Source organism: Plectropomus leopardus, chromosome 9, assembly GCF_008729295.1.
Source record: "Plectropomus leopardus isolate mb chromosome 9, YSFRI_Pleo_2.0, whole genome shotgun sequence".
NCBI lineage: Eukaryota > Metazoa > Chordata > Actinopteri > Perciformes > Serranidae > Plectropomus > Plectropomus leopardus.
The window spans coordinates 22091537-22379894 of record NC_056471.1 but is presented as its reverse complement, the minus strand read 5'-3'; the positions used below and the strand labels follow the sequence as shown (position 1 = coordinate 22379894).

General features: G+C 40.1%; 6 protein-coding genes across 16 annotated transcripts; 3 read left to right on the top strand and 3 right to left on the bottom strand.

Annotated features, from left to right (window-relative positions):
- The first annotated feature begins 57865 nt into the window (after positions 1 to 57865).
- drp2 (dystrophin related protein 2) lies at positions 57866 to 162954 on the top strand. Its single transcript, XM_042493960.1, has 24 exons — positions 57866 to 57888; positions 59574 to 59748; positions 84338 to 84494; positions 96006 to 96126; positions 96693 to 96804; positions 101338 to 101494; positions 106656 to 106802; positions 112319 to 112397; positions 114846 to 114906; positions 119081 to 119142; positions 119679 to 119753; positions 124059 to 124260; positions 128467 to 128552; positions 131363 to 131520; positions 135782 to 135948; positions 138277 to 138388; positions 139237 to 139373; positions 141632 to 141697; positions 149652 to 149717; positions 152976 to 153122; positions 156053 to 156305; positions 159638 to 159755; positions 159894 to 159980; positions 160397 to 162954. Exons 2-24 carry the CDS (start codon positions 59702 to 59704, stop codon positions 160414 to 160416), a joined length of 2637 nt encoding a protein of 878 aa, XP_042349894.1. The 5' UTR covers positions 57866 to 57888; positions 59574 to 59701; the 3' UTR covers positions 160417 to 162954.
- A 5598-nt stretch (positions 162955 to 168552) lies between these two features.
- LOC121947774 (aryl-hydrocarbon-interacting protein-like 1) lies at positions 168553 to 182028 on the bottom strand. The gene is made up of 9 exons (XM_042492890.1): positions 181933 to 182028; positions 179941 to 180120; positions 179385 to 179573; positions 177352 to 177528; positions 176631 to 176772; positions 171985 to 172208; positions 171568 to 171663; positions 169892 to 170033; positions 168553 to 169259 (listed from the first exon to the last, which is right to left on the bottom strand). Exons 1-9 carry the CDS (start codon positions 182026 to 182028, stop codon positions 168553 to 168555), a joined length of 1953 nt encoding a protein of 650 aa, XP_042348824.1.
- Positions 182029 to 185023: 2995 nt separating this feature from the next.
- On the bottom strand, positions 185024 to 199147 carry taf7 (TAF7 RNA polymerase II, TATA box binding protein (TBP)-associated factor). Its single transcript, XM_042492752.1, has 12 exons — positions 198982 to 199147; positions 197634 to 197710; positions 197463 to 197541; positions 196096 to 196229; positions 195707 to 195827; positions 195514 to 195572; positions 194952 to 195024; positions 192729 to 192842; positions 190663 to 190851; positions 186458 to 186570; positions 185807 to 185866; positions 185024 to 185411 (listed from the first exon to the last, which is right to left on the bottom strand). Exons 1-12 carry the CDS (start codon positions 198998 to 199000, stop codon positions 185367 to 185369), a joined length of 1083 nt encoding a protein of 360 aa, XP_042348686.1. The 5' UTR covers positions 199001 to 199147; the 3' UTR covers positions 185024 to 185366.
- A 1092-nt stretch (positions 199148 to 200239) lies between these two features.
- slc9a6a (solute carrier family 9 member A6a) lies at positions 200240 to 234779 on the top strand. 2 transcript variants are annotated; one of them, XR_006106098.1, is made up of 17 exons: positions 200240 to 200633; positions 204857 to 205056; positions 207068 to 207145; positions 207333 to 207409; positions 207646 to 207758; positions 209015 to 209120; positions 211841 to 211982; positions 212915 to 213020; positions 213265 to 213353; positions 213989 to 214102; positions 214767 to 214878; positions 215106 to 215259; positions 216813 to 216843; positions 216933 to 217006; positions 218238 to 218343; positions 219739 to 222204; positions 234757 to 234779. XR_006106098.1 is itself a non-coding variant. In XM_042492751.1 (16 exons), the coding sequence occupies exons 1-16, from the start codon at positions 200339 to 200341 to the stop codon at positions 220009 to 220011; spliced, it is 2070 nt and encodes a 689-aa protein (XP_042348685.1). In that variant the 5' UTR covers positions 200240 to 200338; the 3' UTR covers positions 220012 to 222650. The 2 variants fall into 2 exon arrangements, 1 of the variants encoding a protein (XP_042348685.1); XM_042492751.1 differs by lacking the exon at positions 234757 to 234779 and having other exon boundaries at positions 219739 to 222650.
- fhl1a (four and a half LIM domains 1a) lies at positions 228256 to 253987 on the top strand. 2 transcript variants are annotated; one of them, XM_042492755.1, is made up of 6 exons: positions 228256 to 228361; positions 240112 to 240293; positions 241183 to 241360; positions 243053 to 243222; positions 252894 to 253080; positions 253201 to 253987. In XM_042492755.1, the coding sequence occupies exons 2-6, from the start codon at positions 240138 to 240140 to the stop codon at positions 253353 to 253355; spliced, it is 846 nt and encodes a 281-aa protein (XP_042348689.1). In that variant the 5' UTR covers positions 228256 to 228361; positions 240112 to 240137; the 3' UTR covers positions 253356 to 253987. The 2 variants fall into 2 exon arrangements, with proteins under 2 accessions (XP_042348689.1, XP_042348688.1); XM_042492754.1 differs by lacking the exon at positions 228256 to 228361 and adding an exon at positions 236739 to 236886.
- Position 253988: 1 nt separating this feature from the next.
- On the bottom strand, positions 253989 to 287205 carry map7d3 (MAP7 domain containing 3). Of its 9 annotated transcripts, none has more exons than XM_042492742.1 (20): positions 287104 to 287205; positions 278094 to 278207; positions 277674 to 277754; positions 277403 to 277566; positions 276984 to 277095; positions 276298 to 276381; positions 275496 to 275603; positions 274615 to 274710; positions 273665 to 273763; positions 270751 to 270876; positions 268177 to 268316; positions 265017 to 265147; positions 264664 to 264884; positions 260397 to 260526; positions 259933 to 260218; positions 259748 to 259801; positions 259586 to 259667; positions 259188 to 259368; positions 257576 to 257859; positions 253989 to 257486 (listed from the first exon to the last, which is right to left on the bottom strand). In XM_042492742.1, exons 1-20 carry the CDS (start codon positions 287147 to 287149, stop codon positions 257479 to 257481), a joined length of 2547 nt encoding a protein of 848 aa, XP_042348676.1. In that variant the 5' UTR covers positions 287150 to 287205; the 3' UTR covers positions 253989 to 257478. The 9 variants fall into 9 exon arrangements, with proteins under 9 accessions (XP_042348676.1, XP_042348677.1, XP_042348679.1 ...); XM_042492743.1 differs by having other exon boundaries at positions 268177 to 268292; XM_042492745.1 differs by lacking the exon at positions 270751 to 270876.
- Positions 287206 to 288358: the final 1153 nt, after the last annotated feature.

Genomic DNA, 288358 nt, shown 5'->3' with positions numbered 1-288358 from the left:
TGACTGAGTCGAGCCATTTCGTTTTCGGTGTGACCAGCTGTATTTGAAACAGGCCTTTATTTCTCATTCCCTCTGTAGTATTTCTATTTTCATTTTAAATCCACTCCCATTTGCCCAGTTAAATTGAATGCATCGTGCCGTCATTTCAAACACAGCACTTCGTTCCATTACACGCTTTATTGTGAAACATTTGCAGAAACTAGTTGTTGAGAATTCAGTGAATTGCATGGTTTTGATGCAGCAGTAAATGTAGCTCGTGCCGTCTGGTTGTACTTATTAAGTTACTACGAAAACAGTTTGGTGGGGATTGAGCGATTGAAATAATTATAATAGCAATAATGAAAATAGGACAAGAATAATCTGATGACATCATGCATATTGTGAAAGACGAGCAGCGACGATTGTTTGTCTGCCAGCCAAGTCACGGCAAGGTTTAAAGACTCCATAACCGCCTAATTTGACAAAGTGACTGGTGGAACGGACAAACATGTCGTGTAGTCTGAACCCGGCATAAGTGTTCTGCTTCACCTGTTAGGGGAAGGATGTCACCATCAAACCACCCTGTTTACAATCAGTAGCTGGGTTGATCCATGCAATACTTTTTTTTTTGTTTTGGATTTTTGCAGGGGACAACTTAATCCTCTTTAGCACTGAAGCGGATGTGTCCTCTGTCTTCTCCTTGATTCCGATGCCCTTGGACATGGGTGGTAAATATTTATGATGTAGCCATGCTGTATACTTCCCACTGCAACACTTTGGTTTGTTGTTTCAGAGGATCCTAGTGAGGTCTTTAGGGATATTTTTATCCTATAGCATTAACTCATGGGAATTAGCAGTGCAGTGTTCCTCCATGTATGACCAAAATCTATCCAACACCAAAAGAACTTGTTTTTTTCTTCTTATACCATCTGTCTCTGAAAGGGAAAAAAAGAAAATTCAGTATTAATCCCAGTCCACTCAGGTCTATATGTTCTTTTGATAGCAAGTCATGTTGTAACCCATCACACAGAGCAAGATAATATCTATCACAGTCAACAGAAAGCCCATTACAGCAGCTCCGTGGGTGATTATAAGACCATATAGGGGATCTCACAGAAAGAAGGCCTCCTCCACTTTCTGAGTTGACCTGCAGGGTAATAGACCTGGATGACCCCTCAAGGAGGATTGTAAGACAACCTCACACAAAGCCTGTGACCTCTCCTAAAAATGAAAGCCTTTCCATTGATTAAACACTGCACACTTCTATGGGAGCTTCATAAAAAATGCAATTACATCTAATGGCTTTTGCGGTATAGGAATGGATAATGCTGACGTTGGGGGCTCGCCAGTGTCAAGGTTTGTGGAGGATGTTGTTAGAGCTCACCTTAAAACCTTTTTTTAGGTCGATAAAGGTAGGTTTTGAGGACGTCTATGTATGCAGAGCACAGACAGACAGAAATGGTCTTACTGACGGTTAATGGAGGGATGTGGGCGGGGTGAGCTGATACTGGAACAGTGCCTGAGGGCAACATCTTCCAGAAGCTCACACGGAGGTTGTACATAGAGGGAGAGGTTCACAGGAGAACACTCTTTAAGTGAAAATCCTTAAGTGAGAGTTAAAAGAAGAGGTGACAAGTGGGGTTCAGCTGCACAGCAGGCTTGGCAACGCTAATTTACCTCTGTTGCCCAGTTAAATTGTTATTCAATCGCTGTGTATCAGGGGCACTTTTAATGTGGAGGAAAACAGATTTTATGTTCATATTTATTGTCCAAGATATCATAGACGGACTATCAGCAGCTGCAATAACACAAGGTGTCATCGTTATTATTCATAAGGAGCTGTAAAGTTTTGTGGTTGTGTCTCTCAGTGGAGGAAAAAAAAAGCTATTTAAGACCGGCAATCAGCAGGAAGAGGCTTCCTTTGGCTACTGCGCCCTTTCAGCTACATCTTGGTACCCAGACAGGGTTCATTACCAGAGAAGATGGCCTGCAAGTAATCTCAACACTTAACCCTCTGGAGAGCCCCAGTTGCCAGACACTCAGGGGCAAAAACTTCACGTCTGACTGGATACATGGGCAGCGTATAATGTCCTCCCATTTGGAAACTGAAATTGTTCAAAGTTCAGGAGAAGTATTGCAGCAGAACCGAGGCCCGGCCAACATATTCCCAGAGGCATGTGGGATTGAGGCGACAACTGAAGCAGTAACTGCACACGTGAAATATTACTAGCTGTGCTCCACCACTGGAATCCTTCGTACACAATCATACAACCAGTGTTGCCAACGTGGCGACTTTTCAGACCGCCTCAGCGAGTCCATTTCTAAAATGCAACAAGCAACAAATTTACCGACTTAATCAGACCATCAGGGAAAAGGAGAGAAATATATTATCTTCTGTCGTCGGTGCGGGGTCTCTCCCTCTCTCCTCTTGTGCTGTGCGGTAGGTGTGGCAGAGGCAGGAGGAGACACAGTGCGCCGCAGAAGTGGGAGTTCAGTTGTTGCGTGTTTCTTTTGTTAAGTTGATGCTCTTGCTCTCTGGATTGGAAGCATGTGAAAGTAGAAGACTATAAAATGAGCACCATTAGGGCTTGGCAATATAAAGATGGTTTATCGTATCATGGTATGAGACTATATATCGTCTTTGATGTTGGATCTTGTTATATTGGGATATGGAATAAATTGTGTTTTTTTCCTGATTTTAACAGTTTGATTACTGTAAATCAGTGACCTTTTCTCAACTTATCAGACATTTTTACTTGTTTTAATATTTCCCTTTACCCACATAGTCATTATATCTACATTATTAGTGGTTATTGATCAAGAATAGAATTGTGTTAATATGTTTTCAAAGTACCAATAGTCATTCCAGCAATGTTAGGTAATTTTGGGAAAGAAAATTTGTAATGTCTGTTTCTGTCTCTCAGTTCTAATGAAGAGCTTTTGAGATTATATATATATATATATATATATATTGGTATGGATATATATATATATATATATATACCCATACCACACAGCCCTAAGTTAATAATGGGCAAGGTTGGTGCGGGTTTTAAAAAACCCCTGACCCAAGCATCACTGCAAGACACTGTAATCCGATCACTTCGACAACTTGTCGAGTTATACTGAGTGTGCGTCTGTCCATAATTTTGCATATGGAAAAAGATGTTTGTTGAGTTCTGATGAGAACGATATCTCCAGCTGTACCGACACAACCACTAACGTGACTAGCGAGCTGCTGGCGAGAGTGTGGACATAATAACAGTGTGCAGGGCCCTTTGAACTTCTAGCGCAACTGATGTAGGCAGTAACAGAATTTGAACACTAGTGGTCTGGAGACACATGAAAGACACAGGTAAATTGTAATGTTTCTTGGCTTTCCACTTATGTTTGGATCACTGAAATGCATGCTGTAAACAGGCTCTAATACAGCAAAGTTGATTCCTTTCATTATCCTATCCTACTTGAATGCACGATGACTTTTGGAGCTAGTGCTGGCTACTTTCATTAGACAAGTTGCTGCACATAATCTAGCACAACTACATTTATTTAAAGTCCACAGTGGACAGCAGTCCTTTCTCAAAAATGTCTTTGCTCAGAAGTTGAGGTATAATCACACAATCTTGCAAAATTACGAGAAATTATTACCCAGGAACACAAATTATTTGTTTCAGACATGAATTATGTGATGATTATGCCACTGATTAGGTGACAATAGCATCAATCAGGCACAACAATTCACCTGTTTGTTACATGAAAGGCACCGCAAAGGTTAGGGTAAGATTTTGTTAGTGGTTAAATGAAAAACTAAGGCAAGAAATGAAAACTTCCTAAAATAAAAAAAACCAAGCATCAAAGCACAAAAAGCTCACCGGCTCACAGGAGCTGTAGGTGGGTGGAAACACTCCTGCATCTATATTTTTACCAGTCATGTCTCCTCATATAATCATTTCACTGTGGAGAAGCATATTTCTCTCATTGCACAGAACATGCGTTTGCATTTTTAGATATCGTGCTCAAAGAGACTCATGGTGCGCTCCAGTCACAGCATCACTGCAGGAATAAACTTTCTGCTGGTGATCCTGTAGCTTCATGTGTAAAGTACAACACTGTCACAGCAAGGGTTATGATTCTGATCCACACAGCAGCCATCCGTGTAAAAGTGTGTGCATCATACTGCCATTATTCATTAGCTTTTGTCCCCCGAGGGCAAACCCCCCGCTGCACCGACTATATGGCCTCGCCACTGCTTCGAATCCGTCTTGTTTTACCTATGGCCGAGTCTCAGCCAGGCTTAGATATGAATAATGGAGTGACAGCAATGAGAGGGCAGGGTGGCAGCAAGGACACAGAAATGGAGAGGACATGCTCAGAGACGGTCACTGGTTTGCCACCTCTGCTGGGCACCAGGCTGTAACACCAGGCTGGACAGATATTTATTCAGCTCTGTGCCAGCACTCTGACTCTTGTTGACAAGGAAGGTGAAGAAAACAGATGAGCTCTTCAAATAAGATCTGTAGATATGTTCTGCTGTTGATAAGGTGCTACATCATGTTTGTTTGAATTATGGCAGTGCAGGGGTTTCCATTTTGTACTTCACATATGCTCTGGATAAATTGTTTTTGCAGAGATAATTGTGAAGGAGAGTTTTGTTGGGTTGTGCTGTCTCTGTTATTCTGCATTTTGGCTGCATGGTAAGATTGACAACTTGGCAACTGCAGAAATTGATTGAAGCTGATGCTGGAGAGGTGATTTTCACACTCGGGTCTACGGGCCATTAGCAGCTCTGTGCTGCTGTACTCGGGCACAATGCTAACACGTTTACCATGGCCATCATCTTAGTTTAGCGTGTTAGTATGCTAACGTTTGCTAATTGGCACTAAACATGAAGTACAGCTGGGGCTTGTGAAAATGTTTAGTTTGGGTATTTGGTAAAGAACCAAATGTTGACCTGATGACGGTGATGAATGAGTTAAGGCAGCGGTGAGCATCTGAAGCTCTGGAGCCAAAAGCAGCTTTTTAGCTCCTCTCTGTTGGCTCACTGTGGCTTTGACAAAACATATGCAAATATACAACTGTTAATTAACATTTTAATTTTAAATTATTGTTGTCTTGGCCTTAAGTTATCGTTACCTTCTCTAGCAGTAAAAATGTGTGGTCAATACAGGGAATACAGGGATTTCTTTACCTAAAATGTGAGTAATATTGTACATCTATGGCCTGGCTCCTTTCTTTTCTTTTTTTGTTTTGTTTTTAAAGATTATTTTTTTACTTTTGCCTTTACCTTATATGGACAGCTGAAGTGTGAAAAGGGGAGAGAGAGGAGATGGCATGCAGCAAAGGGCTGCAGGTTTGAGGCGAACCTGCAGTTGCTGCAACGAGGACAAAACCTCTGTACAAGGGTGCCCGCTCCAACAGGCAAGCCGCCAATGCCAAACCTCAGTAGCAGTGGCTTTAGTCTTCCTAGCTGGTTGGCTATTAATTCTAAATCAAAAAACTGAAAGTCTCAGATGAATATGGACAATTTAATAGTTCTTAGACAGATTTGTAAATACCAAATAATCAGAAATAGACCATGACATAGTAGCCACCTTTTGGTAAAACATGTTAATGAATGCTCATTTATAGAGGCCAGTCAAGTTGTTTCACAACAAAATAGGAAAACCATTTCTTTATGGATCTTACTTTGTGCGTATGATTAGCTGAGATAAATTACCCTCCCCAAAAGTCTGAAACACACTATATGTCTTAAATATCATTATGTAGAGTAGCATTTATATTTGAAGTAAGAAGCCCAAAATCATGGAAAACTGCCCCAAAAGTACGTAAAAGTACTTTCAGTCATAATAGCGTACTTTAATGCTTTATCTACTCATTGCATTACTTCATTGTGTGTATTTTATTGAGATTTATGTGCTTGTTCTCTGCTGTATGTATTTTTTAATTACCCCACTAGGGATGAATGCAGAAAAAGTGCTTTGGAAAAACAATAATGCTTGGGAGCCACCGGCTATAAGACAAAGCTGCTCTACTGGCTTTAATAAGACCTTCTCAGCAGAACAGAAGCCACAACACTAAGTGACAATAATGTTATTTTAACAACCAAATTACAGTGAAATAACCCCACAATAGACTTAAAGGTCAACTCAGCAGCTCAGTTTTTATTGTTGGCGGCGGGTGAAACATATTGGCCACTCATTGTGCTGTATAACTGTAAAACACTACATCTCTGTCCTGTTAAGACTTTAGTTTTAGTGTGCCCTGGGACACAGCTGCTATGTAATGTTAAAGATACTTCTCATTCCACACACTGACTGTGGGGACCTGCTGTGGGATTGCTGACATTCTTTTGAAATGAGTGAGAATGACAGCAAGTCCTCCCCGCATTTCACTTCTCATCCCACACACCTTGGCTTAATGGGAACTGTTGGACCAAGACTGCTGCCATGTTCCTGGGATCTCTTGTTGGATGTGCTCAGCACTTCTCTCCCAGTATATAGGATATCTAACCTATTCATCTGTCATGCTCTTTATCTTTCCAGTATTTCACTCACTGCCTTATCATGATTTGTTCTTCCTTTCTCCAGTATTTTTGCTTTTCACTGTCGTGTCTGATCAAACTTTTTTTCATCCTCTGTACTGGGTTGAATTAGTTATTTTATTACATACTAGCCCCACTTTCAATTAAACATTGTCCAGAATCAGTCCCTATTGTATTGTATACAGTATATTTTTCTGTAGGCCATGGCATGTGAACTACTTTCTGCGAATAATGTCATAACAAATCACATTTTAAAGACTTATTAAAAATTAGTGTACAGATGCAACATGATGATAAGTAGGAGTGAGTAGGATGAAAATACTATTAAGTGCTATGTAGAGTGAGTGATTAGATGTCACGGTAGCTACGTCTGTTATTTATACAACCTATGTAAACAACAAATCAGTTGACTCGACAGCCCAAGGCTGGATTACAAACCCGATACATTACCTCCACTTACATACACAGACACTGTCAGCTATATAATTTTGGACTGAAAGCATCCATTTTCGCAACAGAGATACCAGGGCACAACTCACAAGATGGCACCTCAGTTCCACATAGCATGACTATTGCATGTCTATTTTACTCTTAAATCCAAGCGAGATCCCAGAGACTTGGCTGGCGAGGTTGTGCATAGTAAATATTAAATGTGATAAAGTACATAAATTACTGGACAGTTTTTTGGCTGAGTTAGACATAACTGCAACCAACTTGACTCAACAGCACTGACTAACAGTATAGATAACTACATCTCAAGTTTTCACTTTGAAGAAAATTATCAATTTTATGTAGGTTAATTATGATTCATTTGTTAGCTGACCTGAAATGAAATGTGTCATGCAGTTATCGTATGAGCTCGCTGTCAAGTTCTGTCTGTTTACAGCTGTTTTCTATACACCGAACTACCACACAAGATTACACCATGGTTACAGTGCTAATCATGTACTTTCTTGTGTACCATCCAGGTTAAAATAGAATCATCATTGGCACTGCCTGTGTTTTGCCCACCAGCAACTATGTTTCATCACTTCATAACATCAGCTCGGTTACTCCTTTTGTCAGAGAATACAGCCTTTTGATCTCTCAGTGTAAACATGTCTTAATTACTCTGTGTTTCCCTCCAGGATTCCCTTTTCTTCTTAACAATACGTTGTTAACAGTAGGTCTTCCTCCTGACTAACAACCACTTTTAATCTCCAGTCTGTTCCATAAGTTTGATTCAATTATGTCAATCCAAATCCATAACGTACCACTCTTGTCAAAAGCTATTTCATGCCTGTGGGACATTACGGAGACTTTTCTGAATGAGTGCACACTCATTCCCGATGACAAAACGCTTCATTATGTGGCCAGCGTGAATGTGACAGTGGGGGTTAACACTGTGGATGATGAATTGTGTTGTGTGGTTGAAGTGCACCTCAGTGTGCTGTCCTATTTAAACTGACAAGCAGCCTCTGCAGCTATATGACTAAACTCTCATACCCCTATCCTGGTAGGGGAAAGCTTGCAGGAGGATGCGTGTGAATTGCTTGGGATGCTGAGTGCCCCTTATCGACTATGGAGAGAGATGCTTTGACAACCTGGTGTCTTCCATGAAAGCCTGGACAGATTGAAGTCCTTTTGAAGCGTTGTTGTTTGAGGCGGCTAAACACTCAGGGTCAGTGGGTGGCCACAGGGGAAGTGAGGAAGAAATAGAAAGGGAATGTTAGTATTCAGTAATACATCATGTTAGTGTCAGTTTTGCTGTGTGAAAGAGTTACAGAGCTGCACTTAAGGTCTAACCATTGCTCTGCTTGGCTTGCCGTTTGTCTAGCTGTCTGTCAGGATATGTATCTGTCAAGGACATGATATTTGTCCCGCTCACTTTCCTGAAGCAAAAAACTATATATTATCTTTTCAAAGCATGTCAAAAAAATAAAATAAAATCCAGTGCAGCACATGCAATCATGCAATATCCACATAATATACAGTATCAGGTTTTGTTTGAGTGGTTAAAGTGCATCGTCTAGTGGCTTTTTATGTTTCCCAACAACATTTTAATCATTGATGAAAGCCCAGTGGCAGACTGTTAATCAGGAGGATCAGGAGGGATCCCGATGGGGGGGTACAATTTAGGGCTGATTTTCCTTCGAATAACTAACAATATTCAGCTTTGCTGTGGGCTGATAGAACTGTGCACGCTCACAGGCTTTCTGGCCCACTCCCAGTGCTCATCCTCACAGACTTGCACACTTGGAGTCTGTTCATGATAAGTCTACAAGGGCTCCGGACTGACCCACAGTTAAATCGACAGATGCTTGAGGGCCCTCTCCAGGCTCTCCTGAACTTTTTGAGCTCTTTATAGCCTACACACTCTACAACTTTGCTGGTGTCCCAGTTCTAAGCAGGTTTTTAATTATGCAGTGCATTCACACAAGAAAAGGCAAGCCAAAGCAATTTTAGCACATCACCTTTCAAAATTACATTAAAATGCATTTAAATACCCGCAACCCCATACAGTTAAGCACCCACATATACTCCACAGACAGACAGGAATAACCAACGTGGACGCTCACAAGCAGTGGTGGAAGAAGTGCTCAGATCTTTTACTTTAAGGAATATTTCACTAACAAAATAACCATTTGTTAATGAGTCATGCTGTGTTACCTTGTATTTAGTAAGAAAATGTTGTTTTTCTCGCATGCCTCCACGGAAAATGGCAGACATACTGATTCGTGATTGATTGGGGATCACTTTTAACAATAGCAAAAGTATATCAAAACTTCAGTTTACTCTTGCGCAACTCATGCAGTATAATCCAAGTATAATTTTTTCCTGTCAAACATGCATTTTTGCTGAAAAACAAAAACAAAACATGTATTACTTTAAAGCAAGCAGAGATAAAGTTAAGTTTGGTTTTAAATAGTGAGGTTTTAGCCGTTTCTGTTTATTTTTCTGTGGATGCATAGGAGAAGTTAAATTCATGAATTCTAGGTGACACAGCATAATTGCTTTTACTTTTAAAAGTGGACACAGCTGTGAAGGACACAAGGGACAAAACTATGTAAAAGTCATGTTGATGAAAACTGAAATGATGTTAAGTTAAAAATGGCGATGCCAGAATATATATTCTTCTATCTATATCTCTCTGTATATATATGTATATATATACTGTATATATATAAAGAAGAAACATTAATGCTTAGTGACATTTCCAGAATTTAATACCACTATATAAATGTCCTCTGTGAACCGGTACAGTGTATTTCCCCGGCAACCTCTTTATTGAGGTTTGTAGGACACATTTTATGAATGACAAGAAGCCACTCAGGGCTGACTACTGTAAATAGCTGTTGAAGGATCACAGTTGACAGGCACGGGGGAAAAACCTGATGTAGTAAGTTCTTTACATCTATACAGAGCTGAAGTCATGTCTGGGTAAGCTTCTGTTCCAATAGCTTTCTTTGTCCCCATAAAGTGTTTCTTTTACAGGTCTGAAACATTATACCGGGCTTTTATTTCCACATCTAGAGCTACATAAATATCTACAACTTGTACTGGACAGTAAAATCAGAGCATCTCACCATTTTAAACAAGATAAAACACCAAATATTCTGTTATCATTCATGATTCATGAGTTGTTTGCAAGCTAATAAAACCTCAAACTGAATGAAATCATGTTAATAATTGATTAAAATGACAAGTTGTTTGCATTTTACTGTCCAGCTCAGAACTAGATCTATATCTAACTCAAACTACAGACAAAAACAACTATTTCCATTATTGAAGTTGTAAAAAAAATAATGAAAGAATCCCTCTATGGAAACATACAATGCTTGTACAAAATTAGTGGAATAAATGCTGTTGCAAACTTTGTCTCTCTGCATGAGGCTGACTCAGTCATTAGTGACTTCAAATGAAACGGGTGGTCTGAGAATGACTTTATATCAAAGAGTACCATGAGGATAAGAGAGACAAAAAAAAACTCTTACACATTACTGTTTAGCAGTCTCCTTGCATTTAGCTGTTTAAGCCACTCTCTGTGTGTCACTATGTAGAGTTTTCATACCTGACACCATTATTTTGTGGTTTATCAGTAAACATGAAACCAAGACACAAAAGACAGCCTTCATTCACATTCTGACCAGCACTTGGTATAAAAATCTTTGCTGTGTGTACAAAGGGATGCAAGTAAATAATATCAGTGATATAATAAACCGGTGTTTACAACAGGCAGTCTGGATTTTATACCCAAGATTACTGCCTTGGGACTCTTTATTGTTGGGTATTTCTGTCTTCTTCCAGATTAACCTGAAAACTACACAGACAGAAGAGGCTACAAAATTTGATTCTTGCCTTGAACTTTTCTTTTCACTCACATAAATGTTCTGCTTGTGGTGCATTTGTATTGTTTTCTGTCTGCGGTGAAGCGGTGAGCTCAGTGATTTCTTGTGGTTTTATTGTCTGATTCAGTAGAGTGGACATTCATTATTCTTTGGGGGTGGGCTGATAATGCAGTTACTGTGGTTATGGCAGAAGATCCCCATTTGTATTTCAATCCAAGTTACATGTTCATGTAAAGTGACCCTGGTTTTGTTAATTTGTTCAGTGCATTGGCAGACGTCAGTGGGTTCCTTCGGTGTCTGCAGGCTATAGTAGGAACAGAAGTTTATTCAGCCCAGTCACCAGAAAATGTTGGTATTGAACATTTTTGCACACCACAGATTTGTTACATAGATACATTTCATACATATAGCAAGAAATCAGTAGTATTTCCAGACGCAATTTCACCACCAAAACCCGACTCTTTTCCATTAAGACTGCATTTCTGCCCTTGCCAAGCTGCAATTTGTGCCATCAAAACTGACAGATGCCAATCTGCAGACCATTTTTTGACACTAACAAACAACAATATGGGCTGTTTTATAGCTAGAAGTTTGTGGCATTTCCAGTGGTAATTGTGCCACCAAAACTAGGTGTCTTTTAGCGAGACAGTTGAGTCATTTCCAGCGACAATGTTCCCACCAAAACCAAGTGTTATCTAGTAAGGCGGTATGTCTGCCATTGTGCCATTAAAATCAACAGAAGCCAAGCTGAAGGCAGACAACAATACCAGTTGTTTCGTGGCTAGACATCAACAACTTTTCCAGCTGCGATTGTGCCGCCAAAAGCTGGTGTTTTAAGCCAGAACATGATCTTTTCTAACACTTAACCTGACCGCTCATTTACTACAGTGTTGTTGAAACATAAAGTAAAGTTTCAACATATCTGCTATGTAATGGTGTACAAATGTATCATATCACTGATTTGCAGAAACATATAGGGAAGGACAGTAATTACGAAAAGGGGGATAAGAAGAGCGATATTAAGGGAGGAAAGAAGGAAGAAGGAAGTTAGGAAGGGTGATAAAATCATATTCAATTAAAAAATGTTAAGTTTTATAAAAGGGTGTGGGGGGTTAGTTAATAAAAATAAGAAAAGGCACTGTCATGGTTTTGGAGGGCATCGCTGGTCTTGGGCAAATCAGGACAACCGAGTCAGGGCAAATTTCCTGCTTCTTTTTTTTTTGGTCCTAATTTTAATTTTGGGCTCTTTTGTCCTTTTCCTCTTATTTGCTTTCTTTGCTCGTGTCTGCTTTAGGCGGCCTCAATACCTGAAAGAGGTGGGTGGCCTGTTGTGGGTCAGATTCCCCGCCCCTCCAGGAGGGGTCTGTTCAGATGTGTCTGAGGAGCAGCTCTCAGTTCTGATCAGGTCCCCCAATTCCAACATGTTTCAGACTAGCACAGTCTCCCAGATCCCTTGTACTCTGGGCCCATTCCCAAGTGGTCCCATATTTTAGCTACTGGTCTGTTTATAATAGAATATAATAATAATTAAGCAAGAGAGAAAACACAACAAAAGTCAGATTCAACAAAGTCACACAATAACACAAACTAAGTGATTGCGGCAGCTGTAGACCCGCAGCTCCTGTTTTCTGTGAGGTAAATTACTGTCTTGTCATAAAGTCTGGTGGCTTTGAAGAGATCATAGATAATGGCTTCAGTCCCTTGTTGAAATGGCTGACTCATGGCAAGATTAAGCAGTAAAAATATTTTGAATGTACCGTACACTTAAACTGGAACTGAATGTTTTTTTTAAGTGGCTCAAATATGTTGTGCTGCTGCCCCCATTCACAGCAGTACATTGCTTAACTTCCATGGCAGTTTTCTTGTCTGCTTCTCTTAATTTTGAGGGTGCCAACTGACATTTGCTATGTAATACACTGACTATTGGTAAAAACCTCATACAATCCCACTTTTAAAAATTTGAACTATCCCTTTAACATGTTTCTTGATCATTGTCTGCCCCTGCAGTTGATTAACATTTAACAATTTAAAATTTGAGGCAAGCGTCGCTCTAACAGCTCTGTATATTTTCTCACCTTGTCTTGCTTTGTTTGTGCACACATAATGTCTGTATTCAACAGTTTGCTCCACATTATGTCTTCGTCGCTCAACCTCTATCGCTTTTGCTCCCCGCTGTTTCCTCTCTCTGGGTGGTCTGGCTCTAACTGAATAAATATCTGTGGCAACTTTTGATCATATTAATTTCATCATATTATTATAACTCATTATTTGCTGTCAACAGGAAGATTTAATTGACTGAGAATGAGAGTCTGGAATAGCTGTTGTGCTGGATTCTGCCTGCCTGATCTGAAAATGAAAACTGTCTCCTGCAGTTGGCGGTGATATAACGTCAGGCTGGTTTCATTTCGGTCTCATTTTGACACTCTCGCGGGATGCTGCACGAAAAATTTAGCATACTGAGTGCATTAAACCAATGAAATAGTCTGTCATTCACACATATGTAAATAAACATTCACACCCATAGGTTACAGCTCATCCATCATTTCTGTAGAAGTGTTACAGACAAGAAGAGAAAGACAATAAGTGGGGGAATCTTCTATTTCCCCTCATATAAAACTATAATGTGAATTATGAATGCCACTTACTACTCTGAAAATAGTTCAGCTCATTCCCTTTCTGCTGGCTGCTTGCTGCAAGCTTGGCATTAAACTTTTATATCTGTTTTGAACTGTTAGGGAGTGCTCTCCCTTTTTTGCTGCCAACCTCTGCACTGCTCCCCAGCTAGATTTATTGGAAATGTGACACACCTTGAAGGCAACCTGTTTGCTGACAAACTTTCTCTAAATATCTTCCTCTTATTTTTTAAGAGCCCTCGTTACCAAGCTGTGCACTATCTTTGCTGCAAATTGCCTGGTCGCGCCGCATCAAAGCGGATTAGTGCGGTTATTAGAGTTGGTTAATGGTCAGGACGAGGCTTGGAATCAGAGAAGAGACTGTTAACATTGCCATCAAACCTGCGGCCAGGATAGAGTAGCTTTAGTAGGGCAGTGCTGTGCCAGAGTGGCAAATGAAATCTCACGCAGGAAGGAGAGGGGACACTCATTGGCATTCCTCCCACGTCTCCTCACTCCCTGTTTCTTCCCAGCGGCCAGCACCCAGTGTCTCAGCAGTCCTATATTCCAGGCCTGAGTGTGCTGTTTGCTGATAATAAACAGCCCAACAACCAGGCCAGAGTCACAGAGGTTTGCTGAGTTAGAGCCCAGCTGCCCTGCTCTGGCTATCGCGCTCAAAGGTTGGGTGAAACCTTTACTTTATGCTTAGTGTTACCGCGTTTTAAAACCCCTGCTGTTACTGCTTTGCTCCCAGGTCTGAATGTCATTGGGCCTGTAGGTAAAGGGAGGGCTGAAAAGGGACTTTGGCATTTATCCCAGTCACAATAAAGGATTAAACTCCAAAAGACAGCTGTTTAATGGTGTGCCTTTCTCAGCCTCTTATCAAATTTCCCTTGGTCCACTAGGGAGGAGATTCTGACCCTGTTCTTTGTATCGTAGGTTCTCCCCCCGTGTGTGAGGAGGTCACTGCTGCTGTTACTCCACATCCAGGCCTCCCCGACCCCTCCTCCCCCTCTGCCAGCGCAGGGTAGCCACACAAGCGTTGGCTCGATTCCAAGGAGGCTCCGATCCTGCAGCCACGTCAATCACGTCTTCACCGCTGGGTAACTATCAAGCATGCAAGCAGGCTACACCTCTTCTTTGAATTTTTTTAGGGATGAGAGGCACAGACTTCTGAGATTATGTGGTCTTGTTTTGGGATAGTTTTTCCATGCTTGTTTGTTATTTCTGGGGCCACTCATGTGTGCATTTTTCATGTAAAAGAGGCATTTTCTCCACCCAAGCATGCAAACACACACACACAGACACACAAACAGACATGCCAGAGGGCTCAGGAGGAATCTCAAGGGGTTTGATCAGAGCTGTTGTGTCTTTATTTTTTGTTTTTTTCAAGCCCATTGACTAGTTTGATTCTGGCTCCAGGTGTCATCTACTGAACTGTGTCAAACTCAGCAACTGCATTTCAAAGTAGAGTCTCAGTGAGGCGAAGAAAAGCGGAGGATAAATCAGCGTTGTGTATGAAATGTTGTCTTGCCTGCAAAGCATAACAGTGCAGTCGAACGAGCCAGTTACACATACTGATGAGCTGACAGGCATGCAGTATGCAAGGACAGACGTTCTTAAAGCTGCACTGTGACTATGTGTAATGTGGAAGGAGCCGTAATGATGAGCTCAGAGAGAACTTCAGCTCTTTTTCTTGTGTGTTAGAGTCTGTCAGCTCAGTTTTATTTACAGCCCACAACTTACTCTTTTGGTTCCTATGATAAACGTACACTACACTACCAGCTTGGCAAATAGACACAGTTAATGATGAGATGCTGAACGCTGTTGAACATTTAGCAGCCAAAAAGCCAGATATTTTCCAGAGGTGTTGGTTAAAACCTAAATGGAGCTAAAAGGAGAGCTGATGTTGCTTTACATTCATTCAGTGACCAAACAGATGAATGTTATTGTTGTTCTTTGTCTACCTGATGTGTAATAGGCAGATGTTTGCAACCACAGTTGCCATATTCATATTGCAAAACGGTATCAATATGATGTCAGTGTTGTGCTACCAGTTTGTTCTGCTGTCCAAAATAGTTAATTATTGCTGCTTTAACCATATATATGTTAAAAATGTGTTAGTTGTTTGTTATGCTTGTGTGATCTTGGACAATATTAGTTTGTGGTCCACTGGACTCTGAGCTGTCCTACTGACCCCAATATCTTGTCTGCACGGCCACATCTAGAAGGAAAAATAATTTTGCATGGAAAATGAGACAGTAGACTTCAATTCCCACCCACTATTTAAACCCAACTATAGTCACGTTTCCATCCAAATTTATTGCAATTTTCTTTTATTTTTTTAGATTACTTTTTGCCTTTATTTAATATGATAGCTTGAAGGGGGAGAGAGATGGGATGACATGCAGCAAAGGGGAAAGGCTGGAAGTGAACCTGTGGCCAATGCAGCAAGGACATGGTCTCTGTACATGGGGTGGCTGCTCTACCAACTGAGCTGCTGGGTGCCCCAAAATGTATTGCAAATTTTAACAGAATTTCCAGAAAATTTGCAAAAGAAATGTGTGCATCTATGAAGCTGGGGGAACTAATTCTCGAGGTGGATGCCCTTAAACCAGTGCCGAAGAAGAGAGCGCAACAAAATGGTAGAGTTAAAAGAAAATTGGCTGAACTTTGAGCCAACAAAAACAGTGCAGCATGAGGGAAATATGCAGTTTTGTTTGTTTCATGGATTCATTTGAGTAAGGTTACAGTCTTCTCACCTCTTCGAACAGATCTGATGTTTTCATCCGCTGCAATTTTCTGTCTCCCTAGTGGATGTTTAACTCACTTCATGCATCATGTCTATTATAATGTATTTTTATGCATTTGTACCGGCAACAGCTGCGGCTGAAGGCATTATGTTTGTGGGTTATGTGTCCATCCCTCCTTTTGTCATGAATGAGAAATCTCAGCAGTATCTTGAGGCAGTAGCTTCAAATTTGGCACTAGCGCTGCCCCTTGAAAATTTAGGATTGGAATCAACAGTTGGACACCCCTTAGCTGACTGAGATTCTTCAAGTCGAGCAGCCGTTTTTCTGTCCCCAGATTTAGCTGCAGACTGAGCTCTCCTCGCTTTGCGGCACAGGCAGCTGCAAACACAAGCTGAGTGAGACGGAGGCAGCTTCCTAGAAGAAGAGAGGCTTTTGCTGGTCAGGCTCCAAGATAACATTTTCTTCTGCCTTCTGCTTAGAAATGGTGAATTTATAGCTCACAGCTACTCAGTACGATACAGTCTCTGGCTTTTGTTTGATATATGAAGGCAAAAAATTGCCATTAGTGTCATTAGAAGCATTAGCTCAGAAGGCTCACTGTTTATTGTATTCTGGGAATGTCACTGTCAACCTGAAAGTCACGCCCAACGCCTGTTCAAACCTCTCAAACTCTATATTGAAAAAAATAATTGAATATTTGTATCGAACAGCCAAATAATTAGTCGAGTGCATCCATATTTGGCTCTTAAAATAGGAATAGAAAAAAAATTAGAAAGTAATGATATTTTAAATCCAAAAAGTCAAAGGTCAGCTTCACAGTGACATTATAATGTTCTGCAAAAACAATTATTATTATTATTATTCAGTGCAGTAACTCAGGAACAGGAGGGGTAGACATTTGGTCATATACTGAATTGATGACACTAATCTTGGGCGCCCACCTTTAACTGTGCTGATTGTACAGATTTTCTACGTTGTTGGTGGAAAATATTTGTTAAGCATCCATGTTTTAGAATTTGCAGCTTCTTCACAGCAACAGCCATATGTCAAGCATTGTTTATTGTCATCGCTACAGCTTTATTTTCTCTAGTTTCCCTGGTAGTCAACCACAAGCTTGTCATTTTTGCAACCCTGTGATAAAGCTCCCTATCTGCTGTTTTGACTCCCCTGTAAAAATAGTCTCTAAATGAAGACACCATGTTTCTCCCTGGAAATGATTCATTGGAATCATACATGTCAGTATAGTGATAACTTCCTTTTTAGCCAAAAAATATACTTCATGCATTTTGTTAAATGCCTAAAGGTCTTCACTATATATGAGTCTCGAGAGATAAACTTTAACTTGACTGGCATACAACCCCAAGGTGGTAATTGTAGTCAAGGTCTTGTTCCATTGCAGTCTGTCTTATTTTATTTTTACACCTAAAAAATAGTTTTGTGATAGTTTGACTATTGTTGTTTTTCGAATTAAAGGCATTTATGCACATATTGAAAATGTGCATAAAAACAGGTGTGTTTATTTCTCTTCACACTATTGTTTCCTTTCAGTTTTTGGTCTGTTTTTGCTCTGCAGTCTCTGCTGTTTTGTCTCTTTGGGCTTCCTGTCTCCAGGAAGTCCTAAAATGACCTGACCGACTTCATGTCCCTGTCGGTTTATCTACTCTCCTTCCTGCACATAAATTAGGCTCACATGATCACAGAGAGAGATGCAAGCCACAGCGTCCTTTTGTTTTTCTCCCCACTGTCCCCTCCAGCTCTGCTACGGTGCATTTCATCATCGCATCCCCCCATACTCTGCCATTGTTGCAGGCCCGTCGTTCGAGGCTTTTCTGAGTTAAATAAATGGGTCCTAGGTTTCCGCCGTGTTGTCATTTAGGTGTGTTTGACCCTCTGGAGCCAATTCAATCACTGTCTACCCACAAGTAATATCCTCCGTCCGCCCTTATCTCTGACTCCAAATTACTGAGCTTCAACCCCGTCGTCACATCAGAGCACCACAGAGAGAAGCGAGGGAACAGGGAGGGAGCCCAGAGAAGGTCAAAAAAGGTAGCTGTTGGACAAAAAAAAAGACAGAAGCCCTTGTGTAGATACACAGTGAGGTTGCAGCGATTCTGAGGACATAGACCCAGCTCCCGTGCCCTAGGCTGGCAGCGAAATTAGCGCTGCACAGTGCTCACTCAGTCATCCAACTGGTGTGGCACGAGGGAACATTGCCTCGCCTCGACTGCTTCACATAAGAGATCTGGTTTTGGAGTTGCAGCCTGTTAAAATGTTATCTTGCTCCAAGACATTTGAGAAGGGTTTGCTATACTTTGTCAGCGAGAGAGATTTTCCTTTCCTGCTTTTTCCTCTTCCCTTATCTGTAGGCTGCTGTATTTTAGTCAGAGCTCATGATTGACAGTCTGCAAGTCCAGTCCATGCTTTTTATGATACAAAGCAGTGTAGCAACTAGGCTTGGCGGTATCTGTTTTCACATTTGTGAAATTCCACCAGAGTTTGCGGTATATACCGGTATCGGTGTGCTGCGCTCACTCGTTCACTACGTTCTGCAGACTGTCTTACCATTTTAAGTCAACTCAATTTCCAATACACTCCTGAGATTTAACAGAAGGTCATGTTGCTACACCCATTTTCCTTATTAACCAGAGAAAGAAAACCATACACCTTTTGAATTCATATTTTTGTCTTTTACCGTCATTAAGATTTTCACATCTTTTTTTGTTTTTTTTTGGCACCCATGTTACCAGGTTAGAGTGACCACATTAACGGCATGAGCAGTGCTGCTAAGGCGGGACTCAGCTGCTGCTCAGCCGCAGCACATCTAAAGAAACATCTTGCTGATTTTTTTCCGTATGACACGCATGGTTTTTAGAAAAAATGGACAATGAAATTATAATTATTTTGGCTCTATACCACCTTATACTACAGTTTCAATGTCTTTATCTGTTGCAAACATGAGGAAATACAAATGTATCTCTTTTACTCAACCTTGTTTCTGTATAAAAGTTCTCCGACAGCATCTCTGGTGACAGAGTTTCTTTGCAGAACCATAGTGTTGACAGTGCAGTAGCTTGCATGACTTCATGAATGAGTGGAGTGTGTGCTTTTAATTAAGGGGAATAGTTATAACAGTAGGCAGCTCTGCAGCAGTGCTGCAACAGGAAAGACTGCCTATGCACACATTGCTCACGCATGCAGCATGGCCGAGGCTTAACCTCCAGGGCACATGCCCACTACATGCAGAACATCCTCAACACAGCCTCTCTGGTATGAAGTTAAAAGAAGGATGTCGGTCTGTGTTTTTGACGGTATTTAAAATCACATTGTTGGGATTTCTAAGTACTCTGGTATAGGGTGCCCCGGGTATAATGCTTCCGGGTGTCAACCCAGAAGCTAACGTCGCCCTGGTTGCCTCATCAAAAAGCCTATGGGATTTTTCCATTGTATTTTGGATCAAAGCTGAAAATAAGGTCTGTGTTAAACAAATGTTTCTTATACATACAAATAAGATAAGACGATAAAATAATCTTCACAAATGAACACCACTTCTAGGGTTTTTGAAGCCTAAATTTGAAACCTAACACAAATGACACTATGAGACTATAAAACCATGGTCAGTGTGGTTCAAAATGTGAAAGTCTCTTAAGTTTGTGTTAACCACAGACGTTGTTTAATGCTTCTAACCAAAAACCCATAAAAAAAAAACCCACTGACTTTGAGATGAGGGAACCGGAGGTGCTGAAATGCAAACTCATCCCCAGGTTTTAGGACTCATTACTGGTCATCTCTATACTGTAATACCACTCATGTCTAGTAGCGACTGTAGCATAGGTCTGTGCCATAATTTGTTCATCTGCTCAACTGCTGAAATTAGCCTCCCCTCATGTTGCTGCACTCCTGTGTCACAGAACATCCCCAGCCAAGTGTGTACGACAGTGAGTTAATATGGCAGCACCCTCAATACTGTACTCATATGCTAATCAACAAAATAGCATGAACTGCAATCATCAACATATTTCCCTAAGGTTTATCCCCTCCAAAGCTCGCAGCCCATAATTCCTCTGTCTGTGCTGATTCTCATGTATTAACATATAACCTTTGCTGCCTCGTTTTCTGCTTTACATCATAATCCGTGTGTTAATAAAGCATAAAGCATATGATTACTCGGTACTCTGAAACTGGCCAAATATATCAACATCACATTAGTGCTTTAGGTTTTTAAAACCCTCTTGTGACCACGGATGAACCATAGCAGCAACTCACTGCAGAGCTCAGTGTTAACATCACTCAGTGTTGGTGTGGCTCTCCACTAATCTATGTTCAAGGCAGCTTAGCCTGCTCGCCCACCCTGAATGTCCCTGAGTGTGTCAAAGACCCACCACAGTGACTTCTGGGAGCATCACGCTCCACGTCACGTTCTCTTTCTCCCTCCTTCTGCTCTCCTTCACTCTGTAATTCGACTCCCCTAGTCCCTTGTTACAGTTTGATCTTCTTATCTCTCCTTTCATTTGAATCTGCTGCCTCCCTCTTTCATTTTCTTGTTCTCATTCCTCCCTTGTTGTCCCGTGATGAGCCGGAGGCTGCCATGCATGTGTGTTGTGCTCCAGAGGCCTGAGGATGAGCAAATGTGGCACTCCCCTATCATCCTTTCCCTCTTCTCACTAGTCTCCCTTTTCGCTGTCACATCTCCCACTCCTCCTCTTCACTCCTTTATTTCCCATCTCACTTAACATGTATCTTTCTCTCACTCTCTCTGCCCGTCGCCTCTGAGAATGATGGGTAATGCTCGGGGAATGGGGGTGGTGAAGGAACAGAGCTATAGCTTCTCGACAGAATCAGCCTTACTATTTGTTCTTCTGATGTGTGTGTGTGTGTGTGTGTGTGTGTGTGTTTTATTGAGTTGTAGATGGGTAAATGGGTGGTTGTTCGTCTTCGGGCCGTTGTGGGAATATGTGGGAGGTAAGGGTGTGTTGTTTATGTTCGCTGCATCTCGATGTTCCCATTTGAGGAAATAAGAATTTATAGTATGTGTGCTCAGGTTGAGTGGTGAGGTGTGGGTCAGTGGCGTGTGGGGAATGGTACTTTGCATATGTGTTATCTATGGTGGTGTTGAAATGCAAAACACAACAACATTGGAGAAAAAAATAACAAAAAGGAAAACAATATTATTAGAGAACACAACAAGAAAACAAGACAACAACAAGAAAGCACAATAACATTTTAGAAAACACAACAGAATGGGAAACAAAACGAGGGTGTACTGATTAAATTTCTGTCCCAAACCCGATGTAAGTCATTTAATATTGATCATCTGCCGATACTGAGTCCAGGTCAGATACTTCTGCTTTCCTAGATAATACAGCTGTACAGTGTGTATGCATGGCAGCTGAATAGCTCTGCAATACACCAAAAAATAATATAATATGAATAAACACTGCATTTTGCTGTCATTAATGGCATGTAGTGCTTCACTGTGTGGTGTGAGGAGTGAAGGAGAGACAAAGAGTTGTAGAGTTAAAGACGGCTACACACCCTGTGCATGAAACCTTTGCCAGTAGAAACGCCCGTGTGACAGGTGATGTAAAACAAAGGATGAGATTGGTCTAAATAGAGCATATACCAATCATTTTAAAAATGCCTGTATTGGCTCCAGTGCCAGTTTTTGAGATCAGAATGGGACATCCCCACACAAAACAGCATTTTAGAAAACACAACAAAACAGGAAAGACAACATTTTACAAATCGGAAAAGGTAGTAAACTCTGAACTGACTTGGGTTCTGTCCAGACGTAAATATTTGTTGATGCTACATTTTCCTTGTTGTGATTTCTGATTGGCTGCTCTGTTTTCTAAAATGTTGCCTTCTTTAAATTGTAATTGTGTTCTTTAATTTGTTATATTTTGTCCTGTGTTGTTCTGTTTTGTACCTAATGACCACCATACTCCACACTGCATGTACATGTATATGCTGTATATGCATGTGTGTACAGTCTGTCTGGTGTGCACTCACGCAAGTTAGCGGGCGTGCACTTGTGTAAAATTAAATCCACGTCAGCAGGCAGCCATTCAGATAAGATTAACAGGACCTGACATTTCCTTCGTTGGAGACAGATGCTTGCTCCAGTTCCCTCAGAACATTTCCCCTCTCCTCCATCCAAATTGCATTTCATCTCAGTCTGCGGATATTTCCCCCCACTTACCCTGCCTGCCCACAGCAAGACCTATTCTCACCATTAATTTGATTTCTGATATTGTTATTACAGGGCAGTGTGATTAGGAGAGCACGAGTTAGATTAAAGGCTTGTTTTATGCCATATTGAAGCCAATTAGCTCCGAGTACACACTTTCACCTCAGCAGACAGATGACCATAAAGGTTGATATTATGTATGCGGGCTATCTCACTGGTACAGTAAATGGTTTCACTAAAAGCCCGAGGGAAATGCAGTTTTTGTGTCGTTCTGTAAGTGCAATGTCTGCAGAAAATTCTTACATTTTCATGAAAGAAATAAAGAATTCATGTGGCTCATGTATGACGTATGTCCCACGATATTGCACACTGATTTGTCAATTAACTCCTCAATTATAATTGTATCACTCCAGCCTCGCTTTAAGTAACAGCTATGATTTGAGTTGAAAAATTGCTTCCTTTATTTTACATAAGAGCCATAATGCACATATGTAAGTGTTAAATGGACGTCAATCGGTAGCGTACAGACATGTGTAATGTGGTGTACAGTGAAGGACCGAGATTCATGTAAAAGTACAGAGCATGGGGCCATAATGTGTGTTGGCGAGTAAAACTTAAATAGATGTGGACATCATTTATACATAAGCACAGTGGATGTCACAAGGAAGTCACCAAGGGCAACAGTGAGGAAATGTGATTATCATTTATGCATAAGTACCATTATTGTGTGGGAACAGTGCTCTGAAAAAAGTAATAACATCAGTGTTTTAATGCAACTGGAGCAGGTACAGTTGTTACATCGCTCTTCTAAAAGGGCTATTTTAAAGCAAACTACCTCACTAGTAGTACATTCAGTGCAAATTTAGTATTTTTACTTTATGTTACTTTCTGCTTCTTCTCCCTACATTTCTTAGGTAAATATTTTAGTTTTCACTCTGTTCTGTTTATCTACAGCTAAAGTTACTTTGCAGATTAAGATTTTACATTTAAAAACATATGATAAGCATTGTTTTTTTGTTTTAACAAAAAACGTCTCCTCTGAGGCTTGTGTCACGTTTCAGATATCTAGGAGTTTTTACCAGTTAAGTCCCTTCAGGATTTGGCAGGCTTTTGAGGGGGATTGTTACAGCACTAAAATTTCTGATTTCATGGCAGCTTTTTTAAAAAAATTGCAGTGCACATTGCAATGTTGCTTTAAGTGTTCTTATTTTTTGATTTATACTGTGCTATATCTATAACTTACATTAATTGTTGCAGTCACAGCAACAAAAGATCCTGAAGGGGCTGGCAGTTCCACGCAAACGACATTTCTGTTCTCCAAAGTAAAACAACAGTATCAGTCATTTCAATAAATGACCCAAAACGACTGCTCATTGCAAATGGTCTGTTAACTACAGTGTCCAATGTGAAAACGTGAATGGCCCTATCTAGAGCCAGTGTTTGGTTTATCTGTTCTGGGCAAGTGTCGAAACATGGACAGGGACCTGCTTCCCATGTAGATGTAAGTGGCTCATTTTAAGGCAAGGAAAACACAAAGATTCTTATTTCCAACTGATTATACACTAAATAAAATATTCTAATTACATTATATTCCATTTCTGCCAATATATCCCCATAAATCCTACACACTGACCTTTTGCTATTGGAGGACTTGTTAAATAATCCAACATCTTACAAAGCAAAGATTAGAGAAACTTCCAAAAACTGAAGACCAATTTGTATTGCAGGACTGTTTTTTTTTTCTTTTTTACAACCCCATTAATCATGTCACAATCCCTCAGATTTAATTTGCAACCCTTTGGAGAGGCCCGATCCCTAGGTTGTGGCTTGGGTTAATGTTAGCTGATGTGGCAAAACTGCTGTATCATTATCGTCGCAGTGACAAGAATGAATGATGCTCTCTCATCATTTACCCATGTAGGGGACAGGGGATGCATCTCACATTGTGCACTGCCTTTATGCAGGCGAGACCATTATCATGTGCGCTGCGTGAAATAGAGCAGAGGTGACTGAGAAGTAGCTGGGTGCTGTGTATATATGATGTTGCCCCTCTGATGTGTTATGAGCCATTAGTGGAGTGATGAAACAGGGAGCTCAGAGGGAAGAGTCATTGATCTTTAGTGCATGCGTGTTTGTGCTTTTATGTGTGCACCTATACAGTTGTTTGAACCTCTGTTGATGTGGGGTAATATGTTTGTGGCTGATGGTATGCATGGTTGCGCACACTGTGCAGTATGTCTGCCTGCATTTTACATCCTGCAGGTCTTTTCACACCTTAAGTGCTAATCTTGGAGCACAGTAATTGTGAGGGTGAGGGACAGAAGGTCTTTTCATTGGTATCCATTGGTCCCAATAACAGCACTGAATTGCCCTTCATTAGGGAGAAGTTAATCCCTGCTTATAGTGGTGGAGGCAGACACTAAGAGCGCTCTGCAGAAGTCAGCACATTCATTAGTCCGTAGCCTCTCCTGGAGAAGGGCATCTGTGTGAGGTGATGAGGACAAGTCTGTTGTTTTTAGCTTGAGTTAAACAAGGCTAATGGACGTTATTGTAATATTTTACATTCCTGAGGCATCTTCTGTTTATTTAGTCATGTATTTATTTCTAATAACTGCCACTTAACTACTATTATTATCAAAAGGTAAAGAGGATACCCAAAGGCCACATAAAGCCATGGACACTAAATAAAAAATTTGAACATTCACTAACACTGAGAGCTATGATGAAGATTTTGAACTTTGGCAAAATATTGGGTTGTTTGATGTTCTTGCCAATGTAGCACTTACTCTAGTGAGTTACATAAGTGGGAAAGAGAAGCTTGTTTTCATTCCAAAGTTGTTAAATAAAGCCGCTTTTGCAGTGCTTTCTGCGTAAGATCCCGTCTGCATGGAACGCCGCTGGAAAGCATCAGGGTTAAAACACTGTTGGTAATAATGTAATATTAGGAGCACAAAGGTCCCCATAGGGCGGGTGGGAGAGGCGGTGGATGGATTGAAAGAAACCTGGACTTTCATGCGCGAGTTTTGTGTTTGCTTCCAGTCTGAATGTGATGTTTTTTTCTACACCTTATCATATGCCTTTGTTGCCTAATCCTAACCATCCATAGCTTTGTTGCTTAATCCTAATCATCCGTCGCAGCATGTGTGTTTGTGACGTTCCAGTGTTGGTTGCCATGTGCTTGTGTTGTCTAAATGTAACCATGTGCAGCATTATCCTACCATGTGGATTTGTTGACATCATGGCAGTGCCATCTCAAAACATAAACTGCAGACGCCAAAGGATACATAGAGCATAATATATATACGGAAAAAGCAACAATATGAATAATATATGATGCTTTGGTATGAGAACATGTTGAAAATTGAGATTTAAGTTTTGCTTATCTATGTTTGTTATCATCACATGGTACACAGGCCATTAATTTCACCTTCAAAACATAAGCACAGGCACAAGGGGGCTTCTGACTAGCCTGGGAACCAGATGAATTTGTTAGCTCATCTTTAATTTATTTTGGCAGATGCTTCTGGTCCCCCTCCATTCAAACAATTTTCCACCCATCCAGATCCTGGGCAGACCAATCACAACCATTTAGTTGAGTTAATTCAGACACTTTGGCGCTGTGAGGAGAAGCTCCGCTCTGTTTGTCTGTCTTCCTCACTGCACTGCTGTTGGGCGATCAGCTGTTTGATCCGCGATAATGAAACGCCATGGAAGCACATACGACTCGGTTGTCAAACACTCAGCTGTATTCTAGAGTCAAAGTTCACTTATTACATGATTGCTAAACACCTGTCACAATGTTTTGGCGTGAGATTTGCCTGGGCAGCATGAGAGTGTGAGACTGACCGTGAAAGTGTGTGTCAAACACCAGGAGCGTGACAGCTGACAACCCTGTAAGTAACTTGGTCAAACGTACAAACCCTTGTGGTGTTCACATTGACAGCGTTGTGGCTGTGACGTTTCTGCAGGGCTGCCTGCTGCTATGAGTTCTGTATATCCGATACCCGATTCAGCTATTTTGTCAAAATCGGAACTGATATCGGTGCATCCCTAGTTCCCAGGAGAGGGTTCTGACAATATGTAAACAGGATCTATTGATTCTTTATTCCTTTTTTTGTTGTAACTGTGTTATTTTCCTCTATGTCTCTATCAAGCTGGCAAAATTACTAAAATATGCAATAATATATTATTAAATCTTTTTCTCTTTTTCAAATATGAGTAACCTGACTTGACATATGTAACGCAACATATGCTCCGTCAGGATTCGTTTTTGTGCTGAAGTCTGACACCCCTTCCACCAGATGCTACAAGAAAGAGCTGCTCTGTTTCCCACTGACAGGCGAGGGCAGGGGTTTCACAGCCACTTACAGTTTATCATGGAGAGAAGCTGTAGTAGTCAATGTTCAATGTCACGTCACATGACTTTTCCTCAGCACGAGTGAATTTGCTTAGAGACTCCCGTCTCGTAGAATACTGTTACGGATTCAGTGACAGTTTCACCAGATATGACAAAAAGTTATTTTCCTAAAAGTTTCAAACTGTAGCTTTAAATTGCACTATTTGTCCTTTAAACTGTGGGTGTGATTGACATCGAAGAGTAATTACAGAGGGCAGAGAGTTCTGTTAGCAGTTCAGTGTTGGCCGCCCTGTTTGAGGTAATGAGTCAAGGATTTGAGTGGTGTCACGCTGCGGAGGAACGTCTCTGATGGTGGCAGACCTTACTCACATTATCAGGAATGCACAGTCATAAATAATACTGCATTTGGTTGGTGACAGCTCACCTTGACTCCATCTAATGTCTGATTGAATGGCAGATGAGGGCAACAGGACAGCTGTGAAACATCACATGTAAATGTATCTATCAATTGCAGTAATATTAGGTAAGTAGGCTCACAGGCCGCTCTTTACTTTGTCAGCAGAAAGATGTGCCACTAGAATTTACTTGTCGCCGTGAAGGATGACAGGACACATCTGAGCGGCAGAGTGGAAATGCACATCGTGGCTCACAGGCTGCTTCGAGAAGTTCTGTGTTCGCATGTGTGATGGCAGCAGGAGTTATGTGGCTCTGTGAAATTGAACAAACAAGTTAATAAAATCCCCTGGCTATCTGTTACCCAGGAGTGTGCTGAAGTTGACAGGCGTGAGCTGATATGTGTGGCGCGGGTCGTTATTTGTGTGGCGGACGTCTTAGACCCCGCAGGCTTTCATCTGAAACATAGAGCCCCCCCATTGAAAGTAGTTTCCACATTACTTTGTGTTTGGATTAACTTGTGAATGGATGCTGGTCAATTACTTCCAGCTCTGGGCCCTGATCCCACCGCTGAACTGGAATTGGACCACGGGTTGCTGTGTCACGCTGGGGTCGGATGAGCAGACGGCGTGGGCGCCTGTGATTGAGAGCGCTGTCACAGCACCTGCGGTCACAGCCTCTGATGAACTCCTCTGGGGGCATGAATAATGTACACAGTGGGCCTGAGTGATGGGTGGTGTAATAATGCCAGGCAGAATAGCGTGACCAGAAACCCCAGCGACGGCCAATGTCTTAACCAGCCTGCCAGCCAACACACACACAATGCTACCAGGGGAGAGAGATGTATTTAGCTTGCAGTCTGCTACTGGATGGTCTCTCAAGCACTGCTGTTAGAGTGAAACTGTTTTGCTTTCCTTTAACATCTGAAATTTTTATGTAGAAACATTGCTGCGCTGCTTAGATTCATTGGATGGTACAGTTGTTGCATTTAATGAAGTGGGACCCGAAAGCAGGCTCCTGGGACGAGACAGATTTGGTAAAAACAGGCTTTACTCAAATGTTGGTCTGCACAGGTAAGAAAATCTTACGGGCAAAAGCAGGAAACCACAGTATTGGAGATAGAAGCACAGGCGTTCATGCTAGACCACAACACAGGCAATGTGGCACAAACACTGCAGTAAATTGAGAGATGAAAGGCCGTGGTACACTGTGCTCCGAGCTAAACTGGCTCATGCAAAGTCTCACCACATCTGAAGGAAAGAGTGTTTATAGCTTCTCTGAGTGGCCACACTGGAGGTAAAGTGAGAAGCCTGCGGTCACATAAAGGAGCCTCGATGAATGCTACAAATGAGGATAAAGGTCAGATGGTCTCTCTTCAAAGGCGTTGGTGGCGTTGCTTTTAGTTGAAAAGCAACAGAAGTAGTTTTGTAGAGAATAAAAAATGAGAAGTTGAAAGAGAAGTTCAAACCCTCCATACTTTCTCACCTCAGCATACCTGACCAGTTACTGCATGAGATGGGTATGCTGGTTGGTTTTTGAAAAGATATAAAAACTGTCAATCTGTGCTTCCCCTAAGCTGATGTTGGAAAGGGGTATGGAATTGGGCTTCAGATTGTGTTTTACTAAACATTAAGTAATTCTGCTGAAGTACACTGACCCATGAAGGTTCTTTATGCGACACTCAGAGCATTAATTTAACACCAAACCTATTTGCTGTTTAAAGATATAGTTGAGTTATGGTGTCCTGAACAGAGAATTGAGACAAAATCCCTCTGTGTGTGTTTTAGTCTGAACTGCTCTTCATGTTGTTGTGGTAGGTTCTGGCCAAGCGTGCATTGTAGTGCATGCGATTCCCTGTCTGTGTGTCCCACTGGCTAACTAATCACTGACACTCTGCACTACACTCACATGTTGATTACTGCTGATAACCCAGTGTGGTAGAGTGGCATTGTTGCTGAAACGTAGCGATCACCCTCCGTCACCCCCATTATTAGCGATGACTCTGTTCGCTATAAGTTTCCCAGAAAGCCAATGAGTGTGATTACATGAATGTGAATAGCCAATTTCTGAGGCTTATCCCGGTTTGCATTATTTTCACTGTTTACATGAGCACAGAGAAATCTATAAGTGGAATATCACTATCAATAATTGCTGGTCAAACAAAAATTGAAGCCCAAGAGTAGAAAACCAAACCATGTTTTGAGCGTGTGTAGAATCTGAACAGCTACTGTCAATGCTTTCATTTTTTTATAAATCTCACCTGCTCGCTCACAAGTGGTTTTTCTTTCTGATAGTAAGTGATCTGATCCAGTTGCCATACCGTCTTTCTTGAATGGCCTCTGTCTTTGTATCTCTGCAAGGACGGAAGGAACAGTCTAATAACACATGCCCAATAGTGTCTGCTGTCTACAGCAACATGATAGGGACAAACCACATACAGTGGTACAGTAAAAATGAAAATTTGTTACATTAGATTAACATTATGTTTACACTGGCTAATAATGAATATTTCGGTTGGAAAAAACCTGTCATAGCATAGCATGTTTTTCAGTTATTTATATACTGCTGATATTGTTGACTGGTCAAATATTTTGATGAATAATAACCAATTTTATGATTGTTTAATCTCTTTTGACTGGAATTGAATTGAAAAAAACAAAAACCACACTGCGACAGGCAACCACACACTGCTGTCTGTTGGTTTTCATCCTTATTGATCTACTTTTCAAGTGTTACATTCATTTTTCAAAGAACAATATAGGTTATTGCAAATAGTCACATCAATATTTATATCTCATACATAAGCATGAAACAAACACAGCCAAAGATAAAAATAACAACAAAGAAAATAAAGAAAATAAAGCCATATATAAGAAATGCCTGATTTTTGTTATTAGACCTAATTTACCCATGCTTTTTAATGGTCTTTAAAATGTTTCTTTTAATATTTCTTTAAAACATTTCTTTAAATATTTACTTTGAAATCAATTTGAAAAAAGAAAATCGCTTTTACTATAATACTTTATGTAATTTGTCTTTGTTGTGTTGCTGTAAGAACCAAACCGTAGACTGTAGGTGAACAGGGCTGAAAAGGGTCACGTCTGTTCATCCTGAAATGACAACTGACGCCAGCAGAGAAGAAAACGGTTTTACATTTGACAGCAACAATGTGATTGGCTTAGGGTGATTGTGGCAAAATCCTGTTGTTCTAATTTAGAGTGAGCTGATAGTTTAGAAGATGTGGCAAAGAGATTTCTTAATGAAACAAGAGCATAAAGAGATTCTGCTGTTCAAATATGATTGGTCAAAACTATTTGAACTACAAACTGACAACAGATAATAACCTCAAAACATCTGATACCAAAGTCATATATATGCATATATATGAAGATATCTTAGTGTGACAGTGCGAGTGATACCAGGACCCTGCAGTTCAAGCCAAAATTGAATTTTCCCCATCATTATATTCATGATATACACCTATTCTTTTCTAACGGTAAAATGTTAAAAGGCAGTTTAGAGTCTATAATTGCTGTGTTTATTTTTTTTTTTTTTGCTAATCTTAGGGACTAGCTTAGATAATCACGGGGCTACCAGGGCTATAAACCTTTTTCACAGCCACAGCTTTGATTTGACACAGTAGAAAAAGCTCAGGTTTGTGTAGTCTCACTCACGAATCTTAGCCGGGCACTTAAACAAAAGAGAGCCATCACTGATATTATCTTTTGTGTAATAGTATTTTCTCGCTATGACAGGTGAAAAGAGAAACTGTGGAGACTTTCAGAGGGCAGGTGAAGTTTCTATGTCTGTGTTTTAAAAATAAAACAAATTACACAGAAAATAAGGTCAAGAGAAAATCTGAGGCTGAGGGCAAGTGAGGAGAGAGGAGGCACAGGTGTTGCTATGACGACAACATCATTACTGATAGCTCTCCAAACAACGGTGTAAGTTAAACACAGTCGACTTTGAAAAACTCACTGGCGTAGTGTCTCGGGAGGAGGTGGGTGTGACATACAGCTGGAGACACGGGCAATCATCCTGTCAGCAGTTTGTAATGAGTTCAGAAACCGCTCCTGTCTCTCTCAGCGACTTCTCCAATAAAATGTTACGTGTGTGTTTCCTGGATTCATTTTCTTTCACTTTTTCTTCTCTCTTTCACTTCTCCCTCGTCCTCCACATTTCCAGCCTCCTTTAAAAAAGCTTTTTGTCTAAGTGACTCGTTTTCCTGGAAATGTTGACTTGTTTCTTCAGAGAATGTGCATCCTCCACTGGGGCCTGCCCTCGTTGATTACAGCTTAGCTCTTTCCCGCTCAGATCACCGTCTCTTATCGACTATTTCCTTGTTGTTTTCCCTTTCTGTTTTCTCATCGACTCTCCCTGCGTCCCCCATCAACACAATTTTTCCTGTCACTCATTGTCTCTCTACTATGCACTTTTTTTCTCTGTGTTACGCTGGTGTCAGGTAGATTGCAACAACTCGAGGCTAAAGGGAATTTAAAAAAAATACATGAGACACGAGAAAATGCCACTATTCTCCGTAACATCTCCAACCGTCTCTGGGATTGAGTAAAAGAGTGCGAGGTAACGAGGGAGAAGAAAAAAGGAAGTGGCGCACATTACTGGAAAAAGAGAGCGCGTTTTTTCTTTTTCTGGGCTGGTTGATGGGGTACCAAACACCACGCTGCATGGCAGCACTCTGATCTTCAAAGTCTTTCTCCCTCAGTCCCTTTGCACTCCCTCGCTCCCATGTTTCCTTGAGAGAGGGTATGTATTGGCTGGCTTCAGGCATGAAGCCACTGTAGCTTCGAAGTTTTGAGCCTATCATCTCAGCCGTACAAACTCACCATATCATTCTAACTATTCTTTTGCTAACGATGTGTAGTTAAATAATTCTTTCTTTCTTTTTTTTCCCAGTAAAAAAGAACATAAAAGGAATACTTTACCCCCCAATGATGTTTGTTTATGAATTAATAGCCCGGTGTTGCTTTGAATTCATGAAGAAAACTTTGTTCTTCTGGGTAAGAGAACAATCCAAAAATTTAGAAAATACTTTATACTCCAAGTTTAACAACAACAAAACTATATCAGGTTTCATTAATCAAGTTGTATGCTCAGTTCTAGCCAAAACTCGCAGCACTATGGGACAGTGAACTGAACTGAAAGTAAAACTTAAATATGCTCTCTTCAAAGCCAGACTCCTTTGACAAAACAAGTTATTTTACCTCACTGAACACGGAAGCTGCTGGTCTGCCACTGCCTCGATTGGTAGTTTGTTATTAGTTAATTATTGCGTGATTTTTTTTTAATCCAAATTAACCCATTGACACTGACATTTATTCATCAAGAATTTTCATGTGTAAAAAAACATGGTATTCATCACAAACGCAACGTAGCATGGTTTGAGTAATACACAAATGGTCATTTAGGGTCTGAGTTATTCCTTCAAAGTCTGGGTAGAGCAAAATTAAATATCAGTTATGAGTTGGTCACATTCCAAAAAAAATGTGTTAATAACCACCCAGTCAAATTTGACAGATAAAAATCTCGAGTATGTAAAATTATGTTTTAAAATGAGACACTGGGGGGCGTGTTCGCTGAAGGAGCCAAAATGAAGATCGAGCTACTGCGAAGCGTCTGCCTCTTGTTAACAGCTAACCCAGTAACACAAAGCGCACACTCCCTCAAGCTGAGGAACAAGCAGTCAGCTGATTTGGGCTGAAAGCCTAAAAACGTACAGCTTTTATGCTTGTGTTTATTTTAGCATTTAACACAGTTTATTCATGTATTTATTCGACTAAAAGAGTGGATACAGTGTGTTAAACATAGTAAACTGTCTAACACACAGTGAGGGAATGAAACAACACTGATGCAATGCGCTCCATGGTTAGTTTTTATATAGTGGAGGAGAGGTTATGTTAAAGATGGCTCCATTGCATCACCAAACCATGATTTCAGGCAGACTCAAAATATCCTGGACACAAAAACGGTGGAAAACTGTCATATTTCAGAATGCAGTACTGCATACTTTTCAGTCTTTCCACATGTTTCCAGCAAGTATTTTCAAACATGTATGATGTTTATGAAAATCAGTTTTTATATTACCCGGACTTTAAAGTAATATATTTCCGCTTAACTGCATGACAGTGACAGTTCCTTGAATAGTTACACTTGATTCATTTAAGTTTCCAAGCCAGTAGTCACGATACATCTCTCTTTCACTATTACACCTGTCTCCCACAGGCCAATCTTTTTCTTTAAAAATCTGACATGTCACCATGTACCAACTCTCTCTTCACTTCCTGCTCGCTGATGGCCGGCCCATAAAAGCTGGATGTGCCACTGTGGATAATGCTCACATCTGAAGCAGGGCCCCTGCCTCGATTTTTCAGAGGGAGAGAGAAGAGAGTGGACTTGCTTTGAATGGGGGTGGGGTGCTATTTTTGTGCTCCACAAATACCTTCCCTGTCCTGTTTTCTCCTTTTGAAAATCCCCTCTATTAAATCCAGTTTCTGCTCTCGACCGGAGAAAAAAAAAACAACAAAAAAACATAGCATTTCTCATGGAGTTGTCGCTCAATATTTATTTAATCAAAATGAAATATTGTTGTGGGACTGAATACAAATGTTAATTACATGCATGTGGTAATATCTTAATTCAGGATCATGACAGAGTGATGGTATTGTTTACCTAGCAAGGTGCCTAAGGGAGACCTTTCAGGATGGTTTATGAGTCTGGTTAGACACTTGATTAAGGACTTTCCACCAGGGCTCCGTCCTCATTGGAGCACAAATACAGACACAGTGAGCAGTAAGTCTTTCTTCCCTCGTCTGCAGGTGCGTTATGTATGGCGCCTCAAATATTTACAACAAATTAAGCTGAAAAGGTGTGCAGGTTTTAACGACATAATCTGACAAGTTAAAAACACACATTTGTCCAATGATTAAAGGATGACTCCTTTAGGTGTTAGTGGCAAAAGCACAGTGATGTAATCAGCTTAGTGTTTAAATGAAAGATCGTTACACGGGGCAGCTCCTGTGGTTTGTGCACTCTAAGAACTCAACCTTCATCTTCCCTCAGTAATGCCTTATTTAGTAGCAACAGAAGGATCTGCAGCAAGCATTTGTGGCTGCAGACTTTGACACCACAAATCCAACATGACTTGCATGTTCATGTGGAAAACCTTGATCAAACTTCAGAGCATTTCTCCAAATAGAATCTGTTTGCTGTGTTATATATTGCATAATAAGCTGGAGTAGATGAATAAGACACTACCTGGATGGATGCCATGTCCCGTGTGAGTTCTCTGTCTAGGTTTGGCTGGGAATCGCCCATAATTATTTCATGAAATCTTGTCAGTGTCAACCCCAGTGCTTTTTGTGTGTGTGTTCTGACTTCAGGATGAGTTGGCACTAAGAGGGCAAAGTGTGCTGCTCAGAGAAGAGCAGCAAATGTATACAGACATTTTGACAAGTGACTGGTTCTTCACTGTCAAGCTGCAGATCAAATGTGTCCTCTCACCTGTGTGCTATAGACCGGTGGGAGGCTTAGATGAAAGCTGGCACCCCAGCACTGCTTTGGGACACCCGGGCGGTCCCAAGATAACAATGAGTAATTGACTGACTCTCTGTTTATCTGCACCACTGACTGTAGTTTAATATTTAATCAGCACTAAATCGAATATTTTCAGATTTTAAATACAGTTTGCTCCATTTTATACAACACAGTTGTGTATCAAAACTGGTGCAAGTTGCTTTTAGGCTGAAATATCTCAACAGAATTGCCATGTCACTGTTTACAGACATTTATGGACCCAAAGAGGATGAATCCTACTGTCTTTGGTGACCCTCTGACTTTTCCTCTAGCACAACCAGGATGACATTTGTGGCTTTGAGTAAAATGTCTCTGCAACTATTTGATGGATTGCTGTGCAGTTTTGTAAAGGCATCTATGTCTCCCTCAGGATGAACTGATATAATATGATGTACTGACTCTTCATCTCATGCCATTGTTATTTTAAATCTATGGTTTATAACCAAAATACTTACAAAAGCTATGACTTGCTTTTGCTTTGTGTTTATTGCTAATTAGAAAATGCCAGTATGCTAATACTGAAGCTGGGTACTTGCTTAACATCAGTATAGTGCCGCTGTCATTGTGAGTGTATATAAAGATGGACTACAGGTCACCACTTACACCCGCTATGCTTAAGTGAAGGAAAAACATCCTGGATACGACTGCTGCCATCTTGTGCTGGTGACGTCATTCAGCGTCTACACAGTGGCCATCACTGCGGTGGATTAGTTCCCGCCAAAACACCAGTCCAACCTATTGCGAGCAGCCCCATTGGAACATACAGTAAACTGTGGGTGAACGATCAGGTTGTTACCCAAACTGTCGGTACATCATCAGAGTTTACAGGCAGACTTCCTTTTGCGACTCGGGTCGACTGTACTTACTGTGTGTGTTCACTGTATGCACACAGTTGCTGGAATTAGTTTTTTGCCTCCAAATATAATGGTTGAATTGGTTTGTTTACAGCCTGACTGATAATCTACTTGCTTCTGTTACTTTAAACTTTAACACCACTATATATGGTAGGAAAATATTGGACTCCTTACTTACTACATTTATTTACTTATTTGTTTTTTGGGGCATGTTGGCCTTTATTTCTGTTAGGTGACAGTGGAAGAGTGGCAGAAATTAAGAATGAAAGATCAGAAATGATTTGTTATAAGTCTCGGGGACATTGCAGCAACAGGATAAGTGTTAAACCCTCACTGTGGGATACCTGGACCCTCACCCTTTGTTTATTTGACATCTTAAGTTGCATGATAGTATGCAGATTAAGGTTTCACAAAAAAAAAATCAAATTATTCCACATTTAACTGCCCAACAGTATTTGAAGTAGTTAAAATGGACTCAAATTAATATGCCCTTAGTGCATTAGTAATAATAATATAAAAAAATATATATATGTAATTATAACAATAATCACACTCTGAAAGAACCCATTCTGCATAATGTGCACTTTCAATTTGACTTGTAGTAAAGTATTACTGTTTAATTGCCATTTCTTTACAAATTGAAGTTAAATGATCATCATGTTATTATATTGCTCGACTTGTTATTTCTACTCAGCAGCATGGACTGAACATTATTCGTTGGTACTAATTGGACGGAAAGGATTGAGATAAAATCTATGTCCTCCATTAGTGAGATCGAACATCCATCAGTGTGTGGAAAAAAAGCAACTCAATTTGCTGGAGTTTAATGGCATGTGGCTCTCGTATCCCATTTAGGATTTTGGGAATCTTCCATTACAGAATATTTTTTAGTCTCTACCGGCCTGACATCCGACACCTGTTTGAAAATGTATTCTCTCCAGGCTATGGCTGAAATTGTTAGTGTCGACCGTTGTTTATCATTTAACAGCCTTCACCGCTTTATCATCCTTGGCCATTATCGCAACTTGCTGGAACGCAGCGCTATGTTCCAAACTCAGGGAGAAATGATTCATTCAGAGTTTTATGCAACGGTATAGTCAGTCGCCTTAAATGTCAGGTCAGTTCTTTCCATCCAGCTCTCTGCCTACTGTCCTTCACTGAAAGGACAGTTTGTTTGGGAATGCGTTTTCAAGGCCTACTCAGCTTTTTCTTTTCCAGCCAGCGTTGCAATCCTGTCCCACGTGCAATGATATACTGCAAATGTTGTGTGCATCTAAAACAGGATTTACACTCCTTTGGGTTGAATCTCTGAACTAATCAGATATGAATAGACTTTGAATTGAGGGCATAAAGAAGGGTAACAAGAAGAGAGTGAGAGTATGTTAATGCAGGTCTCAGAGTTTCATAGCAGATGAGTGCTACCTGAATATTTTAAACTCTCCTCTATCATTAGCTCTTCATTAGTGCATTGAAATCCACCCCAGATTCATCTAATGGAAACAAATTATTCTCTCCTTTTCTTCTCCCCTACCTGCAATCTACGTACAACTAATCAGCACCATACAGTGCCCGGGAATTGATTTTACTCACGTCTGACTTGCTATTGGGGTTAGGTTTTGAAGAATTGAAACATTCATTATCTCATTTTAAGTTAAGCTCTTGGCTCTTCCACTGGTGATCCTTCACTGTCCCATTTTCATCCCAGTGTTTTCCATTTAGACCGTCCTGTTTTGGTGCATGTAAATGATTCTCGAAACATATTTTTTGTAATGAATTTATTTGTGTTCAGTCAGAGGAAAACAGACGTGACCCTGTTTACGCAAACAGCTGCCTTCACACTGGATTTGTGCCTGTCCCAATTACATAGTTAGTCAGCCAACAGAGTTTATGTCCCAGTGTTTTGTGACACAGGCAAAGCATCAATGTTGCATTTTCTATTTCTGTTGTAATGTTTGTTAAATCTGAATGTCTCCTGTGTGTTTTACGTCTCCTCCCCTCTTTGGCGCTGCTGCTCAGTGCTGCTCTTTCTCTGTGAAACTCTGATTTATGCCGCAGCTCACGCTGTGGGCTGCAGATATTCTGTGGAATTCATTGTCACCTTTTTAATGGACAGCAAGCTGTCAACCAGATTCCTGTCTATTGGAATCTTTATGGCTCCTCAGCAAATAGGAAGTGACAAGGTTGACAGGCCAGTGAGTGTGGACAGTTGAGCAGAGAGCCAAATGTCACACCACACCCTGTCAAAAGCCTTTTCTCGCTGTTATAATGAGATTTGTACTTTCAAATGAGCCTCTGTGGATTGTTGAATCCATTTAAGCTCTTTGGGCTTTTCTGCTGCCTTTATTACAGTGGATGTTCATCATTAACACATAACGCCACTCCATGCAGAGGTGCTGTGAATATGCCGTAATTATACCTTATACTCCTTCAGATGCCAACACCTCTGTCAGTAGCAATTTGAGCAATATTTTTTAATTTCACAGCTCTGATTTAAAAATTAGATGTTTTGGTACATGTCACACATTTATATCTGTCTCTCTGTCAATCTTTCAGTCTTCTGCCCTCACTGTGTGTGTAGGTGTACAGATATGAGGCAAGCTAAACACATTCAATAAAGGTTGAAGACCTTTTGAAGTTTTTGCTGGAAGCAGTTGTGAAAATATTATAAATCAATATTGGACAACCATTTTAATATCTTTTGCAACAGAGCAAAAGATGAGATACCAAAACTGAGAATTTATTACTGTATTGTAAAAAATAAAGGTAGATGCTGTTAGCACCCAAGTGTCCATCACTAAAAATGCTTTTTGCACAAAGAGTAAAATAGCCAATGTGCATTTAGCACCTCAATACATTCCAAAAACTGTATGTAAGTCCTGTGTTTGACCCATTCTTCTGCCTCTTTGTACTGTGCACAAACCCTTTTCCACTCTTTATTGTTACCTGGCACCACCATACACAACAAAACATAACTATTTTCTCCGGTATCTCAGCTGCTCTTCATCCTTGTTTGCTCAGTGCAGTTGAATTGTCTGCATGTGAGGCAGAGGTTTTCTACTCCGAAGTTAAACAAAAGTGACAAACTGTGATGTTGTGCTAACAAAAGACAAAAGACAACTTTGACAAAAGATAATACAAGAAAAGAAAAAACAAAGCCTGCATACTAGATTATGCTCCCATGAATAATTAATGTAATATACACAGAGGTGACGTTTAGAACTACATGCTCTTCATCAGACCTGACCAATGAAGAGCATATAGCTGGAAGCGGCATCTTGGTGGTAATTATATTAACTATTTATGGAAGCATGATCAAATGTGCAGACTTTTTTAAAAAAAATTGATATATAACAATAACACATAAAGATACATACAATAGTTCAGCATGGTGGTCTAACCTATCTGATGAACCTGCTGTTCTATATTTATGTACTGTATTGCTTTGCGGCACAGAAACTAAGCCATGTACTGCTGCAGCAAATGTATTTTAGCCTCCTAAAAGACCCATCCAAAAAATACACTATATATAATATAATACACTATATCTGGAATATTCTCACTGCTTACCTTACACACTAAAGCCCTGTTCAGACCAAAGACCAAAGACGAGATGAGTTGAAACATGCAACTAATTGCAATGCATCGCTCTGCAACGTTCTTAAAAACCTGCCAGTTCACACCAATGTAACTAGGTGAGAAGGTGTATTGTCTCCATGGCAACAACGCTCTTTACTTCTGCTCTGAATTCCAGCTTTTCATGCTTATTTTGTAACTGGACTGGTTTGTGGCTTCTTAAATGAATGGTTATAAGACACTTCAGTTGCATTTTAGAGATGTAACGGCAAAAACATAAACATAAACAAAATGACCTGAGCAATCTGTGTGTGTGACGTGTGCACATACGGTGAGCAGCAGCAGCAATCCACCGTGAAGACGGGGAATGGTAAACCTGTCAACAGCTGCAGGTAACAGATGGGGCGGCAGCTATCAGAGAATACCACAACAAGCAAACACGCGTTTTGCGGACAGGTTACTGACTTGGGCAGCGGTTTTGCTTTTAAAAAAGGTGATGTGCTGTACGGTCTAGAAACCAGCTGTGTTGCAGGAGATGCCATCAGCCTGCCTGAGTCAAAATCAGACGGGCAACTTCACACTGCAGCAACGTTTCTCTGCAGTATTCTAAAAACGGTTTAGTCTCATCGTAAATCCTTGGTCTTAATGTGGCTCAAACCGGTAATGTGCAAATATTGAAAGTGCTCAGTGAAAAAGTAATGATTTAAATCCAGTATGGCCAGATAGTAGTTGTGTTTTTTTTTTTAAAGATTAGTTTAGCGTGTTGTAACTATGGCTTGACAGAATGGGGGCTAAATCTGTGTTGTGTTAGGATCCAGGTGAGACTGAAACCATTGAAAGCAGTTGCACAACCACCTGCAATGGTAACATTAAAAAAAAAAAAAAAAAAAAGTAAAAATGTATGCTTTATTTAGTTTTGGCAAACTTCTTTATTAAGACAACACTTAACATGATTGCATTTGAGAAGTTCAACTATTTGATGATAGTAAACAATTGTAAAACTTTTTGTTTATAGTCAGCAAACTAAAGTAGTCTTGGCACAGACAAAATCTCAATATTCAGCCCTTCTCAGCACTGTCTATTATTTACTGGATGCAGTTAAAGCTATGTCAGGATAAATAAAAGGAAATACTTGTTTGTTAATTGACATTTTTGAGCCAGAGCCCAGTATGTACTAAAGTAAACAAAAATCAAATAAACAAAGCTGTTACGGTGAAATGAGCAGTGCAAATGCATCACTTAAAACCAAAGTCGGTAAACGATGTGTATTCAGATTTGACAGGATCAGCATTGCCTACCTTGTGAAAATTAAATTAAAAATACTTGTTTTCTTTCATTACTTTTATTTTGTGATTTTTATGGTCTCTCGGTTATTTTAATCATTTAAAACTTTAGATTAGAAAATGCAAAGTGTAGCTGCCTCAGTTCAAAAGAGTGCCAGCTGTTTTATGCACTATTAATCCCAAATGCTACACAAGGCTATAACAAAACCTTGGCTCTTAATTTGCATTATTTTTATGTTGTTGTTGGCTGCTGTGCCATCACTAAACCAAATTACTTGTGACATTTTATAAGGAGGGATGGATGAATGGATGGATAGGCCTGATTGTTAGCATCTGGCGTTTAGTCACAGAAAACTTGCAAGGATTCCTGACCTACTTTGTCTGTTTCAGGACCAAGTCTGGTGGCAAACTCCTCCAAGGAAGTACAGAAACAGCAGAGCTTAATACCATTACTTTAAGTTCCTGTGTTTGGGATTTAGGGGGATATATTGGCAGAAATTGAATATAATATGATTTCATTAGTGTATAATTGCCAGAAAGTAAGAATTGTGAGTTTATTTGCCTTAGAATGAGTCATTTATATCTGCATAGGGAGCAGATCCTCGTCCATGTTTAAACCATGTTTCTACAGTAGCCCATAACAGACAAATCAAACACTGGCTTTCGAAAAGGCCATTCGTGTTTTCGTCTTGGCAACCGTAGTTGTCAGCTCCTCTGTGACTCTGGGTAAAATACTTTTTTAATGTAAAACTGCTTTATTTAGTGTTTTTACGACTTTAAATCACCTCTGCGGAGTCCTCTGCGGATAATTCAGCTCATGGTAAAACCTCCTGAACAAAGATCGCCGTAGGAATTCAAACTGGGAGAAGTTGTCCTTTCTATCCAATTGTGTAGACACATTTTTCAATTTGTAACCCTTAATTTCCATCTTCAGTCTGACATTGTTGTTATTATTCCTCACATGGCACATTGCTTGGCACTGATTGATTATTCGATAGTCCCCCTGCAGCGCTTGTTGGTTGTTTTTTTATTTTGACACAGAAACTGCTGTTTCATGTCACAATGCCTGAACAGAATCAGTCATCTTCAGATTTGGCAGGAACGTCCACGTGGAGGTGATGAGATTTTAGTGATTGAAGGTCACCTCACAAATTGTGTTTTTGCCATAACTCAATAATTCATATGCTAAATATGACAAAATAGAATTAAATAAAGAACATCATAGGTCAGTTTCACTGGAACATAGTAATGTTCAACAAAAACACTTTCTGTCCATTACTCAATGCATAACAGAGGAGACATTTGTCAAATACTGAATTGGTTACACTAATCTTTAGCGTCAACCTTGAAACTGTGCTGATTGTTTAGATCTTCTGTGTTGACCAGTTGAAGGTGTGTGTGAAGCATCCATGTTTTAGAATTTGTAGCTTCATTACAGCAACATCCGTATTTAAAGCACTGTCTACTGTCATGGCTACACATGATAAACATGGATGCAAATTATAACTAGAAATTTAGCGCATCTAAAGCAATAATTCTCGTTCTTTCTTGTTTTCTTACTTATGAAACAGGTAGTGGTTAGTCTTGATGAAAAAGTAGGACCAGTTAACAGCCGATAGAAAGTGAATTACAGTAAAATAATATATAGGATGTCACTTTGGGAGCATGATGGAAGAAAAGTGAATGATGAGCCAGAAAACTTTATGAAATAGCATCACTGTAATTTTTTTGAGCAGTATTTGATCTATCAGAACGGAAAAAAAAGTTACATCTTTTTGCGTTCAACTTCAGCTGACTGTATGTAAATGCATTCTCTCCCAACAGAATATTTCATCTCACACTCTTTGCAGTGGAAGAAAACTCATCTTAATTAGTGGGGATTTCAATTGGGGTTTGCTAAATTACCTCTTTTCTGAACCAGGCGTTCCCTCTCCACACATCACGGCATGTTAGGCAGCAATGGCAGGGTTGACTTTTAATCAGTGTTGCTCACACAGTAATTGTAAGGCGGCATGTGCATTTCTTTGTGTTAATTTTCTTTAATTAAGTCTAAACACAGCAGATGCACTTGTCAGTAAATGCGTATTTCAAACACAAGGGACTGTCTTTAATTTATTGACTTCTTAGAGTTTTTAATTTTTTTTTGCACAAACAATGCAGCCGTTTCCACAATATGAGCTCCTTTGGGATTTTAAGTCTTGGCTAATCCCTAAAATGCCTTTTGATATAATTATAAAGAAATGACTAAATAATCTGTTTAAGATATGGACTGATATGTTTTAAATCCTCTTTAGTGGTGCATTGCTCCAGCTCTGCCAGATGCCTTGTCACAGACAGTATTTATCACACCACTGTCGACTAAAAGGATTGCATACATCGTAAACACAACATCACATTACAGTAATTATAATGTCCAAATCAGTATTCAAATGCTCTGTTTTTCTATAACATTACCCCCAAAATCCTAAATAGCCCTTAAATTAGGAAATAGTGATCCAACATAATTCATCATTCATCAGCATGAATTATTAGTCATTGTCAGACAGGGGCATTTAAACTTAGCAACAGGCTTAGTTTTGTCACTACAATAGTTTGACGTGAGAGGCTTACAGATACGCTGGTATGATGTCGTCTGGAATAGTTTTAAAATGTCAAAAGATGACCCCCAAAACGTCGAGTGCCTGATACTCCAAAGGACACTGACATATCATATATGAACAACAAATTTGGCAAAACACCTGAAAACTTTAACAGCATAGCCATCTTGTAAAGTATTCTTTTCTTAGACACGTCACAGCTTATTTCTAGCTTTGACTAGTTCTACTGCAGCTTGCATTATAAAATAATAGCTAATTGTCTAGTTATTTTAGCTGCACTGACTGAAAACTGAACTCATAAAAGTCTGACTTCTGGAATCTCATTAAACTCCAGAAGTCTCTTCCTCTCTAAAACAAAGGGACCCAGTGATTCAAACTGGTAAAAGAAAAAAAAATTGAATAAGGCAGTTTCAAGTCAAAAATGAATGTTTTTCCTGTGCTGTTTGGCATATTAGAGACAAGCTGCTAGCCCAGAACCTGCTAATGTGCTGCCAGCCTTTTTTCTGATAACTTAAGATCCAGATCTTCAGGAGGTTTTTAAGCATGAGCCAAATTATCCACGAGGTCTCTCCCTCGCCAAAACAATATACCTAATGATTTAAACAGGCAAAAACTCTAAATAAAGCAGTTACATGTAAAAAAAAAAAACATCTGTGTTTGTCCAACACCCTACAGTGGCCGACATGAAAATGTGGATGGCTCTATAGCCAGTGTTTGGTTTGTCCATTCTGGGCTACTGTAGAAACTTGTTAGTGCAACATGGTGATCTTTTGTGGATGAGAACCCGCTCCCTATTTCAATGTAAAAAGCTCATTCTGTACGAAAACAAAATGATTCTTATTTTCAGTTTATTATACTCTAAATAAAACATATTATCATATTATATTCAATTTCTCCCACTATATCCCCTTAAATCCTACACACTGGACCTTTAATCGCACTGAAGCTTCGATGCCCAAAAACTGGGATTTGGAAGAGTGCTACTTTGTATGTAATAAAGGTGCCCGAATATATAAAAAGTGTCAAAATAGAGCTTGTTTATTAAAAAATGTGCCAGGTGAGAATCTCGTGGATGTCCCCACAGTCCAGGCTAATTATTTTTATATCAATTATTAATGTTGTTTATTAACTTGCCACAGGACTCCTGTCATTTTGCAAAAGTGGCACTGGGCAAAGCCAGTTAAGTATACGTGTTCTACAGGACTTACACTATGAAAATGACATCATGTGGACATTTAGAGGACTTCATTTTGAGTTATAGTGGACTGGACTTCACCGATTGTATCATCTTTAAAACCCACAGCAGAATTGAATTTCTTTTTCCATCTGACTGCTCAGTCTCAGAGCCTCTCCTCTGCTTTTTCAGCCCATGTATTTTTTAGTCTGCTCATTCGAGTTTGTCGAAAGTGTGCTTGAAATCATTCACCCAAGAAAAGTATTCCGATCCGTTAAGTTAATCACCATTTTTTGCTTTTGCTTTAGTAATGAGCCTCAAATCAGCGCAGTTTAATTTCTGATTTCTTCACCTGTAATTTCAAGCATTGTGGTCTGTTTTTTTTTAATTTGTAACTTTGACTAATAGGGTCTTGTCATTTTCAGGAACTGTTTTACAGCAAAGGAGATATTTTTTTTTCCACGGTTGATACAGGATGAAATATCTCAACTGTCATCTGCCGTCTTAAAATAGATTAAAGACTACAAACTGTTCCTTAAATTTTCACCCTGTTAAGCTCCGTTCATTAGTCATAAGCATAATTGAACAGATGACTCTCAAGGTGGATATTTGCATGCAACGTGCGCACACACAGATTGAAATACATAATGATTAAATAAGCCGTGTGTGAGATTGCATGAGGTGTTTCAGCCTTCATTAAGGTTACACAGCTGTAGATTCAATTTTCTCAAAAAGGACAGCGGGAGAGGCCGAGATGACTGTATGAAAGAAGAATGGAGAGTGTTCACAATAAGCTCGTTAGGATGCTGTCTGTAGCAGTGGCATCAACAAAACAGCTGAGTAAAGTGGACATTTGGTCGTAATCTTTTCCTTGCTGGCGGAACTGTTTGAAGCAGAGACCACTCAGGGCACACTGCGAAATAACTCATGTTATCAAGTAATTTTTGGTTACTAGTGAGGCTAGAAGCCTTGTTTTCTTCAAACAAGTGAAAAAAATCTGTCAGTTTATTAAGAAGATTTCAGCATGCTTCCAAAACAAATCAACTTGTTTTCTTTAAACGGATGGCAGCATCTTGAAAGAGCACAGTTTAGAGTTATGGAGTGTGGGAAGATGTTCGGCATGTCCTGGGTTTTTGAAGTAAAAGTCATGTTCATTTTTTGCATATGTTAGGGTACTGGCATTTGAAGCAGCTCCAAGGCTTTGGATGTGCGTGAAACTCTCCTCGTTAAATCATCAGTGAAAAGATGAGCAATTGCATCAGGAAATATTTGGTTCTTCAGGAAAAAGTCAAAAGTTCCAGCCTGTGTTTTTAACAGCTTTAAACTATACTATCAACATTTTTTCAGGGCTGTCAAACAATTAATTTTTTTTACTTGCCATAAAAGACTCATTTGCGATTAATCACATGTTTAAAATGTAATTATTATGCATTACAAAATGGAATGCTGACAGCTGTCTGATTAGTTGCTCAGCTTGTAGGTGGTCATTTCAAGACTATTTAGAGACCCCAATATGCAGAAATATTCAAATATAATAGGCAAAAATAACACATTTATACTGCATGCAAAATACTGCATGGGTTTTGCCCAAAACTGCATGGGACTAGCATGAAGTGGGCATGTCTATAAAAGGCAGACTCACATAAAACCCATTGTCATTCAGATATCTTGAGGTCAGAGGTCAAGGGAGACCATACCGTTTTTCCATTGCAAAAATTTAGCCTATCTTAAGAGCATTATTTAGCCCTCTTCCTGACAAGCTATGACATGGTTTGTAACACTGGATTTCTCTGGTCATCTCATTTTTTATGATACCAGAATCATCACTGTAGCTTTACACAAGGCACCCTTTAGTGTCCAAACACCCAGGAACAACCCTGGGCTTTGAAGCCAATGAGACATTGGCCAAACTCCATCGCTTGATGCCATTGGGCCCAAAAATACTTTTTTTCATAGACTTACATCATCTGCACATCAGCGGATAATTTTTTTGTGGTTCATTAACTTCACAGTACGGACACTTTAAAAGCCGTTATTTAAATCATGATTTCTAAAAAGTTGTAAAATTCACTAATAGCTGAATCCAGAGTTAATTTCCTACTGTAATCTATCTAAGGGAGAACAAGCGATTAGGAGGTGCGGTTAGATGAAGGTCAGGGCACTTGCACTTCAGGCCTGTGGATGAGAAAGATCTGGTCAAACTTTTCTTGGCTTCATGCTCCACTGAGCACCTTTCATAGGAATGAATACAGCCCCCTGTCTGCATCGCTGTATCTGCTTCTCCTTAGACATTCATGGCTAAAACACATAACTTGTAGTTAATGTTGTGAAACATTCACAATTAGGTTTAGTCGACAAAACTATTCCGTTAGGTTTAGAAAAAAGTTTATGTTTTGGCTTCAAATAGGTGCATTTGTTACAGAGTTAGTGTTAGATATAATGTGACGTTAATATGTGATGTATGCACATAACTTGTGTCATGGTCATAGGTCAGCATTGGCTGTTGCTTTCACACAGGGCACCAACAGTGGTCTCCTGAGTGAAAATCCTGTTTTTGTTTTACCCACTGAACCACGCTGACCTCCTCCATCTGCAGATTTGTCACCCTTTATAGCAGTTACTCTGAGTGTCTCATGGTGCCATGAATGGGTCTACATTAGTTATTTGAAAGCCTTCTGCATCTCACATCCCATTCGCTATTCAACTCACCACTTCAGGCTGCGGCCGACAGAAAAGTTACACATGGCCTTTCATTTAGTTATACAAAACGTATTGATTTGGAGACAGTGACATGGCTGGATAGCTAATCGTGTTGTCAACCATAAACACTGTTATTGACTTTGAATCTTGCTAGCAAAACATTCGCTTTCCAGCTCATAACTGAGCCAAAGGGTTTTATGAGGTGAGCAGACTAGAAATATCTCCCATTGCGGTATCCATCCTGTTTACTGGAGTAGTGAACGGTGTTTCCATTGCATGAGTACCTTATGGGATGCTAATGATTTTTCCAGGTATTAGACAAACCCTCAGGTGTTACAGGGGAAACCAAGTTATTGCTTGTGAATAACTTCTAAGTTTTAATTGCAAAACGCCTGAAAATATAATTGAAAGGTCTTAATATGTTTCTTTGTAAATGGGAAAATAGAGTACCCCAGGAATAAGTGCTAAAACCTGGAAATGAGTTAGCATTTCTGCACCTCTGGTTCCCTTGTCTCAAAGTCAGTGGGCTTTTTGGATGGGTGTTTGGTTAGAGGACTGAAATAGGGTCTGTGGTTTCACATTTTGTTCTGTGACATAAAATTTGTTAGTAAACACCCCACTTATGAACTTTGAAGTTTTTATGTGTCTTAATAAAGGTGGTTGCTAAGTGGCCTAGTTGTCAGGGCGAATCTAAATCATGTGACCTTGGTGCAGTTTGCCTATACACGTTAGCCTTTTACCTCTGGCGATTGCAATTATGCTCAAAAAATCACAGAAGTGATGGTGTTCCTGAAAGTATCATAAACATTTGTTTGCCATGGAGCTAATTTTCTGCAATAATCCAAAATCCAATGTTAAAATGCCGAAAGCTTTTTTAAAAGGGAACTAGGGCAAAGTTAACTTTTGCGTCGGCCTACAGAAAAAAGTCATCCCTGCGGCACTTTTTGCCCTTGAAGGTGACTAGAATCAAAAATTCATGGGAGACGGAGAGGGCAAAATCGGCATTTTCCCTGACTTGATGGAACGGTCCATAAAAACATGAAGTCTGAAACAACAGAGGTTTAATATTTTAGTGTGAGCGTCATATAGCTTCAATGAAGAGGTGAAAACAACTTGATACAGAATATACAGTTACGAATGCAATGATTTCGACAACCTCAATGTTAAGGGAAATAAAAGGGAAAACACATTTTGAAAGGTTAACAGCGGTGAGGAATACCTTTGGGACCAGCAGTGAATACAATCCTATAAGGCAGACTGCTGCACTACTTGCACACAAAACACAAACTATCACAGAATAATATTTTCAGACAGTCAGTTGAAGTTTCACTGCTGCTCTGGAAGCACTTCACTCACCATGCCGTTGAATGAAAAGCAGAGCCATTACTCACCTGATGCTAGAATCAACACAATAAGCGTCCTGTAAAGTGTTCAAATAACACTCCCCCACTGCCACCTCCAGCAGTAATGATGTTAATGTCAGCTGAGCTCTCATTTCACCGCCGAGCTCTCGCTTCAAAGCATCTTTTGAGGACAGAATAAAAAAAAGAAATGCCACCATGTAAATATAAATAAGTGTGTGGATGCCATGTTTGCTCCAGGGGGAAATCACTTTGTCATTGAAAAGATAATAAAGTAGGAAGGGTAATGAAATATGTGGTTGGAGGGCAAAACACTGCGAGCATGACAATGTGTAGTCGTGATGGGAGTACAGAAGGAAAGGAGGCAGGAGGAGGGGACGTGAAAGTCTTTCCTTTCTCCTGCTGTTCTGTTGGGTGCTTCCAATCACAAATCACCGTGCCACATGTCTGCAGACAAAAGGAGTGAAGCTCGGGAAGAGCACGGCAATGTTTCAGGGGGGAATAGGAATAGTTTGACAGCTGCCTTCGTCCCAGCAGGAGTGTGGGGGGTATAGCTGATGTAGTTTCTCTTACAGTAAGTGTGTGTCTCTGCATGCCTGCTATTTAATAGTCGATATTGAAGAGTTCCTGTGTGAATATGCGTGTGTGCTGTGTCATTGGAGCTCCTCCAGTCCCTCCAGCGGAGTGTGACGGTTGCAGCTGTGAGGGGAAGCTCGGCTCGTTCATCCTGCATCAGCAGGAGAAAGGGGACTAAGAGCTGGAGTGTGTATTTCTGTGTGTGTGTTTTCCCCTTCCCCGTCTAAGTTCTAACTGGTGGTTGTTGAGGGGCTGTGGGACAGCGGGACAGAGCAGCAGGGAGGCAGTGGTCCAGCCCCCACTAACCCCCATCAGGCACATAGCCAAGAGCCAGCACACACATCAACGTGCATCCACACACTCAAAGAAATGCACGAGTACACTTGCGCCAACTCTATTTACCAGCGGGCCTCCTGGACACTGATACTCTGAGTCATTGTTGGCCTGGGATTTATTTGTTGAAGTTTAAACCCCGCCACATTCAGTGAAGCTGAGCCGCTAAGTTCTGGGCGTCCGTATCAGCGCTCGCCAGTTCGTTTGGACACTGCATAATGGCTTTATCACTTCTGTTAAGTGTTTGTAATTGTGGGTGTAAAAGCATTACAAATTGTTGCTGGCTTAAGCTCGCTGACAGAAGGATGTGTTCGCAATTACACTTCGAAATTAGTTCCATTTCAGTACAATCACTCCATCTGTCACAGCTGATATGGACTGTATTTTAATGTGAGTGTGTAAACTCTGTGAAGGAAATGTCCCTGAGAAAAACCTCATGACGAGACCTTTGAGTCAGGGGAAAGAAGTTTTTTTTTTACTCCTCATCCTTTTTAAATTCATTTGTTTTTACCCCTTGTTTCCAAAGGAGAGTCCTTTAGAAGATGTGTAAATGAATAAAAGGGCAGGTTTCACGGCTGTAGTCATAAACTTTGGTAAACTTCTTACGGCTTTGGAGGAAGAGCAGGTTATTCGCTAATCTGAAGATCCCTGGCTTCTCTAGTCCGCATGTCAAAATATCCTTGGGCAAGATACTGAACCCCAAATCGCTCCCAATTAACGTGTGGGTGCGCAGCCCATTCTCATTCTGAAGTTGTCAAATGCTGTTTCTTCATCTGTGATTCCAGCGCAAGGTACCGATGCCAAAACCCACCCTTTGCTGCAGTATGATACACCCCCAGGCTGTGTCTGTTTTTCAGGAGTAACGCGGCCAGAAGGGACCTTTTGCAGTGTTATGATATGCCGTGGGTCGACCGGATGGCACACGGTGTGACACTATTATACGCTGATGGGTGGCGTCAGTTGATGACATAGCTGGATGGAACCTGTTGCAGCCACATGCTGCTGAACGGTGTCAGCTTGAACTGCTGCTAGTAACGATGTAATATAAGGAGCTGGAAGGTCCCAATGGCGGGTGGGAGGGTGGTAGATGGGTGCAACTAACCATTTTCACTTGGGAGCCCTTATAAAAGAAAAGCCAAACCATGATATTTTTTTCCGAAACCTAACCATGTGCTCCTCTTGCTTAATGCTAACCACGTGTTTGTGCTGATGTCCCAGCGTTTGTTGCAGCATCTCAGAACATCAACATCAGACTGGATCAGTGTTGGGGAGTAAAATGTGACATTTTAATTAAATTTTAAATTATATGTCAGTTCAGTGTCAGTATCAGTTACAGATACTCAGAGATAAATACGTAAGTCAATTACAGTTACTAATCGAAATGTTGATGATTAGAAAGATGTTACATCTGAATATGTTCTTTTCGTTGAAAAAATCATATGTAGAATGTAACATTCTTTCTCTTGCTTTGCATGTTTTGTCATGAATGAATGTGTCCTTTTGACGTAGCCCATTTTTGGACATTTTTCTGCCTTATTGTTTAGTTTAAAACATTTGTTAGCAGGTCTGTATCAGACTCAGATTAGTTTTGTTTTCCATACAAATTTTAAAGTCTGAATGGGCTTTGTGGAACATTCAGTGTGACAGCAGCGTTCAAGTCACATAGTAAACAAGCGAACAATGCTGATGATGGATCACAAACATGCAACAACATTTTTTGCCGACACTAGATATCAACAAAATCCAGACTGTATCGTATTAACTTGCTGTGCGGTCTGTCTTTGCCTCCGTGTCGCAGTCTGCAGCAAAGAGTAGCGTGAAAGTCAAGAGCACTCACTACAGACCAAAATCAAGGAACCAAAATGTTCCTAGAAATACTTTGCACGGAAAAAAAACTCTGCTGGACTTGAAGCAACTTTAGTCGACTTAGGTCTACAACTGATGATACAAGTCTCTGACTTTCAAGAGGCAGCCGCTTGATAAAAACATAATCAAAAAGTGATCAGTTGTATTAAGTTACAAGACACTGGTAAAATAATTAGGATACATTACATTACATATCAACAGGATAACTAGTAATCCGTAATCTATTACATTTCAAAAGTAAACTTCCACTGGTCTGGATCAAAGTGGTGAACCAACTGACTGACAGTCTGATATTGCTGCTGTGCTGCTAAAGTGACTAAAAATCCAAACTTAGAAATATAACAAATAACTACAAACAAACCCCGAGTTTTCTACCTTGCTGTTATTTTTTAACAATGCTACATATTTCCTTGTTGGACCGTCATTATGCTGCTGTGACTTTGACCCTTGCACTCCCTGTCATTAATTATGTGTACTAAAGCAACACAAACCTCTGCCATACGAGTATAATTATTTTGCTTTTTCATTTTTGTCCGACTCAAGTTCCTAGAACCATTAGTGCAGGGTTGGTTTTTTTTGTGCACTGATGAGAGTGTGTGCGTGGGTAGAAGGACATCAAGCAGATGGCCTTTTCTTCCCCTCGGTCTTGAGAAGTAGGGGGCCCTGTAGGTGTGAGCAGGAATGTACAAGGACAGAGAAGTCTTTGACCAAGAGAGAAGTTTCTGCTTATTAGGTCACCCTTCTCTCCCCATGCCTGCTTCTGCCCCCCTCCTTCCCCACCTCCATCTCTCTCTCTGTTTGTTCCTTATATCCCTCTCTGCATGCCCAACTTATCTCTGGATTCTCCACCAAGACAATCAACAGACAAGGTAAATAATGTGTACACTCAGTTACCCGCAGTGACAGCTTTAACAGCACGAGTCTGAGACTGGAGTCGTAACGGCGCAGCAAGTCTTTACTATTAAGGTAGGCACTGCACATTGTGGAAGAGCTGAATTTATCTGCAAAGCTTCAGTAATGAGAGTAAATCCTGGCTATCTTATTGCTTCTCAGGGATATCTTAGCTCCAGTCTTGATTCCTCCAGATTAATATCAACGTGTAGACATGGTGTGGCGGCACAGTGGCTTTGATCCTCTGATGCTTTATCTGCACAGTTGAACTGTCTCTTCTCTTTTGCTCTGAAATCCTGCAAAGCTTTGTGTGCTATCTTTTATCAACTCCTTTGATTTGAAATTCACATATTGTCTGAAAAATGTCCTTCCAGGTTGCCTTGGCTTGACTTGTTAAACAAAAAAAAAGAGAGAGGAAGAAGAGGCAGATTTTCTGTCTGTGCTGTTCACATAATTGGACTTTTTTTTTTCTTTTTCTTTTTACAAAAGTGTTGAGATATGTTTTCTGTAGGAAGCAGTTATGAGTGCATGGAGGTGAGAGCCGTAGCCATAGCAGCAAGACGAATATTGTCTGTGTCACTTTGTGGCATGTCAGTGAAATCTCTGCTGGTTTTTCAGCATCTTTGGAAAACACGCAGCACACACGCTTCACTGTGCAACGCCACATCCGATCAAGGCTGTAAATAATGCATGTTTAAAGCTTGACTCATGTTTTTGAAGTTTAAAGCGGGAGACAGACCCACCTAATGTGCTGCACTGTGGGCTGATACATGCCTGCGTGATGCAGATGTGTGCAGACGGAGATAATAGAGACATTTGCATGACATGATTTTTGTGGACACCGTTTCCCCGCTGTGATGGCTTTTTAATGTGACTTGCAGGGAGAAAACATGAACTGATTTTTTAATATTTAATCAAGTTTAGAAATACAGTCCTCCAGGTGCTATGATGTATGAGTTTGTCTTTATATGAAACCCTGCTGGTAGCAATCTGAGAAAAACTTGAAGAGGGATGAGGAGAGATTTGAGGCTGCCGACAGCACTGTCTGTCACTCCTCTTCACTCGAGAAACAAACGTCTCTCAGAGCTATCTTTCACCCGCGGGGCATCTTCTTGGTGTTAGTGGTGATGTGGTTGATGGTTGTCATTGTTCAACTCCATTTCACATCTTGAAGAGGCAGCTTTCTAAAGCAAACAAACAATCAAACTGCCATTCTGCTCTTTAACGTCATGGTGTCATGTACAGCCTCTGCTGCATTATTTCCATGTTTTATTCACAAACACAGCTGTGAAGTGAGTCAGATATATACGCAGAATATAAAGTCACTGAAAAGTCCAGTGTGTAGGATTTAGAGGCATCTAGCGGTGAGGACTGCAGATTGCAACCATGTGAAACGTCTCTGTTGTCCCAAGCGTGAACTCCCAATTAGGATTCCTTCAGTGTTAATTGTTCAGGAGGTTTTTACCAGGAGCCGAATTATCCACGGAGGTCTCATTCTCTCCAAAACAAACTGACCTAGTGATACAAACCCATAAAAACACTGAATAAAGCAGTGTATTGTGAAATATATATATAATATAGTGTAATCAGTGTGAAAATCTCTGAACTTTTCAGAAACGCAGAAAAAAAGACAGAGTGGCCTGTCTGTTGGAGCAGATTGGTTGGCGGACACTGTATATTGCTGGCAAGTGTTGTGCTTTAATCACCGTACTGTTGTAAGCCCACTCTTACCTTTGTAGTCAGTAGCATCATGCTAGCTTACTATCTAATGCCGAGATATTGTTGCTGTAGAAAAAAACCCATATGCATTGCGTCATTTAAAAAGAAAGACCACTCTTTTATGAAGCGCTGGGATGAAGCACCAGCTCCCTGCCACTGCTTTTTTGCGAAGTGAACAGTTGACACATGCCCTTCCATTGCTCGGTGTATTTAGGTAATGACATCATGGATCATGTTTTTTAGAAAGATCTTCAACACACCCTGAGTCTCCTCTTAGCTTCACTCCACTGAAAAAAAAAAAAGAAAGTCAAGCGTAAACCCTGAAGAACCCATACTTATTATTTTACATTCCATTTCTGCTGATATATCCACCTTAAGTCCCACACACTGGACCTTTAAGTTATTATTTTTAGAGTTTTTTTTTAGCTCAAATGAGGTCCTGGAAGAGCTATATACAAAGTCACATGTGACCTCTTATTACCAGCGAAGGGAAAGAGACAGTGAGAGCAGGAGAGAGTGGGAGAGATGTGCTGATTTAGGACTCACCTACACTAACAGGAGCTGTCTGTGGAAGAAAAGGGAGGGAAGGAAGCGAAGAAATAACAGGAGACAGGAGATGGTGATGATTCATGTGAAAGTGAAAAAAAACCCCACCAAGCCAGACTGAGGTGAGGTGGTCTGTAGAACAAACTAGAAAGGTAAAGAGAAGGATGAATACGTGCAGAAGAGGGGGAGGAGGAGGAGGAGGAGGAAAAGAAGGAAGGAGAGGATGAGCGTACTCAAAGCAAGTCTTTCCCTCCGACTCTCACCGGGGAGTCGTTCACTCAAATGTTGACACTGCAACAAAGTTTTTTCTCTCTGCTTCATTTCGGGCTCAATTTGTTTTAGACAAACCACCTGAGCTCCAGAGTGAATCACTCAAAGGGAAGCAGTGTGGTAGTTAACCCTTTAATGGTTCCACCGAGAGAAAAGTAATAAAAAATGTTTTAGTTCCTTTTTGCACAAACAACAAAAAATAGTTTTTTAACCAACCATGCAGTTTGAGTACGCCGATGCCTGCGACAGCTATGGCTGGAGACTTTACTTTTTTCGTGTTCCTGATATCTCAAGAAAACCTTAAGCGAATGTTTCAAATTTGGCACAAATGTTCACTTGGACTCAAGGATGAAATGATTAGAATTTGAAGGTCAAAGGTCACTTGACCTCACAAATGTTTTGGCCATAAATCAATCACGCTAATTATGACTAAGAGGGGGGACAGGAGCAACATGGGATCCTGAATAAATTACATTTTACATATAATCAGAGATATTTATAACGATTCTTTTATTTCTTGATTCCTCTTGATTAATCAATAACTCATTTGGCCTATATTATTTTAATTTATACTGATTGGTAGAGCACCTTTTTTATAATAATTACAAAATTATGAAACCTTTTGGGAGGGGGGTTTAATTTACATTATTTTGTCCATTAAGCCAGGACACATGATAGCAGAGTTTTTTCTCCTGCTGTTCTGCCGGATTGAAGCCACCTGAAAATGTCTGATTCTGAAAACCACAGCGCACTCTGGGAATTTATTTGGTCCTAACTCACTCCAACAGAGTCCTTGAGATGGCTCTATCAGCTTGAGTAAAGTACAACAAATATTTACACAAGATATCACATTAAATGATTGAAGGCTTGTGTTTTTTGTGAGTGTAAATTGTGTGTGTGTGTGTGTGTGTGTGCTGCTGTAGACGGATAGCTGACTGCTGCTGTGGGGGGTTGGAGGTTGAGCCCTGCAGCAGGGAGAAATCGGATTGACCAGTTTAAAAAAAAAAAAAAAGATGTGATAAGAGTCTTCTAAGAAGCAAGGGTTATATAGTCTGTGTGTGTGTGTGTGTGTGTGTGTGTGTGTGTGTGTGTGTGTTATAAAGCTGAAGGTGTTAGTTGCTGCTGAGGTAAAGGTTGTGAAATGAACGGAAAAAGACGGGAAGCCTCTGACAGCCCAGTGACCAAACACAGGATTTATCATGACCTGTGAACCGGGAAAAGCTTCTTCTGCCACTTATTTTAGTAAGCGTGTGTGTGTGTATATATATATATGCCTGCGTTTGTGACAGGGCTTGTGTGTTTGTGTGCATGGGCTGCCTCCTTGATATTTTTCTCTTGCAGCTCCATCAAGGGGATTGCACCTCTTCAAGTGTGGCCTCGCATGCCCCCTCACTCTAAAAGTCTGTGAAAAAAAGAGGCTTTTTGTCTGCATTCGGTTCCTTGAGTTTAATGGAATGGAATAATGGGATGAAACTGCTTGTGTCTCATGATTCAGGTTTTCTATCTTACACACAGGACAAAGTTATTCAATTTGACTCTGATTTGTTGACTAGACTTTTTGAGTGCGTGGCACTTCACATTTTTGCATTGTGCTTTCTTTACACTGTAGATATATTACACAGTGGTAGGCCAGTACGGGTATCTGCCGACTGATTTATTGTTAAGATGATTTTCACCCATTAAAAATCGGAAATAGGTCAGGAGGAATGCGTATTCTGCTCTACACAGTCTATAAATCTTGTTGTCTTGCTCTTGACAGATCATTCATGTTAAGGATTAATGTGTCTCAGGCAGGATTCCACCTTTCATGGATCAGGTCTCGATTTAAACCTGCATCAGCAGATTTTTTTGGCTTCCTGGGGGCAGCAGAAGCTGTAAACACAACCTCAGACATATCATCAGCTTTCAGGGCGATATTGCGAAACCTTATGAAAAGAAAAGTTGGTTATATCCAGCAGTCATGGAGCAATAATATCATCCACTTTAATGCAACTACAAGAAACTTTCATTTTGTGTTGATTTTGGCGGCCTCTTTGGACAAATGCGTTAGTGTTTTCATGAGCGTCACCACTTTGCCTTGTGAAATTCTTCATCTGGCTAGCTTTCTTTAGGAAGTGAATTAAAGAAAGATGCAACTTATTTTTAATATTGATTTTTTCTTTTTTAAACATGGCAGTTTGCAGGATGCATAATTAGGCAATGTATCTATGTGTGGCTGTTTAAGATGGATTGGCTTGATTTCTTTCAAAAATGGGAAGAAAGCAATGAGCAAGTTAAGTCATGGCCCCAAAATCAGAAGTTATAATAAATAACCTGAATGAAGTTACCTGAAAATAAGCCCCAAAAAATGAAACAAAACAACCCCCCCCCCCCCCAAATAAAAAAATGCAAAAAATTAAATGGATGTAGTCATTATTTATAAAATAATTTCAAATATAGAATAAGAACTCACCATTCCCTCTGTAATTTTACATTATTTAGTTCTGTGGTCACTTCTTTTGTTTTTCTCTTTGCTGACCTGCCCCGTTATTCTACATAACCACAAAATATAACATTGAAAAAAGTTCTTACAGGAAAAATGTCCTTCTGCTTTCTTTTTAACTTGCCAACACTCATGCAAAACTTTGCCTTAGAAAACGAAAACCATTATAGGCTTCTCTGGTCTGCATGCTGTAACTAGTTTCATCTGGTTTTCAAGGAAAATGCACAGACAGGCAGTAAAAATTACTACATAGAAATATATTCTCACTGATAGTGTCCTTTGCTCATGTAGGTCATACAGAGAATGTAGGTCTGTGGTTCAGTTGCTGTGAGTGACCCCGCTGCGACGGGATATTGATTATAGCAGCTTTAAAGGAAGAGTTTTACATTTCTGAAAGAGTTTCAAGGAGTCAGCAGGGGACTGTGAGAGCTGGCAGGCATGAAGAATCACAGATGGATTTTCAAAAAGAGGGTTGTAGTTCCCCAAAAATGAAACAAAATGTGCAACAAAATTCTGGTCCAATAAAAGAGGTAAACTAAAAAGCAACTCAAGCTATATTAACATAAAACTGAACACAAAGGGGAACATAGACAATAACTCATCAGACCATATTTCTGAAACAAAGGGGGTAACAAAGTGACAAATGAAGCCAACTAAATTAAACATTAAAAAAAATAAGACAATTAGTCGATCAGTGTAAATATTTGAACAATTAACTAAGACAAAGGAGATCCACAAACTAAAAAAGTCTAAAGAAATAAACAACATCTCTGGACTAACAAAACCCAAACCCCCCATGATGTGCAGGGCACATGGTACGTCCTGATTTTTCACTTCCTGTATTTAAGAGCTGTGTTTTAGGGGGTTAATATTTTACTCCAGCCTGACAGGATGTCCCTCCAGCAACAGAACCTTCAGCACAGGTAAATCAAAGAAACCAAAATTAGAGCAACTCAAGAAAAAGAACAAACTGAAGTGTGACCGTACAGAAATTAACTAGGCGCACTTGCTGCAAATAGAAATGATTTTACTGCCAACAATACTAAATAAACTGACTGATGTATGAAACCAAAGTGATGTAAAGCAGGTGGCATCACAGGCACATAACTCTCTGTAACAGGGCAAATTGTTGGTCCTAGACTTAATTTTTTGCACAGATTAAGCAAACAATATATAATGTGTGATTAGAGGGCTTAAGACGTGCTAATTTGTTGAATTTATTACCTTCAGACAGCCGAGTTTCCCCTTGTCTCCAGTCTTGGTGCTATAGGCTCAGCTTACAGTCTCAAGGCTGCAGCTTTATATTTAACATACAGATATGAGAGCTTTTCAATCTCTTCATATAACTCTCAGCATTGAAGTGAAGAAGCTTATTCCCTAAAATATTGAACTCATGGGTGGATTATGAGACAGTGGGCCCTTGGCTACAATATATATATGCAAAAGAACCAAACCCCTCTCATATATAAGATCAAAACACAGACTTTGTTTTGGTTCAAAGTTTTTTGAGTTTTTGGTTGTTGTTTCATTTGTCTTTATTGTCGTTATGCATCCTCTTATCATTTTGTGTCTCTCTGAGGTAATTATGTGTAGTTTGGGTCATTTTTTTTTCTTTTGGTTGGTTTGTGCCACTTTGTGTCTCTTGGTAGTTGTTTTATGTCACTTTGTGGTTGTTTTCTGTCTTTTTGTGTCGCTGTGAATCAATTTGTGTCTCCTTGAGGTCATTGTGTCTATTTTGTGGTCATTGCATGTCTCTCTGTGGTTGTTTTTGTATCTCTTTGTAGTCTTTTTGTGTCCCTTTTTAAGTTATTTTGTGTCTTCTTGTGGTTCTTTTTGTCTCTGTAGTCCATTTGTGTCACTGAAGTAGTTGTGTGAAGTATTTTCTTTGTAGTCATTTTGTGTCACTTTATAGTTGTTTTGTGTCGTTTCGAGGTCATTAAGTCAATTCATTATGTCTATTTCTTTCATAATTTTATGTCTCCCTGTAGTTGTTTTGTCTTTATTTGTAGACTTGTATCACTTTGAGGACAGTCCGAGTGTCTCGGAGGTAATTGTGTATTTCTTGGTCATTTTGTGTCATCTTGTGGTTGTTTTGTGTCTCTTTGTAGACCTTTTGAGTCATTTTAAGGCTGTTTTAAGTCACTTTTGATTATTGAGTGAATTCTTTTGGTGATGTTCTCTTTGAGGGAAATTTTATGTTTTTGGCTTTTGTTTAATCCATTCTTTTGTCTCTTGTGGTTGCTTTGTGTCCCTTTGTTCTATGTCGATCTGGGGTAATTTTGTGTCTCTTTGAGGAAATTGTTTATATTTTTGTTTCTTTTCTGGTAGTTTTGTAGTTATTTCTCTTTGTGGTCATTTTGAGAATTATTTTTCATTGAGACAATTCCAGTGAAAATTGCTGTGATTTTTTTCCCCAGACAGTCCTTCAGTGGTTTATCTTTTCTTCTGCAGTGTCTTGTTTGAGCCTGCCCCCTGGGGTTGGCAAAGCCGCAGATGTTCTAATCCTACCTTTATTGGCAGTATAAATTAGAATACATTTATTTGTGAAAATCAGTCTTCAACAACTCAAATAATTTCACTGCAATCACCTGCTGTTTCTTGTCTCTAGCTGCGGGGCGGCCCTCGTGGCCGGGATGCCACTGTGTGCCTTGCCAGTCCACAGTGGACGGTGAGGGGCAGGAGGAGGGGACCGAGTGCAGGAGACTGAGAGGAGGCGGCCCGCACCAAACAGGAGAAATGAACCTGTGCTGGAACGAGATCAAACGCAAGTCCCACAACATCCGGTAAGAGGACATTCATAGTGGTGTTTACTGGAGGGAAGATGTTTTCAGAGCCAAGATGCATTTGTAAGCTTCAGTGGAGGTCGTCTGTTCTGTGGCAACAATAGCTGTAAACTGCTGATTGTTTTTCTGCCTACAAGTTGGCTCAAAAGAAAAAGAAATGAAAAAGTTGATTTATTTTATGACATTGTCAGTGCACAGACAAGTTTCCAAAGAAAACATCTGATCAGTTTCAGCTTTATACAGTTTTTTTGTTAGCCTCTAGCAAGCCATCACTGTTATTCTAAACACAATCTGCTTCACTGAGATTCACTGAGTTTACTGAGCACTCTACTGAATGACTGCAAGCATTTCTGTGAAACACAAAACCAAAAGGTAAAACAACTTTCTCTTTATAACCCAGTTGCTATAAATTAGCCAAATGCCCTGTTGGTATAGAGATGTGTAGTGCAACTGAAAGGTGGGTCTGACAGGTTTTTGCTGATGGTCCCTCTCCAGACACCTTTTAAAGCAGAGGGGTCCATATTGCTTCCTATATAGGGCCAAAAATTAATCTGGGTCAGGGACTGCCTGCCAAAAATAAATGTTAATGTTATGTAAAATTACATCACATTAAAATGTTTTATTTTATACAAATATAATCTTCTAATTCAAAATAACATTAACAGGCATTTTATTAATTTGCATTGATGATTGTTAAAAAAAATAAACTAAAGTATGCTTCTTTTTGGGATCATAAACATATTAGACTTTATAAAGTGCTTTATAAAGTCTGTATTGTTCACCTTTGTAATGAGGAAAAACTGTCTTCAGATTGAAAAGTTGGTAAAAATATTAAAAATTAAACATCATAGTGACAATAATGAACAAAAGAAAAATCAATATTGGATATTTAACATTTCTGTTAGACATCATCACTGTGCACTAAAAATTACAACTAGCAGATGTCAGAATGATAAGTGTAGTCAGCATCTTGTGTTTATGTTGTTTGGCTGACACCGTACTAATTGTGAAACATACAGTAATATCTGCTGCAGTGGGCTTTTTAGCTGATTGTAGAAGGAAGCTCCAGGGTCCGGTTTACTTCCTTAAACTGCACTCTCTACCATATTTGCTGTCAAAACTTTCACTATGCTAATGCTAACTCTCGCTCAACAAGTCTGCTCTGTGCTGGAGGGTTCAGGAGTCTTAGCTGGTGTTGTGTCAAAGTCCGTTCCCCTCTTGTTAAATGTTTCCTGCAGCATTGGCCTTTGTATTTGTGACATACCTCATCTCGCTTGCTTGGTGTCTGTTTGAATCTCAGGTTTAAGGGAAGCACGCACACGTCGCCTCCTTCAGTAGAGGAATGTTAAAATACCTCACTAGTGACAAACTTTGCACCAGTACAAGTCAGAATAGTCAATGTCAGACATTTTAGGGGACATAAACACAAGAAAATCATATTTTTTTTATTCTGGGGAACATAAATTAAAGTATAATGTTATATAGACACTTGATTCCCAGGGAATTTGTACTGTTTCTATTGGAATATTAAGTGAGAATTGTACTTTTAATTACAGTGGCAGTTGTCCTTATTTAGTTGAATCTGTGGGGAGACATTATGCTAATATGTTAACATTTAAGTCACACAGGTAAATAGAGCCTAATGATGTCTAACATATATACATACAGTCTCTGTCTATTTGTTTGTTTTCCATTTTCCTCCGACAATTCTTCCTGTCGCCATTCACACTCAGTTTTCAGGCAATTAAAAAAGTATTGTCGAATAATGTGCTGTCAAACAAAAATACATATTTCAGTACTCTTCCTTCAGTCGGCTTATTAATTATGAATATAATATGGGTTAATACAGCCATTGCACAAGTTACACTCGAGAGGTTTGCCAGTGCAAAACAATTAGAGGGCATTCGTGTTGTTCTTTGATGCTTAATTGGAAACTGTCCAGGCTTGCCGCATCATTTCTGTTTCTTCAATTCAGCTGGCATCCTGTTTAGACAATTGGCCCCTTAATTGCTTACTTGACCCTGATGCATCTAGGAAGAGGGAGGGGGAGGTTAAGGAAGGATAGTTGTGAAATTGGTTAAGACAGTTTCCCCCGCAGTCCTGTGTAATGAGATCACTATGGATGGCCTGCAGTGGCTGTTTATACCAGAGCTGCACTCTGACTTCATCAGGCTGAGAGAGAAAGGGAGGAATAAAGGAAGGAGTCGATGGAGGGGGAGAGAGAGAGAAAGTAGACAGCTGGTATTAAATCATCACAGAGGAGAGATGGGATGCGGGTAAATGGGAGGAGCAGAGGGAAAGAAGGATATAAGAATGAATGAATGAGAAAGAGCTTCACTGAAAAGCCATCTAACCTTGAGGGTGATGCAGTCCAGAGGAAACGTCTGACTGCGTTTAATGCCGGCGGCCGGACAAGTGCAGACGACTGGCTTTATAATGGCCTGTCTGGCATTGATTGACAGGTGGCTGAGGCTCTGTTCCAACTCATGGCTTCTTCTTTCTATCCTTTAAACTGTTGTACATTATACCCTATAGTATACTGTACTTTAACTGCATTTAAATTCAACTTCCTCGGTTGTTTTTTTGTGCTGTGTTTCTTAAACAGAGTCTGCAGCCATGCTTGCAAAGTTTGTCCCAAATTTTGTGCCAATCAGTCCAGTAGATGTTGAGATAATTCACTGGATAAGTGAAAACTTTGACCCACTAGTGGTGCTGCAGGAAAAGTCAGGGGAGTCGAAAGTCACTTGGATACCTTCTCAGGGGACCGTGAATATTTGTACCAAATTTTAAGACAATCTATCCAGTTTCTGTTAAGATAAATCAGTTTGGTCCAAAGTGGTGAACTGACCGACAGACCGACTTTGCAGACCTTGGAGTCATGCTGTTAGCACAGCTAAAGAATATTTGTGTCTCCAAAATTCAACGCTGATGTGAAAGTACCCATTTCTGGAAACACCCAGAGAATTAAACAATTTAAGATAAGGAGTAAATAGTGCACTAAATGCATTCTCTAAATGTTTACAGATGGCAGTGGCACAGAGAATTTATCAGTGTGACACAGTGTCGCTCAGCTAATTGGACTCGGCGGTGATAACAGAAGGTTAGGGACTTGATCACTTTTTGGCGTCGTGTATGGAAAGTAGGCAAAATCATTACACCGTGAGCCACTTTACCCATACACACCAGCTGTGTAGCATGTGTTATTGACTACAAAACAGTGCTTTGATGCCACGGGCAAAAAATGTAGACACGCTGCTCTTATTGCTGTGTGTTTTGTACTATATCAAGTTGTGGTTTTATGTCTTACACAGAATTGAAATAATAGCACCAAATAAGTGGACCACAACACTGTGTCCCGCTCTGTCTGTCATAATCACTGCTAAATCATTATGAATATATATAAAAGAGACATTTATTACTGCAAGCATATTGCTAGGGCCACTCAGCCATCTGTAACTATTGTGTGAGAAATTACAGAATGAGAGTGTGGGTGGTTTCAGTGTATTTAAGATGTTTATTTAGAGAAAACATGACTTAAACATATTTCTGAAAAAAAAATAAAGAAGGATAAAATGAAGCTCATGACAACTTCCTACAGTCAAGCTAAACTAACTGGCTGCTGTTGTAGCTTCTTATTAACACTACAGATATGAGCAGGTGGTGGAAAAATGTAATTTCCCATACAAGGGATAAGTACAGGTACACTTTTAGAAATAAGGGCTCTTAAAGGGATAAAGGGCTGAGGATCTACTCAGAACAATTTGCTTATGAAAAACAGGTTCTCCAAGGGTTGTTTTTAAGACTAAGGTTTTAATCAAGATCATTTTTGTAAGTTATTCAAGGACTGTTTAAAGTATGAATGTTAAGAGATTCCCAGCATCAAATATCAAAATGTTTACCAATGTTTCAAAATTTTAATTGAGTACCCAGAAATTGGCATTTTGTTTTCGGATCTAATTTGGAGCAGAATTTTGGCTACTGCGACGTTCAGACAGTAAAGGCTTTGGAGAAGTGATTTCAAAAAATATCCATCACCTTAAAACATGATTGTGAACTATGGGTGTTTTGCGTTGTGCTGGACCACATCAGCCCTTTAGGAGCCTCATGAAGGCTGCTGGACCTGGTTCCCTTGGCTAGTGAAGTAAAAAGTTGAATATTGGCCTCCAAAATATATAGAAGAATGAAGCTGCATAAAATGGACATACTCAATTAAGGAAAAGGAACCTCAAAATTGTACTTAGCACAGTGCTTGAGCAAATGTACTTAATTACTTTGCATTACTAGATATGACGCCTGGAACACACTGTGTGCGTGAGCTGTGCGTGACGGCAACCTCACCGAACTGCAGCGCCTTACACGCATGTGGTGTTCACACAGGCAGTGTTGTTGCTGTGGCGCTGCTGCAGAGCTGCCTGCTGCTATAAGAACTGTATTTCCACAATTGTAAGCAAATATTCCATTAATTTATAAAGTCTTGCAAGCTCCTGCATTGTCAGCAACACGGTCCTGCAGATATTTCACAATAAAATGCCTTGAGTCAACAACTGATGGGATTCTGTTGATAGAGAAGTTGTCAAAGGACTTCTGTTTTGAAACAAAAACAGGAAAGTTTGAGTAAAACATATATTTGTATATTCCCATGTCTGTGACAGATAAAGACATTAAAATTGTAATAAAAGGTGGCATAGAGTCGATACAATTATCAAAACAACACTTTCACGGTCTATTTCTGCTGACAACCGTGCGCTGCATGCAGAAAATTCGGTGGGCCACCATTTCTCAGGATGTTCTGCGGTTGACAGCGCTGCTCACGTCGGCATTGTGGCTGCTCTAATCTGTTAACACGAGCACCGAAAAAAACCCATCTCAACAGGTTCCATGACACTCACATGCTGCTCACGCAGGCAGTATGTACCAGGCGTGAGAGGGACATCAGTCATGTTATTTCTGCTAGAAAACAAGCTTATTCCGCTGCCTTTCCCCCTAAAAAAGCAGACTATCCCTTTAACATTAGTGAGTTGTATTCCTCAATGTGTTTTGTAACTCATCTCCTGCCCAGCGTATGTTAGTGTCAGCGATGTGATCAAGCTGTATTTCCACTGAGACCAGCTGCACTTTGCATACTATGGCAGTCAAACACAAAACAGCTTGTTGCTGAATCATCACAAAACGGCCCCAGTGTAGCAGCAGCAGAAGCACAGAGTGCCTCCTCAGTTAAAATGTACAAATTCAAATAGATTTCACATGTATATTAGCCCATTGCAGTGTCAACCGCACACAATACCAGGCTTTGTTTGTGACTCGAGCCGTGCCACGTCGTGAGGTGCCCACTGTTTTGCACTGCAGGGAATGCCCACTGAGGTTGGTGTGGGTGTCTCAGTGGCATGTTATGAATTTTATTTGCCGCATGGCTGGGATAACTGCAGAGAGCCAGCCGCCCACGCTGAGCGTCTGTCTGAGGGCAAGGGGGGACCTCCGAGTCTGTTTTTGTCTTAGTGTGTTTTTGTCATTACAACAATGTTCCTGTTTCTATTCACAAGTAGAGATATCTGTTGATTTGCTCCTCATTCAAGGTCTCTTTCGTTCTCATTTAGTCTCTACCTTTTGGCTCTTCCTCCCCTTCTCTTACAGTGTTTTTTTTTCTTATACTTATCCACCCTCCACCTCCTTTCTTCTCCTCCCTCCCTTTCTAGCGCCCCCCACAGGCATCTCAAGCTTAGTGCGATGCCCTTTGGTGGTTCTCTGCTCCACTTTGCCTACATTGCTCACAGGCAAGTTACAGTAAGATACCCGCAGGACTTATTGAGCTCCAATTACATGTTAATGATAATTCTATTGTTCGAGGTCAGGAGTGACAACCTTGTGCCGCTCGAGGGGTTAGCAGTGGGATGGCAGGTGTGTGTGGGACTCTACCATCAATCGTTCAGTCGCTTGAAGGATTTTTGCTTTCATTGCTGCCTGTGATTCAATAGTTTATTCCAGGTTAACGATGCCATGTACATATTTGCTCATGCTCTCACTTTTACTCCGTACTGTAATACTAACGGGTGTGGTTTGAGCTGCTGGGTCAAATACTTCTAACACAATATTACATTTTTAGGTTTTTGATTTTACCTGATGCTCCATTTTGTAAGCAAGTGACATTTTTTATGCCCTCTTGTTGGCATTGGAGGCATTGTGTTTTCTGGTTGTCCATGCGACCCTCAGCCTCTTTTCTTGTGAGGGAATTTCTTCAAATTTAGCACAAATGTCCACTTGGACTCAAGGATAATTGATTAGACTTTGGTGGTCATAGGTCACAGGTCACTCCTTTTTGTGAATGCAATATCTCAAGAAGGCTTTTAGGGGATTTTCTCAAATTTGGCGCAAACATTCACTTGGACTCAAGAATAAACTGATTACAATTTGGCGATTGGCTGTCAAAGGTCAATGTGACCTCACAAAACATTTCTGAGACATATACTGTATTGGTGACACTAATCTTGGGTGCCCACCTAGAAACTCTTCTGATTGTGTGGATCTTCTGTGCTGCTGGGGGAAAATGTGTGTGAAGCATCCATGTTTTCACAAACATGGATTTAACTTCGGAAGCATACAGTCGCGTGGTGGTAATTCTAGTTTGAGGTCTTAACCTATTAGTACAGTCTTGTAAACAGTGATGGAGTCAGTGATGTGCATGATTAGTCAACTAGTCCATTAGATGTTGCTACCCTTGCCAGTTGGCACCAGAAATATTAGTTGGTGAAACTTATTATTTAGACACCCAGAGGAAACCAGCAGAAGTTTGGATTGACATGTGAGACCAGCAGCTCCTCATCAACGGCTCGTTCTCTCTCACTCCTTTTCATGCACACGTGCACAAGCACAAACGTGCGCTGTGAGACCTCATGAATTTGAGTTTGCGTCCTTCTGACGGGTAGTATGTCTGAGTAAAAAGTAAAGTATGTCTGAGCCTGGCATGCACTCGTGCAGGCTGGATGTCTTAACGCAAGAATGAACAAGAGAGGTGTTTTTGAGGAAATGGGAAATCTTGAAGTCTGGATGTATGTGTGTGTCAGTTAGCATGCACACTCATGCCTGATAGAGTCAGTGTGTGTGTTTTAATGGAGATGAATTGGGACATTAAAAACAGTAAATAAATGTTAATCTTTTATTAAATAAGGTGTTTTCATGGTTTGTAGGATGATTTGCAGTGTTTATAAAGCACAGTGCAAAGTGCCACACATTTCGCATGCATTTAAAATATTTCAAATTAAAATGTCATTAATGACTTCAGGTGGCTTTTATGTTATGCACAATATTTATTTTTGACTATGTTTAATGTTATTTATTAAATTGTGTTCAATTTTGACTGTAAATAAGTTGTAATTTCAATTGCAACACTTAAAATGTAATCAATACGGATTCAATTGGCACCCAAACAAATGTGAAAGTATCAAATTGGGGATAAGCACATTGTCCCAGCTCTCCTGTTGACCTTTTATGGTTGTAAATATTGTTCTGGTCTTGACTATCTTTGGTGTTGGACTTAATTAAGTCGGTCTTGACTACAGGCCTTCTTGTAATAATTAATTCAGGCCTCATACAAAGCTCATTCTCTTTTCCTTGAGAGACTGCTATTGACGTCACGCGTGTCACTCTGGGTAAAGCAAACCAGTGAATGAAGACATTGATAAAGAAGGAATCACAGCTTCGAGACATGTAGGACAGACGCCAACAAACTTTGATACATGGGGAATTAGGAGCCCCATGAATAATTTGATGAATTGCCACTTTGAAATTAAACAGTAGTGAAGCTGCGAGGAGAACTGCCTTCATACCCATCATCTGGCGCAGAACAAATCAGAGGTGGTCTCACACAGATTAGACAAAATGTTGGACTTTCTTGGACTGCTACAGTGTCTGTTTGACTAGCAGGAGGAGATAATAAGGCTCCGTGCACACACTGTACCCAGGCATGCTGAATGGTTTATATGGAGCAAATCAAATCCCCAAAGGAGTGAAAACATCGTGCTGCCGGAGCTGCAAAGAACAATGAGGGCTCAGGGACTAAAGACACGCTTAGTACATTAGCTCTGTGTACTTGAAGACCTGCAAACCAAAACCTGCATCGAGATCAGAGGAGGGCAAGTCTGTTATAAATGGCAATCAATATGTTTTTTGATCACACAAAGTCTGCTCGCTTTGTGTGTGTGTTTTATCATCGTAATCTGCTTGTTAATTGGCATATTTTACTGCTGTGTTTACAATCATTACTGACCTTTAACAGCCTCATAAAATAGTAACTATAGATTGGTGCTTAGTGTTAATCAAGGAATTAAAAATGCATCAATCAATTTTAGGGTGAAAACAGGTTTCAGTGTTGTGTTTTGATTTTTAGGATTAAAAATTACATCTGTTATCATGCCTGTTAACTTGCACATGCACCTACACACAGGCTTAGGGTTATACATCTGATCTTCTATTCTTGCGCTACATTTATTCTGAATTTTGCAAACAGTTCAAAAAGAAAACAGTTCATGGGAGATGTATCCTGCTCATTTCATGCTCATACTTGTATTTTGGGTTTCTGCCAGAACATTTTTATATATTTCATAGGTATATGCAGAAATTGTTGGTTACTGTTTGTAAGCGCACTCACCAGTGAAACAAACCAACTCCAGCTATGTCAGCTTGCTGTTTCGCCTTGTTATGTTTGCGTTTTGTCTGCGCTGAGTCAGTGATTTTTCTAGCTTCCTCTTGGATGCATGCTTGTCATGGTCTGGCACCTGGTCACTACCTATTAATAAATTCCAAACCTTACCTTCGTGCCGTGCCCAGGAAAGTACAGAACACAACAAATTCAGACAAAATAAGAAAAAAACAGGCAGGGAGCAGAGTCTCTGCAGATCAGTACCCTGCCACACACTTTTAGTGGGTCATACAACATGATTAAGAGTGATAACTTTTGTCTATACATTGTTTTTTTAGGCAAATTCTGCATAATACATCTCACAAAAATCTATTTATTTTCCTCATACTGCCTGTACAGAAACACCTTTCTCTCTCTCTTGGTCTTTCCGTGTGTCTCTGCGGCATGATCCGAAATCGAGAAGTTAACATCAACAGCCAAGATTAAATTTTTCTATGATGTGAGCTTGCTACATCTAGCAGTGTACTTGCAACAGAGGAATTACTCTCATGGAGTGTATCAGCACTTTCTACTGTGAAAAATATCTAACAAACAAATTAACAATCCAACATGTTTCAGCAGGAATTTAAACCGAAATTACCAAAATCAGCAGCTTAGATTACATGTTTCCCTGACATTAGCATGTAGCAACATGTGGCAATGTTTTAACAGCTGAAGAATTACTGTAACAGAGTGAAGGAGCACTTTCTAACAAAAATCACCAATTAAAGCTTCTAAACCAAAATCTTAACAGTCCAACATGCTCTAGCAGGAATCTGATCCATAGTCTTGAAGAAATTAACATCTGCATCCAGGATTACATGTTTCCTTGACATTAGCTATGTGTAGCAAAGTATGTAATATGAACTGCAGTACTGCAGTCACCTGGAGCAGATGACCACGGAGAGAAATTGGTCGCGAGCTGATGTCAGCTCCTCTTAAAGTAGAAGAAAATGTTGGAAACAGATCATTTAGAACAGTCTGAAGCCCACGTTTTTTGCTCACAGGGATTACTTTTACTTAAATTTACCTCATTATTTGAAAGTTTGGCCATGTTTAATATGAACAACTGACATTGTAAAACAACATTGTATATACAACAGAAAATAATAAAATGTTCAGTAGGTCCCTTGTAAATGTATATGTGAATAAGAGAAACATTTTTGACATCAAAATATGCACTTGGATTCACACCTGTGGCTCATTTACATTCGGTCTGAAATCCACTGAAAATATAATGATTTTGCTCCTTCAAAGAGCAGCGCTTGTGATGACTTTAGGCAAATAAGGCACACTGCTTCATGGAATAATGAGTTTGCATGAATTTATATTCTTCATATTGGTGTCAAAGACTAATTAGTGACAATTCAAGCATGTATCTGCTTCTCTCCTGCAGAGATATGTTGAGTGTTAGTGTCTTAATTTCAAACAAAGGGGCGACAGAAGACATAATAAAACATGTTAAAAGTGGTTGCTGCATATTTCACTCATCATAATTCACCTTTTTGACCGGCAGCTGATTTGAAATCAGTTTTTCTTTTGCTGCCTCTCTCAACACGTCCTTTGTCTCCTGAATTAAAGGGGCACTGTCACTGTAATAATGAGGCTTAATTTAAAAACTCTATTTATGTGAGCCAACCATAGCCAATGATCCAACTATTTATATCAAGTAAATATTGTCTAAAGAACTGTGATAAAAAACAATAGACAGTTTCATAAAAAAAAGTGTGCAAAAAGTGTTGGCATAAAAAGTTATATAAGCACTTAAAAGGACCACAAAACTTATTATACATTGCTACACAGGTTCTCAAGGCTAAAACACACTGACTTTGAAATCGAACACACACATATAGCCTTCACATGTTGCTGCGTTAATGAACCAATTTATCAGAATTAATTACCAATGACACTGTATAACCTTAGTCAGGCAAGCAGGCAAAGCATATAGGCAAATAATTAAAGTAACACTCCAACACAAGGACAAAGAAAAACTGACATATTGTTCGGAGAACAAAAGGAATAAATAAGGATTGTGGGGAAAAAAAAGTTCCTCTTTAACTCAGCCACAGAGAGAAATTATAACTGATTATGTTGACGTTATCCCTTGCTGAACGGGGGCTTTGTTGAAATTTCTAATTATAAAATTTTGTATGATTACCATCATCAGCATCAGAAACAACAATAATAGTAATAATGATAATTATTTTTTCTTTTTGCGGATGAGATAGCGACTTTACAGAGAGGCAGCGGCCGATAAGCTCTGTAAGCTTCTCACTACAACTCTCGGGCTTATATAACAGCTGCGTGTTATTTTAGAGAGCCATTATCATCCAACTAACTAATCGGCGCAGTCTGCCCAATCCCTCAAAGCCCCGGTTCCTCTGTGAAATACCAGAGTCAAAACTCTCTTTAATATGTAAACAGGTAGTTTGACTCTAGTTTTATAACCGTGGACTTTACAAAATAGCAACGCTTTGTTCCTTCCTGCTTTTTGTTGAGGTGCTCCATCAGCCAAAATAAGCCATCTATATAGAACATATCACATAACAATCAAGGTTTATTTTGTGTTTAGAGTCATATTGGCCTCAACACTGTCTAAGTTTATATACGCTCTGATATTCCACAATTTTTTCAAATGTAACAATGTTCAGAATCTGATGTGGGTCATGTAAAGAGCATATTATGTTTAGATAATCCAAAGTTGGCCTTTTTTTTGAATGACCTTTTGGAGGAGGTGAGTGACTGTTTGAAAGAGGGAGGCTGTGTCTGCACGGTCCAATAAGTCACCACTGGTACAAAAATCATATTATGATGCAAAGAAGCAAAAAGGACAAGTGTCTCAGGCTGTTCCACAGTTCCATATATTGATGTGATGAATGCCATGTTAGGGCACATTTATTGGAATATGCATGGCTGCACATAAATGGGAATATTGATTTTCAGTAGCCATGTAAACAGCTTAGTAGGAATGTTGTCTTTTTTGGAATCAGGGCAAAAAACTGAATTTTTTGTGCATGTACAGTATATGCAACCATTGTCATTGTTTAGCAAGAGATAAGCAATGAGGACAGCAGTCACCAGTGTTTTGCAAGCTCCTGAAAAATATTTATATTTACAGTTGCAAGAAACTTCATTAACAAAGTAACTACATTTGTTTTGATTACTCCCAGACTAAAATAATTTATTACAGTAATAAGTAACTTTTTTAGTTACTTTTTGAAAGTCTGCTTTGAAAATGCTGCCATTTAAAATGCTCCTTAGCTGTCATGTCGGTACTGTTGTTGCAGTGTGGAATAATATAAACGCAGTTGATCAGTTTTCATTTGTTATTACAATTACATCCCTGAACTCTACTGAGCAATGTGAGCTTTACCAACACAAACACGGAAGATATTTGTTTAATGACTATTTAATGGAATCTCCACAGGCATTTAGGTAAATCAAAATCAAAAGAAACATTTTCAATCACATCACAATCCAATGCCAGCATACGACAACATCTATTTAGTAAAAACATAGATATAAGCCTGACTTTTCTTTCTTGACTGAACCCTAACACACAGTGTACACACATTATAAAAATAAATTCATTTTTTCAATGATTCTGAAAAGACACAACAAAAACAACCAAACAAACAGCAAACCCAGGCTAAAGATATTATTCAGAGTCAAAGTGGACAAATTAAAGTGGCTTCAGCACCACATAATGACCTGGCTGCTGTTGTGTATATAGACTATCACAATAATATGTATCTGAACAAAAGGAGGTACCTTTCCTTTGTTATAGTTTGACAGCTGGCTGCAGCTGGATACTGCCGTCTGTGTGCACCTATCCATCCAGCCAGGACACGCGATCGCTCCCTGGTCACAGCCACTGCCCAGGGGCTTGAAGCCACCTATTAAAACAGCTGGGACAAGGGATGTGCCCTTAATTAACTTCACTTTTTGTTGTCCTGAAAGCCCCTCTGTCCTTTGTTACTGTTTCTCTCCAGATTAGCTTCTCAGATTTTCTGTCTTCTGTTTGAACTGAACTGAGAAGCAGGAGTGGCTGATGACAATGGAAATGAGCTGCCAACACGATATGAGCACAATAAATGGCTGTTGCTTGCAAAATACCAACAAATGCTAAACCTCTTTCAAATATGTCTAAAGAAGCTCAATCCTGTTTCGATTAACGATTTTGTCAGATTTAGAACCAACAAGTCCTCTTAATTAAACACTAAAATACATTTTGTCCACGCCCTCCAGAATGACAAATGTAAGCGTTTCCTAATCTGATGTGACATCACTATCACCAACACTGTCGGGTCAGTGTATTTCATATAGTAGATGTCTGCAGGCATGCCCCCAGTTTGGAGAAGGGGGCAGCATGACTTCCAACATAGAAGCTAAGCAATGTACTGCTGTTTACAAAAACATGTTGTAGCCACCTAAAAAAAACAAAATTAATATCTGTTTAATCCTATGTTATATTTAGAGTATTTTCACTTTACTTTGCAGCAATATCTGATGGGGAGCGGTAGCTGTTATATCATTTAAAAATCCGCCATCTACTGTAAGTAACTGATTACGGATAAGTACCTACAACCCCACTTAAAGGGAACGATCCCTTTAAGATAAGTGGAGGATGCCTTCATAGTTAAAGAAATGACCGCTTTCCTAAGATTAGGGAGCAAAAGTGGTCGTGCTTTAAAGAAATCAGCAGCAACTGTTTGAAATGGGGAATGAAAATTGGCCACCATGTAAAAGTCTGATGTTATATTCTACCTCTGCAGACTTGCACACAGACTAATGCTCCAAAATTACTTCACACTACTAACTCCATCGCTCCAAACGGGCAAGAGTCATATTCTGGTATAATTACTACAGCTACTAGATGACTTTGTCACTTGAACATAAATGTATATCATTTTTAGGCACTTGCTGTGGGCAAAAGTACTTTTCGATATTTATTCTGACAGTGCAATCTCTGAAGACAGAGAGTCCCTTTTCTCTGCACACCTCAGTCACCTTTTATTTCCAAATCTGGTACATTAACACCACATGGGAAGCACTGAATTGGTACAATAATTCTACACACTCTCGCCAAAATAACTGGTAAGAAACATGCAGCTCTATATGCACATGGACACACACAAACACAAATACACACTCCCTCATACACATAATAATAAAAGGGAATAATGATTCAGATGGAAAACATCTTCTCTTACACACAAGACACTCACAAACATGCACACACAATAAGCCTGAGTGCATTTTTGTCACCACACACTCACACTCTCACACACACACGCACAAGCAGTGGTCTGTAGTTCTTTTTATTTATCATCTTTTGTTATTTTCAAGTGTCTTGGCTTCCCCTGACACCTCTTACATTTCCTCTGCAATCTGCTGGGCTAACATTTATGTTATTTCATTGTCCCTTTGAGTTTTTGTTGGTGAACACACACACACACACACACACACACACACACACACACACACCACACACACATGCCTCTTCACATCTGTGTATCTGCATTTGCATTTGACAGAAATATACAAATGGAAAAGATTCATTCACGTCTTGACATGCCTGCATATAATGTCTGACGCAGGCACACATTGAACGAGCGTTCTCAGAGTTTAAGCCGCTACACATGAAATGGCGTGTTTTTGCTCACTGTGGATACTGTGAGAATCTTCACATACCTTACAGAGACAACTGACATTCACTTAGAAAATTGTTGAATATGGGACGCCCAGTAGCTCACCCGGTAGACCAAAAGCCAAAAAAATAATCTTTAAAAAATAAGAACATTGTTGAATCAGAGTTAGTGGTGTGAGTCACTTTGATAGAGGAGGACGAGCTTTTTCTTAGTAAGGTTTCATGTTCGTCCCTAAAGTTGTGTGTCCAAGCGGAGTTGTTTTGAATGCACCAGTAAGTAAGCTCAGTCATTTACTAAATTGGTTTAGCTCATGGCCTTAAATGTTTACCTGCAAAATATGAACTGATTCCCAGTCTGCTTCTTTGTGATTTAATTTTGTAATAGTTGACTGTTACAGAATTGTCAGACTGTTGCTCGGGGTATTGATGTTTACATGTGATCTTTTTTAGTTTTCTGACCTTGTGTTGCCCTTTGGAGCCTCTAGCATGCAACATTTCCACGTATAGCTCTAAGAGGAGTATACTTCCCGTGGCCATCAGCTGCTGTAGATCTTCAAATGTCTACAGTATTTCCAGTTGTGGGAAACAGCCCCAGTCTCTGGTCTGTTCTTCAGCAAATGTATCTCCCACTAATCTCAGTAAGGTGGATGTTGGAAGAGACGCTTTAGGCAAGGCATCAGTAAAACTCCTTCCACCAAAAGAGAAGTCCCTGAATGCATCACAGCAATACACTCTTCCCCTACAGTGCAGCAAATGAAAGTGGGAAGCAGACAGAGAGAGAGGAATCCAGTAAAAGGCTGGGAAACATGAACATGCTGTTTGCAGTTTACAGCCATCACGCCACATGATTTATTGATATTGAAGTTAAAATCTTTCAGTTACCTGCTGCTGCCACTTAAGACAACCAGTCCATGCAACAACCTCATAATGTGCACTAAAATTAATTTGTGCCTACAAAACATCATCTTCAATTGATTAACAAATAACGCAGTAAGTTTATTGATTGAGAGGTCTAAGCAGTTCACCTCTTGCTGCGTTTTGTTTTGCTATTCTTCTTGCAGTATTTTATAGCTGATTCACCAACAAGAAAACAATAACATGTCTCTTCCCACTGTAGATGTAGACCAATAACCCAAACACATGTGCTGGCTTGGTTCGAATTGGTGTAACTTGACATTACAGTTCAGCATAGCAGGGGTTTGCATCTCGATACAACGAGGCTACCTGTTTGAAGGTGTGTCTTTAACCGACAACGCTTTTGTTCTTGTGGACCAACAGAATGTTTTTTTGTCTGCCCCCCTCTTGTTATTTCGATCGACAACTTTCTTGTTATATTGTCAGAATTTTGAAGTTTTGCTCTGCGATACTCGAAGTTGTGCTTGATGCACTAATTTTTTACTTCTTTGCAACCTGTACAGATGATGTGCTGTTGTTTTCCATCCGTAAATGCACCAAAACAGGGAAATAACTTTACTTCTTAGTGAACTCAGTGAGCTTAGAGGGTGGATGGACAGTCAAACTCATTCAGCACTTCTTGTAGCTGCTTCAAAATAAAAGCTCATTAGTCGGAAGTTTCAATGTGAAGCAGCAGTAGTAGGTGTTTGAATTGCATTAAGATCATCATGATGGACAGGTAATCACATATCACAGTCAGGGTTCCCACGGATCCTTAAAAAGTCTTGAAAGGCATTGAATCCATCAATCAAAAAAAGGCCTTAATTGGCTTTAAAATGTCTTCAATTTTCAGTCATTCTTTCAAATGTGTGAAAGTGCTTAGACATTGGAGATGGGATTTTTGTGAATCTTATTTTTCTGGCATTGCATTGCAAAAGTATATAAATGTATGTACCTGACTGTGATATGTGATATACTTCCCATCATGATTATATATACATATATAAATAATAAGAATTTATCGAATGCCTCTTGCATAACATCACCAAAGAGTTATGTTTTATGTTTATTTGAAAAATGAAATAAATCCCCCCCATAAGCTTAAGTAATTTATTTCAATATTGGCTTCTGTAAAATTGGTCTTAAATTTCAGTCCAAGTGGCTATAAAAAAAAAAAAGAAAAAAATCCACTTGCCTCAAGCTGTAGGAACCCTAACAGTCACTCAAATGTTTTGGTGGATTGAACTGGAAAGAGTCAGTTGAAAACAAACATAATTTTAAAAAAAAATGAATAAAAAAATAAACTTAAACATGATGGAGTGAACTGAGTTGGTCAGAGCTCCTTGTGAAGATGCCCTCTGGCCATCTCTCTTTGATGGTGTTTCTTTAGTTTTCTTCTCACGGTAACATTTCCCTAACCTCAACCAAATTATTGAATATCATTACAAGAGAAGTGAGGTTTTCAAATGTGTAAACAAAACCGTTCTGTTAATTGATCCAGTGTGATTCATGATAAAAGTGGTGCAGTATCATTTCAAGATACATGGACTTCATATTTGCCTCTCAGAGTTTCTATGAGCTCCCTCGATGTGGTTACACAATACAATGCAACAGCTATGCAACACAACAGAAAGCCTGGCTCTACTTCTTTCTCTTTCAACATATCGTTGAACTCTCCACATCACGAAACCTGAGCCTAATCTTAACAAACTAGCTCAGAGTGACAGCATGACACAATGAATGTATCGCATCATAATCTACTCTGACTTGAGCCTTTCACAGTGTAGCATCCCTAGAGATAAAGACGATACACATACACACCTTTTGAATATATACCCTTTCAACTAAATGCAGAGCTGCTGTGTCAACGTGGCCTATCACACACCCTCGCACTTTTCTCCAGCTTTCGCAACATCTCTGCAATTGAGAGAGAAAGACACTGAAAAAAGAGAGGGGGAAGAAAGGAGATAGGAACGGGGCTGTGCTCAAAGCTTCTGTGGGCCCCGAGGCAACGCACTCTCTTAGCTCCTCTCTCCTAAAACAGCAGAAACACTGCTCCTATCTCCTATGCATTAATTAATCATCGAACCGAGCACTAAGCCTCTCTCTGTAATCTCTCTGACTGATTGGGGAGTTGGATTTCTGTTTGACCATGTTATTTACTTTGGATGTTAACTGTCAAGAAATGCGGGGATACAACAGTAATTAGCATGCAACAGAGTTTCCAAACTGTGGGGTGAACGTTGAGTTACACTGAATACAAAACTCAAGGTTTGCTAAACAGCAACTTTGTATTTACACCTAAAACATTGTGATTCTTATCTGCAGCTACTGACAGTGTTGAGCTGATAGCAGTTCAGTGTCATCCTCGAGGACACCCAGATGTTGATTGTCACGTAAATCTGTATTCAGGATCGTAACAAAAAGGTTGGTCTCTGTAATGCAGGGCTGCTTATTTTATCTCCTTTGATTCTTTTGCTTGAAACTAATCCAGGAAATGAAAAAGTCTACAATCATTATTGTGACAATACCTGTTATTTTCCCAGTTTAGACTATCTCATTGTGCGTTCCCTGTCTTTCAGTCTTGAAGCTGTTGTGTGCGATACCAACAGATGACTCTGTACAGTGAGTGTGTCCTATGTCGAGGGCAAACACAGGAAGCAGCCACACAATATCCCATTAGTCCATTCATACCGGTTTATAGCTGCCGCTGTCATCAGGCCTGTTGGCTGTTATGAGCCTGAGATAGGGACACACACACACACACACACACACACACACACACACACACACGTAAACATAACATGAACACATTTTGTAGGAGGTAATTTGGCCTTCTTGTTATTCTCAGATGGCCTTTTTGTCAAACAAATAATTTAAATTGACACAAAAGAGCACTTAAAGGTTCAGTGTGTAGGATGTAGGGGCATATATTGGCAGCAATGGAAGTGGAGCATAATAAGTATCTTTTCTTTAGTGTATAATCACCTGGAAATAATAATCATTGTGCTTTTGTTACCTTAGAATAAGCTGCTTATATCTGTATCTTACATCTAGAAGAAGCAGGTCCCCAGACTTCGCCATGTTGCACTGCCATATTTCAACAAGTCCAGAATGTAAAAACCACCCTGGCCCTAGATAGGGCAATTTGCATTTTTGTGCTGGCACCCTGTAGTTAGCAGTCCCTCCATGATGAGAGTGTCAGAAAAACTCACTGGGTCCGTTTGTTTTGGAGAGTAGAAGACCTCTGCAGATAATTCAGCTCAATTCTTAAGTTATCAGGGATGAGGGGTAAGCACACATTCGCAGGTGCTGGGGGAGTGGCCCTTCTGTGACATGCCAAACCGGGTCAGAGAAACGCTGATTTGTAACTTCAAACTGCTTTATTCTGTGTTTTTTCCTGGTTTAAATCACGGTTTCTGTTTGTTTTGGAGAGGAAGAGACCTTTGCAGATAATCTCCTCATAAAAAACCTCCTGAACAATGAACACTGAAGGAATCCTAACCAGGAGTTCACACTTGACACATGGGAGAAGCTTCAGCTGTTCGAAACAGCAATCCTCATGGCTAGATGCCACTAAATCTTAGACACTGCTCCTGTAAAGTAATAACCTCTTAGTGAGCTGAAGGGGTACAACACATTTATGCAGACTTGTAAAGTCCTTGATTGATAAATTAACTTCCCGTAATCTCAAAGGACAGGTGCGGTGATATTCAGTATTGATCTTATTATACCAACAAATCCCAAGAAAACACCCTCAGATCTCACCAACAATTATTGTTTGTATGTCCAAAGCTCGAGATGACTCATTCCTCTGACACAACAACAATGGAGCTCCATTAAAAGCAAATCAATGAGCCACGCTTTTTTGCAGCGGGTGTCATGTTTCTTCATTATGCTGAACTTGGACACTATTGTTGATTGTAAGTCGTCCAACACACATTCCCCTGCTGCTGTAAAGCGCTCTGAATCCTCAGCTGAAAATGGATGCAATGAATGCACTCTGTTGTGACAGAACGTAAGGTATCTTCATACATTTGGCTCCTGATTCTGTGGGGGTTTTCTGGTGTAGTTGTCTGTGACAAATTATTGCGCACCCCTGGACTAAAGCTTTTTATGCCTCCCTGTCGACAACATTATGTTTTGGGGGTTTTTGTTCATCTGTTTTAGTCTTATGGATGGCATATCTCAGGGACATCTTCAGGAAATCTCTACAAATTTGGCACAAACATCCACTGGGGCTCAAAGGATGAACCGATTAGATTTATATAGGCAAAGGTCAAGGTCACTGTTGGTGACCTGAGAAATTTGCATAATTCAAGCATTCATACAAATTTCACTAGTCTGTGAACTATACTGTAAGCTCTCGGGGGAGCTCTTTTTCAACGAGGTGGAGGGGGGGTTGTGGTGATGGCAAGAAAAGCATGCATGCATGCCGGTATATTAAAGTGAATAATGATGATTCATCCTCATGTATGAATCATGCATCAAAAATAGCCTAGTTTTATGCATGATCCATGATGAAGAAGATACAGCAAAACAGAAATGCATGGCAGAAATAGCATATCATCAATATTTTATCATGTTTTTAGGGAACTTCATGTCTTATAGAGTCAGTTAATCTTATTGGATAAGATGATGAAGTGACATTTTATATCCAAAAGGTCAAAGGTCAGCTTTACTGTGACATCATGATGTTTTGCAAAACCACTTCTTTTAGCTGTGACCCAGGAACAGAACCAATACCAGTACCCTTAAAGTGATACTGATACTAACAGAGTACTCAATTTGATACATTTTTTGTCCCCTTTATGTGAATAGAAGCAGTCTGTTCTGTAAAATGCTATCAGTCGCTGCAGGTATGTAGCACAGCCATACTTAAAAACTTTTTGGTGGCATTTTTTGCACGCTGAAATACCATTAGAACAAATACACCATGCTTGGCTTCACCACACCCCAGTGGTTATTGGACCAATCATATGTCACCTTAAATTGAAGAACACTTGCTGTGATTGGCTACAAGCAAATATTATTTTTTATTTTTTTGTGAGTCCAGGTTATTGTTGGATTGGACCAATTTAATTTTTTCACTAGTAATCAACTTAAAAATGTGTGTTTATGGTAACAGTACACTTTTTTAAAAAATTTTCTTGTTAAATAATGTTAAAATAAATGAGTAATCAACTTAAAAATGTGTGTTCATATGGTCATTAAATACCTAATTACCATAATTATGGACACAAGATTTTAAGTTAATAACCCATATAAGTTAATTTGTTCTGAATAAGTTTTCCACATTATCTAAAAGAAAATTCTAAAGTGTACTTAATTACCAGATCCTCATAAAATTTAAGTTTTTTTTCCATTATTACCTACTCAGCACTAGATGCAGAAAGACAAAGTAAGTGAGTTGCTAGTGAAAATAGTGGAGCATGTAGCAGCTGAAGACGCCAACATGCAGCTTAAAAAGAGTGAATATTGGTCTTACATTTGCAAGGTTGTCAAAGACACAACTTTGAAAAGCATTTAATTTTGCTTAATGTCTGAGGATTTGATAATAAGCAGCCGTATGCTAATAAATTAACAATATCAACTTGAGGTGATAATGTGTCAGTGTTGCGTTTACAGCTTGTTGCTCTGGTCCAAAGTGGCCCAAAAAATCAATTAATGCTCATTTAACTTGAATTACTCTTCACAAAGATAGAGCAGCGCACACACACACTCCCTACCTATTTCCTCTCTCATTTCCTCACACACACACACACACACACACACAGAAACACAAAACCCCTGGCGCCCCCTAATCTGACGCAGCAGAACCAGTACCATAAATAGCACTTAAATTGATATCATGATGTTTCCACAGGAGATAAAATAGCTTCAGTCAGCCTCCTATACTGGCAAACCTTTAGCCTGGCATCCCTACAGCTTAGCAGGTTGAGAGTTGTTCTTGGCAGCACCCGCCATGCGGTGACGTTTCCATTACAGCGTAGGCAGAGCACTATTTGTCTCACCCTCTGTGTGTAATGGAAGCAGCAGTGATGTGTTGGTGTACTGTGAGTTGTGTGTGTGTATGTGTGTTTGTGTATGAGTGTGTGATTAGAGGTCTGCCATCTGGTTTGAAGCATTTTGATACTTCTCCGCAAAAGTTCCAGGGTCATCCTTTGATGGATGGCCTTATTTAGACATATCCGATTTCTGGGTTTGCTCTGATTTGAGACAGAAGCCTCTCTCCATTCATGCTTTTTGTGTGTGTGTGTTGCATTTATGTGTGTTTTCACACCTGTTATGGGCTGAGAGCTGGTTCTGCAGGGGCCACAGAAAAACAGTCCCTCTCTGATTCAATTACCACAGTAAGCAGAGCTGCAGGGGCAACAAGAGGCCAGGGGACAGCACGGTCTGCTTCACACAGGCTTCCTGACACGGGGTTGAACAAAGAGGCCTATCAATTCTGAAATGTGCACTTACAAGCTTGATTTCACCTTTCCGTCTTTTTCCCTTTTAAGTCTCAATGCCTTCCTGAAAGCAGCATCTCCTAATCCTTCATTTGTCAGAAGGCGTCTGTGCTGAAATTCAGTTTGCAGGAATTCGCCTAACAGTTCTTTTTTGTGGGTAAAATGACATTTCCGATGGTGGCATGCTAATGGTGCAAGCCGTAAGCATTTTCTTGGACTCCTAAGTTGTTGTTAACCTTTTATGTTTTTGCAGAATTGTGATGATTGTGTTTGACTGCATCCACACTTAGAAATCTTAAAGTGTTCCTCCGGCTTCACTTGTGCTTTCATCTGAATATCACTCCAATTACATTTTTGCAATGTTCCCCCCTCATTTATATTCGCAAGCAGTGACACTTAAGAAGACTGTTTCTCTTTTTGACTCTTGCTCTCGCTCCCACTCATCATCTCTGATGTGACAGTGCTGGCAAATTGTGATGTGCAGGAATAATGATATTTGAGTGCTGGCTTCTGGTGTGTAATTGAAACACTGGGGCGCGTTCGCACCGCCCTTCCCTCCTCCACCCCACTAGTGCCAGCTGTGCCACTGATACAGGAGCAGTGGTTCGCACAGACATCTCTCATGCTGCTGGCAGGTGGCAAGCAGATACATTTTCTCTGTTATTTGTCACTGGTTTACTCCAGCAAACCTGCAGCAGCACTAACCTGTGACTCTTTGTGTTTCTTACCTTGTTGCGCATGTGTCAAAGCACACAGACCGCATGCTTGTTTGGCTGTGACTGACAGCATTGCGATTTAAACATGTTGCGGGTAAATATGCTGTGTGTGTCCTGTAAAAAGAAATAATGTTTGTGGATCATGAGAATGCATGATTTAGCTCAGATGACACCGAATGCTGCATTTGCTAGCTTATACTAGGACCACCCTATGTTACATTGAAGTCATTAGGAAAACTTTTTCTCACTTACCTGCATGGTGAACAAAGAATCCCAAAATGGAAAAAAAAATCTTGGTGAAATGTGTTACACATGGGGACCATGTGTAACACAACATTTTTTCATCCCAACTCGTCAAATACCACCACATTGACAGTGAACCTGTCAAAGGGGGCGTCCAGTAGCTGCATTTCATTCCAACTCAAAGGGTGCCTTTGTGTGTCGGTGCCTGATGCTGACGTCCACTGACAAAGCCGTGTGATGATTTGGTGTTCTGCCAGTTGCATCAACAACTGCCGCCGCCTGGAGCATATTATACTGCAAAGAGAAGTGCCTCTATCCGTATCTGACGTCGAGATCACTGACAAAGTGAGGTATTTGATGACTTGGGGATGAGAAGGGGCTGTTTAGCAACACCAAAACTATGTTGTATATCAAAACATCTGTTTATAAACTCCCACACAACTCCTGCAGTACAACGTAAGTCTCATATAGTCATATCAGTTGTGAGAAAAACAGTTCATGAATTCAACGTAATATGGGGTGTGTGATTTATACATAGGTCCATATGGTAATTAGAGGGTTAGGTATTCCTTCCCAAAGTTTCTGCACTCATAGAGCACATGTACAGTTCACAATGATAACGGTGGCAGATTTACAGCTCAAAATTTAGTCAGTCTTGAAGCAATGTATCTCTGATTTCAGACAGAGGTTAACAAAAAGCAGGTTTTAGTTTCTAATCTGTTTTAGCTGATTTTGCCGGCTGCAGCTGTTGCTGGCATATTCTATCAGCTGTAGGTAGTTAATTTTATACATAATGTGGTCCTAAAGGATCAAAGATACTCTCCCTAGAGACTTGTACTGGATGAAAATACAGAATTCTCACTAGATGATGATCCATGTAGAAGATGTGGAAATAATATGAAACAACATTGTTTTTGTATTGCAGTGTAGAGCTAGTTAGACCTAATAAATGTGACATGGAAAAATGTCAGATCAGACTATTATTTAATTCTAACATAACCTTGTCTGGCTGCTTAGTATACATATTTAAATGAGCAAGCAGAGGTTAGATTTATGCCTTATAATTCATATCTTCCAGCGGTATGTTTCAGTTTTAATGAGGAAAGAGAAAAGGCTTTGATGTGGACTAACTGGTGTGTACGGCGAACTTAATGCTCATGCAGTATCTCAGGTAGGGAGTTCAGCTGTGGTTGCTGAAGTGTAAGAGCAGGGCAGAGCTGCTAGTGTTATGCTGGCCCCACACTGGAGGACAATTTGGCAAATTTTTGGTCTGATTTACCCCCAACGAATTCTCCCACTTCGAGGCTGGTCTGAACAGATTATCTGCCCAAATGATCCTGTAGCGTGAGGAGTTTACATACATAATAATCTCAAAAAATAATAGAATAATCTTAATGCCATCGACTGGACCGACAGTTTTGCCCAATTTCAGCTCCTAATTCTGTAGCCTCAAAGGAACAACAATATAGAATATGGGAAAGTCTTTTTGGGCCCCATGGCATCACGTGACAGACCCAGGAGTTGGTATACCACTTTTTTGCCACTGTTTAAAATTTACTGGGGGCTTGGAGCTGTCCATCTTTAGACAGAGTATGATTTTGACAGCTTGTCACCTGCAAGATTAAACATTTTCCCAAATTAGGGACAGTTTAGATTAAAGAGGCATTGAGGTCGTGTACAAAATGCTACACAAAAGGACATAAATTGCATTAAGATGTTTTTATCTAACAAAAAAATTCTACTTTCTGCTGTGAAAACCATGCATTATTACTGGATTGCAATAGAGGGTTTTAAATCCTGTTTATTTGGCATCTTTTGATGATATTTTCGGTTTTGGGAGGTTGTGACCAAATATAATCTGCGGTATTTAGCTGTTCTGTTGGAGAATGTTACTGTTTGCTGAGCTAACTCTCTCTCTGTCTCTCTCTCTCTCTGTGTATGTGTGTGTGTGTGTTGGCAGGGTGCGGCTAGAGGCCTTCTCCGACAACAGCGGGAAGCTGCAGCTCTCTTTGCAGGAGATCATAGAATGGCTGACAGCCAAGGACGAGGAGCTGTCGGAGCAGCTGCCCATAGGAGGCGACGTGGGGGCCGTCCAGCACCAGAGGGAGTTCCACCAGGTAATGAGGACCATGATACCTTTTCAGTGCACATATTACACATCCTATACAAATACTGGCTGAGTCTTTATTCTGCACAAGAGGAAATAGATTTCCACGCTATATCTACATACAAAATCCACACATGTGCTCCGTTAAATTGAGTCCAGGTAGATTCAGACATGAGAACAGTCAGTATTGTGTGTGACAAAAGGGACAAGACTCTCGCGACAGTACAGAGTGCCCTTTAAAGTGCTATTTCTGCCTCTATAAGGGATCAGTGTGAGAAATGGATTGAGGGTGTGCCCAGGGTCATGTGCTATGATCTGTGCGATGTGATGGCTCTGTCACTGGGATGTGAGAAGCTGGAGGTGGAGAGGCCAGTGATTTTGGAGGCAGTGGTTGTAGTGGGTGGATTTGTTGTGGCTATTGACGATTAACATGGGAAAGAAACAGACATGCTTTTTCAGATGTGTTTACAGAGTTTTTGCAGGCATCTTTTGTAGATATTACAGATATTGATCAAAGCTGAGTTTATTGATCAGCTGCAGTCAATAAGAGAAGAAACAGGTTCAGCTGTCATTGTTACTATTGACGGAGTCTGAGCTTTGTGCACTGCAGTGTTTGTTGAGAATGCAAAAACCAGCTTAAACACAGTGCAGATACATGTTTTCTGAAGGAAGAGCTTTACTAAATGCTTAAATAGACATGATTGTTGAGACACTGTAGAATAGCCTTAATCAGGATGGGAAATTTACTGCCACTGTCGCTGGTCGATTCTAAAATCTACCAGCCTCTCAGAAGATTACCATTGTTTTTTGGGCTGGTGAGTAAAGCAAATTTATCAGCCACTTGCATATTTTACCAGCATTTGATCAATTGTGTTCCAATGTTAGTTTTGTTTTGTTATCAAATATATGTAAAAAATAAAATAAAATAGCTGAAGTGTAAAACTTTTGCCTCCCTGCTCTGGCAGTCAGAGTAAACACAGTTGACCCTCTCCCAGAGTGCTCTCTTCAAGACTTACTTTACAAATATTTTGACTTTAATACTTCCTTTAAATGCAGAGTTTCTATCTGGAGCATCCACTCCATAAACTTTTCTTGGACACCTCTTAGGCTATAGCTTCCGACATACTCCTAGTTGCTTCTGTGCTATGATCGCTTCCGCCTTCCTGCCCTTTTCACTCTGGCTGGCCCGTAAAAGTCGCCACAGATACAGGCAACTCCAGTATACTGCAAAATACAGAGAGCTTACCCTGGCAGCAATAGGCTTAACCAGCACTGTGTGAATTTGTTTGACAAAGACTTGAATGTAACAGATGTTCATTTATATGTAAAAGTCCCAAACTTTAGTTTTAAAATCCGTCTTTTCTGATGCTGTAAAATATAGAAATAATAATTAAAAGCTTTCACCAGGGTCTCTAAAGTGAGCAATGTAAGTCACATGACTGAAAAAATAAAGCTCCAACTGTATTTTCACTTTTACTTTACGGATGTTAGAAATGAGTTTTGACTCAGCTGACTAGAGAGATGTTGGGGTCAAACTAATAATTGTTTTCGATTAGTCTGTTGATTATTGTCTTAATCAATCGGTTAATCATCTGGTTTGTAAAACATCTGAAAATGATATAGGATGGTTGCATCAAATGCTTTGTTTCTTGAACCACAGATATTTACTTTAATGTACGACCAGAAAAAGAGATTTCTCACGCAAATGTTTGGCTTGGAATTTGACTGAATGATGAACAAATCAATAATCAAAATAGTTCTTGTGATTGACTAAATTGACTAATTGATTAATTGACTAGTTGTTGTAACCAAGCAACAAGCTCACGGTCTGAAAAATGAAGTCGATCAGCAGAGTTACATGAGGATTAGCTCACCTCTTTCTAATAGCTATTGGTTAATGATGACAATGGTACGCTGATAGGATTGGCAGCCATTTAAACATTTTATTTTTTACAATATAAAAGTTCAAGGCTTTAGGAAACATCAGTAAGATTTGCTGACAGCGGAGTGAGCCACCTCCTCCTCCTCCTGTCAGATAATTCCTCCATGGTTCAGTGATTTGAACTGGCTTGTAAATCCCTTCAAGGGCTTGTGTGGATAGAAGGGCACACAAGCTCACAAACTCAGAGACTGAGACCTTATTGATCATGGCACAAATCAGCGCTTGTTTATCTTTCCAATAAATATTTTCACCCTCATGTTTTAGGGCAGGAGAACCAATACTTTCTCTAAAACCTTTGCTCGTTATTAGACTTCTGCAGGACTCGATCAGGTGACAGAGTTAAACTGAAATGTTGTTTATTAAATTTCACTCGCAAAAACACAGACCAAGTTACATTTGCAACATACACCAGGCTTCTTTTAGCCTTTTTCTTCTCACCCACGTGTTTCATTAATTTTCTCAGGTCTGTGTTTTCGTGGTCAGACTTTGCTCCATCGATTTTAGTTTGGTTGCACCTTTTTATAGAAGGTAAATAACCTGCGTGTTTTTCACCTTCCCCTGAATATAAACAAATATAAAACTCATTCATCCAAGAAGGGAAATTAATTTCTGCAAGCAAATTCAGTGATTTCTTTCTAAACACATTAAACATGTTAGGAAATACTTGTTGAAACCACATGAAAAGACTGAACTGTATAATACTGCATTGTGGAGTTAGATTGTTAAACTTTTTATTTCTGTGTCCAGAATTTTTTTGTCAGCCTAAAAGCATGCTCGACGACGCACTGGAGCAACCTTAACATAATCTCTTCCCTTTATGGATAAAGAACGAGCTGCAGCGAAGCAACACTCTTGTGAGCAGATAACTTAGTTGCACAGAGCACACACGTACCCTGAGCCGAAGAGCAAGCTGCCGCACAGCTCCAGACTCTTGTAAGCGACATTACCAGTACAAGGGGTTAATAACATATTTGTCTTTGGTATGACAAACTCATGACACACATTTATTTTTGCCTGGACTTTAAAAATGATGCAGAAAATCACCAAACAAGACATACAATGTTCCTGTTAATGAAGTGAATGAGTTTATACAATGTATTTCTTTTTGCACATTGCCAGTGTGACACACTTTTAGCTGGGTTGTGTTAAGATCAATTTTTTGTGTGTATGTGCAGGACCTTTCTTTAGTGGCTCATATCTCATTATCGTTGTCTCCTCCAGTCTCGCACCGCACCATCTTCATCACTCAATACAGTGGAATGAGGTGCTTTTTCCTCATGGGGATGCTTATTTTATCTTGAAAGGCTCTGCACACCCACACAAGTGTATTACATTATTTTTTGGCTTATTAGATCTCTTTTTTGGGTTGAAGTTGGTTTGAGGGTGTGAAGGGATTTTGCTAAGGGCACCAAATCTACTGGTGTAAATTGCTCCTTCTTAACAGGTACAACAAAACTCACCAGAGAGTCAGTGAGATGTCAAGCAAGTGTTAAAAGCCCACACAGTACAGGAGGAGGTACAGTTATAATATCTTTACCACATCTAATGCCACAGTGTAAAGCCCCGCATCGAAAATGTTACGTGAAGGGATACTTTGCCATTTTTAAACCAGCTTTGTATCATCTGCATTTTCATACACCCGGACGCAAAGAGTATGGGAGCAGATAGAGAGAGACCCCCCCCACCCCACCTCTTTCTCTCTCAGTGCCGCAGACCTTTACCTCTGTTTTCACTGGTCATATAGCACCAATTTTAAAAATATTTGCATCTTTTCATTGCATAGACAGCCCAGTTTAACGAAAGACCAACTTTACAGCAGTGAAATACTTCTTTAAAGTCAACATATGAGACTATCAAGAAAATGTTTTGAAGTATCAATGTAAAAAAATGTCTCCCGTGCTTATTATGCTGTCATGTTATGCCATAATTAGATTACAATTACACATGCATTAATTAATTAATTAATGCAATAATTAATGCAATTGCTGTTGTAGTTAGTACTATTTAGTATAAAACCTGCAGATAATAATTATGATTATAGTGTAAGTAAAATAAATAATTGTACACAGTATGTGAACGGCCAGTTTTCATACTACAATATACCTAGAAACTGTTATACTGCTGCAATGTTAGTAGTACTTACACGTTTTGTCTGCAAAAATGTATTTCTATAGTGACTAAAGCTCTCAGATAAATGTAGTAAAGTAGAAAGTGCAATGTTTACCCCTGAAATGTAGTTTACTAGAAGTTAAGTGGCATGAAAATAAAATACTGAAGTACAAGTACCTCAAATTTGTACTGAAGTACAGTACTTCAGTGAATATAAGTAGTCACATTCCAGCATTGCCAGAGAAGTCTAATCAACCGGTAAAATGTGTTGACTCATTACAGCCTCTGGTCCCTTATAGAATTAAATACATATATAAACTCGGGCTCTTTTTATATCAGACTTTCTTAATTTAGCAAGCTGACAGAATAATTGGAGAGGATTTCAATATTTTGTCAGTAGCCTTTATTTTATTGGGCAGATCAAAAGAAAATAAATGGGTTTCCTGTGTGTTAAAGACACCCACTGGTGGGACAATAACAAAAATCCCAGGATGTCTTTAAGACTGCAAAGTCTCTCCACTGAAATCTTTTTTAATTGACGTGTTATATAGCTCTGTGTGCGCTGTGCTGGGGAGACTCTCATAAAGTTGGCACAGACAGGAGTTGCCCAGCAGGCATATGTGTGCGTGTGTGTGTGTGTGTGCGTGCGTGCGTGCGTGCGTGCGTGCGTGTGTGTTTGTGCGCGTGCCTGTCTTACTGTTAGAGTCATACAGATTGTTGGCCTGTTCAAAAATAGCTTCAGACAACAAGCAGAATAAGAAGCAGTGGCTGCAATCATACCAGAGAAAAAGCATTTGATTTTTATGTTTTTAACAAAAAAGGAATGAGCTGCCATGATATTTAAATCAAGAAAACAATAAAGATTCAAATGAAGGCTTTGAAATGTACCTGAAGGTGTGTGTGTGAAGGGTAGAACCGTTAAAATTTATGCTCTTTAGATTCTTGCTCCTGTGTGACAGGAAGTATCGGCAGAAATGCCACCTGGGATGCTCAAGATGTTCTTTCATCTCCTGGTAAATCACCTTAGTTGTGGGTGATGTATCTCAAGAACTGGAACTGGTTCAGACATTTGGAAGCGCACACACATGCACACACACATTTACAGTAGCCTACACTTACTCTCTCTCTCTCACACACACACACACACACACACACACACACACACACACACACACACACTCGTAATTGGTTCTGTAAGTACAGCAGAGTTTCCCTTTCCACCCTCTTTCCAATTTTCTGTGCTGTCAGTTTGTGCAGTGTTTCTGAAAGGCGACTTGTATTGACAGTGAGAGGTTTGGGGCTCCAGTTTAATCCCACTCTGACTCCCACCTTGACTGGTGCACTGTGGAATCAGCCTCCCAATTAACAGGACGATGAAAAAACCACACTCACACTTACACACAAATCTGCAATTGCTTCAGTCCGCCTTCTTTTCCTTCTTAATGTCTCTTTTTCCTCCTTGTGTCTCTTTTGTCACACACACACACTGTCAGCTTTTATGCTTTAAAGGTACAATGTTTAATCCTTTAAAACCTGGTTCGTCATTAGTTTTCTTGTGCTGCGTTCAGGCACCTGTCACAAGCTTTCTTAACTCTTTGAAATCTGACTAAGACAATGACTAACTTGGCAAGAAATGTCCCACAAATTGCAAGAAAAAAGTTAAAGGTGACGAAGAGAATGACCTGAAAATTCATTTTAAAAATGGGGGAAGAATTATCACAAAATTGTCAAAAACATGGGAAAAATTCCAGAAAGCTATATCTACTGTATACTCATTATAATGGTATGTTTTGTTTGTTTTTTTTTGTTATTTTTACCCCTCTTTTTTTTCTTATTTTCAGGTAATTTTCCACTAACTTTTTGCGAATGTATGTATTTATTTTTGGGATTTTTGTTTGCTTCACTTCCTTCTCCCAATGTTTTTGAAAGAAATCAAACCAATTTGCTTAGGTTTCAAGGCGTTAACGTCAGGCTACATCCCCAAAAGAAATTGGGAGCAGGGTCTCAGTGGTCTACAGCTGTTTACATTTGTGGTGGCTGATGTTCAGAATTGCTTTGTCAGACTTGGTGGGCTCACTTCACAGATAAATGTAAGCTGTTTTTGTTAGACTCTGTAACTTACTGATTTGCTCATAGAAGTCCTTAAATATCTATGTGAACTGGATTCAGCATTACCTGTAGCTACGTTGTCTGCCAGTGGTGTGTCAGATGCAGAGTGAAGGTTCTGGCACAACTTCACCTACTTCCAAGGTGCATGGAGAAGGAGAATAAATCAAAAGTAGTCGAAATCCCAGCAGCACTTAGTATACTCAGTATTTAAAACAACTTGTTTTGGTTTGTGGCCTTGAGTGGGGCTTTAGTCTGGCAGTAAAGTTGTGGTTCGGGGTTTAGGTACTCTGGAGTCCTTCACTGTCTGCATGCAGGCATGTGAGGAGGCTCCAGAGTGTCTGAAGGTTCAGATACTGCCAGATCAAGACTTTGCAGATGTTTAGACTCTAGCGTTAGACACAGCTGTATGATAAGTGACATACACTCTATAAGGTTAAATCATTGTTGTGTTTCTTTAAGTTTTTGGTGTGTCTTTGCCCATGAGCTTTTCAGATCTGATTTATGTTGTCATTGAAGTAATTTATTCATTTAAGATCAACCGTGGCTCATCCAGTTCATTCTTTTATTCATTTAAATGAAGACTGACCAAGAGTACAGGTTTTTCTGCATTAGTGATAACATTATATAAAATATTAAATCTTGTGGCTCTTTTAAACTTGTGCAATATTATCAGACCAAATGGATCAAATCCAGATTATGAAATGAGTCATTTCACTGGGGTTGTTAAAAAAAAATCTATCCGCTGATTTAGAGACGTCTCTTTTACAATGTAAGTCTATGAAAGAAGTATCTTTGTGCCACACAGTATCACCTTAATTATAACTGTTAATTATACTTTGCCACTATGAAAATTGGCTTCAAAGCTGGGCACCGAGCCCATCCTTAAATGTTGAACTGAGGGCAGACTGGACACGACAGTGACTCACTATCGCCTCTTTAGGTACAAGTGGTGTTACAAGACAGGATGGGGCTGGGGAGTAGCTGCTTAAAATGTTCATTTTAGTTGATATATCTGCAGCATCATACAAAGACATCTATCACATAATGGTAAAAGTGATACTTCATATTCTGTTGATGATGTTAGTCCATTTTTTAAACACTATAATTCTGTGCATGTCTCACACATTGCACCTTTTAAAACTGCAGTTCGTGTTCTCCCTTTCCACAGCTATCCCTCCAACATTGTCAAGGCTACTTACTGATGCATAAGGCTCAAAAAATTCACTAAGTCATTCATAGGATTCACTGTTGAACATGCTTCCTCTCCTCTCCTCTTCCTCTCCCTCTCTCAAAATGTTCCATTTTCAGCACAGCACGCCTTTATAATCTGAGATGCCTCGGCTTCCCGAGCGTCTGGTCGTTCTAAAACTTTCCCGACAAAGCAGAGAGGGAAATTGCATCCCAGTTTTCTATGGAGAATTAAAGCGTTTTAAGAAATGTGAATTATTGATCTTAAGTGGATTTATTCTGATGTCGTTTGTGTGTGTGGGAAGAGCTCTCTGTGCTACATTTTTATGAGTGTGTGTGTGTGTTTGTGCATTTGCATGTGTATTGGTTTGGGAGCATGTTTACTGTTTGTGTATTTTGGGTGGTGGTGGAGAAGTTTTGGGTGGGAAGATGTGTTTGTGAGGGCTGTGTGTGTGTTTGGGTGTTGGGATAAGTGAGTGATTTCAGGGTTTGGGAGGGATTTCATGTGCAGCTGCAAAATCTTTTCTGCGTCATGCGACGGGGCAAAGGAAATAAAAATTCATCCTCTGTGTTCTCAGAAGCGCATTCAGAGGAGCCGTCCAGAGGGAGGGGTAAAAGGGATGCCATCAACATGTTTAGACGAAATGAAGTCAATGAAGTCATTTCCTCCCCCTGACTTTTTCTACCCCATGCATTATGCATCTTAATCTGATCTGAAGGCTTCGCTCTTAATGTTCCTTCAACCAAAGATGAAGCCTCTGAGTGTGAAATTTAGCTGGAATTAAAGTTTTAACATGACAGCTGGCTCAGGGAATCTGAAGCTCAGCTCCTCTTTGGGCAGCAAAGCAGCTAAAGAGGGTATGGAGAGAATAAAGAGAGCGAGAGGATGAAAAGAGTGTAAAGGAAAGGAAAAAGGAAAGAAGCGAGAATATGAAGAAGAAGAGGGAATTTGTTTGTGATTAGAGAAAGAGTGTGGAAGAGAAAGACAGCAGGTTTTTCTCTATGACTGTTGCAATGGGAATCTTATCTTGCGCCACAGCTCCTCACCGTTACACACTTTTGCATGTTTGCTCGGTGCCGGCTGGTTTTCGCTGGTGTTTCGCTCGGTGTTATCAGGGCTGCTCTGCTCTGGTCCTGAGCTTTTTCTAATAGGTGCTGAAACACTGCTGTGCCGCACAACACTGCTAATTCCAGCTAGTAATGTAGATTTTCAGCTGAAATTGTAATCTCCTCATAGCGTAAGAGGATTGAGTACGCTGGCTTCACCTAAATAAATTACTTTGAAGAGAGCTGGCTTTAATTCACACACCTGCAGTGTGTTTTATACAGAACAAAGATTAGTGTAGAAGAATGAAGAAGGTTGACACACTGGCTTTCTTCAAGGCCCTGGGGAAGCTCTGGGTATCTGCGCATTGCATTTGTGTGTGTGTGTGTGTGTGTGTCTGTGTGTGTCTGTGTGTGTGTGTGTGTGTGTGTGTGTGTGTGTCTGTCTTCTTGCATAAGGAGTGCAGTTAAATCTGGACCAGTGGAGCTGGGCTCTCCAGCTAATTGGCTCTTCTGTGTGTGGTGGCCAGCTGACCAGTACTCCCAGCAGATTTGGTCTCCTATTGTGCCCTGGGCTCTCAGCACAGGCAGACAGCCATGTCCTCTCATGCAATCCTGCCAGTGGGTGGTTGCTGAGTGTGTGTGCAGTGATACCTTTAGGTAACCTGTGTATTTAAACAAGCTAATTATGTCATTCGGTGTTTCTTATATGTGTGAGTGTGTTTGGTGTCATCCTAATTAGGCCTATTTAACAACATAAGATAAGATAACTTTTATTACGACATTAAAAGTTCTAGGTGCTATATCATATGCAAATGGACTTGCTTGAGTTTCTTTAAAACGTCAGCTTTCATCAGAGCGGCTTCTTCAACTCAAGCAGGTCCAGCTGCCCACAGTCTAGCACCTAGAATTACCATGACCTTGATGACTGAGAATCTTCACCAACACATTAAAAGTTAAATTCAAGAACAATAAAACTTACCCCTGCTCAAACCAATGCACTGATGGGTAAATTCACAAAAACATTGTGTGGCTGTTGCAGCTGCTAAACCTGCACCAATAAGACAAAAAAGTGTCATTCTCAGAGCAACCATAAAGGGTGAAATGCGCCCCTCTATCTGCACTGCCAACTACATAGCGTCTTGTTGCAACAGTGCTATTTGCAGATATTTAAACAAGGTAATATGCATATATTTGACACCAAATAGTCAGCTTTCTTTGCAAGTGAAGAAGAAACAGCCCGATTCAGAAAGATCACCTCACATAGCCACATGCAGAAATAGTGAAATATTAGCATCTTTAGAGAGTTGGTGGTAACTGAAGCACATTTATAATCGGTTGTCACACCCAGACTTTCCAGCGACGGTTGTAACAGTGATTGTAGCTAAGTGAAGGCATCGGCATGCCAGGCATGCCTCTGCACCTTGTCGTTCAGGACCTGTAGCTTGCACTCTGAGAAATTCACTTTTCTTCTCTCTGCTGTTGTTTTGCCTGCTGTGTTCTCAGCACAAAGGCAACATTAATACTTTGTCACATGGATAACTGCAATCAAACACAAAAAATTGCATTCAGCTGCAACACCTTATGGACGTGTTTGTACTGTAATATCACTGGTGCAATACTGTTGTGAATTGGACCTTTAGATGGGTAGCATTGGGTCATGAACTGTACTTTTAATGGTACCAGGTGAATTATGTTGGTATTACTGAGAACCTATTCATGTTAAATCAATCAGTGCCATGTTTTGGTACCTAAAAGCGCACCGGGATGAGAATGCTGGATTCAGAAAGGAGACAAGGAGACAGTAGCTCCGCAAAATGTCCTGAAGCAGGAAGCTGGCTACGGAGGTCCATTGGCTTCCCAGTGAGCCGTATTATCGCTGCTGCAATATCTGGTGTATTTTATTTGATTTTTTATTTCAGAAATAGCCTAGTTTCAGTTCTGTTTGTGATTGTGTTTTATGTACTAATCCCACATATTTTCCATTTGTGTCAAGACAGAGAGAGAGTGAGACACACACACAGACAGACACACGAGCAAGGAGCCAGACAGAGCCTTGAGCTCTATGTGTGATTAGAAAAGGGAAGAGGAGCAGACTCTTCTTGTCGACTCGGCTTCTTCCAATATTACATTGTTTTTATTGAAGTAACAGTAAAGTACCAATAAAAAAAAATACTATTCGTTCCTTCGTTGTGAATTGTGAAAACATGTGACAGTATCCAATAATCCACTGCGAGCTAGTTAGATGCTAAATGGTGCATTGAACTCACAAAGGTTTGAAATATCACCACAATTTATGTACCAGGTGATTCCACTCAGGTGGTCGTTGGCCACCAGTGATGCATCGCTTGAACTAGACCAATGAAAACGCCACTGCTGGATGTGAATAATGGAGGTCAGACTCTGCTGTTTGCTCTTGTTAGCAGCTGGGATGTGTTGTGAATGTTGTTGTATCATGACTGAAACATTTGTCACCTTTTGTTCACATGTATAGAAATACATTATTATTTTTTTTCATCTACAGAGCCTCACTTTTTTTTTGTCAGTGTACAGGCATGTATTTACCATTAGCATGCTGCACTGTTTGCCAGTTTTCCATAATGTGTTGAGGTGAAGCATCATGACTTGCTCTAGGGGGATCATTTCCCCAAATTTTAAACATATTGTAGTGTGACAGCAGCTACCTGGTGGTAAACCTGGAAATGTTTGCTGTTAAAATCAAGAGCTGCCCTAATGCACTAGGGCCACAATCAAGTGCTATTTTCATTGCCAATTCATCGGTTAATTATATATATTTTTGTCCATAAAATGTCAGAAAATACTGAAAAATGTCCAACAAAATGCCCTGAAATGTCTTGTTTTGTCCGACCAGTATTACAAATCCAAGGATGTTCAATTTACAAGAAAACAATACAAAAAATCCTCCCATATGAGAATCTGGAACCAGCCAATGAATGGCTTTTCTTTTGGTCTATATTAAGTAACGCTGTCTCAATTGAGGAGTAGGCAAAGGTTCAGCTTACAGGACTCATCTTCCCCAGCTACAACCAACACTCGAGTCTAAAAAACAGCTTATGTCTTTCATTTTCTAACACCCCCCCCTCCCCTTCTCTGTTTGTCTCCCGGCAGGCGTTCATGGAGGATGTCAAGTCTCGCGGGCCGTTCATCTACTCAGTCTTGGAGTCTGCCCAGGCCTTTCTGGCTCAGCATCCCTTCCAGGAGCCAGAGGAGACCCTGACCGATGGAAAAGGTCTGCTCCCTTCACACTCTGTGCCAAATGCTGCGCCAGCTAAAATATCATACTCACAACCTCCCCCCGCTAAGTTCATTTGGTAGGACCCATGCAGGTGGAATGTTCCATTAATAGTTATTAGCAGTGATCCGTCCTCTGGTGTCACGCTGGGTTTAGGGAAAGTGTCCGGGTCGGGACCAATTAGCTCCAGCTCACCCGCTCCACAGTACCATCTGCTCAGATCAATAAGACAGCAAGCTCTGCTCTTTCTCCACCAACACGTCCTCTTCATTCTGTTTTGCTCTCAGCACACGGCGCTCATCTGGGAAATACTGAAGCAATCTACCTGACTGTGCTCTCCTTGTGTGTCCAACTTGTTTTGCCCTCGGTCCTTCATTTCTCTGTCTTCCCTTGTTGGTGTACCATCCGTCTTCGATCATTGCACTTCTCATTGTCTGACCTCTAACCCCTGCTCTCCTCTCCACCCTGTTATTTCTCTGTCTGCTTTATTTTTTACTTCCTCCTTTGCACCTTTATGTTTTTACCCCTGCGTGGCCTTGTCTAACCTCTTCCACCCTCTGCAGAGGTGTCTCCACGCCGGCGAATCTTAAATGTGAGCCGCTCAGTGTGGAAGCAGGCGAACGTGGCCAGTGACCTGTGGGAGAAGCTGACGGCACGCTGTGTGGACCGCCATAGGTCAGACACTTTTTTTTTTTTAACATTGTGTGTGCAATGTCTTTGTGGTTCTTGCAGTGGTGGAAAGTAAATTTACTCTCATTCCAAGCGCAATTTTGAGTTACCTTGCAACTTTATTTCTAGAAAGTGACTAGCAACAAATTCAATATCTTATTTAAAACTGAGAAATCTGTTGTATTGTAATTCATTCTCATCCATGCTGCTTAGTAGCCTAATTAGACCATCCTTACACTGCAATATGAGCTCAACATTCAGTTTCTCTCTCTGTATCCGTCTGGAGTCAACTGCCGTCCCAAACACTTTCAGCCGGCGGGAGTACTCGCTTTGACAGAGAAACATCTTCAACCAATCGTGATGTTAGCACGAGCCTCTAACCCTACAAACACGTTGTCGGTTAGACAGTGACTGTCTCATTTAGCAACCAGCTGCCTGGATTGCAGAATCCCAGCTAACAGCATCCTCGCTGTCTGTCCGAAGTATTGTGAACAACGATCTGCATGGCTGTGATCATCAGCTCTGAAGCCTCTAGTATCTTCTCCAGCTTCAGCACAGTCAGTGATGAAACAACAATGAACATGGATAAGAAAAATGGCAAAAACATCTTTTCCTTTGAGAAACTCTGCGAGTGCATTCTCTTGCTGTTGTTTAATTGTTATCAACTCTATTGCTGAATTAACGTCACTCATTGCTGTGTTTATTCTACTAGTATTAGTGCTTGTTGCTGTGCGAGCCGCTGTTTCTGTTTTGCATGTCACGTCTTCAAGTACAATGCAGTCCCTGATTGGCTACTTATGTTGTTAATTATGGAGCGAATATCTGAATGGCCCTGACTGGATTGCAATATCTGGAAAGTGTTTGGAGTGGCAGAGAGTCCAGACTGATAAGCAGAGTGAAACAGAATTTTAAGCTAATTGAACGCTGCTTTCTGTGGGAGAGTAGTTGTAGTGAGTTCAGTACAGTACAGCTCTCACTCTGTGGATTGACGACACCAGAAAGTGGTATAAGCGCCACACCTCTCTTGCCATTGAAATGTTACGTTGAGGATTTCCTACTGAATCTACTCAGTGCAAAGTTTTCATGCTTCCATTATTCTATATGCAAATAAATGTGCAATGACGTCACCAATACGCAAAGCGTACGATGTCGTCTGGCAACATTTAGAGACAATCAGAGCTTGTGCGACTTTCATTGGAAAATAATGGCATCATTGGTGTTTAGCTGGAGCCCCGTGTAATCTCAGCTGTTCCACCAAAGAGAAATTTCATCTCTAAACTCTGTGTTATTGAATAATTGATCAAAGCCCAGAGGTAAAAAAATCCAAGATGTCAAATTTGAAAAGGCACACGTGTGTAGCAGAATGTTTTCTGTTTTTCATCTTTCCTCTTCTGTTAATCATCTCATGACCCTTCAGATTTATCCCCTCAGAGGGGACCGACCTTTATATTGACAACTACTCGTCTGAACTATGAAACTTTAAAACAGGCTCCACCTTAACCATCTACACCAGGGGCATCGGTGGATCAGTGGATAAAGCAGGCGCCCCATAAATGAAGGCAGTGTCCTTGCTGCGGTAGACACGGGTTCGATTCCTTCTCGCGGCCCTTTCCTGCATGTCATCCCCTCTCTCTCCCCCTTTCATGCTATCGATATGTCCTGTCTAATAAAGGCAAAATGCCAAAAAAAAATCTTTAAAAAAACCCAGCTACACCAGAAAATTGATACATCTGTAACACCAATCTGATAATATCATCAGCCACAGAAGCCATTTTCCTGCACGATGAGTACTTTTACTTTACTTTTTAAATTTTAAGTACATTTTGTTTCTCTGTACTTTTGCTTAGGATTTTGAATGCTGGACTTATGCTTAGCCAAAGTGGTTTATTTACTTAAATAAAGGATCTGAAAACGTATCCTGCATTTGCCCCTGTCAGTAATTTTAAAAGCACAGGGGAGATACTGAAGGTGATGGTGAATGGAAAGGAGTTTTCTGTTGAAAGTGATGATTATGCAAGTTTTGTAATCAAGGTCAGTGTTAGAAGCAGACTTTGAGTCAGATCTCTGTTCAGGATGGCAGCAATTTCATGTCCTCTGAAAGTCTTTCACTTCCAGTCCTAATGATTATTTTTAAAATAAATTAATAATGTAATGTCACTGTGTAGTTCATCAGGGAGTTCACTAAACTCCAAAGACTGTGTCCCCATGAAACTTTTGCCTGAAAGCAAAAATTTTGGAATTCAGAAATCGTTTTCTTCATGAATGAGAAACTGGATCATGCTTGAATATAAATGTTATTATATGCCCAAGGTCAATATTCAGCTGCTCAATGAAATGCAGTTGTAGACCCTTTATGCTGCACAAGGAAAAAAGAAAAAAAACCTAACAAAAAACAGCAGTGCACTCATGTAGTGGATTTTTTTTTTTTTTTTTTTTTTTTTTTTTTGCATCAGGAGGATTGCAAAAAAATCAGCAACACAAAGACTGGTGAATTCTCTGGTCAGATAATACAGCCAGCATCACTGGAGTGATTTTTCACCTGTTATTTGGTTTATTTAATCCAGGCCATGGGGAAAAAAATGATACATTGTTGTATTAATTAGTTTTGGTCCAGTTCCTGTTTTAACTGATTTTTTACAGACGAACCAAGAACAGAAACGTGGCATTACAAACACTGACAGTTAAGGGCTTATTTATGCCCAAGGCTAGAAACATAAATGGACACAGATGGACCTTCCGTCCATACTCTGTGTTCATTTTGTCCCTATTTGTGCACATTTTCTAAAACGTTATGGATTTGGACAAAAAGGAGCAGTACCACCGGAGGTCATGGAGGCAGTGTAACATAATTAAAGATGGATACGACTGTAAGACACAATGAAAACATTTAAAAATTGGCAAAAGAAAACAGATTGGTATATATAGCACATAGTGAAAAGAAAAAATCTGTACATATGTTGCAATCTTTTTAATGGCCTCACAGTCCAACGCAGTCTACATCTCATCTAAAAATTATATTATTATTACCTCCTCCACTGTTTTTGTTGAAACCTTTGACTCTGCCATCTGGTGCCATCTATTAGCTGTATCAGTGCTGTCATAAAGGATTCATGGAAGAATGCTGGCAGTGACGTTTACAACGTTTGAAATAGACGTACCTATTTTGTATGTAAAGGGAGGATAAATGAGCCTTAACCTGTAGATTTGACAGTTTTGGTGATTGTCCTCCTGCATCATCAGGATCAAATTCTGGTGATTGGCAGACGTTTATGCAGTAGTTTAATGCTTCTGGTGTGTGTATTTATTTTCTTTGGTATCACAAAGAGCTCACGAAGAAATGACTGATTACAAAGAATGTTTTTATTATTAGACTGCAAATTGACAGCCTGTTATGAATAATGACAGGTATGACAGGTGAAAACAGGGCTAAAAAGAGGTGTCTTGTACAGCAATGATTCAGAGCTGATTATTGTGTGATTGCTGTCAGGCACACATCACACTTAATAAACTGACAAAGTACACGCAGTTAGACTCAAGCACAGGATTTTTTCTAATCAGGGGATATACTGGCGCTGATGTGCATATGCATCTTCTTTGTTACCAAATGATATATGCACACATGCATACATACTCATTTGGTATGTACATATATAATATATGTATATGTGGCATTCAAGCTACAGATGAATTATAAGATAATTGTCAGATCAGTAGATGGATTTATCAGTAGTTCAGCTTTCATAAAATCCTGCTGTAGTTTTGTTGCTTTCACACCACAAATGAACCACACCAGAGTCCGCCTGGAAGTGGAGCGAGACCCATCCTTTTCAGGCGGTCTCAGCTCGGTTGTTTAAAACGCACCAGGATTTGATAGGCAGCCCAAATGAACCATACTGTGCAAACATTGTCTGAGTTTGTTTTTTTACTGGGCCAACCCAATAAGGTGTGAAAGCAGCCCTCGAAAAGTCAAGAGATTGAGGTTCTCTGATATGTAACGAAAAAGTCATGCATATTTGCTGGGAAATTATATCAAAAAATAAATTCTTATTATAAAAAATTATTCAAAAAATACGTTTTTCCATACAACACAAAAATGCTTGTAACTTTTCAAGCTGTTAAGTCAAGACTGTTGTTTTTCCCAGCGACTGTGTGTGTGAGTTGATCCATCGCAGGGTTCTGCTGCAATACATTACATGCAATACAATTACCATAACCTGATTACAAAATGCGGCAAATATAATCCATTACAGAAACAATTTGGAACGCACATTCATCAAGTTTTAGATCACTGGAAAATCAGAGCTCACCAGAATATTAAAATGTGTTTTCAAAGAAAGAGTTTCAATTATGAAATGATGGTATGGAATAATTTGCACACAGCTCTGCTGAGACGACAGTCTGTAAATTTGAATAAATGATGTGTTTGACTGCACGCTCGGTGGATTTTTATAGATTTTTTTTTTTCGCTTGCATTAGTTCCAAATTTTAATGGTGCAGGTAGTTAACTGTAATGAATTATGTTTTTAACAAAACCCCCAGACACATGGAGAGGACATTAGAGCGCCTACTCCAGATCCAGGCAGCGATGGAGGAGCTGGCAGTGGCCCTGGAGCAGGCGGAGGGGGTGAGAGACGCTTGGGAGCCTGTTGGAGACCTCTTCATCGACTCGCTTCAGGACCACATAGATGCCACCAAGGTAGACACAGAAAACCACACTCGGTTTTTCTTGTTATCTCCCTCATGCACACACTTGCACATGCAGACACATTATCATGAATCCCTGATATAAATGGCTTTTACCTGTGGAGTACAATAATTGTCTGCTTTGAGATAATCACCTCTGACGATCCCTGAAAAACGCACTTAAACACTTCGTAAACAAACATTAAAACAGTGGCTTTTTATCAAATAAGCACAGCAGTGGTATGTTACTCATACATAAGCGAGAGATGTGTTTTGCTTTGAAATGTTTGTTTTGATTGCCTGTGCACACGTCCCTGTCGGAGTAGCTGCGATCTGACAGCTGATGACAAGGACGCGGCTCTTCAGACTGACTCGGTGGGATGGCAGGGGTTACAAACCCCCAGTTGGAAAGATGTTGTTAAGCAAATGGCAGGTCATTGGTTCAGTCATTATGGAGTGCCGAGGTGCCGCTGCTGCCTGTAATTGTGTGGCGCTGTTCATTAGAAGTGAGGGCACTTCACAATAATCATGTCACTGTTTGGACTCCTGTCACAGCCAGCACATGTTCAGCACGGTCTTTAGGGCAAGCCTGTCAAGTAGACCTCATCTGTATGCCCTCACTCACTTACATTTACACACTCACACATAAAAGAGCACACACACATGGATGCGTGCAAATTAAACTCACATAAACCCACATTATGCACAATTCCATACACACATATAAGAATAATGCTGTGTTTGCACCAAACATGATGAAAATTACACAGCCTCCGTTGTTTACTTTCCCCATTAAAATCCCTATATATAAAACCTATATAAAACTTAAATTACTCAGAGCATTTTGCTAAGAAGCAACTCAACAAAAATATATTTTCAGGGCTTACCATGTAATGTTATTGCTTTGCTCACAAGTCTCCAAGTCCTCCAAGAAAGTTTTTTATTTTGTGTCTGTACAGTACTGACACTGAGTGTAGCTCTGCGTGTCCAGGCAGCCACATTGTTTATCCTTCGTTTCTGAATCTTGGTAACGTCAGGAGAATCTCAACTAGATCTCAGTGCTGATAGGCTATTATAACACAGCGTCATGTGAATTTATAGCTCAAGTTGAAAAATGTCAACTTGCACAATGAACATGAAGACCCTAAATCTATGTCTTCTATTCCAACGTGTCCATGACGCCACCCGGGGTGAATTTGCAGCCATTTGCATCTTGGCATTGACTTTGCATGTAAACCTGCCGCGCGAAACGCTCACATTGAGTTCAGTGTAAACACTATAAGGCTTATTTTCAATAGGTCTAAAAACAAAATGCTTCCGACAGCTTCCCAGAGTACCAAAGGGGCATTTTTATATATCTTGTTTTATCCAATCAACAGTCCAAAAGGCAAAGATATAAATTTGCTATCACATAAAAGTGGGAAAAACAGCAAACATTGATAGAAAAAAAAGACAAACTGTTCAAGAAGGCGATCCATTCTTCAACAGTTTCCAGTACAGAATCATTTCTTTTCAGCTAACTCACTGTTAAAATCAGTGTTGTTGTCCTTGAGATTGGTCTTAAAACCACTTTTTGAAGGTCTTGGTCAATTATCAGACGTGATCGCATTTCTACTCAGTTTTGTCTCAGAAAAAGAGGACTCGTGGTTTTATTTCAGGACCACAGCTATGTTGATATCACAAAATTGCCAGTGGAAAAAAACAGTGCTGAATAATATAATTAAGTTTATTTCAGCTCTTTAGTGTTTGTATGTATTTGTTTGCTCATATAAAACAAAGGAAAATTGCCACACATAAAATTCACTTCTGCAATGCCTTCTCATTATTTCTCATTGTGCACTTATACATACACACATATATACAGTAAAGCAATATAAGAGATGAATGAACAGAAATCTTGTTTTGTTTTCTGTGGGTGTTTATAGATATGTGGATTTTTCCTATCAATTTAGCGAACACCTGCCGTTTGCATGTTCCACATTTTATCAAGTGTGTCCTGCAGTGTGGGACTCACATTAGTCTTAGTCTTGACTTGGTCTCAGTCCATCAAAGTGTAAAAAATCTGTCCAAAACTGAAGAAGACTTCACTCAACGCTACAGTTTGCTGAACTCCAGTTGGCATTTGCTTATTAACTTGGTTTACTGTACCGTGCGTACATGAGAATGTGAGTAATCTTTATAGTAGTTATTATTCTCTTACTTTCAGTGAACATTGTAGCAGTATTTTGCTGTTTTATGTAGAGTATAGTGACAGTGTTTGAGTCGCTGTAATATTTTGACAGTCACATCATGCCAGTAACTATTGCAGAGGCTCTTTTCTGGCATTCCTTGTTTGCCTGATATCAGACAGAATTGTCAACTTCTCACCCTCCGTTGTCATCTTCAGTCTGCCTAACTGATTTCCATGGGGGTGGGAGATTTAATTTTCTGAAACCACCGCTTGAATCTAACGTCATTTTATGTCCATGCTGGTGCGTAGCCATGCCAACATTCCTGTTTTGCAGGGTTTTAAAGAGTGGAGCTGAGTGAAGTAAAAAAAAAAAAAGTGTTTACTAAGAAGACATAATGATTAAGAACAGAAACAATAGCAGCGTCTTTCTTGTCTGCAGCACTCACCGCTGTTGTTTACTTTTCGTAAATTGTCATGCACTGCTTGACATCAGCTTGACAAAGGATTTAGTCCCACCTGTGGCACCAATTGGCTCTGAGCTCATTGGTTGTTTTCTGTTTCATCCAAGAAACCACTGTTTCATGCGATGCCAGACAAATCGGTCAACTCAGTGGAGCGGGCAGTTTCCAAAGTCCAGACAATGTCCTTGTAATGCATATAATCCCCCAAAGTATTATTTATTAGTATGTTAATTAGTTACATATCTGCACCTTCATAATGTTATTTTTTTGTGTCATGGCAGTGCAATGAGCGCTTCAATGCATCGGCTAATGAATACAAGCTTTACTAAGAGTTTGCTCTGTGTTGACATTCCCTTACAGCTCTAAGGACTGTATTCTTCTCATTTATTCATCTTTGCATTTTTTATATTTAAATTGAATTACTCTTGCATTATGTATTTCATGCCATACTGTTTATGTTCATTTTCACTGCATATTATTAATGTCTGTACATGCTCCCCATTTATTTCCTTAATAGCCATGTTCACATCATAGGCATATTATGAAAAACCAACATTAAATGAGCTGCGTGCGTGTGCGTGCGTACACGCGTGCATGCGTGTTGTGGACTGGATTCACCACCACTGGATGCAACTACATCCATAGAGCCAGCACCTGAGGGTTCATTCATTCATCATTACTGAATTTGGTATTCAGCGAACCAACACCCATTTAATGTAAACAATGAATCAATTATCAAAATAGCTTCAGGTTGATAATATAAATGTTTCAGCTCCACACTAATAGAGTGCATTGACACACAGACAAACAAGTGTGCACCATCGCTCCCAGACTCCCATCATAACAGTGATGCATATTTTGCCATCTTATCATTTTTGTTGCCTCTCTCTTTTAAATTGTCCCTGCTGGTGTGTTAACACAGTCAGCATATTTGCAGATATCAGCGATTAATGTCCTGCCATCACACGAAGCTATTCTGGTGAATTTCACATCCACAGGGTTACAGATTACTCAAGCTGCAGCAGATCATCCATCACGGTAAACATGAAACCTTAATTTGATTTCAGCCGCATTCGTGTTTGAACATTATTTTAATATGCTGGATAATTTACATAAATCCAAACCCTGTCATTCAAACCGTGCTCTCGCCCTAAAAAACACGTGACTTCAAGAGGTCCTAAGGCTGAGTCTGTTAGAGTTCATGCCATGCAGCCTCCTAGTTGTGAATGCCTTATCGCACCTTTCACTCTCGATCTTTTTGGGATGTCTCCCCTTTGTAATGTCAAATAAAGACATCAGAGCTAAAAAAATAATTGTAAAAATGTGTTCTTTATTCTGGTTGTCCTTAGCCATATTGGCACAGGACTAACATTACCTGGGGACCTCTGATCATTTGCAATAGTTGCGGCTGTCATCCAGAGTCCTACTCACATGGGACTACTACTAAATACAGACTTTGCTTATCCCGTGTGAATGCACCACATGACACACAGATGTGTGAAGGTAATTAATAATGCTGCAGGGTCAGACAGAGGACAGTATCTGGATGGCATGTGAAAAACAAACAGTCCAACAAAATATCAGGATGTTAAAACAAAACATGCATGACAATATAATGCATTGGCAATGCTGCAGACGTTACAAAGAATGGAATACAATATATTTAGTAAAGATATTTTATTTGTATTATTTTATGTTTTTGGGTTTTTTTTAGTTATGTCCATTATTTGTCCCGATCACCTTTGTTTTTTCCTCGTGTGAAAGAGCTGTGTTGCAGCCGCTTGTAAATTCCATCGCATAGGTCAGTAAAAAGTTAAGATGTTTTAACTTTGAACAGCAATGGTATCTGCCCTTACCACTGCCAATATTCTCTGCCAGCCTCAACTAATTTTATTATCCTGCTCTCGTTCAATGAAATGATATCCACATTGTCATCTACCATCTCCCTGTTCCATGTGAATGCAACACAAATCACAAGGTTCCCTGGTAAAACTAGACTGTGTGACTCAGGCTTTTGTTGAACATTTGCTGTGGTAGAGGTACATTTTAATTTAGGTGTGTCAAAACATTTTACACAACAACTAGATAAAAGACAGGTTGCATACATACACTACACAGTGCTAAATGATAGGGACTCAGGCAACATAAATGGCAACCACATGCACACATAAGCTGCAGAGTGTACTGTTGTTCTGGTGTATTTTGAGTTAGACACTGTTTACTGTATAAATTCCACGTTTTCCTCATTGTTCACATATAAAATCTGTGGTTAACAAAAGGCTGGTGCTACTCAAATATCATTATACACTCTTTTCACTTTGATTTAAGTTTATATGTGGTTACTGCCAAATATTTTCCAGATATAACAGAGCTGACAGCATAACAGATCACATTTCTATTGATTTTTGTCACTTATTTAATTTGACTGTGTGTTTGCCTGTCTGATATTTTTCCAAATTTAATAGTTTTGTATTTCTGCTGTTTCTCTTTTCCATCCCTCTCTCTCTCTCTACTCCTTCTGCTCATCTCTCGTTCTCCTGCAGTTATTTAAGGAGGAGCTGACCCAAGTGAAGGAGGGCATGAAGCACATCAATGATCTGGCCCACCAGCTGGCTATCTCCGATGTCCATTTGTCGATGGAGAACGCCCGCGCCCTGGAGCATCTCAACAGCAGATGGAAAGTGCTTCAGGTAGAGTTCACTGCTGGGTCTGTGTTGCTTATTTGACAAAGTCAGCAGCAGATTTTCCTGCAGTAGGATTCAAGGGAGACATTAAAGAGTGATTTCGTGTATAATGTTTATTAATGCAAGTTAAGGGTTTATGTGACCCCAGGCCTCCAACTGCTTTATAGTTGGTCCTTTATCACTTTTTGAGCTTGTGAAGGGCAACATTGTGTTCAAGGGGATGGATAAAGAACCGTGTGTGTGCGTGTGTGTGTGTGCATAGCTTCATATCTGCATCAAATAACCAAAGATAAATTCTAAGATAAATGGGCAAAGACTGCCGTCAAACATAAACACAAATTGCAAAATGCACCTTGATATGACAAATAAAGTGTACAAATGTAACATTTCTGTAAATCCAATGTCAGGATTCATTCTGGCCACTCAGCTGATCCCACAATTCCTGGCCAGCCATTTACTTTTATTCATCTCAGTTCAATTAAAGTAACCTGACAAACTTACTTATAGTCTGTAACCCCGCACAGTGAAATGAAATGGAAAAAAGAAAAAATAGAAATGGTGGACAGTCACTTGTTTCAGTAAATAAAGTAAAAATTACTTTTAGTAAAAGGTGTTTAACCACATAAGGCAAAGTTATGAGGGGGTTGTGGTTTACAGAGCTGCATCTGAGCTGCTAAAACTGTTTTAAAAATGTCCAAATGTATATTTAGATAAACTTCTGTCCACATCAAATACCATAAGCCTTCACACACACCAATCTCATTATGGATCTCCCTAACAGCTGTTGTTTTTCAGCAGCTCGTCGCTCCTACGATTAGTTGAGCTCGCTATTTTTTTAATGAACGCAGTTAAAGGAGACAGAAAAACATTTACATGTGCTTCATTAGTCATAGAGTATAAAAAATGGTCTGAATATTTCACAGTCAACATGTAGAGTCGCTGTGAAGATCAGGTCTTTGGTATTTTCATGCTTTCTGAATAACAAGTTAAAGTGAAAAACACGACAGAAAGAAATGAATCAAGATTTGAACCCGTGCACTTACATTAAGAGGGCGATTCTTCAATGAATGAAAGGCATGTTCGCTTAAAGCCTTTTACACATGTCAAGGATAAAGTGCCTTGGAGTCACTGAACTGGACCTGCCCTCCCCTTGATGCTGAGCTGAATGTATGGATGCATTATCCAGAGAGCATTACTGTCATTTTACAGAGTGCAACTTTCAGGCTCAGGCTGCATTCACCATCAGCAGCCTGTGTAGTGCTCCTACAAGCACGACAACATCCACTTAAATGAGAACACCCTGTTCCCATTAGATGGCCTCCATGACACCTCCTGCACAGTTTCTCAGTCATGGCCTCATCATCATGATGTTTTAATTGCCGCCACTCCTTGTCTCTGTCTCGATCTCGTCTGATGATTTTCAACGTCACTTCAACAGTTCTTAGAAATTAATTGTCACTCTCCACTTTGCACTTTTTCTGCTCCCTGACTGTTTGTGGCTTTCATGTTTTTCCTCTGGCCCTGAAATAGCCCGCAGTGGCACAGTTCATGAGGAGGACAGAGCAGAACAGATCAGTACAGAATAGTGGTGGGTTTGATTTTTAAGTCAGTTTTTTTCTGCGCTCTGAGTGAAGCAAGTAAAATCTATTCCTTCAACTTAAAGCTGTTCTCCTTCAAGTGAAACCTTTTGGACTGTTTGCAGAAACTAATCACAGCTTGGCAGTCACATGTCGATGCCTTTCTTGGCATCTTGGCTCACGATTCCAATTTGGTCAATACTTTGTCTTTAGTGCTAAGTAGCACAAACTTTGTCAATTATTTTTTAGTTTAGTCTCGGCCTTAGTCCTGTGTCACATGTCTTTGTTAGTTTTTGTCAAATACTTAGCTTCATCCTGTTTTTTTGGTGAAATTTTAGTTGACTTAAAGTCATTTTAGTCCTATCTTACTTAAATGGTACTTTCTTAGTATATTTTTAATAAAGGTTTTGTAAATATTGACATTTTGGCCTTTTTTAGTCATGAGATTATATTGAACATTTCAATATCACCTTGATTATTTCTCCTGAGCTCTCCTCACTGTGCTTATTGTGTGCTGCCAGGGTAGTCCTGATTGGATGCATGCAGCGCTGGAATGTGAAATGCTGCATTAAAAAACAACAGTCTAACATTTTTCTTCCCTTTTTTGTAAACAAAAAAAAAAAAAGATTTTTATATTTAAATGCCCAGACACAGCAAATCAACATAAAAAAACTATCAGCGATGAAAGCCAAATTTTCCTTTGCCTCACATCGCCTGTGTCTCACCACCCAGAGTACAACCAGCTGCCAATCAGCACTTAGATTCTGCATCTGCGTGAGAGGAAATACCCATACCAGCAGGTGATGGTAGTCTATATTGTTCATTTAAAAAGATAAAGCGTAAGACCGTCATAATGCTAATTAGCCAGTATCGACCCAATCGAATGTTGAAAGAACAAAGCAGTGAAGCAGTGCACCAGAGAAAAACGACACACACCATCAGGAAAAGTTTCTGTTACAGAACTCAGTGGCTAAAGAAAAATAATCTGACATTATATGACAAGTTTGTTTCGATCTCACTCTCTCATCTCCTTTGTTTACTTTCCTCACTTCTTGTCCACTGGGCTGAACTGCCAATCAGAGTAAACTCGTTAATCGATCGGCTCTGCTGTCTCCGTCACCAAGTCAACATGCTGAATCGGCTGAAAAAAACCCTGATACAGATCGACTAGGATCAACAGAGTAGGACACACCGCGAAAAACACTGCGACTGATGCTCACAGACAGACCAACATTGGCCAGTCTTCATCTCGGTGTGTCAGGGCTGCATGTAGACAAAGTCACAGTTTGTTAATGACACTAGTGCCATGTTGTCACTGTCTCATCTCAGTCATAGAAAAAAAAGGATGTGAACTAACATGTTTATTAATAGTTTTCATGAATGAAATCAACTCTGGTTAGCATGCTAAAAATTGAGCCAAGATGGTAAACATGGTAAACAATTTATGTGCTTTACATCAATATCTTAATACTGTCAATATTGAATTGTGCAATGCTGATGTTAGCATTTAGCTCAAAGTGCTGCTGTGCCTACGTAAACCCCACACAGCTGCAAGCATAGCGACAGACTCTTACCCCGTGTCCCAGATCCAGCAGGTTTTTAGTATGTAGGGTGTTCACAGAATGAAAGTGAACTCAAACCAGACATCAGGAATGCTAAATATGGTCCATGTCTGTGCACTTGGTGCACACTATTCAACCATGATGCCAGCACAAAGGAAATGGAGGAGCAGCCGCCAGCTAAAAATATTAAAATAAATTGTGGGTGGTGGTGAAGCAGCTCCAAAAAAAAAAAAAATCTTGGAAAACAAAAGCTTTGGATCTTAGGAGAAATATGTTGATGACTCCTTTTGAAGTTGAATTGGCAGCAGCTTTCCAAAGTTGCAGCTTGACTGACAGCGGACTCTACACTTATTATTATCTTTTCTGTTCTGTATATATATAGATATGTCTGTATACCTACTGCTTAAATGTGTGGCGATTAGTATATACTATATACACTACAGAACAGGTGTGTAGTATGGATTTGGGACTCAGTTTGTGTTCTGTTAAAAGGCTCTCCTCCTGCATAAAGTTCTCATATTTATTTCTAGCTGTGATCCATTTTGGGATACTTGTTTGACCAAATGCATCAAGTTCAAGTGCTCTTTGTATGAAAGCCAGTGAGCCACTTCATATCCAACAGATGCAGCTGATCTGCAAGCTTTTTTTGAATGTGTGTGATGGAATCAGCTTGTATATAAATAGAAACATCTGTCAGTCTTATTTCTGTACACATCAGTAACATATCTTCTGCTTATTATAATGTGTCAATGTTTTTCTTTCACTGAGGTCATGACACACAGTGAAGTTTAAATAGTTGTTTAAAGCACTGAGATTTCAATGACACACTTTCAGGAGCCTGAATTATCAAGGAGACATCCTCCACAACTTGGCCCCACAGTTTAGTGTATTTTAGGAAAGGATTGTTGAGTGAGTTATGTAGAAATTTTGACTCATTTTTCTCCACAGTGATGTCCCTTTGCATTGGTGGGGAAAGAGTTGTCATGAAAAAGTTTTACAGAACAATTTCTGCTAAATCTTTGATGTGCTACAGTTGGTGTCCTCTGGTCTTTGATTCACAACGTAAGCCTCTAATCCCCCCGATGATCAACACTATTAAAAAGGCTTTTAGTATCCATAGTCACCAGCAGACAGATAATCATCTCACAGATCTTAAATTGGTCCCAGAGTTTCTGTGATATTAGTAGAGCCCGAGTGACGTGAAGAGACAGGTGTTGCAAAAAGACGAAAAAAAAAGCCGTCTTTGAGCTGTCTCGCTTGCACCCCGGTCGATCTGCTATCTCTGCTCATTCACGATAATTAATTTCAACGGTATAATGTGAACTGACCTGCTATCTTTCACCGTGAAAGCAAGCAGAATGAAGAAACCTTTTTCTTTGTCTCCCCTCTGTGTCCCATTTCTCTCTTAATTAAAATGATAAATGCTAAATCCCAGCAACATCCTGTGCCCTGTTGATTTTGGCCAGAGAAAATGTATTTCCAAATTTGATTTGCTAATATTTGTCGATCACGGGTAATTCAGTCATTTGTCTTCCTTATGGCAGCCCAAATTGCCTGTACAACAAATAGATTGTACAACGCAGCACAGTTGGCAGTAACATCTCCACGGCACATTGACAGTGCTCTATATTAGTCCCAACCAATTTAAATCACGCTTCATATTATATTGTTTTATTTTCCAGCGAGGGAGCAATGACGTGTGCATGCTGAGGAATGCCAATTTAGTACATCTAACTTTACACATTACGACTCATTGCCCATGCTTCTTCTTTGAAGTCTGAAGGCCCGTCTCCTTTCGCTTCCTCTCTTCATCTGTCTCTCTACCTCACCGCGAGTGGATTTACCTCCCATTGTTTGAGGACGCGTTTCAAACACCCAGCTGACAGTGATTCATGTGCCAAATCCAATACATTTCAAATAAACCAGGATTAGGCAGACTAAATCCCATTTGGTGGGAAACAGTAACAGTAACTGATGTGAAATGCTTTTACAAACTTAATTTTGTCAACTCTCCGTGGTTATTGACGCAACACATGTGAGGCTTTGCAACTCCCCCCTTCTTCTCGCTCATTTCATCATCTTTTCCCTTTTTTCCATGCTGACATTGCAACCAAGTGCCGTTGTCCTCGTTTCAAGAAAATATATTATTAGGTAATCTCTGTCTTCATTTCCTACCTGCCGCTCTTCAAAGGCTTTCAAAGTCCTTCAAGAGGGGCAGCTGAGGAAAAAGACATAATTTATATTCCGTAGTTAACTAATGGGGGAGAAACAGGTGGTCTGCGTGCATTCCTTTCTTTCTTTTGGGGATTTGTGGTGGAGGGGGATGAACAGCACGATTCCCTTTGATTTAACTATGCATTGGTGTGTGTGTGTGTGTCCTCAGGCTTCCATAGATGAGCGGCTGAAGCAGCTCCAGGATGCTCACAGAGACTTTGGCCCTGGATCGCAGCATTTCCTTTCCAGTAAGTGTCCTCTACTATTTGAAGTTGGTACCTCATGTCGCACCAATCTGTGCCATGCTGTGCCAAGAGTGTGGGAGGGATAAAAAGAAGTTTACAGTTTTGTTATGATAAAGCTATAAAACACAGCCTGTGTGTTTGCGTGTGTATTTGGGTTAGAGGTGGAGCTGGCAGGCTTTGTTCGTCTGTCTTCATCAGTTCCAGCACGCTGTTGCGGTAAACATCCCCAGCGATGCTCATCAGATCCGTCATTGCTCTCATTTGAGCAGAGATACATATTTGTGAATTCTGTCTCTTCTTTTACCTGCTGCTCTTCAAAGGCTTCAGAGATATAGCAGGAGGGCTGAAGAAAATGTGATTTACTTTACCTAATTTAAACTGATGTGTGTTGCAGCGCTCTCTGTGTGAGTGGTGTGTGTGTGTGTGCCTCCAATGTCCTCACCAAACCTCCATCCAGTTTTACTGCTGTCACGCTGGCTCAGAGATGCCACACTGGGGCTTATATAGCACTGCCCCACTGCCAGCTCAGCCCACTGTACCCTGCAGGAATGTCTGGGTCTGCGTCTGTGATTTTTATGCACTGACATGCATTTATTTATCACACTCTTTGATGTAGCACATATGGAATGATGCAAATGGTTTTATTGTACACAGACATATTCGTACCATGGTGAACTGTAACTGAGTACATTTACTCAAGACTGTACTTAAAGGATGCCAGAGTTTCCCACACACTCATTTATTTGTGGCGGCCTGCCACGATTAAAACATCTGCCACCACTAATAGATTTTCTATTTTTGGGGTTGGACCATTCATTAGGAGCACTGCTGAAAAATATATACCATTCGGTTAATTATAGCACCACGCTGTTGGAGCATAGTGAGACTTAACTTTTCATTCTACTGGGTCAAAATGTTGACATTCAGCAGCTGATCGTCTTATCCATCGATCTGATCAGATCAGCTCTGAAAGATCAGCAGATCAATGATCCACCCCAGTAATCAGTAGTGTTTTTACACAGTGATTACACAATACAGCTGCAGCAAAGTCCCCCCTTTATATACCGTCCATGCATTTTTACACAAAACCAAACGACTGCAGCGTCATGCCGCTCCAGTGTGTGATCATACACTGCATCGCTGCATCCCGCAATCAAAAGAAATGACAGGCGTGACGTTTAACACAACAGTATCAGCCTTTAGTATGACATATAATATTTGTGTTGGCAGCTCTTTATAAACAGCAAGATCCCTCTGCCCCGGCCAGAACGGCGAGGCCGTATAACAGTGTGAGATTCTCTCCTTGTACAGTAGTATAAATGCGGCTACTAACTGTGCTGAAAAAAAAGGACATTCACATTCACAAATCTGCTAAACCTTCTGAATTTAGGGAGGGGGCACAAAATGATACAAAGGGACACACATACATTTAAAAATTGATGTGTCAGTATTAAAAGGCCTGCACTTGTATAGAGTCGTTCTAGTCTTTCACCCACTCAAAGTGCGTTTTCGCTACCTATCACATTGACACTCATATTCATGTAATGGTGGCCAAGGCCACCATTCAAGGTGCCACCTGTTACTCAGTTAACCATTCACATGCACTCACACACTGATGGCACAGCCTTGAGGAGCAATTTGGGGTTCAGTATCCTGCCCAAGGACACTTCAATAGGTGGAGCCAGGGATTGAACTGCTAAATTTCTGATGAGTGGACAACCTGCTGTACAGCCTGACACAGCCGCTCTGTTAAGAATCTGTCAATATGTCAGTCAAAGCTGACATTTTTTCTGCATAATACTTTCACATTTGTTAAATACATTTTGCTAATAATTCTTTTGCAGCCCTTCAAATGGAAGACCTCAATGGCATTTTTTTAAATTGTGATATTGGCACTTTTACTTAAGTAAAGAATCTAAATAGTTGTCCTGCCTCAGGACTTGCAAATGTCCTTCAGTCTCTGTGCGAGTATTTTTACATATGTTGAGCAACAACATACAAGTCTGCAATGTGCCGTACGGTGATACAATAATGTACAATAACATGGTGTGTGTATGGTTGCGTGTTTGCCACTGTATCAGTGTGTGTCAGTGTGTAAAGTATGTCTCTTGCATCTTCCAGTGCAGTCTGTCGTGTTTGATCCTCTGCTGGACCCCCTGTGGTTCAGTTTAGAGGCCGGTTTAAACGCTGCAGTCACCCTTTCTCACCGAGCGCTCTGCCTCCCGTATTGTATTAGGCCGTGCCAAACAAACCAACACTCTGTGGAAACCTGACACAATAGATGTGTCTCTTTGGCTTTACTGTGCCTGTTGTACACCAGAGTAGCTCTGTTAAGAAGGTCTGTATGGACACGCTGTGTGGACACGCTGTCAGGGACATTGTGCACAATGGGTTTTCATGCGTGACATGCCAATTCTGAAATTGATTTGGTTTCTGTGTGTGTTTGTGCAGGTTCAGTGCAGATACCGTGGGAGCGTGCCATCTCCCCGAACAAAGTGCCCTACTACATCAAGTAAGTGCAACTTCAGGGTCAGTTTCTGCATTGTGGGAATGTATGTACTTTGGCTGGATTCAGGTGGGGGTGTTTTGTAATTTTTATGACAAATGGGTATGACTACCATTTGTCTGTGGAGCACATTGGTTACATTTTTCTTCTCTAAGGTTGAGTTTGACCTTGATTTATTTGTGTTTCCAGTGTACACCAAACTCTTTTGAAACAGACTGTTTATGTTGTTGCTGCCATTTTTCTCAGCCTCCCTTATTTTTTATGTTGTGACATCACAATAGGGTTGAGGGCAGTTCAGAACAGCTTATTCAAATAGTAAAAACCATCACATCAAAAAGTTGGTTTAACGATATATAGAACCAGCTTTATAGCCAGATATTGCAACTTAATTGTCATAAGTTTCAATGCACCTATATAATCCCTGCAGTCACTTAAGCACAGTCAATTTACAGTCTCTGAAAGCGCTTGATTTAGCCACTGACATGTTCAGATGATTATGTCTTACTACATTATGGAAAGGATCCATACAAATATATACCTTTTTGTTTAACCAGAAACAGCCCTGATATCTACTGCCAGTACCACTAGACTCCATTTAAGTAAACCATAATTTTATCATCATAAAACACACTTCATTTGTCAACAGAAACAAAATAAAACTAACAAAAACCATTCTGGTTTGTCTTTCCACTTTTCCAACAATCACCAACTCTTTGTTAGGTTGAGATAAACTCCTAATTAACTCTTTCAGATGTGAAAATATACTGGCTCTTTACTGATTAAAATTAATGTTTTTTTAAATAGAGTCTGGTGGTTTTAGTGATGCTGATTTTAAGTCTGTTTCTGGTTAAGCAAAAAGGTCCGTCTCTGCAGGGGTTGTAAGGCAATTAGAATAGCAATCAGAGCCGAACAGTGGTGAAAAAGCACTTTCAGTGGATCTGCGTTAACAGTGTGATATTGCTCCAAGTGGTTACATGGCAGCATGTTTCATTACTGCAGGCTGCAGCCGTCTCACTCAATATTGAACCACTTTCAAAGCTTGTTGACTTCATTAATGACTTAGACACAAAAACATGCAACAATAGGTTCCAGATTTTAAAATACTGATGTTTACTTGTAACTTAACATTTGACATGTCAATCATAACAAAATATTCCTTTGTTACATTTCACCATGCATATATTGATAATTGCCTGCCTGCAAACCTCTGATGGGCTGACATCAGGGAGCGAAGCAGCAGACATACAGTATGTCAGTCAGAGGTGGAGGCATCAATTCAGAGGTCTCGAAGAAAGCTACCAGCTTTATGATTCTCTAATTGCAAAATACAGCCCAAATGTCAGATTTTCAAAGAGCTTTCCATTGCCCAAACATTTGCACAGAGGTAGCAAGTGAAAGCAGATGAATACTGAACGATTCAGGGAAGAGCCACTGTGGGTCCTATTTGCTTGAGCACTCATCTGTTTATCTATTTACCTCATCAATACTATCTCACCTTTAGAGTGCTGCTGGTTTTATCAATGAACCGAGAACGTGTGTGTAGGTTTGTGTTTATGCCTAGAGGATCTTTGTGTGTGCAGGTTTCTAACTGTGCAAGTGTTTGTACAGTTTGTTCCTCCGCAGACTATGAGTATTTATTTTCCTAATCATGTGCAACTGAACCTCGTGAGTCTTGTTTTAGTCTGCTAGTCAATTCTTTAAGGGCTTTATTAGTGTACCAAAGGGTGTGGGAGTAGAACATGAGAAGCACTTCATTGGATACCAATCAATGAGCGCTCTTACAGGTAAAGCGATGAGTGCTGCCTTAAAAGGCCCCTGGGTCCTGGCAGACTTCCAGCTTTGGGGTTCTCATTTATCTCGCTGTGCATGTCCTTTTTTATTGGACCTTATTTTCTGAATGTGCCCAAACACTCTTAGAAATGATGTTGCTAACTAGAAACCTATAGGGTTCTTCAGCTTGTTCCCATAGGTGAATTCTTCTCTGTTCCTGGCAGAACTGTTTTAAAAAGTTCCACCTGAAACAATTTCAGAGGGTTCTGCTGATAACCCAACATACAGGGTAATACCGAGAACCATCTGTGAAAGTGTTCTACTTAGATCCACATTTGAGAAGTTCTTGTGAGAACCCTATTATAGACGAAATCACAATGTCTGCTTACAATAACTTCCAGGTAGAAAATCACTGTATGTGACATACAAGAAAATGAAACGGCACTGGGCAAACGCTGCCTCAAATGATTAATTTTTAGGAATTTTCACCACTTTACCTTTCTGTCAGACAGCCCTAACTAAAGCTGTTACCTCAAAACAGAATCCATTGACAAGAAGAAGTCATTTAAGAACACGGGAGTCACGGGTCTACCGCTGCTTGATCTGTGAATGTGTAAGGTAAAGCAGGGGAAATATTCTGAATATAGCAGACACTTACACTGAGATTATTTATTTTTGGGTTGGTCTTTAAGGTGGCTGAAATAAATTTGGTGCGGCCCCCATTCACGTGCTGGTAGATTTGATTAATCAAAGAGGGAAGCAAACAACAGAAAATAAGCACAGCAGAAATGTCTGATGGATTGAACTACTACAGTTAACTACAAGACCTTAGATGCTACAGTTATGGCTGAAAATGACAACAGAGACAAATTAGTTTGCTGATATTTCCTCAGTGCTCACTGGGATTCAGTCTGTGGTGTAATGGTTCCAGTCCAAACTGTGCATGGGGGTTCTATCCAGAACCTTTCCACCTTCTAAGGGTGCTAATAAAAACCCATTTGGGGATTCTGTCAAAAACCCTTTTATATTCCAAAGGTTTCATCTAGAATCCACCCACTGGGGCTCTAAAAAATAGTAATTTACTACAAACAGTGGAGCTCTCTTTCACTAATAATAGTTTTAGTTCAAAAGGTAAGCCTGGGGCTAAGTGAACCACATCCAGCAGCTTTGGGCTTTATGAGGCTTCTAAAGGGCTGATGTGGTCCAGCGCAAACCAAAACACTCACGTTTCATGATCATGTTTTAAGAGGGTTGAGATTTTGTGAAATAACCACTGCTGCAGTCTACACTATTTCAGTGGTGTAGTCAAACAAAAATTAGCTCCAAATTAGAACCATATACAAAATGCTGTGTACCCCTTAAAAAAATATTTTAAAATTGGCAAACTATTTGGTATTTTTTAGCATGAAATAGTGTTATGTCGTGTTCACACTGGATGCAGAAGCACCGCAAATCACGCTGACTTTCCATGCAGATTGAGCTGTTCACATGAGCCATGGCACACCCGAGCACCCTGGTCGCCTTGCAAACTGCAGTGGTAGTTTCAGTGTGTGGTCTATTTTTTCTGCGAGTGAATCTAGCAGGAAAACAAACTGAAAATGTATGGTAAATGATATCAAGTGTAAAAATAAATATGATCTAAATGATCTGATTATGATAAATGATGAGAAATGATGTAATATGCATCCCATGTTTTCTTTTTTTCAGTTGTGTCTAAACATAGAGGAAGAGAGACACACAGACAGACACACACAGTCACACTTGCAGTTAGAACAGAGCTCTCCATGTGATTAGAACAGAGCATAGGAGTACAGTCACTTGTTAACTTACATGGAGAAATGCGCTTCTGGTGCGAACGACCAGGCAACTGCTGACAGGCGCCTACGTGACAATAATAATAAAAATAATAATAATTTTTTTACACAAATGGTTCTAAAACCTGCACCCCCTTAGGAAGATCCCTTTTTCAACCCTTATGTGAGTGTAGAGCTAGTAAGGGAATAAGAAGGTGGTGTGAATATATGTTTCAGATGCTTTATGAGTGGTGATTTCGAGTCGTGTCCTTGAGTGAAGCCTTTTAAGTTTCTGGCAGTTTATCTCCACCAGAGCAGTGCTACGTAACTTTGATGCCTCAATCTGAGTCATGTTTGACATATGTCTGCAAACCTGAAATCTCTTGTAAACAATGGTCACCCTATCCTGCCCTCTCATTTTTCTCTTTTTTTTTCCACTTACTACCCTCTGATCTCCTTTCTTTTACTGTCTGACTCACCTACCTGTCTCTGCCTCCCTCGTCTCATTTGTACTCGCTTTTATACCTTGATCTCTCTGGCCTAAAACTGTGCACCTCCGTTCTTGGCTGCTTCACGAATTCTTCCGTCCTTTGTTTCATTTGTCTGTCTTTCCCCAGCCATCAGGCCCAGACAACGTGCTGGGACCATCCAAAGATGACAGAACTGTACCAAGCACTGGGTGAGTATGGAGACAATTAAGGCACCCTCCAAGTCGTGCTCATTCGCCCAGCACCCCCACTGGGCTGCGGCAGCACCAGCAGCACGGCACCATCGGGGCTCTGCTTTGAAGTCCCTGTCACACAGCTCATTAAGGGCCCTGTATTTCAAACACCTTAGGGACTACATCTCTACTGTCATTAACCTACGAGGCCCAATTTGCCAGCGCTGTGATTGCTTTTTGCTTAGCCTTTAATTAATTGTGATTAAACGACATCATGTGTTTTACTTTTAATCTGATCTGACACGGAGAGCTTTCAAGGGAGATAGGCGTGCTGTCGCATGCACCCGCTCAGCTAGAGACACACGCATGTGCACATACACACATACAACATATACGCCACTAATGACTTCTGCAATGGTGTGATAACCAGGAGGAGAGATAGTGATGGTGTCTAATTCCTCGATGGCAGGGTGGAGTGGTGCAGGATGGGTTTGTTTTCCTTCATCTTTTCATTTACTCTAATCTCTCTCTATCTCTCTCTCTCCTTCCATTAGCGGATCTGAACAACATCAAGTTCTCAGCATACAGAACGGCCATGAAGCTACGGCGAGTTCAGAAGGCTCTGAGATGTACGTACAGTATTTCATTGACGATATTTCTTGCCTGCAACGCTTGAATGGCTGGTTAAGTGATAGACTGTTATCCTGCACCATCAGTAATCCGTTATGACAAGCTCTCTTGGGGAATGAGATATAACGATTAGCTGTGGCACATTTCTTTATTCAGTTGTCGAAGGGATCATCGCTCCTTTCTGCAGTGTAGTTGAAAATATTCTCTCCATTACCATTGGCTTTAAAAAGCAGAAATCAAAAGTATTGATGAACTCAAGAGCCACTAGAAACCACTCAACCGCCGGATTCCTCTCTGATTTTCATCACGGCCTGGATCGTTGGCGTACTTTAGGTAATTAGAGCTATTAATTGGTCCATTTGACTTACAAAAGAGAAGGCAATTAGTTTTTGCCGCATGGTTGAATGTGTGCCCTTCAGGGTCACAGCACTTGTTGTATCCTACATGGGCCACACACTCATTTTCTGCCCATTTTTATGCCTCTGCGCTGGCAACAGCATGGGTAGAGGCATTATTCATTTGGCTGGCGTGTATCAGCTTTCCAACCACTTTGGATTAAACCACACCCACTTCCACATAATGGGCCCTGGCTACCGGCTGTCAAGGCCAGATGATTGGCTGCCAGCTTACTTCTCCAAGTATACCAAAGATACTTCATTAAAGAAATCTGAACCGTCTCTGGTAATACTCACTATAGCGGGCAGAAAGTTGGGGGCTGGATTAAAGAGGCGTCCTATAGCTGGGTCCCCTGTGAAACGGGAGTTTGAGTTCATCATAAACTTTGAACGCCACCCTTGCTTAAAAAAACACTGAGAAAAACTCCACCCTCTCTTCTCTCTCCTCAGAGACAGGAAGTTGGGTTTCAATGCCCTCTGCCTCCTTTATGTATCTGTGTGTGTTGTTTACATGTGTATTCCTCCCCAGTGTTTATCTGTTTTTCACAGTCACTGGCTTAGTTTGCTAGGCATAATTTAATACATTACTCATTACCTGTTACTCTTATCACACAGAGCTGGTTGAAAATTAGAAAAGTTTCACATTAACCACCCATGTCACTATTCTCCAAGCTACTGTAGCTGTTCTGTTTTGAGTAGACAGTCCTTCAGTAGCTCAAATACTGCCATTGTAAACCTGAGTCTAAAATCTGATACCTGAGCACTCCCTGCCAGATTTGCGAACGTTATGGCTTTGTAGTTTCCGAGTTGTGGAAAGTGAGTCCGAGGGAGTGCAGGTTGGGCTAGCTAGCAAACAGCAGGCACTGTGGCAAGTGACCCTGGCTAGCAGGAGGCTGGCAACCAATCATTGAGCCTGGTCACCAAAAAAAACCCCAAAACACTTAATGCCTTTTTATTAAATTCCTCCAAAATCTGAGCCAGAATATGTTGTATGTTTCTGCAAATCATACATATGATGTAGTTTAGATAACATGTATATGAGCTTAGTTTTGAGAGGCTGAGGGGATGGCAGATGGTGTTACACCAAGGCAAGACAACAAAAGAGGACATTTTTTAAGAAAGTTTGGGAAATTTCCTAATTTGTTTTTGGCAACAAAACTGGGTATGTTAAGACAAAACATAATCCTTTTTTAACCATGACCAAATGTTTTTTTTTGGTACCTAAACCTAACCATATGTTAACTAACACTGCATTGTCACAACAAGTTGAACATTTTAATGTAAAGAAATTTTCTACAGATCTGCTACAACTGAAACATACAAATGTAGCATATTAATGTTTTTAAAATGCCAACATTAATTCTGTCAATTAAAGACTAAAGTCTTTCAATATATATTGTGAGTCTGGACAGACATGGATTTGAATTCCCACATAACTGTTTGGTGGACGCGTACAACTGGGAGGAAGTAATTCTGGTTTTAACTACTAATTCTTCAGATGCTTCTCTTTGTGATGATTTGTGTTATTTTAACATCCTTTGCTCTCTCGGTTTTTTCGCTACCTCAGACTTGGCCTTTCATTCTCTGTCTTCATGCTCTCAACACCTTATTCTCATATATCTTCAATCACCTGCGGTGCTCCATCTCCCACTGACTCCAGATGAACAACTATTTGCCGCTGCAAGTGGCCAATTTCGCACTTTTCCTTCCTCATGTTCACCTCTTTCCTTCTCTTGCAACCTTCCTCCAACCTTCTCTCCATTATGTATCCCGAGCTGCTGTAATAAAAACTCAGCATGCTCAGACCACTGTGAAAAACCTTTTTCAATGACTCTTCCTCTTTCTTTCTCTGGCCCGCTCTCTTATCTCATCCTACTAGTTGATATCGTTACAGAATTTAATTGCCAGGCTGCCTTGATAACAGAACTCTCGCTCTTTCTCTCTGCACACTTTGTGAATGATTGAGCAGTGCTGCACAAGAGCCCATAGGAAATACATTTTTAGGTGATTCCCTCACAACCCTGAGAATACTCCTGTTATCTCCTCTCTCTGCTCTAGCTCATTATCGTGCTATCCAATTATACCTGGCAACCACGGACACCCTTTTAGCTCCACTCCTAGGGATAGGCCATCAAATTAGTTTAGAAGAGCGAAATCAAATTTGTGTCACTGCTCTTGAAACATCTGGTAGGGCTTAAGTGGGCAAAAAGGGTGAATAAGCACTGTGCTATCGCCTGTGCTTTCGTTTGCTGAGGTGACGATGATGGTCCTTCTCTGTGTGTTTGTGTGTGTGTGTGTGTGTGTGTGTGTGTGTTCAACAGTGAATGTGCAGTCATGCATGCATGAACATAGGTGTTCCAGCTCCAGTTTGCATATATGAAAGCCTGTGTATGTGATTTTTAAATGATGGTCATTGGTGGAATATGACTTACAATGCAATACTCAAGTACTATACCTAAGTACAATTACAAAGTACTTTACTGCAGTATTTTCAGTGTATGCGACTTTATACTTCTCATCCATCACATTTCAGACAGAAATATTGTACTTTTTACTCCAAAACATTTGTCTGAATGCTTTGGTCACTTTGCAAGTTTAGATTATCAAATAAAATCTAAATCAACTAATACATTCTTATAGCAGTATATAAAATGAAACTAGCCTCACTTTTACCAGCTGAAACATTAAAGTGATGAACATGCTAATACATAACATTTCTAATCCAATTATGTAATAAAAGTTGTTGCCATGTTGGGCCATTGAGTACTTATACTTTTGATACTTTAAGTATATTATGACGCTGATACTTTTGTACTTTTACCAAGGTAAGATATTGAATGCAACACTTTTTTTAGTTTTACAAACAGAGAATTGCTACACTGTTGTGCTGCAAATTTAACTTAAGTAAATAATCTGAAAACTTCTTCCACCACTGCACATTGTCAGATAGCTCGTGTTTACACTTTGTATTAACATGCATCCTGGGTGATCGGAGCATAAGTGGACAGCTCTAAGTACCATTGTCAATCACCCACTTGTTTCACAGTGCATCTTGAAATCTGATCGATAAGACCACATTCTTAGGTGGATGCATACAGCCACTTTCTTTCAGCAGTGTGTACACTCGTGCTCAGCTATGCAACTATGAAGGACCACCTTCTCAGCTGGCTCGCTCTGCTTCAGTGACGCTGTGTGTGTGTTGTTACTCACTGACAGGGTGAACCACAACAGCTTGTAAGATGATAGAATGACATCTAGCTTTTGGTATTGTTTCGCTTTTTTCTGATACTCGTGGCTTAATAGTGCCTGAACCAATACTTTTGCAGTTAACAACGTAAAATAATGTTTTTTTAGTCGTCCACATTGCTCTCCAGCTCATCAGTGTCCACTGCTCCTCTGAGCTCGAAGTGGATGTTCTTCTGTTCCAGATAGGTCTGTTGCTTTGTTCCCTATAGCAATAGTAATGCTCCATCGTGGATTATCTTTCTGCTCACAGTTAGCAGTATTATCTATTGCTCCCCTGCATTGGAAAAAACCCTATATCTCTCCATAGAGCCATCCACAGTCTCCCACTGTGTGTTCCCGCAAGGCAAACCAGTAAATAGGCACTGAATGGTGCATATAGCACGACCGGCCTCCCGCTGGTTAAAAACAGCAACATGTTTGGTCGCTGCAAATGGAAATGATGGATGATGTATGTGCATGCAGCAGGGAAGTGAGATCTGATCACTAGTGTCTACTCAAGATGCATGAAGAGATGCATCCTAATGCCAGGTTTGAACATAGAGACTCAGAGCTGTCCACCCAGATCACCCAAGACTAATGGTAATACCAGGTATAATCAGGTTTAAAAAAAGTGGTTTTCCGGGTATTTTTTTTTCTTCAACAAGCATCTGTGTTTGTTTTTAGTGGATTTAGTGGCCCTGAGTAGCCTCGTGGAGGTGTTTCGGGAGCAGGAGCTGCAGCAGGGGGAGCATGTGATGGACGTGGTGGAGATGATCCACGGCCTGACGGCTCTGTACGAGCGGCTGGAGGAGGAGAGGTCCGTCCTGGTCAACATTCCACTTTGTGTCGACATGTGTCTCAACTGGCTGCTCAACGTCTACGACAGGTGGGTGAGCTGCAGTGAAATGTTTAGAGTATTTATAAAAACCTACTAGTGTTTACAACTGCATCGGGTAGTTTTTGCTTAAACAACAAGTTGGCTAATGAGGTTAGTGTTTACGCAGACACAGAGCAACATAGGTATCCCTTTGGAGTCCAATAATGAATATAGTGCGTTGACCACACAGGTTATCTGCATGCTAATAATCAAAATAATGAGGTAAAGGTTCATTGTTAAGTCATCCTCAAAATCATTATAACACGTAATCAGTGAAGACCTTAAAGGTTGGTAGAGCCAATTTCACACATGTTTACGGGTCTCAAGATGTGCTCCTGCAAAGATGAAAAACGTTTTATATAGCCTTTTATGAGTCCAGAGGGATAAATTGTCTCAGTTGAGTCAGCCTTGGTTAAGGTTAAAGACTACAAGTTTGAAAATGAAAACAATCCTAGGAATTAGGAATGTCACAACATCCTGGTATCGACTTGGATATTTAAAACTGAAATATTCACATCATTGTCAATTGTTGTGTCAATAATCCAGCACCTCTTTCATCATTTCCAAACTCAGGGCAGTTGATTTGCATTGTGGGTAGGTGCCAGGCTTTGACGAGAAAGAAGAATTAGGTAGTTGATGTGTTTCTGTCTCTGCTGCATCAAGTTTGATCCCTTTTTTTCTTCATTGTGAGGTTACAGTGTTATATAGATTGCAATGCTAGATCAGACCAGTGCTCCTTTTAAATGACACATTCATCTCTGTCACATAAATGCTCGTAAAGACTTGTCCTATGGAAGATTTTGTATGTGTTCAATGGAATATACTTGCACTCTATCAGTGTTTTTGTTACTTCACATGTGACTGACATTGTATATTGTAAATCTAGAGTCTGACCTTCTATCCAATGAATTACTATTTCAACTATTACTATCTGATTTGATACTTTATGAGCACACAACTCTCCAGGGTGGCTTTAAATGCAAGATATGGGAGTGTCACTTAGGTACCCATCCATGACAGTGATTAATGGTACTGTATGATGGTCCCATACCAGGCCTTGAAATGCTGCAGAGCTGGGTGTAATTCTTTAGCACTGTAAAAAAAAATTATTTTTTTTTACATTGCACTCAGTCATTTTAGCAGATGGTAGTATTGCAAATAATGGATCTTTGGGAAAAACACATTATTAATGCACAGACACTTACTATGTGTAATCTTATGCTACTATAAACAGTATCAAAACTATTTTTTAATGCTCCTCACAGTCCTCGGACAGTCTGTCTGCAGATTGTAAGTGGTTCAACGGCTTGTTGTACAGCCTTCTATAAAGAGCCACAATGTGGCTTAAGCTCCAGTAACAATGTCCAGGCAGAGGGCCAATCATCCCTTCTGAGACACAGTAGAAACAAATCCTCTTTCACACCAACTTTCACCCCCATCTCTGCTCCTGATTGACTGTTCTGTGGCGTCTCCAAAGAGAAAACACCGAACACAAAGGCAGAGATACAGGAATAACTCTACGAGTGCTGTAAATTCAACGGGTAGCTCTTAACTACTCGCTGCTAATGAGGGATAATCACAGACCTTACCCTTCGCATAAATTTAAGTAATTGCATTTTGTTTCTAATAAATAGCAGCAGTGAATCTGAATGAGAGGTGTGCATGTTTGTGTGTCCATTTCTGTCCGTGTGTTTGCATTACAGTATATCAAAGGATGTGTGTGTGTCCTCCAGAGGCGTGTCACACTAGCAGGGCATGCAGGAGTGACATGTCCCCTGAGGAGCAGCACTGGAGTGCATATTGAAGATAGCATGCGACACACAGCAGAAAGTGTGTGTGAAAGGTGCTGACAGCCAGCCGCCCCCACGTGCTCTGAAGCTCCTCTCGACCGACTGCAGCCCCGAATCTAACAGGGAAAAAGACAGTAATGCTCTCCTTATCACTTCTCATGTTCCTCCATGACTCTAACGTCCTGGCCCCAGGAATGATACACTTCTTGAGGGTTTAATATATTGACGAATTACAAAAGCACTGGGCCTCTCTTACCAATAGATCTGAAGAAGAAAATCTCTTCTTAAAACTCAAGATGATTCTAACACTCACCAATGTTTTCTAATTTAATTTCCTCTCAGGTAAGAACAGAATATACACACACTGAAGAGCACGCTTGTGCACACTGAGTGCTGATATGTTTGTTCAGAATTACTGATTATTGCATTTTCTTCAATTCTACAGCTGTGTATTATTATAGCAATTAATTTACAATAATATTGTTTATCATTTATAATCCATCCATCCGCTATCTGTAAATGCTTATCCTACTCAGGGTTGCAAAGAGGCTTGAGCCAATCTCATCTGTCATTAGGCGAGAGGCGGGGTACACCAAGGACATGTTGCCAGACAACCGTTGAAGCTCACATTTACATCTATGGCATGAAATATTTCAATTTCCTCTTCTCCCTTCTCATTGTCTCTTTCAAACACACGCACACGCACACGCACACGCACACGCACACGCACACGCACACGCACACGCACACGCACACGCACACGCACACACACACACACACACACACACACACACACACACACACACACAGTGAGTGCTGTTGTGTTTGTCCCAGTCCTCAGTTCTGATGGTTGTGCTACTATTACGGATAAAGTTGACATTTTATTGGTTGTGTGATTGATTAACGCATATTTTGAGTATCCCATGCAACATTTTGTGTTACATTATTTCCATTATTGACAAAATATGACAGCTTGTTTGGTGCCTCTACTTCAGAACTGTTGTTTTTTTATGTCTGGGGTCCAGCGCTCCGCTGTGTTTAGACTGTAGTTCAGGTATTCTTGACTTTAATTTGCTCAGCTTTTCCTAATCCTCTTCTTGTTGTTCTTCTCCTTTGTTTTTTTTTTCCTTTTTCATTTTCATCTTCTTTTTCTTCTTCGTCTTCTTTTTTGTACTTCCTCTTCATCGTCCTCTCCTTTGTCTGCATCTTTTTCATCTTCTTCTTTCTTCCTCTTCTTCATCTTTTTCTTCTTTGTTTCTTCTTCTTTATAGTTTTCTCCTTTGTCTTCTGTGTTTCTTCCTCGTCTTCCTCTTAATCATCTTCTTGCTTGTCTTTATTGTCATCATCATCTTCTTCTCCTTCGTCCTCATTGTCTTCCTCTCGTCTTCTTCGGCTTAAATTTCTGTGTGCATCCTGCAGTCTCATGCCTTTATGGGAATTGGCGGGACTTTTATCTGTACTAATTACGAGCAATTGGCACGCGCTTTCAACTCACGAGGTCGATGGGATTCAGTTCTGCAGTTTAAGAATGTGCCATGAATCTGTGCCATAAATGTAGAATTTTCTTAGGACCTTCCTTAAGAACAAATTTAAGAAAAACCTTAGGAAGATATGGGTGACTGAAGCTCAGTCTCCCCTACTTTGTTTTTAAACACATTCTCAGCTCTGAAAATTTAACTCACTCTTTGATCCAATTTTATACTTCATTGATCTGCTTTTCTCTGATGAATGTGACGCTCTTGATTTCTCACTTAACGATTCAAACGTTAATTTGATAAGCCTGTGGTTTCTGCCAATGCTGCTCAGCTCGCCAGTAAATTCTTCCAGGCAGCGTTGGCACTGGAGCTGTGAAAGCTCTATACAAACAGTGACGGTGTGTTTATGTGTTCATTTCAAGCAGAAAAAAAGTCATGTGACCCTTTAAGGCTCAGGTCAAGGCACAACAGTGTCCATCTCACTGGCCTTTCTGTTGGCCAGTGATCATTTATTCTATTTATTCAGCACCTCTTATTCCCACAAATGCTGTGTGTGTGTGTGTGTGTGTGTGTGTGTGTGTGTTTGAGTGAGTGAGTGAGTGAGTGAGTGTGTGTGAGTGAGTGTTTATGCAATGTGCATGCATGTGTTTGTAAGCGACACTGTGAGCTTATTAATGCTCTTCTAGGCATAAACCCATGGACTCAACACTTCATTGAGTCCCTGTAGTGCCTTTAGGTATGCTGGATGTGCTCTAATGCAATTTCACAGTGTTGCACTGACCTATACTGCACAGCTTTGACCCAAGTAATTCCTCCTCACTTTGTCCCTCCCAGCAGGGATCAGCCAATGTATGAATACTTTGCTGCAACACAATACAACTTGATTTAACATCATTCACTGTTCAAAAAATGTTACTTTACAACTCCTTTCTTCTCTTTCTTTCCGCTAGTGCTCGTAATGGCAAAATGCGAGTTCTGAGCTTCAAGATGGGATTGGTGAGCTTGTGCAACGCAGACGTCCAGGAGAAGTACAAATGTGAGTTTGATGCTCGCTCATGTGCCTAATGCGTCTCCTCAACTGCAAACAATGAGCCAAAACAAAACGGCCCTGATTGCCAGTATTACATAAAGACATCCACTTAGTCTAATGGAGGAAATGAGTCAGCTGCTATAATGGAGAAAGCTTTCTTTACGTCTACAAAGTACACCGGGGGCATTAAAAGGATTGCTTGCCAAAGACACCATTCATGAACACTCCCACTCCTGTTTTTCTTCAAGTCAACTAAAGAGCTAAAGCACTCCCTTCCTCCTTTTTCAGATTTTGTTCTATTGAAGCCCCAGTTCACAAGTCATCATGTAAATATAGGCATTTGAAATGATGATAGCTGTACCTGGAACAGCTTGTAGTTGATACAAGATCAGAAACAACACTGCCAAACCTCTGCCAGGATTATTCATGCCTGGCACACCATCTGTGTCAGCTCTTAAAGACTGAGAGGTAACAGATTTGCCTTCAATTGAACGGTCCCCGAGGTGAGTCAGCCTTCTTTTTCTGGGTTCAGGTAGACATGTGGTGGCCTTAACAGTTTGTCATTTCACTGACTGATCCCGTTTTTTTTGCCAGTTCCGGACATCAACGGAATAATATTTGCAAATAAATCTGAGTCATTTGCATTGAGATACAGATGGTGGGTGTTTATTCCATCATCACCAGTCTTTGGCTTGAGATTCAAAAAGAGGAATATTTGCTTGACTTTATTGTACCAGTCATTTTTCATACTACATCTTCCAATCCGAATGCATTTGAAAAAGCACATTTAACAACATGAGTTAACCAGAGTGCTGTACAATCAAAAATTAAAACCATAAAACAATGCAATAAACACACAGATAAGTTTAAAATGTTGTGATGTTGTGATATGTTAAAATAATCAAAGGAATATGGCAAAGCGCATACCGAATTAAAGCAGAGGAATAAAGATGTTTTTTAAGACAGGATTTAGAGGCCATCCTCACATGCAGAGGCAACTCATTCCAGAGTTTGAGGGCTACAGCTGGGAGGCAAATTAGGATTAGGGGCTTTTATTTAACCTTTGCCTCTGCACAAACATTTTGCAAATATGAGTATCTGTGCTGCTTTCACAACTAATTTAACAAATGCACCAATTACTGCTCTGCTACTGACTTCTGCCTCTTATTTTCTCAACAGAAAATTAGCATTTGCAGCACTTAGTTTAAGCATTTGCTAATCAGCACTCATACAGATGAGCCTGATGAAAATAAGATTAGTTATGCAGGTATTTTGTTGTAAATGAAAGTATTGGAAAAATGAAATCATGTCAGTCCATCCAATACTTGTTTGTTGTTTGATGTTTATGTCTGGATCTAAGTGGTTGCAGTCCCCACTATGTGGCAAAAATAATTACAAAAGCACAGTAGTTGAGCTTGTTAGAGAAAATAAATGGTGCAAAGTTGTGTTATATCAGCTAGGAGTTTAGTTTGCTCGATAATTCACCACCTCTTAAAACTAAGATGGTGACTATTGTAAACAGCATACCTGGTAAACAACAACATGTTAGCATTGTCATTTTGAGCATGTTAGCATGCTGATGTTAGCATTTAGCTACAGCCTCATAGAGCTGCCAGCATGGCTTAAAACTTGTGCAATCATGTTGATGGTCAGTGCAGTCATTTGAAGTGATCTTTTGTGTGTCCTATACTGATTGAAAAAATTGCTGCTCGTGTAGCCACACTGGTCAATGCTCCAATAAACCCATGTTTACCTGGTACGAGATGTAAACTTAAGTGAAGATTTTAAACCTAAAAATAAGCGAGTGCAGCCGCAGTTTAGTTGGGAGATTCATACTTATTAGTAATTACTGAAAACTCATAACAGACCTAACAAACAAACTTAGTAATGGGTCTTTATATAGTTTGTGTTTTGTTCAGCAAACTCCACTAATACCATTATCTCACTGCAGAGTTTGCAACATTGCAGGCTGCACATTTCAGATGTAATAGACCTATATACTGTGGGAGTGCCTCCATAAAACACGCCCAAAACTCTCTATCAAACAGCTCAATGTGAACATTTAAAATGTCAAACACGCCTCAGCACTGGTTATGAGAACTATATAGAGAAGGCTTTTTAACATGCAGATGTTAAAGCCAAGTGTTGTCCCCTGTAGGGTTGAATAAGTACACAGAGAGGGGTATACATGGGATGCTTATACTGGCATTGTGCAGCAGCCTCACACGCCTGTCAGCATTCATCTCTTCAGTGATAGGCAGAGAGTCCCAGCTAGCTCGCTAAAGGCCTCATTCAGAGCCTGACAAGACTCCACTTATGCAGCTCTTTCATCTCCAAGCAGACCAGCCAGGCCACTAACACTGATTCTGTCTCTGTTTATATGTCACTGGAGTGAGTTTTATTCCACATAACTAGGGTTCGTCACCCGGTTGTCGAAGATTGGAGGCTCATTGTTTAAAAAATAGATGAAAAACAGATATGTGGACGTTTGATTGACAAACTCAGCACACAGTTTTTATATTTATGCGCAAGTTGTGCAATTATTTTGCAGACACAGTGCCACACTTTTTAAATTGTGGATGCCTGCCTTTGTAATTAAAATCCCGATTTACATTTTGCTGAGAACATGTAGCAATAAATATAGATGTTCTAAATCAGCAGATGTAGATGTGTAGGAGAAATATATGCAGATGCGATGACAATACAAATAACTTTCTTTCATGCATATAAATGCAGTGTGCAATTATTGCTGTTACACACAGGTCTATAATCAGCATTATTAATATATTACTGTATGTTTTTTCTGGTGGTTGTAGATTTATTCCGTCAGGTGTCTGGTCCTGGAGGTTTGACAGACCAGCGCCACCTCAGCCTGCTGCTTCATGAAGCCATCCAGATCCCCCGCCAGCTGGGTGAAGTTGCTGCTTTCGGGGGCAGCAACGTGGAGCCCAGCGTCCGCAGCTGCTTCCGCGTGGTGAGGAAAGAGTTACAGCCATGCATGTAACGCCTAAACACGTTCATACATGCTCTAGACCAGTGGTTCCCAACTGGTACCTTCACAGAGTGCAGATTTCTCCACAGTCTTTTTTTCAGGGTCCACACATAATAATTGACTACATACTCAGTTTTATTTCACAAAATGTAAACAACATCTGGTTTAGAACCAGGGCTATCGGTTAATGCATTAATTGCGGGCGATCCCGGCCGACTTCATGAGGCTCTACTGGGCTACGTTTTAAAGGTGATACTGATATCACATGAAACTAGAAAACCTAAGAAATCCAGTTGTCCCATCCGTGTCAGGCTAGTCCCATGCAGTTTTGGGCAAAAACAATGCAGTTTTTTTTTTTTTTTGCATGCAGCGTAAATTGATGACAACAAGCAACTGCATCACCAAAGAATCTCCACGGATCTGTGGATGAATCTAAATTGAAGAAATTACTCTCAGCACTGCTAAATGGTTGGAAACTGACTGCAGACCAGTCAGCCAACAAATGCTCTCATTTGATTCCTAATCATGACACTTTTGTAACTATTGCTTTAATTTGTCAATATGGACTTTAAAACTGTTTTTAAATGCAAAAGAATGGAATTGTAAACGTGATTTAAAAAAAAAAAAAAAAAAAGCAATTAAATGGGATTATTTTTGGAAATTCTGCGATTAATCGCAATTCAAAAAAATGTATCATTTGACAGCCATGCTTAGAATACAAAGAAATAAAACTTTCAGAATCGAAGTTTGTTTTTTTACAAGCTTGACATGTTTAAAGGTCACTTGAGGTCCATTCAGTCAAGTCACAACAAGTCTAAAGTCTTAACCTTCAAGTCTCAAGCATTCCCACTGTGTGGTTAGAATCAGTAAGCTAAGTTAGTTAAGAAAGAGTCATTCATGTAATGTTCTTTGTGATATTTATAGTGACAGATGACGTCAGATGTTGCGGTCATCATATCACAGGTTTTTGAGCTGCAGATCCTAATTAATCCATAATCGACAACATAATACTTGAATCCCAATTTTATTATTTTTGCACAAGCTTCATTGTGCACTGGCCTCCTTTAATTGTACCAGGCTATTTTTAAACATAGTTTTGCTATTTTTACTAATTCTATTAATTACCATACAGGCATATAGTGAGTGAGCTTCAAATCATCAGAAAAGAACTTGTCTAAGACCAAACTATAAATACAGAAACAGTATTTTAAAGGCTAAAAACTTGAAAAATGAATGACAGAATCAAACATTTCCCTTTAGATGATTCCCATCGGAAGCAAAGTATAAAGAAATTATGATGCCGGCCCATTGTGTTTCACTGACATCAGCAGAGTTCGACTTTCCTTCAGAGAAAATGGAGTTATAATTATTTTACCTAAAGAAGTCCCAACTCGACCGAACATATTCAGAGTGTTGCATCACAAACATTACATCACATTAATATTGCATAGCATTGCCTTTAATGCACATGAAGTACAGCCAGTGGTAGATAATGCATGATGTTTCTAAGTGATGTCCAAGAAGTCTTAATGAGAAAGTTGCTTATAGAATACAATCTCTCTGAATATTGATATGATGGAGTGAGGTCAGAGAGTCCAGCGGCGCACAGAGCGAGAGCTAATGAGGAGACATGTTCAGCGCTTGAATTCATTTGTCTTTCTCCCCTTTTCTTGTTCTGAATGCGTCTGTTGTTGAACGTTTGGTGCAGGTTGCGGGAACTTAACCTTGTGACATTCATTTGGGGACACCAGATAATTAGGGAGTTGTTAGGAGCAAGCCACGGCTTTTTTTTTGGAAGGTGGCCCATGCAAACCCTTTTAATTCCCTCATTTTCAGAGGCAGATCTTAATTATACACACTTTATTCTGGTCCATGCCTGCTGTATCAGCCACGCCTGATTAAAATCAATTCCTTTCTCCATTTGCTCCATGTTAGGACATTCAATTGTAGATGAAATATCCATGTAATGCGAATTGGGGGTGACTCGTTTGCCCATTTATCACTTTGGTTTGCAAATTAGTGACATCAGTTTGTGGATATGACTTTTAGGCCACGTTTACATTACAGGGCTTAATGCTCAATTCTGAATATTTCCCCAGATCCATCCTGTCATGTTTAAAACCCAATATCAATCAAAATTTGCCTTAGAAGGTTTTACAACATACGACCTCCCGTTGTCCTTCAGTTTAAATGCATCTTGGCCCTGAAACACATGCAACCAATAACATCACACATGTGCGTAAAAAAACAACAACAACAACAACAAAAAACAAGAAAACAAAAACCCACATTTAAGAGACACAGGCATAGCAGTGCAAATGTTCATCTTCCGAATGATTTGCTGCAGAGATCAGATGAAAATCTGTTGAGGAGGGGACTGCTCCGCACATTGCCAACTGCTCCAAAGGGTCATTTCTCTGATGCCAGAAGTTGGCTAATTATTTTGCAGAATGACATCATCAAACCTTCATTATTTTGCATTATTTTGTTTCCCCCCCTGGCTCCACCCACGAGTTCCTGCTCGGCTCATGGATTTTACATTGTGAAGATGTCACAGATTTTTTTAGCACTTTTCTCAACTTAAGGAAAGTTTTACAAATATAAAACCACCATGGCTTAAAAATCATAAAAGAAAGAGTCATAATAGACCTTGTTTGCAGTTCAAGGTGTCCTGTCAACAGTTTTACAAAGGTGTCCTTTACAGTATGGGGAAAATGCTTTCTCGGCAGCAGTGGGGGTTTTTTGCTGCAATACCGTGAGCCATAAAGAAACAGTTTATCTAAAACTTTAGGATGTTTTGAGCCACATTGCAAAAGACGTATCTCTATTACCATCTTATAACAATGCTGTCATGGCCTGTTGGCAAGCTGCCCCTGTCAGAAAGTGTTTGGCAGTCGAGCTCTAATGCCTTCTCTAGTTTCAACGAACCACTCAGACTCTGTATGATGAGTGATCTGCACTTGAGCAGTGAAGTATGACTTGAAAACCATGACTGCATGGATAAAATACACGACTTCCCATATGGCCATTCAAAGCAGTCAAACGGCCAGTGATCGGTTATGTATAAGATTTAGAAACATTTATGATATGGCCCAGATCTGACAGGAAAAACTCAGATTTACCTGTCAACACTCTTCCAAAAAACAATCCGATATGTGTCACACAAGAGCCAAAAAACTGGATTTGAACCACATTTGCCTATAATATGAATGTAGCCTTTGACTCTGCTGACAGAGGAACAGACTAACTAACTTTGGACATGGCATATGCAGAGCAAGGCCCTTATAAAGACCAATATGATTGTATATGTAGTGGTTATTGGGTTAAATTTAGCATGGGTAATACCTGAATATGTAGTATATATTTTCATACCTTGTGAGGAGAATTGTACATTATTTCTTGATTCACAAACATACGCCTTTTAGTGGATATGTGGAGCAGAAAGCATAGAGTTTTGATAACTGAATTTTTATCACTTTACTTTTCCAATGATGTTTAAAGTATCCCATCTGCTCAGCTCACTGCTTTGAGATGCAGTGTCGTGCTCAGCATAGCCAGTGCCAGTTCCAGGTGTTCAGTGTGCGAGAATCCGCAATTTGACCTCCCACATAGAGCTGGCTACTTTACTACCAGAGAGAAGCTCCTTTATCCCCTGGAGACTCGATACCTCTGTACACCTCACAGTCTGTGTGATCAGTGCGCATACACACACACATTTATTATGCTACTCTGCTTGAGCGGTGGAGGAAGCCTCAGGGAAATCAACCTCTTAATGCATCTCTGATGCAGACTTAATGAGAATTTAGCACATCACGGATTTTCAGCGCTTGGCGAGCCATTCTTTTATTAGGTTTACTTCCTTTTTATCCCACTTTCTGGAATTTTCAAAAAGGTTTCTGCAGGAGAGGGACTGCATGCAGACATACAAATAGAACATATACACATACACATAAAGTATACAAGCAGACATGGAAGTTATGTTTGTTGTGTTTTAGATTTATATTGTTTAAGTAGTTACATAAAAGCTATCCCACAGTGCAGTACATCTTCCACCATCTCCTTCCTCTTATCTTTTTTTCTAATTCTCTTTGATTCCCCGCAGCTCACTGCTGGACCACCTTTGGAGAGGAAGTGCACCTTCTTCTCTCATTACCTTACGTACCTGCTCTGCTGTTGGTCTATATTTGGATTGTTTACAGTCTCCTGCTCATCTTTTTTCCTCCCTACCACCTTCATTTTTCAGGCCCCAGGGAAACCTGCCATTGAGGTGTCTCACTTCCTGGAGTGGATGAGCCTGGAGCCCCAGTCGATGGTTTGGCTGCCGGTGCTGCACCGCGTTGCTGCTGCAGAGTCGACTAAGCATCAGGCCAAATGCTATGTCTGCAAACAGTGTCCCATCAAGGGCTTCAGGTAGGAGGAACAAAACCTGCACACCTGACATAACATGATAGAGATGCATCACTTATGCATCTATAAGTAAGTAAGTTTAATGTGTCGGCATACTAATATTAACTTATTAGCACTAAAAATAAGTACGTTTTTTTTTTTGATGGGGCTGATTTGGTAGGTATTTTGGTCATAAACCAGTTTTTGGACAAATGAAATCATGGCAATTAATCCAATTGTTGTCGAGATAATTCAGTCTGACCAAAGTGGTTGCCATCCCTACCATGTGGCTAAAAAATTACAAAAGTAAGGGTAACTATGTTTGTAAGAATAAACAAGTCATGCAAATTCTACAACTCTATGTAAGCTGCAAATGTAAAATCAAGTCATACTCATACTTTTCTGAACTCGGATATATTCAGAAATTTATTTGGGTGTAACATTTTGAAGGACTCACTGAAAAACTTTTAAAATAGATTACTTACTTTCTGATGAGAAAATCAGAGGTAGAGGGCAGTGACAGAGCAGTTTGTGCATGTGTCAAGTTAGTGTGATAGCAGCACATACTAATGTCTGTGAAATTGGGCTTATCTGGAGGAAAATATTAGATAAAATCCCCTCACCATAACCTAAAGTGGAAATACTCGAGTTTTTTGCTTGAACTTATCATTGCAAAATAAGTTTTGACTGTACAATGTAATGGCTATGACATCATTTAGTTTGGTTCCCTGTAAGCCTCACTTTCCCCAAAGCAGTTCTGCCCGCACTTTTCCTCACCCCTTTAGTTATCAATAGCGGTCCTCAGTTACCAAAAGTATCATTATTAGTTTTTTTTGCTGTTATTATCCCAAGTAGTGGAAATGGTGGAGGGTGGAACGGCTGAAGGGGGTTTAAAAAGATTTCTGTTTCCTATTTAACTGAAATAATATGTTTGACAAATTGGGAATTTAGTAGTAGTTTAGTATTAGTAAGTCTTAAAATTACCGTTTACAATAAAATAGTAACTTGGTAAACTGGAGTTGATAACTTTTATGGGAACAACTTTTTGTGAGTTTGCTGAAACTGTCATCATATTTTGAAGAAAGTACATGCGACAGATAATCACTGGAATAAATCATGTTTCTTCTGCTCCACTGACTGCTTCTAATGGCTATCACTAGAATCTATTGCAGCGCATTGAAAACAGACAGTCAGAGCCAAGGAATCTCTAATGTAGCTGTCAGTCATGTAAATCATTGCTAATGCGGTCAAACAGTCGTGACCCGGCTGGCACGTTGGAAACAGTCATGCTGAAGACGAAGCTCTGCCTGGCAGCCGGTGTAAACTTTCTAATTTCACAGCTAAACAGTACTGTTAAGTACATCTCTAGAAATATTTATGGCAATAATTAGACAATGCAGTAACAAAATCTTGATTATACTTGACCATAATTTGACAATTTGACTGCAGTTAATGAGAGGAGATTGACATGAATTACAGCTGTGCAAGAAACTCTTTTCATTGTCATGCTGTAAGGCCATCAGAAGCTCTACGGAGGCAGATGAATGTGATTTTTTTTCACAAATGATGTGCCTTGTAGTACTGTGTGGATGGAGTGACAATCTCAGAAAATATGAAAAAAGTTATTTTATTAAAGTTACCAGCTACAGCTTTAATAATTAGAAGAGAGGAATATGACTTGTGAGGGCATTTTAAAATTTCTGTAGGAGCAGCAAATAAATCCATTAAAATAGTGGCAGCTGGTGTTTCATTATATATATAAAAGATAAAGGCTTGTTGGAGATGCTGGAACTAAGATATAATGTATGATAATAATAAGAGGAGCAGCCACACACTGTGCAATAAAATGAATGTATTGAGGCAAACTTCAAGGGTCTTACTTGAAGTTCCCTGACAGAAAACTTGCCTCATAAAAATGAATATTGTACAGATTGTAGTGTGCAGATGCTGTTTCTGTCATTATGCAATTTTTTTTTTTTATATTCCTAAAATCTTGCACAGAAATAATTTGTCCATATGTTCAATGGATTTTGTATTTAAATATTGTATTCGTTTTTATCTGTTATCATGCATTGATCAAAATAGCTGCAAGTAAATGCAATACATCATTTACTCCTGAAGATGCATTTTCTAACTGAACAGGCAACTGTGCATGAGTAGGTCGCTGTTTGAAGCAGAGGGATTTGTGGGAAAAAAGCATATAAATAAGACACACAGACATGCAGCAACCCTTTATACTTACACAAACACAAACACACACACACACACACACACACACACACACACACACCACTCTACTCTGCCTAGTTCTCTTGCATCAGTTCAACCTCGCTGTTATATTGATCTTGACAGGTATCGCAGTCTGAAGCAGTTCAATGTGGACATCTGCCAGACGTGTTTTCTAACTGGCCGCACTACCAAGGGAAAGAAGCTGCACTACCCCATCATGGAGTACTACACACCAGTAAGACAAACATTATCTAGTGCTTTAGTGGAATACAAATTCAAGGCTCTAGGGACGAAGGAAACTCGGCTGTGCACAAAAAAAAAAAACTACGATCTCCTCGATTCCTGTTGCCAGACATAGATTAGCCCTCTCTCCACTGTGAGACCTCTATCATCTCAACATTAGGTATGCTTACACGGCCTCATCCAAATCCATAGTATGCAGAGATTGAGTGGCACTCAACAGTAACATCCTTTTTGGCCCATATAGTGCACGCATAAAGTGCTATTTGGAGCACACATTGTGCACTAAACCCCAATAAAACCAGGGTCTTAAGCGATTGCACGCACAGCCTCCGTAGTAGAGTTAATTCCAAAGGAGTAGCTGTAGCCGGAGTGCTGAAGTGGACTGAGATGGTGCCAGATTTAATCTCTAATCAATTCTGAGCTGTAAAATGTGGCAAAAGGCCATCTGTACAATGATTTTTTTTTTCACTGGACAATATTTTATATTAGCTGGCTGCAGTTTTTTACACGGGTGGGGCAGGCAGGCGCCCATAGATTTCTACTGTGACGGAGAGAGAGAGAGAAACAAGAGAGCTAGAGAGAGAGAAAATGAAGGAAGGAAGCAGAGAGAGCAGCAGAAACTGAATGAGAAAGCAGATGGAGGAATAAGTTAGTCATCTAAAGTCGAGACAAATCAGTGGCGAGACAGAGTGGACAAATTTCAGATGAGGTCATTCTGGAGAAAGCAACATTTCCAAGAATTCTTAAGCGGTGTAATTTGTCTCCAACCTTTTCCACCACCGCCACCTCTCACCCCGCCTCCACCCCACCAACCCCTCGACTCCTAAATCACAACTCCAGACAACCTCGGGGGAGAAGATGAGGGACTTTGCCAAGACTCTGAAGAATAAGTTCAGGTCGAAGCAGTACTTCACCAAGCACCCGCAGCGAGGTTACCTGCCGGTGCAATCTGTGCTGGAAGCAGAGAGATCGGAGACGTGAGTCCCACACACAAACACCGCCATTCCCTCTGTTTTTTGCTTTTCTGTCATCTATCACTTTCAGCCATTCAAGCCCCTGCTGTTGTAGGCTAATTATCCTGCTCTGACATTTTTTGGCTGCTCTCACTTGCTGAGTTTGGGTTAAAGGGACGACTCTGTGTTCAAAATTAACATAATGTTATTCCTGTGATCTCAGTCTGCCTCACATGCTCTGTTCACATGAACGAGTCTCACCCAAAGGGAAAAACAAGAACGATGAGACTAAAATCCATGAGATCATCGAGAAGCATTGCTCAGGGCTATGACAGTACCCAGGAAGATTTAGCATGATTATAGGTCCATGCTGATTGTGTCGCTGTTCGGATCACCTTTTATGACCTGAAACATTACATGAGCTGAAAATGAGACTCCAGCTTTGAAAGCCTCATAGACACATCTATCAAAAGTAAAAGCGCGCATTATGCAGAATGATCCCTCATATTGATATATTAATGTATAACTATTGCAGATGCATTAATGTAAAAGAAATGTTGTAGCTGGTTCTTTACACACCTTGAGGAGTAATTTTAAGAAGGTGGTTTCTAGCCTTATTAACAAGATAGAGAAAGAGGAAAAAAAAAACATTTCTGCGACACAAAATGTTTCCAAATCTTTCTCTTGGAATGGGAAATGTTGAATAGTTTTTTTCCTACATGACTAAAAACTGATGAAACAGTCTGAGAAGAGAACATCACTCTTTGGTTGAACAACAAATAGAATAGGGAAGAAGGGATCTCTGCAGCAAACTCAGAGCTCAAACCAGTGTAGGACAACTGAAGCAGGATCTGGAGTGAGGAGAGCTAGAGCACACGGTCATAGTACATGCATTACCTAACGCTGTGACATCAAGCATTAAAGTAAGACGAAGCAGTGGCAGAGAAGATGTTTAAATTGTCAGTGTTTAGCAAATAGTTGTCTGTCGTTGGATACACAAAGTTTGGTCATTGCTTGCTTTTAGCCAATGCCAAATTATCACAGCAAGTGTGGATATACTATATCATGAAAACATCATAGAAACCATCAAAGTAAAGATCATGACCTTATAGATATTTAGACTCCAATGTTAGACACAGCTGTATGATGTATGAAATATACGTTATAAGGGTGAATCATTGTCCTGTTTCTTCAAGATTTGGTATGTCTTTGTCCATGTTCGTGCTGCACCAAGAGCTTCTCGGATCCAAGTTATGTTGTCATTAAACTTATATTCACAATATTCATCTCAGATCACCTATGGCTCTTTGAATTTGTTAGTCATCAAGATGAATATTGACCAGGATAATACATTTTTTTCCCCCGTCAATGTTATTATAACATAGGATTGATTTAGAGAGAGAGAGAGAGATTTTGTTCGATCGTGAAACCCAGTGTCACCGTAAAATTCTTCTCTGGTTTGTCGGCTCAGTTTCACACACATACAGCGCTGTATTGCACGAGTGCCACTGTGGTGATTTCATTTATCGTACATGTTGCACTCTACAATCCTGAAGCAGTACTGTTGTCATCTTTCTTTATGAAATAAAGCCATGCTTTGGACCTTTTCCTCCTCTTTGTCATAACTCCTCCTTGTTGCAAATTTCCAGCAGTGTAGACTCATGAGTTTCACATCACTGTTTTTTGATGCGCAACTGCTAGAAAAAATTCAATGCAGTACTTTGACTTTAACAGTATTTTAATTGTGTGTTTATGGTATTTTTAGTTAAGAAAAAAGTTTTGAGTATTATTGCTGCTGCCAATATCAACATCTCCTCCCTCTAGATCCACACATAGCTCATACTAGACATAACAGTGGTGAAGAGTCACGAGTTGGTATTGCGTGACTATCAAGCATCATGAGCCAAAATGTAGGGAACACGCACTTTAATCAAACAAAATGCATCATAATTAAACACCATCATGTGTTTGTGTATAAAATACTGATGTGCAAAAGCTCTCAAATATATGAAGTGGAGTAGAGGTATAAAGTGGCTCAGAATGGAAATACTCAAAAAACAGCACTTGAATATAAGTACTTCTCTCTGCTGTGAAACAAATAAAATTTTTCATGATTGCATCCAAACAAGAAAGTTTTCCATGTTCCCGAATAAAACTCCCTTCTTTTGGATTATAGCCATATGTGTGAATTAAGTTTTTTTGTTCTACAACCACTCATTCACACTTGCAGAGTGTTAGAAATGCCGAGGTGAGGTATTGACGTTGGTTTCTGTTCTTTCCAGGCCGTGCTCATCTCCCAAGCTTCCCCATGCAGACACACACAGCAGGATTGAACATTATGCCAGCAGGTACGTGTCTCACCACAACAAAGTCTCTCACTTTCTTCTATCCATTTTAACCTTTCTTCCTTCTTTATATCCACTCCACCCCTGCTGCCACCTCCTCCACCCCACACACCTCCTCTGCTCCCTCACCTTTTAGTCTTCGCCACATACTGATTGAAGTATTGATTTGGCTGCATTGTGCACTGTACTCCAGCCAGCATACAGACTGTACTGCCCAGCAGTTTCCTCCCCCCTCACTCTCCACATGAACACACGCTGGCGCACATAAGCAAAGCAGTTTGCAGTTGTTGTGTATGTGTGTGTGTAGGTCAGCAGGGTTCAGCGTGCCTAGCGGCTTGTCACTTGCTCGGGCAGTGAGCCCATTGGTCACCTGGGAGCTGTTGGTGTGGATTAGTGTCTGTCTGACAGGTTATAAACAGGGGCACAGCACTGGACTCTCACACTCCTGGCAGCTCAGCCTACAGTGCTGCAGAGCTGGACACACACACATTTCCACTGAGCCTGTGGTGTGTGTGCGCCATTGTGTATTACTTCCCCCAGGCTCTTACACACAACTTTAGACCCTGCCAAAACAGAGGGAACACACACCAACAAGAGAGCAGGCACAATTGTCCTCTTTACCCCTCTTATCGCTCCCTTTTTTCCCTTCCTCCTGTTCTCTGTTTGCCTTTTTCCTCTGTTATTCTTATCTTTGATCCCCCTCTTCTATTGTCTCCCACCCACACATTTATTTCTCCCAATTTTTCTCTCTCATGCGCTCTTCTCCCCTAGCCCTTTCTTCTTCTCCATTGTGTAATATATTTTCTGTCGCAGCCTTTTATATTTTCTTTTTTTCTTCTAATTACAGAGCAATTTCCTTCAAAAGGCTCTTGATTCATGTTGGTCACTCCAAAAAATCTAAGCGGAATAACACTTAAGCTGTCAGCGGCCCTCACAAAAATATACTGACAGAACAGAAATGGAAATGTGGTCTAATTTAGTCAAAAAGAGACATGTCGCCTTTCTTGGTCCACTGAGAAAACACAAGAACTCCCACAGCAAGATGGAGATTTTAAGAAGTGTCCATCGTATCTGTGCAGTATCTTAGCAACTCGACTTAAACCTCTCATATTTTTGTTTGCCAGGAATAGGCATAGGATGATATGAAAAGTTCATGTCATGACTAGCTGAAAAAACTGTGATTCACAATATTATCCCAAAAATCATTCAAATATGCCTAAAACTCTTAAAATGGCACCAAAACATATTTTAATCACATAACCTCACACTTTGTTAATAAAACAAATATTAAAAAAGTCAGGCTTTTCAGCTATTTTCTATGTTATCATATCTTTCAATATGAAATACGCCAGTTAATGATTCAGATCTTTGATGTTTTTGCAGAGACTTACCCAGAAGTATCTTTGGGTGCGTCTGGAGGCAATATTCACAACTATTCTGATAATGGAAATTTGCATAGTCATTATTTTAAGTGTTTTCTTTTTCTCTTTTTCTCTGAAAAAGAATCAGTTAGTAAGGGCATTTGTCCACATAGCCTTTAACAGAAAGACTTTTTATCTTTTATGAGAACTATATAATCAAATAATAAATACTTTTTAATGCAGTTGTAACAGTTAGCAATATAGACAATCAAGCAACACATAATTGAATTGACAGCTTTTTGAACAGGACGTTCAGGATGACAGTGACATTCACGTAATATAGCAAACAAGCCAAGTTATAAATAAATACATTATACAGGCTAAAAATGAGTATTGGCATTTGGATATTTAGACACAAGAAATAAAAAAGCTCTGCTCATTCCTGAATGATCTGAGCACCGTCGTAATAGGAGAAGACAGTTATTATTATGGAAACAAGTAATTTATCTGAATGCCGTCAGCATGCAGAACTGACTTCAGTCAGAATTTTTCTTTCTTTCTTTCTGCCTTCTGTCCCTTTCTTCCTTTTTTTCATTTTTCTTTCTGTCTTCCCTCCTTCCTTTCTGACTCTCTATACTGTCTTCTTTCTTTTTCTTTCTGTCTGTGTGTCTTCTTTCCTTCCTTCCTTCCTTACTTACTTCCTTTCTTCATTTTCCTTTCCTTTAGGCCTTTGTATTCCCTAAAGGCCTAGACACACCAAACCCACATCAAAGAACTACCCGCAACAAAGGCCAGCTGTTGCTTCACGGCACGTTGACCGTGTCTCGGTGAAAAAGTTGCAGTTGAACACACCTGAAAGACAACAGTTGATGGCCAATCAGCAAGTGCTTCTGCATCTGCAGGAGAAAAAATAACTCCCCATAGCAGCAAATGGCTGTATCATGTATTCACCATTGAAAACAGAGGAAACAGGGAGACAGACTGCACATTAGCAACACAACCTTATATTTAAAGAACAAATAATATTCATTGTGCACTAGTGAACAATTACGCAGTTACAAAGCATTTCTGCTAAAGTGCTTTTTTGCCAAAAAAAAAAAAAAGTAATGTCACCTAATATTTTTGTTTCGATTTCACGCCTTCTTGACTTGTTTGTTTGCTTTATTCGCTTCCATTTCTCTTCATGTGCTCTGAGCTGAACTGCCAGTAAAAGGGATTTCACTCACTGATGATCTTCACTGTCTCCGACACTGATTCAACTTGCTGAATCAGCATAAAGCCAACAAGGGCCAACAAGGGCAGACTAGTGCCAACAGTGCAGGACATACTGCAAAAACTAGGGCAACAGATGCACACAGATGGCGGCTTGGTGTGTCAAAGCCTGAAGGAACATAGGCCATTGATGAAAGCTCTTCCTCCTCTCCAGTCTTGTGCCGTTTGATCCAGTTGCTGCTATGACAGCCCCTCTCTGCAGTGTTACAGCTGTCTTTCCTCCTGTGTAAAAGGTCCTGACGCTCCATGTTGCAGTCTAGGTAGATTGTCTCGGTGTCAGAAGTTTCATGTGCACCTTCTACTTGTGTTTTTCTTTGCACAATGTCACGTTCTCTTTACACTGAAGAGTCTTTCTCTCCAAGGGTGCGTTTGGAAATTCTCACTCCAAGGGCCTAAACACATCTCTAGCACAAAGTGGACCGTTTGTGAATATGTAGCACTGTTGAGATGTACCTTTCAATTATTCTGATCCCCACACTCTTGGAGCAGCAGAGCACACTTTAAGCAATCCGCCTGAGGAGGTGGAGCAGCAGAGCACCATGCAGGGTGAATGTGTGATTAACTTAACTGTTGATTAACTGATGGAGAGATAGAGGGCTCTGTTTCTTTAAACATGAGCGTTCTCACTTTGGTGTAGAGCATCAGATTGGATTTATTAATTCACCCTTGCTTAAGACTTTGGGATGTTTTGATTTCCAGAAAAGTTTCTACAGCATTGACAGTGTTTCCCACAGAATGACAGCGTATGTGGGACGGTATCTGACAGAGGGTTAGTTTTTGTTTTGGTTTTTAAATTATCATTATGTGTTATCATTTTAATATCCAACGTTTTTGTGGGCCTGTGAAGGCAGCACAGCAGGCGGAGCTTTCCATAAGATTTTTTTTTCCTCTGCAGCAGTTTGTCGATCTATAGATCACAGCTGAACAGATCGTGTCAGTGTATAAGAGGAGCTGTTGTAAGATATTTGTAAGTGAAAGCAAAGTTTCAATACAGCTGACATCTGCGCTGTCTCTGCCCCCAGTGTGCTATAAATAGCTGAACAGTATATATATACTTCAACACTGCTACTATTTAAGAGTCGAGTGAAAAAAAATCAATTTGTGGCAGTGAATAATTCAGTTGTGGCAGCCCATGTTTTTTTGTTTTTAGGGGTTGGGTTTGCTATTTCCACTTTCCGATGTGCTTTGGAGTTGATTTGTTAGTCCCTTTCTGTAGCCTATCATCCTCCAGGTAATTGATTACAATTCCATACCACATGGGACCAGACAGACTTAGGTTTGTGCACAAGCTGTTTTGGCACATCAAGCCCAACCGACTCCTGCTGCCGTGTAGTGAAAGTTGCAGCCTGTTCAACAGTGAATCTGTTGCAGTCTTTCATATCAGCAATGTGAGACTTCCCTTCTTGCTTTCTTTGGTTCTGTCTATCTTGCTTCCTTCCTTCCTTTCTCTATCTCTATCTCTCTCCCTCCCTCTCTACCTGTCAGTCATTACAGGACATAAAGGGAGAAATGTCATTTCTTATTTGAATTCTCTCCCTGAGTTAATCGTAACCCCCGCTCACTTTGAACACTAATGGAAAGTCAAGGCGATATCAAAATACCGGGTGTCATCACTGTCAGGTCAGTGTCTGAATTTCTTCCCCTTGGGTTGACATATTAGACAGGTGTGTGTAGGAGTCTGTGTGTGTGTTTCAAAGTGCCCTTCAACCAGTGAGGGGTGAACGTGTTAATCCATGGCAATAATGTAGTCTCCAGTCATCTCAAGGGAGATAAAGTATTTGATGTTTGGGGTTAGGAAAGTCAGATTTTCAGGCATGTCAAACACTGAGACAGCCTCTGTCTCTTCTCTCCCTCTCTCACTCTGCATCTCCCACCCCTCCCCCCATATCGATGCGGGAGTAGAGTTCATTCCTTTCATCATCAGCGCTGCTTCGACATCTTATAGAGGATGGATGAGAGGAAGATAATAAAAAACCTCTTAGAACTCTGTTAGGATTTTTCCTCTCTTGCCCTCGCTCTCTCCTTCTGCCGTTTCTCATTTCCTCTCACAGCCATTTACATTCATACAGGGGGATAAACACACATGTATGCACAAGACACCCACACACACACATACCCACACTACTATTTCCTATTACTTTCTGCCCTTTACTTTCTCATTTTCTGTTGTCCCTGACTGAGGCTCAGGGTTTTCTGACACACAGGTTGAATTACGAGCGGTCAGGCTCATAGGCAGGGCCTCCTGACACAGGACACGGATAAATCCTAAAGTTCTCAGTGTTAGTGGTGTCATCGGACTCTGGAGAGGAATAGGGTGTGATGTGGGTGTCCCTGACAAACTCTCCATCACTCACCCCTCCCTCACTCACTTCAGCTGACGACATTCTGCGAAAGATGATGCAGCATGGAGTGTGTTGTGTGCGTTTGTGTGCTGGTTTGTGTGTACCGGGAATACTGCAGTATAGATTTAAGTCTGCTTTTATGTAGCACATGTGTCTGTATGTATGGATGGACAGCAAAAAGGCTCCTGCCACACTGAAAGCAACATGTTGGGTCTCTGCTTTGGTTCATTACCTCACATGAAGGAGAAGCTAACCATTTGATCTTCTAACGCTGTTAAACTATTAACACGTGATATCCAGTGGACTGCGGCGGTTTGTGATTAATTAACTTTGTGGTGAACCGACCTTCACTCAACCAGGATCTTCTGTAGAGCCTGATTTCTTGAAGTCAGTGAGTGGGTGGCCTTGTACAGTCAGGTGTAAGCTATACATGGAAGTGGTGGATTCAAAAGTGAAAGTGATGCAGAGCGAAGCTTTTCTGGTCAAGAGAGTGTGAGAGTAGTGTGAAAATATGGCTACTGATAGGGGTAAATGCTTCTACAATGAAAAAGGCCTAGTCCACATATAGAGAAGTATTTAAAAAAAAAAGTATCCAATCTGCATGGCTGGGTTAAATTAATATATTCATTCGATTCAAATCTATCCTCATTTAAATGATCCAAAATCGATGTATTAAATCCAAGATTGAAGTTTTGATACGTGCCTTTTCCTGTGGATTTTATTTTTAAAATATTTTATTTTAATCCTGTTTAAATGTTGCTGTTGTTGTTTTTTAAATAATTCATTGTACAATTTACAGCATTAATTAAAGAATCTAACATATATTTAAGCAAAGCTGGTATGTAACTGAAATATCTCTACTCGAATCAATATGTCATTGAATATAATCAGCAATCAAATCAAATTGGGATCTTGTGAATCAAAACTGAATCACGGAAATCAGCGGTGACACCCAGCCCTAGTCAAGAGCATGCCAAAACAATAGGCGGCGATATAGGCTAAACCTATGCAAAGAGAAGATGATGGCCAATCACAGCCTGAAGTGAAGCTTTTACCGGAAGGCTACCTGGCTGCAATGGCACATCGTAGCACATTCTGGCTCCTCTGTTCCTCATTTGTGACCTTTTATTCATGCCCACTCAAGGTAAAAAACCCTTTTCCCTGACTATACATCAACACTGTAAAAAAGGGTTACTAAAAATCTTCATCCCGGACAGAGTCTCAGTGATGTAAGACACAGTTTGCATGTGAATAAAAGGCAAAAATGCAAAGAAAACTAATTTCATCTCAATCTAAATTCATTAAAAATACTTTGTTTACATGTAGACTAGGCCTTAGTGGTAAATGAGGATGATGTGGTCAGTCATACACAGGGAAATGCACACTACAAAACACTCACGGCTGGTGACTAAAAAGGCTCTCCAAAGAAAGAAATGACTTGCTAAATCAGAACTGGTTTTGTTGTTTTTTGGTCTTGCACAGTGTTTCACAAAAAGACATTTATATGAAACGTATGAAATGTGTAAATGTAACGTGTTTGTGTTCTGCAAAAACATACAATGCCAACATTCTCCTCTGGAAACTGGGCTGACACACGTACACATGAAGAAAACACCTATAAGAAAGGCAGTTAACCAGACTGGATCCCAATATGTTAATAGATTGTAAGTGTAGTAGTCACGAAGCACCAAAAATGGCAGATGCACACAAAAAATGAGCAAAGTGCAAATAACTATTATGCATAAAGAAGAGTAGTTGCACACTGAAAGAAAGTGTAAGAGGCTATATAAAATGCTTTAATAACACAGAAGTAGTTTGAGTGTGACTACTTTTGTTCACCTAACATCCTTTCAATATAAATCATCCAAAATATTCTCTTTAATATGCAGCGTAATGGGCTGCATTCTTACCATAGCTAGTCTAAATATGTCTATCTGTGTCTAGTCAATAGGCATTTAGAAGCCACTTTTATCTTAAGTGCTTCACAATTTGCATCTCATACACACAAACTCATACACAGATGGCAGCGAGCTATCATGCAAAGCTGTGGACTAACCATGGGGAGTGATTGGGGTTCAGTGGTTTGCTCAAGGTCATTTCTAGATGTGGGCAGGAGAGAATAGAAATCGAACCGCCAGCCCTTTAATTACTGGACGACCCAGATCTATTTGCTGAGCCACAGCTTCCCAATTCAGTTTCTCATTTTAAACATCATTTTTACACAGTGATGCAATTTTTTTCTAGCTGTTATTTATGCCATCAAACCCAAAACAGTATAAGCACCATGTTTTTTTTAAACATATTTTTCGCTACAGCAGCATTTTTTTTATTATTTGTTATGGCAGTAAAACAGCTTACAGAGCAGCATGCACAGAGCAGCCATCCACTAACAGTCAGCAGGACATAATGCAGAACTAGAAGCGCTGTCCTTGGTCCTGAAAAGCCACACAGCAGTTCACTCCATGCCTCCTCACACACACACACACTGTTGCTGTCCGTGGTGCTGTATCGCAGCACATTTTTACCTTTTTATTGCCTGCATGCCGATAGACAGTGCACAGTATTTTACCAGGATTTTATCCTCTCTCCTTGTGGACACTTTTACAGCTTGATGGCAAGTGCAATTTCTGCCTCTGCACTCTTGTCATTCAGATGTTTGTGGACAGCTTGCTGTTCAGTTGCAGTTCATAATACTAAAAGGCCACAGGTCTTATCCACTCTACTTAAAAGCTAAACTGTGCTGATTGTTTGTTTTATCTCGTGTTTGAAGAAGCGTATTTCCCCAGTGTGCGATAATATCAGTCTGTTGCTTTTTTCTGCATATGCTCTGACTCATCCGCTCTCCTGTATTCCTCTATTGTGTGAATGTTTGTAAACACGTGTGTGTAAATAATGTAAATATGTGCTGTCCTTGATGTGTGTTTGTCTGTGTGTGTGTGTGTGTGTGTGTGTGTGTGTGTGTGTGTGTGTACATATCCATAGATTGGCGGAGATGGAGAGCCAAAATTGTTCCTTCTTCACGGACAGTCTGTCTCCTGATGAAAGTCTGTGAGTATGCCCCCCACACACACACGCTTGTTTAAACTGCAGCCTTTCATGGGGATTACGTGTATTTTGTGTGTGATATGATATGTTATTTGTTTCTGTGTGTGCTCAGGCTTGTGCATGTATGTTTGACCATTAGGGAGAGATTGGGTAACACGACAGATATAATCAGCCACATAATGAAAATGACCCACAGTGAGTGAGCAGCGTGCACACAGTCCCCCTTCATCATGCAAACGCCTGCTGTGATTAAAGTCTGCAGCTGTGGGTTCATACACAAAACCCTGCTGAGGCGAGAGAGGTGTGTGTGTGTTTGTAGCAAGCTGTGGTAGGGCGATGGTGGCGAGGTTACAGCAGTGAGAGGAATGTGGATGTTTAATGTGAATGTGGCAGCCAACAAGGTGAGTCCCCATTGTGGGAAGTGCCAGATGGACAGAGGGGTTTGGGGTTGTATTTGTGTGCGTCTACGTCTTACTTTGTTGACATCCATGTGGGCTATCAACCGTTTCCTCCTCCTTTGAGATAGTTTTCCTTTTTTTTTATCTCACTTTAAAGTCAAGGTTGCATGCCCAGCAGCTCTGTGCAAAGTGTTATACGTCTCTTAGGGCTCCAGGTGTGTGTGTGTGTGCGTACTGTGAAGTGTGCTCATTATTTCCTTTCAGATGTGACTCGTATGTGTGCTCTGAGAGACGGCTGTGATTGACACCACATTAAAAGCTAGTTTAAAGCTTACTTTTCAGCAGTGCAACATTTTTTACCTCTAAAATCCCCTCAAGCCTGCTCCCAATGTCTTTGTTGCCATGTGCATGTTTAGAGTGTTGCTTGGATGGAGCGTTGCCACAAAAATGTATCCGTGCATGCATATTACTTGCTTCTGTGTCAGTCTATAATTCACTGCCTGAGAATGTGTTTGTATGCACAACACTTCACTTCTACCCTTTTTGTGTAGTGGAGCTATTCTCCTCTCTTGTGCCCTTGAATCTTGTTGTTCTTATTCTGCGAATCCGTCCTTCTGTCTGTCAGTGCCTCTCTGTTCTTCCTGCTGCATGGCTCTGAACATGCTGCTGTGCTATCTGTGCCTCCAGCTGATGTTTGGCTGGCATCACACTGTTTTCTGTCCTGGATCATGCTGCCTCTGTGTGCAGCCTTCACCCTCACCTCAGTGCATTGCTCTGAGTTCACGTCTTGCTTTTTGCCAGGTAATGGACATAAAAGTAGTCAAACTCTTGGATGCATAAATCAATCGAACCTTCAGTTTTCAATAAGTGAGCCAAAAATAATCCATATTAGAATAAATTATTTTTGTTTGTAATAAAAAATAATGTTTTTTTCAGGTTTATGTTCATAAGTTTGCATAAAATAATATACTTTTTTACCACCAACATTATCTAATGTTTGAAATATTAAAATCTTTTATAGGGAAACTTCTTAGTTATGCATCATTTCATCCACAACTACAGCAATGTTGGTAAATCATTTTAAGAAATCTATGAAGCAGGTTAAAAGCTAACAAAATGTTTCAAGCTGGACCCTATTTTCCCATGTTTTTGTGTCTAAGTGACTAATTGGAACAACAGTTTTTGAAATTGGTCCATTATTGAGCGAGACCACTGCAGCCAGCAGCTGTGAAATTTGCAATGTGATCACTCATGGCATGTTTGCATCATCATTGTACGTCCACTAAAATGCTTGTTTTTGCTATTCACAGACTCAGAATATTATCCTAAATGTCTGATTACAATATGGAAAACATCCCTACAGAGAGCAACCATTTTGTTAAGGTGTAAGATCCTTTTTGTTTAACCAGAAATAAATCTAAAATCACTGTCACAAAACAACCCAACTCCATTTAAACAAAGAGTAATTTAAGCGTGTTATAGATCCAGGATATTTCCACATCTAACTAGGTGAATTAAGTTTATTTCAATCAAACCAAAGTTTTATTTGTTTCTGACAACAATGACTGACGTTTGTTAAATGACGATAATATTACTGTTGTTATTATATGTTGTCAGACACATATAAAAACAATCTGAGCCTGTTGGTGGCAAAAACAAGCATTTTTTAATGGACGTAAACTGATGATGCATAGTTGCCCCGATTGATTACATTGTAGCTGCTGCAGCCGTTTCACTCAATGCTGAACCAACTTTAAAAATTGTTGTTCCCATTTGTCACACAGACACATAAACATAGTAAAACTGGGTCCAGGTTGAAACATACCAAACTCACCCTTTAATTTGATTGTAAAAATGACATCCTCTATAATAATTACTTATAATCAAAATGTAAATGCTATGTAGTAAAACAGCTTTCAATTTTGTGATATAAAATTTACAAAATTACACTTACATCAAATGTAAAATTGCCTGTGTAAAATAAAGTGGGTTTGAGGGGTGGTGTGAATGACAAAAGTATAAAGAGGTTCCTATAAAGTTTTACAGGAAATATCTATGAGTCACTTTTGACACACTTATGGAAAATTTGGACTTCATAAAGTTAATTTGGTAAATACAAATTTGGGATGGGATTAAAAAAAAACAGATTAGCTCAGTAATTGTTGACCCACAAATGCATCAGTGTGTCAAGTGGTTCCTCCTAAATAGCAAATCTTACAGTAAAAGAGGAGTGCTGCAACTAAAGTGGATGTGGACGTCTCTAGAATATATATAACCAGTCTGCTTGAAGTAGGCCTATAAATACCTCTGTGATGTGCATTACAATGCAGAGCTTAACTTACTTTTAACTTTGGCTCAATAAAGTATTTTGCTTTGTAGCCGAAAGCATTATCACAACATATAAATTGACAAACAGATGCCTATCCATTAAAATAATTGCCAAACATTCACAGATGCATTTATTGTTTTACAGCCGTAGGTCTGATAGATCTGCACATTAAGTTTTCTGTTCCATCCTCAATAAAGCATTTATTATTTGGACAATATATTGTGATATAACTCAAGATCCACCTCACATTTCTAATCATGTGAGTGGGTTTTTAATGTTGTGGTGTGCTAAGTTTATTACAGAACATTTAATATTTGGGCTGTGAACTTGGCACAATGTCTTTATCATAGTGTCCCCTTCTGTCCAGTCGTGTTTGATTGCGTCTCGTCCGGTAATATTTTTCCTCGTGCTGCTTGCCTCGCCTTGCCTTGCTTTGGCCCGTGTACTCTCCCATGTCGCCCTTGGCTCTGCTTTGTGCTGCTGGTGGCTGTTTGCTGGTGGCTCAGTGTGCTGTCTCCTGTGTGGGGGACTCAGGGATGAAGATCAGTACCTCCTGCGTCACTCCAGCCCAGCCCTGGACCATGATTCGCCCTGCGGACAGCACATGCTGCTTGCCCACCTGGAGCACCAGGACAAGGAGCAGCTCCAATGCACCCTGGCCCGCCTGGAGAATGAAAACAGGTCTGTATCCTGGAAAAAACAAATATTGTTTTATTGGTGCATTGAGCTTGGTTTCTTTCTTGATTTGTTCAGGTGGTGAAATCATTACTGTGTGTTTGTTTTCATACATAATAAATCCTCCTGAATGAGATCGATAGCACATTGTAAGTCAACAGAGTGCAGCAACTCCATCACATCCATAAATGTGTTGAATTTGGTTACAGATTAGGTTTAGATCAAGTTTTTTGGCATGGTTGTTACTGTAAACTAAAACTGAAACTAAAATGAAAATAAGAAGTGAAAAATATTGACATAAACTGCAATTAATTTTTAAACAGTCCTTAAGAAAAACTAAACTGAAATAATATTGTATGTTTTAAAAATTAAATAAAAATTAATGTAAATTCATTTCAGTTGTAGTTGTTTGGATAAGGCATGAGGCACAGATGTAAGAGTTTGGAGTCAGGAGTGATTTTCATCAGTAAAGCTCCCCAGTAGCAAAAAAAACCACAAATATGTGTGTTCATCTGGAGGCACTACACTCTTTTCAGTATGTCTGCTGCCATTTGCAAACCTTCTGCAGAGAGTAAACACTCTAATTCCTGTTGAACAGCCGTAAGAAAACATGCAGTATTTTCTGTGTGCATACCCCACAAAGCCCCTAAAATGATGTGGTGATAACACGGAAACATTTCTGTGTTTTGATGTCCTCCAGAAGAAACAGGAAGAGCCAATTATGGACTGACTGGTGTGATACAAGTTCAAAACATCTCCGAAACACATTTGTTTGGATGTAAATGCTTGAATTAGAGTTTATTGAGTCCCAGTTGCTAAGAGGCTCAGACATTTTCTATAAATGAAGCAAATTCATTTCTCCTATCCCCTTAATTAGTTACCAGAGGCAACCTTTATGGGAATGATTCATATGAATAATTTTCTCTTGTCTTCAATTCGGTTGTGACCTTTCCGCACACAGAGACATTCACCGCACACTTGTGGCCTTTGGGTGTCTGAAACCTTGACCCAGTTCACTTATGACGCTGCAGTGTGCTCTGTTGTCCTTATTTATGACGATAGTAGCTGCTGGAGCTTAGTTAATGTCCTCTGCTGTGGCTCCCATGTGGCTCATACATCAGTACCAAACACCTTTAACCCTGCTATTCTTTTTGGGGTCCTGGAGAGTCTGGATCATCTTTAATACCTTACACTTAAAGGTGTACTTTGCAGGGTTTTCAGTTATTGTTTGTAAACATGCTCGCCAGCGAAAGTAAAAGTGAAAGTCAACCCCAGCTTCACTTTTGTATGCTGTTTCACCTCGCTATATTAGTGTTTTTCTGCACTGTGACTCTTGGATGCTTGCTGCTTATGTTCATGACCTCACCTGAGCACTGTGGGGAACACGCCCATAAACATCCTGAACAGAAGCTAAGAAGAAAATACAGGCACAGGGTAGAGTCTCTAAAGAAAAATACACAGCCACACTTCTAGCAGGTCGTGAGTGAATTTATAACAGTTAGATACTCACATATATTTTCTACATATTGGTTTTTAACAAGCTCATAAAAAAGTAAAGGAGAAAATGCAATAATTTTTGATTTTTCAATTATTATTATTAATATTACACATTCAAAAGAGGAGTCTGTGGGGCCATAAACAAGAGGAAGTAAAGTCATTAGATGTGTTTCTGTTTCCCTTTTTTATGCACATTTTCAATTTAAAAAAAAAGAGTGGAAACCCCCAAAATTAAAAAAAAATCTTGAAATATCACCAAAAACTTTAAATACTTGAGCTGTGGAGGAGGGAGGGGTGGATCTGGTTACCAGACTGTGGTAACGCCTTGCAGACAGCCTGTCACTTAAATTGGCCACGCCCTTAAATATGCATTAACTTATCGAAAAAAATATCCCTAATACAGCTGTCCTTAATGTTGAAATTTGCTATGAAGACCATAACCATTTTGTACCAGGCTAAACATTTTTATTTCCGTTTTAAATTTCGACATTTTAACAAAGGGGTCTTCAGGGATTGACTCTCTTCTGGAGCCAGCCTCTAGTGGCCATTAGAGGAACTGCAGGTGGCACTTCTGCATTGGCTTCATTTTTCAGCCTCAGCGAGAAACTGCCTGTCTTATGCTCACAGGGCTGTTATCAGAACTCTTTTATGAGCACATAGCTGCTTTTTCCATTGTCCACCGTTCTCTCCATTACTATACATCCATTGTTTTCCTTCGTTTGAGGTTTGACTGGCGCTTTTTTAATTACATCATCTCATAGCACCCTCTTATTCTGCAGTGATATAATATAACCTGACTAAAGAATTAGTGTTCTTAGTGGATGTTAAAACACATACATTTGCAGTTTTGTTTGCTTATTTCCAAAAAATGTAGCTACATTTGGATGGAAACCTGACTTATGTGCTCTTGGTAACAGCTGTGTGCATACATAAGCATGTTGAAGGTATACAAAGAGTTTGATAAATAAACACCTACTGTGATAGGTGCAGCTTTTGTTTGTTATAAGTGAGGGTTATCTCTAATTCAGGACTTAAAAAGACCAGAATCTTACATGATTTTCCAGAATACAGACTAATTAAAACTCATTTAGTAATGCTTCACAACAGAGCTCATAATGGGCTGACAGCCTTAGTGTCACAAATGTAGGAGATAGCAGACAGTGATTTATTGTAGCTTATGTTCAAAGTGACGATGATTGCTCTCTGTGTGGTATGATAACAATACATTAGCCCCGTGCTGCACTGATTTTATGTGTGTTTAGGCATGTGGTGTAATGACTCTAATTATATAACACACATCACTTATTATGTGTAGGCGCATTTCTGTTTGTGTTGGGTGGAAGCTGGATAAATACCTTTAGTTGTGTTTATGTATTTTGTATGCTGCTACAGCATGTGGGCCTGACTGTTTTCCCTCCATCTGTCCTCCGGGTCCTCAGGGTGCTGCAGAGCGAGTACAGGAGGCTCAAGTGGAAGCACGAGGAGGCGGCGTCAGTCCCCATGCTGACTGAGGCCGGAGAGGGCGGTCCAGGTTCACCCACAGAGGGAGGGCAGCAGGATGAGGAGCTCCTGGCCGAGGCACGAGTCCTTCGGCAACACAAGACGCGCCTGGAGACCCGAATGCAGATCTTGGAGGACCACAACAAACAGCTGGAGTCCCAGCTCCGCAGGCTCAGGGAGCTACTGCTACAGGTACACCTCAGAGAGAGGCATGCAGGCGAGGAGTCATGGAGAGAGTTCAGCAGTAATATTATACATTTACCAAAGCACTGCAGTTTGAAGGTAATTTCAGTGAGTTTTTCTACTTAATCCACTACATTTCAGAGGGGAGTAATGTACTTTTTAGAACACTACATTTACTTTACAGCTACAGACACTGGTGACTTTGTAGATCCAAAATTTGCATACAAAACATGTAATCATCGTCCCAATTATAGTTTAGGAAACACTTCATTTTACAAGTCGGGTATGACTGTATAATTTTCTGTACATTATCTGAACTAATTAAAGGGAAAACAGAGACAAAGTTCGAAAACTGTAATCTCAATAAATTAAGTTAGTTTTGTTCAGTTAAGTATTGATTTCCATAAGAATTTCGTGGAAAGAACTGCTCCATCTAAACCAAAGTAAATATTTATTTATTATTCAGTAATTGTTTGATACAGGCTTAATTGAAAGTGTATTAAGTGATCACTTCTATTTTCCCTTTAATAGTTCTTTATAGAAAACTATTTGGAAATTATTAGAAATTCATGAATGCATAAATCAAAGTGTTACCAGAATTTGCTACAGATTGATAAACTCAGCATTATCTAAAGTACTTAATATTAGCTCCAACTCAACCAGCAACAGTCGTAATAAGTTGCCAATATAAATGCACCAATCTAAGTAATCAATAATATTATAATGATAATGACGACTATAATGACAATTCTGATACTTTTGATATTTTAAGTTTATTTTTTTTAGTTCTGTACTTTTGCTTCTGTCCTTTTACATCTCCATCACATTTTTCTGTGCATGGGATATAAAAGAAGAAATACAGGTTTTAAAATAATATGTTACAAAAAGGGAGGATACTGTCAGTGTAAGAAAGCTTTATCATTGTCCATTCTCTTTGGTGGATCAAAAGAGTAACTGCAATGCTATTTTTAAGTAGTTATTTTTAAGTAGTATTCCATCTTTCTATGAACCAACAGTGATAAAAGTCACCGTTTTATCAAAGAAACTTGTGAAATCCAGAGCACCTAAACTTGAGTTAATACCTTCTACTTTTTTTGGGTTCCTTATGTGCCGATGTAATTTTTTTTTCATTTTACATGGCTGATACCCAACTGTGTGCCTCAAGGCTGATGCCACTGCTTTGCCCTTTATTTTGCCCTGTCTTGCTGAAATTTAATAATTGGACGTTCCAAAATGTCTTGCAGTTGAACGTCTCTTAATAAGAAATAATTGTGATTTCCCTCCTCTGGCCCCAGCACCAACTGCATTACCTCTCTCTTGTTTTTTTTGTTTTGTTTGTTGTTGTTGGGTTTTTTTTGAGAGAAAACAAAAAGGAACCATTCATGTGTATCCATATACAGAGGAGCCTCCAAAAAATAAATTAATAAAATTAAAAAACATTTTTTAAAAACTGATATCAGTTTTGGCCAAATTCACAATAAAATTAGTACAGCATCTTATCACTTTTGTAATCTAAAATATGTAATTACAGAAGCCCTTAGACTTAAAAACCTGAAATTTTGCCGTTATTTTTGTACAAATTCATTGACTTGTCTTGCCATTGATGAAGGATGAAACGCAGTGGTTTGAGCCCAGATAGAATTATCATTTTTTTGCCAGCAATAAAAAGATATGCAGCAAGTGAACCTTAATGTTATCAATAGTTCCACTGGCGATTGCCCCTAAAACAAAATATGATGGATCTAATGGTATGTCGAAGCTGAAGGTGGCCAGTATCTCTGTACGAAGCCCTTTCCAGCGTGACTTCTGCTGTCAGACTTTTAACACGTTCTCAGAGAAGCAACCACATCACTCCAATCCTTTCTGCCCCTCACTTGTTTACCTGTGAGTCTTAGCATTGATTTTAAGGTTTTGAAAGCCTTCCGTGGTCAGGCTCCTGCCTCCATCTGTGATCTAACTCCCTTTGAGTCTGATCGCTGCTTAAGAGTCTCTGACAGAGTCTCACTAATGGTTCCAAAATCTTGACTTTTCATTTAAGGTTATCAGGCCTTTGTTGTTGGGGCCCCTGATGAACACTGAAGGTCAAAACTTTGAACCCTTTGGTCACTAATGAGTCCTAATGTGTCCATCAGCAACAGCATCTGCTCTGCTAAGATGCTCTGGTGAACTGCTGTATTTCTAACATGCAACTAAAGTGAAGCTGCAGCTTGAATAAAGGGCAAAGCAGACACAGACGTTCAGTGCTTTTCAACATTTGTATTCATCACAGTGTATTCATTTGGTAGTGGAGTGTTTCACATAGATTCCTAAGAGGCAATAAAGTAACATGCAAATTGAAAACTGCTTTGAAAAATGTAAATTCTGAACTTTGATAATATACTATTGTGCAATGGAAATGGAAACACCAGAAGAAAAAGGGTACAGAGAGAGTTAAGAAAGAAGATGGGCCTTAACACACTGGGAGTGTAATATAAAGGGATTTACTGTGATGCAAAGAAAAGGAGATGAATAGAAGAGTGGGAGCTGATAACAATTACTAGGTTAGTTTAATTAGAAAGTTTAAATTCGTAGCTGTGGGAGTGCAGATGTAAATTGTGCATGCAGGTCACTGAATAAAGAGACAGCAAAGGGACTGAGTGACAAGGGAGACACTGAGAAGAGGAGACAGGATGCAACTTCAGGTTAAATACTTGGATACTGAGATTAAAGAGGAAGAGAGGGAGGAGGAGAAGGAGGTGCACATTCCTGGGTGAAAAAAAATGCAGTTCTTTCTCTCCCAGGACCAATATCACTGTTTCATTTCCTCAAAAAATAAAATCAGTGAAATCTGCTTTTGTAGCCTGTGCAAGTTTATGTATGAATTCCTCCCAATCTCTGCAGACACCCCAGCTTCACTGCAACTACTGAACTTACTCACCTCCTGAGTATTGCTACAGTGTTGCTGAAAACAATACAAAAGATGCTGCATATATATGTGATATTTGGGAATATCCTCCTGAGTTACATTATGCATCTTTGATTGTGATTCGAGACCTCCCCCAAGCACCAATGTCTGCAGTGCTGCTGTGTGCATTGCAATTCACCACCTTTTTATGCGTCAATCAAAGCGCAAATCATACTAACCTGATGATTTTGTGTAACGGCTGTCGGGTGAAAATAGGCTTTTTTTTTTTTCGTTTTTATAATAACAGTTCTGCTCAGAGATCAAGGGCTGCTGGCTAAGTGCCATTAACTATCACATTCATTACTGTGTGAAAGGCTAAATGTCTCCGCAGCCTGAAACATGATGGATGTAAGCAATTATTTGATTTAATTGATAATCAGTCTTCCCCTAAAAACAGCCCAAAGATGACTCGGAGGCCAACGGATCAGAGCCGTCAACCCTGTCTTCTCCCGTCTCTGGAGGGGGTCACCACGGGGAGCCGGCCAGCAGAGAGACCACTGACACTGAAGCAGCAGGTCAGCGACGTGCAGCCAAGCTTTTAGATTTGGGCTTGACACATGCACGCACGTTGAATTTAAAACCATGCATCCTCCCCTCCCCTTCTGCCACCTAACCATTCCTAGAGGTGTAACCTTCTTTCTGCATGTGTTAAGGAGATGATATGGAGCACGAGCAGGATACAGTGCTGCAGCTCCAGGAGGTCATCGAGCAGCTGAGAAACGTCTTCCCTTCAGAACCGGGTGAGTCCTGCTGTAGCAGCCCACGCTTTAGAGACAGACTCTTTGCTCCTCCATCACTCTGGGGAGAGGGAGAGATGGAGAGGAGAGCAAATATGTACTGCTGTGGGTCGATAGTCGGGGGGAGGGCCTGTGAGATTAAATGGCAGGGAGGAGGAGTAAGATAAAGAGAGACAGCAGCACACAGAGAGAGAAAGGGAGCGTCACTGTCGCACACTTTGCAAACTGTCCCGTCGCATTTAAAACGCAATTTGCTGGGCAGTCCAAAGCCTGTAACTTGAACAAAGAAAGGGATTATCATAATTATAGCCTCCTCGGTTATAAGCAAGAACATTTTCTCAGCCTTGTGCACGCGTTTCTAAAGTTGTAAAAGCTTTTTCTTTTTTTTTTTTTACCCTTCTTCTGTTTCCTAATTTCAGGCACCACCTCACACATCTAACCCCACGTGGGCCTGGAGGAGCAGAGTGAGAGCCTGAGAGGACGCCTGATGGCAGAGGGAGGAGCTCCACACGGCTGAGGTCAGGCCACAGTACACCAGGCCCCTGTGACCACTGCAGCGGCTATGATACCCAGAGCTAACCCTCCACTGGAATCTGTGCACTAAAAGCCTTTTTCATGCAAACCACTAAAGGCTCACACTGATGTCCGTTTGGCCGGGCTGCGCAGCTTAACTTCAGAGGCGCAGCCTGACACCGTGTTAACGAGCCAAAGGAAACTAACGTTAGCAGCAGGTCAGGGAGAGACTAAAAGTAAAAGGAACGTGCTCAGCCAAGACACTGTGCTCACCAGTATTCGTGTAGTCGTTCAGAGGAGTGAAGCTTTATATGTCCACAGCACAAATTGGACCTTCGATGAGGAGAACTTTTAAAAAAAATGCAAAAAGGAATATGAAGAAAATCCCTTTGTTTTGTCAGAAAGCCTGTAACGCCTGTGTTTCTTTTTTTTCCGTCCTTGAATGTGTTATCATGGTTGTTATTTTTGTTTTTTGAAGGGAGGTGGTGTGCTAAAGCTTGCGAGTAGAGTAAACTAGATCAGGGCTGGGCTGACTGCATTTCATGTGGCTGTGGTGCAGATTGTCAGGGGGTTGACAGCACCCACAACGAGCTTATTTACTTTGTGAGAATGACACATCATCAGTTAAATCCATGATTTATTTAAGACAGCCAAAGTGCCCGCTAGCACAGCGCCTCTGTATGCACACACTGTGTTCCTCTAATCCTCTCAAACTGCTTGTTGCTCTCATTGCTCGCTTCTCCTAAGCGAGCCCTTTATGCTCATACAGAACCACGCACACTCACCGCATACACACACACGCACACACACACACACACACATATGCTGCTACATCTACACTCCCTATTTACAATGCAGCCTTCCCTCATTGTGCACAAATGACTCCCTGCATGATCAATAACATGCCATGCTGCATCACTAAAAAAAACAGATATAAAAAAATGGAGATCCATTTCATCTCTTTGGCTTGCGGGGTTCAGACGCGCTCTCCGTTTTGAGCCAATTTGTATTGTAGCTGAAATTGGGTTTTGTTGAGGAAATGTCTGCCGATAAATATCAGCATGCAGGCGCCCGCTCTGGGATCTTAGCGTTCTCCTGCTGTGTGCGCAGAAAGAGAAGGAAACAGCTCTGGGCGATAGTGCTGCAAGGCTGAAGTTCTCTTTCTTTCTCTGCTCGGCCAATCGACACTTCAGGGGGGCAACACCACCATATTACGCGGTCCTGCGCTGACATCATCCTTAATAATCCCTCTTCGCCATGTAGATGTGAAAAGAACAGCAGCTATTGATTCTACATGCCTCATTTTCCAGCACTAATGTGTACTTAATTGCTTTTAGATTTACAAAGATGAGTGGTTGAAATGGCTTTGCCCTCATCGTGTCAGGGTCGTAGGGAGCGTTCTGGTCTACACATAGCACAGTCAGTGAATGCCTTAAAACCAAACTGAATCCATATAAAATAAGAGTTGGTCTTTATGGACTTCTTTTTTTATATTCAGGGAAGGAGGTTGCATCAGGGTGTATGTTCGTGCATCGGTCTTTTATGCGATTACTGTGGGCTAACAGGAAGAATGGAAAAGTGCGGCTCATGGTGCATGTACATCCATATACGTTGCAACCAGTTAAATAGGGCTTTTATGGGTGAACCCCTGATGCAGGGGGTGCTTGGAGCGACTACAGATCTGACAAACAAGAGAGAAAAGGTGGATAAAAAACCCCAATCCAGTTATTGCTCGAGGGCTGGTGGGAGAGATCCACTTTGATGTGCCTGCCACAGCGAAATCTCCAGAAGCAGGACAAGAAGATGCCTGAAAAAAAGTAAGCTGTGGCTCTTTGTGTTTCTCGGTAAATTGCAGCGCCTCGTTCTCACAGAAAACGCGAATATACCCGGTTAGGAATTCATCTTGAACCTTAAAACGGCACTCTGACCTCACACGCAAGTTTGAAACCCATGTGCTGCATTCATTACGGGCTCCCCCCTCCAGGCACCCAGCGCTCACATTTTGACACCGTCCTCCTCTGCGCTCGCTGCCTGTTAGTTTTGATACTGTTGCTAGGGAACTGTCCCCAAGGATGCAGTTCCAAAGGTTTGCAAGTTGGAAAGGTGACGTGCCGTTCATAATACAAATGCTAATAGCCTTAAGGGAAGCAAGAGAGAGCGCCCCATCTCATCTCCTCCACTTTCACCTCCCCTGAAGCCTGTTGCTGTTTAGCTGCTGAAGGTAGTCATTATCATCTGTTGGATCCACACTGGCTTCACTTAAGAGTGTGTTTCTGGTGAGGCAATCACAAGTCAGAACAAAGAGCTCGGCTCGTGAGTGAGAAAAAACAAGGAGAAGCCACAACAAGTCATGTTTATTCATGGACATTAATTTATTGGTGTTCACACATCTCATTATGCATTGATGATCACACTTTTATCTCCATATACAAAATGATGCAACGACAGCATGTGAAAAGAAGAAGAGGAGTAACTCCCCACAGGACTGCCTGTCGTCGTTAGTCATGTTTATTTTAAGACAGTATAGAGGAGGCAGACTGTAATAAATCCAGTTGGTGGTTACATGAGTATGGAAGCCCTGAGAGGCAAGAGAGAATTGTTTTTTCCTGGTGATCAGTTTTTTTTCCATTTGCAAAAACAGGTAATTTTTTTTTTTTTTTCAGGATTATTTTTCCAATCCCCTTCCTATCTTTGAAAACAGGTGATTTTTTTTCTTTTTTGTTCAGAATCATTTTGTAAGTGTTTGTTGTTGTTATATTAATTTGGCCATAAATATGCACTAAATAGGATGAAAAGCATTCATGTTTTCCTCCAGGTGAGTTTTAATTCCTCAATATACTCTATTGTGTGTTAGCAAATTATGTAACATTACTGTTTTGTCTTTCTTGCAGCTAGAATTGTATTGTAATCGATGATAATCTGCTATTAGCCCCTCGCACAGATCTCACCACTTCGTGGGCTGTTGGGAGACTCGCTGTGCTCTCTCCCTTCAAGGAGGGACGGTGCCTTTAGCTCCAGGCATGACTGTCAGCAGCGAACGGCTCGCATTAAAGGCATCGAGGATAATAAAATGCGGTATGTTTCTTTATATATCATGCACTTAATTTGTGCTTCGTGGATGAAATTTTTAGGCCTACTGACATGAGCCGTAAGCCCACCAGCTAGCGGAAAAAAAAAAGAAAAAAAAATTGGTCACAGCTAACTAGCAGCCAGCTTAGGTTTAAGTTGACTGCTAAGCTAATGTAATTTTACTGTAATGTTAATCATAGTAATGGGGACACTTTACCCCTTATAGGTGGGATGTTTTACAAATAAAAAAATTGCGCCTTTTTTCACAGATGGAAAAAGAACTCAAAATAATAAAATACTTTTCACTTGTTTTCACAGCTGAAAAAAAATTACAAACATTATTCTGGAAAATAAAATATTTTTCACCTGTTTTCACAGATGAAAAAAAAATAACAAAAATTATTCTTTTTACCTCTTTTTACGGATGAAAAATTTAAATTTGCTCTGTGGTTTTGAAAACTTGATCGTGCCAAATATTTTTTTACAGATAAAAAAGAAATGTAAAAAATACATTTGTCACCTGTTTTCACAGATGAAAAAAAAGAAAAATTAAAGCAGAAAAAAAAATCTTGCTTGCACCTTAAGGCTTCCATATTCATGTAACCACCCAGTGTGTTTATTTCAGTCTGCCTCCTCTATACTGTGTAAGAAAAAAAATACGACCACTGGTGGCAGGCAGCTTGCCTCTCAGGGCTTTCGTCCATGACAGAGTGTATTATCATATACAGTTTATCCCCTCATGTTACACTGCTGCTGTTTGACACCCACATCTAAATTGACTTTGATGGTCATCCAGCCGCAGCAGTCATCTCTCTCCGACTGTGCGATCATCTGATCCATGTACACATCTCTATACTGGTAGTGGCTCCCTATATTCCCCACACACATGCTGAAATACACCCTGCTCCCTGTGGCGTGACTGTGATTGAAGAACGAGGCTCTCCACCAGAGACGAGAGTCAGCCCAGAGCGGACGCTGCTGCTATCTCTCTCCAGACTTCTGTTACTGCATGTAGCCAGCCAACACGTCAACAATCATTACACCCCCGCCTCCGTGCTCAACCTACATGTTTACTATCATGCATCTAAGCTTGTATGTCATCTCTCACATACCAGGGCAGTGAATCACCTAACCTCAAACAAGGTGTTGAAAACACTAACACATACAGTATATAAACACACACTCATACCTTTCTGGTGAACTGAGGTTTTTATTTTCTTAAATCACCATTAATATACCTCATTAATCATTTAAATGTTTATTGTTTAATGGTTTTTGGTTTGATGTTATTGTCTAGCACTCAAACACTTCTTGCTGTCTTTTCTCTGGAGTTTTTAATCTGTATAAAAAGTTTTCTGAAGAAAGGCTTTTTACTGTAATAACAAGTGGGTTACTGGCTGCTTTCTACTCTTTGTGTACAGAAATAAAAACTTTGTATTTGGCAAACTCCTTGTCCAACTGTGCTTTTTCATGTGCCTGCAGTTATCCCTTTGAGAACTGAATAATGAAACTTAGCTCAGAATGGTGCCAAATATGGGCTGTTTATATTATTTTTACTCCCTGTGTTTATATTTGGAGTTGTATGTGGCAGAATCAATATTTCCTATTGAGATTTGAGGCTGGGCTGTTTATCACTTGTCTCTCCTGCTGTTTCGCTTTCTGCACCCATAGTGCTGCTAGTTTAAAGGGATAGTTTGGATCTATTAAAGTGGGCTTGTATGAGGTTCTTATCCATAGTCAGTCAGTACGGTTACATGCACAGTTAAATCGCGCTACAGTTAAAGCTCAATTAGGCAATTTAATTGGACTACTGTCCTTCCTCCAGTATACAAGCACCAGGGGAGAATCGATTTATTGACATACGTATTATAGTAATAGCTAGCTGCTATTGGACCTTCTTCCGATTGAAGAAAAAAAACAAAGTCACATGCAAAGCACACATGATTATGCTCCCATGAATATATAATTGGGGCGAGGAGTTCCCACGGTAATTACAGATTCATGCGTATTATATCAGTACAGAAGAAGAAGTAACAACTCCATAACTCCCGATTATTGTTCCATGCCATTTCCTCTCTATGGTTGTCCTCATAAAAAGGATAATTTTGAGGTTTTTCACCTCCATAATTAGCTTCTCCTCATCAGTGTTGTCAGTAATGATCTCTGGAAACCTCTGAGCTGTTGACTCCAGGCCTGGATCCGCTCATTGTTACGTTTTGTTGATGTAGTTAAGTGAAATACGTTTAGACGTAAACGCGGAGCATTTTATTCTAAAAAATTAACCAGATATTTTAATATTGTGTGGCTATCTCGTGGATGTATTATAGCGAAGTCTGATACAGCCATGGGGGCGGGGCCTCGTTCATTTCTATAAGAGCTGCTCAGTGGCACAAAGGGCCCGGCAAAAACATGAATGTATTATTAATGTGTAAATTACCCAGATCTACTGGCCAATAGAGCACGCGTAGTAGAGATTAACGGGGGCCGAACCCATGGATCTATTATAAATCCAACCAGAGCCGAACACGGCTGAGAGCAACCGACTTCCAGATGAGCGCCTCGGCTAGTTTGTATGGCGGTCTAATAAATTTAAACTTGCTGCTCTTTTAGACTTTCCAAATGATATGAACCCGGATGGTTTACATCTAGACAAGTATATGTGATGTTTTGCGGGGTTTTGACCTCATAGATCCATGGTTTTATTTGCCATGGTAATATTTACTGATTTACAGATGTCTCTCTCTCCATGTTAGTCAAAGTGGAAAAGTCTGTCAGGGCCAGTGTGCGTCACGTGGCCGACTCAAACATGTAATTTCACTCTCCTCTGCTATGTAAATTTTGCATCAACGCCTGGCGCACTTCCTGGGGGCTTGGGCTCTCTGACTTCCTGTCTGCTCTGTTTGATTCGGCTGAATTTATGCGAAATGCTCCGACGTCCGCAAAAATAGGAGCCTTGCATCTGATCCACAAGTCCGGACTGCAGGAGCTGCGCACGCAGCGGGGCCAGCAGGAGTTAACACCAGAGTGATATCTATGTGCTCCCTCTGTAGTGTCACGGCACATTGTCCCTATTGGCTGTCAGGATAAGTGGGTTGGGCTTACCTGGTGTAGAGCTTGCGTTAAGGGGGCGTGGCGAGGTAATTAGGGGTTAATCCAGACCAGGTGTGGATGTGAGCGGAGGAGGAAGTGCAGCGAGGAGATTCCTCTTTCTCCCGACCAAGTTCTTGTTTCAACTTGTTGTTTGCATGTTAAATTTCTATAAATAAACAATAAATGGAGGTGATTGACAGCCGTCTGAGAGTGCAGGGACACCATGGCAACAGGTAGGCCTACATCTCTTACACTTAGTCTAACAACTGAATAAAATAAGTACAGACAGCCGTGCCATGGGAGCTGTGGATGAGTGTTAGCCCAAATAATAAAATCAAGAGCCCATGGTTGTGTTTGTCCTGACAGCAGCCACCTAAAAAAATCAATATCAGTTAAAGGTACACTCTGCAGGATTGACAGTTGCTGTTTGTAAACATGCGAGCCAGAATGGTGAAAGTAAAAAGCAACCTTAGATTCAATCTCATTTGGTCTTGCTATTTTTGCATTTTTCCCCTGTTCTGTGTCTGTTGGGTGGCTGCTGCTTACAGTCTGGCAATGTGGATGCTACTTTTTTTTATAAAGACCGACTTAACTTGATCACTGTGGAGGTACTCACATCTATAAATGTCTAGAAGACGGAAAATAAGAAAAAAAATTCAATTTAGGCAGAGGGCAGAGTCTCTGCAGAAAAATACACTGCCACACAATTCAAGTGCATCGTAATGGATGACTGAGAGGGGTTACTAATGGATGAGTTTACTTTGATTTTTCGAAAAATCATGAATATGTTATATTGAGAAAAATTTTTGCAGCTTTACTTTGCTGCAGACTGCCTGTTCCACGAGCGAAGCTGTTGACAGTTCAGTTTCCCATCTATACTCTTGTTAAAGCCACCAAACTCCTTTGAGAAAAACAGTAAATTTAGCTCACCGAAGCAGGCGGTCTGCCACTGCATCAACAATTAGTTTTCGTGTTAATGTGTTGCTTTGGTGAATCTGAACTTACCATTTTAAAAGCCAAAGTCACACAATAACACGAACAAACTAACTGATCGAGTCAGCAGCAGACCAGCAGCTCTTATGTTCAGCGATGTAAAATTACTGTTTTTCTCAATGGAGTCTGGCCTTGAAGAGAGCGATATAATGGCTTTAGTTCCCTGTCGGAAATCGCTGTCTTACAGTACGGTAAAATGGCAAAAATACTAAAATAAAATTTAAAAAAATTAAATAAAAATGATAAAATAATAAACCATACAGTTGTGCTGCCCACTCCACAGCAGTACATTGCTTAGCTTCCCCGGTGATAATCCTGCCTGCTCCTCCTAACTGGGGGCGTACCAGCTGACATCTACTGTTGATAACTAACTAAAGATAAGTCCGCAGCTTAACACAGGAAATGCTGGTCTACAGCTGCCTCAATCAGTTGGTTTGTTTATGTTAATGTGTGATTTGGGTGTTTAGAGGGATTAGTTTGAATTAAGTCACACAATGACAGAAACAAACTAATTGATCGAGGCAGCTGTAGACCAACAGCTCCTGTGCTGAGTGCGCTTAAAATACTGTTTTTCCAATCAAAGTCTGGTGGCTTAGTCAGAGCATAGATTGGGACTGAAGCCATTAACTGCTTCCCCGTTGATACTGCCTATCTGCTCTAAGTTCAAGAGGTGAAAATATTTTAAATATAGTGTACACTTCAACTGATATTGATTTTTATTTTTTTTAAAAGTGGCTTAAATTCATTTTGCACCTGCCCCCGTCCACGGCATTTTGCTTTGGGGCGTACCGACTTACATCTGCTGCCACACATAAGTACCTCATACATCCCCACTTCCGAAGATCTGAACTCTCCTTTTGAGGTCTATTTGTCTCTCGGCCCTCAGCTGCCCCTGTCCACTGCTCTATTCTTATTGAGTGCCACCGTTTCCTGTCTTATCACAGGTGGCTTTGTTCCCTTTGCTTGTTTTGCTCGGGCCCCGTGCCGCACTTGATTGGCATTTGACCTTCTTGCCGCCCTTATCCCTCCCTGATCTCTTGCTCACTACATTATCTTTGCCTGTGCTGGTGGGCGCGGGATCGCTATCTCTATCTGTCGCTCGATTATCTGGTGCACCCTGCCCGTCTTCATGAACCACGACACTCTCTATATTTTCATTATCTAACCCCTCTCCACCCGCGCTCCCACTCTCGAACTCTTTATTACGCTGTTCTGCTTTCACATCTGGATCTTTCTCTGTTCCTGCGTCAGCCGCTCCCTGCGTCTCAGCAGAGGCGGGTTTCTCTGAGCTTTCCTTGTCTTCTCCTTCACTGTCTTGCGTCTTCTTATCTGCTTCAGTTTTTTCCTTCTTTGCACATTTGACAGACTTTTTTGTTGCCGCACTCTTTGCCTTGCTCCCACCAGGCCCCCACTTCTCCTGTGTTGTTTCCCAGTAAGTCTTGTTCTGGCGGGCGTGCTTGGAGCGCACGCTTGCAGCCAGCTTTCTCAGTTCCTGGCGGACAAACGGTTTGAACTTTGGGTCTAATTTCTCCACCATGGCAAAGTCCCTCCGCGCTTCATCTTCGTTGCACAAAGCAGCGTGTGCTCGTGCTCGCTGGTACACTGCTTTAAAGTTACCTACGGGAAAAAATACAGTATAATTGTTGACATGTAAAGACCACATGAGGTATGAGACGAAAGAGAAGACACAGGAGGTCAGCAAGACTAAAACTGGAAAGCGGTAAAAAGTTATAGGCTGATATAAACTACTGGAGGGAGGATGAAACAACTGCAGTGAACCCCAGCAGTGAGACAGGAGACAGACAAAGTAGAAGGCGAAAGTTGGAGAGAAGTAAATGAAGGGAAAGCATAAGAACAACCATTTCACATCAGCCTCAACTATAAATAATTCAGTCAAGGCAGAAACAAAAAGAAAACAATGAATTCATTTTTGACTGTGATGTCCATGGGTGGGAGCCGGGGGAACGAAAGAAGAGACTCAGCAATGCGGTTGTGAATGTTTGGTTTCTTCTTTCCCTGGTAAACAGAGAGATCAAGGACTCTTGCAGTAAGACGGCAGGCGTTTGCTGAGGGCCAGGCATTTGTATAAGCAACAGATCTTGATATTTTTAAGCTCAAAAATGAAGGTGTGTAAGGGGGAAAAAAATGAGCGTGTTTATATATACTCATGTACCTATTTCTACATCAAAATGCATCTTTTTGTGTCCTCTTCTGCCTCAAACTCTCATCTTCACACTAACATGTTTTACCTTTATGCTTCTTCAGCAGCTTGTTGTTGAGCTCCACCACTTGCTGGTATTGTTTGAGCTCCAGCTTGCACTGGCTCTGGTTGAGAGTTAGCGGAAGACGCACCTTCTCCAGCGACTCCCAGTCCTCGCCCTGTCGATCCACCTGCAGAGTACACGGAGAGATCAAGGTGGGTAGGAGGTGATGGTGGTGGTGACAGATGGCAGAGAAAATGTTGAAAAGATGAAACAAAAAGTGTGACAACAGGAAAGAGATGAAACTGTAATGCGTGATGAAGAAAAGGACAGAGATATGAGGTAAAGGGTTGCAAGAACAGGAGGAGAAATGAAGATGGAAGAAGGTGGGTGGATAAGAAAAGGGAGTTTGATGTGTGTAAAAGGCGTGAGGGAGTTAGACAGCGAGGTGTTGCAGGAGTGAGGGAGAGGAGAAAAGCTCGGGCGAGTGCTGTCACACTGATATCTGTGCTGTTATATTTAGCGCTCTTTTCTCTGCTCTTCACTTCGCTACCTACAATGCCACAGCTGCTCTTCAGTAAAAAAAAAAGAAACAATGACAGATGATTATAGTTTGTGCGCCACAATCCTTTTGTGAGAGTACTTTCTGGCACATTCGATCCATTCATCACGCTGAGTGGAGTGGTCTGTTAATCTGCTCTGCATCAATCGTCACATTCACCTGGATAATCACTGTCGTCATACAGGGTTTAATTTTACATTTTCCAGAAAAATACTTTTTTATTACATTATTACTTGTGTGCGTGGATGGATACTGAATGGGTCCACAGGGGCCCCCTTGGGCTTCCACCTGCAAAATGTGACCCAAATTAACACCTACTGACCAAGAAGAGACTCAAAATGACCACAAAGGAACAGAAAACAGACATGACTATTGTAAGGGCAAAAACAACTACAAAGAAAACACAGACATTGGACGACCGTAACTAGACACAAATACTAAAACAAAAACCGAAACAACCACAAAGAGACACAATACAACCACAAAGAGAGATAAAATGGAAAAAAGAGGCACAAAACAACCACAATTAAACACAAATGACAACAAAAATACACAAAATAACTACAAATAGACACAAAATAACCATTGATACAAAAACACCACAAAGGGAAATAAAACAGCCACGTAGAGGTAAGAAACGACAGCAAAGAAACAAAATAACTACAGACTTATAAAACCACTACAAAAAGACACAAAATAATAATTACAAATACAATCACAAAGCAACACAAAATGACTAAAAAGAGACATAAAACAAAAATAAAGAGACATAAAACAGCTACAAAGAGAAACAAAACTACAATGAGACACAAAATAACTAAAAAAAAGAACAAAACGACCACAAAGGGACACAATACAACAACAAAGAGACACAAAACAACAACTAAGATGCCGAAAACAATTAGTAAGAGACAAAATGACCCCACACCAAATTTCAACAGAGATAAATCCAATAAAAGAGACATAATAACTACCAAAAAACACAAAACAACAAAAAAAAAAAGAAGCAGAACCAGCACAAAGTCCGTGTGTCTTGCTCCCGTGTAGGACAGGTAGTGGGGCCTTTTGCATATCTGTGCCCAGGGGGGCTATTGTGTCATTATCTGCCCTTACTCCTGTGCGTGCTTTAACACATCTTCGGCACATTGTCAGTGACACTAACCGTACTCTGAAGGAAGTCCACGTATCCTGAGGCCTCCTTGAACTTCTCAGAAGCCTCCTCAAAGTGGTTTTCTTTCATGAGGAAGTTTCCTTCGTTCTGCAGAAACATGACCAGGCGCAACATCTGCTGCCAGTCCTTTCCCTCTGCTTTATTGGCAGCGTCTGGATTGATGTCAGAAGAGCCCGCTTCCTCTTCGTTATTTGTTCCCTCGGTTTGTGTGACTTTATTTCCCCCAGGTTCCTCTTTATGGGCTTCGGCGCAAACACTGGAAAGAGATTCTTCTTCTTCTTGACCTTTTTCCTGCTCCACTTCATCTTTACTCTCTGTGGTCACACTTTCACTGTCCTCTTGTTTTCCTTTGTCTTCATCCTCCTCCTCCTCCTCCTCCTCCTCCTCCTCCTCCTCCTCCTTCTTCACCTCCTCATCTTTGTTCTCCTTTTTCTCCAGCATGTTCCAGTATTGCTCCTTCTCCTCCCAATACTTCTCCTTCATGTTCTCTGACAGGGTCCTCAGCTCTCTGTTGACTAGGCCGGCCAGAGTGACGTCTAGGTTGGCCACCATGTTGTAGTCTCTCCGAGCTTCCTTTTCATTCCACACGGCAGCGTGGGCCTTGGCTCTCTTGTAGTAGCCCTTCACACAGTCTGAGAAACACAAAAATAAGAAAAGCATGAATAAAAACAGAGTTATTAGTGTCGAACCTTGAAATATTGAATAATAAACCCGCTCTGTGTGCTGAGGCTGAGGTGGCGATTTGTCTGTATTTGGGACAGTGTGTAGGTGTGTGTGCTGTCAGTGTGTGTATTTATAACCAGCCCTGTGTTTGAAAAATAACTAATACACCAAAAATGCATATATCTTTATTCCTCACTAAAGCATTTTGTATTATGTTGTAAAAATTGAAATTTTGAAATACAGGCTTTTTCGTGATAGATGATAATTAATACCACTCTCATGTCTGTGTGTTAAATATAAAGCTACATCCAGCAGGCAGTTAGCTTGGCTTCGCACTGGAAACAGCAGCCTGGCTTTACCCAACAATAACAAAATCCAACTCTACAGCTTACTAATTAACACATTATATCTTGTTGTTTAATTTGTTAGAAAGAAGGTTACAAAACAACACTTTGCCATTTTATGGGCGGCATCTGTGCCTGGCCAAGAAATAGTGCGGCACATAACTCCCATACATAAAGCAGCAAATTGACATTTTTACACTTTGGTTTTTGTACAGATGAAACAAAGAAGAAACAGCATGTTAGTGAGCTATAGAGATGGATTTTGGAGTGAGCCAGACAAGCTGTTTTCAAGTTACCAGTCTGTGCTAAGCTAAGATAATTCACTGCTAGATGTAGCCTTATTATTTTTATTATTGTTATTATTATTGTTATTTTATTTATTTATTTATTTTAGGCTTCCCACACATTTTCATGAAAAACAAATGTAAAACTTTTCCCTGACTTTTAAGGACCCATAATAAAATTCCCATGACCATTTTCAATGTATAACATGAAAAATTGCTCCATCTCAAAAATGTAGTACAACTTAAGAGTAGTTGTGGGGCACAGATAGATATGAGACTTTGGTTTTATAACCCTACATTTTAAATCAGAGATTGAATGCAGGATGAAAATGTAGAAAAATAAATGATGCCAAACAAAATATTGTCATACATCAGTGCATATCTGAACTACGCTGCGTCAACAGCTGCAGAAAAATGTGCTGTTATGTTACATGGCATGCAAATCTGTCCATGAAAATGGTCAATACATTACATTACACACAAAATCCATAACTTCTCCAAAACGTTTATGGATTTTACTAATTCCATTTTTCCCAGGTCTGGAGGACAAAAAAGTGAAATGACTTTTCCAGGTTTCCATGACCATGGTAACCCTATCACTGGCTGCTACCAGCAGCTCTACTCAACTGGTCCACCAAAATTTCCCAACCCTTTAGGGGCCACAGTGTCTGCACTAGAAGACTGAAATTTGGCATGGAGGTCAAGTGTGTGCGTGTGTGTGTGTGTGTGTGTGTGTGTGTGTGTATTTGTGTGTTGCAGTAGCCTATTGCAAAAAAACATATAACTTGGGAAACAGATTTTCCCAAGATTTCATTCCTTTGGTCATGAGCCAAAGGATAGCTAATTAACTGTTCATGCAATTTGGCAAAAAGAAACAGTGCGTGGATACATGCATGTTCGTGGCTGCAGCTAATGCTAAACGGCACTTGTAGTTAACACGGAGATATAAGATAAGAATAAATCTTTTCATGGAATTTTTTGGCCAGAAAATAACAATCTTTCCCCAAAATGTCGCACTCTTCTTCTAAAACACATGAACATGCACACACACATACATTGTGATTCCTCTGTTTCAGCAGAATAGACTCCTGTGCTCAGTTAGAGACCTACTGATTCTTCAGTTTTTTTCTGTTCCTCTGCATTTAATTTCCCTCTACGCTAACTCTTCATTCAGCCAACATTTAAACAGATTTCTTTGTTGCCTCTGGCAGAAGCTGAGAAACTGCAGTGAGCTGCCATTGGGTGCTTTTCTAAAGAACAACTGGGCTGAAGGGATGAAACAGCAGCAGAGTGGCAGATTTATCACCACACAGACAATATGATTTTGACGACGGGGGGAACAACACCAAGGAAAGGGAGACAATTAAGAGGGAGAGGAAGAGGAGAAACTAAGGGTATAGAGATATAAAACGGTCAGAAAATGGAAACTAAATACATGGAAAAGAAGAAGCAGAGAAAGGAGGAGTGATGCTGGTGTGGATCATTCTTATAAACCCAATCTGAAGAGCAGTTTTGTTACAACAGCTCGTGCTGGGCCAGTGGAGCTCACAATCTCCTGCCCATCAATCCCACAATACTGCTACACTCTCGTGTGCATTCCCAAACCTCCTGCTCCCGCACGAGCTCGAGCACAAACATAACACAACCACGCACATTCACAACCGCACATCTCCTCCTGCCACACAAAGACGAATATAAAACTGGGAATCCGGGCTGAGGGACAGAGAGCAAAATAAAAGCTGCCTCTGTGGATCCTGTCTCTGGGTGAGGGGCATAATTCATAAGGCTTTGAAGTGGAGACTGCCAGCGTGTGAGCTCCTCCAGGATTATATGAGTAGCCATGGGTATGACAGTACAATGCCCAGGGCTGCTCCAACTATAAAACCCTTTGTGATGTCAACCTCAGCTCTCCTACACACACTCTCTCATTGAGTACACAGCTGCAACATACAACAGCCAGCGCAATAAAGCCAGCGCAGGCACCAGACCCCGACCTGTCAGATTTTACAATAGTTTGAAATGATTGTTTGTCTCATATCCCGAAATGGAAGTAACTCAGTGCAGGCTCTCATTTTACTCACCACTGAGCAGCTTTTCACGTATGTGATTACAAAAATAGTTTGACATTTTGTGAAATACTTTTTTTTTTTTTTTGCTGAGTTAAGAAAACAGTTGTTACAATTCTTGTGTTTGTCTGTAAAAAAAAAATAATTGTGTTTTTAAAAAAAGGACATGTTTTAGCATTGGGAGTGAAAGACAGAGGGACTTGACTAACCAGGCTCCGACAAAAGGTTAAAGAAAATATTCTACAAGCCAGAGAGTGTATAAAAGACGTGAACGTAGCCTCTGGGTCTGGAAAGTAAAGGCAATGTGGAAATGCCTCAAACCTACATTTTTCTTATGGGCAGAAAGGGGCGTCTCCATTGGTTTCAAAAAGAAGTCCGATTGTTTTGTCAAAGAGAAAATGACCCGACATCTCACGTAATTTATTACTTTAGTCATTTTACCTAATGAACTTATGGTCGCAATCATTTGTAAATTATGGTCCCATTTAGAAGAAAATATACAATACAAAAGAGTCTGCTTTAAAACTTGGTGACTGAGAAGTCAATTTCACCACGACCTGTCTTTAGTGTCTTTAGGCTCATAGTCAGATCCAGGTACGATCATGGATGTATAACAAGAACTGGATACAGTGTTAAAGGCGGAGCCCCGTTTGTTCCTATTCAGTGGCACATGAAGTTAAAAAGTAAATAAACTGCTGGCTCTCAGGTTCACTAACATGAACAATGAATGAAAAATATATTTACAGATTTGGCTATTCGTGAATTTTACAACTTTCAGGACCTGACGATTCAAATTAGGGCTATTTAAGTGTTAATATTAGGAAGTTGATGTACCTCGAAAAAAATGATCTGCTGATTTAGAAAAGTCTCAGTGTAGGTCATTTGAAAATCAGAATCAGAAATACTTTATTGATCCCCGAGGGGAAATTGCCTAAAATGTCTTTTTGGGCTCAGTGTCATCACATGATGTACCTGGAGGTTGTAATTCCACAGTTTGGCCTGTCTTATTAACTTTAAGGCCCTCTGGCCCTCAGAAAAACGTTGAAAATGACTCACCTACCATCAGAATTTGATCTATTTGGTCCAATAACATCTGGAAAGTCTAGAAGAGCTGCAGGATTAAATCATTTTATCCTTATTCAGGTTAGCGTTGAACTAGAAGTAGCCGGCTCGGCAGGTGAAGTCTTCAGTGGGCCTGCTCTATGAACCAGAGTGCAGAAACAGTTCTGGTCCTGGTAATTTTATAGGCTGCAGCTGAACTTTTTTTGGCTTTATGTGCCACTGAGCAACTTTCATAGGAATGAACAGAGCCCTGCCTCCAATGCTATATCCAGTTCTCTTAATGCTTTCATGGTCCAAACCATGGTAGCTCTAACAATGCTGGTAATCTGAATTTCCACATTTGGACAGAGCCAAGCTGGCCGTTTCTTCCTGCCTCGGGTCTTTATGCTCAACCATGCTGACTTTCTCCTGATTCAGCTTAATATTTAACCAACAGACATGAGAGTCGTATCAGTCTTTGAAATAAGCATATTTCCTAAAACTGATGCAGCTTTGTGAATATGAAGCTAGGTGACACTGCCCTCAGTCAACTCTCCCTGAAGGGGTAAAGTAGAGACGTGTTTCAGTGCCAAAAACGAGAATTAATTAGTAATCATAAAACAATTCCATCTATCAGAGTCCAACCAGGCGTTTACCTTTGTGTTTCTCCAGCAGTTCGGTGGTGTGCTCTATAACTTCATAATACTCCTCCAGCTCCAGCATACACTGGCAGTAGTTCAGCTCCAGGGGGATGATCATTCGACCCAGATTAATGTAGTCTATGTCACCCGGCATCTCCTGCACACGCACAGATGGAAGAACAAGGCCATGATCAGTGCTGTTGTGTTTGTTGGCATCTCCTACACATTTTTTGATAATTCATTTGAATTCTGCAGGTTTAAATATTTTCACACAGACTCGAACATGACATAACTTTGGGACGCCGAAGCCTCATCTCTGCCAATCAGAGGTTTACAAGCTTTTTGTGCACAGGCCAACTATCTTCAAGCCTCCAACATCAAACTTGTGAATATGTCTAAAGCTGCCAGAAATCACTCTCTCGCACAAAGAATCCTCTACACTCTTATCAGAACATCTCATACATAACTCTCCCTCCAATATTGCTCCATCCTTACTCCCCCGTTTCATCTTAGACTGTTCTCCACCGCTCTCCCTCCTCTTTTCTCTGCCAACCCTCCCACCCTACCGCCTGTAATCAGAGACACAGTGAGGAAAACAGGAGTCTCCCACTGGAAAAGAGCTAGAGTTGCATGTCCCAAAAACCTATAATCACGAGAAACCCTCAATATTAACAAGCCTGCACATCACTCATTTCTCTCCCTCCATCCCATCTTTCTCCCCTAATCCTTCACTCACTTTGGACTGGACTGTTTTTAGCAGCAGGACGGCCTCTTTGTACTTGCTGGCAGCCTCTCTGAATTGTCTCTGCTTGACCAGCGCATTGCCCTGCATGTGGAGAATTGGCACCGTCTGCAGCTTCTCATCCTTATCCATCATCCACGACTCCCTTTGGTACGACATGGGGTCTCCCACCTGGAAGCGGCAGGGGCAGGGGGAGAGCACAGCAGGACCAGACTGTCAACAAAAAACTCCACTGATAGAAGTGAGAGTGAATGCTAAAGGGGAGTGAAAAGAAGTTAAAGGGATAGTTTGGATCTTCTGAAGTGTATGAGGTACCTATCCACAGTCAGTGTGTTACATAGCGTACATGTCAGTCAGCACATGCCCAGTTTGGAGAAGCAGGCAGGAGTACCGACATGGAAGCTAAGTAATGCACTACTGTTCATGGGGGCAGCAGTAAATCGTATTTAAGCCACCAAAAAATAGTCCCACTCTAAAACGAGCGATATCAGTTTACGATGGGGAACTGAACCAGGTAGATTGCTCCCTTCAAAGCCAGACTCCATTAAGAAAAACAGTCATTTAACATTGTTGAACACAAGAGCTTCTGATCTAAAGCTGCCTTAATCAGTTAGATAGTTTGTGTTATTTGTGTGACTTTGATGAATCCAAACTAGCTTTCTCAAATGCAGAGTCACCTAATGACATAAACAAACTAATTTAGGCAGCGGTAGACTAGCAGCCCCTGTGTTAAGAGAGGTAAAATTACTGTTTTTCCCCAGTGGAGTCTGGTGTCTTTGATGGGAGCATAGATGGAGAGCTGAAACCATTAATGGCTTTTCATGTAGAAATGGGCAGTCCACGTCAAGGTTAAGTGGTGAGAATATTTATTCCAAGTAGAGTGTACACTTAGTGATGTTGATTTTTGCTTGACTATGTTATTCATTGACAAACTTTGACATACTGATAAAACTGTAGTTTTCCTGAAAATGTTTGCTGTTATAAAAAAGGCATCAGAATTAGCTATGGGAGAACAAAATGGTATTGGAACATCTCCACACAGAATATATAATTTATAATTTAATACCTCTACAAACTAAAGTATCTGGTGTCGTTTATATCCAAATGGTGCTCAGTCATGCAAAAGAAACTCCTGCACCTTGACTGAATGCTGTAGGATTGGTTCAAGCAAAGTGGATGATTTGGGGAAGTGTTGACTTCCTGGGAGTGAAAAGCATTAATGTGAGTTGATTCATAAATTTAGGGGAATCAATGTATTTGTTGCGCACTTTTGTAAAAAAAGAAAAATGGGTCAAGTCAAAGTGAAGTTGTGAGTCTTTGGTATTAAAGTCTGAGTCAAGTTGCAAGTTTTTTTTTTATTTTGTTGAGTCCAAAGTCTTTTAATTTGCACCTCTATTCCAGATCATGTGACTCAAGTCCACACCTCGGATTAAGGGTTCTGCAACTCACAGATGTTCTCAGTCTTGTAGCTGATTAGACTGCTCAGGTAGAAGTTGTGTGAAGCTCTGCTGGGATTTTCTCTGTGAGTGCATTTTGTTGGTAATACTGTTATTTTGAATGGACTTTTACTTGTGACTGTTTTTACATTGTTGTTTTGCTGCCTCCACTTATGTTAAGGATCTGAGTTCCTCCTCCACCACTGAAGAGTTGTCAACTTGTGCACAGAGCAGCATGTGAAACTCTCTGAAACTGGGAGGATGATAATTTGCCACTGCTACTGGACCACCTGGTGAGTTTCAAGCTTTTTTTCCAGAAAATATATTATTTCAAAGCTGAATATTTCAGGAAGAAGTAACTTGACTTGTCATTTTTGTCAGTGAATTTTCAAAAAATAGTATGTAGGAGTGCCTCGGTTCTAAGAAGAGGGTTGGATGAATAGGTAAAAGTGTCTTTGTTTACTGTCAGCTTATGTTTATAGATGCTAAAATCTGAGAAAAGCTAATAATGAGAAGACAGCTCACTGTTCTACATTGTCATCCTCTTTTGCTACGCAGTTTGACATACAGTGTTGTGCCACTTGTGCTCACCTGCAACAGCTCCATGATGAATATAAGTGGTTGAGGAGTTCTCATTAGCTCATCCAGCTCTGGGAAACCAGTGGAGTGATAGTTGAACATGTTTCCCATGCCACACATGTGTCTCTGGCCCTCCAGGGGGTCCTTCCCTTGAGCGATTAGCCTCATTCCTTTGGACACGATGGGGTACAAGCCTGTGTGCTGCAAAATAATCCCATAAACAAAACATAAACAACAGGTCTGCAACATAACATAGAAGCACTTAATCATGCTAACCCCGCGGTGCTGCCAGCCAGCACCAATCAGCCTGACAAGGAAAACATAAAAAAAAAGCTACAATTTTACTTGCAAATTACGTTTTTCTCCAGAAAGAAACCACTAAAATTTGCACAGAAAGATTGCTCTGTTTATGTTTATAATACTGAGCATGTAGGAGCCTTCAGAAGGTTGATTAATGTGCATCATAATGACGAGCAAAGCGCCCGTTCCTCGCTTGTGAACACTCATTAGGACCTCTTTTAGGTGGCCTAATGTCTTGGTGTGTTTGTGCGCCTGTAATTCAACTCACAACGGCATCACACCAGAACTCAGCCACCTCTCCAACCCTCATAGATGTCAGCAGGGTCTCCCAGACTTCCATCTTGAACATCTTTCCGACAAAGATTTCAGCCGGCCTGCCAGCTAGTCGACTGTCATCGATGACTGTTCGTTCAAAGTCATCCAGCAGTGTCTGGAAATGGAAAATGAGCTGGGACAGAGGGCAGGGGACAGGAAGTGTCAGAGTGGATGTTGTAGAATTAAACTTTTCATAAGCTAAATATATCTGAATACAACAACAAAAAATCTAGTTGTGGTGTTAAGTTTGCCAATACAGTATATTAATTAGGCTGTTACTTCGAACTAACAGCCCAAAATGTAGTTTCTCCTTGCGTGCCTCCAGTGAATGACGAAACTGAGAAAATAATTCTTGATGAATTTAAGTCATAGAAGTATTAAGTTATTAAGTTTCTCTCTTCCACACTTGGTGCACACTAATTTGGACTGATGGTTGAGTGCTGCTTAGGCAGAGACGTGTGGTATTTTGTGACTGCACATCATTGTATCTCACCAGTAAGGGAGCTAAAATTAGTGTTTTCACCCAAGTGTTTTGTTTTCATTTGGCAATTGATTGCCAATTGTAACCTTTCCCGTTATATTAAAAAGAGAGATGTTAGCGGGTGTTAGCAGGTTTTTTGTGCAGTGAAAAAGGCGCATTAGTTTGTGTTACTGTGTAGCTTTGGTGTTTTAAAGGGTTAATTTGGATTCATCAATCACACAATAACTCACCAGCAGCTCCTGTGATCACAAAAGTAAAGTGACCATTTTTGGCAAAGGAGTCTGGCATTAATAAGAGCAGAGGAAAATATAACTTTTAGTTCAGTTTTAACATTAGCTTTTTTGGGAAGTACTGAGCAAACAACTCCATAAATGAGACTTGGATTATACTGCAGGAGTTGTTTAATAGCTTCTAAATAGACACTTTAATAACATTTTGCTGCTGTTAAATGTGGACCCCTGTGACTTCAATACATCAAGAATTTTCTCGTTTTTTTAATTCTCTGTTTCTTCACAAACTGAAAGTATTCCTGTAAAACAAAAATAACTTTAGTATAGAAAACTCTTCTGTGGGACTGTTTTTCAGAAAGTCCATGTATAATGTAAGTATTGGCACATATGTGTATGTTCTCCATTTTCCTTCTTGAAATTGATTTGTATATCTGACATTAATCAGAATACAGTAGGTGGAAAAAACTACGTCAGCTTTTACAACTGTTGACAATTCACTGAATGTTTTAAGTTTAAGTTTAATGTATTTGTTTTCAGAAAGTTAAATTTAACAGAATTCTGCGATATATTTCAGTCACTTCTTATGTAACACAAACATGCTGATCTTCATTATGTGATCCATCTGTTTGTGTGTATGTGACAGACTTCAAAAGCCTCCACCAGCACTCTGACTGTAAAAATTACATTGGCTCCATGTAACTTGCTATTTATAGCTTGACAGATTGTGTATAATGGTAAGATAACTGTGTGAGCAACTGGGAATCACCTCAGCGGGGAGGGAAACACACACACACACACACACACACACACACACACACACACACTGTAATACAGGCGCACAGGTAAATTCATGCTGGCATTGTCATGGAAAATGTTTGTCACCGTGTCCAGGCCTGGTGCCATATGGCTGGATTTGACTTGGAGGGGAAAAAAGTCAGCGACCAGCGGATCAGTGGATGAACAGAAACACAGACACAGTGCCAAAAAACATGTTGCAATTTGGTTGACCAAATGTTTGCTCTGTGTATAAGAGCCAGATACAGAATACATTTTCACTTAATGAATAATTCAACAGGGTATAATTGAAGTGGGCAATGCAACTGATGGCTAAAAATAGGCATTTTTTTCCTGAGGAATATTAATTACATCACAATGATAATTATGCAAGGACTAATTTCCTATCATATTTCATTTGAATGCCATTTAGGTGATCATATTAACTATGACTTGCTACCTTTGTCCCAGGTGGAAAGTGTGGCAGCGGTCCAGAGCCTCCTGCCAGAATCTTCTTCCTGACTCCCTGATGGTTGAGCAGGTACGTCTCCTCCATTGTCACTCTGCCGTGAGCGGTACCAGACAGAAAAGTGTGTGTTTCTGAGATTTCCTTTTTCCCTCACTGGGTCTGTGTTTCGCTGGCTTTCTAATTAGCCTAGTGGAGAGAGTCTTGGCTGGTGAGCTGCTCTCTGACAGATGGCAGGATTAGGCAGGGTTTGGAGGTGGACACTTTAATCTGAGGAGCTAATCTCTTGCCTACCCTTGCGATTGGTGGGCAATCCCTGCAGAAGGGAGCAGAAGAGGCGGGGATGACCACAGGGCCCACGAGAAAGGCCCAGATCACTCTCGAACATGTTAAGATTGTTCTGGAAGGAGAGTAATCTGATGGTTTAGTGACGCAGCTGTGTGGCACTGATGAGAGGCCTTTACATCACACAGGAGAGCGGACAGAAAAACCCCATTAACCTTTGACAGTAACGGTGTCTAAATTTGAACCAGGGCTGCGACTAACGATTATCTTAACTATTGATTCATTACAATCCAAAACTCAAGGATACGTTATAAATTTCTTGTTTTACCTGGCCAACTATCAAAAACCCCAAAACTTAATGATCACATTAGACAGTGAAAAGCAGCAAATTCAACATTTGAGACTCTGGAAACAACAATTTTTTGGGGGAATTTTGCTTAAAAAATGAATAATACGGTTCTATTTAAAGGTGCCTTTCAAAGCACTCAAGGACACGTTACAAGACACGATAAAAAAAGGAAAAAAAGCAGCAATGTATCCATAGATCATAAAGTCAAACCATTCACTAATATACAATATTAAGCCTGGAACATCACACACACACACTTTAGACAACAACACGTCACACTTGCGACACACAGATGTTTTTTGAAAAAAAAAAAAAACTGACAGTTATAATGCGTTGAGGATGAGGGTGAGATGATAAGGAAACACGTAGCTGTGGCTCTATTAGCAGATATTACTGGCACTTTTGTGGAGAGAGATGTGGGTGCTGGAGGGTTCAGGAGTGGTCGGTGTGTTGGGTGTCACATAAAACTGTTCCTTGAAAACTTTAGTATGTCCAGGGCCATGTTCCAATAATCTGTTGGCGCCTCATGACGAAGCTGTCACTGTAGGACTCAATATGTAGGCAAGCTGTCCCTGTCAGAGAGCGTCTGGCAGGCGGGCTGTAATGGCTGGCAACTGGGGCAACCCACCACAGCCCTGTGTAGTTTCATACCGCTCTAACACCGGATGGTGAACGATCTGTGCCTGTGCAGCAAAGTATGATGTGGAAATACGCATGAATTTTGATATGACTGTTCTCACAGCAGTTGCATGGCCAGTGATTGCATATGCATCAGATTTCAGACCACATATGAAAGTGGCCCAGAACCAACTGCAAAAAATTGGTATTCTGTATCCACACAAATCAGATCTGTATCACAAGAGAGCAGAGGGAAAAAAAATCGGATTTGGGCCACATTTGCTCATAATGTGGACGTAGTCTTTGTGTCCCTGTTTATTTTTAATCTTTTATGACATACTGTGTATGTGCCAAATGCTATTTTGAGCATTTTGCCTCAAAATGCGTCATTTCTTTTCCTGTAGTACATACAAATATTCCTGATGACTAATCTTAACAAACACTTAACCAATAAAATGATGAATAGCTAATTGCCCATCACATAAAGCCATATTTGATTGCTCTCTTTTGTGAGGAGCTAGCAGAGCAATGTGGTAGAAGGTGTATGTTTGGATATGTTTACTGGATTTTGAACCTGTAGAGTTAAAGACTATGGTTGAGGTCTAATTTGTTCATTTAACCTTTTACGCTTTTCCTCGACAGGTCAGGGTGGTCTTGGACACGCTCAATCTGAAAACAGTGCACACTGTTTTGCTCTGGTTTCTTGGTTGAACAACATGTTTCCTGGAAATGGCCTTGAGGTATGTTTCTCCTGTTTGGTGGGTGTGTCAGCGCTGTACCCAATCAGCAGCAATGTGTATATAATCCAAAGTCTGGTATATCTTTTACTTTTTGCAGTTTTGCAATTGCTTTGGCAATGTAAATGCAAGCTTTATCACATCACCAAATCCCTTTTGAATTGAACTGAGTTAAACCTGGCTGTAATTAAAGGCAGTGCCCCTGCATAACACCTACCACTGTTTACATATGGGGTGTCAAAAATATGGACCATGGGCCACAAACGGCCTGCCAAAGGGTCCCATCTGGCCCTCTGGACTACTTTGCAATGTGCAAATTTTCAGATAAGTCATTAATACTAGTATCTAATTTTAGTAACTAATTTTTTATCTCAGAGAAATTAAAAAGTAAATACAAACAAATTGTGAGGCGAATGTAGTTATTCTTTGATTTTTTTGGGGGGTTTCTGGAAAAAAATTATATAGATAACTCCTGACATTGACATTCAGTTGAGGACATCTCTGACAGAAACAAAAATCAAGCTTTTTTATTGTATAAATGAAGAAATATTCCAAAGTAAAAGTCCCACATTTGTCTTGAATTGACTTTAAATTCGAAAACCAAGGTGCTGTAAAACATTGTTCCATAATGCCTGACAATAACTTACATATTTGAGCTCAGGACATCTCAAACTACACCGATGCTATAAAGATCAAGCATTTTTACTGTATCTAAGTTAGTTAAGTTGTAGAATATCTAATTGATTTACTGAGCTGGCCTATTTGGCATCATATTGGGCTGTATGTGGCCCAAAACTAAAATGAGTTTGATACCCCTGGTTTAAATAAACAATTTTTCACATTTTATCTGAACTGAACACAGTCCTGGTGTGGAGGTTAAAGCTTTGTTTAAACATGTGCTAAGGTCTTCAGCTGTTCCGTATCTCTCTTGAAAATGTATTTAAATCACCAAATCACCATAGCAGGAAAACACTAGACCTTGCTGCCGTGTCCAACTCTTTGAGGAATCATCCACCAACAGTAAAAGCACATTTATGGCCAATATCAAACTGCCCTTATGTAAATCCATGCCCAAATATATATACAAGAGACAGTATCCAGTTCATTGACACTTGTGTATCACTGTAATTTATTCTCCTTACAGGTAATAAAATACAAAAAAGGTGAGTTGGCAGAGAAAACATTTAACAAAATATTCACAGTTGTAGCCAATCAGATACTTAAATCATACAGTAACAAATTTTGCCAACCTAATAAAAAGCAACGACTTTTAATACATAAATCAGTATGCTGTGTGGCAAGACAAACTGAAAGGAATGACACAGCAAGTCAGCTAATAAAGACTCCCTCCTCCTCAGGATGAAGGCTTCTCCTCCTCCTCTTCTCGAGTGTGTGTGTGTGTGAGAAGCTGAAGATGACATGAGGCTGCCCCCTGGTGGTCACTTCTCAATCAGTGAGTCCAGCTGCTCCTGCAGGGAGGCCAGCTGTTGGAGCAGAAAATAGACGTGTTGATTGATGCCCGACAGCCCCGGGGTGTAATTGGAGGGTAAGTGGATGATGATTAACATGTCTTTTCACATTAATTTGCTGCCTTCATTTGTCAATACAAACAACGACCCAAGACAGTGGGTGGCCTATATGCCATCACTGCAAAAGGGGACTCTGCTGGTAGCTGCTATAAATTAAATTTCTGGTGATTGAATTTGAACTTTGCTATCAGGCACGAAAACTGTTGGGTCTAAAAAGGACAAGAGAGCACAATGCCATCTGCTAACACGGCATTTGACATTCATTCAGGATAAATTCATGCAAAGTGCTGAAAGCTGCAGAGAGCTCACAGCAAGGCACTGATCCACGGCTTTTACGAAAAGGTTCTCACCTGCTCCATCTCGCGCTCCTCCTGCTGAATAATCTCATCCAACAAAGCTTGGAAGCGGTTCTGTGAGAAGAGAAGAGACAAACAAGATTTGTTCGAGTCGACATGCTGAGCCTCATTAAATTGTGATGGCTTTAAATGCACGTCTGCTCGGGCTGCTCATGTCACCATCTCCTCTCTGACAGAAAGGCCACTTGGAATGCCAGTCAGAGACAGCTGACCTTTTCGCTGCGACTGTGATAATAACGACTGGAGATGGGGCTTTGACGGTCTCAAAACAACGGGCAATAAGAGCTCTAAATGGCAACGTAAAAAGGGACACGTCTGCTTATGTTTCGCTCATTGTAAAGACTCCACTAAAGAGCGCCTGGCAGAACAATGAATTTTCATGCCACTTTTTCTGCATAGAAATGCGTATATAGTAACAAGCTGACAGGATAAATAGCATATTTAAGGCTTTAAAAAGCAAAAAAACACGGTTTGTAATCAGCTGTTGTTTTTTTATGTTTTCACTTCACTGTTGAGAGAACTTATGCTGCATGAAGACTTCTGCCTCCGAGCTCATCTGCATGTTCTTGTTTATGTTTCTGTACATGAAGACCTAGTTTCTGAATCAGTGAGAAAACAGTTTGTGTTTGTGTGTTTGCTGCTTACTTTGAGGGCCTGGTTTTCCACTTTCATGATGAGCTCCTCCTGCTGTTTCTTTCGTGCGCGGGTTTCCTGGAGCTTGGCCTTGACACCGTTGATCTGCACCTGATACTCCATAACTGCAGGTAAAACAGCAGGAGGTTCGTTTGTTAAACGCTGTCACAGAAAGCACTCAGACAGTAGGGATGTTCCTAATGACTGCTTTCCTTAACGTTTAAATGGCAGTTTAAACTCTACTTGTCGAGTCATCTAAAATAAGAAAATGCTAAAAAAAAAAAAAAAAAAAAAAGAAAAAGAGGTCGAGATTGAACAAAGTTAAATCTGTACGGTTAACACTTTGGAACCTGAGCAAATTGGTTTAGATTCTTTCAATGACATGGAGACAAGACGATGAACAACAAATACAGTCTTAGGGCCATTTTTCCCTATTTTTGGATAATTTTTCTAATAGTCCTCAAATCTTTTTGTAAAGCTTTTCCCCAGTGTTTTCAAAAAAAAATCTATTTGCTCAGGCTTTAAAGGGTCCAATAGTTTGTCAAAGTTGTCTGAACGCAGCACAAGAAAACTGATGTCTACCCAGATTTCATCAGTGTGTGTACGGGTTTTTAAACACGGGTAAACTGGTAAACTTGCTAAAAATAGGCTATAGGTGCCTTTATCATTGCAGCATACGAGCAGCAGCTTTCTGTGTATGTGTTTTTTTCTGGTGTGTCACATTCAACATCACAGATAGGCCAAAGAACAGGCTGGTGAATAGTAGAGGGCACCATGGTTTGAAAACCTTGCAGTGGTTACTTCTTTTTATTTATCTCTTACTAATTCAATCTCTTTCAAACTCGGTGCAGACTAATTTGGATGGATGTTCAGGGGCTGTGGATTGTATTTGGTGACGGCGCATTATTGAGTCTTGCCGGTCATGGGGGTTAAAATTAGTGTTCACACGGGTGTTGTGTTTCCATCGATGCCGATCTGAGCAGACAGCGCTGAATACCTGTGACTGCTGCAGAGTCTTACGACTTTGGTGTGAATATTGATTATAACCTTTCCCGTTATATTAAAAAGCCAAGTGTTAGAAGGTTTTTTGTGCAGAGGAAAGTGTGTGTCTCTCCTGTGTGTGCTTGGGGTCACGCAAAATGCTTGAATGACGCAGAGTACCTAACCCTCAAGTTCTCAATCAGCTATACCATATTACAGTATTTTGAGGACTTAAATGCATGAATTGAATGATTATTAGATCCCAGGCTTTTATTTTATTATTATGCCTATTATTTTTAATGAAATACACGTAGCCTTTATATTTAGACCTGGGATTATTCATAAAGCATTTGTGGCTGAAGCCTCAGAGACCCAGAACTAACAACGCCACTGGCTGACAGGTTCTAGCGTCAGTCTTTACATCTTTACTCTTATTATTTATCATTCACTTAAAGTAATATATTAAAATTTAGATACATTGCAAAGGCAATATGGAACACTGTGCCTCCTGATGGTGAGCCAGAAAGAGACTTCCTGTATGTCTTAAATGTCAGGGCCCTCCTCCACCACCTACCCTGGGACACAGGACAGACTTGGGGGCAATAGCGGTTAAATTTGATAACATTTTTGTCAATCAGTGGTGACTGTGTTTGATAGGTAAAGCTCCTCTCTCGTTCAGCGTAGTGAGAAAACATCAAGCAACTGATGTGAGTCTTAGAGTGCACGTGTGTGTTTGTGCGCTTGTGTGTGAGAGCGAGAGTCTTTGATGTTCAGAGCAGCTGGTTAGTCACGCATGCCGGTCCAAAGTTCTCCTGTTTTCCTCGGGGGTATCTTATTACGTTTAACTGACTAATATTCCTTGTGCAGAATAGCGAGGGTGGCAACGTTTAATCGACTGGTCGATTAATTGCACACATCCCTATAATCCATGTCATTTATGCTTTCTTGTGCAGTGAAGATTTGACAGGAAAACAGAGAGAGATGATGTGACATAATTTGAAAGCGACACTAAACTCACAGAGGCATGTGGATAAGATATGCACCTTAGCTTGCTGAACCACAAGGATGCCTCCATTTCAGTTGACAAATTGCAGTTAATGGGAACAACAAATCCATTTAACAGGACGTGAGCCAGCAGGCCGAAGCACTAAAAGACACAACTAAATCAGTCTGCTCCGGGCTCCACAGAGGGTTCTCATTAAAACCAGCCAAAGTGATTGTGCCTCACAACAACAACCTGTGGCTCCATCACCATCACCATCAACTACCTTCCAAACTAATTGTGCTCATCCTCTGCGCCTCCATGACTGACTCTCAATCCTCTGATATTGGCCATCTAATATGCAAAATCAAGCAGGGAGGAATCCCGGCAGACTCATTTATTACAACTTTGCAGGGCTGCCAGGAACACACACAGCAAGACTCCGGCTCTGCTGGACAGTAGTGTTGCTGACTGACGGCTCCACGTATGTAGATAAGGAGGAATTGAGCTGTCGGGCTGGACAGCTGTCTGGGGTGCACGCTGGGCCACAACACCTGTCAGACTGTTTAGTCGAGGAGGAGAGCTGTCTGTGTGCATCTCTGTGGGCGAGGGCGCAGCATGTGTGTTTAAGTGAAAGTAGGGCTACGCATGAGTGTGTGTGTGATGTCTGGCCTAGAAAACTCAGCTCTGATCAACTCCAGACACCTGGCTAAGCTTATTTTTGACCTCTGCTTTGACAAGTATCTAAAGGGGTTTGATTTGATTTCAAGTCGGACTGTCTCTGGTCTCATTCTGAAATCAGCATGCCAAGTTCTCGGTCATGACCGCTACGACCAAAAAAATGACAGACTATAAGTTGCCAGAAAGAATCAGCATTCAGACAGAGGTGTAAATGCAAATTGCAAGCACAGCAGGAGAGATTGCGTAATTCTAATGCTGCATTTAATACCTCCACCTACACACACACACACACACACTTTCCAGAATAACTTACATATGCTGACTTTTTGAACAGATGTACATAAACACACACCTCCCACTATATGGAAATACATCCATAGGTTATATTTCAAAGACTTTCTACTTGTGTTTCATTTACAGTATTTCAACATCTTTTTCGGACCTTGACTTATAAACTGTAAACAATTTGCTAAGTGGTGTAAACTGTATTTCTGACTACAAGTAATACACCATATCAACAGGGCTGCAACTAATTAATCTGTCTGATTCTTTTTCAATTAATAATTCAACACTGAAAAATGTTGACCCAATGTGCTATGTTGTTGTTCCTAGAGTCCAAGCTGATGTTGTGAAACTGCTTTTTTTTTCGTCCAGCCAACAGTCCAAAACACAGTTTGAATTTTAAGGTTCTGTTTACATCATTCAGAGCATTAATATATCAGCAAACCACTATATGCTACGTAAAGATGAAGTTAAGTTATGATGTCACGCTCCCTCAAGCAGTTTTCTCATATCAACTGCGCACAATTTTCAGGGTTTGTCTTTAACACACGTAACACACAAAAGAAGATTGTCTGTCTGCGTCAGAAGCGTCGTCACCAACTGGAAATACTCGGTTTAGGTGAGGATTGGCTCCTGCGTAGAGCGTGCAGGAGGCAGGATATGACGCAGATAACACAGCGGTCACATAGCCAGTTGGTCAGCTGGTCATTAACAACAGAGTCTCTTGCCATTTGTCTGCCGATGTCAGCTTTGGCCTTTACTGACAGAGGTTCCCGAATCTCGTCATCACTTCAGTTAGACATTGTTGTTGCTGTCTGCGTGTAAATTACTTTTTTCCGTCACCCTTTGGATGTTTGTTTTGCTCTGGTGACAGAAATGTCATCAACACACCCGCTCACTCGCAGTGAATTCTCTGGACAAAAGCCTTCTCTATTCACACATGAACTCAATCGGACATGACACAGCCTGTCCATTAGTGCACGTGAGTCCCTGTGTGAGTGTGTGTCACACTGGCTAGCTAATTGCTGCTGCTCTGCATTGTGCTTATATGGCGGTAACCACCGATAACGCAGGTGGAGTTGTTGCAAAAGCGTAACGCCAACCCTCCAGAGAGAGGGTGGAGAAGCCAAGACAAGAGAGATGTTTAAGAAGCTTGAACTAATAATAATATTAACATGTTGGAAACGTACTTCAACAAGCTTTTCCTGCAATATCTGTCAAAACCTGTAAATCTTTAAACACATTTTATATGTTTTTCCAGATCTGTATAGAAACCCTGATATTATCTCACCTATCTGGTTGTTTCTGTCACTCTCATTCTGTGTAGAATCGGACTCGTTGAGCTTCTCCTGGAGCTGTCGGACCAGATCATCCTCCGTGTCCATGATATTCAGGTAATCGTGCCGCTCCCCATCGTCCTCCTCATCCTCACTGGAGCTGCTGATGTCGTTGAAGATCTCCCTCAGTTCGTCACGCTGGACTGGCCATGCAGAATGCACATTAGTGTTATTAACGTGGACACAAAGATGGGAACAGATAGAACATGCTGGGGTTTGATTTAGGTCACAGAGACAAACGTCTAGTGAAAAGCAGAAGTTTGGAGTTTCGTCTCGCATGACATGAACCAGGTGAGAATAATGTGGACTCCAAATACTCAGCATGAGAACAGACAGGCGAAGGAGTTCACAGAGGTATGAAGTCTAGATTGTTGTATGGTACGTTTCCATAGCAGGAGTCAGTGTTTGTTTTTTTTAAATAGTCCTGTTCTTGAAATGTCTTTCCCACAACCCCGTGCTACTACATTTTTAAAAAAGACATATTAGTCATGCCACTCATGCACACCCGTCACTGAAGTACCTATAAGTGTAAGCACTTACTATGCACCGAGGAGGTCCTTCAGAGGCAAAAATAATCTTAAGGCCAAAGAGTAACTAACGCTTTGGTGCGCTCCATTTCCATTTCAAACCACTGGGGCAGAGGCTATCAAGAGTGACAAGGGCTGTGTGCATGTTGAAAATGAAGTAGGAAACCTCTGCTGGTGAGGTGAAGAGAGTATCAAAGAAATCATTGTACAACAGTCAGGTCAGTCACGAGAGCAAACTGCCATTTCAAAGTAGATGCACATTTTTAGCTACAAAAAAAAAAAATCAGGCCTAGTTTATTCGCCATTTTAAACTTACACTGTAGATTTACATCAAAACTGACATGGCCTTTTTGAACTTGTGTTATAAATTGGTAAATATTAGCTTATTAAAGATATTTCAGACAGAAATGCCAAAGATACTTTTAAAGGAATCCCATGCCTCCAGTAAATGACAGATTTAAAAAAAAAAAAAGAGAAAGTTCTTGCTGAATTGAAGTCGCAGGAGTTTAACGACAGCAACTATATTAAAAAATCCTGTTAACAAACTCTCGCACGACTTGTGCAGTTTAATTTCCAAGTCTAATTTATCCAGCCGTATGCTCAGTATTTCCCAAACAGCCCTTTCCAACAGGGAACTGAACTGAAAGTAAAATTATTGATGCTTTCTTAAAATCCAGAATTTTAAAACCTCACTGAACACGGGTGCTGCTGGTCTAAAGCTGCCTAGATCACTTAGTTTGTTTGTATAGTTGTGTGACTGGTGTTTTTAGGAGTTCAGATTTACCAAAGTTACACAATAACACAAACAAACTGATCGAAGCAGTGGTAGACAGCAGCCTTCTTGTTAAGCAAGGTAAAATCACTGTTTTTGTCAATGGATTCTGACATTAAAGAGAGCATAGATGAAGATTAACTTTAAGGTCAGTTTCCCATCAAAAAAGGGCTGTCAGTTTGTGAAGTACTGAGCATACAGCTGGATAAATGCAACTTGAATTATAATGCACAAGTTGTGCATGGTCATGGTGTTGAGTTTGTAAACAGATATTTTTGATGCCGTTTTGCTGCTGTTTATCATCAAAAATGTTTTTAGTTTTTGGATTCTTCGTTCACCTGAGGCATGCAAGAAAAGTTTTCTTCATAATGAATTCAGTGTAACACGGTGTGAGTGACTGGTTTTGAAATTGTAATTTGGAGGGTGAAGTATTCCCTTAAGATAGATCAGAAATGGTTTCTCCATTACTTTCTTTTTCCACTCGAGAGCAGTGACAATTTAATGTCTTTAAGGTATAATGTCCTACATGGTGCATATCTTGTTCCCTTTTAAGCGATCCTCATCAAAAATGTTTGTTACATTATAATGTTTGAAGAATAATATGACAATCTATCAATATTGCCTCAGAAATAAAGTATCATTTGTGTTTTACTGCTATGCACTCTGAAATCACCACATCTTACTCCCCATTATTTACAAATGAAAAATGAGTTTCTCTTACCAGAGGACCCGTGACCCATCTTGTGTCCTGAGGTGCCAGGTGAGGAGTCCAGGTTGGCCAGAGAGCCGTGCTGATCCGCCTCCTTGGACTCATCCTCTGCTATGATTTCCCACCCTGAACATCATGTGGTAAGGTCAACGTATCATCTCTGTATATTCCCCTCAACTCTTAGAAGTCCTACATTAAAAGACTCATGTTCTTTCAAAACTCCTCTTTGAAGTAGACTTGAAGGGCAAAAACCGGATGATACTCCAAAGAACTGTCTCAACTTTAACATTCATTAGTGTGTCATGTGTGTGTTTGCTGCTGCATGCAAACGCTGAAGCTATCATTAGAACCCAGCTTCACTGTGAGCAACTAAGCAATGATAATGAACAGTCCATCTAAATTAACACACAGCAAGCAGGCACTCAAAGCGGCCCTGCTGTGCTCTTATTCTGTCAGGCAAGTTTAGAGTTTCATTAGAGCGCTAATGGCCTCCTTGCAAAGTGCATCTCTCACAAAGGCATCACACAGAGTCAAGTCAGGTGAGCCAGGCAGGAGTCGGGACACCCGGTTGGGCCTTAGATCATCCTGTTTTGGACGTGAGATGGGAATGAGGATATGTTTGTCCTAAAACAACAAAATAGTACAAACTATGTGAGGCATCTTAAAGGTCCAGTCTGTAGGATTTAGGGAGATATATCGGCAGAAGTGGCATATGAAATGCGAAGTATGTTTTCTTCTTAAGTATATAATCAATTGTGTTTTCGTTACCTTGTAATAAGGGATTTAAATCAACATAGGGAGTGGGCCCTCGTTCACGGAGTCCATTATGTTGCACTGCCATTTTTCTACAGTAGCCCAGAATAGTCAAACCCAACACTAGCTTAAGAGGCAGCCATTGGCGTCCTTGTGTCGACCACCACTGTTAGCAGGCCCTCCGCAAAAAGTGGCATTGGAAAGACAGATTTTTTAACGTTAAAACTGCTTTAATCTGTGTTTTTACCGGTGTGCTTGTTTTGGAGAGAGAGACCTCTGTGGATAACTTGCCTCCCAGTAAAACCTCCTGAACACCTCGATCAGGAAAAAGTGAACACACATTCGCAGGTGCTTGTTGGAGACAGGACTAACAGTGTCAGAGATACACTGATTTGTAACCAGTCCCTCTGAGATTTTGCAGGCTGTTTTAGGGATTGTTACAGCCTGAAACACCTGATTTCACAACAGCTTTTCTAAAACTGTTGGATCAAAAAGGACAAGAGAGCACAATGCCACACGGCATTTGATATTCATTCAGGATAAATTCATGCAAAGTGCTACAACTTTTAAAAGAAGTTGTAACACTGTCTCAGATTGCTCAGTATTGCTTTTGTGAGAGATCGGGGTGTGTTGGGTGGATGGGGCCACTGAGAGGTGATGATCAGCTGTTGTTATTGTTCAAAGCAGCGCTGAAGGACAGTCTCCATGAGCTCCTGTTTGCCTGGCACAAGCTAACATTGCAACAGCAACTCACATCAAACACAAAGCTGTTAAACTGTGTGTGGGGGACTCTGTTCCAGGTGCAGAGCTCACACTCCTGCAGCTGCAGTCTTGTGATGAACAGAGAAAGAGTAGGGCAAAGAGGGGCTGAGCGAATCAATATGCTGCGTACAGCTCTACAAAGAAATGAGATTTTAACAGTTTTAAATGGTAATAAGACTAGTCTGAAGAAGAGCATGTAGCTCGAAAGGTCACTTGAGAATAGCTCAATAAAAGCTGCAGGGGGAGCGGACTTTTCTGTTATTTGCTTGTACTTTGTGTGGGTCCAGCACCTTTCTCATCTTATGAATGTGGACATTTTCTACCTTTTTTTACCTATTTCAAATGGTGAAATTTGCAGTAAGGTTGGGGAGTTGTGCAGAATTCACAGGGATTTGCTCAGTTTGTATTAGTTGTTGCAATCGCAACACTGCACCATCCTTTAGGGACTGTATAATGTGAAGCTGCTTTATTCAGTGTTTTTACCAGTTTTTAGGACTGTCCCAAAAACCATTTTCTGGGCTGCAGAGGTTCCCCATGAATCAACAGCAAATAACTGGAGCTTCGGTCTGAAATGGCAGAAAGCTGAAATGGCTCCTCCTCTTCACAAATAATACTATTTGATTCTATATGACCAGCTGTTTCTTGCTGTTTTATGACATTACCACCAATGTTGCTTTGCAAATGTATGTGTAGAATATACGCAGGTGTATAAAAGGATACGGACACTGACAGCCTCAGCGTCTGTGCTCAGCAGTCTCTTCACCTCCTTTTCTACATCAGGAGATTCAATGTACTGTGAGAGAAAGAGATCGGGTTACATATGGTGTTGGCAGCATCTCTCCCACTCTCTGTCTCTCACTCACTCACTCTCTCCCTCACACACACACACACACACACACAGATAGCAGCTGGCTGCATGCCAGGAAGCACATTAGCGATTAAAAACAGAAGGGGCCAAATCAATATGGCTCGGCTGTGCACCTTCAGGAAGATTTATTCAGAAGACAAAGTAGAAGTGTAGTGCTCAACCACACTCGCTTTCACTTTGATCAAAGCAATAGTGAAATTGCTTTTTTTGCATGCCTTTGGGGCAAACTAAGACGGAAAGGCTTTATTTATATGTAAATCTTAGTTTTCACTTTCACCACAGTCCCTGTTTTATGAAATGTAAATGTCTTGTTGGAAGAGAGCCTGGGAAAGAGATGGATCATCAGACGGGATGCTAAAGAGATGGATAGGAGAGGGGAGGGGAGCGCCAAAGGGGAAATGAAAATGTCAAAACCTTCTTTTTTGCCGTTTTCCGAAATCTCCTCTTGCGTGTGTTCTTCAGAGGGCAGGTGACTGAAGAGCAAAACAACAAGATTAGTTAAGTCAAAATGACTCAATCAGCTGTGGAAGGCAAATTATGCCTCCTGAATTGCTGATGTGCCAAGTTGTCAGTGCTGACAGCTCAAAAAGCTGTTGTGTCTACTTACTGCCGTGGTTCCAAACAAATTTCTTGTCCTTGTCTTTGTCCTTCTTCTTGCTCTTAGGGTCGGTTCCTGTTGGCTCCTCTAAAGGAGGGTAAAGGTCTCCATCTAGTGTACATACCAGCATCTAACCCGTGGAAGCAGAAATGGTAAATTACTCTGCATTCTGCTGATTACTGTTGTCATATTGGAGATTTATAACAAGAAAAGCTGAGACAAATGTTTAGTTTTAAATGTTAATGTTACAAAAGTACTTTTTATTTACAACTGGTACCCTAAACTTAATGACAAATATGTATCTAATGTTGACAATGTGCTGCTCTATTTGGCTTTTTATTCACAATCGTCATCCTAAACTTAAACAACAAATGCAGCCAATGAAGATGATGCTTTACCTGGCAGACATCAGCAGTCTTGTAAAACGTCTTCTTGTCCACCGTTTTTAGAGACTCGATCATACAGGGCAGATCCACCAGTTTGCAGGCCAAAGGGACGCGGTCTACTCTCACGATGCCATGACGACCATCAGCTACAAGTAAGAGAGACGATAACAGATTATAATGAGATGTCGTGTGCGTGACAAAGCTCAGCATTTCCATTGGGACACTATTGAACAGAAAACATGTTTCTTAAGACACGTATATCTTTAGATGATTTACTAGTAAAGACTATGATATTTGCACCTTGACAATAGTTAGTAATGTACAGTGTTAGAGAGTAGTGACAGAAACCAAATACAGCTCAACTACTAGTTTCACTATAGATAGATAGATAGATAGATATACTTTATTGATCTCAAAACTGAGAAATTGGGGTGTAGCAGCGCCATACATACATACATAACTGGGTGGCAGCTTAACTAGATTCAAATCTCTGTAGCTCTTTTAGTAATTACTACATTGGGTCATGTAGTTTGTGTTACTAATAACAAACTACATATTCATGGTATTTTCATGCTGTGTTTTGCCAAACATTAACAGCATAACGCTACAGCTCACTGGCCACAGATGTCATTTAGTGGCAATCATCTGCTATTTGACTAAAATCACCTCTAATTTACAACTGAAATGTCTGCCATTGAATACTGTAAATTTTCCTTAAAGTTAAGTATTTTTTCTGATTCCGCCCCAATACTTTCTACATATTATATCGTTAAAACTCATCCTCAAGCCTCCCTGATTCAAACAAATCTACATTTTACTCAGTGTCATTTCAGTTGTAGCACCGTGTCACAATATGAGATACCAGACACAGATTTTGATAATTTCCTGATATGTGGTTTGATTGTAATTTATTTACTTTTTGAAACTAGTTTTACTTTGACAAGCGAACATTTTTTGCGGGTAGTTAAGATGCAGTTGAACTACTTTTAATTGTGAAGAATCCACTAGTTTGGTAAACCACAGTTTCAACGTGGCCTCCCCAACAATGGGAATTAATTGCAACAAAACCGAAAAGCCATTTCCAATTTACCAAATATCTACAGTTGAAGAATATTTGAAAAATTTCAATATTTATTGAAATGAAACAGAGTCAGTGGTGCAAACCAGAGATGTATCAGTACAATTACAAACTACAAAGACCTAAAATCTTACTTACTCTGTAAAAATATATTTCCATTTCACAAGTTCTGGGCTAGATTTCAAATTTGATAACCTGACAGCTTTCATATGAGAGAGTTTGGTGTGACAGATTAAATTGGTGTTTGTCACACAGGTCAGACGTAAAAACCAGCGCTAAAACTACTGATGAACCAGCTTACGGTGCAACTCGATGGTGAGTCTGTCCTTCATGTTCATACTGCTTGACTGGGCAATCCTTCTTACAGTTGAGGCATACTCCTGTAAAAGAAAAAAAATCCACATAATTTTTAGCAAACAGTCACACTGAATTTTCATAGAAATAATCTGTTTCAGTTGTAAATCAGTCTCACTGTAGGAAGCCTCAGGACAAACTGGCTCTCCAACTCGTAAGGAGCATCCTCCTTACTTTTTGAGCCGACCTTCCCACCTAAAATCAAAACACACAAAACACAGCAACAAAGTGGTCAAAGCAAAAGGCTTTCTTGTTGTCTTGCACATATTTTTTTGTACGATTCACTTGAAACACACAGTGATTACTGACAGCCATATGATTCAATCTATGTGGTTTAAAGGTGGGTGCTCGTTTTGCTTCTTTTGTATCAATATTTGAAATACAGTATGCTACTGCTTGGATATTCTAGTCTTTTGATCAATCTAATGTCATATTTCTAAGCTTTTAAGACCCCTCGCTCATGCTAGGCCTCTTTGATCATCTCGAACCACTGCTAAATATATGAATATAAGCTTATTTCACATTTTAGCTTTAACTTGTTTTACATTTTTTTGCAACCAGTATCCTACTATTTCTTTTTTGCTTTGATTTCAATGTGTAGGGTTCTTGTTATCAGGGTGACTACAGGTATCTGACACTTTTTTTTTCATTTTATGCCTTTTAAGACCGTTGAAAAATATTACTCTGTGAAGTTTAAAACTAATTTTTAGTCAAACAAAAAAAATTTTTTCAAGCATTGCAGGTAAGTATACATGTGTACAGTATGTGGTCCTGTGCAGGTTTTATGTAGGGATATGGTTATTATATCCCCACATAAAGGGGATAGATTAATCTACATTTGCAAGCAGGTAAGTGAAAAAGAAAAAGAAATTAAAAGATGGATAAATCAAATTCAATAAAATGTTTGTGACAACTGAGACCATATACTTTCAAATGCAAGACTATTTAAAGACTTCTGATGCCTGATATTTATAAACTGGTTACACGTTGGGTTGACATTACATTTTCTTCTTGTACATTCAGACCATTGCACTTTTGGAGAACATAATACATTTTTTGGTTTATTATATTTTGCTGTTAACTATTACGTAGTCAACAAGTAATAATAACGCATTCAAATCAAAACCTCTTCTCAGCCATCACCATCAAGAAATATGAAGACTCGCCTCGCGTTATATCTCCTTTACAACAGATCGTGCGTTATAATATTATTTGTCACAGTTTGTGTACCAGGTTTATAACGACCTGTGCGAAATGCTTCAGACGACCCTGAATAACTGTGAATTATGAATACTGTTGTTTATATCTTGCGGCATCCAAATTATCGTACTTTTCCCTGTTATTTCTTGTAATACTGAATTCATGTCAACAAAACTGCATTAGCAAAAGCAGCATGTTTACAAAACATAGGGCTAGCTATCGTTAGCTTTGTTGAGCTAAATGAATAGCACGGGATTTTAGCGTACCTTTCAGTTTAGATGTCATCTCTGTTTTAGCAATCTCGACGGCGCAACTGCGTGAATTTGCCTTGATGATAAAAATAACGCCCGAAGACGTTGATTTTGATCGAAAACACAACGCAGCTTAGTTAGCCGAAGCTGGCATAAATATGATCGAGAAGAAAATGCTCAACGGTGATGGACGCATTCAGGTACTCCGCGGAAATTTCTAAATTTTTCAGGCATAGACACGTTTTCAGCGCAATTTCCAGCACATTAGGGACATTTTGCACCTTATAATATAAAGGTAGCCCAGATAAATAAATTCTTAGAATGTAACAGTTGGGTCATTTGTGTGTGTGTGTGTGTGTGTGTGTGTGTGTGTGTGTGTGTTTGTGGTTGTGTGTTATTTTGGGACACTATGCTGTCTGACACTATGTTGACAATTTTGTACATGAATAATTACAACTTTTGCTGCTTTTAAGTATAGTCATTTTCCCACGTTGGCTTTATTTTTAAGGAGTAACTATTAGCACATGTAAATTGTACCTTCGAAAACACTAATTTCCGATAGTCAGGAACGTCACATTTATCCTCCCCTTATCGCGAGATGTGGCAACCAGTCTCATGCGTGTAATGCATAGTCTGGGATCATGTATCGCGAGACTTATACACTAAGTTTTCGTTATGGTTTTTATTTTCGGGGTAAAATATAAAAAAAACAAATAAACACACAAAACAAGCAAACAAATAAGTGAAACAAAAATATAAGCATTACCATAATATTAAAAATGCAGTCAGCAGTTGTCGCATAGTTGTGCTATTTGCATTGTTTGTGAAACCAACTGCCGTTTTAAAAAACACTCGGGCCAAAATAGGAGTTGTTACATTTTCTACGAAATAAGTTTCATTAACATTTAATGTTAATGTCGCACAGAAGCCTAATTGGTCAGTTTCTCAGCGATAGACGAACATTTTTTCAGATACTTATCTCACATCCTGTTCAGAATGATTAACAGTAAAGACTTCACAATAAGAGTTCTCAGGTATAACTATTACCATAAGCTACGGAAATGCCCCGTAAAAAAACGACCACATCTATTTCTTTGTTCATTTAAAAGTCGTAAAAAACATCACAATACGTTAGACTAAGATGCATTTGTCGGGGTTGATTTTAAACTAACAACACATCGATATGATGCTTTTACACTGAAATAAACATTGTACACTTTCTGGAAAAAATAGTTTTCACCTCCGGGTCGAAATCTACTCTGTTGCTGTCGTCTATTTCCTCTCTACTCCCCCCTGTTCGTGAATCATATCAGCACAAAGTTTGCTTTTATCCACGACGACATCGCGGCCTTTTGACCGCCGAGCAGCCGAGATGGTGTTTAAAGTGACTGTCAACAGCGCCTGGAGGGCAACGAGGACGCTGTGGCTGCTGCTGCTCGTGAGCCTGTCTGTGAGCATCTGTGTGTGCCGAGCATCTTCACCTCAGGAGGAGGACAGTGCCATGGAGAACATCGTTACGGAGAAAAAGGCTGAGGAGAGCCACAGGCAGGACAGCGCGGACCTGCTCATCTTCATCATGCTCCTCACCCTCACCATCCTGACCATCTGGCTGTTCAAACACCGGCGGTTCAGGTTTCTGCACGAGACCGGGCTGGCGATGATTTATGGTGAGATGCTCCGGCGTGACCGGGAGACGTCATCAGTGTCATTACTGTCGTTTTGTACCGGTGATTATATCTGAAGCGACTGCGTATTAATATCTCATTTCAGTCTTTCAGTTCCGGCAGTAAGTGAGTGATATCACCGTGTATTTGGGGCTGTTGCAGCTAGATATTGCATGATAACAAGCTTAGGGACTGTTCTGTATTTATCAGAGGAGAGGGGTAGCTGGGGTATGACTTCGTTTGTTTTACACTCCTCTAACCTGCACATTTTTAACTTTGCACTTCTTTGACTTGGGGGAAATGCACAACTCTCTGTGACTGATATTGGTTTTTCATGGGCCGATACTGATTATTAGTACTAAATGAGATCGATAACCAGTATTTGGAACCGATATGTATTTACAGTATGCTGAAATCAAGAATTTGGAATATAACAAACACTAACAGAAAATTTTGTTTAAATGCCTTTAGCAAATGTTAAATCAAAACTGAAACTTTAGACATCATATAGAGCAAGTTCCCAGCAACTTTTTTTTATAAAGTCAAGAGAAAATTTAAATAAAAAATGTTTAATTACAAATAGCTCCCTGAGGTTTTACAAAATAAAAGTTTGTCCCATGCTGACACTTTCTTGTATTGCAGACTGCCTTCCCTGGTATTGGTTGAGTGTAACGCACACTTTTTCATTAATTAATTTTATCGGCGATCATTAAAACAAAACACTGCCAGATATCGGCCCCGATAATCTGTTGACCCTCCACCATAAATTAGTGGTAAAATTTTAAAGTGTACACTTTGTTGTTTGAAAGTTAAAAGTTGAAAACAAAATCTTGGAGCTGAAAAAAACCTTGGTTTCTCACTCTTGTCATGCATACTTGTTTGTTAGTTTAAACAGTTAGTTTTTTGTTTTGCAGAATTTTAAATGACATGTAACAATGTGATTTTGATGGCATATCAATTTTTATATCCAGGGCTGCGTTCAGCCCCTAACAAAATATTTTTTAAACAATCAGTGTTATGGTTGAACACCCTGTTTGGTTCGGTGGGTGAATACTGCTGGGGTTTTTTTTAGTTTAATTCAGAAGGCTTTATTGGTGTGGGAAAAGTTACGTCTGCATTGCCAAAGCAAGTGTGAAATGAAAAAAGAAAGTACAATGAGTAAAGCTTTATCAGAATTTGGTTTATTTATATGTTGCTACTGGTTGGGTTCACATCCAACATACCCGCCAAACATGATAAGATGTATACCTCAAAGCCTGCAGCACATCATTTCAAAGAAACATGTTCAGTCCAGAAACCATAGCAAAATGTTGCACGCTGTTTTAGATATGAAATATCACTATTTTAATCTTAAATTTGGTCATGTTTTTTTTTTCTCACGGAAGCGTTCGTCCCACAGTGTGTTCAAGGACAGTTGCAAATTTGAAATCTAATGATTATTTCTATTTTTTCTGGCAATGATTAATGGTGTAATTTTGCTCCTGGCAGGTTTGAAATGCAAATTTTCCTTAGAAATCAGCAGTAAAATGAATACAAAATACCTTCATTTAAATTAGTGTGTCCCTTTATGCAGCCAAAAATAGGAAACATAAGCCCCTACCCAGTGCTTAAAAAATTGTTAAACATCCCGCCCCTCTTTTCATCACTCCCTCCCCTCTCATGAACAGAAGTATAAACACCTTAAAAACTTGCATCTAAGTAGCTAAGTGACTTAGGCATGGAAAAGCCAGCCCAAAATTTCACTTCTCTCTACTATGTTGTGGTTAGGCCAAGAGCAAATATGCTTGAGGTTATCGAGCAGGCTGCACAACATGTGATTGACTGCTTCCTCCTTCACTCAGACACCAACATAAACCATTCTTACACCTCATAGGACAAACACCATTCACTGCTGTCATTGGCTGTCAGATCTTAGCCGGCATTTCCTGAAGTGTTATCGAAACTGTCCTGAGTAGACCTCTAAAATAAGTTTATGAGTGGATAAGAAGTTGCTTGTGCTGTAAGGCAAGGCAGCCACTCCTGACCATCAGACATGTAATCTTTACAAATGCACTTACAAATTAAACGAGTAAATAAACAAATGAGGGAATGAGTAAGTGAGAAGGCAAAATAAACAAAAATGATACAGCAAAGTATATGTAAATACACACACAGATCTAAAAAGCAGTTCCTGATTATTATAAAGCAGGTTTATTTATATAGTACATTTCAGCAACAGGGTGATTCAAAGTGCTCTACATACAAAGTAAAAAAAGAAACACTTTGGACAATTAAATTCATGTAAAACAGCCGTTAAAGTGCCAAGAGGAGAATTAAAACAAGCTAAAATACAATAATATAATAATGTTTAAAATACTAGAATAAAAATTACAGTCCAGCATAAGAAGGGAGTAATTCTTTGATTTAATAAATGGCAGCTGCAAACAGAAGTTTAAGCCTTGATTTAAAAAATGATAAGAGTTGGAGAAAACCTGCAATTTTCTGGGAACTGTTCTGCATATATGGACCAGAAAAACTAAATGCCGCCTCTCTGTGTTCGGGGGACAGAAAGCAGACCTATCTGAGGTGACTTGAGGGGTCCAGATGGTTCATATAATGTAACAGAACATCAGAAAGTATTTTTTTCTCAAACCATTCAGTGTTAGATATAAACCAGTGGTAGACCTTTGTAATCAGTCCTTTTGCAGACAGGAGGCCAGTTTAAAGACCTCAGAACTGGAGGGATGTGATCCACTTTCTTGCTCTTGGTGAGGACTCGAGCAGCGGCATTTGGAATCAGCTGCAGCTGTGTGATTGATTTTTTTAGGGAGGCCCATAAAAACAGATAAGATAAATGCATGGATGAGTTTTTTAGGATCCTGCTAAAACACAAGACCTTTAATCATTGATAGTTTTTAAGCTGATTGTTGGCTGACTTTGTAAGAAGTTATTCTCTTTATAGAAGTATTTAACTGTTGGATAGATGGTCTTTTCATTAAAATAGGCTGCAGTAGACAGACCAAAATACTGTTGAAATTGCATGACATGAGAAAAGAGAGAAAAATTCTTCGCTTTAGCCCAAAAGGTAGAAAACCTAAATCTACCTGAATGCACTGCACCGGACCAATAAACACTCCTGATGATGGCGATGTAAAGCGAGTTTCCCATCTGAAGACAATATGGCGGCCGGCTGGTAACAAATGATGTTGTATTACCATTAAACAGTTAACTAAAAACATTTGAGGCCAAAAATAGACGACACAGTGACAGAATCTTGGCTTATATTTGGTCAGCACTGCCTAGTTTAACAGTTTAATCTGAGAAATGTGGATCTCTCTTCGATCCGTCCTAATGTGGAGGTAAAATCTGTACTGTAATTAACAGCTCTAGAGCTAGCGGATGATGACGTTTTGCATTATCAGATGGATTTGAGCTGAAAGATCTGGATGCTGGAAAGCTAGAGAGAAGTTTAACTGGCTTGATCGTTGGTGTTTCACTGTAGCAGATTCATATTACATTCAGTATCTACAAGAACCCAAAGAATACAAAGTTATTTTCACTTATGCAGCCCGGTGTGCCTTTTCTACAAAAGACGTTTCGACATTTCGTAGTAGTAAAAAGCAAGTTAATAACAGTGATAATGGATTTTTTTAAATGTGTCAGTTCCAGGCTGCAGGTTTTATCACCCTGGCTCAGTGGCATGGTATGTGTAACAGTGTTAGCGTTTCCTGTTTGATAAGTGGAAATTTCTGCTGAAAAAGTCAAAGACCTGTTGTTAAAAAGAGCTGGCATGATTAAACTTCACTTGATCTCTCTTATACTCTCGTGTAAGCTGTATTGCATCTGTTTGGGCGTCAGCTTATACATTAATATTTAGATAAGCATGAAGTATATGGTGACATGAAATTCCCAGCATATTTTCAGTCAACTTCCTCCTGAGTGCGGGCCTTTTATTCCCAGTTTGTCTGGCTCATATTTAGTCATAGAAGAAGCTGACCTGTATGTCTTTTAGCCTTTGTGAGTGGGTGTTCAGCTTTGTGAAGCTAAGAATTTAACTTTTTCTCCATTTCCTTTCCAGAAAATAATCCCACTGAAACATTTGATGGCCCCAAAATCAAAGCGTGTCCAAATTCACTCCTCTACTGACACCTCGTCATTGATCTTGGCCTCCTTGTTGCAGCTATGATTTACATTAATCAACTCTCCCCACTTTATCCTCTTTATCTTTGCTCTTTTTCCTCCCGCAGGTGTCCTTGTTGGCGTGGTCTTGCGTTACGGCATCCACGTTCCTCGGGACATTAGCAACGTCACGATGAGCTGCCACGTTAATGCCAGCCCCGCCACGCTGCTGGTCAACGTCAGTGGCAAGTTCTACGAGTACACTCTGAAAGGAGAGATCAGTGCCAACGAGGTGAACGACGTGCAAGACAACGAGATGCTACGAAAGGTACAGGCCGACAAATGTGGCGTCTGACCACAAAAACCTGCATAATACCACCACTGTCATGTTCCTGTAAAACGTCTACAGGTTCAATGTTTTTTCTACTGTCAGTGTTGCAGCTGTAACATGTGGAGCTGAATCAGTCAGTTGACTAATTGATAAGTAATTATCTTCAACTTAAAATTAATCGGCATGAACATTTATTGATCCATAGCAGAGAAATTCTGTGTTTTACATTTATGATAGTTTAATGAAAATGTTATTGTTTGGACTTCGCATGAAATTTAAAGACGTTATTAACGGAAAATCTAAGTTTGTCACCTTTGTCATTGTGTAGACAAAATGAGTAATCAATACATTGAGAAAATCATTGTCATTGTTTTTATGCACAACAAATTCTCTGAAAGTCTTATTACCTCTGATAAAATAAGTAGTAGGAAACTCTTCTCTAAAGTTTCATTTAAATATGATACAGAAAAGAAATAAATGAAAGATGGGGGACAGATGCTCTTTGCGTCAGGAGGGTCACTTGGACGTTCTGGATCCATAACTATTATGCTGTTTTGATTTGCATTTTTGATGACTTGGACCGAAACGTTGTCTGGTAAATAGCACTGAAATTAGATGCTTTGTTTATTTTAAAATCATAGCTCCCAAAAAATACTAGAGACTGTACTATAATGGGATCGCTCTAGCTGCAATACCGTGATCCCCGACTTAAAGCAAATGTTTGCCGGAGATGTAAAGTGGGGGCGGGGCAATAGAGTGCTCCAGGAATGAGTCCTAAAACCCAGAAATGAGTAAACACACTTCAGCACCTCCGGTTCCCCTGCTCTAAAGTCAGTGGGTAATTTACATGTGTTTTTGGTTATAAGCCTCAAATAAGGTCTGTGGTTAAAACACGCTTAATAAACTTTTACATTTGTTCTACATCATAAATTACATCAGTAAATAGCACGCTTATAAGCTTTTATGTGTCTTTAAAAATGCGGTTGCTAACAAGTGGCCAAATGAGACCGAACCGCGCCGAACACGGCTTTACAGCCTCGTTGTTGTCAGGATGTTGAGTCATGGGATTGTGGTGTATTTGTTTATAGCCTAATGTCAGCTTTTTACTTCTGGCGATTGCATTTAGGCCTCAAAACTAAAAACAGTAGTGTTCATTTGTGGAGATTATCTTGCTGAACAAAATATACGTGTCGTATACCTTTCTTCGCCATAGAGCTTAATTTCTGCTGTAATGAAATGGAAAACTCTCATTGGTGTTTTGACGAGGGAACCAGGGCAGCGCCAACTTTAGCATCAACCTACAGAAAAACGTCATCCCTGCAGCACTCTATGACTTCTTCCTTACTGCCCACCTCCTGCTTCCAGCCGCCTTGCTCCGACCACACATGTCCTCAAACTTGGCTTTCATTGTGATCTCCGCTACCCACCTGTGAAGTTTTGTGACTTCATCTTTCACGGTTGCAACATTATGATGTTGAGAAGAAGCGCTTTGCAGAAAGACATATAAACACCTGCCAAAGTGGGCAAAATGGCTTCTGTGGACTCACAAGGTGAAAACAATACCAGCCGTTTCAACGCTGTCGTGGAAGGTAACACATGTAAACAAAATGCCTCAGAGGCGGCTGCAGCATTGTTTGTTGTTGGTGGAGATGTGTTCAACATCAGATGTTATTTTGTCACACAACATAATTACATACAGACGACTTTTAACGTAGCATTAATCTAGATTTACAAGGGAAAAAATGCTATTAGTCATTATGTTTGGCTCTGCCTGTGTATAGAAGCTGTCCCCTTTTCCTGTTTTGTGGTTTTACTATAACAACAGTTTTTTGTCAGTTGTCCTGGAAACTTCCTAATGCTGCCCCAGATGTGTCATTTATGATTAATTGGCTTATTTAAATTCTCTAATAATGCAACAGCTTCAAAGTTTCCACCAAAACAGCTTTGTCTCTTCTTTTCTGTTGATTCAGATGTGTAGTATGATGCTGTTTGTTTGTGTGTGACTCAGGTGACCTTTGACCCTGAAGTGTTCTTCAATATTCTCCTGCCACCCATCATCTTCCACGCTGGCTACAGTTTAAAAAGGGTACAGTTGTTTTTCAGGCACTCTCTGTTGCAGAAACACGAAATGTGAATATTTTTAACATGTTTGACTCCAAAAAAGTATTGTCTTCATTTCAGTATGAACTTTTAAAATCCAGATATGTGTGTATGTCTTTAGAGGTGAGTAATAATGATAGTCATGTGACGATGTGTTTAATTTTGTCTTTCAGAAACATTTTTTCCGTAACATGGGATCCATACTGGCTTATGCCTTCGTGGGGACGGTTATTTCCTGTTTTGTTATTGGGTAAGAATTTTAATTTAAAAAAAAAAAAGAAAAAAGCAAACAACAGAAAAAACAACACTGAGAAAAACATCCACTGTTCTTATTTAACATGTGCTACTGTATTGTAACCACAACAGTAAAATGAAGCTCAGAGTCAGAGCAGCATTCATATATGTCGGTTATTGTGGTAGCGAAGTGCCACTGAAGTCAGAGTTGTTTATGATGACGTGCAAAACCACCTTCTGTTCCTCCGTCAGGCTGCTGATGTACGGCTGCGTGATGCTGATGAAGCAGGTGGGACAGCTGGGTGGAGACTTCTTCTTCACTGATTGTCTGTTCTTTGGAGCCATCGTCTCAGCCACAGACCCTGGTACATTTGCTTATTCCCAGTCTTCTTGTTGACAACTTATTTCATGCTTACAAGTCACACTTATTAAGAAGTGGATTCACTTTTATCTCTTGAATTACTCAAAGTTTTCAGTACGCATTCTCACACACAGCACACAGCCACAAATAGCGTGTCACAAACTCAGGATTTATCAAAGTTGCATACAATATAATTCAATTGTGAATAATTCAGTCACACTGAATAAATTTACTTTAGAAATGCCATTAAGTCCCAGCTGAGATGGAAGAGTCCAGCTGGGATCCACAGCTGGTAAAATAAAGCTCAGAAAACACAAAAATAATTGAATAAGTACTTGATAAAACACTTCTGCTTAAAATTTTCTGGAATTTCAACTTCCAGAAGTACAATTTATTCAATGACCGTCAGTGCAAGTCCTGTCTTATGTGCTATTTCTAAAAAACAGTGAAACATAAGTATCGTTAAAAATATAAAGTAAAGCTATATGTTTAAAAGACAGCTTCCCCCAAAATCCAAAATACAAATTTTCCCTCTTACCTGTAGTGCTTTTAATAAAACTAGATTGTTTTGGTGTGAGTTGCTGAGTGTTGCAGATATCGGCCGTACAGATGTTTGCCTTCTCTTAAATATAATGGAACTAGATGGTACACAGCTTGTGTTGCTAAAAGGGCCCCGAAAAAAAAAAACATTTGAAAAAGTTAACAGCAATAGCTTATTCCAGAAACCATCACCCAGTTACTCAACATAATCCACAGACCTCGTTTTGGGCAGTTACTACAACATTATTGTTGATACAGTTGGCGGTTGTAGTTTGGTAGAAAGAAAATATTTCCTACATGAAACTGCTCACAAAAGGTGTGGAGTATATTGAGTAACTGAGTCAAGATTTCTGGAAAGAGACATTATTGTTGACGTTTTCAAATGTATTTTTGACACATTTAGCACCACAAGCTGAGTGCCGTCTATTTCTGTTATATATAAGAGAAGTCAGACATCTCCAGCACTTGGCAACTCACACCAAAACAATCTAGATAGATAAATAACACCACAGGTAAGAGAGAAATATGTATTTTTGATTTTGGGTGAACTGTCCCTTTAATTATTAGCATATACTTTTACATTATTAGTAAATAGTACAGCACTGAAACTCAGCTCCTGACACCCGCTTCCATGTTACTCCATGATAAGTATAATTATTTTGTTCAGTTCAAACATGGAGGAATATCAGAGATATTTAGTGTGTTCCTTTTTATCCACAGTGACGGTCCTGGCTATCTTCAACGAGCTGCAGGTCGACATGGATCTGTATGCTCTGCTGTTTGGGGAGAGCGTGCTCAACGACGCAGTGGCCGTGGTTTTGTCCTCGTAAGTCACCCAAACATGCATCCATCCCATCTTGAATGTGCACAGAGCTACCAAGTTCTGGCTTTTTGAGAGAAATGCTGAAAGTGCAAGTCATGCTCTTGCATCGATCTGTCAGTGACCTTTTAACTAACCTAATATCAGCTTCTCATTATCGACACGTTAACCACGAGGTGGTCTCTAAGCTAACACTCAGTTTTTCTCTCCTCCTTTACATGGGACTGTTATTATTTCCACAGAATTGTAAATTATAATAGCAGGCACAGTGGAGGGGCCGGTCCCTGCGGAGACACTCTGACAGGCCCATTGAACGGGTGCACTAAGTAGAGCATGGCATTGTGTGCCTTTGCGGTGCCTTGGGACAAACATGACAAATCACCGGCCATTTGTTTTTCCAACTCTGGCTTATTCAACTAGAGATGCCAAACATTTCATTATTTATTCATTTATTTTAGCTTTTTTGTTTCTTTTTTTGTTGATATTGTGAGTCAGCAACAAACACATTCCTATTATGTCTGAGGACTTTGTATATATATAAAAGCCAAAGAGAAGGCAGGACGCCAGGAATGCTTATAGACAAAATGCCGGGTGATTTGTTTTCTGAGTGTGGAGGCTGTGAATGGAGAGGGTGAATGTATCACTTTTACTACATTTTTATCGCAAAACTATCTCAGCGACATATTTGAAAAATTGCTTTTTGTGACTGACAACTATCTTGCTGAATTCTTAATAATTCTGCTGCGATAAAATTCCTCTCCTCCCAGACTCCAGTTAAAAACTCAGTTATTTTCAAAATATGTTTGACCCAAGTTTGGTGAGAGGAAGTATGACCTTCTACTATTAAATATGACTTTACTGGAATAGTTCAGTGTTGGCACTCAACTACAAAGTGACACAAAATAACTGTATAAAGAGACTCTCATGAAAAACATACTGTACTGTGCGTGGTAGCTGTGACATATTGAACATTTCAGCAAAATGTTCACTGATACGGTACTTCATATGTTGTCGTGTTCCATTAAGTCAAAGAGTCGTTGTCTTTGAGCACAACTCAGGCAGGAATTATATTGTTTGTCACCACAATATGAAAACCGTTTAGTAATATATAAATGTAATTTTGAGTAGCGTAGACGAATAATGATTGTTCAGGGCGGATATCAATTAGTAGTACTTAATGAGACCGATAACGGATATTTGGAACAGATATGCATTTACAATAAAAATGAAAATATTTCTGTCAAAATTTAGAATTTGGTTTATAACAAACTCCAACACAAAACGTCAGTTCAGTGAAAATTTAAAAAATGAATAAATTAAAATATCTCCCTGATGTTTTAAAAAGGAAAAGTTCCTCCCATGATAACACTTTCTTTGCTTTCTTTGTTAGTTGAGTATAATACACACACTTTTTTATTAATTAATTTCATTGGCCATCATCAAAATAAAACACTGACACAGATAATTGGGAAAATACCAATTATCCCTAATAATTGAGGATTCTGCATTGATATGTTTGATCTGAATTGTCTTAGAGGAATGAAATTAGTCCGTATTCTTTTTCTTTTTGGTTTTCCACCTTAAAAATGTGTATTTATCAGCCTCTAATGATGTCCACTGTTTGATGACGGTCCCATTATTCTTGTCATTGTTTGTTAATATAATTCATACGTGCAGTTTAAAGCAGCGCTTCTCAACCAGTGGGCCAGGGACCACTGGTGGGCCTCGCTATGTGTCATCTAGCGGGCTGCAGATGTACTGCCTTGGTTAAATTAAATAATTTAAAAAAAATCAGTTATATCACCAGATACCACTAGAAATAGATGTGTTTTCCCACAGTGGCGGCGAGCTGATGTCCCCTCGTATGCAGTGACACAAAAGGGATCTGCTTTTGAAACAGAGTAAAATAATAGCCGGTAAAAGCTCCAAAGCATGTTGTGAGGAAATACAGCGGCAGGGCAGTGATGCTCAGCAGAAAGCGCAGTGTGTTGAATGTGGTGAAATCCTGTCAGACGAGGTGCTAAAACCATCAAAGCTCCAGAGACGCACAAAGCAGCCCGGGATGTGTTGGAAAGCCAAAAATATTTCCCGTGGAAAAGAGATGAACTTCAGGCACAACAGAAAGTGATCACAACATTAACAGCTGACGTTGGCATAATACATGTTTTCAGCCCAGATGTTTTTCTTCTTTTTTTGTCATGTTATGTTTTATCAGAGTTTATTTGGGGAGATTTTCCTCAGAAGTGGGCCTTAATTACAAAAGATTGAGAACCCCTGGTCTACATATTTAAACTGTTCACCCACTTTGTTATACGTTGAGTATACGTTAACACTGAACTATCCAAATAGAGTCTGAAACTCTTTTGTTTCACCCCTCTGACCTCCACGTTACTCTGCTTTTTTCTTTATTTTAACTGAAGACGTGTGTGAGTTTTTGGCGTGAAAGCCTGCTCTTTATCAGCAGAAGCAAACCTGAAATGCTGTCATAGTGCCCTGTAGGAGGAGACCTATTATAGTGGTTGAATGTGCAGTTATTGACAAAAAAATATTTCAGATAAGAAAACTATTTACTCTGCAGGTTAGAAAGCTACACCTTATTATATAAGTGCTTTCTACATTTTATGTATGCAGGCTTTAACTTAAGTTTAAGAAGTTTATGTACATAACTCGATGAACTCTAAATGATTGCCATGATTTACGTTCTCTTTACACTTTTGTTGTATCAGGTCTATAGTAGCCTACCAGCCACAAGGGGACAACAGTCACACCTTTGAGGTCATGGCGATGCTGAAGTCTTTTTGGATTTTCCTCGGGGTTTTCAGTGGCTCCTTTGCTCTGGGAGTGGCCACCGGAGTCGTCACTGCTCTCATATCTTTTTATGTTATTTAGTCTTTTATATATAAGAAATAGCTAGTTATAAAACTTTTTCCATAAGACAAGTAATAAAATGTGAACTTAATCCACTGAAGCATGTTTACAAGTCATAAGCACCGTTTAGTGTTAAATTAAATCTCAATTATTTACTTAATTGTTAATAATATCCAAGTGTTAATTTAAGTTAAATAAGATTTTTTAAAAATGCAAATGACAAAATGTGCCTTGAGCAATTTATTTGATGCATAGCGGAACAATGACATAGAATGATGTCAAAATATGGCTGTGCCAAGGTGATGCCTCATCATCTCAGCTGTTATTATGTACTTATAGTCAGCATCATTGCTTGTTCTTGAGAAGTGTCAGTTCAAAACATTTTTCCTTAATTTCTCTGGCAGAGATTATTGTAGACTTGTCGTATGTGGATCTTAGTAATAGTATACGATTTGCATGATATGTGTTTGTATTTACATTCGTGTTGCCACACCTAAGTTTGAAAAAAAGGCGTTGAACTATGGCAGTGTTGTCTTATGAGACCGCCGAAGATTGAGCAACTACATGTGTAGGCTGTCCCAGAGGATTACTGGTTACTGTGAACGTGGATTGTGTTATGGGATCATCGTATTTCTACAATTGGCTGTTTCGTTTAGTTGGGCATTTATGGCAGTGTTAACGATCGTGAAAAATATATAATGCGTCTGTTCCTTAATTCTGATCGACTCCATAACTGAATGGGTTCATCCTTGACCCATGCTACACTTTTCCGCCCAGTGTCCTGATAAAATAATAAGTAATCCTTGGCGGTTGTTATTATCTCCCCACAATATCCAACTTTTCCAGATTCCATGATTTCACTTCTCTTAGACGTTACCATATGAATTCATTTTGCAGTTTCTTTGGTTAACTCCTTGACTTCTTGGCCGTACGTGACTAAATTCACGAAGCTGAGGGATTTTCAGCTGTTAGAGACAGCTCTGTTCTTCCTCATGTCATGGAGCACATTCCTGCTGGCTGAGGCCTGTGGCTTCACAGGTAACACACACACACACACACACACACACACACACATATTCAATCATGGTGCTAAAACAGCCCAAAAGATACTGTAATCTTATCTGTTTATGTTCTGTAAGAAAGGATCAGATAAAGGAATAAATTATAAAACTGTGTTTAGTAATTTAGTTGCAGAGACTGTTTTGCAGCTGCGTCTACATTCAGAATCTCTTGAAACAAACACAAAACTCTTCTGTTGCTGTTGCCTCCTGGTGTTTTGCAGGTGTGGTTGCAGTGCTGTTCTGTGGAATCACTCAGGCCCACTACACCTTCAACAACCTGTCCCCCGAGTCCCAGGACAGGACCAAACAGGTCAGACCTGGACTACAACCACAACACTGGTTATTCTGTTCATTTTTGAAAATGTACACCTTTATTTAGACAGTAGAAGAAAAGTTAAAGATTGAGTTTATCAGTGTCAAACAGCTAAAGCAAAAACTCTTTAAAAGTGAAAACATTTAACAACTAATAAAGGCGAGTGTCCGTTTAGAAGCAATAAAATGGAGCAAAGTAAAGGTTAGTTGGCAAAGCGCAGTATGTTGATGTATGCACTGTTTGATATTGTGGCTCAACACATTCAGCCACATTCAGCTGTCAAGAACTTAAAGGGTTAATCAGTATTTCACCTGCTGCATTGATTTTTCTACTGTACCCTTCCTCACAAACACACCATGTAAAAGGACCAAACATACAAGATTTAATGCAGGTGAAAGAAACAACAATAATGAAGAGAATTCAAAATCTATTTTTATTTCTTTTCCAGTGTAATTAAACAAATAACTGCATATATATGTGCTCTGAAATTTTAATTTCTAAAGTTTGATTGCAGGCAAAGCTGTGGAAGCCAAGTGTAGTTAGCTGTTAAATTTGTTAAATTGTGTTTCTCTGTGAATGTAATTAGTTTGCTGTTATCTAAAGCTGTTGTTGTTGTTTTTCTTGTTTTTCAGCTGTTTGAGCTGCTAAATTTCCTGGCAGAGAACTTCATCTTCTCCTACATGGGTCTGACGCTGTTCACCTTCCAGAGCCACATCTTTAATCCCATGTTCATTGTTGGAGCTTTTGTATCTTTTGCATATGAAACTTTCCGGTTCAGACAGAGCCTGATATAACTTCTTTATCACACTCTTCTTTATCACACCATTTTCACTCAGATGTTGATATCAATGCAGAGGAGGAAAGTTCTCACAGCCGGCTTACACTGAACTTTTGACTTTTGCAGCGATTGTACTGATTTCCAGAAGTCTGTGTTTAATTCAGCGTGTATCTAAGCTACCAACCGGCACTTATTTAAGTGAGAAATTTCAAGTTTGGAAATTGGTTTACTTCTCATTCTCACAGTCTCCTCCTACTAAAGTAGCACAGAGGCTGGTAGAGAATTGAGGCGTCCAAAACCAAAATGTAAAGTTTGTATGCAAATACAATTTATCTTTATGGATTATATTGATGCCACATTGACAAGAATCCTGTCGATATTTGACACAATAAAAGGGAGTCTGGCACACGTTTACCACCAGGAGCAGGATGGGAAATAACCGTACAAAGAATCTTATAAATCTTACAAATATTCATCGTACAAGACTTGCAGTCTTTGCAAAATCTGTGACCAAAAACTTGTCTTTAGATGTGAGAAGGTGTCAGACTTTAGCCCTATAAAAGTCTTTTAGTGTATGACCTTCACTAGTTCTCTGTTTTGTTGTTCGCTCTTTAACCTCGTTCCCCCCTCAGGTGTCAGTTTTCCTGGGAAGAGCTGCAAACATCTACCCTCTCTCATTCCTTCTTAATCTGGGACGACGTAACAAGATCGGATCCAACTTCCAGCACATGATGATGTTTGCAGGTTAGTGGTATACAGATAGAAGAAGACATGATATATATATGTACTCTTATATGCAGTAAAAACGCACTTTGTAGATGCTGTAGAATATTTTAAGTTTCTTGCAGTCCCCTGTGAATAGATCAAAAGCTAACTAACACTGGACTGTAAATAGAAATCAGTTGATTTGTGTTTTATAGAAACTCGTGTACTTGTTTATGTGTAACAGTCTCTGTGTCTGTGCGCTTCAGGACTGCGGGGAGCGATGACCTTCGCCCTCTCCATCAGGGACACAGCGACATACGCCCGCCAGATGATGTTTACCACCACTCTTCTAGTGGTCTTCTTCACTGTTTGGATTTGTGGAGGAGGCACCACCCAGATGCTGTCCTGCCAGCGCATACGGTACGCCTCTCACTCACCTGTCAAATCCATTCCTGCATCAAACCGGATTTGCAGTTAGCATTTGTTGACACAGGAGTGGCACCATGGATGTTTAAAGTAAAAATAGATACAGCATCGGAGGTGGGGAGCCATTCATTCCTACGAAAGTCTCTCGGTGGTGCATGAATACAAAAAGTACAACATCCAGATGTAAAATGACCTTGATCTTCTGCATCATTGGTCCCATGAAGCGAGCGCTGGAGATTTAGCCAGCCAAGCTATTAACCGTTTAGCCTTCTACTAAAGTGAATAAAGAAAAATGAATTAATCTTGCAGGCTTTCGAATTGTAATCCGATCGTATGGATGAATTCCTGGTAGTGAAAAAAATCTTTTCTCGAGGGCTGTGATAACCATACAATTTTTCAATTGATTTACACATGTCTCTTTCACAATTTAAGTCTAGGCGAAAACGTATTTTCGGCCAAATGGCATCGTGACAAACCCGGAAGTTGTAATTCCACTGTTTGGCAGCAAACAGTGCTGCAAAAAGTGCAAACCTGCTTTTAAGTCCGGTGCACTTCCTGGGGGCCTGTTTAACATGTTCGATAAAGCCAGAGAAATTAACTTTTCTTCATGCTTTTTTTGTACAGACTCTATGGCCCTCTTGTTTAACTGGTTCCACAGATTAAAAGAATCATCCAGCATATCCTTTGACTCTGCTCTGCTGAATGCTTGAGGCTTTTTACAGTACGCCCACTGCTGCAACCCTGCTGCTCAGGATTGTGTATTTAAGCGTTGCACACAATGAAAGATTTTTTATATCATAACAGATGTTGAAAACCCACACATAACAACATGCAATGATTATTTTAACCCTTTTTTAATAGTGTGTGGAGTGCAACAACCTGGCCATAACGGTACAACACACGCTAAAAGAATTCATTCAGGAACAACCAGAGTCTAAACCCTCAAAATTGTAAATCTCACAAATCTCTTGCAATCAAACATGACTTTAGAGTAACTAGCTGAGCTAGCTGTCAGTTTACTAACTACTTGTTATAGAAAATTCACAAATGAAATAATCAAAAAAATATGGATGAAGTCGTGGAAACAATATGAGCTGGAAAAATTCCTCTGAGGCCGGCAGGACCACCGGCGACCCTCTGGGCCTCGCTCTCACAACAGAATACGGATCATAATTAAAAGTGTTTAATAATTGCGATATGAAATTGGTGCCAGGATGGCAGACCAGAGGATGAAAAACACTCTTAACATATCTGTCAAGACAGGAAAAATAGGCAAGATGATCTTCAAAGTCATCACAAAACTGTTTTTTTTCTGACGACTGTAACCAAAATTGAACACTGCAGTGATTTTAAGAGCATCGAGTACTTTTAATTTTTTTTTTTTCGTAAAATGTGTAGATTCCTGCAAAGCAAATCTACCTTCAGGTAAAGACAAAGTAACATGACCTGACCAGGAACTTTCTGAACAGGATAAACACGTTTCACCACACTGTTGTGCTTTGAAAGTTCATAACTGCAGCTGATTGGCGTGTTTGTTTCCGTTACAGAGTGGGTGTGGACTCTGATCAAGATAACTCAGTAAGTGTGACCCTTGTGAAGTACTTAATGCTGTAATTTCATTTGACTGTAAAAGAACAGGAAGAAAAACATTTTCTTTGTTTGAACAGTTGAGCGTCGCCGAAGGCTCAGAGAGAAGAAGCAGTGCCTGGTTTTTCAGGATTTGGTATAACTTCGACCACAAGTATCCTTTGGCAACACATGATTATTTTTAATTACTGTTGTAAACGTTAAAGAAAACTCAATTTATTTTTCTTTTGTCTGTGCTCAAAAGATAAGTTATTATTTTTAACTATTTCTTTGTTCTATTTATTTGCACATTGACATGTAAAAAAAGACAGAAAAAGGACATTAAAAGTTTGAACGTGGGGTGCCCGGTAGCTCACCTGGTAGAGCGGACCCCCATGTAGAAGGGCTATGTCCTTCCTGCAGCAACCACAGGCTCAAGGCCGACCTCGGTCCTTTGCTGGATGTCTTCCCCTCTCTCTCCCCCTTTTGCTCTTAAGTCTGTCCTATCCATTAAAGCTGAAAAAGGCTAAAAAAAAATCTGAAAAAAAAATGTTTAAACATTATGCAGGAGAGGTTAGAAGCCAAGAAATGGCTTATGGGGATGCCTTCCCTATTAAATAACTATAATCATTTATAAAAACAAAAAAGATAAAGGTAAACAGTGCACAATTGATCAAAACTTTAAAACTAAGCTGTAATTCAAAGTTTATAAAAATGTACAAATGACAAATTTTGATTATTATTATTATTATTAAAACTGATTATAAATTAATCACTGATGTAATCAGGTCTTTGCAAATAAGAGCCCTTTTCAGATGTTTTTTTTTAAAATAGTAATGTAGAGGTAGATGTTATTAGAGGCAGGTGCATTGATGGCCAACCTCTAAGAAATGCTCGCTTCTTGAACAGAAACTTGGAGAAACATAAGCACAAGTACACAACAAAATATAACATGAGCAGCAAAAAATGGTCATAAAATAACTAGAAAACAAAAATGGAACAAGGTGTTAAAACTGCTAATATAGTGCGAAAACTCCAAAACCTTTGCAGGTTGGATTAAGAATAAATGAAGGCTATGGGATGAGTTTTGAGGTATTGAACATGTTTCAGTCGAGTGGGTACTCCTGTGGTTCACATTGTCAGACAGCAGAGGGAGCACCAGGCACAGACTAGAAGACAAATGGTCTCTTTTATTGGCTGTGTAGTATGAAGGTTATTAATGTATTTTAAGTAGATTAATTATATTACTCAAGTTTCGATGATATTGCCCTCTTTTTAATATGCTTAGTTAGCAGTCTTAAATCACACCTCATCAGTAATCTTTGGTCCTGTTTCTCATGTCTTAGCACTCTCTTGTAGTTCATTTTTTCTCTGTAATATGTCCTTGACTCGCGCCCCCTCTCCAGCTACCTGAAGCCCATCCTGACTCACAGCGGCCCCCCTCTCACAGCCACGCTGCCTCCCTGCTGCGGCCCCCTCGCCCGCTTCCTCACCAGCCCTCAGGCCTATGAGGTCAGACATTGATGGTTCATAAAAGAGCTATTTCTGGCTTTCTGTGTTTGTGAAGTTCTTATTCTGTATCAACGGACCAAAAAAGTTATATCAATGAATCATGAAGTGCAGAGGTTCAGTTTGAAACTCAAGGTTTTGTTTTGCTGGGTATGAGGCTCTGATGATAAATACTAAACAGATTTGCAATCTTTTTTAAGAAAAGTTTGCTTTATTCATTGGTCGTAGAGTGTTAAAGGAATACCTCACTCCCTAAATGTTCATCTGTATATAAATTTCTCACCACGTTTTACCTTCAATTCCTTGAAGAAAACTTTATTTTTCTCGCATGCCTCCAACGTGAACTAAGAATTCAAAAATGGAAAATTCTTGATTAATTTAAGTCTGTGATTAACAACAGAGAGAATATGTACTATAGCCATGTACAAACTCTCACATAACCCGTGCAGTATAATCTAAGTCTTATTTATCCAGTCGTATGCTCAGTACTTCACAAACACATGCATTTTTTGCTGAAACATTACACTTTTACACTGAACTAAAAGTGAAATTCAAATTCAAAGCCAGACTCCACTTACAAAAACGGTAATTTTGCTGGTACTGATCTACCACTGCCTCAATCAGTTAGGTTTTTTGTGTTATTATGTAACTTTAGTGAATCCATACTAATCTTTCAAACACCAAAGTGACACAAAATCACTAACAAGCAAACTGTTTGAGGCCACGGTAGACCAGCAGCTCCTGTGTTCAGTGAGGGAAAAGTACTGTTTTGGTCAATGGAGTCTGGCTTTGAAAAGAGCATGAATAAATTTCACTTTTATTTTAGTATTTAATAGTCAGGATTGAGCAAAAATCCATGTGCTTGGGAAGAACCGAGCATATGACTGAATAAATGAGACTTAGATCATCCTGCATGAGCTGTGTGAACATTTGTAAATGGATGTTGTATATTGTTTTTCTTTTGTTAAACCTGGACGCCTATGACTTCAATTCATCAAGAAATATCTCTGATTTGGGGTTATTTGTTCACCATTGAGGCATGCAAGAATAACAAATTTTTCTTCAGAAATTAAATTGCAACATGAGCTGAGTAACTGATGAAACAAATGGTCATTTTGGGGTATGAAGTGTTGCTTTAACATCTGTAATGTGACTTATCCATGCCAATGAAACATAGCTGACAAGGTTCAGTTGCTATGGTGATTTATATCAAATCCTTCACACTTAAACATGGGCATGACTTAGCAAAAGCCAAGGACCCGACAGAACTCCACCAAACTGCCTTGTAGAGAAACAAATAGTCAATTTGGGCCGCAGAGTATTCCTTTAAAGTCACATGTTGCACGTATGTTGTGTTTTGTGTAACTTTTTGACAACATTCCTCTTCCCTTTCACCAGAATGAGTGCCAGCTGAAGGATGATGACTCTGACCTCATCCTGACAGACGGTGATATCAACCTCACTTACGGTGACATCACAGTCAGTACAGACGCTTCAGGTTCTCACACAAGTGGCGGTCCAGCCTTTGCTGGCGCCGCCACCTCTGATGACTTAGATAGAGAGTTGACATACGGAGATCACGAGCTGGTGATGAGGGGCACACGCCTGGTGCTGCCCATGGATGACTCCGAGCCGCCCTTTACAGACCCCCAGCACCGCTTGCGGATGTGAAGACTCTCGACGCAGACCCAGACATACCGTCCGACTCACACTGACCCGAGCCATAGAGCAAAAGACCAGTACCTGACGCTCCTTCTTTCACTCCTCCACGTCATTCCTCTTGCTTTTTTTCCCCACACATTTCCTCACAGTTACATTTCTTCTCACTTCCTCTAGTGGCAAATCACTGTCTCTACCTCATTCTCGCTCTGCTCGTTACCACACCTCTCTGGCATCTGCCATAATTGTAATATAGTCTTATTTATTTGCAGGGTTTTCTTTTCGTATTCAATTGAAAGTCAGTTTCTCTTAGTTTGGCTTAAAGCTGTGTGTCAGTCACCTTACTGTAGCATTGCACAGAGGTCTAGCAGCATGTGTTAGTGTGTAAATGCAACCACTAGCTAATTTGTCGATGTAAAGTATATCACAAGAGTACTATAACTTTGATATGCATGCTGAGGATGCTTGTTGTTTTCTTCGTACGGGAGGTCGAGGGCTTTTGTTGTTTGGGTCTGACCTTGAATGTTGCTGCCTTCTCTCTGCGTATCAGAGGCATGCTGACCCAGTGGACAACTTTACTGTACATTTTGTTACAATCAAGTGCCTGGGAATTGTAGTTTTAAACCTGGCAACCCATGCTGGATCAGCTCCTGGAAGCAGAGCAAGTTCAGGATGGGCAGTCATGCAGTTGTAGTTTTCCTTTGTAAAAAAGAAAAAAAAATACAAAAAACTAAACTGACACCTCTGTCCATAAGGTAGCAATATACTCAGTGGGTGTTTGGGATGTCAGTTTGTGCTATCCGCCTGTAAATAGTGTGTACTGATGTGATGCCACAGTGTAACCTGGCAGCGAAAGTTGTGGATCTCTCCCAATGACCTTTGACTGTGACTTAGAGAGGGACTTTACACCTTATTTTAGAAGCTGATGTCGCTCACAGCAGAACGAAGGGCTGTCGTTCCGAAAGCAAGATCCAAACGAGTTTTAACGGAGACAGATTAGTGCCATTTCCCTCCTGCATTTTGACATTTTGTGAAAACTGAATGCAGATGACCTTAAAGTGTTTTGTATTATTTTTGCAACAGAGCTTTTAAGCTGAGTCACATTTGTCATACACATTTAGCTTTGTGAAAACATTTTCTATTACAATTGTGCATTAATGTTGAGACTTTGGAGGAAATTTTCCCCAAAACACACATCGATGCATGAATTTGACACTAAAGGAACTTAGTACCATGTTATTGGTAAGCACACATTGAGTATAATTTCGACAAATCAGAGAATTGATTTTCTCTCTATATGATTTTATCAGGGCTGCAACCAATTATCAATTTATCATCAATTGCCAGCTTTTCTGTGTAATTGGTAAGTTATATTGTCTATAAAGTGTAAAATTTCCTGGAGCTTTAGTTGAAATTTAAACGAATGTCTGATCAACAGTTAAAAACTTAAAAGAAATTCACTGGATGACTGAATAAAAAAAAATACATTTGAGAAGATGGATGTGGTGAATGTTGGTGAACAATTGATAATTAAAATTGTTGTTGGATTATTAACTGATTAAATGATTAATTGGCCGGTTGTTGCAGCCCTACATTTTATATGTAGGTCCTTAAAAAAACTCACTGAATAAGAGCGGCTGCCTGATCATTATTCTAATCAATGAACCTGATGTGAGCAAATATTTACTTTGGTACTGTGGCAGTTTATCATTATGAGAACTGCAAGAAAAGAACAACAATAGTTGTTGATATGCTGGATGTTTTTCTCGGCTGCGCACAATAGTGTCCTTGAGGGTTAATGGTCCGATGGTTAAACAGGAGTATATTCGAGCATTAATGCAGTATATATATCAGCATCAAGATGCATAAAGTCATAAAGATATTCTTAAAAGAGCCCTCATTGATGGATGTGTTACATTTAACTTATGTGAGTGTGGGTGCACAAGAGTGGAAGAGCTTTGCGAGCTCCTTCGTAAAGCAGTTGTTAATGCGGGTTAAACAGGAAGTGTTGATAAGGTGTCACTGTAGCAACGCTGTGTTGATGTGTGCAGAAGCCAGAAAACACTGAGAACATGGTGACTCAGTTGAACACAACGGTTTTTGTGGTTCATTCTCTCGGTGAACCAGAAAAAAAGTGGCTGTAGGCTAAATGGATGCAGGAGGAGAAGGGTGATGATGATGATGATGATGATGATGATGATGATGGTGATGATGATAGGGTTACAGAAGCGAGTGAAAAAACAGACCATGAGAGAGAGATGGAGGAAGGACAGTTAAAGGAATATTCTACCCACATAATATCCTTTTATATATGAATTTGTCATGCTGTGTTTACCTTGAATTTGGGAAGAAAAGTTTCTCTTTTTTTGCATAAATCCACAGAAATCTATGAAAGTATTCATTTACTCAATGATTGGGCTTAACAACAGAAAACCTGTATCAAAACATCTGTTTACAAACTCTTACACAGCGTTTGCAGTATAATCCATGTATCCAGTCATATGCTCAGTACTTCTCAAACACAGGCATTTTCACTAAGCTACATTATTACTGAACTGAAAGTGAGACGTTGTCTCTGCTGTCTTCAAAGCGAGACTCCATTCGTAAATATATTAATTTTACCTCGCTGAACATGGTAACTGCTGGTTAACCACTGAATCAGTCAGTTAGTTTGTGTGACTTTGGTGCTCTAAAAGGTTAGTTCAGATTCACCAAAATCACACAATAACACAAACTAACAGATTGAGGCAGCCGTAGACCAGCAGCTTCTGTGGTCCGTGAGGTAAAATTACAGTTTCTGTTAATAAAGTCTGGCTTTGAAAGAGATCACCTTAACTTTCAGTTTAGTTTTAATTAATAATGTTTTTTAGTTAAAATGCATGTGTGTGGGAAGTACTAATCATACAACTGCACAAATTGTGTGTCAATTTATTAATGAATATTTTGGTGTAGTTTTTCTGGTAAATGTGGTCCCCAATTAATCAATAAATAAAAATGTTTGCCTTTTCTGTGGAGGCATGTGAGAAAAAGACAGTTTACCTCACAAATTCAAGGTGGCATTACCAATTAATATACAAATGGTCTTTTGTGTGAAGTTTTTCTTTAAATGCCTGTTTGTGTGTGTTTGTGTGGTGATACAGAGGTGGAAGGAGGAGTAGGCTTTTAGATATCGCTTTTCCTTCTTGCGGTTATCTTCTGCTGTGCAGGAACTTGGAATTAAAAGTGTTTTTTAATCAGGCACACCTCTTGACACCACATTGTCCAGATTACGATTTATTCTTTCTACCCTTTTATACTTTTCATTTTTGCTATTATTGAATTTTGTGTTGTTGAAGGGAAACAATGGAGTAAAAAAAACAAAAGTTGAACGATTTGCACTCCTCCATTAAGAATGTTGTATTGTTTTGCTTTGATGTTTTATCTAACAGCTACTTTTATTAGTTAACTTAATGTTTTCAGAAGGTTGTGGAAAGATGAGCAGATTGATGTCAGCTGAATGAATCTTGGATGAATGCTTAGAAGAAGTTAAGTTGATGTTTCTTTGTAAAGAGTTAATTCCACTTTGCAGTGGCAGCAGAGATGGTTAGAAGTCCTTTCATACTGCTGTTCCATCTCATCACTTCATCATTCAGGTACCTCGTGTGTGTGTGTGTGTGTGTGTGCGCGTGTTTGAATGCTGCTGCCATGACTGAGCATGAATCATTCATCTTCCGCTGATGGTGGAGGAACAAAAAAAAAAAAGAAAAATATATACAAGCAGAATTGTGTGCCACCGTTCTTCAATTGACACATGAAATAATGTGAAATCTGCAAAAAGCTGATATAGGTTTTGATGTTTGCCTCCTGCTCTGCCAGCGTGTGTTCTCTCTCTGTTCTCTGAATGGTGAATTGTGATAGGCTTTGATCATTGGAAATCTTGTCTGAAGTAGCTGACCAAAGAGGCCTGCTGTGCTTTGTGTTTCCAGACAGTCCACTCTATCTTTATACTGCAAACTGTGTGTGTGTGTGTGTGTGTGTGTGTGTGTGTGTGTGTGTGTGTGTGTGTGTGTGTGTGTGTGTAATCATGCCTGCAAGTGTATATGTGTGTATACTTGTGTGTGTGTGTGTGTGTGTGTGTGTGTACGCGTGTGTGTGTGAGAGAGAGAGATGTTATATTCTCGCTCTTCTTCGGTGTTGCAGGTACCGACTGTTTACATCTGTGTAAATATACTCTCACCTGTTCATGTGCGTGCAATGGTCAATAAACAGAAGCCTGTGCGTTTGATTAAAGCCCTCACTCTAATTACTTCCTCATTTACCTTGTTTCCTCTTTTATTGGATGTCAGCGTCGTGTAAGAACGCAGCTGTCGAGCTTCGGAGATCATCCCATCTCACAAGAAATATGAAAGAAGATTAGTGCCAGAAGTGATTTCATTTGAGTTGCATAAATCCGGGATTTTCACATTATGCTAAGAAGCGGTTTATAATCTTCGTAGCCTTGAAATGTGGCAGGTAGCCCAAACCTTCAAGCTATTAAAGGGACAGTTCACCCACAATTCAAAATAAATATGATTCCTCTATAGTGCTATTTATCAGTCTAGATTGATGTTGTGTGAGTTGCTGAGTGTTGGAGATATCGGCCGCAGAGATGTCTGCCTTCTCTCTAATATAATGGAACTTTATGGCACTCAGCTTGTGGTGTTCAAAATGCCGAAAAAAAAAAAAAGTACTTATCCAAAAACATGACTTGGCTACTGAAAATAATGCACAAACCTTGTTTTGCGCAGTTTACTTCTTATCAAATGACACCTGCCAATCATATCCCCACGCAAAAGGAAAAAATGCAATTACTCATGCTCCTATGACGGTGGAAGATGTAAACATCATGTGTTTCAGATTTTGGGGTGGACTGTTCCTTTAAAGATGGTCTAATATTCCAGTGGGATAAAGTAAACTTAAGACTGCAGCTGGCTGGTGTTAACCTCAAACTTTTGGGGTTCAGTTGTTGACAAAATGAGGGGGTACAAGCCTTTAAGATACATGTGAAAGCTTGTGAGAAAATACAGGAAAAATACAGTATTTCTTCTCTAAAAATGTTTCTAAGAGTCTTCTCTTCGTTTTTTCTTAACTTTTTTCTTCTGTAACACTGGATAGTTTTATTTCCTCAGGCCTCTAAAAGTTCAGTAGATACAAACCAAGAAGAAAAAAAAATTTGGTTGAACTGCACACAACTTTAAGACATTTTAGACAAGTTGTTGCAATGATTCAGAGATAAACAACTGTTTCATTTGAAAGGGTCCCAAGCTCTAAAAATCACAAAATTCTGCAGTTTGAGTCACTTGTCTTCCAGTTTAGACATTTAAATAATAAACATGGATTATTCCTTGTGGAAGGTTAGCTCCGGGACATAGTTTTCTGTTTGACTCTGGGTGTGTGACACCATCATCTAGTGTGTGGTCAAAATGACTCCTTCTCTGCTGTATTTATTGAATAAATTCATTTTAGGCACTGCAGGAAATATGTACTTAATAACTACACATTATTCTCCCAATGTGATCAAACACTCACCACACTGACAAATTATGAACTGTTTTTTTTCTGTAACTTTGTATTGTCTTTCACACCCCAAAAATATGACAAGTTTGACTTATCCATCCAAGATAAAACGGCAGAGTGTTGTGTGAATATGAAAGCCGCACCCTGCATGGCCAAGACTAATGGCCTTTTATTCTCCCAGGCTCCTTTAGTGCCAGATATCAGGTATCATGTTCCTAATATGGGCACAACTCCCTCCAGTCTGCTCAAGAATGTCTGTAGTGGAGCTGCAGTCCAGAGAGGAAATAGTAGTTTTAAAGGGCCACTTAGCTTTGGCTTGAGAGGATATGATCTGTCTCTGAACTGAACTGTCTCTCTTTAAAACTGATTATGTTGTTGTTTACTGCAGAACCACTTTAATGATTATTTCACAAGGGTCTAATATTTGCTGTTTTTCAAAACTCAGTAAACTGTATAATGTGATTAAATCAAGCAATAAGTCATACTTGTTATAAGTAGAATTTGATTCGTACTACAGCAACAACTTAAGGTAGGTATTTTATCTGATGCGTTTGGAGTAAATACTGGATTCTTGTTTACTTTTAATGAAATGATCCTTTTATAAAATGATAACTTGTCTTTACTCTCACAAATGTGCACAGTTATGCATCTCCAGCCAGATGTTCATGACAGAAGAACCTACACAGACCAAACATGCGGCTCCCATCAGCGTTGATTTAAGGTAACAACAGCCTTGATTGTGTTTGTTGATTACACCAACAGCAATTTGTTTTTACAGTCATGTACAGTAATGCTTGTTCTATGGGTAGAGGAAGGCGAGCCAATTGTTACAGCATGATCATAAGAAGCCAAATTTTGGTTTGATTGTGCTTAAACACAGCAGACATGACTTTAAAAGCCTTTTCATCTTCATCTGTACAAACAACCCAATCACCAGAAAAAAATGTTGCCATTTTATGTTTTGGCAACCATGGATACGTTACATCTGCTTAATAATATGTAGCGGAAACATTGAAACTTTATGTTTTGACAATGCTGTGGTTAATATGGCGTTAGGTTTAGGCGCAAGAACTACTTGGTTGTAGTTAGGAAAAGATCATGTCTTGGCTTACAAGACTTGGTTTTAGGGGGCACAAGCCCTGCTTGAAAAGCAGCAACGTCTCTGTACAAAACAATTGTTTTTTGTGCCACTGTCCCAGCAGGAAACGCAGCAATGTCTCGGTTAAGAACAACTGCTCTTTGTGGCACGATCACCCCTAGAAAAACAGTGATGTTTCCGGAAAATTCACATTTTTTAGGGACTGAGAAGCTGCAGGAAACAGCGATGAGTCGCTAAAAACACCAACATTTGGAGACTGAAAAGCAGCTAGAAAAACAGGCGTGGGTCACTAGAATACATTTCGGGGGTTAAAAGCTTCAGGAAACACAATGGCAGTTCCCTAAAAGTGCCAACATTTTGGGGCTAAAAAGTCTCTGGAAAAACATCCATGGGTCACTATAATTCAGCTACATTTGGGGCTGAAAAAATGCAGGCAACACAGCAACGGGTCCCTTAAAAACATTTTGGGGGGGGGGGGAGTGGGGCACTGGAAAAACAGCCATGTGTAGCTAAAAAACAAACATATTAAGGGGCTAAAAAGATGCAGAAAAACAGCATTGGGTCCCTTAAAAACAATTGTGTTTTAGGGCTGAAAAGCCATCAGCAAAACACCCATGGGCTGCTAAAAAACATCCATGCTTGGGGGCTGAAAATGGGCACGAAACTCAATGACAATTCCCTAAGAAACATCATTTTTTTGAGTGGTTAAGAACTACTGGAAAAACAACTAAGGGTCACTAAAAATCAAACACATCTGGGGTCTAAAAGATGTAAGAAAAAACAGTGATGGGTGCCTAAAAAACACTCACTTTTTGGACCTGAACAGCTGCTGGAAACAGCAACGACTGGTTGTTTGTTGAACTGTGGTCTGTCTGACGCTTGGCCAGTGATGTGCCACACACCATCAACCCAACCTCCTGATGACAGCTTGTATGTCACTTTAAATACATTGATATGATACATGTAAAAGATATAAATGTAACCTATCTGTGGTTTGCAGAAACATATGCCAACATTTTCTCCTGGTGACTCAGCTGGTACAAACAAATGCATCCTCACTCTCACCTTAGATGTTTATCTTGGTGCATGGACAGACTCTGGATGTAGCTCAGATGGCTGTTTAGTCTCAGTGACACAGTTGATATAAAGGCTGGCATCTGTCTTACATAAAAGGAACACCTTTAAGGGATTTCATCATCCTTTTGTAATTGTAAGTGGATTAACTTTGAGGGTTACAGGTTGCAGGTATTTACTTTGGGTTAAAGAATGAGTCATCTTGATGTAATTCCTTTATTCATTACCAAAGAAGGAGACAAGTGAGGCTAATACAGAAGAAGGACAAAAGTGTGTCAACTTGACAAGTTGGTCCTGCTCTGTAAGCAGCAGACACGTTAAAATGTGGATGATAAATATAAAAATTGAGATCCTGCACAGCATCTAACACAGAGAGATAATTGTTAAGTATCTGCGCTCGTTGATGCAGAAAAGTTATATTCTTCACGAGTTTGTTGGCCAGGGAGAACTTTACGAAGAGAACTTGAGAATTCCTGGTTGAGGTCATTGTTTATGGGAGCTTACAGAGGTTTGGCTCATGTCCTGAGTTTTTTTTCTGCTCTCTGTCTTTAAAGCTGCGCTGCCTCCGCAGATTTTACCTCGCGGCAAAGCCCAGCGGACACACACGCGCACACACTGAGAGTGAAAGACGTCTCATCTGTTCGCTTTGCTGAGGTGAGTCCAAAAACCACAGCTGTGCTTCACTCAGATTAGCAGGCTCAGTTCACTTCAGGTGACATTAAACAGGTAGAAAGTGGAAATTTATCACAAGACGATTATTTGGTCCATTTAAGAACAGTCAGATGCGTAATTGCCGCTGAAATCTCGTCCGATGGAGTTTTCCGACGTCATTTCAGTCAGTTGCATCCTCAGATACACACAGAGGTCCTGACTGAAAAATACTTACATGTGCGACCAAATTCTTTTAGTCCACCTGACCATTTCAGGCACGCGGCGGTGTTGCGCTGCGCAACAGGTGATCCACTACGTTTGGCATGATCTCCGCATCATCTCCATATGTCCACTCCATTTCAACGATTTATATTTTTGAAATTAACTTTTAGGCTTTTTTATTTCAGTAAATCGTTGTTGTTGATAACGACTAACAGTAGTGGGTAGAACATTTAGGAAACTACTGTATATAAGTGCAATTTTGAGGTACTTAACTGAGTATTTTAATCTGATGCTACTTCATACTTCTTCAGTTAATTTCACAGGGAAATACTGTGCTTTTTACTGTTTTAATTTTAGTTACGACGTTCAAGGTACCAGAAGTGAAAGAAGTACTCGGTTATTTTACTTTAGTAAGAATAATAATACCACACTATAGAAATACTATGTCACAAGTAATGACGCTGCATTCTAATTCTTACTCAAGTATAGAGTGTACAAGTATAATGTATTGGCATCTAAATACTTTAAGTACCAAAAGTACTCATTATGCAGAGTGTTCCATTTCAGAATAATGTATATCATATTATTATTTGTACAATAATTTATGCAATAATGTGATCATCACTTTTATGTTGCATCTGCTACATGCGGAGCTAATTTTAAATATTACCATGAATACTACTGAGTAGCTAATGAATTTCCCCCATTAAATTCTTATTGATTTAATAGTATCATAAATTATTTATTTATTATATTTTGTATTCTAAATTTGATTCTGTGAAGTATCTAGTAACTTAAGCTTTCAGATAAATGTAGTTGAGTAAAAAGCTCAACATTTGCCTCTGAGATGTGAAGAGGCAGAAAACAGAAATAGTGAAGTAAAGTACAAGTACCTAATATTTGTACTTAAGTACAGTACTTTAGTAAATGTACTTAGTGAAGTTCCAAAACTTACTACTCATGTTACAATTTTCCAAACAAAACTATTACTTTATAAAACATGATGCACTGTTACAACCAAAACCACAGAAAGTTGTCTATATAAAGCAGTTGAAATTAAAAAAAAAAACAAAGCTACGATTTTAAAAGAATACTTACCTGTTAATATTTTTTTTTTAGTTTGAGTTGAGTTTTGAATTTATAACTTGTACTTGTAACTGAGTATTTTATATAGAGTGCTAGTGCTACTTGAGTAAAAAATCTGAATACCTCTTCTATCACTCATCACCAATTTGGGTCCAAGGGCACAAGAACAAAAAGAAAAAAAGTGTGTCAAGTACATAGTGTGCATAGATGAGTGTATAGAGCAGCAGGAGGCTCCGTATCATGTGATGAAATCCAGTGCAAAAGCTCTGCAATAAGTATACCCATAATGAAACTTTTAGGAGGTGCTGACTCAACTCTAGGGTCATTTTTGAGGATGTTGTTAGTGGAACTGTTGTGTTGAATTGTGCTATAATGTTAACTGTGTCTAATATTTTCACCATGTATGTAATCCGTACAATGTGATGCACTCCAGTACAAGTGGTCACTAACAGCTGCTGGAGTGCTGCGTCAGAGCTTTAGCTATTTAACATGTAGATCAGATGGTTTGTTGTGATGTTATTATTGTAATGAGCCTCAAAGGAACCGTGTGCGGCTCGAAACTGTTCAAACATACATCAGCTTCCCTTCTCCTGATGATGTCATTAAAGAGACCTGGAGATTACGGTCCTTTTTCTGGCACACTGGACCGCCCTGTGGCTCCAGAATGATGTCACCATCCCTCAAAAGTCATAAAAACTTTTTATTTCACTGAGTAATAAATTAACACACTTTAAACTTGTAAAAGACTTTCTTCTTTAGGGCTTATTTTTGTGCAGCAATTTATAAATCACTTCTAAGGCTGCCGTGTTTATCTTAGAATTCTTTTTGATTTTAAATGTTTGATGTAAAAGCAGTACAAAGGCAGTGTACAAATCCAGCAGCGCAGTTATAGATTATGGTTACAGATTATTTTTTCACAAAGGCTGGTATGTGGTGTATAATTTATCAGACTTTTATGAAGCTGTTGTATGTCAGTGCCTGTGAGGTCTCCTCTTTGTCAGGCCAGCAGCAGGACATTTGCCACACTAAGATGACTGGGTGCTTTGGTGCCTGCAGTTTATTGAGGCAGAGACATGCTTTTGTTGAGAGGACAGTTTCATCATGTCTTTTATTCTTGCAATTGGAGCAGAGAGGAAGAGAGAGAGAGGGTGTGCCTGAGTGTAGATGACCGAGTTGATGAAACACATGAAGCAGTGCTCTCCCCAGCCGAGCGCACTACTCCTAAATAGGCAATGCTGCTTGTTTGTCTGTGTGGGCTGAGCGAGCTGAGTGGAGGCAATATTTTCTCTGCTTGTCTTGCCCTGCTGTCCCTTTCCAGTTCCCCCTCTTCAGCGCAGAGAAAAAGCCTCAGCTAAATTGCACAAGATTATTTTGTAAATAAAAGAGGAAAAAAGTGAGAAAGAAATAAGGAAAGAGAAAGAGCTACAGTAAGAGGGAATAAAAAAGACTAATATGGTTGTATTCTTCATGTAACATTCTTAGTGGAGAAAAAGCCAATATGTTCAGATGTTTACTCAGTGGTGGAAGAAGCACTCATATCCTTAATCTCTATAAACAGTCGTGTGCAGAATCTGTAGACAGCAGTAAAATATTTTGGTATCTGAAGTGTTCTGGTTTCTGTTTGTTGTCCAAGTAGTTGCCAGTAAGTAAACATACCATGCAGAGAGAAAAAAAGGTGTATCACACTGGCTGAAATGTGTTCTCTGAACCCATCGGCTATCGTCTGAGGATGATTTTGCTTTTTATTAGCTTTTTTAAATTTATATGTATGCAGATATATTTTTATAAAGATTGGCCGAAATAACTGGCATAGGGAATAGGAAGACTTGGGTTGGATATTTGTGGACTACTCTGTAACCCCTGAAATATTAGATTCTGCCCCCAGAGGTTATAGTCTTCAGACCAGACAGCAACCTCCAGGACTGAAAAATGAAGCAAACACAGGAAAGTAAAAATGAATGGCCACTTGAGGTTAACTCCAAAAGTGAGTCAATCCCCATGGACTCCCATGTTAAAATGCCTAACCTTGCAGTAGAAATAAACATGTTTCAACCTGGTGCAACAAATGGTTTTGGTCTCTGTAGCTAATTTCAGTGTCTATAACAACTGTACGGGCAGTGCATTTGTATATAACTTTGTTTGTAATCTGTTTGGATTCCTCCAAATATGGTCCATTCTGGCTCCAAAAATTAAAGACAGCCAAAACTGCAAACTCAAGGCTTCAAAACATAGATCCAAAAACCAATGGGTAATGCCATAGTGGCTACATCCATTTTTTTTCATACAATCTACATGTCAGTTTGGTAGTAGTTGAGTTTCAAGATTGTCACTTTGATTTTATAAAAGTATCAATACCACAGTGCAAGTTTACTGTGTTACTGTAGTTCTGCACTCAAAAAGTATATATGCTTAAAATGGCTACCAATATCTCATGATAAAACTGCTGAAGCTAAAAGGATGTCTCTTTGTTTTGACTTGGTATCACTTTGAGTCCCCGAGGGTTGAAAGATGCAATTCATAAGGAAAAAAACCACAGAAACTGATGTGCACTGTTCTTAAAGAATGCATCTTTTTACATTTTCCAGTCTTGCAAAAATACTGAAGCTATAGTCGATTTCAAACACAATTTCTTCTTCCTTGAAAAATTTTGCTCTATGTATGAGCAAGAGGGACTTTTTCTGTGTCTAGAGGCTCCTCGAGTCATTTCATTGGTCATGTGAAACCAACAAGAGCTGAAGTGCTTGCTGGCCTACAGTGAGGGCTTTATCTGAAAGTGTTTGTATGTGTGAATTTGTGTGTGTGTTAGCAACACTCCAGGCAATATCCGTTGTACGGGGGTGTTACTGTGTTGATTGAGCTCAACTCTTGGCCTTTTGTCCACACATATTTGACCTCATTGTGTCTGGGTCTTGTAGCCACACCCTTATTTCTCCAGTCACTCTCTGACCTTATGTCCCTGCTGTAATACAGCTCTGTGTGTGTGGACTAATGAGAGCGAGCGTCTTGTCGCTGTGTTTTGGTGTGTATGTGTATGGTGAGTCATCGTTCCCCTGACAGAGATGGTGCGGCTCAGTCTGTCACTGCTCTGTCTGCCCACTAACCAGATTTGGAGGGTGACTGAGACACATGGACGGACGTCCAGGGCAAGAGGTCATGTTGACAGATGAGCTCTCAGACACAGAGACGAGGCCTTTGTTGCCATTGGTAACAGTGATGAGAGTGTGGGCGCTTGTTACAGTTGCACTGAGCGATTTTCTCTCATATGTTCATGAAGTTCATGCCACATTTCCTGTTTTCACCCTAATCTACCACTTAGTGAGGCAAGAGGTGATGGGCTCGTATCCAAGAGGCAACACTTAAGGAAAAATTCATGATGTGCGTTAGAGAGCATAATGTTTGACCTGATGTTTTTATTAGTGGCAACCAGTCTAAAGCCTGAATAATGTTTTTTTTTTCTTTAGAGGTGTCAAATTAGACACATTGCCAGCTTCGCTTTTAACCTGGATTCTCTCATTTGGAAACAGTATATTTATAGTTTTGTTTATTGTTCCAGATGATCAGGAGTTATTTCTGCTCCATTAAAAGCGTGGCTTTGGAGGAGACAGGTGGGGAGTTGGGCACCACATTCCAGCTGTATTGTCTGTCAGGACTGCAGTCTCTGTTAAGAGTTGACACCAGTTCACCAGAGGAGAAAGTGAATATGCAGCAGAGTTTGTTAAAAGAACGGGTACTTTATATCAATGCTGTCAGAAAGTTAAAACAGGAAGAAAATGGCTAAATAAACAAGCTTAAAAATGTTAAACAAATGGGACCATCATTGGACTTTTGGATAGTGTTTGTATCGATTGAAAAAAACAGGAAATAGTTGTCGTTGCCAGAACAAATTAGCAGATATGTTGATACTTTCTTTATTTATAATTTTCAATTTAATGTTGCTGGTATGTAGTTAATGTGCCGTTTCAACACAAACTCCACTTTGTAAGGAAAACATCATGTTTTATCCTAAAATACCCAGTTTGATCTTGATTTTAAACCACAAAACTGTTTTGTTTGCTATTTTGTTTTCTGTCTATCTATCTATCTATCTATATGTGTATATATATAAACTGTATATATATAACTTTCAAAAACCTCCCTTTGCTTAGACGATGCTAATGCTTATTGTGCTTCAGCTGGCTCTAGTAGGACTTTGGAAACTGAAATTGTTAACAGTGGAGTTTTTAAATAACCCCTGGCATTGCATTCTGCATTTACACTGTTTATTTGTTGAATGCCGCTGCCCATTATTATTGGACTGTTGATTTATTGATAAGATATATGCCCTAATTATCCTCATCATCATTTTTCTGCTGACCATCGTCATCATCATTAATCCAGTTGTCTGAGAGTGATGGAAGTAGAGAGAAATGCATTATGGCAACACTGAGAGGTGTTAAATGGAGGGAAAGAACACAAAATGTCTGGTTAGAGGTTAAAACATTTGATACGAGAGCGATCTAAATGTTAACATGAGTGTAAAGACATAGAGGAGGAAGAACAGATGTGCTGTTGTAGCACATAGTGGACCAGGGAGGTTTTTGAAGGACAGGATCACGGCGCCTTCCTGTTCATTAATTAGTCTTTGTGGGTTTAGGGTAATTGTCTGACAGATCAGAAAAAGACAAACTCAGTGCTATGTTCTCTGGTGATGGACCAAATCAAATCTGTAATTACAGCCAGATGCCCTTTACAGACACACACACACACACACACACACGCACACACACACACACACACACACACACACACACACACACACACACAAAATACAGTTAACTGTATTGATTTTTTCATGTCTGACATATGAAGATGTTTATTTAATATAAGGTAAGAGATGAGTTTTACAAGGAAAGTATAATGATTTTCTGACTAAGGTCTGTAAGTGTATCATGAGTCTAATTAATTAATTTCCAGTCTCTCAATGTTTTCAGTCTCCTCTCGTTCCCATTCTGAACAAAAATTTCTTTTTTTAAAAGCTCATCTCACTCTAAATGCCCAAACTAATCAGAGTAAAGTGCCATCTGTGGAGCATTTGCTTCTCTGCAGAATAGATGATGATGATGATGATGGTTATAATGGTTTGATCATGATTGTTATTTGACAATAATATAATGGTAATATTTAACTGCATTTTAAGCAGCTATAATTAGTATGTTTACAATGATGATGGAAGAATGACTGCATAATGTAAAAAGTGCTGCTTGTAGTGACAAACCTACAGATTATCTGACTCTGTAGTTCCCTGCAGCTATACAGAACTTTTCAGCTTCTATCAGCTCCTCGTTTCAGTTTCCCAGCCCCAAATTTTACTATTTTGGTTCACGCTCATGCTTTCGTAGCAGTTTATTAAGCATAAAATCTCAAAACAACCACTGTATCTGCTCAACACCAAACAGTTACTGATCAGCTGGTGAACACAGTGGAGCATTTAGCAGCTAAAGAGCCAGATATTTTTCAAAACAGAGGTAATCCCTACAGTCAGCCATGTTAAAATGACCAACTTAACAGCAGAAGTAAACATGTTTACAGCCTGGTAAAAAACAAACAAACAGTTTTGGTCTCTATAGCTAATTTCAACTTTCATGACAGAAGTATGGGGGGTGAATTTTATACAACTCATTCCTTTTACTCTTATTAAGGCTTTAAATATTCATAATTAAGGGCGTAGCTGTTTTGAGTGAAAAGTGGGTGCTGTCTGATACCAAGTTGCTACCATGACGTCAACTTCTGTTAGGCAGTGTTAACATAACCATAGCGTAACCCCAAATTCACAAGTACAGGCGAAGCTGTCGATATTACAGCGTGTTTTTACCTCATGAAAGTCAGTTTTGATGATTCGGTCACCTAAAAAAGTTTTGTTAATGTTTGGTTGCACTTAAGGACCCTCAATGGAGTCAGATGTTTGGTCTTCCAAGATAGCGATGGCCGGAGTGTCAAACTCGAGGCTTCAGAGCCCACAAACCAATGGGCGATGTCACAGTGGTTACATTCATTATTATTTTTTTTTTTACAGTGGCAGAGACCAAAAACATAACATAATGTATAGAAGATATTAGACTGATTTATCTAAGATGATATCTAGAAAAATACATTTCTGTTGACTTTTTCGAATGTACTTTTTTGGCTCTTTTAGCATCACAAGCCAAGTGACATCTAGTGCCATTATATTTAAAAGAGGACAGACGTCTTTATGGCTGATATCTCCAACACTGCAACTCACACCAAAGCAACCTAGACTGATAAATAGCACCACAGCTAAGAGGAAAAATATGTATTTTTGATTTGGGAGGAACTGTCCTTTTTATTGTTAGATATTGCTGTTGTCAGTCTGAGTAGATTAAGTGCTGATGAATGGGGGAAACATTTCACTATTGGAGCATTCATTTTCCAGAGATGGCGGTATTTATAATGTCTTTTTGCTTTTGAATCAGGAATGCAGCTGGTGTTTCCTGCAGCTTTAAGAGAAATATTCTCTCTTGGAATAAGATTCAACAAAAGATAACTGAGACAAAAATTAATCACTGCAAGTAATTTCATTTTCTCCCATTCTAAAATATTTTCCCCTGGCCCACTTTACAGTTTGGTTTAAAGCATACCACATTGTCTTCTGGCAGAATCTGACATAAATGTTGCCTATATACACACACACACACACAGACGTAAATATATAAGAAGAGATACTTACATAACACTCACTTTGTCTCTCCTCAGCTCTGTCAATAATTTCACCTCGCTCCTCCTGTGAGTCATCCCTTTAAGTTATGATGTTAAGTGATCCAGCATGTCATCTGTACATGTCGTGAACACTCTAACAAAGCATTTTGTGTCAGGGCAGTGGGAGTATCTGCTGTCCCTGATGGCCAGCATTCAAAAGCTTGTGTTTTTTTTACCTTCTGATGTTACAGCAGTGGATTCCAATCTCTATCACCTAATCTATCCCTCATACTCTCTAATACATACCCTAAAAAGGAGTGGTGGGTCAGGTTGGATTGGGACATTGGGTTTGGGGTGTGTTTGGGTCACAGAGGGGTATATACAGCCTCCCATAACTTAACCAGGCGTATGGTCTCTGGGCTTGACCCTCGGTGGATGCTACTGTCTCCTCCTGTCCCTGTATCGTCTTTCTTTACTCTGTCCTCTTTTCCTCCTGACTGGAATCATGACTTTCTACAAGCACTCAGGTAAAAAAAAGAAAGAAAACTTTAAAGAAGTGATGCTTGTGGTGACGCTGGATGCCATATTATTAAGATAAGATATTGAATGTGCTATCAGTAATCAGGTGCATATCGTGAAAACTGTCACCTGCTATCGGCACACTGCGATTCGGAGCTCAGGAAGTACTATTCTAGATTTAAAGTGAATTTATGAAATGATTTTTAACAAAATATCGCCTTCCTGTTATAGCATTCACTTTTTATGAGCTAAGAAAAACAACTGTTTTCAGTTTTGTCACAGTGAATTTAAACATTTCATTTAGCTTGAGAAAAAAAAGAAAATTCTCTGAAGAACACGTAATCCTTCAGTTTAAGTTTTTCATTAGACAGTAGTTCAAGGATTCATTGTTTTATTGTTATCCAAACAGCACAAGGTGGAACTATTTGTAAAACTCCCCCTAACACAAGTTGTATCCGTTAAAATTCTACTTGTTTAGTATTTTCATTTTCATATCAAGAGATGCTTTTTGATTTTATAGCCTGATGTGACCTGTTGCCTTTTGTGAAAGTGTTTGCTTGGTAAGTGCTTGAAAATGAAAATAGTTTACCAAAGTTGCCTGTGGGCAAAATGTTACCTAAGTCACAGTTACACAGTGCTTTTCAAACATTAAAACACATTTAACACACAAAGAGAATTACACAACATAAAATGTCATAAAATGTCACCAAAGTAAAAGATAAAATACACAAATATCAAAAATAAAATCAAGACAATAAACAAGAATTAAAATCAGCTACATTTTTAGGAGACACTTAGATTAAGACATTGACTCGGACAGCTTTATCCTTTTACGTTTGTTTTTTTTTCTGTGGTACTGAACTCACATCAAGCCGTGACTTTAAAATCGGAGTATGAACCAAACCGTGACTAATGTGTATCTTTATGACCCTTGTTAAGAAACAACTAACCTGTAAGGTAACTGACAAAAAAGGAACACTTAAAATATTTTACTGCTGCTAAATATTTTTGATGCACCTAAATGGAAAAGTTAGGAATTCTGTGAAACTAATGTAGAAAGTTAATCTGGAGCCTTGTTATACAATGCAGGATTGCAAAATAAAGTGTGTAACCCGATGGAACATTTTAATGAAGGCTCAAAGGTCCACAAAGCTTTTTGGAGCTTTTGTTCAGAACAACCTTTTGATACAAAATAAAATCTAAAAGGCTTTAACGTCCAAATCTAAAATGCAACACTTCTCAGCTTGTGGAGAACTCTTTCAGTACTTTTTTATTTAGATAAAAATGAAACCACATTATGTTGTTTTTTTCTTAAAGTTTATTACAATGGACACCTGAATATGAGAGCATATTTGATTTAGGAGAGTGTTAAAGTTCAATAATACCTTTGTCCTCATGGGGTGGATAATTAAATATTTTTCTGCAGTCAAACGGACCTAAAATGATGTTGTGTTGTAGTAGAAATCTGTGGAGCTCTTGTTTTGATGAATGTTGGAGAAAATCTAAAGAACATCCTGTCCCAGGGTTTGCATTGTACTTAATTATTTTTGTTTTGTTATAACTGCGTTTTTTTCTCCAAAGCACCATGACACAGCAAGATGAACGATTATGTTAAAATGGCCTGATTTTGCAGGAGCCCTTTTTTCAAGAGAGAACAGAAAGTTAGCTGTTGATTTGTCTGATATACTGTTGGGGCCGCCATGCCTTTGATCATCTCACGCTGCTCTGACTCACCGCTCAAACTAGTCTCACATTGACCTTTAGTGCTCCCCAAAGGGACCACAGTGGTATACTCCGCTCCTCTTCACAGCTGAGCGTCGGTACATAGCACGCCTGCTTGACAGGGGGCAGCTGTCACACTGCCTGTAACAAAAGATTAAAGTTACTGGACGCGACTCAACTGGAGCCACAATAGCTGTGTAGTTCCAGTAGTCATCACTCTGCATCCCTCTCCATTTGTCCCCTCTGGAAGGTCAAAGTGCTTTAAATAGAGAGTCCAAAATAAAACTCTAGGCAGGCTGGGCTCAGTAATGACACCCGAGCATTGTATGTGTGATTTGACATTGTTGGACTGGGTGGGTTTTTCCTGCTTTAGGAGGTGAGTGGAGGTGAAACGGGTCATGTGAGGACTCAGTCCAGCTCTTTATCCCCGAAGCACAGCTGCAGACAGAAACTCCTCTCCCACCTATCCACCCACACACACACACACCAGGGTGTACATACCACACTCCGGGAGGCTCATCTCTTTCGCACGGCTGTTTACCACATCCCACTTAAGTAGCTGTAGTCCCCTTATGTAAATATTATCCTTGTGGCTATGACTACAAGGACAAAACTGCCATTCCCCCCATTGTTTCTTCCATTTGTGCTTATCGGATTAAAATGATACATAAATCACTTTTGTAAAAGTTCACACACTCCTCAGCTGCTCTTCCTGTGAGAGAGCCTAAAAGTGATGCAGATAAAGCATCCGCACACTCCACCCTCAGAGCTGTTCCAGGAAACTTCAGCTCCCAGTGGACGCCGCCTGTGATAGGAGCAGGAATGTTGATGAATGAAGAAGCAACATGGTGTTTATGCTAAGAGCCAATAAAATGACCCGGACAAAATGCAGACAAATGAGAGAGAGACAGAGAGATAAAGAGAGTGAGAGGGACTCATAAGGGAGGTCTTAAAAATGAAAGGGGAAGGGAACGAAGCAGACGGTCTAAAAATATGACATAAGCTTTCCAGGGAGAGCTTGATAAAAAGGCTACAAGCCAGACAGTACGCAGACAACAAGCAGACATCTGCGGGCTGCTTTTCTAACCTCACTCACACTTCTCTCATCAGTTTGGTATGCCGCTGTTAGATCTACATCGCTCTGTGTCTCAGTGATGTTAAAGGAAAAACAAAAGCTATAAAAATACACATGGTCAAATTTATGCACAAATTTGTTTTTAGAGGTTGGATTTACAGTATCTGCCTTGGGTAAAGCTGTATTGTTCACCAAACTCATTAAATGCTGATTTTTGTTGCTTTACTTCTTCGCTTCTGTAAAGAACTTTTAAACATCTATACAGTCTTGTCGATTCTAAATAAATCAATGTATTTATTGACTGACGTTGTTAAAGGAGAGGCATGCAGATGATAGAAAAGGCAACACTGCCTCCATCTGGTGTCTAAAGGAAACATACAGCCATGTAGGGAGGGGAATAGCTGTGAAAGTCTGACAGTCTGTTGTGTTTCTGCAGGTCCCAGGCATTATCTCACCTCCACCATGACTGATCGCTTCGACTGCTACTACTGCCGGGACAACCTGCACGGGAAGAAATATGTGAAGAAGGACGACAAGCACGTGTGCACCAAGTGCTTCAATAAGCTTTGTGCCAACACATGCGCAGAGTGCAAGCGCCCCATCGGTGCTGACGCCAAGGTGAAAGCACAGTGTGTCTGTGTCAGAGCTGCACAATATCAGATTCACGATAACATTATTATTGTGATATCGGTAAAAAAGAAAATTGAGAAATACTGTAATTCAAAGTAATCTTTGATTTTGTTTATTGTGCCTTAATTCTCTTTTGTGGTAAATGGATTACTCTCAAAATATGAAGTGTATATGAAATGTGTAGGGAGGTGAAGAGAGAGCGAGAGAGACAAGGTGAGAACAGAAAGAAATTTAGGTCGATTATTTAAAAAATACTATTATATGTGTATTATTAACATAATATCCAGACACCCTTAGTGGGAGTGAAAGAAAAAGAAGGAATGCGTAAATGGAGTTACCATAGTATATAATGAACACAGATTAGCACAGAATTCACTCTGTTATGTCTTAACATGATATTTTCTCTTTAAAACCTTTTCAAAACTGATCAAAAGTCACACACAAAAGTCTAAACCATACTATAAATTCTTTTAAAAATGTTTTTTTAATTGTTATACAGTAGTTATTAAACTAATAATGCAAATACAACTTGGATGTATCCATTTGTATCGGTTCAGAGAGCTCTCAGCTTGCCTGTCATCCAGCAGTGGTGCTTCCAAGATTCTCTCACTACTCAGTCACAGGCAGTTTAATGTGTGAAAAGATGTGTAATTACTGCTAATGGGACTTCACGTCTTTATATTGCATTTCCACCCTCTAAGTCCCCTAACTCCTTCATGGCTCACCACGTCCCAGCTCACTTCATCTCCACTTTAACACCTGCCACATGGGCTTGTTCTGGACTCTGGTCAGCCTCAGTCTGCAGATGAATAAAAAAAACTCCACTTTAATAAGGTCTGCATGAGGACTCACCCTGTGCCTCCTCTCTGCATTCCAGGAGCTGCACCATAAGAACCGCTACTGGCATGAGGACTGTTTCCGCTGTGCCAAGTGCTACAAGCCGCTGGCCAACGAACCGTTCAATGCCAGGGATGATGGCAAGATAATGTGTGGCAAGTGTGGCTCTCTTCAGGATGGCAACCGTTGCCAGGGCTGCTACAAGGTGGTCATGCCAGGTGGGTTTGCTAATATGTGATACTTTTTTTGTTAAAACCTTCTTTTAGGGGTTCAAGCAAGAAAGGCTGAAACCCTATCATTGGAAACCCTGTTGTTTTTGTGCCGATTTACTTTTTCTTCATAAATTTCCAAATTTCTGTGCAATGGCTTTCACCAATGATTGGAAGTTGTGTGCAAATGCTATTTAAGTATTATGAACCCAAAAAGCCTGATAAGGGTGCTACTTTGAGAAGTCATAAATCCTTCACTGTGAAGGATGATTAAAGCCTGCATAACTTTTTTTTTCTTTTTAAAAAAAAGGTCTGGTTTGTACAACATTTTCTGCTTATCAAATTTTATAAAAAGCTTGTTCAATGCGTTTTGAAGATCACGATTATGAACTTTAGAGGGCTTGGCTCAGCACATCAATTTGACCTAACTCCAAAACAGATAGGTCAATCATCAAAAAACTCACAGGATATGTTTCATAATGATGCTATTTTCAAATCAGTCAATAAGGGGTGCCACCAGTTCAAAACATATTCATGGGCCTGGTGCAAATTTGGCCAGAGTAAAGTAATTTTCAGTCTTTTCAGCCATTTCTGCCTATTTGCTATGGTTCTACCTGCTCAGTATTGAAACTTCTCAAACTCCAGTATGATAAAGGCCAGGTTATCATAATCCTATGTTTCAGTAATTTTTAGAGTAGCTTTTTTTTTTATCTCAAAACCTCTTATTTTAGTTATGATAATGCAAAAAAGGAAGATTTCACTTCTTTTTTCACATCTAGACCACATTGATCAGGTCCAGATCAAAAGCAGTCTGTGATTTATTACTATAAACAAAGTAATTCTACATAAGTAAAATCAGAACAGTTTTGGTTGCTTAACTTTTTTTTTTTTTTTTTTTGATTTTTTGTGTATTTTTCTTTTTTACTTATTCAAAGCTGGCAAGGCACAGTTGAAAAAATATGATGTGTGCCAATCAGGACGCCTGAATCAAAATGATAATCATATAGGAACTTACTAACCCTTTTCCATGTTGCCAAACATTGTCAGTTAAATCTGATTGAGACAAACAGCACACAACACAGTGGGTTCTCAAGTAGGATTTCTTACTAAGTAATTCACTGAGGTGTTTTTTTTAAACTGTTACGTGGATTATTGCCCATTAAGTTGCAAATATTTAATTTTCTAGATAAATAAATATTATCTGAAACCAAGTTTTGAAGGGCTTCAAAGAAACAGGCTGACGTTTTATAAAATCTTTAACCTTTTCCCACTTCTGATTTCATCTGCTTTTTTATAGTGTTGTTTTGCTGTACATGACCTCCATTTCAACCTCTGTGAAATTGTTTTGCTCTGTATAAAGCTTTGTGTAACTGATTTAAGTGCCATATGAGTAAAGGTTATTATTACCTAAGAGGTCCTATAATAGCTGGCTTCCTCGTGTGTGCCACTCAGTATCCATTAATCCCTTAACAAGCAACTAGCGGGGATCCCAAAGATACCAAGAAATGTATAAAAGAAATTGTGCAAATAAAATGAAGATTTTTAAATTTTTTTATTTTAAAGACGCAGCCATAAAAAGATGGACATTTCACAAGGCATAAGAACATAAAACATCAATTAATAGTTGAAACAAGCTGATTAAATATATCTGGAAGAAAATCATTTAAAAAATCATAACACTGATCTTATTTGTGATTTTAGGATCCCAGAATGTGGAGTACAAGCATAAGGTGTGGCATGAGGAGTGCTTCACCTGCTTTGAATGTAAGCAGCCGATCCGCACACAGAGCTTTCTTACCAAAGGAGATGACATCTACTGTGCTCCCTGCCATGACAGGAAGTTTGCCAAGAAATGCTTCCACTGCAAGCAGGTACAAGCCCTAATAATGTATCTTCTACAGCAGGGTTCTCAAAACTCTTATGACTTAGTACCAATTTAGGGACCTAGCATATGATTCAGGGCCACACAAAAGAAGCGCAAACATTAGGGAAAATATTGTTTCCATATCATATGTATCATGAAAAAACATCAAAATATACTATGTCTTCCAAAATCATGAAAAAACCTCATAGTATAGTATGTCATCCAAAATCATGAAAAAATATAATAGAATAATATGTTGTCCAAAATCATGAAGGAATGACATAGGATAGGAAGTCGTTCAAAATAATGAGAAAACCTTATAGTATATTATGTCGTCCAAAATCATGAAAAAACCTTTTAGTAGAGTATGTCATCCAAAATCTTGAAAAACGTCATAGTATAGTAAGTCATCCAAAATCATGAAAAAACCTCATAGTAGAGTATGTCATCTAAAACCATGAAAAAATGTCGTAATAAAATATTATAGTATAATAATAATAGCTCAAAGTGAGGCCGAACATATTATGGACCGGAAATGTGAAAAAAAAGTCTTAGTATACTATGTTGTCAGAAATGACCCCAAATGAGACAAAAATGTCATAGTATAGTATATCGTCGAAAATTACCCCAAAACAACAAAGTATTGTATGTCACCAAAAATGTGACAAAAACATCGTTGCATAGTATGTTGTCAAAAATTACCTCATAACGTCACAATATAGTATGTCGTCAGGAATGACCCAACATGTGACAAAAATGTAAGATTAGTATAGCGTCAAAAATTTCCCCAAAATGTGATAGTATAGTAGGTCATCAAAAATGTCCACAAGATGTCATGGTATAGTACGTATTAAAAAATAACCCAAATATGACAAAAATGCTATAGTACATATTATAGTATACCATATAGCACAACATACTATAGCTTGTAGAGATCCATCATATTATACAAAGTAGGAATGAAGACCAAAAAGTCCAAAAACGTGATAATTTAGCATGTTGAAAAATGGCCAAAAATGCCATAATATGTCGAAAAATATTAATGTCATAATTTAGCATGTTGAAAAAATGGCCAAAAACGCCCTAGTATAGTATGTCGAAAAAAGTCAAATTTTGAAAGCTCTAAAAAATGGCTTAAACCCACATATAATACCTTAAAGAAATGTGTTGTAGGATACAAAGTGGAAATAAAGGCCAAAAAAGTCCAAAAATGTCATAATTTAGCATGTTGAAAACGTACCATTAAAAAGTACAACATTAAAAAGGTGTCATTTTTTTTGACATTTTTGCCATTCTATAGCCTTGCTTTTTTGTCATTTTTTCGACATGCCATATTAAGGAGATTTAGGTTGTTTTTGCAAGTTTCTGTGCTATGGCGTGTTTCAGCATGCTATTTAATGTTGTTTTAGGCTGTTTTTAGCTATTTTTGGGATATGCGATTTTTGGACATTTTTGCCATACTATAGCCTTGCTTTTTGGGTCAGTTTTTCGACATGCCATATTATGGAGATTTAGAATGTTTTTGTAAGTTTCTGTGCTATGGCGTGTTTCAGCATGCTATTTAATGTTGTTTTAAGCTGTTTTCAGCTGTTTTTGGGACATGCCATTTTTGGACATTTTTGCCATACTATAGCCTTGCTTTTTGGGCCATTTTTTTTCGACATGCCAAATCATCATGTTTTTGGCTATTGTTTGTAACTTTCAATGCTATGGCGTGTTTCAGCATGCTATTTAATGTGTTTTTAAGCTGTTTTCAGCTGTTTTTGGGACATGCCATTCTTGGACATTTTTGCCATACTATAGCCTTGCTTTTTGGGTCATTTTTTCGACATGCCAAATTATGGTGGTTTTGGCTGTTTTTGCAACTTTGAATGCTATGGCATGTTTCAGCATGCTATTTAATGTGTTTTTAACTGTTTTCAGCTGTTTTTGGGATATGCCATTTTTGGACATTTTTGCCATACTATAGCCTTGCTTTTGGGTCATTTTTTCGACATGCCAAATTATGGTGTTTCCAGCTGTTTTTGCAAGTTTCTATGCTATGGCATGTGTCAGCATGCTATTTAATGTTGTTTTAAGCTGTTTTCAGCTGTTTTTGGGATATGCCATTTTTGGACATTTTTGCCATACTATAGCCTTGCTTTTTGGGTCATTTTTTCGACATGCCAAATTATGGTGTTTCCAGCTGTTTTTGCAAGTTTCTGTGCTATGGCGTGTTTCAGCATGCTATTTAATGTTGTTTTTAAGCTGTTTTTAGCTGTTTTTGGGATATGCCATTTTTGGACATTTTTGCCATACTATAGCCTTGCTTTTTGGGTCATTTTTTCACATGCCATATTATGGTGTTTAGCGTGTTTTCGCAAGTTTCTGTGCTATGGCGTGTTTCAGCATGTATTTTATGTGTTTTTAAGCTGTTTTCAGCTGTTTTTGGGACATGCCATTTTTGGACATTTTTGCCATACTATAGCCTTGCTTTTGGGGTCATTTTTTCGACATACCAAATCATCGTGTTTTTGGCTATTTTGTAACTTTCAATGCTATGGCGTGTTTCAGCATGCTATTTTAATGTGTTTTTTAAGCTGTTTTCAGCTGTTTTTGGGATATGCCATTTTTGGACATTTTTGCCATACTATAGCCTTGCTTTTTGGGTCATTTTTTTTCACATGCCAAATCATAGTGTTTTTTTGGCTGTTTTTGCAAACTTTGAATGCTATGGCGTGTTTCAGCATGCTATTTAATGTTTTTTAAGCTGTTTTCAGCTGTTTTTTGGGACATGCCATTTTTGGACATTTTTGCCATACTATAGCCTTGCTTTTGGGTCATTTTTTCGACATGCCATATTTATGGAGATTTAGCGTGTTTTTTTGCAAGTGTCTGTGCTATGGCGTGTTTCAGCATGTATTTAATGTTGTTTTAAGCTGTTTTCAGCTGTTTTTTAGGACATGCCATTTTTGGACATTTTTGCCATACTATAGCCTTGCTTTTTGGGGTCATTTTTTCGACATGCCAAATTATGCTTTAATGGCTGTTTTTGCAACTTTTGAATGCTATGGCGTGTTTCAGCAAGCTATTTAATGTTGTTTTAAGCTGTTTTCAGCTGTTTTTCGAAGGTGTCATTCTTTTTTGGAATTTTTGCCATACTATAGCCTTGGTCCTTTTGGTCATCACTTTATGCTATTGCCTGTCTCAGCACGCTATTTTATGCCCAAAAAAACGCCGTAGTATAATATGTCAAAAAAATGTCAGATTTTGATCGCTCCTCAAAATGGCTGAAAACCACATATTTTGCCTTTAGAGACCCCCCCCCCCCCGGAAAGGAGACATCAACACGATGATTTCAAAAGAGACGATGGACTCAGAGCATGTTTTGGCACAAAGAAAATGGTTTATTGGAAACTACTACTAGGACCAGAAATTTCACAATTTTTTGGAAGAAGTTGGGATGAGGGGTTGTGCCAAATAAACTCAAAGAAATACAATAAAACAGGGTCTATTCTGAATCTGGTCTCGAAAACAAAACTCAAACAAAACCTGACTCTTATCTAAAAAAACAAGCTTAACCAAAAATAAATACAGAGGTGGCACCAACCCTAAAAATCTAGTGTTCATAGACAATGATACCTTGTGGACCTGAGTGAAAAATTTATACAGTACCCAATCTTACCCATGTCCACACCCATTCATTCCACAGCCTAGTTAACGAAGGTAACTCCAGGTGTTTGGCAGTATTAAACACAACAACCAGGAACAGCTCCAGCAGGAAGAGAGAGCGATCACTGCAGGCAAGGTCCTTTTATAAGAGAGCCCTGGGATGTGACTGGCCAGTCCGAAAAGTACCCACACTATCCGGGTGCAGGCCAATCAGGTTTTATAGCACCTGAGAGCAAAGAGGAGGATAAGAGAGTTAGAGTTTTTAGAGTCCCATTATAGTATACAAAATGGAAATAAAGGCCAAAAATGTCCAACAAAGTCATAATTTCGCATGTTGAAAAAATGGCCAAAAAACACCATAGTAAAGTATGTCGAAAAAAAGTCAAATTTTGACTGCTGCCTAGAAATGGCTGAAAACCACATACAATAGCTTATAGAAATGTGTTATAGTATACAAAATGGAAATAAAGGCCAAAAAGGTCCAAAAAAGTCACAATTTAGCATGTTGAAAAAATGGCCAAAAACGCCATAGTATATCCTCCATCCATCCATTTTCTTCCGCTTATCCGGGGTCGGGTCGCGGGGGCAGCAGCCTAAGCAGGGAAACCCAGACTTCCCTCTCCCCGGCCACTTCGTCCAGCTCTTCCCGGGGGACCCCGAGGCGTTCCCAGGCCAGCTGTGAGACGTAGTCTCTCCAGCGTGTCCTGGGTCTTCCCCGGGGCCTCCTACCGGTGGGACGTGCCCTGAACACCTCACCAGGGAGGCGTCCTGGAGGCATCCTAATTAGATGCCCGAGCCACCTCATCTGGCTCTTCTCAATGCGGAGGAGCAGCGGCTCTACTCCGAGCTCCTCCCGGATGACCGAGCTTCTCACCCTATCTCTAAGGGAGAGCCCAGCCACCCTACGGAGGAAACTCATTTCGGCCGCTTGTACCCGCGATCTTGTTCTTTCGGTCACTACCCAAAGCTCATGACCATAGGTGAGGGTAGGAACGAAGATCGACCGGTAAATCGAGAGCTTTGCCTTTCGGCTCAGCTCCCTCTTCACCAAGACAGACCGGTGCAGAGTCCGCATTACTGCAGACGCTGCACCGATCCGCCTGTCGATCTCCCGTTCCATCCTTCCCTCACTCGTGAACAAGACCCCGAGGTACTTAAACTCCTCCACTTGGGGCAGGACTTCATCCCCGATCCGGAGGGGGCACGCCACCCTTTTCCGGCTGAGAACCATGGTCTCGGATTTGGAGGTGCTGATTCTCATCCCAGCCGCTTCACACTCGGCTGCGAACCGATCCAGTGAGAGCTGAAGGTCGCGGCCCGATGAAGCCAACAGGACCACATCATCTGCAAAGAGCAGAGACCCAATCCTGAGGTCACCAAACCGGACCCCCTCAACACCCTGGCTGCGCCTAGAAATTCTGTCCATAAAAGTTATGAACAGAATCGGTGACAAAGGGCAGCCCTGGCGGAGTCCAACCCTCACCGGAAACGAGTTCGACTTACTGCCGGCAATGCGGACCAAGCTCTGGCACCGGTCATTACAGGGAACGGACAGCCCGTATCAGGGAGTCCGAAACCCCATATTCCCGGAGAACCCCCCACAGGACTCCCCGAGGGACACGGTCGAATGCCTTCTCCAAGTCCACAAAGCACATGTGGACTGGTTGGGCAAACTCCCAAGCACCCTCAAGGATCCTGCCAAGGGTCCAGAGCTGGTCCACAGTTCCACGACCGGGGCGAAAACCGCATTGCTCCTCCTGAATCCGGGGTTCGACTATCCGGCGGACCCTCCTCTCTAGTACCCCCGAATAGACCTTACCAGGGAGGCTGAGGAGTGTGATCCCCCTGTAGTTGGAACACACCCTCCGGTCCCCCTTCTTGAAAAAGAGGGACCACCACCCCAGTCTGCCAGTCCAAGGGCACTGCCCCCGATGTCCACGCAATGTTGCAGAGTCGTGTCAGCCACGACAGCCCCACAACATCCAGGGCCTTGAGGAACTCCGGGCGGACCTCGTCCACCCCCGGGGCCCTGCCACCGAGGAGCTTTTTGACCACCTCAGCCCCTCGCAACGCCCCCACTCCTGGACGGAGCCCATGCCCCGAGGTTTTCCCTCGGCGACCGCCGCTTTTCCATGCCGCCTCCCATGCCGGTGGAAGTCGGCACCTGTCTGCACTGCTCGGAGTCGGTACCTGTCTGCTGCCTCCGGAGTCCAAGAAGAAGGCCTGATAGGACTCCTTCTTCAGCTTGACGGCACCCCTTACCGCCGGTCCACCAGCAACGGTTCGGGTTCGGTCAGCCGCCCCGACAGGCACCAACCACCTTACGGCCACAGCACCGGTCGGCCCCCTCAGCAATGGAGGCACGGAACACGGCCCACTCGGACTCAATGTCCCCAGCCTCCCCCGGGACATGGTCGAAGCTCTTCCGGAGGTGGGAGTTGAAGCTCCTTCTGACGGGAGACTCTGCCAGACGTTCCCAGCAGACCCTCACTATGCGTTTGGGTCTGCCAGGTCTGACCGGCGTCCTCCCCCACCATTGGAGCCAACTCACCACCAGGTGGTGATCGGTTGACAGCTCCGCCCCTCTCTTCACTCGAGTGTCCAAGACATACGGCCGCAAGTCCGACCCCCTCAACACCCTGGCTGCGCCTAGAAATTCTGTCCATAAAAGTTATGAACAGAATCGGTGACAAAGGGCAGCCCTGGCGGAGTCCAACCCTCACCGGAAACGAGTTCGACTTACTGCCGGCAATGCGGACCAAGCTCCGGCACCGGTCATACAGGGAACGGACAGCCCGTATCAGGGAGTCCGAAACCCCATATTCCCGGAGAACCCCCCACAGGACTCCCCGAGGGACACGGTCGAATGCCTTCTCCAAGTCCACAAAGCACATGTGGACTGGTTGGGCAAACTCCCAAGCACCCTCAAGGATCCTGCCAAGGGTCCAGAGCTGGTCCACAGTTCCACGACCGGGGCGAAAACCGCATTGCTCCTCCTGAATCTGGGGTTCGACTATCTGGCGGACCCTCCTCTCTAGTACCCCCGAATAGACCTTACCAGGGAGGCTGAGGAGTGTGATCCCCCTGTAGTTGGAACACACCCTCCGGTCCCCCTTCTTGAAAAGAGGGACCACCACCCCAGTCTGCCAGTCCAAGGGCACTGCCCCCGATGTCCACGCAATGTTGCAGAATCGTGTCAGCCACGACAGCCCCACAACATCCAGGGCCTTGAGGAACTCCGGGCGGACCTCGTCCACCCCCGGGGCCCTGCCACCGAGGAGCTTTTTGACCACCTCAGTAACCTCGCCGAACTCCTCCCATGCCCGGGTTTTCGCCTCGGCGACCGCCGCCGCCGCACTCCGCTTGGCCGGTCGGTACCTGTCTGCTGCCTCCGGAGTCCCACAGGCCAAGAAGGCCTGATAGGACTCCTTCTTCAGCTTGACGGCACCCCTTACCGCCGGTGTCCACCGGCGGGTTCGGGTGTTGCCGCCCCGACAGGCACCAACCACCTTACGGCCACAGCACCGGTCGGCCGCCTCAGCAATGGAGGCACGGAACACGGCCCACTCGGACTCAATGTCCCCAGCCTCCCCCAGGACATGGTCGAAGCTCTTCCGGAGGTGGGAGTTGAAGCTCCTTCTGACGGGAGACTCTGCCAGACGTTCCCAGCAGGCCCTCACTATGCGTTTGGGTCTGCCAGGTCTGACCGGCGTCCTCCCCCACCATTGGAGCCAACTCACCACCAGGTGGTGATCGGTTGACAGCTCCGCCCCTCTCTTCACTCGAGTGTCCAAGACATACGGCCGCAAGTCCAACGATACGACTACAAAGTCGATCATTGAACTGCGGCCTAGGGTGTCCTGATGCCAAGTGCGCATATGGACACCCTTATGCTTGAACATGGACAGTCTGTGGCGAGCACAGAAGTCCAATAACAAAACACCACTCGGGTTCAGATCGGGGGGGCCATTCCTCCTGATCACGCCCCTCCAGGTCTCACTGTCGTTGCCAACGTGAGCGCTGAAGTCCCCCAGCAGAACAAGGGAGTCCCCAGAAGGAGCACTCTCCAGCACCCCCTCTAAGGACTCCAAAACGCCATAGTATAGTATGTCGAAAAAAGTCAAATTTTGACCACTCCTAGAAATGGCAGAAAACCACATACAATAGCTTGTGGAGATGTGTTATAGTATACAAAGTGGAAATATAGGCCAAAAACATCCAATAAAGTCATAATTTAACATGTTGAAAAAATGGCCAAAAACACCATAGTATAGTATGTCGAAAAAAGTCAAATTTTGACTGCTCCTAAAAATGGCTAAAAATGACATATTATAGCCTGTAGAGACCCCTCATATTATACAAAATGGAAATAAAGGCCAAAACAGTACAAAAACGTCATAATTTCGCATGTTGAAAAAATGGCCAAAAACGCCATAGTATAGTATGTCAAAAAAAGTCCAATTTTGAGCCTTCCAAAAAATGGCTGAAAACCACATGTAATCGCTTGTAGAGACATGTTATAGCATACAAAATGGAAATAAAGGCCAAAACAATACAAAAACTTCATAATTTCGCATGTTGAAAAAATGGCCAAAAACACTATAGTATAGTATGTCGAAAAAAGTCAAATTTTGACTGCTCCTAAAATGGCTAAAAATGACATATTATAACTTGTAGAGTCCCATTATAGTATACAAAGTGGAAATAAAGCTGACAAAAGTCCGAAAACATCATAATTTAGCATGTTGAAAAAATGGCCAAAAACGCCATAGTATAGTATGTCGAAAAAAGTCAAATTTTGGCCACTCCCAAAAATGGCTAAGAATGACATATTATAGCCTGTAGAGACCCCTCATAGTATACAGTACAGTATCTACAAGTATAGTATACATACAGTATCTACAAAACAGTACAAAAATGTCAGAATTTAACATGTTGAAAAAATGGCCAAAAACGCCATAGTATAGTATGTCAAAAAAAAGTCAAATTTTGACCAATCCAAAAAATGGCTGAAAACCACATATAGTTGCTTTTAAAGATGTATTATAGTAAACAAAGTGGAAATAAAGGCCAAAAATATAAAAAAAAATCATAATTTCACATGTTGAAAAAAAGGCCAAAAAGGTAAAAAAAAATAAAATTTTGACTGCTCCTAAAAATGGCTGAATATGACATATTGGATCTTGTAGAGCCCTCTCATAGTATACCAAATGGAAATAAAGGCCACAAAAGTCCAAAAACGTCATATTTTCGGTTGTTGAAAAAAATGGCCAAAAACGCCATAGCATAGCATGTTGAAAAAAGTCACATTTTGACTGCTCCTAAAAATGGCTAAAAATGACATATTATAGCTTGTAGAGTCCCACAATAGTATACAAAGTGGAAATAAAGGCGAAAAAAGTCCAAAAACATCATAATTTAGCATGTTGAAAAAATGGCCAGAAACACCATAGTATAGTCTGTCGAAAAAAGTCAAATTTTGACTGCTCCTAGAAATGGCTGAAAACGACATTTAATAGCTTGTAGGTATGCATCATAGTATGCAAAGTGGGAATAAAAACATCATTATTTAGCATGTTCAAAAAATTAAAGATTCATTCTATAATAAGTTGTCAAACACAGCATCAGTAGTAGTAGTAGTACAGTACGTTGCCCCAAAACAGTATAAAAAGGTCATAATGTAAAATTGAAAACATAGAAATATTGTAGTATGTTGCCCAAAATATCATAAAAATACCTATAGTATTCTATGTAAAACAGTATTAATGTCACAGCATTGTAAGTTGTCTGAAACACGACATACATTTTCAGAGCATAATATACTATGACTTTTTCCGACAGTATATACAGTGGCTTTTAATGACATTTTCACACCATACTGTCCTGTGACTTTCATAACATTAAAAAACTATGGCTTTTTGGACACTTTTTATGACTTTCTAATGTCCTGCAAATAGAACCTGGATGCAGATAAGAGTACTTACATCAAAATGTATGATTTTCGTCTCTCTCATCTCTCCCTCGAAGCCCATCACCTCTGGAGGGATTAGTTACCAGGACCAGCCTTGGCACTCTGAGTGTTTCGTGTGCCACACCTGCCGTAAACCTCTGGCCGGAGCTCGCTTCACTTCTCATGAGGACAAAGTTTACTGCGTGGACTGCTTCAAGACTGATGTGGCCAAGAAGTGCCATGGATGCAAGAACCCAATCACAGGTTAGGACACTAGGAGAGGACAATGAGAGGCGTGTTAAAAAGCAGAGGTCTATGTTTAGCTTCTGTCATGTATAAGCATCATTACCTTTCTCAGATGTCCTTCTGTCTCTGTCTCCGCAGGGTTCGGCCATGGAACCAACGTGGTCAACTATGAGGGATTCTCCTGGCATGAGTACTGCTTCAACTGCAAGAAGTGCAGCCTGTCGCTGGCCAACAAGCGCTTTGTGATCAGTGGAGACCACATCTACTGCCCTGACTGTGCCAAGAAGGTGTGAGCTGCACAACTGGCTGTGCAGAGGGTCGCTGCCTAAAGTGGATTTGCACCAAAACTGACTTCGACTGTATATTTTTGGAAGGAATTTTAGGTCTCAGAATAACAGAAAATGTAATTGTGCCTGAAAAGAGTCAATTTTGGTGAAAGTCCTCTTTAAGAGGTTGACAGAATAGAGGTTATTTCATCTAAACATGCACTAGCTTGAATCATTTATCTACATATGCATTAGTGGAACTTGTTTAAGTGTTGGATACTAACAAGGCAACAGAATTTCTTCTGTGGGATTGTGATGTGCACTTTTAGTCTAATCTAATCCAGAAGTCTGTGATGCTTTATGAGACAAAAGTCTTTTCAGTGCTTCACTGGAATATTTCAGAGAGAATAATGTGCTTTTTACATGCAAACTGCTGCTCATATATAACGGCTTTGATTAATAATCTGTTACGTTTGAACGGATTATTAGAATTTTAAAAAAAAGCTAAGAGTGAATTTAAAATTTGAGATTGATTCTGAATTATTAACTGCTTGTGTATTAAAAGACTTTGAGTGGCGTTAAATCTAAGACAAGAATCAAAGGAGAAAGTGATGTGTTTGTATTTCTCTACAATAAGAAATAAAAAACACGCCAGGGGAGTATTTTTGCAAGACTTTATTTAACAGTTTGTATCATCTCAGTACACTTTAGATATATTTACAGTACAAATCTTACTTGTGGACAGGGCGTTGTTAGGTTTGTAAATCTTCCAGAGAAATATTCATATTCACAAAGTCGCCCTGGTTGGGTAGACTGATTGTCGAGGCCGAGGTAAGGACAAGCTTTCTTAGTTAACTGTGATACAATAAAAATACTAAATCTCAATCTAAGGCACCGTTTCTATCCTATCGTTATAGACAACTTTGAGAACTTGAGCCCTCAAAGATGCAGCAGGAGTAAGTAGATACAGTATCTGTTAAAGCAGCAGCTACGACAGCCCCCCAACACGTGCTACTCGTGAGTGGAAAGAGCAGGAAAGGTTTGGGTATAGGCAAGTTTTGTATTATGAATGAGACATCTAAAATCATCTGGGAAGCAACAAATTACTTTCTTTTCTTCCACAATATCACACAAATCTCCTATGAGTCCGTACAGTAAAGCCACTCCCCAGTTATCTTTCTCGAAACGTAGTAATTTGTGACAGTGCAAAGAGTCTCATGTTTTCCAGATGAATAATGGATGAAAGCCGAAAAGCAGGCAGCGCTGAGAGACATGGTAAATAATGGAGGACGGTTTATGGAGTCTGTTACATTCTTTGAGCTTAATAATAATCAAAGCTAAGATCCAAAGCCTCTAGTCTTTATGTACAAAGAGATTTTAGTTAGCCAGCAAAGAGAACAAGGCAAAAATCAAGGTCCCCAAACCTCAAGCTTGGACTGTTCAAGCATAGGGAATTTCAAGATTTCAGTACAGTTCATGAAGAATCCAGAAAAACAGAAAATGAGTCTGACCCTCGTCGTACTTTGTTTGGTGGCTGCGCCCCGCCTCAAAGAATAGTTAAGACCTGAGCTGTTATGCCTACCAAAACTATCAACCTCACATCCTATAAAACATATTTTGATGACATTAAAAGCATCACAAGGAGGCGCAGCCCTCGCTCTGATCACGGGTCAGACTTTTAGCTAAGCTGTAACAACTCACTGCCAAAACTTTAGTCTCTGTGAGGCAATATTCAGAATTAGGGGAATTGGGAACAGGGGGCTAAAAGCTCTCAAACATACACACAAATACACGTCATATTTCCCCACTTGGCCCCTTGTTTTGCAGAGCTCGAGTGGATAAGGGCTTCATGTTAATTTTTCCCAAACGTAACCTGACTACCCCGCCGCAGGGCACACGTCGTACAGAGACCTAACGTATAGCACAGCCACATACACAGACTTCAATTATCCACGTCCTGACACCGCTCCATCCTAAACATGGCTTCATTTGCCTAATACTGATTATATACACAATACAATAACACTTAAATATACGTAGAAATGCATTCTCATATATAAACAAACAGCCAAATTTTATATTATAAAAATAATTGAAATGTGTTTTGTCGAATGTAGCAGCTAGTGTTGGGAATTTTCAGACAGTTAATAAAAATGGGAAATGAATGTAACTGATGAAAGAGTCGCACAGACAGGTGGATGGATGGAAATGTGTGCGTGGATGTGTTGGTAAAGCTCAAGTTACAACCAGATAATTGAAAAACCTGATTTTTAGTTTCAGCCGAACATTCGAGTTCAGTTCAGTAACAAACGCATACCGCATTTAAGAATACTTCACCCCATAAGTGATCATTTTTATATGAATTACTCACCCTGTGTCGGGTTGACTACGTGAAGAAAACTACGTTTCTCTCGCAACGTATCCTGTCAATAAAGAACACCAAAAGTGAGAAAGATCTCGCCAGACTCCTTTGACAAAAAAACAGTAATTTTATCTTGTTGAACACAGGAGCTGCTTGTTGACCACTGCCTCCATCGGTAGTGAGTTTGTGTTATTGTGTAACTTTGTCTGACGCTGGTGTTTTAAAAGGTTATTTCAGATTCAATGTCACAAATAAACTAACTGATTAAGGTAGTGGTAGACCAGCAGCTCCTGTATTTGATAAGGTAAAAGTTATCGTGAGAGCATGCGAAAGTTTCATTTTCCGTTCGGGAAATACTGAGCATACGACTTAGATTATATTGCATGAGTTAAACAGATGCTTTGATATAGTTTTTCTGTTGTTATTTCTTCAATAATCTTCTTCATTTTTGGATTCTTCATTTACCATTACAGCATGCCAGAAAAACGAAGTTTTCTTCACAAATTCAACATAACATGGGATGAGTAACTGATATACAAACTATCATTTTGGAGGTGAATTATTCCTTAAAGAAGCTCAAAAGTAGCTATAAATGAAACTAATGGACTTCACCTGTTAAAATAGTATGTTGCAGTTATGGTTATTCAGTTGTGTGGTGCAGATGCAGTCGGTGGAGATGAGGCTATAATCGGATACGAGTCAGAATCTGATGTAAATTACAATAATGTTGTTAGTAAACATAAATTCTATATACATATGTAAAAATTAACAAATCCTAAATGAGCCCTAAATGAACAAACTGCTGAAACTTCATTGAATATTTGAATTCACTACAGTGTTGCAAATCTCAACACTCCTCAGTTTTAAATGTAACAGTTGGAGTTGTGTTCCTGATGCCCTCTGGTGGCCAAAGAAGGAAACACCCAGTGAGGGAATCTGGGAGATGGAGAAATGGGGCTTGAGAGGACATTAACTGTTTAGTATGAATGCAGTATCCACTCCCAGGTGTATGAGCTTCAGCGCAAGCTTTTAAGCATATTCACACTTCAAAATCAAAAGCTGGGAAAAAAGGTAAGGCCATATTGCTGGATGCTGCCAAAAGCAGCCGGTCAAGTAAATTTAGATGAATCACATGCAAACCCTGGGATGCTATCCCCACCAAACCCCTGACAGAACATAACGTATTAACGTTTCTTCCTTTAACTCGTGATATACAACTCACACAGCCAAATGTGTGTGTGTGTGTGTGTGTGTGTGTGTGTGTGTGTGTGTGTGTGTGTGTGTGTGTGCATGTGTGCGTGTGTGTCCTGGAATATTCTCATGCGAGAGAAAACAAAAAGACTAAACATATGATAACAATAATTACAATGACGAAGAAGCCAAAATTAATAAATTACAACAAATGCACCCCTGACAAGACACAACTCTTAAAAAACATAATCAATTTTGGACACAACATAGAAAAAAATTCTGGAGAGCTAAACACAAGAGGAAGAGGAAAGAGACCTGAAGCGGGCACGTTAAAGGAATAAATGGAATTTCCCTGAAGCATAACTTTTTTTTTTTTTAAAATACATTTATGTTTTTGTAATATATCTGTTGGGTGCAAATGTAGCACTTGGGATGGTCTTTCCCCTTCACCTTGTGCTCCTCCCTCTGGAAGAGGAGGAGGAGAAAGATGAGGAAGCTGTCTGGAACTGGTCGAGAACTTTTTTTTTTTAAGGAGCTCAGCTGAAGAGGAACTTTACGAGTGCAACAGTAAGAGGCTTCTCAGCGACGGCTGCGGCATCACAGCTCTACGGAGACACAGGAGCAAAAAGTTAAATGTTTAAAAAGACTGTGTCAGAGCTTCCTTATAGATGAATAAGTGTAAGTGACTCCTCACCTGACAGGGCTTCTATGGGTTGATTGGAGGAATGCAGGGTAACAGGGGTCCCCTTGTCCTCGAAAGCTACCCTGGTCCCGTCTGTGCTCCCGTCACAGTTGATTAAGACCTGGTTACAGTCCTCTGCCTCGATGAGGGGCCGAGTCTTGGAGTGGACGTTGAGGTCAATGAGTTCCTCAAAGCTCCACTGGTTTGATTTACCATTGAGACCTGAGACCAAGCCCACCTTGGCAGAGTCATTCAGGAACTCTGAGCCCTCAACGAGGCGGCCCTTAGGGACTGGACTGGAGAGGCGAGGGGGGGGGGAGAAGTAGTTGGGAGCTGTTAATTATGTGATTTGGGTTCAACACAGCTTTGTCACAGAGTAAAAGATGGAGAAGTGAATGCTTGATGACAGAGGGGAATCCAGTCAATTAAAAGATCAGGCTGGTGTTCTTCTGTATATTTCAACCAACAAAAATATTCAAAAAGGCCAAAACTAAACAATGTGTTCATTCATCGAAGCCCCAACTAATCTGTTCTGGAGACGAAGAAAACCCTTTAAGTTACAATCTTCGTTTTTCTTCGATGGCACCTACGGTAATTAGCGGTACTTGCAACATTTCTTGGCAGACTAATGGCCAATCTCTCACGCATTACATGGAGCAAAGATATCACCATTTTATTGAATCTATCAAACCGCATTGAGACCCCTGCTTTTTCATGCTTAAATGGTATTTATGTCTTGTTTAGTGAAGTGTAATCTGCGTAGCTGTTTGGATCACACACATATCTCTCTGTATATGTGTTTTGAACTGATTAACCATATCTACATCGATTGATCAAGGTTTCCAGTCTGTCTGTGAGCTTTCCTGTTTTGCTTCAGGCAGAATTCCCTCAATCGATCCGGTCGGCAGGACATAAAATCAATGACTCAATATATAAAACACTTGTGAATTTTTCTCCCATGGAGCCAACTTCACAGGATGTTTACACGTCACTCACGCATCGCGTATATAACGCTTCCGGTGGGGATTTGAGGATTTAACCGTGGATTGAGAATTTATTTCTAATAGCTCATTTTATAAATCCTGCAGCTGGAAAGGTGAAAGCGTTATAACAGTACAGACGGTGTGTGTGCACACACACGTTTGTATGTATCAGTGTGTGTGAAATGGAATATTAATGACTGTGTGCTGCTTGTGACTTTTCCCACGAATGCTGCCACAGACACCCCGTTAGTAATACTGCAATACTGCAAATCCAACAGCATTCATCAGTGGCTCACTTACGTCATTCAGCAAAAAATAGTGACTTAATGTAATAAATGAAAGATTATTAATTTAAAAATAAGTATACACAAGTATACGATTTCCTTTATTTAAGTTAGTGATCAGCAAGTTATTTCCTAAAGCGGCTGAACCCTGTCATATTTTAACAAATTATAAAACAAGCTAACGTGACAACATTGGTCCTTTTCTGGAGTTTACGTACAGCTGTTGGCCTGTGGGAAACCAATATATTTTAACCCTTTCTGGGGGGTTGTCCAGAGTACGCACTTTTCGCATTTAGCGATTACAATTCTATAAGAACCACTCTGAACAGTTTCTGTGAAATGTTTCATTATCTTTACCTTACTGCCTGAGTCTCATCTGTGCTCATGCCATTGTTATTCTCCTTGTCGTCTGTCTCTGGTTTTCCATTCATGCTGCCCAGAGGCTCATGTCGCTGAGCCAGCGGCTCACCAGAGGACAGACCGCACTCTTCTTTGTCATCCTCCACGGTGATGTCATCCATCTGGCCTTCGATTTTAACTGAGGAAACAGAATTGGATGAAATGATTTGTAGGTCATGCTGAGAATTGTGGAAATTCACACAAAACATTGATGTAAAGTATATGCAAACAAACAGAGAGGAGAGGACACACCTTCAGTCTCAGTCATACAATACCATATTCAAAAAAGCAGCGATGCAAAAAAACCTTCATGCATTCTGATATCCTGAACCTGCCATCAGGAGGAGAACACTTACTCTTGGGTTCACAGTTTGTCTGGTCGTCTCCTTCCTCTCCGTCCTCTCCGTCCTCTGGTTTATAGTCATCTCCAGCTTCTCTCTACACAGGAGACACAAACATGTCAACACACTCCGCAGTGCAGACCATGTTCTCTGCAGGCTGAATAAATGTGAGCTCACCTTCAAGTCATTTTGGTCCCCTTTTCTTGTTCTCTTCATTATCTCTTCAATTCTCTGAAATGGGAAATATCTGTAAATAATTTGTTTCAAATTACTTAAAACATTATGTGGCAGTTTTAGTCAGGGCTCTCAGAGGAGAGAGCAGCACAAAGAGAGGATTCTTTCCTTCATCACTTCATTCGTACCTTCTTCCTCTCCATTCGTTCTTGTTGGTTCTGTTGCATGATGCGGTCTCTCTCCTGACGGACTCTCTCTGCCTCCTCCAGGGCCTTGGCCTCAGCCTCTTCCCGTTCCTTCTGCAGCTCAGCCTGTTTCACTGCCTCCTCTTCCGCCATTCTAACCCGCTCCTCCTCTGCTAAGCGAGCATCTTCCTCCTCTTTGATTTTCCTCTCCTCCGCGAGTCTCTTCTCCTCCTCCAGGCGTTTGAGTCGAGCCTCCTCTGCTAAACGCATCTCTTCTTCCTTTCTCACCCTGGGAGTCAAAAGAAACAACAGCAGATGTCTTGAAAGCAAACTCATAAATATATACAGGTAAATTCTAAAGTGGACAAAAAAACTGTTTTACTGGTTACTAGTGATCTTTATCATTATTTTGCTGTAATACCCAAAATGATGACAAAATGAAAAAAACATCAGATTAACAGTCTCACTTCTCTTCTTCCTCTCTCTGTATCCTGAGCTGCTCCTCTCTCTCCTTCTGCTCTCGCATCAGTCTGCGATTCTCCGCCAGGATCTTGGCTGCTTCAGCGGCCGAGTTGGTGCCCGCTGAGGCTTTAGAGTCTGACAGGTGGGAAGAAAAATACAGAAAATACGTTTAGCACTTTATGGCACCCTGTCACCCATTTCTCAGTGTAGCGCTGACCCAAGGCTACAGCATCTTACTTCACAGGACGCAGTGACTGGAAGATAAATGATGAGAGGAGAGGAAGCAAGTCTGGTGGAGGAGGAGGTTAGCAGTGACAGAGAAAGACAGAAACATAACACAGAGGCAAGATGCCTGAGTGAGTTGGTGATTTTCACATGATCATCTCTGTGCTCCTTGAAAGACCTCTGTGAATACAGTCACATATAGTACACCGTCACTGGGTAATGTGATAATAATACATACCATGTGATGTGATAGAATAAATGTGTCTATCATCAGAGATTTAGCCATTTCAATTATATCATAGCATTTATCCCTTTATTATCTCCGAAGCCTCCTTCCCAAAAAGACAAAAAATAACAACTGACACCCACTAACATCTGGCTTTGTCTTCACTGGGAAAAGGTTCTAATAAGCTTAAATCAGCAGCGATGGAAATGTTACGAAAAAACTAAAAAGTAACAAAAGAAGAAAAAACCATAACATTTTCACTGGCCTCCATGCAGCTATCTTCCGTTTACTGTAACACATCAATTTAAAAAACAAACAAAACAAATGCCTGAAATGCATACTCCTTCACAAGCAATGGGGAATGGGAAAGGAGTCTATTGCCTATTTTTTGTGGTTTTGCTATATTTACATAAGCTGCATTTACAGGTTTATGTTGCCGCACATATTAGTGTATTACGTGCTTGTAGACAATGTTACTGACTGATGAGCATGAGTGTAACATGGAAGCATTGTGATTTCAATCTAATTTTGAATCAAAGTCAGGTATTTCAGATGGTTAGTGAATCAAAAATAAAGATCCCCTTCTAATTATTTTATCCCTAACAAGCTTTGCAACTGATTTCCTATGTAACGTATCCCAAAAATAAATTTGTACAATATCAAATTGCATGTACAGTGACAAAGTATTTTACCTTTCATTACAATGCATTTCACTTTTAAGCCATTTTCACTGGAGTATTAAACAATGACTGAGCTATTTTTTCTTGCTGAGCATGCTTCTCTCCAGGAGATGGCAGCAACAACAGCCCAGATCTGTAACAGGATGTGACTCCAGCTGGAACTTAATAGGTCTCCTGCTCCACTGAGATTTAATGCAAACTGAGCTGCTGCCACGTCGGTTTGCAGCACACAAATACACTCACAGACACACCCACATGCACGCACATACACACACAAGATTCTGCATATGATCTATTAAAACAGATGATAATACTCAAGCCAAACCTATTATCTTCAAACCGAGCTGACTGCTCCTTGAAGCAGTATTAATTATTGATCACAGAGGAAGTATTCTTTTTCTGCTCAAAGTCAGAGTCGGGTGCTGCTGTAAGCATCGCTAATAACATGAGAGACAAGCAGTGCTCCAATACTATGGTTCACATGTAAGTGAGCTAATACTGAGAAGAAATAAAACAATATTCTTGTCTTTTTTGCACCTGAGACATTTTGTTACCAAAGGAGCGCTTTCTGCAAATTCAACAATATATTAATACAGAAACCAGCCTTCTGCAATTTATCTTCTATTAACTTGCTGTTTCTACTCTCTATTTAATTACGTTTGCATTACCTTATTTCATAATCATGAAAGTAAAGTATAAATGGGACAGATGTTTGGAGTAGGGCTGTTGGGAGAAATCTCAGGAGTCTAATATAACATTAAAAGAGTGAAAAAAATGTATGCTAATCTAATGCTGAAATGATTAATGAATGATTAATGAATACAAATGTGTATTGTTTTATTTATTACTTTATTATTGTGTTGACAGCCTGTCCTAATAGAAACCGACTATTGTGTCGCATCGGATGCTTTCTGTCCACACATTGCATCCCTTCAGCCAGCTGCCACCTTATTTAGGTTTTTATAATGAAAGTGTAATCTACTGTGTTTTCTCTGTAATTGTACAGGTCTGGTGGACCGCCGCACTGACCGGAACCCCTAACACTTTATTTGGGGCAGCACAGTGGTGCAGTGGTTAGCACTATCACCCACAGCAAGACGGTTCCAGGTTTTGTATCTGGCTTTTTCTCCACAGTGTGGGTTAGATTAGTGACTATAAATTGCCCATAGCTGTGAATGTAAGCTTGAATGGTTGTTTGTCTCTATGTGTCAGTCTTGTGATACTGTGACGAAACTTGTGACTTGACACTCCTTGTAATTAATTTAATTAGAAATAATTATTGGCTAAATTTGAGCATAATATTATATGAGTATTTTAAATTCTAAAATTCTAAAAGAGGTTCTAGGTGGTGCTGTGCAATTAATCGAATTTTGATTTCAATTTCAACTTCGGCTCCCAACAATAAAAAAAAACAATGTAATCGAGAAAAAAACTATTATTTTACCACATTCTGTTTTGCAAGTGTACTCTTATTTTGTCCTGTGCCCTGAATGCCACATGCATGCGCATTTTCGCCCCTTCTTCCCTCAGCCTAAGCTTGACACTTGCAGCCAATACTACCGGCGAGGCTAGTTGTATCGGCACGAGGAAAGATGACAGAAGAAGAGAAACAGCGTTTGGTGAGCAAATTAGGCAGAACAAATTTTGTTGTGTGGGAACACTTTGGATATGAGGCATCTGATGTGGAGCAAAAAAAGAATAAAATTCAAGATTATCTACATGGTGGTGTCTGCACCACATGACAACACGTCAAATCTTTTTAATCATCTTAAGTTTAAACACAAAGTGGCCTATGACCAAATAATAAAAAATCCCCATCGACATCCACCGCAATGCAGTCATCAGTTAAGGACACATTATACAAAGCAACTCAATAGGAATTATATTATGGAATTAAAGGAAGCTCAATGGGCAACGTATAATGGGACATTAAAGTTCAACTGTTTCTAGAAGTTTTTTTTATATTCAATAATTCTAAACATGTTAACACAGTCAATGAGTAATCATGGCAATTAATCGTGACTTAAATATTGACCAAAATAATCGTGATTATGATTTTTGCCATAATCAAGCAGCCTTGGGATCAAAGACAGCCTGGGATAAAATTCTGACTTTGTCAGAAATTTGGGATGACCATCAAACTGTGTGACAGTTGTTAAGGCCTACATCTACTAAAAAAATCAATCGAAACGCAACTAGAAAAGACAGGCTAATCAGCTTGATACTGCTAAATGCTAACAGAGATGAAAAATACTTGGAGCTCTCGTTGCAAAATTGGCACGCCAATTTGGTCTCTTTTCCCCAGCCATGACTGCGTCCACATTCTCCCCCTCTTCTTCAGGCTTCTTAACACATAAATGCCACCATAGTCAGGGCTTGATTCATGATTGTTTACATTTTTCTCTTGGCACTACAGCTTCATAGATGGATGACACATGCTGATGACGTTTTGTTCTTGCGTATTGATGTTGATGGATGTATACATTCAATTTTAATAAATCCATGTCGCGCAGTGTGGCTTGCACTAAACTTATAAGAGTGCTTAAATTGGGGCGCCCAGGGGTCAGTGGATAGAACAGGCGCCCCATGTAGAGGTTGTGTCCTTGCCTCAGCGGCTGCAGGTTCAATTCCAGCCTCAGCCCTTTGCTGCATATCAACCCCTCTCTCCCCCTTTCATGCTAAACTTTCCTATCAATTAAAGGCATAAAAGCCCCAAAAAATAATCTAAAAAAGAAGAAAAAAGATTGCTAAAATCTCAGTCTGCAGAAGGCTTAAGGGGAGGATGACCAGCAGAAACAACCAAATACTCATAGGTGATGGAACTAGATGTACTTCAGTAAAATGTCAAGAAATTCCTTTGATCTTTTCTGGGAGTGTACGTAGGTGTGGACCTGCATGGCTAAGAAATTCAGTTTTTCATACATTAGACGAGAAAGGTTTAAGCTTGCCTCACTGTGTCACTTTCTGGAAGGGACAGCATGTCTCGATGCACCAGTGCAAACATCCTGGTTGCCAGAATAACACAGAATAACAATCAGCCTCAGCAAATATTGGTTCTGTCTAACTAAAATCTGTCAGCTGACCACGGCTTTGATGTCTGCCTTTATATGGGCCTGTTTTCCATCAGTGAGAATCACTCACCATCTTTCTCTTTGGTCTTGCTGGAATCAGAGGACTGTGGAGACATAGCCTGGACAGGACACAGGTCCTTGGGCTTGGAGTCCCTCTTTCGCAAAGTGGGGGGCCCTGTTGGAGTGAGAGCTGGTTTCTGGATAGGTGGAGGTTTCGTGGCTGTAGGCTGGGGGGATGGGGGACGCTGTTTCATTGCACCCGGTGAGGGTGGGCGTGTGCGGGGACTTTGCCTGTGAGAACAAAGTGTGAATTGTTACTTTACAATGAAATCAAGTTGATGGTTGCATCCAAACTCTTAAAAAACTTGAAATAAAATATCATCAAATCATATGAACTGTATTAGAGAATGCCTGTAGTCTTACTTGGATGCTGTTGGGGATGGGGTCCTCTTTGGGGCTGGATTGGGGGCTGGGGATGGTGAACGGTTGCGCCCCAGGGTGGTAGATGGGGAGGCAGGACGTTGGCCTCCAGGTGATGTAAACGGCTTGTCCTTCTGTAGTTCCACAGAGATGGGACAGAAGTGAGGAAGTCATTCAAACAATCACTGAACAAGGCTCATACTAACACCTCACAAGTTATCCTTACAAACACCTTCACCTTTACTGTCAGAGTTAATTTAGACATTGTGTCATTGACAAAAGCTGTAAATCATCAATATTAAGTTGTTTAAAAGAATCAGTCCGCAAACATAACGATTAAGGGGCGCCCACAGCAAGAACTAAAACTATAACAATAACGATAAATATGTTTTAAAAATTGTTCTAACTCAGGTGGATCACACAGTCCATACCACAACTGTAACAACACTGGAGAACAATATTGGTGTGATCACTTTCGGAGTGATTTGATAAACTATAGAAACACTGACAGCTAATCAAAATCCATGTGTGCCCCTTGGTTGGCAAGCAGTGCCCTGTTCAACTGAATTGTCTTTTAAGTTGGAAAGAATTGGGAGTTTGTGTCAGGAAAACAAACCTCAAAAGGAAATATACACGCAAATAAGAGACTGATTGTAATAGAGTAACTGTGACTTAAATACAAATAAACTGTTTTCCTTTTTTATTTTAATCTGCTTTCATTGGCATTTCAAACAGTGACACAATGCTGGTGCAAAGGAACCATGGGTCGGGTTTTAATTCATCTATTTTTAATGCTCATGTGTTATGTTTGGACAGAGGGCGAAGTAAGGTCAACCATGTGACACTCAGACAGGCACAGATACACAGTACTGCCCCTTCCTTAGGACTGTAGTACCGAATTCTACACAAGAAAAAAATAGATACAATGCATTTTATGTATCTAAATTTATATAAGATATTGATTTTATAATAATCTGTAATAGCTCTGGTCATACAGCCTGACCAGTATTCTCTTGGGGGGGGTGAGAAGGAAAAGCAAACAGGACAGTAAACAAGCAATTGGTGTACAGTTTCATAACAGGGACAACAAGGCTTTCATTTCCTATTAATGTCAATATAGCACTCGATCACAACAGTATACAGACACAGTGTCGTTGTGCAAAGGAGTGGCCCAGAAGTAATCTCAAAGATACACACAGCAGTAACTTCACCATAACGACCCTAAATCTGCTTTAATGCCTTTTCATAAGTAAGAAACCGAAAGAAAAACTGTGAAAGCCCCTTTCACATATGCACTGCAAACCTGAGATTTTCTAGACATCACCTGGAAGAGCTGTGTCTCAGAACGTAAATGTCTGGATGTGTTGGATCGCACATTTAACTGACTTTATGCTGCAGGCTGCACAGCACAAATGTAATGTCCAGTTGAGCCCATGCTTGAATAAAATAGGATATTGTCCAGGAAATTAACAGAGAGTGAGTGGGCTTGCCATGTTGATGACATTTTTGTCATGAAGCTTGCGCAAAACCAGACAAAAACAGATATCCAAGGTTGAAGAAGAAAAGTCATTTACACGAAGGCAGCAATAAAAATGTGTAACCAGAGCAATGACAAAATCTGACTACCAAGGACCAAGCCAAATTCATCAGACTAATTCAAAGAACGGCAAGAGATTCGTTTGTTTATGATTAAATTATGAACCGGCTACGCAACCCTGGTGTAATCCACGTCATGTCTTGCCTTCTAAATGCTCTAACCACGTGTCACCCCTCACCTAAACCGGTATTTCAAGTGGGTGAGAACACTTCGACAATCCCATGCCGTGTACTACATGTGTGAGAGTCAGTGTCTGGAATTCATATATGAAAACAAATTGTTTGTTTTTTTTGCACCATTAGTTTTCTTATACCTTATAAGCATTTGTTAAAAGCAATGTACTCGCTGTATGCAGGAAGCGTAACTCAGCTGACTTGACACAATTCGACCAAAGGGTCTCGCAAAGCTATAGTGACATGAGCGCATTTCAGTTATCACCACACCAATCTGTGCATGTGGAGAAGACAATGAAATGGTGAGGAAAGTCAAAGGCTTTAACATTAGGCCCCAGCGTTAGGGTGTGGCCTGCTTTGCATGGCCTGATCTGTCCATAATCAGGCCACTGTGGATCCCTTTGTCTCATGCTACCACAATGAGGCCCTTCACAGCCACAGAGGCTCAGGAGCAGAGCCAGGTTATGAGAGGGAGAGAGTGAGGCACTATGGGCCACCAAGTGAGAACATCTGAGACATCACTTAGAAGTAGCAGTAAATTAGATAACATTTTAGCAAGTTATGAACATGTTTATATTCCGAGCGACCAGCAAAGGTCAGAGAACAGCTGGAAGAACAACATTTCCCTATGGTTAGCATCCTGCATGAGTACTTTGACAGGCAAATGTAGCTGGATACGTGCATATAAATCAGAGTCTTTGGTACCATGCGCTTATATCTCTGAGCAATGTCGTTTCAAAGTAGGAATGAATAAACATGCTGTCACAACATAAGAAATCTGCGTGCCTAGAAAAGGTGTCCCTGTCTTCCAGTGCTACCAACATTAAATCGAGTGTCCAATACTAAGATGTTTTTAAAGTCCATGCATATTTTCCAGGTCAAATTTGATGACTTTCCCATGGAAATAAAACCACACTATTGTTGGTAGTTAAAAGGCATAACAAGGTTTTACAAACACAGTACTACTTCCCAGCAACTACCACAACTGCATATTATTCTTTCTTTTGTTTTTGAATACATAGTGAATTTCTACAACTACTGTCCACACGTACCAACTTCAACATGTATGCTGAGTATCTGTACTGGCAAAGCCATTTTTTAACCACATTTTTTACAATTTTTGGACAAATTATAATTTATAATTGCAAGTATGTATAAAGGTGCGAAGCAAATTTTCTGTATTGTGCAAAGGTAGGTTTTCTCTAGGAATATGGGGATTAGATTCGGTTCGGATAGTCTACATTTTCCAAGTGAGTAAGTGCAAGTATAAAGAAAAAGCATTAGGTTCAGTGCTTTTTTTCTAATACAAAAAATATATTTTTTTATACATTTTAAGACTTTTAAAGGACCTGCCAGTGGTGCTAGTAACATAATCATGAAGAGTTGTTCTCACCAGTGAAGGGTCGAGGGCTCCATCAGCAGACACAGATGTGGTCATGCCGCTCTTCTGTCGGTCAATGCTGCGGCTGCGCACGGGCCCCCGCGGTGGGTGCAGGGGACTGGCAGAGGCTGAGCGAGGACACAGGTGACACTCTGGTAAAGGAAACAGTCATCGCAGGCCAGAGGAGCACAACCAATGGGAAGCGTGATTAGCGGCCGAGTTGGGCAGCAAAGCAGCAAAGAGCGAAAGGAATGAAAAACCAGAGTGAAAGGGAAAGGGAGAGGGGAAGTGGGACAGAAAGAGAGAGAGGAAGGGAGAGCAAATGATGGTTGAAAGGAATGCAGGACAGTGTTTTTGTGAGGGGAGAAGAGCACAAAAAAAAAAAAAAGCGTTTTGTTAGATAAAGCACTTTAGGCGGGCAACAAGCTTAATTTCTGGAAGCTTTGATTGGGCTGGAGATTCAGAAGACATGAGGAGCAGAGAGCAACAATCTCACAAAAAAACCCAAATGTCAACAGGTGCAAAACCTTTTGGACACAACACAAACAAACCTGAACACCAAGCACCACAGCGCACCACACCACAGCACAGCACAGCACAGCACAGACTACACAAAACCTACCACCAACAAAGTACAACAAACACTGCAAACACACAGATTTATTAGTAAACTTAACGTACAATGAGTGTTGACAATGTCGTTTGTTGTGTTTGGTTATAGTGACTAAAAAATTTGAGTAGTTTGCAATATTTCAGTCCTTCCTGCAATCATAATGTAACGCTACAGACTCCAGACCAGACACTGAATATAAAATTTGCTGTGGCTCCAGGATTAGACCTGTCACGATAATTACATTATCATGTTAATGGGGTCAAATGATCTAGGTCATGTCTCCATAGATCATATGATATTGCCCTTGAGTTTATTTTTCTGTTTGTTTACATAAAGTCATCATCTTTTAGCCAACATTATGCCAGAATAGTTTCACATTTCCATTCCAATGTCTGAATATTCTTCAAAGCTACAAGTTCATTGCTGAGGGTGTACTTGTATTATTATGCTGTTATACTGTTATCATATCAGAGGCATAAAACGGTCTTAAAATGGCAATTGTAACATTGCAATAATATCCGGGACAATATATCAAATGAAAGTAGTTATCCTTACAGGCCTATCCAGGGCAAATCCCCCTCTGGCACAAAAGTTGCCAGACAATTTCTAAAGAATTCAACACAAAAGTTCAACACATTTAAGTGCCGCCTGGTCAAGGGGAGTAAAGACTGATGTCCAAAGGCAATGAGTTTGCTGTGTCAGGTTGAGGGATTAGCCATGATAATCCCGAGACCTCTAGAACTCTCTCTGCCACCATTTGTGTCCCAGCCTGGACACAAATGTGTTTCATAATTCATCCTGACTGCATCCTGAGCTGATATGACTGTGAAATTTACCCATGAGCTGCTGCTGCGCTGCTGCTGCTGCTGCTGCTGCTGCTGCTGCTGCTGATAAGGCAGATGTGTCATGTTTCTACTGGGGCCATACTTAGCAGAAGATCTATAGCTGCTAATGGGTTTGTAATGGCCGGTCAATAAACACCACAGCCTAAAACCGACATGGGGAATGCGGTTGCAGCTTTGAAATGAGTCGGTGCTTTACAGTATGGTTCTTTCTATTTTAGAAAGTAGTCAACAAGATGCAGTATTCATTAGGAGATTTATAAGGTGTTGAGTCTGGAACTATGTATATCCTCAATGTGCTGCAGATTACTCCCATCGTAAAATATCACACAAAGAAAGACTTCATTTAAACTTTAAGGTATGCAAATCATCCAGAGAGACATTAAAACTTAACCCAGATGTCTTCAGAGCATATTTTACTACAAAACCTCTGATCCAAATCTAGAGCCAGGGTGGAACGTACTTAATTTGACAACTGTGACTTCAAGACCATATAATTTATGGAAGTGTCAGTGATTTCTATTCCAGCAACGTGTACTGGAGCACCCAGCACTGTCGTCTCACTACCAGAACACATGCAACAGCACAACAGTCTCATTCTGACGTAACAGGAACCAACAGGTAAGCAGCTTAGAGTAAATCTCCCAGCATGGACCCTGAGGCTCCTCAGATACAGAGAAATGCTCCCAGCCAAGTCAGCCCTGCTCAGCTCAGCTCAGCACACAACAGCCAATTGTGTCAGATCTGAGAGCGCATGTGAGCTGGACCCGTGTGTGTGTCAATATTTACTGAGTAACTATGCTCTCTCACATGAATGTACTTTACTGCAAATAATTACTGTACATATATAGTATAACCAGCTGATCGTTACAATAGTGGCTTTTAGACACTGGGAGCTGTGCTGCGACTTCTGTAATTCCACCATCACCGCCAAGACAGCTGCATTCACTTTGTGAGGGTGCTCCAAAAGAATGAGGGTCTGCAGCAGAGCACTGGAATATGAGCTCAATTCTAGTTAAGTGATAATAGGAGTTACTAGGCTGAGTTTCTAATGATTAAATGAGGGTAAGTAGGGAGGACCACAGTCTGTGTCTAGCCATCCTTCCTCTCTGTCAGGGTCTCCTGGGTTACCTGGAGCATTTGTTCCTTCAGCGGACAGGGCAGCGGCGCTCTTGCTCCTAGCTAGAGAGGCCTGGGTGGGGGTGAGCAGGCGACTAAGGACTCCTCCGTCCACAGTGCTGGCCGGTGGCCTGCGAGCTACATGGCCGAAAAATCACCCGAAAAATAGAGGAGAAAAAAGAGGCCAAGAAGGAAAAAGTGGATGAGAATGGGGGATGAAGGCAAAAGGGGAAGAGGAGTGATCAATGAAGTTTAGAAAGGTCACCATGTGATTTACCCAGCAGGAGAGAATTAACATAAACAACCAAAGGTGAGGTCTCAATAATCTTACATGGCCTCCTTATCAGCTGTCTTTATCTTGTTAATTTTCAGTGATATTCAATAAAAGAAGGATCATAAGTAAGAGACAATGAGGAAAGGATGCCATGGAAGAGAGCTGAGACAGACCAAAGACTGATTGTCTGGTAACTGAAGATCAGTAAAAACAGTAGTTAAAGTAGACAGTGAGGTCAAATCAATGGTCCTTTGGGGTAGAGAGAGATGTGCTGATGGGAAAAAATAATCCATTAGTGAACTTCAAAGTTGCCAGAGGAATACTACTGGGTAGGAGGATGAGAAGTGCAACAAACCTAAAAGTGACAGGTAAGGGTGCTACGACTGATCAGTCACTGATTGTTATCGGCCGATATTTGTTCTAAATATCAAGAATATCTGTTTATCAATACATATAGTTTCTGAATATTTAATTAAAAAATGGTTTCTATACTCATTTTACATAATATCAAGACTGGTACCAGCTGCGCTTTCTCTATTATTTGTTAGTGCTTACTGCAATCATACTGTTGCTCTGTGCTACAAAACAAGTAAAAAATATGAAAAGTCATCATATTACAGCCTAAATATAATAATCTTTCATCTTTAATAATCTAAAAAAGCCACATTTTATGTACTCTATGTCAATTTCTCCCTGTAGTATCAAAAAATTGAATAGCATAACAATTTTTTTAAGGTGTTGATTGTATTGAGGTTAGAAAATCCAGTATCAAGGCAACACTAGTGTGTGATTGTGTGTTGGTCATCGTTTCAAGTACTGATTTTATGTGGGAGACTTGAACCTGTAGCAGAATAAGTTAAGATTCAACCTGTGTTTTTCATCAGATAATGAGAAGAAAATCAAAAGTGTAATAAGTCTGACTAAAATGACAAAATAAACTGTACTTATTTTAAAACACAGGAAACCTAATTTGTTAAGTTGCTATGGTTTAAGCTGTGTCTCTAAGAGAAAGGGTGAAGTGAGTAGCACATTAAAAAATCATGATACTATATCATCCGATTATAATACTTAACACACAATGTTGCTAACAATAGTTAAATAATTAATGCTACAATATAAATAGAAGGCCTCATATAGACCTTGTGATCAGTATCGGCTGATAAACTTCCAGTGATCGAAAAAACCCCAAAAATCCTGATCGAAGCACCCTTAGTGACAGGGCGAGTGACTGTGACCAGGCAAGAGCTCTTTAGCTTCTGCTGTGCAAACTTTTCTACGGTTAAAATACAGATGGTGTCAAATTTGATTAATTAAAAGAGGCTGACTACAGTGGTTAGTACTGACAACTCAGTATACAAAGAAAGCACTATGGTAAAACAGGATTTCACAGCAAAAACAAAGAGCTCTTGCACCCATGAAATGAAAGAATTAACAATTCCCCATTCAGGCCGTTGTTGCTACCTTAGCTACAAAGTGGAGGTCACACCGTAAAAAGAGTTAAAAGTGTGCACAGGTTGATTTTGCAACATGTCCCTCGATGCTACCTCTTGTAAAACAAGTAAAAAGTACAGAGTCACACGCTTTCATTTGGAGCCTCTTACTGGGAAGACATCTGTTGCAGACAGACTTGTTTGTTAGCTGTTGAGTGCTAGCCCCTGGAGCATGGCAGCAGCACTGCTCGCTGCTCTGCACCCAGAATCTGGGTTATTAGTCTGAGATAAGTTTAGTTATGAAAAGAATGGCGTGTGGGAGCTTTTGGATTAAAAAACTGTAGGATAATATTATTTTGCAGATGGGAAGTATTGAGCCGGTATGAATGATGGTAGCTGTGTTGTATTATTGTCTTGGCTAACCACACAGAACAAACGTGTACACAAAAACAGCAACAATTTTTCAACTCGTCACCAACTCTGCACGAACAGTGACATGGCTACTGGACAAACAAAAGCATTGGTGATTACTTGCAATACACAGAATACAGCAAGTTGCTGTGGTCATTTCTGTGCTCTGGGGGGGGTGCAATGGTGGGATGGCACCGACACACACCACACTGAAGCACGAGCACAGCGACTTAAATCCAGCTATGACATCATCTTGGAGGGAGAAAACAATTAACACTTTGTGACAACAAAACAATACACTGTGTTAGTGAAGACACGGCATACAACAAAACCATTCCTGGGTCACAAATTAAATAGAGAACGATTAAAAAAAAAAAGGTTAAATCGAGTTAGGATGTCTGTGAGAACCATGGCACAGTACGGGCTCTGGTAGGTTAAGATAGCAGAAAGGTTGAAGCCCACATGGAACGAGCACAGTGTTCCCCAGTAAATCACAAAACAGTTTAGAGAGGCTTAGCAGCTGCCTAGAGGTAATTCAGCAGTCAGTGAGTAAGACTTAATTAGAGGAGAACATAGACAGAAGGCAGGAACATATAAAGAGTTGGCCAGTTTAAAGACCTATGTAGCTGCTGACACTGAAATAAGCCAAGTGAGAGTGTTATCCCCAAAACCTCTTAGTAGCCAACAGTGTTGATAACCGAGCAAAGCCGTTAACGTCATAGCAACAAGCTTGTTATTCAAAAAGGAAGGCCTCAATGATGCAGGCAGGGGCATTAGTAAAACATGATTGCTGATTGCTCATGCTAGCCACCTTGATTATCCGTTGTCCCCTTATCAGGCTTGGCAGGGGTCTGTGCTCTGCCCACACTTACTCGTGTGAGGGAGGAACTTCTCCTCTTGATGGAAAGCCCTACGGACACGAGAGTGGAGTTATAGCCAAGCAGGCACTGGGAAGGCGTCAACAAGGAATCCCAAAAGACAGTTTAAAAGTCATGTGCACTTAATTTGGCCTTATGCGAGTCACCAGGCTGGGGCAGACAGCAGCTGATGTCCAAGTTTAATAGATAATGCCCAAGTACACAGAGGAGAGTTGTAACTGCCCCATCTGATAATAATATAGGACAAAATCCAAGTCCCCTATAGTATGGATAGCTGTTTTTAAGCTAGGGATGGACATGAGAACTCAAATGCTCGTTTGGACATTGGTATTCGTTCAATATATAGAGTACTCACTGCCACACCTCTTAAATTTAATCCTGAATTTTTTTTTACTATTTAAAATGGGTAAAATCTTATCTTGTTGTAAAGCTGTGAGCGGCATACTGCTCTTGCTGTCCCTCTGTCTCTCACTGTTCATCATGCAACGTTATCAGCAGCGACAGAAAGTTAGCAGATTTTTGTCATGTTAACTTTTAATTAATGGTTTAACAGGCTAATTGAAGCCTAGTTGATCAATAACAGTTTCAAGTTGTACATGTTGGCACATTTACATTCCTATTTTTTATAAATCGGACCTTTTTTGCAAGCACTCAATGAAAATCTAATGCAAGTACTCAAATACTGAAAATGCCCAACCCTAGTTTAAAACATTACCATGCACAAAGTCAGCTTGCTATGTGTAACAGCTCTCACAGAACTTACTGAAAAGTGGAACTTTTTGAGTGTTTTCTCTATAACCTGTGGTGGTTTTGCTAAACTGTGCACTGTCTACGATCTTTGTCCTGAAAGCATAGTGTGGGATGGAGAGGAGATCTTTTGCACCTGTCTGTTCCACCTGAAGCTTTTTGCCGTCTTCCTTACTGGCTGCATTGCCATTGTTAGGCAACCGGTTACAAGATGAACTCCTCTGCTTAACACCTGAGAGACAATGATGAAACACCCAATGGTGAATTTACACTGTGTTCTCTTGTTAATGGTACAAAGTCTCTCTCAGACTTTTTAGGAAAATATTCACAGGCCTATGAAAAGGAAAAGCATAAATATAATAAACCACATGAGAGTAATAGAGAAATTGACATCAGAAAAAAAAGAGATAGCACCTGGCAGCCCATAAAAGCTGTGGAAAAATATGAATTAACTGATTGTGTTGATTTATTTTAAAACATTTTAGTAGAAATCAAATATACTTCTTGTGAATCAAAATATGCTTAGGAATATTGTGATAGGCTACTATTGAGAGGATATTTATTAATGAATCACAAGTTGGTGCTATGGACCTTTTCTGATTCTGAAAAACAGATTCAGTGCTTCATAGAGGTGCATAGTGAATGGACTAAGAAGTCATGCTCATGTATAATTAGCTGGATCCAGAGACAGAGAGCTGAAGCAATTTTACCAGTATGTCAGTGCTCCAGTGAGCCTGTGTGTGTTAAACCCTGGACATGGAGAGCACAGGGGTCAGAGTTCACTCCAGGCATAAGAGTTGGAGGAAAAAAGTGTGTTTCTTCCAGATAATCTACAGTATGTAAACTGGTACATCTCAGTACATTAATAATCACACAAATTCATTTACCTGGCTGTTTGAAACATACTATGTTGGTTAAGAAAGCACAGAAATGCAAGGAGGGTGTAGGAAAGGAGGCTGGGAGGGAGGGTGTGAGGGTGCAAATAGGGGAGGGAGGAAGGGAGGAGAGGAGACTTACTTTTGTCAGGAGATTTGATAAGGGTGGCAGAGGAGGAGGAAAGGCGTTTGGTGATGCCAGCCTCGGACGGCTGTTTCAGGTTCATGGTGGATGTGGAACGCTTGTCCACTAAGAAGGAGGAGGAGAGACAGACAAGGGAGGCGGGGTTTACACTGGACAATGGAGGAGGGCATTTGCGGGCACACGTGGAAGTACAAGGCTGTGCAAGATCCCCTAATATACCTAAATAAAAATGCATGAAACAATAAACACTGATATAATATCCCTATTGACGCAATGTGCTATTAAGATGCACACATGATATACAGCATATATTTGCTGTTAAATATCATGTTTAACATCACAATGTACATTTTAAACAAACCATAACAATGTCGTTGTGGTTTCAGAGACAGGCATGGTGGTTAGTAAACAACAGATGCTTATGTCTGACCACTCCTAAGAGGAGAGCATCATCAACATTACATAATCCGTGCCAGAGAAACCAGGTGATGTTAGTCCTGTTTTTTATGTGTGCCATTCTGCTGGGCTTCCATGCAAAGTCACCCATGTGACCTGGAAGTGCTCGACAGTGTGAGTGAGTGAAAAACCTAAAGCTACACTTCCAGCTATTCACCCAGCACAAGGCACATTCAGAACACAGGCCCTGTACAAAATCTGTTAGTGGAAAGCTGCTAGTTAGACAGCAGGTGGGAGTTGGTGGGTGGGAGGGAAGCACAGTAGGTAACCAAGCTATCTCAGGTGACAGTGCCAGTCCATGCTGTGTTGCTACATTGGTGAGCAAATTATCAACAAACAAAACCTTGTCGGCTCCTTGGTGGCTTTTCTGGTGAGGCAGGGGAGATAACTATAGTTACTGGAGATGAGGCGCTGGCATCAGAGTCTCCTGTGGGAAAAGACAGCTCTCAGAGAGGAGCGATAAAATATAAGATGCTGAGGGACATCCTTCACACAGGGAAAGAGAGAAGAAGTGGAACCTCTGACACCCAGGGCCTGAGGAAATGAATATACTGGCCTTTTTACCTTTATTTATCATTAAGGCACCAAATAGTTATCAGTAGGTACCCTTACAATATACACCAAATGTAATTTAAATTACTCATGTATTTCAAAGACAAATGTTCTGCAGATTTCTTCAGAACAATTTGGTTTATAATTAGAGTATTAATTGAGAGAGTATCAATTGTGGAGAGGGGTCAAGTGATATCACATGCATGAGGTGTTGTGAGAGCATGACAGACAAGTAACGATTATTATTTACAGTATATACTCAGATCTCAGTAATTAACAATATCAGACAGTACTTTTTGCAACACCTGATTATATTTTTACCTATGGGGATCACATTGTGGGCTTTTCCACTTTCATGTCTTGTTTTGACGAAGTGAGGAGCCTAACTAGTTATTTTATGTACAAGTGAGTGAGTTAAACTGGACAGTAAAGCAGAAAGGCAAGGGTAAACTTTTAAGGTGAGGAAAGTGCCTCTACCTGTTCGTCCATCAGAGTCTGTGGACAGTCCTCCCCAGGACCATCTTTTCTGCCTTTGCTCCAGTCGCTGACTACGCTCCAGTGTCCGTCGCATCACTGCCTCGTAGTGCTCCTGCAGCATGACGGGAAGAAGCAAGACAAAATCCAAGTCATTCAGAGCAAAGAAAAGTTCATCCATGAACCAAAAGCAGAGAGGACAAGACCTAATGATGCATGCTACAATTGTATGAATTACTGTGCTGTTATCCTCTAAACACTGTCCTCATTCAAAATGCTCTTCCTCTCCTTTGAAAAAATGCATGAAGGCAACCCTGCAGCATAAACGCGTTTTTTTATGTAAATCTAATTCTTTTTAGTCACAAGAGTCAAATCAACTGAGCAACATCAAGCATGGCTCAGAGGTTTTCAGCTGTAGCTACCTTTTCCTCTTCCTGTTTCTGCTTCCTCTTCTCCTCCACAGCCAATCGTTTTTGCTCCTCCTTTCTTCGCTGCTCTTCAACCTTTTTCTGACGCTCCTCCATCTGACGCTCCACTTGCATCTTGGCCTTGCGCTCCCGCTCCATGATCTGTGAGTCTCGCAAAGCTGGCCGCACATACAGCGTGTGCACACATGCAGAAAAATAAATCAGTTATTAGTATTTTGTCTTAAACTGAAATGCTTTTGCACAGAAACTGGGATCGTCCTCTTACCCTGTTGTCTCTCTGCCTCCTCTCGCCTCTCTTTTGCCACTCGCAGTCGGTCGTCTATTCTAAGTGCAGCACCGTCAATGACTGCAAACACGCACATGTGTATATGTGTTAAAAGGTAAAACATATGCAGCAATCCATATTCAGAGAACATAATAGGGGGATTATAATGCATCACAGTGTTACAAAGGCTTTGCATCAGATAGGCAGATGTGTGCATGTGACTGTCAGTAATGAGCTTTGTCAACTGTTACAGTAATACGATGATGACTCAGGTTTACCTACAGGAAGCTACACTGAAAGGGTGGTGGAAGTGGATTGTGTTGCATCTAATGGTACAGATTATGGATGACAATAGAGTGGTGACAGGGCAGTATCTTTGGGAGCCAATCTGTTTCTGTGTCAAGCTATGGTGTCATTTACCTGGCCTACTCCCCTGAGGTTTAGCTGGTGCGTTGGCTGTAGGTCCTGTAGGGCATGTAGGGCTGTTCCCTGCCAGGCTGCGCCGCTCCTCGGCTTGTGCCTGTGCAGCTGCAGCTGTATGTAGAAAAGTACACAGACACCCACAGTTTACACACAGAGAACTACTCACACTATGTCATATCTGACAAAGCAGGCACATCAAATTATATCTGGGAAACAGAATTGCTTGGGGTACATGAAACCAATCAAGTTTAAACCAGTGGTTTTTCTCTGTGCTTTGTTTTCCATAGGAATGCCATTTCTAGAGAGATCCAACGGATTTGAAGCTACAGAACAATCCAGCTATTCAGCCATCTGACATAACCCCTCTCTCATGGTCAACCCTGTAGCCAGCCATACACTGCTTTCTGTGACAACCTCGGAGGGCATGGGCCGCTGTGAGAAACACGTCTGGAATAAATCCCTTGTGAGCCTCCTGGAATACAGCTAATATGCCCAGAGGTGCACCACATTCTGACACATTTATACAACAAGTCTCTAAAACATAAAAATGAGGTAAAATCAATAAAGGACAAATTTTATGTCATACTGTGTTTGCAGCATTTTGGGGATATGATTTCTTGCACCACAGGGAGAAATCATAAGAGTGTATGATGCAATACATTTTGTTGTAATACCCACAGACTATCCAACAATTTCAGATAAAGTCAGGAGTTAAAAACATGCTTTTAAGGCAGCAAATACATCAATTCTTCCATTAGCACTTTCTTCGACCAACACTATTAACAGGAAAATCGTGCTTAGGAGATACAGAGGCAGGAAGGAAGGAAACAGTCAGGACGTGATCAAGCTTTATGCCTCCTGGTATCAGCCTTCTCTCCTTCTGTGTCTGTGTGTATTCAGCATTACAGAACTGCTGACAAAGAGGCAAAACGATGGTCAGTCATGTGATATTCACATTATGGATGAACTGAAAATCTCTCACCGTCTCCATCAGTAACATAACATTACATAACTTAAGACCCTAAAGTTACATTAACCACTAAAAGGAATGATTGTGATTTGCATGTAATAACTGGTCATACGTTTAAGCAAAAAGGTCATCAATGACATACAGTCATGTGAAAAAATGAATAAAAAGATTAGATTTGGTTATCAGCATCAAAGCTGCTACTGATCTGCCAGATGGAGTGTCACAGAAAAGCAAATCCAATTTTGATCAAATGTACTTAAGAGTACTGATTCCCTCATCTTTCTGAGGGGAGAAAAATAAGTCATGCCCCATTTCCTTTGCTTGTGTCATGATGTGCCGAGTCATGATCATATGTGCCCTCCAAGCAGTAGATAACGGCAACCACTCCAGCTACTGCTCTTTCTTTCCAACATGAAGCAGCCCCACTGTTTTAGATGTGCTCTTCTTTGAGGTGAATAGTATCTGAAATAGGAATGGGTATATGTAATTGTATTTTGCAATATCAATATTGCAAAACAAATCTGATGGTAGACAAATTTACATTGTCTCTCCCTGAAATATTCTCACCTCTCCCACCCATAATTGGTTAAGTCATTAAGATGCTGCTAATGCAAACCAAAGATTTTCTGCTACTTCACATTTAACACTTTGCTCCAGCATTATCACTGAAAAGCATTTCTTCTTAAAATGGCTATGAAAAGTGCAGCCTTACAGATATTTGTCATCAAAAGAAACAGCCACAGTGAACTGAAATGAAACTGTGCAGACCACAGACACCAACTGCTGTTTCTCAGAGCAAAGCATGGTGTGCCGTGCATGCCCTATCTGTATGGAAATTGACTCTACACTCTGCTACCTTACTCACAGCAGACAGGACAAAGGGCCCTTCTTGCATAAACTTAAACCAACAAATTGAGAAATAACATTAGTATGAATACACAAATATACTTTTTTGCACCCTTGAACGAAAGGAAGATGTATTAGTGCAGCCAAGAAAAAACAAAATGGTATCTGGGTAGGTCATTTTAAGACTGATTACCCAATTCTGACAGATATTTTGACCAATCTGAAGTACCTGCAACAAACCAGAAATCAGAGTAACAAGGAGCTGGACAGAGCAAAGACAGCTGACAGGGTGAGTAGCCGTGAACTCTTTATCTGTATTCTGCGGCAGTATCGATGCTCTCCATTCAAAGAAGCTTATGAGGGTCAAAGTCTGCAGCTAATGCTCAGTGGAAGTGTACTGGTCACTTCAATCCCCTCTTCAACCCCAGTAGCGAAACTGAATGGTGCCTTAATTTAGAAATAAAAATCCATGTGATTTGACTGCACGTTTAACAGCTTTGTCAATAAAAGTAGAGTATAGCAACTACTGAGTCTAATCAGTCACCACTTTTTAGCCATGAGATTGTGTATGTTTTTGGGATCATATATACCATATAAAAAACACTGACTTCAAAGCTAACACTTTGTTTAGCATGTTAATAGTGTAACATTGTATTTTCAGCAAACAGTTTAGATATGGATTTGTGACACTGGTGAAACTGCTATTAACCTTCTGACAACACAAACATTCTCCTGTACTCTAGAGAATAGGCAGGAAAAACAGACTGGGTACTGTGGGCTTAAGGGGCTGATCTATATTCAGAGGTATAAGCAAGCCAATTCTGGAGCATGAATGAATCACAAATCCAAAGTAAAAACACAGTTATATTTCCAGTAAAAAGGATGCTAAACTATTGAATTTTAATGGCTCAGTAATCAATTGTGCAGATCATTTATGTCAAATCAAGCCTTGAATTTTTGTTTTTCATCATATCTCAGTCTTTCCCCCAGCCTTCCCCATGTCCGCCACTTTCAGGTAAAGACAAAAAAGGATTCAATAAATAAATGCCAAGCACCCTGTTGCTAAGTGACAAATACAGCAGCACAGGATGAGGTGCTGCATTGCCGGATTTTGTGTGAATTCAGCTGAAGCGTATGCTTCATTGTGTCTGCTTGGATTCTCTTTGTGTAGACCTTTTTACACAGAGATTGCACTATAGGACCACTATAAAGTCCCTTCATGGTGCCACCTTTGCATTTTTACATTAAACCAAACCACAGTGGCATCACACAGCTTCAGTGTTTGATTTCAGACAACTAGCGGTATCACGAAAGCACAAAAGGAATGACAGATTTGACATGTCACACAACAGCGTCTGCTCTAGTGTGACATATAATTTACGCATTTCCAAACAATAAGAATGCCATAAAATGGCAATAACAATCACTTATTGTCCCTGTTTTATGACAGCTGATCTTGCCTTCTACTCTAAGAGTAAGGAGCTCCAGACCCTCACTGTTTTCCCAAATTGCTGACATTTTTGGCTGCTGTTCTTCTTCTGAGTTAGCTGCTAACTGCTGCTAGCTGCTTTTTAAATCTCCTGTAATGGGTCACAAGTAGGGCTGGGCGATAAAACAATAACAAAATCAATTGCAAAATAACTTTTCCTCAATTGAAATATGAGACGTAGTCAATAGAATGTCGAGCCATATTTTGACAGACAACACGAACAGCAAATGATAATAACAGCCCCGCAGCGAACCAAATGCAGTGAACGACTTTGACTCTGGAATACAGCTGAGTGTTTGACAGAAGAGTCGTATGTGCTTCCACAGCGTTTCATTGTCGCAGATCAAACAGCTGATGGCCCGACAGCAGCGCAGTGAGACAGACAAACAGAGCGTAGCTTCTCCTCAGAGCACCAAAGTGTCTGAAACAGCCAAACTTGCAGAGGTGGAAAGTGCCTTCTTCAGACATCTACAGACTACTTTGTGTTAGTGTCTGGTTTTATCAGACTTTGGATGGAATTATTTAGAAACACCAGGACGCATCACTCCGTGTGTCATCCAGCCGCTTGCGCTGAGCTCTCATTTTTACTACCAGGGCAGATGTAATGTTTTGGGTGCCTTGGGCCACAGGCACATTACCTTATTTTCACCCTTTCTCTAACTGGGAATGTTGGCAAGCTGTTGGCAGCTATAAGAGAGGTAGGCCTTCTCAAAAAATTTGAGCCCTAGTCACAAGCATTACATTTCATCAAAACGTCACACCCATCCTGCCTATGGTACCATCCTGCCAACTGTTTCTTTAACACAGAAGTTTATTGAGCTCTGTTACTACCTCTGCTGCTGGCTTAAGGGCGAGACAACTCTGTGACCCTGTTCCAGGATCTTTTATACAGAACAGCGAGGCAGCATAACAGGGCAATATTCCCTCCTTGAACAGACAGTGTAAAAGGAGCTACTGTTTGTTTGTGTGTGTGTGTGTGTGTGTGTGTGTGTGTGTGTGTCTTAATCTCTGCCTCGATCAAACAGACCGACAGACCCACTGGGTTGCATCCACAGAGCAGAGGAGAAAGACAGAGACGGTAGTGCAACTTGGTCACTACATTTTCATAGAGTCCTGACCTTGCGCTGCAATTAGTTGGGGGCTACACACCACGGCCTAAAGGTAGACACACAAAAAAAAAAATAGAAGATAATAACATAATACAAGTGGAGGGACAGTTCTCTGCTGAACACCACACACTGCTACATGGTAATTAGTGATGACTGAAATGAATTGCTGGTGTCTATATGTCTATATGTTGTCTATATGTTGCTTTATTTTTTAGGCAAATTCTGCAGAGTGTACCTTTAAGTTCCATTAATACAAGCTTCTTACATGGCATGACGAGCTTTAGCCTTCATTCTGCATCAACTGGTCCTAAGAGGGAAGTAAAAGCAGACAGGAAAGCAAAGGTACTAGGTGCTTAACAACTGTCAAGCTAAAACCATGCAGACTCTTTCTTTGGGATCAAGACCATTTAAGCGTAAAATCACCAGTTGTATTATCCACTTCAACAATTTCTGTCACAACCATGCTGATAAGCCTACTCACCAAGTCTGAAACACCATCTTTAAATAAAATAAAAACATTCTTAACTGACACACATACATTTGTGCTGATTATTGTGCTTAAATAGATGCTGTTTTCCCAACAAACCTCAAGAGAGCCAGATGCGCTCACAGAAATGAAAAGAGCCAATCAGAGGAGCCCTCTCTCATCACTCCATCACTATGGAGATTTGCACACATTAACATACATCACTGCTGCAGCACGGACAGAGCTAAATGCTTCAATAAGTCAGAGGAGCAAATCCACATGTACTTAACCTGGCATCTAATTATACACCAGACTGATTGATGACATTATCAGAGCTACCTAATCAATTGTTTAGCAACAATTTAGACTTCAAGATCTGGTCTGCAGTGGGTGGACCACTCAATCATCATGTGGCAATCATAAAAAGAGTCACGTAGTCTGATTTATTTTAATCTATGATTAAGCTAGTTGGTAATATTGTCACATATTGTCATTGCCCAGAGACAACGGGCGGAAAATACATATTTTGCTAAAACCTGGTGCAATCCATCTTATCTCTCCTTGTTTTATTTATGGTTAATGTTTAATTGGGCACTGTCACTGTCTAAAAAAATCACATTATATTAAATCTTGAGTATAAATTTTGTACAGCTCAAGTGATACCAATTATAACATCAACCAGCGGCTTAGGTAGTATGCATAAAAAAATTTAAAAAAATTAAAAAAACACTGGAAAAATATTCTGACTGCAGCACATATACATATTGATTTGATGTGGTCCAACCTTTAGGCTGCTGAGTTATTATGGCATCAGAAAAGACCACCAGGGGGGCTGGTGATGACCCAGCTGCTTAACAGGAAACAGGCCAGTCTGCATTACATCATAACATTTCTAGTTAAATGCTAACACTGATCAAACACTAATTCTCTAAATAGCAAGCAGGATCTTAAGGCACACTTTTTGCAGGCTCTGTCTAGCAAAAAATGGGTTAAAAATCTCCTCTGTCCCTCCTTCCAACTGCAGCCTTTAATGAGCCCTGCTGCATGGTACAATTAAGCAGCTTGTTGCACAGGAAGTGTCGGCACTGCTTAATGCAAGGGTGGACAGCCATTTCCTACTGAGTACACAGAGCATGCAGGGATTTTTTATCTCAAACCAAACACTATTACAAGTAAATTCACTGACCAAAACGACTTGAACCAGCAATTAGCTCGTTTATTTTTTTTATTTTGTCCAAAATAAGAAAAAACGCCATGTGTAGTTCTTTGCTTAAAAAAAACATCAACCTCCTTGCCCTCTACGGCACACAGAGCTTCCTATCACTGGCTTAAGATTTCAGGTCCTCAGATAACACTGCTGATGCACGCTCACTCACGCACACTCGCGCATGCACATACAAACACGAGGGATCTTCTATGGGATTACTCGAAACTTGGTCATGCAAAGGTAAGCCCAGGCTATTTGCAGTGCAGGCAGGATAACGATGACATATCCCAGTTTCCTAGGGAGTCTCCTCTTCCAGGTGGACCATATTCTCTTGTGGAGATGGGAATTAAAAAGATCTGATCATATCCAGATGCATTAACAATAAAGTTTGTGCTTGACTCTGTTATCCTCTTCTTTGTGCTAAGGCACTGAGGATTAAAACAAAGTACACATAGTATAGGTTTTATTGTGTTAAATTAGCTTTATTAAGAAAATCTATATTAAGAAAAAATATTGTGAACTCCCTATGAAAACAGTAGACACTACAGACATATCCAAAACATTTAAATATTAAAAAAAGCTTTTAATAATTCCAGAATTACTAGTTACACACCGAGAAGCAGAGTGCAATCAAACTTTATCAGTCTATTACAGCTGTAATTTTTTGGTTTATAAGCCTTACTAAACCAAAACAAGTTCAAACCAAGTGTGCCAAACCAGACATCCAACAATGTATGGTAAATGCTGCCACATGTTATGCCCCTAATGCACATAACTTATTTTGCTGTCTCTGGCTCAAGTACAGAATCACAAAATGACACCATGCTGCATAAGCAATGTTACATAGTGTTTACAATGTTCCAGCATCAACAAGGGACATCAGCTTTCGTAATCAGCCAATCTAGAACTGGTTCTTAATTGTGGATTTATCCTCGATATCCCCAAATCTACAGCTGACGTTGTATATGTGTGCATGTAGCTGTGTTGCAAACAAGTCAATGCTAATGTGAAATGAAAAAAACAAGAACAATCCAAAAGAAACTAAAAATATAGAAGTATCAACTGATATCTTATGAACAAAACTATTTGGACACTAGACTGACCTTAGTCACAGCATATACAAATTAACATGTTTTGCTATTCAAATCGTTGGTGCGTGCACACATCCTGTAACAAATCCAGTAGGCAGTTTAAAAGGTTGAATTAAATCAGGTGGGGTTTTTGTGCAAGAGGAGCAATGCTAAGTGGACACATCCAAAAAACTACAGACTAAAATTGAGGCCGGTCCATTTCCTCCTTTGGTTAAATCCAACCAGAACAGAAATACTTCTCGTGCTTTTAATTCTGCAGCAGCAATAGCTGAGCCAGGATCAGGATAACCTTACAGTGTGACTTGCAGTAGTGTGATCTCCCTTCATAATAGCAGGGTACATTTTATCCTTGCTCACATTCTTGTGGAAATGACCATGCACATGAGCTAGATTCCTAACATTATTTTTTATCATTGTCAGTCCTCTGCTCTGACTGAAGGCTGAGCAAACTCTCATCCTTTTCTCTCGTTTTCACACTAAACGTTGTGGATATTTTCATAAAACCACAGCTTCGGGTGGGTGTAAATTCCAGATTGAAAATACTAAATGGAAAAGTCAAGGGAAACAGGAAGAATATGGGCCAAATAAGGTCCAGTCGTTGCCAGGAGTAAAGCATGCCTACACCCACACTGGGTATGCAGAAAACTCCCTCTCACCCTAAAACACTGAAAAACTGTGAACCCAACAGCAGCTCGAGTCATAACAAACTGTTCATTCATGCCCACAGATGCAGACACAGTAAACATCCATGTCTGAGAGGGGCCAGCTGAGGCATGGATGCAAAGCATTGATAGAGACTTTGCTGCTGCAGCAGCTGGCCGAGTTACATATTTGCAAAAAATGTGTCACTGCTGGTCCAACCATAACTCCTTTATCACTTCATCGAGACATTACAAAATAAAAGGAACTATGCAGCCTCTCTTATCTGAGCTGTGTGTCTCACAGTGTCTGTCAGCTTTATCTCAAATTCAGGTCAGACATTGTTATGGTTGCCCTCCCTCGAGAGTGGAGGGGGTTATGCCATATGTCAAAAAATATGCATAACTGTGCAATTGACACAGAAGAGAAAAGAGCACTTTTGTATGCGATAGTGAAACTTTTGAGCAGGAAGCGACAAAACAGTGAACCTGCTGGGCTTCGGGCAGAAAAACAACGTATTCGTACTGTATACATTGACTCCGATCTGTCAACTTAAACACAAAAGACACGAAAAGGAAAGCGCTTCCTGAACTCTTCCTGATAGAGATAGCAGATGATCACTTTTGACAATAATCCCCAAGTGATGAGCAACGTTATCTAAGCCACTGAATGTCAGTTACAGAGCAGTTAGCTTCGGTTACACAGCATTCAGAGTTCGTCTATTTAGTCTAATATATCCACACAACAGCACTTTGTTAGAGAAGTAGTTAAAATGAGACAAAGTTAAGCTAAAGCAATGCTAAGTGAGCTAGGCGCCAGACTGGTCGTGATAAACCGGCTCTCATGCTACAATATGTGACGTTACAACTTAAACTAACGTTAACTGGAAGTCGTTTCGATAGTTTAACCTGTATCCCACTTTACCAACAAGGCTACCAGCTAGCGTGGGTGAATTCAATCCAACTTTTAACGTTTAATGCGGGAAGAAGTTGCTAATTTTTCCGCATCTATTGTCAGCAGATAACCGGACAGCGAGCTAACGTTACTAGCAAGACGAGCTCTCCGTGTTTCAACTCGTTCAAATGGCCCGGTTAGCGGCGGCAGTTGGCAACAAACGTTACAAAGTTATAACAACACATTTAGGCACAACTGGGTCAAAATATAATCACGACTGGCGAGGTTTTTCTTACCCATCTGGGCTCGCAAGCCTTTGAGAGTCGTTGTACCCTCCGCCATTTCTGTGAAGTTTTCCTTCTCTGTTTTTTTCTAAAGCACGGGCGCGTAACACATCGCAGCCGGCAGGACTCGGACACCGCGGGGACGTGGACACCAAAGATAGTGCAAACAGGTAAAGAGGTGTCACTCTGACGCGTTTTCGAAAAGCAACAGCAGCGACACCGAACGCGGAAGCGCAAAGCCTACAAAAGAACCTACCTGGCAACTGTTAAAAATTAAAAACTCATCAATTGTAAATTGTTAACAACTTTAAAGTTATTCAGACATTTCAGTTTTATTCTACCTGTTTAACAGATCCTGAGGTTTTTTTATTTTTATGTTTCTTTATTTTACCTATATATTATTTATTGTACAATTTAATTGCCTTTTTATGATGAAATGTTTGTATACAACTTGTGTAATGAAAATATCAAATGTGTTGAATGTATTCAATAATGTTTGGGAGGAGGAAAAAAACACAAAAGGCTTTGTGTGAAAGGAAAGTTTTAAGCAGTGTTAGGGGGGTAGGGAACTACATGTAATTAACCCTTTTAAACCTTAGCAAATTGGCTTAATTTATTTAAAAAAACATGTAAGAAAGGCAATGAGCAATGAAAGACATTATTAGAGAGTAGGCTTCAAGAAAATTAAGAGTTTCTAAAAACCAAAAACTGTACCCACAGATTTAGAGTTTACACACAGTGCTTTAACATGTAGCATCACTGTCAAATAGGCCTATAAATCATGCAAGTTATAGGTCTATGTACTTTAAAAAGACATGTATACATGTATATATATAGGCTACTGTACATAATCACCTACTTCATGCATATCCATTCAATATTTATTTCTTTGCACTACTTTGTACTAAGAATTTCTTCTCAGCTTATAGGGCTACAGAGACATTATATGTTGTTGGTGGTACTTGCTGTTTATACATAGGCCTATTTATACTTGCATCTATTCTTTCATCTACTTGTGTGTAAATACTTGGTTCCCCATACATTATCCAATAAAGCCCATTCTGATTTTGAACTTTATATAAACTGCAAGGTGCACCATTATATGTGACAAACAGTGGATCAGCTTGTTAATAGACGATCTAAGGGTGTCAGTAAACTACTTAGCATCTACATTTGCAATGAGACCCAAAGCGTCCTCTAGCGTTTATGTGACGGGTATTGCATGCCCTAAATTTTCCCAGAGAAAACATCGAATTTTGTTTCCGAC

Bases quoted from the DNA above. Each gene is read 5' to 3' on its own strand.
- taf7 (XM_042492752.1), bottom strand. The intron at 196,230-197,462 runs GTAAGCTGGTTC...TCTTACTTGTAG, and splicing joins ACTCACCATCGAGTTGCACC to CTGATGGTCGTCATGGCATC. The intron at 185,412-185,806 runs GTGAGAACCTTT...CTGCTCCAACAG, and splicing joins AGGAGCGCGAGATGGAGCAG to CTGGCCTCCCTGCAGGAGCA.
- fhl1a (XM_042492754.1), top strand. From the start codon at position 236,865: ATGACTTTCTACAAGCACTCAG. The intron at 240,294-241,182 runs GTGAAAGCACAG...TCTGCATTCCAG, and splicing joins CCATCGGTGCTGACGCCAAG to GAGCTGCACCATAAGAACCG. The intron at 243,223-252,893 runs GTACAAGCCCTA...TCTCCCTCGAAG, and splicing joins AATGCTTCCACTGCAAGCAG to CCCATCACCTCTGGAGGGAT.
- map7d3 (XM_042492742.1), bottom strand. From the start codon at position 287,149: ATGGCGGAGGGTACAACGACTCTCAAAGGCTTGCGAGCCCAGATGG. The intron at 268,317-270,750 runs GTAACCCAGGAG...TTCCTTTACCAG, and splicing joins TGAAGGAACAAATGCTCCAG to AGTGTCACCTGTGTCCTCGC. The intron at 265,148-268,176 runs GTGAGAACAACT...GTGGAACTACAG, and splicing joins GAGCCCTCGACCCTTCACTG to AAGGACAAGCCGTTTACATC.
- slc9a6a (XM_042492751.1), top strand. From the start codon at position 200,339: ATGGTGTTTAAAGTGACTGTCAACAGCGCCTGGAGGGCAACGAGGACG. The intron at 205,057-207,067 runs GTACAGGCCGAC...TGTGTGACTCAG, and splicing joins ACAACGAGATGCTACGAAAG to GTGACCTTTGACCCTGAAGT. The intron at 211,983-212,914 runs ATATCTTTTTAT...TCTTGGCCGTAC, and splicing joins CCGGAGTCGTCACTGCTCTC to GTGACTAAATTCACGAAGCT.
- LOC121947774 (XM_042492890.1), bottom strand. From the start codon at position 182,028: ATGGAGGAGACGTACCTGCTCAACCATCAGGGAGTCAGGAAGAAGATT. The intron at 172,209-176,630 runs GTAAACGCCTGG...TGTGTTTCTCAG, and splicing joins ACTGCTGGAGAAACACAAAG to ACTGTGTGAAGGGCTACTAC. The intron at 171,664-171,984 runs GTGAAGAAGGAG...ATGTTTCTGCAG, and splicing joins AGGAGAACAAAGATGAGGAG to AACGAAGGAAACTTCCTCAT.
- drp2 (XM_042493960.1), top strand. From the start codon at position 59,702: ATGAACCTGTGCTGGAACGAGATCAAACGCAAGTCCCACAACATCCG. The intron at 59,749-84,337 runs GTAAGAGGACAT...GTGTGTTGGCAG, and splicing joins CGCAAGTCCCACAACATCCG to GGTGCGGCTAGAGGCCTTCT. The intron at 128,553-131,362 runs GTGAGTTTGATG...TGGTGGTTGTAG, and splicing joins CGTCCAGGAGAAGTACAAAT to ATTTATTCCGTCAGGTGTCT.